Raw genomic sequence first — 270018 nt, forward strand, 5'->3', positions numbered from 1 at the left:
TTGACGACCCTAAAAATGTATTTGTTTGTTTCAAGCTTGTAGCTCCCTGAGGGTCCCCGGATGGCAGACACCAGTCAATAGACAACAGTCAAAATCGGTACTGGCATTACAGTAACTAAATAAATAAACAAATAAATAGGCTGACAGCTTTGTTGAAAGAAATAAAGCTGAAATTAAGGAAAAGATCAATATTAGATGAAACACTTAAACTTGAACTTAAAGTAAAAGTACTACACCTAAAATTGAAGTAAACTAAAGCTCAATATACACCATATATATATATATATATATATGACCCTGGACCACAAAACCAGTCTCAAGTCGCTGGGGTATATTTGTAGCAATAGCCAAAAATACATTGTATGGGTCAAAATTATTGATTTTTTTTTTTTATGCCAAAAATCATTAGGACATTAAGTAAAGATCACGTTCCATGAAGACATGTAAATGTCCTACTGTAAATATATCAAAACTTAATTTTTCATTAGTAATATGCATTGCTAGGAACTTAATTTGGACAACTTTATAGGCAATTTTCTCAATATTTGATTTCTTTTTTTTTTTTTTGCACCCTAAGATTCCAGATTTCAAATAATTGTATCTTCGCCAAATATTGTCCTATCATAACAAACCATACATCAACTGAAAGCTTATTTTTTCAGATGATGTATAAATCTCAATTTTAAAAAAATGCCCCTTATGAATGGTTTTGTGGCCCAGGGTCATATATATATATATATATATATATATATATATATATATATATATATATATATTATTTATTTTAATATAAAAAAAGACAAATCCATCACACATTTACACAAACATTTGATTGTATAACAGTATAGGGTGGGGTATCACTGAAATTCAATTGACACTGAAAAAAAAAAAAATATATATATATATATATATATTCACAAATTGCGATCAATGTCTGTATTATTTAACATATTCCAAAACAAGAGCCGTTAATACTTCATGGGCACATCAATGCACAGAGATACAGCATGTGTGCGAGATCAGTGACATTAAAGTATGGACATTTAGGCTCACATCCGTGACTGAGTTCATGTAAGGCACTTTCAAATTTAAACACAACTAGCTATTTACTTGGCTATAGTAGAACAATTTGAAACCAAAAGGTCAACTATGGGGAAGGTTTTGTAGCAAGTAATGTAGATTGCATAGTCAAGTATTATCAGTGTAAAATTTAATGATAAAAATAATAATAAAATAACGAGCAACAAATCCACTGTGTAAGGGGGACATGTGCAGGTTCTTTGGTCTGGTATCTGAGGCATTAAGACAAAAGAAACTCAGGACATATAACAGAATCCATAGGCAATGTTCAAATTTACAATGCTTCCTTCAGATACAGACCCTCAATTCTGGATAACCTCTTGAAGTTTGTCATAGATGTGGTTGAAATCAAGTCAGGTGAGTTTGCTGATGAGTTCAAGCCAATAGAGTGATAAAAGATGTAATAAGCTTGAATTCCTGACAAAATAAGTGTAAAGGCAACTGAGGTGACTTGCTAGTGCACTTGCTCAACATCTGATGTCTGATTATATTTATTAGAGCTATAAACAGATACTGAAGGGACTGTATACATCTATGTGAGAATGGAAATGAAGTTAAATGTCATCATGGGAAAACAGAGACTGAAACTGTGCCATTAAACAAGAGCAATGACAACATTTCTGCACAAGGAAGATGGACCAGGCACAGCCGCAAGCACATATGAACAAGCGTAAACATCAAAACATAGATTCATAAATGGACGTTTTCAGTCTAAAGGCCACATTCTGATTCACAAAAAAAAAACGTTGCAGAATATTACATTTTATGTGCCATGATGGTCTTCTGCAGTGGTTAACAGAAAGAAATCAATGTAGAAAGGAAAGGCCCCTTGGTGCTTAAAATCTCATCTCATACGTTTTCATAAATAATTAAGCATAACAAAATCGATGGCATTTACCTGAAGAGATTATGGTGACAGAGTGTTAAGTAACTAAATAGAGCACTATATTTACAACAAAGCTTGATCTTTGCTTTTCCTACATCATACAAAGAGGGTGCTGACAAACTTACTGACGTGAAGTAGGAAAAAATAAAATATACAATTCTATAATGTAAGTGTTGCTTGATTATACATTTTAGACAGAAATAAACAAGGTTTCTCCATTTGATATTGTTGAGTGGCATGATAAATAAAACTGAGAAAAAAAAAAGAACATAAGAAGGGCTGGACGGAATAGCATCCGATCCATATGGATTCTTGCTGAAGATGGTTACCTGCTTACTAATACATAAACTCAGTGCAAGTGTAAACAGGTGTCATTCATTAGACACAACGGAACAATGTTAGTTAAGCGCTCTGTATGAGGCAAAGGTGCCAGTAGATCTTGGGGTTCCATTGCTATAAATGATGAGACAGATATTTTTCTGTGGGTTCTTGAAGTTTTTCCATGGTTTTTCACAAAAGTAGCACCATATGTTTGTTGTTTTATTCGTAAAACTGGGACATAAAGAGCAGATGCAGTGCTGAGGCTGGTCTATACCCTCTTCATGCACACTTGACACCTGCTGATGCGATTTCTTAGATTCCCAGCTTTTAGCGTTGTAGGGACAGGTTTGCTGTAATCACATACACAGACATTAACAAGAGAACAGAAAAAAAACTTTTTTTTTCACTTTCAGTTTTTTCTCTTGGAGTTTTTATCTTTTTAGTGGCTCCTAATTGTGCAGACAAAAAGATTTTTATTTATCCTGAAATGCATACTTTGTTCAATAAATGTTTTGTATGTTCCATTTTGTATTCATTTTAATACACAGAATCACATATTACATTTGCTGAATAAATATTTCCTTCACATAAGGTCTGTTGTTCATTTTAATCTATTAATTTACTAATTTAATTTATTTTTAACATTCAATTTTAAATCAAATCATATATTGTTATTTTTCACTGTTCCGGAAAAGGGCAGTAATATTGATCTGTATAATATTTGAAAGGTAATATTCTAAAACTGCATATATAATGATCAATTTATTTATTAAAATATCTTATCAAGTATAAAATAATATAAATGTATCTATTATTAAAGAAAATATGATATTAGATAAACAGTTATTTAGTGATAATGCTACACTTCATCTGGGTACTTGGTCCACTGTACATTTTTATCCTAAGTAATATTAATTAAAAAGATACATGTAACAGAAGAAATTATTTTTCTGACCAATTTTTTAATGACACTATAACATAAAACTAGCCAACTATATAATATTAGTCGTCTCTCAGTTGAAAAGTGAAGTGAAGTGACATACTGGTGACCCATACTCGGAATTCGTGCTCTGCATTTAACCCATCCAACGTGCACACACACAGCAGTGAACACACACACACCGTGAACACACACCCGGAGCAGTGGGCAGCCATTTATGCTGCAGCGCCCGGGGAGCCGTTGGGGGTTCGGTGCCTTGCTCAAGGGCACCTCAGTCGTGGTATTGAGGGTGGAGAGAGCGCTGGACATTCACTCCCCCCACCTACAATCCCTGCCGGCCCGAGACTCGAACCCGCAACCTTTGGATTACGAGTCCGACTCTCTAACCATTAGACCACGACTTCCCAGTTGAGCTGAAGAATAAAGTAATTAATTAATTGTTCTTCCAATCTTTTTAAGATAACTTGGTCATTGGTTACATTAAGTGGGAGGACTTATTAATGCTTTATACAGTAGTGAGACATAAACAATAAAAATGCTCCTAAATCATCAAAAAATGATTGGGCTCTCTTGTGGTAACAGAGAGGATTTACTGTTGGCGTGTGGAAGCTGAATAGCAGCGCGCTTATACTGAATGACAGTTAAAGCTTTATACTCGCGTCCGCACGAGCGCGCGGCTCAAGTTACTGCCAGAAGAATACTTGGACTGATTTAATTTAATTTTTAATATATAATTTTTTTTTTATGTTTAGTTTTTCATTATATTTATTGTTTAACCTCCCGTTCTTGTTCACAGTATAATGACATTTAATCGTTGCATGCAATCACTGAGAATATAACTCGATTAAAATGATCAAACTTATTTTGAATTATTGTCTATAGGCTGGAAATATTTCTTTATTTAAATCATAAAGTCAGTGCATGAAAAATGTGAGCATTATATTTAATACAAGTTTGCCTTAAACCTTTAATTTAATCCTTCTATACAGACTTCAGTCGTGAATACTGTTTTAAGCTTTGGCTAATTCTAATGCTTTTTAATGTGATATGTTGTTTGTATAGTTTTCTCGCTGTTCTGTAATGAAATAAGGTGATCAGATAGTGAAGAATTGCCTACAGTATGGCTCGCCAGCTTCTGTTTAAGTTACGAAAAACGCATTGGGATATCTTGACAACATAGCCTATTCCTTGGTTTCATAATACTCAATTAATCGTTGTAAACTCAGATTGGTGTCTTTAGAAGATGTATCTGTGCTGAATTCTACATAAATAATCCACAACAATGCCGTGCTATGGGCACAACCATTGATAGAGGCTGCAGCTGAAGTTCTTTTAGGGGCTGTTCACATATCGCATCTTTTGCGCGCTCAAGTCCGTTATTTCAAATGTGCACGCATGGCAGGTGCGCTCATTTTTTTCCAGGCGCGTCCACACCGCATTGAGATAAAAACATTTCAACTTTTCAGAATGCCGCATGCGCAACGCTGGTCATGTGACAAGAACCAACCAATCAACTTAATCCTTTCCCGTAACAACATTGAAAGCTCAGCCAAGATGGAGGAATAACTGATCATAGCTGTACAGAGATAGCAATTTTAAATAAATTTAGTAGCAGAGCGCAAGCGATTTTTAGAGCTGGAAATCCATTTATCCTTTGCTGAAACATCCGTGTCTTCATGGAGAGCATGGGTCCAGGTTGCTTAGCAACGGCAGACATCATGGGAGCACAAGGATAGCGTGCAAGCTACAGAGCGCTTTGAAAGAAGGAGAAAGTGGCGCGCCTAGTGTTTTCCACGCGTTTTTAGGCGTTATTTGAATCCTCCGCTTTTCGAACGCGGAAGTGTGATAAGTTTTTTTATAAGCAATCAGAAATCTGAAGTCACTGTTGCACAGAAGACGCGATTGAGCGGCAATCATGTCACCCAGTTCACGTCTATTCGCGTGTTTGCATTGACTTTGTATGCAATCTACTCGCACAAATAATTAAATTATCTTTTGGTGTGAACACACCATAACAGTTAATAAATACTCAAAAATATAAAGTGTGTAAAAGCTTACCTAAACATTTCGCTGTCCTCTATGGTGGCTAACCAGAAGCTGTAGGAGTTAGCATAGTAGTTGCAGGTGCCGCGACCGTGACACTCGATGAAGGGAGCCGAGCGGAACTCTTCCAGACAAGAACCCGAAGAGGCCAGAGCCTGACCGGAGCCCTCAGCACCAGCACTGGTGTGCTGTTACACAGAGAGAGAGAGTGTCAGACCTTTACACAGTAGGCATAAGTTCACATTTTCATATAATCCTCATAAACTCATAATCTAGTCATAATCATAGGCTAGAATCATAATCGAAGTAAACACAAATCGAATTAAGACATGGAGTATTCCTATTTTAGTCACATTATCGAGGTGCAGTACAGACATGTACACACCTTAATTAAACTATTAATTAATTAAACCACTGTGTTCATTTAAACACATGCAGCTCATAATTTATCTAACTAAAATAAAAGCATTAAGCGAGCTATTACATATTGCCATACCAATTTTATTTTGATATATTGTGCAGCAAAAATGCTTATTTATTCTCCTCACCATGACGAAAGAGTATCCAATCCAGAGAGAATCCCAACCACGAGGGCAGGGTGGGATCAGGATGGCCTGACTGTGCACAGCTATCACCATAGCAGGAGCCTCACAAACTGCACATCTGACACAGGAAAACATGCATGCACATGAGAAGAACGAGGAATTCTTACTCACAGAAATATCAAACGATTCATAAAAGATCACAAACCTGCTGATGAAGGGTCTGATGCTCTCACCGGTAACAGGGGCCATGCTCATGGGCATGGGCTCAGGAGAGGTGAGCCAGTAGGAATAGTCATTACGAGAAGCGAAGTTACATACATTGTCGATGTTGCAGAAGAGGAAAGGCATTGGGCTGAATTTCCTTAAGCAGCTACCAGCTGTACCTATTGGGTAAAGAGAGCAGAACGTCAACGTAAATTTGATTAATATTTCAGAATAAATACGTGATCTGTGTGACTGTCGTGCTAACCTAGGTCTTGTCCATGTGATCTCTCGTTGCCCTGGACATACAGCAGGGAATATCCATCATAGATCAGCGTCGTTCCCTCTGGACATTGTGGAATATCAACACTCTGACTGTGGCGGGTTACAAGGAAGCCGTGGTCCATTGAGGCAGAGCCAGGAGGTCCGATGCCACCTGGGAAACCACTAGGTCCTGCAGGTCCAGGGTACCCTCTGGCGCCTACAGAAAAGAGATATTAGGAAATAAAATAAGGATCGACAAGCATAAGCAATCTTATGAATGAAAGGCATTTCAGTTCTGCTGAAATTTGCAGAACTTTTCTGCTGTGTGGGATTGGTAATGGCTCTTAATATTTTATGTGTCTGTGCACCTACCAGAAGGTCCAGTTTGTCCAGGCTCTCCTTTGGCTCCAGGATGTCCGTTATAGCCAGGTGTCCCACTGGATCCTTTTATACCCTGAAGTCCCATCACACCTAGGAGGGATGTTGTGTGTTAGATGTCAAATTACTATTTTCATAAACTTGTAAATTTAGATATTTGAAATACTCACCCTGTTGTCCTTTCGGTCCAGGGAAGCCTTGAATTCCAACTAAACCTGGGGGACCCTGAGGTCCTGGAAGACCAGGATCTCCCTTTACATATATCTGCGGCCCGGGGGGTCCAGGGGGGCCTTCACTACCTTATATTAAACATTTTAAAGCAGACATTTCGTACAATGTTTACAATAAAGTATAGCATTCAGTATAGCGGTTTTACCAAATACTCAAGCTCAAATACGGATTTGAAGAAGCAGTTTGGTGGACACACAATGTGTTCTGATATTTTGTGTGTGTATATGCAAAATATTTTGTGTGCAAAAGCCTCTAAGTGCCATTTGAAATTTTGGTAACACTTTATAGGAACTTTCATTTGTAAATCATTAATAAACATTATGTAATGCTTAACAGATCATTAGTTTATATACACTCACTGGCCACTTTATTAGATACACCGGTGGGTTGGACCCCCTTTTGTGTTGGAAACATTCCTCAGAGATTTTGGTCCATATCGACATGATAGCATCACGCAGTTGCTGCAGATTTGTCGGCTGCACATCCATGATGCGAATCTCCCGTTCCACCACATCCCAAAGGTGCTCTATTGGATTGAGATCTGGTGACTGTGGAGGCCATTTGAGTAAAGTGAACTCATTGTCATGTTCAAGAAACCAGTCTGAGATGATTTGAGCTTTGTGACATGGTGCATTATCCTGCTGGTACACTGTAGTCATAAAGAGATGGACATGGTCAGCAACAATACTCAGGTAGGCTGTGGCGTTTAAACGATGCTCAGTTGGTACTAAGGGGCCCAAAGTGTGCCAAGAAAATATCCCCCACACCATTACACCACCACCAGCAGCCTGAACCATTGAGACAAGGCAGGATGGATCCATGCTTTCATGTTCTTTACGCCAAATTCTGACCCTACCATCTGAATGTCGCAGCAGAAATCGAGACTCATCAGACCAGGCAACGTTTTTCCAATCTTCTATTGTCCAATTTTGGTGAGCCTGTGTGAATTGTAGCCTCCGTTTCCTGTTCTTAGCTGACAGGAGCGGCACTCGGTGTGGTCTTCTGCTGCTGTAGCCCATCTGCTTCAGGGTTTGACGTGTTGTGCGTTCAGAGATGGTATTCTGCATAACTTGGTTGTAACGAGTGTTTTTTGAGTTACTGTTGCCTTTCTATCATCTCTAACCAGTCTTCCCATTCTCCTCTGACCTCTGACATCAACAAGGCATTTGGATATTTTCTCTTTTTCGGACCATTCTCTGTAAACCCTAGAGATGGTTGTGCGTGAAAATCCCAGTAGATCAGCAGTTTTTGAAATACTCAGACCAGCCCGTCTGGCACCAACAACCATTCCACGTTCAAAATCACTTAAATCCCCTTTCTTCCCCATTCTGATGCTCGGTTTGAACTTCAGCAAGTCGTCTTCACCACATCTAGATGCCTAAATGCATTGAGTTGCTGCCATGTGATTGGCTGATTAGCAATTTGTCTTACCAAGCAATTGAACAGGAGTACCTAATAAAGTGGGTGGTGAGTGTGTATTCACATATCTAGAAACATTAAATAATGTACTTGTTAATGTTTATTAATAAATGTATTAAACATTACCTAATAATTAACATTTTGTGTAAATTAAAATGCTTACAAATGTCATTAAACTTCTAATTCATATAATCATGCACATCTTGAAAATCTACAAATGATTTTAACAGATGTTATGCAATGATTAAAAGCTTTTGTTAAAGGGGTGATGTGATGCGATTTCAAGTTTTCCTTTCTCTTTGGAGTGTTACAAGCTGTTTGTGCATAGTTGAGATCCCTAAAGTTGCAAAGACTAAAGTCTCAAACCCAAAGAGATATTTCTTTATAAAAGTTAAGACTCGCCCCCCTAAAACGGCTCATTCAAACACGCCCCCACATGTCTACTTCACTATGTGGAAATATTTGCGTAATCCACCAAAATGTTCACGCAAAGAAAGAAGGCATGGTTTCAGTAACCACAGTAGTGTTGAAGCAGCCTTGTCAGGGAGATACTTATGGAGATAATTTTGTGACATAATTATACAAACAAATTCAGTGTTTTGCAAATAATTTTTTTAATGCATGATCATATGAATTAAAATTTTATTGACATTTGTAAGCATTTCGATTTACACTAAATAATGATCTGTTAATCATTTGGTAATGTTTAATAAGTTCATTAGTTAACATTAACAAGCACATTATCTCATATTTCTAGATATCTGAATATATATTAAGTAATGATTAGTTAAATATTATGGTAACACTTTAGAATAGGGAACACTTATTCACTATTAACTATGACTTTTCCCTTAATAAATTCATAATTTGCTGCTTATTAAAAGTTCGTAAGGTAGTTGGAAAGTTTAGGTATTAGGTAGGAATAGGGATGTAGAATAAGGCATTAATATGTACATAATTAGTACTAATAAATGGCTACTATTCTAGTAATATCCATGCTAATAAGCAACAAGTAAAGAGACCCTAAAATAAAGTGTTACCAATATTATATAGGCTAATGTATGTTAATGATTTATTAATGAAAGTTATTATAAAGTCTTACTGAAATTTAAGTTCTAAAATGAGCATTTCTCTCAGGCTCCTGTGTTTATGTTCAGTTATTTCATTTAAATCGCAATGAAAAAACTATTAATTAAAGTGAAATTACTGAACATGGGTCTTCTTTAAAATAAGACCAAACTTAAGCCTGTTTTTTGACATGGACATTTTTTTTATTGACACACAAGGGTTAAACTATAAAATATTTGTTTATTTATTTCTTACGATAATTGCCAAATAATAAATCTTAGTTGAGGTAACATATAAAACACATGGAGTAAACGGTTACATTTTAATTGACATAACTTGCTGTAGTTTTCTAAATGTTTGACCAATTAAAACAATTTAGTTGAATGGACAATAAAACTACTTCAGTAAAGGTTGAGCCAACTAAAAAATAACAATTCAGATAACACTTTGAAGGCAGAAATTGACTGAACATAAAATTTCTGTGGAACTAGTTACTAAATAATAATTAGTTCAAACCGCTTGAATGTTTTTACAGTGTACACATAGGAGCGTGAATTAATGTGGATAGACACTAATAATATAATTCAATAGAAATCAGAGTTCAAATTTTTGTTCATACCTTTAAGTCCTGGGAATCCTTTGTCACCTCCGTCACCCTTAGGACCGATCACTCCTTCCTCACCCTTTGTACCTGGAATGACCCAGAGGCACTCAATCTACCATCTCTATTGAGCATTGTTTTTTATAAATATGAAGGATGACACTCAAAAAAAGCACACAGAAATGCATTGTAATATTCTGTCAAAGCAAATTTGATTTTGGGTCTTACCAGGGAAACCAGGAACACCCTGTGGTCCCATCTCACCCTTTGGTCCATTATAACCAGGCAATCCAGGCTCACCCTACAGAGCACAACGGTATTAAATGATCCCCTATAATTTTTAAAGGCACAGTTTTTATTTTTGAAGATGAAGCCTTAACAAACTCACAGGAGTACCAGTGGAACCTGTGTCTCCTTTATACCCTTGAGAGCCTCGTGGGCCAGGGAAGCCCACATCTCCCTTTTCTCCTTTATCTCCAGCACTGCCAGGTATGCCAGGTGGGCCTGGATCACCAGTGGTACCTGTGGTAAAAATGTGATGTAGGTGTAAGATGCTTAAGGCCACATTAAGCAGATTACATCTGTCAGTCCTGTTTTAGAGTATTAAATACAGTTCACACAAAGTTATTTGGGTAACAGGAGTGACAACTGCATTTTAATATCATAATGACACCTTTAAACTGATAGACTACTAATAAGAGAAATATTGTGTGACAGAATGTCCTGTATGGTAAGGTGTTAAGGCCGGGACACATCAAGCACGACGGCGAGTGACGGTCGGGCTAGTTTGTTTAGTGTGTTCCACTCATCGGCTCTTGTCAGGCTCACGTTGGTGGCGGGACCGTCGGCGAGAATGAGAACTCTGATTGGATGTTCAGTTTAGCAAACAAGTCAGTGTCTGGGAATTAAAGTGAAAGTGATGAAAAAGAGCACGTAAATGAAGGCTGTACAGACAAGAGGGCTGTTTAAATGTTACGTGATGTTACGTTACAAAAGTAATGCATTACAGTAACAGATTACTTTTTGCTGTAATGCAGTAGTGTAAGGCATTACTAATAAATTTTCAGTAATATTTTATTCGGTACATGTTAATTAACGCTTGCGTTACAACACAATTTTAGCCCAAAATGTAATTGTTTAAAGAAAAAAAAAAGAAAAAAAACCCCAGGAAGCCCACGAGACATTAACAAATCAAAAATGCCGCAAGTAAGTTATATTTCCTGTTCGTGGTCAGTCAATAGCCACGTGTGGTGTCCAAGTTTGTAAATAAAGACTAAATAACCACAGCTCTTGATATATTTCTTTAGCGATTTATTTCATTCATCTCCCTCTCGCTGGTGGAACTTTGTATTGTGTGATGTAGTCCAGTGAAGGCGTGTTTAGGGTGAGTTTTACAGGAGTGCCACAAGGCTACTGGCCTGACAGCGGAAACGCGGCATGATTTCGGCCTCTGTGCTCGAGGTCCGAGGCTATTAGCCCTGCCCGGCTTGCTGTAAGCCCCGGCTCGCACTGGCCAGTGTAAAAGCGGCTAATGGGTGAAGATGGCAGAAGACTGTACATTCGCGAGATGCCTGGATAGCCCACAGTCATTGTGCTACACCATATTGCCCTCTACTGGATGTAAAATGCTCTGCAGTTTTTTTTTTTTTGTCATTTTAGAATGTCAAGTTCCACTTCTGTAGTTATTTTGGTGAAAGTAACTCAAAAGTAATACAGGAGTCATGTAATGCATTACAATTCTGAGAATAATATTTGTAAGGTAAGGAATTACTTTTAAATAACAGTAACAAGTAATCTATAATGTATTACAGTTTGGAAGTAACTTGCACAACACTGGTGATCTTTCCCAATCATTCTAATACGCGCATGTTTTCATAACATGACCCACTTAAAATTATTAAAGTTATCAACGTTACTGATATTCAAAATGGTAAGCAAGCACTGCTTTGTTTACTTTTCATATATCTGCGGTTCTCTCGTTTTTATCTTTGTTTCGGTTTTTCCTTTTGAATGACGAATACATACTATCGATAGCTGCTGATATAGACAATTAATTCTAGAACGCACGTGTTAATTGAAGTATTTAGAATACACTTCAAAATTTTATTATTTGTTTTTAAATCGTTACATCATCAAGCACCCATTTACCTATCCGAATTGCTCCACCAGTATACCCCTTTGAGAAGTTTGAGATCCTGCGACCAGAACCTCCTCTTAATTCCACACTCTAGACTCAAGCGTAGAGGTGACCGTGCCTTTTCAGTAATTGGGCCTCGTCTTTGGAATGACTTGCCAGTTGAGATTAGAACGGCCCCTAGTCTGACGATTTTTAAATCACTCTTAAAAACCTATTTGTTTTCAATGGCCTATTAGGTTGTATTTTATCTATTCCATTTCTTATTTATGTGTCTTGTTTCCTTTTAATTTTTCTTGTGGATGCTTCCAAGTGTAAAGCACTTTGGTCAGTCTTCTGGCTGTTTTAAATGTGCTATATAAATAAAGTAAACTTGAAACTTGAAACTTAATTTGCCATCAGCTGTAATCTGTGGGGTGTGTTCGAGTGCAGCTTTTTGGTCCAATGCTGCCGACGCGAGGCGACAACACCGTCGGCTTTCGTCGCCGCTAGTTCTTTGAAGTCAGCTTGGTGTGTCCCGGCCTTTAAGGATTCACCTTTATGTCCTGGCTGTCCCTGAGCTCCCCGGTCCCCTTTAGGCCCATCCATGGATGCTCCTGGAAGTCCTCTCTCTCCAGGCCGCCCTTGGTCCCCTGGGAATCCAGGCAGACCCTTGTCACCTTTGGTTCCAGGAATACCTGAACTCCCGGGAATGCCAGGAAGACCAGGGTCGCCTTTGTCACCTGTGTGGAGATAAGGAGAAGTATTAATTTAATTTAGTTACTTTCCACTAAAATATCCTTAGATTATACATTGAAAATAATGAACTAAAAATCTATTCATTTTAAGTAGACCTCCTAGTGCTCCACAACATAATTATAAAGGATATGTGATTCTGACCTTTGCTGCCAGGTTCTCCATGGGTTCCTTGCAAACCTGTACCAGGTATACCTGAAGAAGATAAATAATTGTTTGTCTTAGATCACTGTGAGGCTGCACAAATTTGTGCATGAAAATGGCATACACGTTTTCACAAACAAATCATGATTCATCAGTTACTTGCGTACTTGAATATATTCAACATTTATGAAATGTAGGAAGAACTTAAAAAACAAACTTATGCAAAAATTTCTTATTCTGGTCTTATAAAAATAACATGAAGTTTTATACGAAGTTATTTCATTCGAAATATACACATGTGGTCAGAATTGTTGGTACTCTTGGTAAATATGATCAAAGAAGGCTCTGAAAATAAACCTACATTATTATCAACCTACCTTTTATTGAACTAAAACAATTGTAAATGGGGGAAACTCTCATTATGAAATAAATGTTTTTTTTCTCTATTATGGATTTGGTTTGGGTGTGTTTTAAGCAAATTACTAACCTTTACATTCAAAATAGGAACAAAAGTCACGTGGTCCTCTGATTTAGAATATTCTGAATTCATTAACATTAGAACAAAGTTAAGAACTAATTCTAGTGCGCATGCTATGCATATAAAAACAAATAATCTTTGCAGTTATTACTGATTTAGCCACTGTCCCTAAAAGAGTCTTTTAAGAGCCCAAGATATGTGCATTACTCTAAAGCATGTTAAATTAACAGCATTTCCCTTTTTGAGCTACCTTTCACTTTTAGAACTATACATAATCTTACCAGTTTCTCCTCTCTCTCCTACGGATCCAGGAATGCCATCTACCCCTGGCTCACCTTTCTCCCCAGACTGACCTGGAGGACCCTGTAGACCAAGCTCACCTAATCAGAAAAAAAATAAAAAATCATTATGTTTTTCACCACTAAATGGCATACATGTTTTCACAGACAAATCATGATTCATCAGCTATTTGTGTACTTATAAATGCAATCACAATTTATTAAATGTAGGAAGAACTGAAACCAAACCTATGCAAAAATTACTTATTCTTATACAAAAAAAACAAAAACTTATTTTATTTATTTTCCACTAAATGTGGCCCATTTGAAGCTTGCTTTAAATGAACTTCATGCATACTTGTTTTGTTTTTCTCAGAAGGATTCTAATGTATAGAAACTTTTTAAATGTGTCTAGTGACCTTGCAGAAAAATCCAGCATAAACCACCATGGATTCCAAACTGGTCCAGGCTCGTTTATGCTGGTTAGTGTTGGTATAGTGCTGGCCCAGGCTGGTTTATGCTGGTATAGTGCTGGTCCAGGCTGGTTCCTGTTGGTAAAGTGCTGGTGCAGGCTGGTTTATGCTGGTTTAGTGCTGGTCCAGGCTGGTTTATGTTAGTATAGTGCTGGTCTAGCTGGTGGACCAGCAAATTCATGCTGGTCTCAAGCAAAATGGAGCTGGTGATGCTGGTTGACCAGCATTGTCTTGTATGGATAAGTGTCAGTAGGTCAGCTGTCTGTATACAAGCAATGTTTTGGAGACAAACATTGGTTTTGCTTGCATATTTCTCTATTTACACATTATAGATGCAAAGGAAAACAATATAAGGTTAAAATATATGATTTCTTGAATTATATGATAACTTCTTTTTGATTATATGATAATTGATATAGTCATGGCCAAAAATTTCGGCACCCCTGCAATTCTATCAGAAAATGCAACCCTTCTCTCAGAAAATTGGTGTAGTTGCAAATGTTTTGGTACTCGTTTATATAATTTTTGTTTACATTGGAACAACACAAAAAAACAGAGAAGAAAAGTAAAATCTGATACAATTCCACACAGAACCCAAAAAATGCACTGGACAAAATTATTGGCACCCTTAAATTGGTATTTGGTAGCACCCCCTTTGGAAAAAAATAACTGAAATCAATCGCTTCCTGTAACCATGAATGAGTTTCTTACAACTCTCTACTGAGTTTGCAAACTGCTCCAGGTCATTCAGATTTGAAGGATGCCTTCTCCCAACTGCTGTTTTGAGATCTCGCCACAGGTGTTTTATGGGATTCAGATCTGGACTCATTGCTGGCCATTTCAGAACTCTCCAGCGCTTTGTTTGTAACCATTTCTGAGTGCTTTTTGAAGTGTGTTTCGGGTCATTGTCCTACTGGAAGAACCATGACCTCTGGTGGAGATGGAGCTTTCTGACACTGGCCACTACGTTGCGCCCCAAAATTCTTTGGCAATCATCAGATTTCATGATACCGTTCTTAACCAGCAACATGTGTTTATCTTTATCAAAAATAATTGGGAAAATTGTTCTTTAACTAACAAACACACACTAAGAAACATGATATGTAACACATACACAAGTTTTGTTGTGGTCTTGCCGGGATCATACCAGCACCCAAAAGACAACAAATCTCAAGCTAGTCCTAGCATGAAAAACACCATGCTGGTCCACCAGCACACATGCTTACCATGTTGTGGACTAGCAAACCAGAAACCAGCGACTCACGAGCAGACGCGGGTTACAGTCATTGCGGTTTCTCCAGCGCAGCTGGCTGCACGAGCTCTGATGATGACAGCTAATTCATGACTCACTCACTGTATTTACGAAAGTCATTGCACGCTTTCACGAGCGTCAGCAACTGCACGCAATCACAGATTGCATTAACTCCAAGCCCCATCTCCCCCCCTGGCTCAATGTGATTTGTGTCCCCCATAGAAATTGAAATGCCCCCCCAACTGAGGTGCCCTGGCGCCAGCCCTGATGGTAACCAATGCTGGATTTTTTCAGCAGGGGACATTAAATGGGTGCCTTAAACAAATATTAAGGAGAATTTCAGTTTGACTTACCTGGACGTCCTTGAAACCCAGGTTCTCCTGGAGACCCCGGCAACCCACTGACACCTTTCTCACCTGGTGTCCCTGGACAGCCTGCTCAGAAAATAAAATGATTGGTATTATAATAAAATATCATATTATTCTCCCAACATGTTAATTGCACTGGCTGGTAAACAAGAGTATTTCAATGTAATTTGGATTAGTCATTATAATCATCTTGCCTGGGTAACCAATCAGTCCTGTGTCTCCTTTAAGTCCTTGAGTTCCAGGAGTTCCTGGGATGCCCATTGTACCCTTCTGTCCCTTCTGTCCAGATTCACCAGGGAAACCAGGGGCACCAACATTTCCCTGTAAGCATGAGATATAGGCTACGTTAACACTGTCAGTTTTTGGGATTGACAACTGCATTCACTTGCAGGTCCCATTCACACAGCAACTTACAGTTGCGTTTGGAATACTGTCTGTACAAACATGCAACGGGAGTCGAGCCCATATTTCTTACCAGTAACCATAGCGACAGTGACCAGAGTAATATCAAAGTTGACAACATCCATAAAACTGAAAGTCTTATCACTTTCTGACACGACAATCCAATCGAGCCGCGAATTCATCCGTCTAGACTTCATTAACCGACAGCAGCTTTTATATTTGGGTGGAGAGTGGAGCATTTGAGTCGTGTGCAGAAAACACAACTGTCTTGGAAGCAGCTCTGATGAGAAAAACTGACTGGATATAAAACTTTCAAATGACACACAAATACATAACTAACAACCATATTCTGCTGCTGTATGAACATGGCCATAAGTATAAGATGAGACCAAGGAAGATATATACTGTATTGTTAATGTGCAAATTTTTAGACTTGATATTTATACTCATACAACAACACAATAGGGTTGGGCCGATAGACGATGCCATCGTCCATCGCCGATGGCTGATAGACATCACGATGTTGAGCCGGCATCGTGATTCCACGCCCCCTTCCCCATACCCCCCACAATCCGCTGCTTCCCAGTACCGTGTTCGGAAAGAAAATGTTGTGTAGCCTACTACAGGACCCCAAAAGGGAATAAATACATGATGGGAGGAAAATATATATTTCAGTAGGCTAATTTCTCTCGCAGTTATATCGTTGGGTAATTATACTGTATATAGCCTAAGTTGTGGGCATCAGGGAGCCGTTATTATGCCTGGTACTGAAATTGTCAAAAGTGAAAGTGAAACTAAAAAGCGATCACGCAAAAACATTCATAATCGCATGTACTCTGTTAATACTATGGAGCAGCAGTACTTAGCACACATTTTACAAGATCAGATGTTTGTCAGTTGTGCTCGGGATCTGCAAATCATTCACCATCGTCTCAAGCTGGTCGCACACTGGATGAGAAGCTCAGCCGCGTCGCGCTACATCTTTACATTGTTTTGAATCGTTGCTAGGCGCCGTGAACAGACACCGAATGGCGCCACCAGTGTGCGTACGCTCATAGAAAATGTGTTTGAATTTTAAAGATGTGGTGCAACACTGCTCTTCTCTCCTTACTCTGTCTGTTTATGTGGTAAGTGAAATTTTATGTAGGCCTACTGTAACAGGCAACCGTTGGCAATCGTTTTTTGTTTTCCTTGCCCTTCTGAATACAGATTTACGCTTTGGGCACACCCCCTAACTCCAACCCCCGCCCCCCTGATGTCATCGTCCATCGCGATGTTTCACTGCAGACATCATCCAATGCCAGTTTTGTAGACATCGTCCAACCCTACAACACAAACCTTCTCTCCAGGGGCACCAGGGATGCCTATTCCTGCTGCACCAGTGTCTCCTTTGTCTCCTTTGGGCCCATCAACACCCTTAAATCCAGGGTGACCCGGTGACCCATCAACACCTTTAATACCTTTCGGCCCCATTGAACCTAAAGAACCACAAAATGTTCACTGATGAACACAAATAGTTCATAAAATGACAAACATTATTACCATAATTTTTCACATTAAAATTACACTAAAGCTTAGTGTAACAACCATGGTTTAAAAAAAAAGAAATCATTAAATATAACAAAACTGCTTCACTGATTAATAATATTTAAAAAATCTTAATGTGAAATAGTCATGTGATGCAACCAACACACATGTAAATAATACAGGAAATTATCCCCAGCAGACCCGCTTTCAAAAACATAAAACACAAAATCAACCCACATGTAGAAGTGTAGAGCACTTTATTTACCTGGGTATCCCATGTCTCCTCTCAGACCTGGGTCTCCAGGTTCCCCAGTTTGTCCTGGATCCCCGGGGACTCCATGGTCTCCTTTTTCACCTGCAGTGAAGCCGCAGTAATCAAATAATGCCCTCATGATAACATTATTGAATCATGTTACTTAACAGCAACTATACTGTTAATTTGACTTCAGATTATTGCCTGGAAACTAACCTGGCTGTCCAGGTGAACCTGGCATTCCATCTTTTCCTGGCATTCCAGGGTCTCCAGCCGTTCCAGGAAACCCCTTTTCTCCAGTAGGACCAGGATCACCTGATAGACAAGATTAAAATATAAAGACTAATAAGTGTATAGTTCACTGGATTTCAACATAAATCAGCAAAATATTTGATGACGATCAGCCACCAACGGAAGCCAACAATCCAGAGATGTCTGCTTCCTTAAAACTCCAACAAAGATTCATGATATTTTATTGCATCTGTTTAGATCATCTTCAAAACATAGGACCATTAGTTTTGGTCCTGAAACCTCTATGACAAACACCTCTCTCTCTCTCTGTACCTCTGTCTCCGATGTCTCCTTTCTCCCCTTTCATGTGTTCCATGTCAACATCACTCATGTTTCCAGGTGGCCCCTGTAGACCCTGCTCTCCTCTCTCACCCTTGAGACCTGGATCACCAAACACTCCCCTGACCCCAGTCAAACCAGGGTCACCTGAAAGAGACAGAACAACATCATAAAGATTCAGCTAATTCAACTCTGAACATGTCCCTGTTAAAGTAAGACAACAGTATCTTATTTAGTGCAAATAATAAGAATTGTTTCAAATGTGTGTTCTATTACCTTTTGGTCCTGGCTCTCCAGGGTTTCCAACAGGACCTAAAGGTCCAGGGAGTCCTGACATTCCCATGATTCCAATTTCTCCTTTTGGACCTGAAACACCCCCCCCCCCCCCCCCCCCCCCCCAATCAAAATATGAATCATCGTAAGGCATACAAGCACGTGCAAGGAGAACGCCAGGAGTAATGGGTGCTCACCACGTTCACCAGGGAAGCCATCTCTTCCTGGAGGTCCTTGTTCCCCTGGCAAACCCTTAGATCCTGCTACACCTGGGACACCAGGGCTACCCCTGTCTCCTGGAGGGCCAGGCATGTCTAAACCAGGAAGGCCTTGATAACCTTTCTCACCCCTTATACCAATCTGACCTAGGACATCATCAACAAAACCTTGTTACAAACCATGTTAAATGTGAACATCTAGGCAGGCGTGTGCATATACTGTACATCTTTGTGGGTGTTAATCAATAGAAAAACTCACCAAGGGGTCCAGGGCCTCCAGGTGGCCCCATTGGTCCAGGTGGTCCAGGTTCTCCAAGCCCTGGAGGCCCTGGTGGCCCCACTGCACCACGAGTTCCAGGTGGTCCAGGATTACCTGCATATCCAAAATGAATTTAATGTAATTACACCCATTGAACCCATCTCCCTTGATTTCATGCAAATAATTTCTCCAACACTCTCTTCCAGTTTGAGGTAAAAACACTTGAGGCATTGAAATCATTGTCTAAAACCTTCCTTAAAGGAATAGATCCTCCTGTCTGAACTGGCCCTAATAGAAACTGCCTTAACACCTCATTGGTTAAATCCTACCTCACAGACAAATCTATAAAAAACAACACACAGTTATGCCTGCCTTTCAAGACCCCACAATCAGTATAAGAAACTCTGCATGCCTTGCCAATCTGAAAACAACAGCATCATCTAAGTCAGCCAGAAACCTGAGAAAAGTGTTTGGCATGGATCATGTCCCATATGTTGATTAGGTATGTTTTGAAGCATGACAGTTGGTTTGAGCTGTTTTAAGTTGGTCCTTAGTTGGTCATGAGCTGGTTTAAGCTGGTCCTGAGCAGGTTATAAGCTGGTTATGAGCTGTTCCTGAGCTGGGGCCAGCACATGACCAGCTTAAATCAGCTCATGACCAACTTAGGACCAGTTTAAACCAGCTGCCATGCTTCAAAACAAACATAACCAGCATATGCTGTCTTTTTCAACAGGGGTACTATGCAGTACATAGTTCCCTATTGATACTTCACTCGTACTGCATTGCTAAGACACTATGGGAAAAGTCCTTTTTTCTCCTAAACTGAAGCCTTTTTCAATAACGCAGTGTAACTGCACGGCCATTTGTTTGCAGTATATTTAAAAATGTTGTTTAAAACGTGTGCCTCGCTTTCACTGCACAGGGAGGCCTCCCCCGTCCTCTTCATTCAGCCTGACCAGCATCCCTCTGCCACCGTGAGCGACCTGGTCTCGTTTGGTGGGAGTGATGACGAGCTACTCGATAACAGCATGTCATTGGCAGCCTCAGATGCAGAGGAGCTGTCGGGCACTGTTAACAACCCTACCCTCTTGCTGTCGTCCGAGCCCAGTGACACCAAACCCGGGATGGATGTCAAACTATTACACATCCTCTCGAAAGTGGTCGAGGAGCTGGGATTGGAGTGGTCTTCGCCGGAGGAGCCCACTCACAGCCGATTGGAGGAATAGTTCCTGCCAGGGCACCGTCAAGCTCCACTTGTCCCTTAGGTCCAAAACGAGCTCACTAGATCGTGGTGCACCCCCTACTCAGCCCGCCTGCATGATTTGTCTTCTTCTGCCCTCACCTCTGTAGATGGCATCGAAGCAAAGGGGTACAAAAAGCTGCCTCCCTTGGAAGAGTCTGTGGCCGCGCACCTCTGCCCACCCATTGCCATCAGGTGGAAAGTCACTCACTCCTCCAAGCCGTGCAGGACACGGCCTCGCCCTCGCTGAATGAGCGTACTCCTTGGTGGTGCTCAAGTGCCACTTTTTGCTAACTTTAATAGAGATCAAGGACGCGGATAAGGTCCCCTTCCTCGACTATCTGGTCTCTCCCACTGGCCTGTTTGGACCTGCGGTTGAAGGCTTCGCTGAACGCTTCACCACTGCGCAGAAGTCATTGCAATCAATGTGGCCAAAGCGTTCCAGCTCTGCATCTGCTCCCAGTCACCCCAAGTCTGCCCTGACTCAGCAGCCCGCGAAGCCTGCACCTGCTGCCACCGCCACCCAGTCAGTTAAGCCTGAGCCTCGACAGCGTTCCCGCTCAGCCAGACACTACCCGTTTCCTAGGCGTCATCCTGATCTACGGGACAGGAAGAAGAAGGGATGAAGTCTCGCTACAGCTGGACAACCCATCAAACTGCCTCGAGTATTCCTCCATGCACCCCGTTCAGTTCCGTGTGCTGAGGACAATATGTTTGGTGTAAACTCTGATCCAGTTCATGTGCCCATACAACAAGCTGCTGTGATAGCGGGCAAAATAAAACACAAACATTTACAAAAAGAGAGCAAATTTCCTCTTCTCACAAGTGCCAGGAACGCACACATCCTGGTGATGAATTTACTGGCAAAATGAGCCATGGAAGAGGTTCCTCCAGCTCAGAGCAAGTCAGGTTTCTACAGCCGTTACTTCTTTGTCCCCAAAAAGGATGGCGGCCTGCAGCCCATCCTCGATCTCAGACACCTTAACTGCACCTTCATGAAACGGCCGTTCAGTATGACCACATTGAAGCAAATCCTCTCGCAAATATGCCCAGGGGACTGGTTCTTTTTTCTGGACCCGAAAGACACTTACTTTCATATCCAGAAAGCCCCCCATCACAGACTTGACAGATTCTTGAGATTAGCCTTCAAGGGAGTGGCTTATCAATAAACGGTCCTTCAGCTCCTCGCACTTTCACAAAGTGTATAGATGCGGCTCTTCCCCTCTGAGGCTATCTCACAGATACCTCCTCCTCAGCCACTTCAGAATCAGAATCAGAAGCTTTATTACCAAGTATGTTTACACACACAAGGAATTTGACTTGATGACAGGAGCTTCCAGTGCAGAAGAAAGTACAGACATAGTGCAGACATACATGATAGTGCAGACATACATAGGAATAACACAGTAGGGATGGAATATAACACTAATATAAGAAACAAAACAGAAATTAAACGTACTATATACAGAAATAGAAGTATAGGAAAACAATGTAATTGTTTGCATAAATATACAGATATGTTATAAGTGTGCAGATATATTATTTATAAAGTGTGCAGTTTACAAATAAACAAATTTTGGATTATGTGTATAAATATGTCAGTTGTGATGGACAATGTATAATTATGAAAGTTTAATTGTTCAGGCTGAATATGGCCTGCGGGAAAAAACTGTTCTTGTGCCTGGCTTTTCTGGTGGTCAGTGCACTGTAGCGCCGATCAGATGGTAACAATTCGAAGAGAGAGTGGGCTGGGTGTAAAGGGTCCAAGGTGATTTTCTTAGCCCTTTTAGTTAGCTAGTTAAACTTTATTGTCCGTTCTGCTTGTCATAGAGTGGAAATTTGTCTTTGACATTAGTGACATAGATACATACACATTAATACTTAAAAAAACTCATCAAACATTAACACATCGTAAAATTACACTTTGGGCAACTGACTCAAAAAAAAAAAAAACATTATTCCATTTAATCCATTAAACACTGTACTACCAACCACTTTCTTGCATAATAATAATAAAAACAATAATCCGATTTAAAATAACAACTGTCATTGGGACAAATTATTTTTTATAAGCATTTCTTCTAGCCAGAGGAATTTTAAACCTAGGCCCTGATGGAAGCATTTCAAAAGTAGAGTGAAGGGGATGATGATGAAGGGGATGTCCTGTGGCTAATTTTACACAATGATTACAAAATCGGTCTCATTTTTAAAAAGGTTTCTATTTAATAAAAAATTAGCCTTATTAAATTAACTATTATTTTTATTTTTTTTAATTCCTTCTGGGGCCTGATTGTACTGGCATGATTTTACTGGTTCCCATAGCATCTTAGCGACGCAGTACGGGTGAAGTATTGATAGGGAACGTACTCGGTTACTAATGTAACCTCGGTTCCCTGAGATACAGTAATGAGTACTGTGTTGCTGGCCGTGCTATGTAGCTGCACGACTCAGTTGTCGCTTCAGTCGAAGTAACCAGAGGATCCTATGGTGAAATGCCTGCTTATATAGCCAGATGGCCACGTCCATTCTGGCGGGCTCTGGCAGGCTTCGTGGCCATAGGCTCGTGTAACACCACTGCCGAGCCATTGGTCCGTTTTTAAATATACTGCACAAACCAATAGCCATGCTGTTACACTGCATTATTGAAAAGGCTTCAGTTTAAGAGAAAAGGAACTTTTCCCCATAGCGTCTCAGTGATGCAGTACTCGTTCCCGTATCTCAGGCAACCGAGGTTACATTAGTAACCGAGTGCGATTTCCACTCAACAACTCAAGAAGATCTGACGGTTTCTTGTCCAGGCATGTGTCACTACAAGACTGCACTACTGAATGGTCTATTGTCCTTCAAGCAAGCACGATACAATCTATGCCAAGTATTCAGAACATGACTAGTCTTCAGTCAGAGGCCCTTTCACATCTTTTCCCATTACTTTAGAGCACTGTTCAACTTGTTTTCCACCCTGTTTGTCAGTTTTTCAAGCACATTGAAAGTTCACCAGACAATATACATTATCTGCGATGACTGGATGATTTTGAATATCATCAGTCTCACCCAATGTTTGGCTGGTGTGCTTTACTTAAAGAATTTTGTAATTGCCAATTTTTTATGTCAAAATTTCCCCTGGAGAAGATCCAACTGGAAATTGTTTAGGCTGAAATAAGACTGGAACCTAGGGTTATCTTCCTTAGTTCTTCAAATTATTTAAATTAACTAAGAGTTTCCCCAGACAGTTAATTTTTGTAAAGCCACAACAAATCTTTTTCTACTTTTGGCATTGCAGCAGTAAAGCCAAACCACCAGGATATTTTTCAAATGCTCAGATATGTTCACTCTTTTGTTCACAACTTCCGAACTCAATTACAATGAACAAAATTGTCTGCTAAAAGTTCTTTAGTCACCTCTAAAGGAAGTACTTTCAGAACATCTGGTAAATAGTCTATTCAAAAGTATTGTGAGAAGCCAACACAGTAAATGTACCTTTGATTCCCTGTAGTCCAGGTGGCCCAGTACGTCCCTCAGTTCCAGGAACCCCTGGCATTCCAGAATTACCCTTCTCTCCTGGATATCCTGGCACTCCTGGCTGACCTATGGCACCTTTAGGACCAGGAAGACCCCTGCCAGCTTCACCCTATATATGATAAAGTTTTAGGTCAACGAAAAATGTGATATAATTCTAGTGCTGTCAAACGATTAATCGTGATTAATCACATCCAAAATAAAATGTTTTTGTTTTGCATAATATATATGTATGTGTACTGTGTATATTTATTATGTATGTATAAATACACACACATACAGCATGTATTTTGAAAATATTTACATGTATATACATTTATATATTTATATTCTTATATTTTATATTATATATAAAAATATTTAATATATAAACATAACATATTTTTCTTAAATATATACATGCATGTGTTTGTATTTATATATACACATAATAAATATACACAGTACCCACACATATATTATGCAAACAAAAACTTTCATTTTGGATGCAATTAATTTTTTTTGACAGCACTAATAATTTCGTACCATTTTCTATACAACAATAATACATAAAAAGTCTAAATGACATCCACCATCATACTTTTTGCCCAGCTGTCCCCGCACGACCAGGCAAGCCATCCTGACCTGGTCGACCAGGCTCTCCTGGAATCCCAGTGTGACCTGGAATCCCAGAGTATCCTAGAAGAGGGAAAGATGGATAGTTAGAAAGGTAATAGAGTCTAGATTAGATCATTGAAACATAATTTGACACCCATTTATGCGAAAGTAATTCTCACTACAGTCACCCAGTATAAAGACTAACATGTGAATTCATGGAAACCTAGAATCTTTGCTACTATAGCCGTTTTATCAATGAGGAACTTTAATAGGTTTAATAGTTAAACGTGCAGAGTATTAGTGCAGCTCACCTTTAAACAAAATTTGACACTTATAGACACTATATATGGTACTTGCCTTTTGGTCCTGGGGGCCCAGGAAGGCCGATTCCTGGCAGTCCAGGGTCACCTTTGCCTCCTGGGAGTCCTTGAATTCCACGTTCACCTGGAAAACCTGTGTCACCTGAGTGATAAAGTGAAAGAGACGTCAACACAACCTGCCCTGCATCAGAGCACTGAGTCCAGGTTTTGGGCAGGATGACACGCTAGCATAACCTGAATTTACCTTGAAGTCCAGGCCTGCCTGTCTCTCCACGAGGTCCTGGGGCACCCTGCGGTCCAGGTAAACTCATAGTTTTACCAGCTTCACCTTTGGCGCCTACAAAGATATTTGAGATTGTGATTATTTTAAAGAGCAGAACAATGACAACCAGTGGATAAGCACATTTTTAGTCTAAGTCACAGACCTGGTAATCCTGACCTTCCCGGTGCACCAGGCAAACCTGCAGAGCCTTTTTCACCAGGATCACCTGGCTGACCTATGCCTGGAAGACCTGGAGGACCTCTCTCACCTGGAGGGCCGGGAAAACCACGATCTCCATCCAGGCCACGATCACCCTTAATACCAAAACTAGCCTAATCAAAGAAAAATATTTATGAATCAAAACAGCAGATATTCCAAGGTTAATAAAATATTGCAGTATAGAATCTGGGATTCAGATACACTGTAAATTAGATGTAAAAGTGGATTCAACCTTTTGTCAAGCCTGTTTTGGTGTATCTTTCAGACTTTGTACTCACAGGCTCTCCCTTTGGTCCAGGTTGCCCTGACTGGCCGTCTTTTCCTGGGAACCCATCGATACCTGGAAATCCTCTGTCTCCAGCAGTACCAGGTAAACCCTTATCTCCTTTCAGCCCTGGAGCCACATAGACATCACCAGGCGCACCCTGAGGGCCAGGGGAACCCAATAAACCTGGAGAGCCATCTTGACCCTAAAGTTTAAGGACAAGCAAAAAGAAAGGTAAAATTTATATTGACATTTCTGTAATGGATTCTGTAGTTTTTTCATCCACATTTATATTGGTCACCAGGGGTGCCATAATGGAGGGGAAGGTTATGACGATTCCAAGGGCCCGACAAGGTAGAGGGGGCCCAAACACGATTTCTACCAAGGGGAAAGGAGTGCGAAGGAGCACGAGTCAATATGCTCTTCATGGGGTCCAAAAACCATGGCGGAACCCCTGGTGGGTACAGTTCATTACTGATGCATTTGTATCCAGGGTGCCACAAAAAACTGACATAAGTAATAAAGGTTTATTTAGGATAGAAGATACACATACAGGAATTCCAGCAGGCCCAGGAGGTCCTGTCACACCCTTCTCTCCTTTACTTCCTGCTTGTCCAGGATAACCTAAAATGAAAACATCCAGTGTGATGCATAATCTCAGAAAGAACAAACATACCAAAACAAAGCCTTGCTCTGTGCTTCTAACCTTGCTGTCCCTTTGGCCCTTGAGGACCAGGCAAACCTGGTGACCCGGAAACAGGGCACTCTGTGCATTTTTCACCATGATCACCTGAAAGAGCAAAAAAACTCAAATTTTCACAAACCAAAACTACAGTAAACAAATGGATGATTGAATGGCCTCCTCACCTTTCTGTCCTATCTCTCCTTGCAACCCAGGAGGTCCAGGAGGGCCTTGAGCTCCTTTTTCAACATTACAGTTTTCATCTAAAATAGAAATAACAATGCCAGTGACACTTTAGCATGGACAATCAAAAGAACCACACAAGAATCTTTATACGTTTTGTCTCCTCACTACTAGCCTTTCACCTAATGGATTAAGTGAATGTGTATATCTCAAGTATCTCTTTACGATGACATGGTCAATTCATTCTTTCCATGAGTTTGCAGAATGATATTACAGCATGACAAAAAAAAAAGCAATTTTTGTTTAAGAGGCTCTTACTGATCTGTCCTGGCTGTCCAGGGGGGCCAGGTCGTCCATTAGCTCCTTTTGGACCTTCAAGAGACAGTCCATCAGCTCCTTTATCTCCCTTCTGGCCAATCTCTCCAAGTAATCCAGGAGGTCCAGGAGAACCAGGAATATACCGGCCTGCAGTAAACCATGATCATGAAGAAAAAGGATCATTTTTATAAACTACTACATTATGTCGAAGTTTGCTTTTCTCACCTGGGGGACCAGGATCTCCACGCTCTCCTGGATAACCTGATGAATGAAGAAAACAGATGAACAAATAAAGACACTGTAGAATTTGACAGGACAACCGGAGACTGACAAGACATTATTCAGACATCACCTGTCTTTCCTTCTGCTCCGGGGGGGCCAGGAGGACCAAGAGGGCCAGGACGACCACCACCCTGTAAGATAAATATTATAATTAGCCACTATCAGTCCATAATATTGTTTTAAGTGAATCGGGTGCGGAAGTAGTGTGTGGCTTTGATAGTCTTCAGTAGAGTTTCAGTACAGCAGGCATTATCTGAGTTTTTATGGAGTTGGATAACCACTTACATATCCTGGTGGTCCTCTTTCTCCTTTGTCCCCCTAAAATGAACAAAAGTCATAATAGATATAAATGAAATAAAAAAATATAAATGTCTAGAGGCACATCATGACCCTTCAAGATGTAATTTCATACCGTAAAGCCATCAAAGCCAGGAGTACCAGGAAATCCCTGATCACCCTATCACAATCAAAAAGATTCAAAAAGAATCTGATTAAAGTATTTGAAATAAGAGAGTATGACTAACTACAATCAAATTTAACAAAAACACATTGCTGATGAGATCTAAAGTCACTGTCCAAGATCACCATACCTTTTCTCCATTATGTCCATCTTTCCCTGGTTTCCCCTTTGAAAACATAAAGTGAAGTTCAGATTTCACAAAATATATAAAATACCATTATATAAGATAGTATGTCAACAATCATTACTAATACAAAACAAGATGTACAGTGAGGCCTAAAAGACACTTTATGGCTTAAATGAATACAGTTATTCACAAAGTAAATGAGTGATATTGATAATGTGGCTCTTTGTAAAGAGGTTCAAGATGCTCTATGAAGATGATCATCAGGTTTTGTGCAAACTTGTGGAGTTCATGCAGCTTGAGTGCTGCTGTCTAAATCAAAAGTGGGACAAAGCAAATACAACAGCAATCTCAGTCTTTTACAATTTTCTTCAGATTAACTTTTGACTCAGCTTGTTTTGCTGATAATATAATTAATAAGGGGAAAAAAACTCTTATTAAAATAGAAAAGCACATTTTCACTAGCGGTGTATGAAATTTGGACGCTACTGATTGTAAGAGTTAAAGCTGACTGATTTATGCTAAAAGTATTTAATAAGTAAATATTTGTGTTGTTGTACAGGTCACTTACGATTGGCCCTGGTGGTCCTGGTTCACCTTTCATTCCATGTTGATGTGGTGCACAAAAACCCTTGGAAATGAGGCAAAGGCTAAATTAATTGTTTTTGCTATCCCTCTTTTTCACAATACTTATCGTTTCAAAGCAGCTATTGTATGATTAGACAAACTCAGGAAGTAGAAAATGTATACAAAGGTTTTGTTTTACAGACATGCACACACACATATGTGTATTATTATTATTAATATTATTGTTGCTGTTATGTAATTACAAATTTGTATGATATTATAATATATTTTAATATATATATAAAATTTATAATAGAATTTCTAGTATTATAATAATTATAGAATTGATTCTGTACAATATGGTTATATTTGTATTCGAGTCCACAATTTTGTGCTGCCACTTACCCTTTCCCCTTTCTCTCCTTGAGAGCCTCTTTCACCCTAGAAAGTATGCAAGACACATGGAACACTGAACAATGTAACTTAGATAAAAGAAGTGTAGCCCCCACGTATCTGAACACTTAAAACACACGTAAAAATAAACAGGACATGATTATGATAATTAGTGAGGCTAAACCTGTAAAGATGCCAATCAGCTTTGGTAATGTAACAGGTGGGGGTGCAAATTGGGTACAGAGTTCGATGCTTATGCTTATTGTTTGTATCACTTTGTCAGCTTCCAGTCATGTTCATTAGCAGGAAGTACTTAGGCAGATCTAGTTTATTACTTTGCGTTTGCCTGGCTGAAGCATATGATGCAAGTGTCACTATAGGTTCTAATGTCAGATGTTTTTTGAACCTGTGATTTCGCACCTTTTGTCCTTTCTCACCCTCAAACGTCAGCTTGTCACCCTACAACAAGGACAGTTAAAACAGACTCATTTCACTGAGTCTAGACTCAAATGTTATCAAATATTCAAAAGATTTCAGATGAGTGGAACAGTTACCGGCTCTCCCTTTTGGCCAGGTTCACCAGACCTTCCCTTGAAAGAAAAATTGTATGGAGTGAGATTCAGGAACAAGTTCAATAGTGTTGGTTAGTTGTGCTTTAGGCTGCAATTTGTTTTAGATATTTTAACTTCAGACTCACAGGAGGTCCCATTGGTCCAAGTGGGCCGATTGGCCCTTGTTGTCCAGGATTTCCTTTTGGCCCCTAAAAAAGAAAATAGAAAAAAAATAGAATAAGATAAAGTTTGGAAACAATGGAACATGTTAACGTATAAAAGGACAGACAAGACAGGAAGATATAATTAGTAGATGCATATGTTCAACATTAACACAGAGGTGCATTAAAATCCTTACTGGTGAACCAGGTTGTCCTGGCAAGCCCCTGTCTCCTTTTTGAGGGATGGGTATTCCAATAACACCACCTGGATCTCCCTATGAGAGGAAAATGTGAGCACACAAAAATTTCACCACACCATTTTCAAAACACATGTCAGTAGCTTATGATCTATACTACTTGTAAGAACTGTTTATTCATTAGTTATATTATATTACATCATCAGTGATATCTTCTATCATATTATCACCATTTTAAAAGCAACTATGCACTCAAGGCTGTATGTTATATTGATTTAACCATGGTTACAGTTGTTTTAGACACTCTTCGTTTGTCATGTTGTGCTTTCATTGTACTGTTTTCCAATTTTCAACCAGATTTATATTGTAGTATAGGTAAATGATCATGTACTCTTTTCCCATGTTACCACACCCAGATATTAAAAAAGCATGCAATTCTGCTTCATAGACAGCCAAGTGTAATTAAAAGCCAACGGTGAATTGCCCCTTTAAGAACACCCCATACTTATGGTAAAATCACTGTAACATATGGCCATTCATGACTTATTGCAAAACTAAGTTAGAATTGCTCCGTACCTTTACTCCATTCAAACCTGGAATACCCTGAGAAAGATTCAGAAAAAAATATTTGTTAAATTGGGAATCTTTTGTTGGACTGGATTAACAACATGATAGTGACTTATAACACGTAATGTAACACATGACATAAAACTACTCGTACCGATGGTCCCTGCACTCCTGGAACACCTGGAATCCCACCAAAACCACGCTCACCCTGCAAAACACAAAATAAATCCTCAATATTCAGGCCCCGTTTACACTAGGGCATTTTCGTTTAAAACGCATAACTTTTCCTACGGTTACGCCCTGTGGTCGAATTGTAAAAACATTTCAGGGGGGATGGTGTGGTTGGTTGGGGGATAAACTGTGGTTAATTTTACACAATGATTACAAAATTGGTCTCATTTTAAAAAAAAATTATATTTAATGAAAAATTTAAATGAACTATTATTTATAAGTTTGTTTTTTTTCTTCTTCTGGGGCATGAAATAGAGGAATTTTGGTAAATATTGATAATTAAACAATATTTTACTGAATGTGTTTTTGTGCTTTTTGGCTGGTTTATATCTGTCATGCATAACTAAATATGACAATAAAACTGCCAGTAGGTGGCAGCAAGTAACTGTTTTAATAAATGACTTACTGAATCATTCATATCAAACAATTTGTTGATAACGGCTGATTCAATAGAAACGAAACAAGTGAGTCCATCTGAATGGACCGTTGAATCACTGGCTCACTCGATTCGTTCAAAAATTGATTCGTTCACGGAATGAAACACCCTGTTGCTATTCACTGTTGTATAAAACTAATAGCACAGTAATTTTGTGCTTGAGGCCTCGCGCACATGTGCTGATATACAGAACATTGTTTGTGCAATGAATATAAAAACGTAAAAGCTCATACATGGATTTTTTTTTTTTCATTGCTGGAATTATAAGGGTATTCTAACTGTATTCTAATGGGCTTCATCGCGCAGTGAATGCTTTTAGACTCTCAAGACGTGTATTTGTATTAATTTTTTTCTCAAAGTTGGATCATGTCAGCTCTCCTATCGTCTCTCAGTACCTCACAGTCACACATACATTATGTCAGGAGAATGTCTTTAAATTCTATTCAAGGAATAATCATACCTTCTGTTGTCATCTTTTTAAAGAACTTCAAAAGTTGCGCTTGAAACATTTTGCGCAAAAAAATTATGAAATCGTTTCTGCTTCTAATCGCTTCTGCAAGTTCTAATTGGCCAATCGTCATTATTTAGTTCATAAAATGATCATAAGTAGAGAATTTTAACATTTCATGTGGATGATAAGTTTTGCATAATACACACAAAATGAATAATCCAAAAGGGATTGTAAGGGGGGGATGATGGTTTTACAGAGGGGATGCTTTTTGTCATTTTGTTTCGACCAGGGGGATAATAATAATAGCTAATGATAATATACAAATATTACGGAAAAAGACGATCAGGTAATGGACACACACAGCTATCAAGACTGTGGGATGGATAAAAAATGATATGTAGGCTACTTTATGTAATATGTAGCCTATTTATGATAAACTTAATTCAAATGTTGTGTACATCGCGTGCCATTGCCTACAGTCCGGTAGCCTATGGTCAATATAATTTAATTATGTAATATATTTCTATAATAAGAAATATTCATGTAATAATTTCTTAATTCAAAATAAAATATTAATGAATCCATCTCTGATAATCCCGGTTTGCTATGGTCACGTAGGTTTGTTTATGCATTAAACTTGTGGCCACGAGAACAATATGTCGTTCCCTCAACATAAGAAGTCGTGGCCACGAGAAATGGACGTTGTTGCCTCAACATAACATCTCGAGGCCACAACATAATATCCCATTCCCACAAGTTAATATGACGTTCCCTCGAATTAATATCTCGTGGCCATGACATAATATCATGTTCCCACGACTTAATATGTCGTGGCAATGACAAAACTAAGTGAACCGAAGACGTCCCCTCCTGGGCATCATAAACGGACCAAAACGGAGACTTTTGAAAACGATGCCGTGGCTGCCCACATTCTCTCTGCGTATCCTTGATGACCGTGTAAACAATAACATCATGCTTATTATTGTACCCATAGATATGTTAGGTAGATTCCCCCATTCAACCACTCCAAGCACACAGACCCGTCCCCCATCTAAATAATAGGGAATCTACCTATACATACCTATGGTTATACCTGCATGAATGGTTATGTGACATATGCTTTAGGTTGTGTAGTGTAGACGGAGATCGTTTCTGAATTGCACTAAAAACGCCAATGTAGATGAAGATCGTTTTCATTTTAAAACGCCTTTTAAAATGAAAACGCACTAAACGGGGCCTTAATCCCACTCAGGATATTCTGAATAATTTAAGACTGTTAAAGTAGTGGCTCATCCCAATAGGCTCACTTTGCATTTTAAGTTTTAAAAGAATGCATAAAAATAACAAACATGGGGTACCTTTGTTCCATTGCAGCCTGGGATTCCTTGAGGTCCTGGTGCACCTTCTAGACCTGGAAGACCCTGCAGAAAATCAAAGCAATAGCAGAAGCATATAGAGATGCAGAAAGTTTATGTTTTTCCTAAAATGTATTAATGATAATCCATTTTCTTTGAAAAGAAGTTCAACTTACTGGAATACCTGGACGTCCTGGGAAACCAGCCACACCGGATTTGCCCTACAAGAAGAAAAATCTCTATGATAAATAATGCTGTAAAAGTTAATTGTATATACAGTGTTATAGTGTTGTTATTATGTAAAATTAATTCATTTTTTATTTAGCTGCCTTTTAGAATATGACTATATTATAACATAAGATATTTATTTTGCATGATTATTATGGACACTTACTCTGTTTCCTTTAAGTCCTTGAGCTCCTGTCTCCCCTGAATCTCCCTGGAGGAACACAGAAAAACATATTGAAAGAACACTGCAATTCATGTTTGCTTTTGCTAACTAAGGTCTTTACTTTTTTGTCACCTTGCTGTTATAACTATATATAAATATAGGTTTATAGCTATAACAGCAAAGTGTTTGTCACCATTTGTAAAATGGTTGCTACCCTCAGGCACGGGGCCTGTTGCACTCCCCTGGCTGCTGCTGTTGGTTATTGCTGTAGTTGTAGATTATAGTGAAGTGTGAAGTAAAGTGACATACGACCAAGTATGGTGACCCATACTCGGAATTCATGCTCTGAATTTAAACCATCCAACGTGCACACACACAGCAGTGAACACACACACACCGTGAACACACACCCGGAGCAGTGCTGCATGGTGCTGCTGCTGCAAAGCAAGTACTGGAACTTGCTGCCAATACGGTGCTGAGAGTAGCCAATACTGCTGCTGCACAAGTAGCATATATAATAACTCGTAGCAGATCTATACATGTGGAGCTGGGGAAGATGGAGGGTTTCAGTGGAACTCTTATAGCGCACTGCGAACTGCTCTAGTGAAAGCTAACCAGCTATTTAAATGTAAAGCAGTAAGCTAATTGGTTGCATATGTAACATGAACCAACCAGCTTGAGCCAAGTAGTTTAACACTTTGAATATCATCAGTTTGCATAAATGACCTCTCAGTCTGTGTCATGTAGAGTTTCATGGCATTTATACAACTTGTCATATGTTAAAGATATATTATATGCTAAACTTAACACTTTTGTTTACAAATGTACAAAATAAGTATTGTTCATTGTTAGTTCATTTTAGCTTACTAAGTCACTCCTTTGGGTAATGTTTTGTACTTAGCTGGACTAATGTGTGCTTCTAAAAAAAATAGGCGGTTCCACACATACTGTGTGAGGTGAGGTCGTTTACATTATGGCGATTTTCATTACTGCACTAGTATGTAGGACACACGCACTCTCAAAAAGGGACATTTTGGAGAGATAATTGTCTTTTAAAATGGCTTCAAAATCAGTATAGTACTTTACCTTTGGTCCCATTAGCCCTGGGGGGCCCTCAGGCCCTGGTAATCCAGGAAATCCCATGAGGCCCATCAAACCAGGGAGCCCAACCTCACCCTAATAAGGATGAACAAAAGATGATGACTAAAAAGAAATGAGTGCTCTCCATCTTTTCTTCATAAAGAAGCATTTTTCACATAGTAAATACCATATGCATCCCCCATACACATTCACTGATGATCTTATAGGACAGAGTGCATGCTGTTAACATAACCGCACCACTAGATGGCGCAACAGATCCTTCTATGTAAGATTAGTGCTCTGACATAAGGAAAAACATACAAACTGTAATATGGCACATGTGGGTGTTTACAGTGCGTCCTACAGTGCGTCCTACAGTGCCCCCCCCCAAGTCATTTTCTTATCCACCCTCTTCTTTTCTAAGGATTATATATCAATAAATGACTTTTAGAAGTGAGTTACTGTAAGTGAAGGTGTCTGACAGAAACAATCATTATAAAGGAGCAATCAGAGGAAAACATACTCACCTTCGCCCCTTTAACACCACTGCAGTCACATCCACCACATGAAAACCCTGAGCATCCACCCTGCAAGCAGAAAATAACTGTCAAGTTCCACTCTCAACCACTAGGAGGCAGTAAACACATAATATTGGCATCACCAACAGGTTCATTAGAGTAGATGTCTTTCAAAAGCAAAAGCTTTGGACCACATTATGGGCGAAGCAAGGGTGGCATCAGACCAATAAGTCAAAATTGGTGGAATATACTAATGATAAGAAAATAACATGACAAGTTAATAACAACTTGCATATATTCACACAATTTCTGATGTATACTTTGAAAAATGTAAATAAGAAAGTTGAGCCTTAAGTCGTGACTTTGCTTACATTGTGCAGTTTTTTTCTCATTTTTACCATGATTAATTCTCTTATGGTAACAGGTAAGATATTTAAGATATTTTTGCCTAATAATCCACATACCACACACAGTATTTATAGACAGAGAACATAGATTTCACCCTGCCAAAACATTGTGTAGGATTTCAGTTAGATGTAGACACAGGTTGCTCTTTTTGTGAAGTGAAGTAATAGTAGTATAGATGATTTATTCCTACATCCGCTCAGTGTTGGGAAACAACTAACTAACAATTCTATCATTACTAATTTACCTACATTTTCAATAGCTGAAAAGTACCTCAATTGCTTTCAAAACAGTGTAGCCTTTCCAGAAACAATCTACTTTTTCCAATGATTATTGGTGTGAGTGACGCAACCAAGAGCCACTGTACACTGTAAACTTGTGCAAGCAACTTCTCTTCTAAACGAGCAGACGTAAACAAACAAACAACCTTATTAGTTTTCTTTCCAATGTAGCGCTGGAAAGTCCAATTCATTCTGGTGTATTGGTTTGTTCTAAGTGCTTCTCTCTTTTCATAATTAACATTGGAAAGTCTGATTCATTCTACTAAATTGGTTCATCCTAAACTAGTGGTTCTCTAACCTCTCCATGAAGTACCCCCAGCACTGCACATTTTGTATGTCTCCCTAAATCTGACACACCCACTTCAGGTTTTGCAGTCTCCACTAATGAGCTGATGAGTTGAATCAGGTGTGATAGATGAGGGAGACATACAAAATGTTCAGGGCTGGGGGTACTCCAGTACAGGTTTGAGAACCACTGTCCTAAACAATTCTCTCTATGGGTAGCATTTGAAAGTCTAATTATTTCTAGTAAATCAGTTCGTTCTGAGGGTTCCTGTAAATAAATTAAGAAAACATTTAAAGATCCAATTCAATTGTTCTGTTATTTTACAGTTAGTTGTGTAGATATAAGTTAAAAGAATGTTAAATATGGTAAAATCAAAGCTGATATTTTTTCTGCTTCGTTTGTTACATGGACAAGTCAAGCCTGCTGTTTTACATGTACTGTATAGTATGTTCAGTATACTCGTATACATGTATTTGTCACATTTTAGAAAATGTAGTAGATCATCCTTGTGTTCCATGCAGGACTATTACCCTGGAATGAGGTGAGACAGCTATGGTTCCCTAATCATTCGTTCCAAAAGAGATAGGTCCCATGAATTTTAGCAATTAGAACTGATGTATTCAGAAAATCTTCATACCCCACATAATAACCTGCATACATATTACATGTGTATGTTACCGTGAAGATAAAACAGGTAGTTGGCATGTTTGGTCTATCCTGAGACCATAGAGAGGGGCCTGTAAATTCAAACAGGGGCATCAGGCCAAGAATTTAACAGACCTGTTCTACTGTTAAGACTCAAATAAAGGCCTCTAAAGTCCTACTAGATATCACTGGATGGACAGCTGGTCTAAGCATGATACTGGACCCTGGAAACCCATTTCTTCCATCCACGTGTCCCTTAATCACGGCAGTCGTTCTCTCGCTCACATGTGACGCAGGCAGCCAAATGTCTGCACATCAGAAGAACCAGGCCTGGCGAGGACTAGCACCAGCTGCCGGGGTCGGCCTGAGACCGCGCTGCCCCCACCCGTGAGCCCTCCTAAAGGCCTAACTGCATCAGCATGTGGGTGCTGAGGACCATGATAATCACTGCTTTCGGTTTCAAATATCGCCTCTGGCGTGACCCACTCTGGTCATTTCTACAAAAGCCCACCATCCCTGGAGTGTAATTTCTGTATGTGAACAGGCGGAGCTTATAACGTTAGATCTGACATCCATAATGCAATCTCCGTGCCAATGAGAGACATTCTTCCAGCAAATCACAGACAAATCTGTATCCTTTTCTGCAAGGGAACTGGATGTCTTGTACGGAAAATACCTACTCACACATTGTCACGCTTGTTTTTGAACTGTTTAACACAGTGCTGACCTACTTCTTAACAGTCCCTCAGTCCATAAAAACAAGTAGGAACTTTCCACTAAAACTTTGTTATTTCTGGATTTTTTAAAGAATTTTTGAGAGACACAAATACTATGTTTTCGTCGCCAACACTATTAAATAGGTTAGTATGAAAAGTAGGTCATTTTAGCATGTGCCATCTTGACTACATCCAACAATTAAAATAGTATAGCAATGTCATTATAATGTGATATTTTGACAAAATTGTACTAAATGACTAATTACTGAAACACAAAGTTAGTTTAGATATTTTACTTTCTTTTTTTACCAATACTGTTATCGCATGATTTCCCTGTCATTTTTATATTATATTATATATTTTGTATGTTATATTATATATTTTTTAACGAAATTAATACATTTATTCAGGTTGCATTAAACTGATCAAAAGGTATTTATCATTTGTTACAAAATATTTAAATTTCAAATAAATGTTGTTCTATTGCAATTTCTATTAATTACAAATTCTTGGCAAATATGTGCAGCAAATCAAAATATAAGTATGATTTCTGAAGGATCACGTGACACTGAAGACTGGCGTAATGATGCTGAAAATTCAGGTTTGCATCACAGGAATAAATTGCATCGAAAAATATATTCAAACAGAAAACAGTCATTTTAAATTATATATTAATATTACTGGTTTTACTGTATTTTTTAATTAAGTAAATGTATCTTTGGCAAGCATAAAAGAATATAAATTTTGAACAGTATGTCCAACTAGTTTCAAGAATGTATACTTGAGTTTTGTACCCTGTTCATGGAAAGTGGCCGTATAATTAATTCATCCTGTTAGAAACAACCAGCAGATCTCTGAAGGCCAAAGTCAGATCTGTTGAGGATCAGACATTCCAGTTTCTCCAACGGATGACTGAGGTCAGATCCCACTCCTTCCAACATGCATGAGTAGTGTGATCTCTATACATGTATATATATTGTTTTATCGTTCAAATGTATGTTTTAGCACTCAGAGATCCTGCGATGGCTATCATCCGGTTCAGACCACAGCGTGCTAATCTGCAGCCTGGATCAGCACAGCAGGTGAACTGCTTTGAAATGGGAATTTTGTTTTTCCTTCCCTTTTCCTTTCCTTTCCTTTCTTTGGCTTTTAGAATTGATTTGCTAATATTTTGGATGGAATGACTTTCGATAATAGGTTTCAGGCTTAGACTTTTATTTCTAAATGAGCTATGATTTTTAGGCTCTTTGAGAAAAATAAATAATCGTTGGACTGACTTGTTTTCCAGGAATGCATGGAAACAAATGATTAATCAACTGAAACTAACCAATTTGAATTGCTTGTTTTGTAGTATGTGCCAGTTTTTATTTCTAACATTTTTCTTCTCTTGCCTCCCTTGAGCTCGTTGTGTTCACATATACTGTATGAATGCAGTGTGAATGCTTGGGAATCAATGGGGAAATACAGATAAAGTGAAATATAAATACCACTATGATAGCCACCTGCTTTTCCAGTGCAAATATCTAAAGATTCAAGAGAAAAGCCAAAAGACATGAGATATGAAGTCTTGATTTCTGAAAAAATGTATCAAAGTGTTTAATCAAATACAAGATTTGTATTTTAAAGAAAACCAGTTTGAAGGGTGCATAATTTGCTTTATGGGTTAAAAGAATTTCTTAATATGAAATTTGAATCGTATGACAATTAGATATTAGACAAAACCTGTGCTAATTGAAAGAAAACATGCAAAAAAAAAAGGTTGAATCCAACTTTTGGTGATAATATGGCATAATAAGAGAACACCAAATTAGGTAAAGAGTTTTCATCACAGCAAAAGGGTTGAGAAAAAATAAGAATTTTTTACTGGAAAGCAAGACAAAAATCCTAGTTATGAATGAATGAAAAGCCTTTGTCCGTGTTCGCTCCATCTCGAATCGCACTCACGGAAAGTGCTTGAGAAACGGTGTCTCTTCCTCGGCTCGCTACTATTTCAACTCTTTTTTTTTTTTTGTCTCGAGCAAGACACTGTATGACATTCACTTTATATGATTTGATTATTAAAAGAGATGAACATTCATGTTTTCATAACCGCTGGCCAAATTCAAAATCAAAATGAAAATTAAATCATCTCTGAGATCAAGGGGGCCCCCTGGTGTTTTTCCGGGGCCCTACGCAGCTTGCGTACTTTGGGTATAGGGAGGATCGACCCTGGTAAATGATGTATTTTTAACTAAAAAATAAAACAAAACAGCATGCGTACGTACTATTTACAGTCTGAAGACATCTTCTGAGAGTTATTGTAAAATCATCAGATCTTAAAAGGAGTGGGAAGTACGTGTTCAATTAAAGACCGCAGGGAGGGTGTTTTAGGGAGGGAGCATTTCGCTTTGGGGCGACACTCGGTATTTTAACTTAATGAGTGCAGATAGCAAGAGCAGGGGAGTGTAAAATAGTCAAAAGGTTTGTGAAATGAAGCCCCTAAATCCCTGCGGTACAAACAGTTTGGGCGGATTCTGTCGGTTTGGCTTCCCTCCATGTGTATTTCAGCACTGAGAAGCCAGTATAGTCTTTCTCTTGCTTAAACAGTGTGGAAGACAGATGTAATGTATAATGTATGTAAGATCAAGAGAGAGAAATATGTCAGACTGGCCTTTCTCTTTGGCAGGATACAGCAGTGGAAAGAAGGAAGACTGATACCAGCTGTCTACTAAAACTAACAGAGTATAAAATAATCCATGTCATTTACATTATGTAACAGAGAGAACATGTCTTGTTAATCACATCTGGTGACTTGACACATCACACATGAATCTCAGATTAAACTTGAAAGGTTAGCAAATGCTATTCACTAAGGCATTAATTGGGAGCACACAGTTATAACAAGTTAACCTTATATTATGATTTATCAATAGATATTTTGCCTGGGCAGAAGCGTCAAATGAATCTTGCGTTGGGAAACCTTAAAACACTATGTTGTTCTTCAAAATCACTGCATAATGCCTAAAAGCTACAGTCCACAACAGCATGAGGCATTAAAGATATATCTGGGATAGCTTGCTCTCCTAAAACCAGGGGCCGGGGCCCACTAGGGGGCCTTGGAAAACTTTCAGGGCTTTAATAAGTTATTTAATTATTTAAAGTTAGATATTTTAACATAATCTTAATTACAATGCTGAAAAAAGACACCAAAAACACAAAAATATAAAGATGTATAACAATATACCAATATATTTTTGAGATGATTTATTTTAGCAGAAACACCAGTACATATCAGTTTAGGAATATTGTCTTGAAAAATAAATAAATAAATAACACTGAGATGTCATTACTGTAAAATATCCATCAAAAAAACTATATAAAAAAAATAAACAATAAAACTATACGATCTGTGGTTCAAGAAATGTCTAATGCTAAAAGAAATGTTCGTCCCAAAATGACATTTATTTCATTTCTATGATCCGCATGTGATGATTAAACAACACTGACATAGCATTATTATCATTTTCATTACTCAAAAAGGAAAAGATTGTTAACTGAAATTAAATTTTAAAAATAAATAAATAAAAGGTTACTTTACAGTATGTTTACTTAAAGTACTAAACCTAATAAATAAATAAAAATATATATATAAAATGGGGAAAAACCACTGATCTATAATAGAGAACAAAATTACTTAAACTTGAACTAAAACTAAAGTGAAAACAGAAATTATGAAAAATAAAATTAAATAAAATAATTTACAAAATTATAACAGTAATAATACTAAAATAACAATGCATTTCCATCAATTTAATATATGAAGCTAAAATTAAGCTACTTTGTTGGTTGATTTCAACATTGCTATGTTTGTTTGAGTGCATGTTTGAAAACAGTAAGGAATATATACACTGTATATATATTTCAGCAATTCCGTTTGGTGCCACTAGAGGCATCATAATTGAAACCCTTGTATGGGAATGTAAAACTGAAATGCCCAAGCAGACAGTGCCAAAGCATGAGAGAGCATTAGTCTGACAGTTACAGGATTGTTTTCTGCAGTTTAAACGTGTAAGGGAACGTTCTTGAAGATTGCCTGATTACTTTGGTGACTTATCGGGTGTTTCGTTTATCTACATAGAATTAGAGTATTTTTGTTGTTTTTGTTTTCTGAAACAACAACAACAACAAAAAGCTTTCCTGTTGCCCTGCCAAATGTAACATTCAGTCCCTTTTGCTGCTAATATCTGTACAGCATATGGGTGCTTCCTTCCTTTACAGATAGAAATGCACTGAGAAAAACACTGCAATAAACCTGCTAATCCTTCATATGTTCAATAAACTGACATTTGCAGAAGGATTTGAGAATGTCCGGCTTTTATCTCTAACACACCATAACAGGGCAGCAAAATTAGGCTTACAGCATGACATTCCTGTCAACAGACCTCTGATTACAGTTGCCATATGGAGGTCATTAAGATAGTGTTACCACATTAAACATGGCGCTTCTAAAGATGTCATTAGCAAGTCAAAGCTAAGAGCAACATATTAGGTTTAAGGTGGAACCTGAGGCTGTAACACGCTAAAACTGCTAATAAAAGTAACAACCAGAGTTTAGAGTGTGAGAAACTAGGCCATGTTCCTAATATGGAGAAGCAGGATGGAGCTGACCATCAAGCATGTCTGTTATGAGAAGTGAATTAGGCTGGAATGATGTTTCATCACCTTTGAATTAAAGAAAAAAAAAAATCATGGGTGGTTTGTGTGTCAGTCCTTTTCAGTTCATATGTGTTTGTTCCAGTTCACATTTGAGTTTCATGTAACTTCATATTGGCACAAATTAGTTTAAAGGGTTACACTTCATTTTAAAGTGTCCTTATTGCAGTGTAATATGCTAAATACTATATAGTTAGTGTTAGGATTAGGGTTTGGCATAGGTTTACGTGCATGCAATTATACATAATTTATTGTTATTATAAAAATAAGTACATGTAACGTGTTACAAGGACACCTCAAAACAAAGTGTTACTGTTTAAAGTTTAAGACTAAGACTAAGGCTGTATCCAAAATCGTCCCCTATACCCTCAAATAGTGCACTGTTTCAGGGGACAGCCATTTTAAGTGGTGTTCGAAACCATAGTGGATGTTCTCGAGTGCACTCATTCAATCCCACAATGCACCGCAAAAACGAGTGTACAACCGATGTACACTCAACGGCTAGAGAATCCCCAGAATGCACTGCGAGAGTAGCGCGCCGAATGAATTCCTGTGTCTCACCAGAAGATGGCACCCGCAGCTGAATCATCCATTCATTGATTTTACAATCGCTCGTCCACGGTGTAATACAGTGTAATACAACACAGGTACAAAATTAACTGTAAATTGACTATTAGGGTTTATACATAATTTCTGTGACAGAGTTCAAGATAAATCCTTCAATCTTACTACTGGAGCTGGCCGTATCAAATGATTATTAAACAGCAAGCAAACTATGCAAAAGCGGCAGTCCTTCCGGTGCACTCAGTGTCCGAATTCACTAACTCGTTTTCATTCACTCCTTCAAGCGAACTGTATGAGTGGACTAATGTAGGGAATAGTGAATGAGGGTATAGGGGCGATTTCGGATACAGCCTAAGAAACTATGAAAGGCTCCGTAAGGTAGCTATCAGCAATGACAGTAATAAGTGCTAGACAAAACTCGGCGATCTGTACAAGGTAGTCCATGGTTTAAGTAGGGTGTGTGATTGTGTAATAGTTCTCAGGGTATGGTTGCACCAGCAATTCGTAAGTTCTTACTTAAATTAGAACGTTAAGTACTTCGTAAGCTCTCCGTAAAGTTATGCGCAGTCGCATAATATGACGTTTACCCTAAATCATCCAATAGTAACCTTCAAACACGCGAGCAGAACTTGATTAAATGCTATGAATTTGAATTTATCCTTCATTCTAACTTCTTTTTGCCTCACGTATACTAACGAGTATCCATTAAACAAGTATCCATTAAAAACGATACATTAATAACCAGTGTTGTGCAAGTTACTTCCAAACTGTAATACATTACAGATTACTTATTACTGTTATTTAAAAGTAATTCCTTACCGTACAATATTACTACATCAGAATTGTAATGCGTTACATGACTCCTGTATTACTTTTGAGTTACTTTCACCAAAATATCTACAGAAGTAGAACCTAACATTCTAAAATGACAAAATGTACTAGAGCCCTGCCCTAATGGCAGTGTTTATATTTCGTTCCGGCTTTTTATTAAGTTCACTTGTTCATTAAATAAGTTTTTTCTTTCTTAAAGTAACGACGAAGTGGCCTGCGGCAGACCGGCAGGCTGATCATAGCTTATGTTTGATCAATTTAGCCTTCTCAAATCATCATGACTTGCCTAAAATAAAATCTATATATATACTAAAACAGTTCAAGCATTTAACAATGTTTAAACGTTAAACCTAGATAAATGTGCGCTGCATCCTAGTTTGTGCAGCGAGTGGTAGCTAAAGCGTAGGACATGGAGGCATCAGCGCAATCAATTGCAATTTTTTTTCAATGGAAACAACTTACGCCGTAATTTTTGCTTATAAAGGTAAGAGTGTCACGAGTCCGGGCTGCAGTTCTTCTTTTCTCCACTAGCGGTCACCACCCCCCGTCCTCCCGGACTCCATTCCATTAACTCCACACACCTGTCACATTACACACACCTAGTAACATATTACACTCCCAGCTGTTCCCCATTGGCATGGACTATTTATGCACCACACTCCCGCTACTCTGACTGGTTCAATTAATTGTAATTTATTGTATGAGTCTCAGTCACTGTTGAAAAGTAATGAAATAAATAAAATAATTTAAATAAAAAATTTAATATAAAAGATCAAATAAAAAATTGAATTAAAATAAAAACGAAAACAAAAACTATTTAATATAATCGTTATCCGTGAAGATGCACTTCTCTCTAAAGGCGCGTCTAACGAGGAGATGGCGAATCCTTACTATTTCCCGCGGACACATTCATGGTAATTACTTTTGCTGGGGCTTTTGCTTTATTGCATGTATTTGAAGGCAAGACTCTTCAGCTGTGCTGACGGCTCACTGCTGCTGCGGGACACTAAACACCGTTGAGCCGTTGTGTTGTAACGCAAACGTTACTGAACATGTACCGAGTAAAATATTATTAAAATTGATTAGTAATGCCTTACACTACTGCGTTACAGCAAAAAGTAATACGTTACTGTAATGCATTACTTTTGTAACGCATTACTCCTAACACTGTTAATAACATTAATCTATATGTAAGCTATTTTATATGTAAATAACATTCAGAAACTGTAATTGAAATAAATAAGGATCAATAAATACATAAGAACATAAGAAAACCCATTTGTTTATTATTTCATCTGACATGCGCAACATGGACCGAAGCGCACAGAGGCGCGCTGTAGATGGGGTGTTGAAGACGTGCTAATTGTCGGGTAAAAGAAGAGTATATTGATGCAGTTCACTCAGTCTGCTATTTTATTCCAACTGTTACTCCTGACCAGACGCTTCCGTAAATATTTAGTTTATACGTAGTTACACTTCAACTAAGTGTAATGGTGCAACGAACAAATATTTAGTATATTTAGCCCATTTACGTCAAAACTAGGCTAAGTTGTAACTTACATACAGCTGGTGCAACCGGCCCCAGGTGTGAGTGTGTGATTAGAATCAGCTATGTGTGTTGTCAGTGCAATGGATGATGGGAACTGTAGACCGATGGTGCTGAAGTGCAACACTAATGTAGTGCAAGAGTCCATGTGGTGAGCGGGTGACCTCTGGTGGCGAGCAAATGGAAGTCCATGGACCTGATTCATAACAATACTATTATAGAACGTATTCATATTTTTAAATAAGCTTTTATTTTTATATTTTCAGTTTGTTTTAATTGCACTTAAAATTGTATTTGTTTCTTTTGAACATTTCTATTTAGATAAAAAATTTATATATTTTTTTTTTTTAGTTTTCGCAGTTTTAGTACTTGAACTTATTTCAGTTAACGGGCAACATTTCATACATTTCTTCATTAGTTTCAGGCAACAGGCAAAGTTTTTCATGAACAATTGAGATTTTATTTTATTTTAGCTTTATTTCAATTAATTAAAATAATTTGTAATAGTTTTAGTCTTAGTTTCAGTTTACAATATCAACATTGACTCATATTTTGTTATGTAGCCATCAGACAAGAGAAAATCAGAGAGACAGAGCTCTTAATTCTAAACGCCTATAAGGGGACAAGCCCACATTCATCAGCTTTGCCAAAAAGAGGACATATAAATCTCAATGGAGGATGTCATGACTCCATTAGGACACAATTCAATGTTCTAAAAAGTGACAAGAGAGCAAAGGCTGTCAAAAGCTGCAGCCATGTCCAAAAGGAACCGATAAAAATGTGTCTATGAGAGGCATAGACCATCTCTCATCACATTCTTGCATGTCTGAGTATTTATACCGGAGATAAATCATCTTGCTTATTAACATAATCAGCAACACATTCCATCTCATAGTCAAGCACATATTCTGAAGAAAATTCTGGAGAGATGCAGAGGAGGATTATTATTATTATTTTTAAATATGACTTTCAGCCCCACAATATCCTGTTCCAGCCAAGCCAGATTTTCAGCTGTCACCTGACCTCTGAGGGGCAACGTCCAGCCTGGGATCTATTTATCCAACGTCTACAGGTTAACCTGTCAGTGCACTGACCCTTAACAATGTCCTTTACAGCTCTGATGTTAACTTCCTTCAGCGGTGCGGATTTATGTGTTTGTAAGACTTCAGCTCTGTTCAAAATCTAGACATTTTAAGTACTTCAGACACAAAGCCTGGTTCATGCACTGCATGTATTCTTAATTTTATGTCCAATTTTTATATTAATAATTAATAAAATACTCATTAATATTACAATTACATTCATTTTAAATAGCTATTTTAAGCAAAATTTGTGTGTATGCTTTATTATGCCAGTAAGAAATTAAGTTAAACTGGTTTAGCATGGTGCTAGTAATGCCAAGGTCATGGGTTTGATTCCCACATACCCACAGAAATGTATTAAATGTGAACCTTAATGGCAATGTTGCTTTAGGTAAAATACACGTCATTTCTGCAGAATAATATGTTGTTGCTTGCACATTTTGTGACACTTTCAGCTGAAACAGAAGAACATGAATTTGGCAACATGTTATTTATTCTGGTTGTTAAAAGCATCATAAATCTCCAGTCAGTGGCACTAAAAGATTCATAATAATAATAAGTCTCTATTAACTGATAATCTGCCCTGTAATTGTAAATTGTGTGAAACAGGAATAAAAGTTGTTCTTGTTTTACAGCCTCTAGTGTTCATTTTTATATGTATGTTATTGGAGATTTGCAAAAATGTAGGTAGAGGCATGTTTTTCCAATAAGTCTGTGTTGGATATCTTTTGTATCTTTGTGGAACCGTCCAGTGAACCACAACTCCCTCTTACCACCTCTTCAGTCTCATTCTGCTGTGTGGCCAGCGATGTGTGTAGGAGGCCAGCCAGGCCTACAGAAAGGAAGGAACTCCCAAACTATTGCTCCAGCCATGGAGGGGTTTCCCTGCCTTAAGAGGATGGATATTGTTATATCTTTGAATTGAATTTGTCAGTGAGTTAGCTTTCATGACTTCACTTTTGAACACTGATTAAAACTCATGCATAGCCCACATTATTACTTCAGTTATGCAAGATGTGAATAGATACGCCTTTAAGTCTGTTTGCATGCAAAATAGGGACTGATAGAAAGGATTACAACATTTGGATTACAATTTGTGAAAAAAGGGTGTTTGTTTGAACTAGATTGCAAAACGAGGATTGCAAAAAAATATATTTTAGAGCTTATTTTAGATAAGTACCACTCTGACAGACCTCACCCACAGATCTGTAAAGGGCCAATTAAGGGACAAATGCAAATTTCCAAAAAATATTCACCCAAAAATGACAATTCTGTCATTTTGCTCACCCTCATGTAATTCCAAACCTTTAGGAATTTCAAAAATTAAGATATTAAAAGAAGATAAAACGAATTGTCTGTGTTTTGTTTCCATACAATAGAAGTCAGTGGGCTTCAATGTTTAGTTTCCATTGTTCTTTAAAATATCTTGTATGTTTCACAGAAGAAAGAAACTCACACATGACGGCGATTAAATTATGATACTTTTTTTTAAAGTATACTTTTCACAAGGTTGGAATAACAAAGTGAACATTGTTGTAACTGCCTGTTGGATGTTCTGAATTGATCAAAGAATGCTTAAAAGTTTGTGAACTACTGATAGGATCACTATCAAAAAGGAGATCCATCAGTAACCCATAAGTAATGCCATAATGTTGCATCTCCTGTCAAACATCTCATGTTGTGCATCTCATGTTGTCGACATTTATGACAAACGCAGTATCTATCAATAGATACTGCGTTTGTCATAAACGTCGATGAGATAAACTAGACATGACCTCAGTTTATAATGAAACTACATGCATGATAATGATAATTCCTACTAATGCAATAATCTAAGGCATATGGATGTTTGGAGGTGTTCCATATTTTGCTGCGATTCAAAGAGTGAGTAGTAAACCTAATCTAATTTATTGTACTAAATATTTTCCTTATTCATGTGGGAAAGTGCAAGACTCTGAGAAAATTCACAGTGAGATCCCATTGGAACAAGAGCACAGGTCAGACTCTAAAAACAGGAGTAAATGCCTGAAACGTGAGAAGAGTGAAAGGTAGTGGACAGGGAGCAGAAAGCTAAGAAAAGACATGCATTCAGAGGCAGCCCTCTGTGTTTAATCTGGCTGTAATAAACCTTGTAGAGGTGCTCAAAATAGAATTGTGTTCCTAAACAGGGGTGAGAACATTTTGCAGGGCATCTGGCTGTTTTCTTAACTGAATAAGAAGGCCATCTAAAGGACAGGGACAGAGAAGAAAGACAATTTTCTGGATTGGAGCAGAGCTGTCAATCTGTTAAAAAATGTAACTGTGTTTAAACTCATAATGTAAGGTAATGCATAAAAAAAATACAAATTCAATTCTATAGATTCTACATTCTATTCTCAAACAACATTAAAACATGCCAGAAATACAAACACACAAATTCACATCTGCAATAATTCAATAATAATCAACTTTTCTCACATTTCATAGAGATAATCTAGCACGAGCAAGATTAATTAACAGTTTATTGAATAATGATAAAACAATGGAGAAAACAAACTCATCTACATCTTGGATGACCTGGATGAGTACATATAACCGTAAACCAACCATAATCCTAACCCTACCCATATAGTAGGTATATGTAGTTAATTAACGTATAATTACACTGTAACAAGGACACCTTAAAATAAAGCGTAACCATAAACTGTACATTTAAATAAAAGGCCACTTAATTGTACACTTTCATGGTGAAGATGTTTCTTAATACACTGAAGTAGCCTGCACCTTTAAAAAATTCAGCTGTTGCGATCAGTTTCAATCAGCTCTAAATGCTCTGATAAATTTCATAAGTCACACATAACAGAAGGAATAAGTCATAATATCAAACTGAATAAACATGTTAAGTTGTTAACTGTGACAGTTTGAGCCAAGAGAGCTGTATGGGAGATGTTTGTGAAGCCTAACGTGAGTCTGTGGGCCCTGAGAGGCATTTGTCGTTTCTTTTCAGGCCTCAAGAGAACAAATGCAGATGAAAGGTGAGGAAATGCTTTCTGCTGGTTTTATGGTCATAAAGGCAATGCAAAGAGTCAAGTCAGTGTAAGATTGCCATGCCTACATTCACAAACATGACAAATGCAGAGGCCACACTCTTTGTGTATTACAGTAACTCACTTTATGGAGAGAAACATCTTGATATCCTATTCTTTATCTTTTTCCACAGGTAGGGCACAACAGTGAACTGAAGTTAAGAATATCATGACTTGCTTAGTCAAATACCATGACCTTCCCTCAGAACATGCGTAAGCTAGCAATAACCCTACGTTGTTTTAGAGGCAGGAAATCTCTACTCTTGATGTCCTGAACAGATCATGAAGGACTGGGATGGAACATCAGGTCATTATGTTTTTGGAAGAGAAGAAGTTGCTATGCTCTGTATTTAGGGCTGGATGTCAGACGAGCTTCAGGTTTAATAATTAAAATATTTGTGTCTTGTTTCCATCTGATACGTTTCCAACTGGTTCAAAATTCCAGCTTCTGGGTTTAGATGGTTGCTTCCACCACATCCTCAAAAGTGCAAAAACAGAGTGGGTGTCAAAAGTCACCAGAAGTTTATTTCCAGCAGATTAAAAGTAAATTTAGAAGAAAATGGCAAATAAAGCTAAAACTACATGGAACAGTGGGTGGTGAGACTATGTTTTTTGTTTTTTTTTCAGTTTCACAAGAGGATTTTTATCAGATGCATAAAACGTAATAGTTCACTTCTCCACTGGAAGGGTCAACTGTTAATTTTGCTGCACCAAATCAAACATGGGAGTTTCAGCCCCCTCATAACACACTGAGACTGATCTGATTTGACTTACACTTACTGGGTTTAGTGATTACTTGATGTCAATTACTTGACATTATTTATTTATTTACAGAATCTATAAAGTTATTCAAAATACATAAAAAATGCAAGTCGATGTGTCATGCAGTGACTTGAATACACTTTGTCTATGATGAGCATGTTACAATTTCTGAATTAAAATTAATTTGGATATTTTTGTGAGTACGTGCACAAAAAAAAATTAAAAAAAAAAGAAAAAGAAAAAAGAAAACTGAATATATCATAATAAAGAAAATAAATTCCCTAATATCATAATAAAGAAAAAAATAATAAATAAACATGCAAACACAAAAAGTAGTAAACTCCTGCGTTGTTGGTAGTTTGTGAAATGTCAAGAGATGCATCTCCACAAAAGCAATCATAATATTTTTGAATTCAAAATTCATTATACTTGTAAAAAAATAATAATAATGATAATAATAAATAACCTTGAAAAGTGTTTAAATTTACCTTTTTATTCTATAATAATTATTGAGATATGTTCAACCACGTGTTTGAGGAGTAAAGAAAATAACCACATGACATTTTTCAGCCTTCCGATCTAAAGTCAAATGAAACCAATGTGAATACAAACAGTGCATTTTTCCTTTTTTTGTGCTATGGACATACTGTAAAAGATATTGTAAGGCCTGTTGAGGAGGGTTGTGATATCACTTTTCTAAGCAAAAACACTTACATTTTCACATTATTATTTCACAGGGGCAGATTATCAATTACTAAAGGCTTATTTTCATTTGGATTCTTGCACAATACCATGTTGTCACCTCAAAACATTTTTACCAAAATGTTGAACATTTGCATCACATAACTAGCTCCACTGCACTTGCAATGTGGAGCAATTGGGTTACAAACTTACCAAACTGTAATAAAACATTGCCTGATTCATGTTCATCTGTTTCAGTTGAAACTGAATGCCTTTCTAACAGCACTAACTTATAATTTTGGATAAATGTCGCCACAGGCACGTTTTTCAATACGCCTTGGATGTACTTGAAATGGACTCTTTTGACCTGGCCAGTAAGAAGCCAACTAGACATGACCTACGGTAACAACACCTTATAAGTTTTTTGGATGGTCAAGCACACACATTTTGTAAAAATCTAGTTCAAATCTAATGTTCATGAGAAAATAATGGCATTTTAGTGGAATGTTAATGCTGACTCACCACGTGGATCATGTGTTCAAGTTACACGTGTTAAACCATCAACACTGTAAACAAACTCTCTGTGCTGCAAAACAATGGGTGGAGCGAGCAATTGTTGCAATCAAGACCAGATCCAACAGGGAAAGTGTAGACCCACTGGGAGAATAAATTACTTCTGTTTATCTGTCCTCATGTTTATCGTTTTGTACCAAACATGTTGTTTTGTTGCTCTCTCTTCCTTGAATCATGCTGGAGAACCAGACACTGTGCTTTGTCAGTGATTTTAGTGCAGATACTGGGAGATAAAATACACGCAATTAAAATCTCATCTGAAATCCCACACACAGAAACATGACACTGTACAAAAGGAGTACTGCTTAAAAGCCAGAAAAGGATACCCACAGGTCCTGGGTTCATGTGCATGCAGTATGGACCTTCATGTGAAATGTGCATGAACTCACCCCTACTGATCCACTGAACAATAGCGGGATCAAACAGCATTTGAAACACTGCATTCAGAGCGCTGGACAGAGAAGCTGCCACTGACAATAGTTATCTGTACTCCAAAAAAATGCACAGAAGGCTATATAGCCTACTTATAAATGTTCTCCAGATAAAACGAGGCGAGGTTAGAGCTTCTGTGTCTCTCTATTTTGTGGAATCACATGAATTTGGAATCATTTTAGTCATAAACTGTATTTTATTAGGCTTTGGTGGCTTATTCTGCCTGCAGCTTGTTCATCTGATCTTTAACTGTGATAACAACACAGTATTCTTCCTAATAAAGTCCACAGACGCCGCCTTGTGTGATGCTCTCCGCAAACACTCCTGTGGCAGAGCTGGCATGAATTTTGGGCCAACGTGGTTCACGTGGCACTGTGAAAGGCCAAAATAGCATACTGGCATCTAAATCATGGTCCTCCAACAACAATTTGTGCTTATGTCCTTATGAGAAAATGCATGTTTTATGTTGCAGGTTAATGATGCAATCCTACAGTACAGAGATGACACTAGTGCAACCAGTTAACCCAAATATCCATCAATCATAGCTTATCTAACAGTAGGTAACGGCAAACCTTTATAATCAGACAAAAATAGTATTTTAATCATTTGCATTGACATTTTTAAATAAAAAATTACTGTTTGGCTATACAATGGTGTCTAAATCTCTAAGACCAATAGTAAAATGGGAAAACATGCAGTTTCATATGAAATTCACTGCTGTTTCCAGCTGAAATTAACGCTACCCTATGGGAACCCTGCATAAACAAACCACCCAGAACAACACAAACTCCTACCAATTTTGATGATTCGGATACATGGTGAGAAACAGAAGGCCCAGTCTTTCAAAAAGTGAGGCCACCATGTGAGACAGAAGTAAATTGTACTTCTATTAGACCACATGAGACAAAATAAGAACCATTTGCACTTTCAAGGCTCATTTATGACTTTCTGGTAGAAATTTGCTTTGGTAGTGCAACATTGTAGCTTAGTATACCAAAATATACATTAATGTAATATTTTTCTTTGATTGACTGATTGACTGAAACCATCTGCCCTACAGCTTGTGGGTCTGGTCACGACTTCTCGTGCCTTGGCCACCAAGTGTTTCAGGACTCTAATCCTCTAAAGTTTTCTTTTAGAGATGAAATTTATCCTCTGTTCAGGCAGGGAAGATTAGCATTACATGTTAATATTCGTTATCTTCTGTCTAATAGGGAAGGTTGTTTAACAGACTAGTTTATCCTCTATGTTGCAAGAGAAGGTTTATCCTCTGAGAAAGTTAGACAATAACTAACTAAGAAATATGAGATGCATCCAGACAAGACTTGGTCTGTAGATGAGTGTAAAAAGGTACTAGGAGCATGTATTCGCAAGAACAACGTGAAAGGCATTATATGCTGCCACAGAGAATTTGGTTTAGCGCTAGCTACACAACAGTCTCAGCATAACTCAGAGCTAGAGGAACAGAACAAAGAGCTCCGTGCTAGAGTATCCTCTTTGACTAAGAAATTGAACCGCAACAAAGCTTCAGCAAAAACTGATGTGGAAGAAGTTAGTCAGCCTGATACCAATTATCCTGACTTACAAGCTTTCTTTGAAACAGATGTAACCATCCAATCAGTAACTGATGTGCATGTAGATTCAGTGAAGGTATGTGGCGCTAGGAGAAGATCTCAGGGAATTGAGGGAACTGAAAGTATTCCTCCCAACCCTTCTGTTGTCCAAATATAAACTGTTGCCAAAGTGCTAGGACCTAAAGATATAGAGAGACTATCCCAGAGTTTACCCTCAGCACGCACAATTTTTTCTGAATTTAGAAGAGCATTGATCAACAAAATGCGTCTCTATGACATGTCGTCGGCAGAAGTCCCACAGCTAATGTCAGAAATTCTAACTGAATCTGAATTCAACAGTTTTGAGTCTGCTGTTACTTCTGAACTACAACATGCCAGTAAAGGCGATTTGAGAGAAGGTGTTTTGAAAATTCTAAAGAATATCATGGGACCCAAAATAGACTGGTCCAGAATCACTAACTGTGTGCAAAGGAAAGAAGAAACTGTAAGTGAATACACTGAAAGGTTTTATCAGTCAGCCGTAACTTACAGTGGAATAGTTGATGATTCTGAAAGTGTGTTAGATGACAAAGGACCCCTAGTCCGCGTCTGGGCAGATGGCCTTGTAGCTGAGTACAGAAGAGCCTTGCCATTTCTAGACCTAACTTGGTCTAACAGAACTCTCAGAAGTAACCTAGACAGGTTAGCTACATGGGAAAGAGATGTTGATGTTAAAGCCAGAGTAAAGATTGCAGCAACATGCTATAACATCAACGCAGAGAACCGACAGAAACGTAAATGTCCTAAGAAGGAGGGCAGTTGTCATTATTGTTTTAAACCTGGACACTGGATGAAAGAGTGCAGGAAAAGTAAAAAGACATTAGGAGAAATTAACAGCTTTACTCAGCTCCTACTCAGTCTACTTGCTTCTCTGAAGCAGCCCCTCCCCACTTCATCGAACTGTTGGAGCAGCTTGCTCAGGTGTTAACTGTTAGGGCTGTGAGTGCTTAACTTCACCGGTAATGTACAGCAAAGATGAAAGATCCTTTTTAAATTAAACTACAGGAAGGTGACTGTCACTTCCTTCCATTGAGAGAATGCTAGCTAAGTACACTCACAGCCTTCAAAGCTATACTACAGCACACTCCAGTCACTCACCTATCCTCTCTGGGTTATGATGTTTGTTATGACTGATGTTCCATTAGAGGATGGATGTCGCACAGTAAAGTTCGTATACCAACTATAGGGACAGACTAGGACACACAGACCAGTGAGAAACCCAGGGAAGAACCGAAGTGCAACAGGCCTCGGGGGCCAACCCTGCGGTGAAGACTCCCTCATAGGCCTTCCCCATCCACTAGTCCATCCTTACCTCACTGTTCTTTAGGTGTCGCAGCAATTAAGAAATAGGGAAAGAAGGAACAACAATAGCAGACTCGGATCGAACAAAGGATACAACCCTAGTCTTTTACAACAAATACGGCTCTGTTGTCTTTTGTTTTCTTTCTTACTCTGTGCAGATACCACTTGATGGCTGTACCGAGACCTAAATGCACCAACCTCCTCACCTGCGTATGAAGCCACAACCTCAAGAAAACAACTAGACCCACTGCCAAGCCAACTATCACAAAAGAAAAAGAAAAAATACACAACGCAGAGACTCACATACGGGAACTTCAGTCATCCATCAACATGATCAAGATTGTCGTACTACTAACAAAATCCAATAAGACATTCTTGATCTTTCAGAAAAGTTACAGAAGATGACTGAAGATAATTCGTCATGGTTCGGAAACTTGTTAGGTAAACCCTGGCTGTGGATCAAGGAAATAGCAATTCTTCTGTTGTTTCTCCTACTGGCGTACTATCTATGCGTCCACAGTATCAAGTGTTTCATTCAACAAATGACTCACGCCTCTCACGAAAAAATGACAGTTCCAACCAGAAAAGACTATTACCCGTAAGAACTTCACGGACCCTAATTGCATGTTTGTTTCTGTGTCAGCATGCAATTACAGAAAATCAACACAGAGCATGTGCTATGTGCCTGTAACGATCACAAGTTACAAGAATTAACTTTTAAGTGTCTAAATTTGTATTTTGTGAGAGTTATTAGAACTCTCAAAGGGGGAACTGTTGTATTACGAATTTATTAAATGTTTAATTTAGGTTCCAATACAATAGTATATAAACTGAGAAAGTTTAGTAGACAGAATTTAGCATTTGAGGCATAGATGATGATATTCAAAGAAGATTAAGTCAAGCAATCCAGGTGTCTGACATTAACCTTTTGTCTTTATGCACCTCCTGAACAGTGTCATTGTCCCAAGTTAAGCTATGATAATGTGAAGGTATGGGTGATACTGTCAGGCTGATTAGCACCTATGCATTTGAATCACACTGTTATGCTGATGATGTCAGGGCTGGGGAAATTCTGGTAATGGGCCGATTCCTGTACTGCATTTGCATGCTTTGTTTAGATTGTCTCCACCTCTATGTATCCCTCCCCCTCGAAAGGTATAAACTCTACTGTGCTGAGATATAGTCAGACTTGGATGACTACAGCGACGCACAGCGAGTTCTCAATAAAGAGTAACTTCTGCTTGAAAGATATCCCAACGTCTCCTGGTCTCTGCTTTGACGAAGGAAAAGTTTCTAACATTAGGAATATTCTTCACCCCTTCTATTCGCAAGAAACTGTTGAAAGAGTGACGTTCCAATTTTTAGTTGTAATAAACGTCTTTTTAACAAATATTCAGAGATCTCTCAAGAGAGAAAACAAACACTTGATTTATGCTGGACCACACATACGGTAGCCTACAACTAATAGTGAATTTTGCAATGCTCAACATTTCCTTTCTATCCATTTCACCTAATAGTCTATGTAAATTGATTGAGTTCGAGGTGTTTTCCCTTTATAGGAATTCATTTTTTTTTTTAGAGATTCCACTCACTATTTAAGCATATTTTTAGAAAACAAATACAGTTTTATTTACTTCCAGATGTTTCCAATGAGCATGAAAACCTGTCTCCAAAACAAGCCAACAACAACAAATGGTTACACCTTTTGGTGTTTGTCTCACACAATACAGAGCAAAAACAATATTATTCTCAGGGTTATTGTTGTTGTAGTTGCTTAAACAATGTTCACAAGCCTGACTTTTACACCACTCACAAATGGCATCAATTACAATCTAAGGCTGAGGTGACAGATAGAGGCAGCTGTGGCTGGCATATTATTGGTGTTGCACTAAAAGGTGCTGAGAGATTATAAATTCATTGTCAACATCTGGAGTATACAGCCTATTCAGTATAGCTATGTGACCTACCAGTTTAAATCAAACTGGTATGCAATGTGAAAATCCATCAACAAATTCCACTGGAATACAGTTGGAATTATTGTACTTTGCAATGAGGAAACAGTTATACTTAATACAGATATACTCCTGCAAATATCTGCAGTATCAACGATAAGTTTACTCATCCAGCAGATGTGCCTGTATGCATTCAGAAATTCCACAAAATCACCAGATGTAACACCTTTGTGAATCCATCATCATCACAATAAATCATCCTGCTAGGTCTTGTCACCCAGATACCTGTCACTTCACCCTCGCTCTGCACGTGCTTCACACTGAGAACTGTCCACAGCCACTCCCCCAATAAAAACAAATGTCAGGAATGAGGCCGGGATCCAACAGCAGGTGAAAAAATCTAATTTATTGAAAACGAAAACAGAAAAGACTCAGTCCCAAAAAATCAGCTGGACGGTATAACCGCAGCAAATAGTCCAGAAAAAAATCAATCGTGCTTAGCGTGAAGACCAGACCACTTCAGAAGCGCCAACCGGGCAGAGTGGCGGCGAGACGGCAATAGCCAGCCGCCGCTGAGATCCAGAGCGAGTGCAGGGCGCGAGCAGAGGGGAATCGGGAGGGACTACAGAGATGAGGCGGGCATACCGGCAGAGACAATCCAAGGAAGAGAGCCGACCAGAGTCCTAGAGAAGCAGGCGTTTGTAAACAGGGAAAGATGCAAAAACCGATGCGCCAGACCGACAGGACTAGAAAAATAAACAAACAAAAAGGTCAGATACACAACTGGCAGCGAGATGAACTGAAACATTCAGACTAACGCATACGGACTGACATCAGACAACAAACCAGAGGGCAAGATAAAGGGAAGATAATGAGGATGAGATAGAGTGCAGGTAAGGATGGGGAATTAGCAAACAGGATAACAAGAGGGGCGGAGTCAACCACACGATGACAGCGGAGCACATGGCAAGCTGTCAAAACAAAAAGCCATGTGCTCCAGGACAACAAAACCAAGACAGCCCCCACCGAGATCGTGACAGTACCCCCTCCCCCAAGGAACGCCACCAGGCGACTTAAGGGGGGGGGTCTACCTTGTCTCCGGCGGAAGACCTCAATCAACGACCGATCCAGAACGTCCCGAGCCAGATTGAGACGATGGGAGAAATATGCACAGGGATGCACCTTCCCATCTCTAGGAGAACGTTGAGACAAGACTGCGCTACCCCGACATCAGAGGCGTCCACCTCAACAATAAATTGCCGTTCGGGATCTGGAATGGAGAGAACAGGAGCAGAGATAAACCGGGACTTTAAGTTATCAAAGGCCTCCTGAGCCTGAGCACTCCAGGTGAATGGTACCTTAATGGAGGTGAGCGCCGTTAAGGGTGCAGCTACCAGGCCAAAATTCCTGACGAATCGCCGGTAGAAGTTGGCGAACCCCAAGAAACGCTGCAGGGCCTTCCTAGTGTCGGGTACTGGCCACTTGGCAACAGCCTCGACCTTGGCCGGATCCGGCTTAATCTCCCCCTCTGAGACAATAAAGCCCAGAAATGAAACTGACTTGGCACGCAACTCGCACTTCTCTGCCTTGACATAAAGCTGGTTCTCCAGCAGCCGTTGGAGGACTTGGCGCACATGCTGAGTGTGTACCTGAAGGGATGGAGAAAAGATGAGAATATCATCGAGGTACACAAAGACAAACCGGTTAATCATGTCTCCCAGCACGCTATTGACCATGCCCTGGAAGACAGCAGGGGCGTTAGTGAGCCCGAACGGAAGGACCAGGTATTCATAGTGTCCCGTGGGGGTATTGAAGGCTGTCTTCCACTCATCGCCCTCGCGAATGCGGACAAGATGATAGGCGTTGCGGAGGTCTAACTTAGTGAAGACCTTGGCTCCCTGCAAGAGTTCAAAGGCAGACGACATTAAAGGCAAGGGGTACCTATTTTTAACAGTAATGTCATTCAACCCACGGTAATCAATGCAAGGACGCAGAGAGCCATCCTTCTTAACAAAGAAGAACACGGCACCAGCAGGGGAAGACGAGTGGCGAATGAGTCCGGCTTTTAAGGATTCTTGAATGTATTTGTCCATAGCCTCTCGTTCAGGACCAGACAGGGAAAAGAGACGACCCCCGGGGCGGAGAAGTGCCAGGAAGCAGATCGATGGCACAATCGAACTGTCGGTGGGGAGGAAGCGAGGTGGCTCGGGACCTGCTGAAGACCAGCCGCAGATCCAGGTACCCCTCCGGGACCCCGGTGAGATCCGCTGCCTCAACCTGCAACACAGGATACACAGACACAGGAGGAGAAGCAACACCTAGGCAGCACGTATGACACGATTGACTCCAAGACATAATCTGACTGCGGGACCAATCTACATGAGGGCTGTGCTGAACCAACCAAGGATGCCCCAGAACAAGACTAGCATTATGGGACTCCATGAGGAACAACACAACCGACTCGTGGTGATTGCCCGACACAACAAGACTTACACAGGGAGTGGTGTGGGTGATAGTGGCTACAGGCTGACCAGAGAGGCCCCAGACAGTGACAGGAGAGGAGAGGGAAATGGCCGGAATGCCCCACCTCTTAGCCGTGCTATAGTCCAGAAAGCTGGCTTCAGCACCCAAATCAATAAGAGCCTTGCAGGAGTGAACAGAGTCTTGGTAAGTGATGGTGGCAGAGAGCTGGGTGCGAGACTTAGGGGAGACTAAAGGAGAAACGCCCACCAGGACTCCCCGGTTAACTAGTGGGCCTTGGCTTTTAAAGGACAAGATAGAGCAACGTGACCCGGCTTCCCGCAGTAGAGGCAGACCCCCCCGAACCAGCCTTAGTTGTCTCTCTCTGGCAGACAATCACAGACCCCCCAACTGCATGGGCTCGGGGTCAGGCAGGGGTGACTGAGGTGGTGGATGGTCCTTGAAAGGCTGGGCTTCGTCCAGAACCCAGGACGAGCGGGGAGCCAGACGTCGTTGACGCAAGCGAAGGCGGCTTTAGACACGAATGGTCAAATTTATAAAGCCCTCCAGGTCCTGTGGTTGGTCGTGGGTGGCAATTTCATCCTAGATCTCGTAGTTAAGCCCCTCCCGAAACATAGCTCGCAGCGCCCCCTCATTCCAATCGCAGGAAGCTGCTAGAGTTTTAAATTGGATGGCATATTCAGTCACGGAACGGACTCCTTGACGGAGCCGTGCTAGTTTGGATGCAGCTTCATCTCCTCTTACAGAGCGATCAAAAAGCCTTGTCATTTCACAGCGAAAATCCTCGAAATCATTGCAAAAAAGTGCTCCTGCGTCCCATACAGAAGTTCCCCACTCGCGAGCCCTGCCCGTCAGCAGAGTAATGACGTAAGCAATCTTTAACCGTTCTGTAGCATATCGGCGTGGTTGCAGCGTAAAAACGCCCGACATGAATTCGGATCTCCATCATATAAGGGCGGGTTGTTGGCGTGCGGCTCGGGCTCGCGGTGAGAGAGAGGCAGGGAGGCTGCTGAAGCGGAGGACAAGAGAACATCTTGTTGAAGTTCACGGAGGCGGCCGCTTAACTCAGCTACCTGGGCCGTGAGGCTTTCGACCTCCTGAGCTGTGGACGAGTGGCTGGCTTGGTGGCCGAGGAGGGCTCCTTGATGAGCAATGGCCGACCGAACAAACTCCTCACCCGCTGGATCCATAATTGGTCAGTCCGTTCTGTCAGGAATGAGGCCGGGATCCAACAGCAGGTGAAAAAATCTAATTTATTGAAAACGAAAACAGAAAAGACTCAGTCCCAAAAAATCAGCTGGACGGCATAACCGCAGCAAATAGTCCAGAAAAAAAAAATCAATCGTGCGTAGCGTGAAGACCAGACCACTTCAGAAGCGCCAACCGGGCAGAGTGGCGGCGAGACGGCAATAGCCAGCCGCCGCTGAGATCCAGACCGAGTGCAGGGCGCGAGCAGAGGGGAATCGGGAGGGACTACGGAGATGAGGCGGGCATACCGGCAGAGACAATCCAAGGAAGAGAGCCGACCAGAGTCCTAGAGAAGCAGGCGTTTGTAAACAGGGAAAGATGCAAAAACAGATGCGCCAGACCGACAGGACTAGAAAAATAAACAAACAAACAAGAAGGTCAGATACACAACTGGCAGCGAGATGAACTGAAACATTCAGACTAACGCATACGGACTGACATCAGACAACAAACCAGAGGGCAAGATAAAGGGGAGATAATGAGGATGAGATAGAGTGCAGGCGAGGATGGGGAATTAGCAAACAGGATAACAAGAGGGGCAGAGTCAAACACACGATGACAGCGGAGCACATGGCAAGCTGTCAAAACAAAAAGCCATGTGCTCCAGGACAACAAAACTAAGACAGCCCCCACCGAGATCGTGACAACAAATGTCCAGTATAGCTTTCTCAGATTAATCTGTATCCTAATGCAACCACGTGCAGGAGAAAACTTGGCTTGGGTAAATAGTTTAGTGGAACTCATTCATAAGTTATACTAATTTCTTAGATGAGCAGTAAAATGACTTTAACAAATAGAAAACAAAATCCAGATTGCTAAGAATAAGTTTACAAAAGTTTGTGTTAACCATAGCAATGTGCACACAAGTGTAGCCAAGTTTGTCCACTGTTTCCCACAGTCTAGCCAAAGAAAAAGTTAGATGGAGACAAACATGGTGTCCTAAAACAGTCTCACTGCTGAGGCGAAACATAGTGACACATTCTGCTTGTATTTCATAGTACAACAGTGAAATACTTTAAAAATGCCTCATTTCAGGACAGGTTTTCCATAAGTGTCACAAACAGATCAAATGCAGGTGTAACTATAGTAACATTAATGTCTTATTGAATATTTATGTAATTCTGTTGTGTTGTACTCCACAATGCATATTGCGTGTTTTTTTGTTGTTGTTGTTATTAACCCTATTTTATTTTATACTTTTTTTCTCCCCAGTGGTTTTATTTGTTTTGTCATTTTTTTTTATTTAAAACAATCATGCCAATAAAGTACTTTGAAATTGAACTGAGAGGGTGGGGTAGGGGTGAAGGAGTAATACAACCCTCCCACAAGACCAAGATGAGTGGCAAATATAAACTGTGAAGAAAAGCCACTGTACAAATTCACTTCATGACAATACATCAAGATACTAAGGCATCATAAGTAAGATCTATGGAAACTCGTCAAATTCTATTTAAATTCGAACAATTTGCATCAAACTAATAAAACAACCAAACCAGCAAAAGCGCATGTATCTACTAAACTGTCAAAACAGCTGTCGTGCTATAAATTGTGTGAATATACATAATGCCTTTGACAATTATGTACTAGAGACCATATTCATTATTTTAGTTACATCATAGAAGTCATAGGTTGGCTATTCTTATCTTTCTGCATGCTTAATTAGCATTTTTGTTTGCTGTTTGCTATAATCTAACGACAGATTTGTCCTTAGAGTCACTAAATTATATCCCAGCCTCCAAGTGGAAATATTCTCACGTGAAATCTAAAGTGGAACTTGAGCGCGCGCAAGTCAATACGCACTTCTCTGTGCGCGCGACTGAAGACATAACGGAACCTTAATTATGTCCAAACCGACGACATTACTAATAAAACACACATACCTTAACATAACTTCGTTTTTAGTTGGACTTACCTTAGCTGTACTCTTGTCTATACTCAAAGAGACTGTGAGAAGAAAAACGGTGACACATGGAAGCTGCATCTTCACATCTATCAATAATGTCCAAATGGCGGATGATGACGGATTCTTCTCTGTTTCAAGCAATTCTTGCCTCTCTTCTTCCCGAGCTTGAACTATACGTTTGTCTGCATCTTTGCTCTAAACGTTATGTGGCTGTTGTTGAAACAACCTGATCTCATACAGGTAGTGTTGAAAGTAATGTCTTGTAGAAGAGCCCACCACACCCCCTGTCAGTACCACGACCACCCAACAGTACGCACCAACACAACCCTGTTTAGAACAACTATCACTCGCATTTAATTTAGGGGAAGTTTCAGTCTTGGAGATCAGTAATTCCCTTAAAACAGCTTTGGCAAGGTGGATTTTAGGCGAGACAACCGACTTTCCCAAAGCGCGAACGCATCGGGATTGAGCGCGTGCGAGATCTGAGGTAAACTTCTGCCGTCACTTCACCTTCAATAACAGACTAGAGCTAGTGTACGATTAAATATATCGAGCTTAAATGTGTGATATTGTAACTAAAAGCGTTTAAATAATAAGAAAATATATTGTTTGAAGTTATTTGACACATTAACAAGTCGTACCATGTGTTTTTGGAACATGTTAATTAGTGTTTTAGCAAGTCTAAGAAGCTTTTCTAAAATACGAATAGCTACTGTTAGTTTGACCACCTTGAGTTAGTATATTTGCTACTGGTCCATGATGGTCTTTAGGTTGGACCAGATGGAAACCAGCTAGCATGTTCCAAAACAAACTGTAGGATCTATCAGCATGGAACGTGAGATCTACAAAGATACCAGCACATATGCTTTAAATATGAACTAAGAATACACTGCTGTTCAAATAGGCTTAGAACAGTGAGAATTAACTTGTAACTTTCAGATCATTGAGTATGCAGTAACAGGATACTGGAAACTGGGCAGAAGGAGAGATTTCATCTGTTTTCTGGCTCGCATGGAGGGTGAGAACCATCTACAGCACTGGAACACATTAAGGTAAAATCTGTTGTTTCATTGTGTTGTAGAAGCATGTGTTTTCCCTTTGGACACATATTAATTCACACTTTTTCATATTGCAGGTGTTTTCTGTTGTGCCTTGCTGTCCTTATCCTTACGACAGAGGTCAACGCAGTAAGTGTGTTTTTAATTTCACTATATTAAGTGTTCAAGATGAAATGCAGATTGTGGTGTCGTATTTGAGCCTCATTTATGGTGCAGCACATTGAAGGAGCCCCTGGATGAGTGGGAGTGTCCTTGTTTGTAGTACAAGTTTCTCATGTGCAATTTGCACGTGTTCCTTTCATTAAAAACATGTTTTATTTTCATTCCATTGTTATAAGGCTGAAACATAACCGTTTCATAGTGGTATAACGTCCCACATCAATTAGGTATGGTTGTTAGTGGTAATATAACCAACTGGCATCCCACAGTGAGAGATTAAACACTGGACTGAATTTAATGAAGAAAATGTGTTCGGAGTCTGGTTATGACAGTATGTGTGTATACACATCTGCTTATTATTATATTTTATTTTTAATGTCTTTTTATTTTTTGCCAATGATTTCTCCTAATGGTGGTGTTAATTTGGAAAACTATTAGTTTAAGATGCATAATGCTGCCTTGGGTGAACGTTTCATTAACTGGTTTCAAGTTCCTGGAATCGCTACAAATCTAATGTTAAAATGTACATTTCCAAGAAGACAGGGTTGTTAAATGTCATGATGAAACAGAAATAGCAACAGATCTTTATTTCCATATTTTGATGTATATCTGAGTATAATGGATTATTGAAAAAGATAACTTTTAGGATGGGACTTGGTTTTATTCATCGGTTAATGATTGAATGTTGAGATGTGGCCATTACACTCAAAAATGGAGGGAAATGAATGCAATATTACAGGGTTTAAAGGACGAGTTCACCCAAAAATTAAAATTTGTAAAAATGTACTCGCCCTCAGGCCATCCAAGATGTAGACAAGTTTTTTTTTTCTTCATCAGAAGAGATTTGTAGAAATGTATAATTACATCACTTGCTCACCAATGGATCCTCTGCAGTGAATCGGTGCCAAACAGCTGATAAAAACATCACAAATCTAAAAGTAATCCACACGACTCCAATCCATCAATTAATGTCTTGTGAATAGAAAAGCTTTTTCTGTAATAAACAAATCCATCAAGACTTTTTTTTTTACTTCAAACTGTTGCTTCTTTCTAAAATAGTCCTCTATCTATGAGATTGCTTTTTCAGTGAAAAAAAAATCATGTTGTCTTAATTGGGAGAGAAATATGCACAGCTCAAGCACTGTTTACGAGCAAAAACAGTTTTAAACAAATATGTTGATGGATTTTGATATGAGAGGGTAACAGGGGATGGCAATTGTCATTTGAGGACACATTATGGATTATGTACGGTTTAAAAGTTAAAATACCTCAATGAAATGCCTTTGTACCTTACAAACACGCAGCTCTTCACTTCATAAGATGTTAATTGATGGACTTGAGTCGTGTTGATTATTGTGATGTTTTCATGGAATGGATTTTAGGTTATTTAATAGGTGATCATAAACACTGTTATTATGCTTTGTACAGATTAATGGCTGCCACTGGACAGAACGGTAGTAGCTTTACCATTGGACAGCAGTCTCCATGTGTTATGATGCATGTGTGAACACCTCTTACAGTCTGAGGATGGTTTCAACATGAGAACATCTTTCTTTTCCTGATCCACATGCTGATATGTGTTTCTGGCAACCGCCCATCACCAGCAGCAAACACAGCAAGTTCAAAAGGGCTGATACTTTGCCAGGCTCCTGTAAAAGCTCCTTCAGCTGAAACTTCATTCTTTTAGCTGTAGATCTACCACCATATGCACCTTGGCACCTTGTTTTGTGAAGAAGAAGACATTGCATGCTGTATAAGGTGATTTTATAATAATATTTGGACTATGTCATAATTCCACTGACTCAGTTTAAAAGACATGTATACAATCATTCAGTCATTCTCATGATATTCTACTTTGGTTTGCTCTCAAGTTTCAGTCTGGTCCATTCCAAGGGTGTCTACTGATAGAAATATTCATTTTGATATGGCAGTTTGCAGTTAAAGAGGTCTTAATGCAGTCAGTGAAAGGTTTTCTCAAGTTTTACATAGTTTTAACAACACAGCAAACTGAAAACTATAACGAAGTGTCTATTTACACTAAGGTCAAATAGCCTGCCTTGTTGGCAAAGGCTATTTACACTAACTCCACCCACCAACGCGTGATTGGGTTAGTCAAGACTAAAAAAAGACACTTTTTTTGTATCAATTTCAATGGTTTAGATGGTAAGGCACGTGCTTTTTGACGCGATAGACCCAAGTTCGATCCCGCCTTTTGCCAAACTTTTTTTCTTCCTTTTCAAATCTCATATCGCATCGGAAAGGCATTTATTTACAATAAAAATGAAGGAAATAATCAAAAAGTTGAAAATAAAAGAATCGGGTAGGGTAAGGGTAGGTGTAGGGAGGGCTTTATTGTCCCAATAAGATGGCATCCATTTAATAAAAAACTATAATTTACACTCAATATGATTTTATTGTGTACTGTTTTATAATGTACTACAATACTGAGGTGCAGATAATTGCCACTATTTGCAATAAGTAGTATAAATAGCAGAAAATATTGCTATTTTAACATAGTGTAAATAGAATCTATAGCTATTTGCACTTGGTGTAAATAGCATATCGTTAAAAAATACTTTCACTTGGTGTAAATAGAATCCATTGCTAAGAAAATATGCTATTTGCAGTTAGTGTAGATAGCATCTATTGTTATTTGCACTTAGTGTAAATACCATACCGCTGCCAAACTATAAATGAGATGTCAATAATTGTGTACAGCCCTTTTGTATAGCCATTGGAATATAGAGAAGATGGTTAAAAAATTTGAAGAATTGGAAGTATGTTCATACTATTTTTAGATGCTTTTGTTCATTGAATGACCATTAAATTAAAGTATCATACATATATACAAACATACATAAAGTGTGTGTGTATTCCAAATCATATACCATATAAAGACTTAAGTATTGCCTAATTTAATGAACAAAAGCATCTGAAAATACTAAGAAAATATACTTTCACATGCTTTTACAGCAAGTGTTTTGCACAGGATCCTGTGAAGTGTTTCTGCCAGGGGCTCTTTTTACAAGAAGGTATTAATATCAAAATGCAAGTTTTTTTTCAGAGTTAAGCTGATTTCACTGAATAGAGAAAGAAAAAGCCTCCTTGTCTAAAGCCTTATCAGATTTTGTGCCTCCCTGATCAAAAACTTGTGACAGCAGTAGGCTGAGGCTGTGCATTATACTGGGACAATAAAAAGTGGCAAACTAAGTGACATTGACGGCCAACAAAAGGAGGCGCTAATGCAGTCTATTTTTGTTTATAAGAAACCGAAACTAACACGAAGTGGGCTCGTGATCACCAAGTTAACAGTTTTTTTGTCCTCTGCGTCATACAGAGTCAACCAATACCCCTTACTTGTGGAAAAAAATCACTGTAACACATGGCCATTAGTGCCTTATTGCTTCATTCTCAGTAGCTCTACTTCATTACATTTCAAGTGTTTACTTGGAACTACACTAGTCCATGGGCAAGTGCTGTAGAAACACTGAGTCATTGAGGCAGGAACATTTAGTTTGTCAAAAGTCCACATTCTCTGCTCAATGTGACATGCTCATAGCATTACACTAAAACAAGGATGTTTTCTCATTAGATGTTTAAGCATTCTGAACCATCGTATAATTTGTAATGGTTTTACTGGTTATAATGAAAATGTTATTGGTTGTATTGGTGTTATTGGTTGTGTTGGTCTCTGTTGGTAATTGGTCTCCTTCTATTGGTGGCTTTAAAAAAAAACACTAAATCCTAATGTAATATGTCCCAAAACACACTACAGGAACCATTGCTTAATGGTTTTAATGTTTAAAAGTTGATGGTTTGTAATGTTTGTAATGGTATTTGTAGTGGAAATCATTAGAATTTCTGTGATGGTTTCTATTGTTTGTGTCAGCAGGGTCACCAATGGGTTTTGTGATGTTATTTGCCATAAATGCGAAAGGATTGCTGTAATATTGTGAGATGGTAGCGGCTGTTTGTAGTTGTGGTGGGCCTATTTGGGAGAAAGTCCAGGGCTGTCTTTTTACTCCCAGTCCGTCCCTGGTAACTGTTGCCGACTGCTCTTCCTGACCCATTGTGTCCACTAGCACTGAAAAGTGCCATTGTCACTGGTCCAAATTTTAAAGTTGTTAAAAAAAAGCACTCAGCTTTAGGGTGAAAAAAACGAGTCTGGGGGCACTGAAGGGGCACTTACATCTTATTCCATAGATAACCCCAGTTTATCAGGCCTTATTTACATCCATCTCATTATTCCATGTATGCCGGACTTAATCTACACAATAGCATGTGGCAGGGTATCAACAACATCACAGATTTCAGAGGGAATAAACCAGCTACTGTGAACATTGCCGCCTCTGTACCGGACGAACTTAATCACTTTTATGCTCGTTTCGAGGCTCACAACACCGCCCACACAGAGCGCGCTCCCGCGGCTGTAGCAGAAGAGGCGAGCGCACTTTCCTTTTCTGTCGCAGATGTAACCCGATCCTTCCGACGGGTGAACATCCGCAAGGCTGTGGGTCCCGATGGCATCCCAGGCCGTGTGCTCCGAGCATGCGCATTCCAACTGGCCGGGGTTTTCACAGACATTTTTAACCTTTCCCTCTCTCTGTCTGTGGTTCCCGCATGCTTCAAAAAATCCACCATTGTGCCCATACCAAAGAAAAATAAAATCACATGCTTGAATGACTGGAGGCCCATTGCTCTGACACCCATCTTCAGCAAGTGCTTTGAGAAACTCATCAAAGACTACATCTGCTCTGTGCTGCCTGACTCACTGGATCCCCTACAATTTGCATATCGCAGAAACCGTTCCACAGACGATGCTATTGCCTTCACCCTGCACACTGCTCTCTCCCACCTGGAAAATAAGAACACCTATGTGAGAATGCTGTTTGTGGACTACAGCTCAGCATTCAATACCATAGTGCCTGCCACACTGGTTGAGAAGCTCCAGACTCTGGGACTAAACGGATCTCTGTGCAGCTGGATCCTGGACTTCCTGACAGGCAGATGTCAGGTGGTCAGAATGGGCAACAACACTTCATCCCCGCTGACCCTCAACACTGGTGCTCCTCAGGGCTGCGTCCTCAGCCCACTCCTGTACTCCCTGTACACACACGACTGTACAGCAACACACAGCTCCAACGTCATCGTCAAATTTGCTGACGACACAACGGTGATAGGCCTGATCACTGACAACGATGAGACGGCCTACAGAGAGGAGGTGAGAACCCTGACTAAATGGTGTCAAGAGAACCACCTCTCACTCAACATCGACAAGACCAAGGAGCTGGTGGTGGACTTCAGGAGACAGAGCAGAGAACACACACCCATCACCATCGACATGACACCTGTGGAGCGAGTAAACAGCTTCAAATTCCTCGGTGTTCACATCACTGAGGATCTCACATGGTCCGCTCACACAGATGCAGTGCTGAAGAAGACACACCAACGCCTCTTCTTCCTGAGACGGCTGAGGAAGTTTGGAATGAGCCCCAGCATCCTCAGAACATTCTACACCTGCACTGTGGAGAGCATCCTGACAGGCTGCATCACCGCCTGGTTTGGAAACAGCACTGCTGGCAACCGCAAAGCTCTGCAAAGGGTCGTGCGAACTGCCCGTCACATTGCTGGAGGTGAGCTTCCCTCCCTCCAGGACATCTACACCAGGCGGTGTATAAAGAAAGCCCGGAGGATCATCAGTGACTCCAGCCACCCGTCCCACAGACTGCTCTCTCTGCTGCCCTCAGGAAGACGTCTCCGCAGCATCCGATCCCGCACTAGCCGACTGAGGGATAGCTTTTTTCCTCAGGCTATCAGGCTAATGAACAGTCAAAACTAATATACCTACAGCATAATCCCACTTTACAGTATACGCACTGCACTTTAATCCCATACAGTTCAAACTGGACTACCAGTACACTACTGCACAAATACAACAATCTTTTTGCCAGCACCGGATACCATCCAATGCACATCCATGACATTTGCACATCCGGTTTATATATAATCTGCTGCATCTTCGCATATTACTGTGTGTATATAACGTAGAATGTGTACTACATACTGTGTATAATGTGTATCGGTAACTGTATGTCTGTCTAATAGTACACTGTGTGTACTGAGTATATGTATGTGTATATTACACATTGTCATCTGTATAAGTCTGTACGTATGTATGGTAATGTCTATATGTAAATTGTTTTTGCAGTGTCTGGAGCACGCTCTCAAGAATTTCACTCACGAAGGCACACGTGCTGTGGTGATGTGACAATAAAAGTGATTTGATTTGATTTGAGATCACTGTGAAGGGAGATCTGGGCTGCTCTGAAACATGACACACTCGTTTCTCTACTAAATGCCTGTCTGTGGATGTTCTCGTTGTTCAGTCTTACAGTAGCTCTCTGTGACTTTTTCGACTTTGATTCTTTTGAACTTGAATTCTTTGTAGTGTTTATCCTCCTCACGCATGTCCTTTCCCTCTTTTCATGTTGACTGATAATTTGTTTATAATTGTTTCCCTGAGGCTCTACAGACAGACCTCATGTAAAAAAAACTTTTCTCTGTTGCTTTTTCATTTTAGGAAGCTTAAAGGGATAGTGTATCTAAAAACGAAATGTACGGTATGTGATCTTGTACATAACCATTGACAAGGTCGGTAAGAGATTTTAGTGTTTTTGAAAGAAGACTGTCTTATGATCACCAAGGCTGCATTTATTTGATCCAAAATGCATGAACATATCATGTACTTTATCACTGTGATGAAAAAAAGCTGAAATTTCAGCATCATTACTCCAGTCTTCAGTGTCACATTCTACGGAAGTTCTAAGCGGCCATGCATTATTATAATTTTTCTGTCTTGTTTTCTCATGATCACGACTTAATTTTCTTGTGATCTCGACATAACGAAAGTTGTTTTGTCGTTATCACGACTCAATTTTATCTGTGTATTCGGCATGAGAAAATGCTATAGAAGCAGCATCATCGCAGCATCATGGATGATCGTATTCGCTTTTACTTTGATCAGGGACTCACTCAAACTGAAATAGCTCTGTGTCTGTCAGTGATTGACGACTTACACATAAGTGTTCGACACTTGAGAAGGAGGCTGTCAGGTCTGCAACTTTATCGTCGAAGACAATATAGCGACCCTGATTTGCTCACGATAGCTACAATTACGTCGTGAGAAAACGTTTTTTTCCGTTGAGATCAACAACTTTCGTTATGTCGAGATAACGACAAAACAACTTTCGTTATGTCGAGATCACGAGAAAATTAAGTCGTGATAACGACAAAACAACTTTCGTTATGTCGAGATCACGAGAAAATTAAGTCGTGATAACGACAAAACAACTTTCGTTATGTCGAGATCACGAGAAAATTAAGTCGTGATAACGACAAAACAACTTTCGTTATGTCGTGATCACGAGAAAACAAGACTTATAAAAAAAAATTATAATAATGCATGGCCGCTTAGAACTTCCGTAACATTCTCCTTCGGAAATCATTCTAATGATTATGCTGATTTGCTGCTCAAGAAACCAATTAAAAAGAAGAACTCTTGTTATTATGGAAAAGAGCTGCATGAAGATTCTTCTAAATTAATATTTTTTGTTCCACAGAAATATAACAGCATGCTTAGATTCACACAAGATTGAATAACAGAATATTTGTTTTTGAGTGAACTGTGCCTTTAAATGGTTGATTTGGACTGCTTTTTGAATGTGTAATAGACACAGACATCCCTTTTTAAGGTAAGATATTTGAACTAATTTCAGCAAGTTCCTGATTGCAGCAGCGTCAAAAACAAATATCAGATCATAATCAGATCCATGTATATGGCTTTTCTGACATAGTAAAGTTGCTTGGTAGCCCACCTGGTACAGCATTACACTTGTGATGTGGAACAGTTTGGGTAACCTATGAAACATGTGTCACAATAAAAGAGCTCAAAGACTTGTACAAGCAAGATGGCATGGTTGGTTTAGCAAATATATATCACGTTTTCTAACACTATCAGTTAGATTTGTGTAGTGTTGGTGGCTTGTTATTTTCAAACCCAATACAGCATTAAGTGTTTACCTACAATCATTGGACATTTCATTTCTGAACTGCCGTGATGCATACAAAAGTACAAAAATATTAACAGATTTATGTTCATAGGGCTCTATGATTATGATACGGAAAACATGTATGGAATTGCGGAATCCAGAAATAAAAACGGAATTTACTGTATAATGTCAATGTCACAAAATTTGGAATTTTGGATGGATATACTTCAAGGTAGATCAGTACACTTAAATCAAAACACATTATGGACTAGCATCTGTGAATTTTAAGGTGCATAAATACCATTTAAATATGAATCCTGCATGTTCTACGTGTCTATGAATATTGCAGAAGCATGGTTTTGTTTACTACACACATACTGAAGTGTGTGTGATGCTCACAGTGTTTTCAGCCTTTGCTGCCTCAATATATACATAAAGACATAAACATAATCTCTAGAACTGCTGAGAGTCACTTCATGAGCATTTTACTGTTTCTTTTGAGAAAAAACTATTGTCATTCCATATACAAACAGAAACCTAAAGGTCTTCACAGCAACCCATCAAAATAAAAATTCAGTTTAACTTGAAGAAACCATGAGAGAAATTAATATTTAATGAAATCATTAAAATGGAAAATTAATGGAAAACTGAATTTGGTAAAAAAATAAAACTGAATTTGAGTAGAAGAAAAAAAATTCATAGCACCTTAAAAATTTAATTTTTGTTAAATTTTGTTAATCTCTTTCACATCAAACTGAATGCGCTTTTAGCACCAATCACTGGACAGTGCACTTAGAAAGTGCTGTGAAATGTGCAAGAAGCAACATTGTACTGTAGGTGTTACTGAAGGATTTTTCACATGATTGTCTAATTAGTAAGAGGGCTAAAGAAAGGATTGTTAAAACAATTGCTCATATTGTAAACCAAAGAATTAAACTTGTAACTAATGGCTCCAAGCTATTTGTAATTCTTACTTGAATGAGATCGCAAATCATATGAATTGTTGAGGTGATATTACTTTTCTGAGCGACTGGATTTTTTATTTTTTTCTAGTCAATAATAAAATAGGTGAAATAATAAAATTTAGTGAAATAAATTCACTAAATAAAAAAACTTTATACTAAAATTTATAGAGGGACCTGAGTCATATTAGGGAGGCTAGACTATCAGACATGGGAGAGGGGCTTTTTGGCCAGTAACCATCTACAATGGCAACCACTCAGAACAACATAGACAAGCACTACATTTTCTTTAGAAATGTGAATCACTATGTATTTGGTTTGTCAGCTGATTTAAAAAAAAAGAATGGCTTTGTATTGGAATGTTTATTTTTTTGTGGTATTGCTCACAAGGCCTTTACAACTCTTTTCTCACAGTCTGACAATGAGAATGACTCACAATGCTTGGCACCTGTTCCGTATTCTCTCTGGTTATGACTAAGGCTGTGTTTGAGTAATAAGCATAGTCATTACCGCATACTATACTGCCATGCAAAGGCAAAAGACCGTAATGTCGATTTTTGTCGAAAATTACTTATTGATACTTTTGGGACATTCAAGACATCCTTTATCATGTACATAAGTATCTTGAGTCAATTTCGTTGTTCTGCCTTTTTTTTACTGTCCATTTAAGTCTGTCGCATTTTAATTACTGTGTAGACAAACGAATTAGATCGCGATCTACCAAACAGCTCCATATAACAAAGCACTGTAAAGACTAGACACCTTCGCAGCAATACATAATCATGAATAACCTTTAAAGTTTGTTTTCCCCTTTTTGTAATGCAGATTATTCACCAGGCTGTCCCTTCTATTTGGATGCGTGTGTACTTGAATGCCCTAGCATGTAGCATGATCAGTCATAAAATAAGTAGCCTAACAGTTCGCAATTAAATCCATATCCTACCTTTTCTTGTAACCCGATAAAATCAATCCATAGCACTGAACGTCGTCAGAGATATTTAATCCACACGCATTTCTGAGCATGCCTGCTTGCTGGCGTTCACATAAATCCACAAGTCGTTCTTTTAGGTTAGGCTATTTCATTCAAGTCAATATAAGCAATTATGCTATGTCTAGAATTCTTTTACGTTACTGAGCATAGCAAATAAATTTGTTGCAAAACAGCATCCACTCACGTTTAAATTTTTGTCTGCATGTTACGGTCAAAAAAATAAATTAATTAATACAGTCACATTTCTATATGCAATAGCCAATATGAGATACCCCAGGATCAGTAGATTTTATACAGGTGTTACTATAACGATTTTGTAAATGGTGATCAGCAATCAAATATCGATAAGGTGGAAGTTACTGCCTTTTGCCTTGGTGTGACTTCTCACTTTTTACAGATAATGCAAAGGCAGAGTACATTAACTTCAAAATAACATTTTATGTAGATAATTTTCATTACTAAAACATCTAATTGACAAATTTCAAGTTTCCTACCTATAATTAATTTGGTTGGACAAGTAAAAAACTTTAAATAAATTTTTTTAAGGTCTTTTTCCTTTGTAGGGCAGTATATACATTCCACTGTTTATTTTTTAAATAATATATGAAGCAGTACACATAATGCAACAGTAAACATTTCAAATGCATGTAGTGAGGTCATGTGATAATGCATGCTACATTGCATTTTTAATTGAACAATTGAATTGGTAACTGTCACGAATCCTGGCCATGCTCTTCCGTTAACTCGCCACCAGATGTCACTCACTCACCACATGGACTCGTACACCACACAGCACACTGTACACCACACAGCACACCACACGCCGAGTATTGTATAGCACTTATCACTCTCCCAGGGATAGCTACTTTACAGAGCCTTAGTGATAGTCTTAGTCTTGCCTTGTTTTTCTTGCCGTGTCTGACCCTGCCCGTGTTTCCTGGATTTACCCTTCGTCTCTGCCGTTTGGACTCTGTTCACTTCCCGTTTGGATTATCGCTCTCGTTTCTGGATTATCTCTCTGCCTTGCCCCTTTGGATACTGTTCGCCGATCGTCAACCCACGCTTGCTCCACGGATTGCTGCGTCTTGCCCTTGCCATACCTGTTTGCCACTGTCTGACCCTGCCTGTTTTCTGACCATGTTTTATAATAAAGCTTTGCATATGGATCTGCACGTCTCGTCAGCCCCGTAACAGTAACACAGCCCGATCAAGAAACTACTACAGTTTATGATTCACTTATGCTTTATGATGGCTTCACAGTCCGCTAACGTAAAAAAACAATTAATCATACATAAGTACTGAGCATGTCTGTGAGCAGACATTTTTTCTGCTGGCAAATTCACAATTCTTCCACAATCTGTAAGTGTTCAGAATCCTAAAGCTTGGCAGCTTTTCTAATTTGTTTCTTCCTGTGATAGCCCAGTCCTGTCCAAACTCCCCTACCCCTTCTCCCATCTCACTCCCCCAGCGCTCTGTCTATCTGTCTCTATCTCTCCTTCTTTCATCCATCCGTAATTCCTTGAAGGATTCCTATGGAATTTATTCTCCAGAGCGATTCTAATTGTCCCTCTGTGCAACAACCGGAACAAAGCCAAACCAGTGTCCATTTTCTCTGCTTATCTCCCCATATTTGTTTTCTGTTTCTTATGCATTTTCCTGCTAGGAAATGGATGGATATCACACACCTGGAAACCATTTTTTAAATATTTCTAATATAATAGTGAGAGGAAGCGAAGAAACAAGGACAATATCTTCAAAGGATTCAATCCTCTCACAGCATAAGCATAGGTGGAGTCAGTGTTTATTGGGATTGATAGCATCACAGTGGAACGGCGTTTAAACTTTTGGGGGAAATTAAACTGATAATGGCTTACGTTCACTTGTCTCTGCATATTAAGCTAAACTAAACTATTTTAACCTCAATATCTTATTGTCATCAATTGTTTGATTTCTTTTACATGTTCACTCTTCCACATACAGCATGAGCTGTGTGACCATTTTTGGTTTCTTTCCATAGGTTTTCTTGTGTTCTCTAATATATGAATCCATTAGCAGCTCCTCTTCAGTTTGTTTTGGATGAAACTGGGTTTCCAGAAACTTCCCTTTGGAGCTAAGTCTTGCATATGCTGTGTACAGACCCACAGCTGCACACATGAGAGGGCCAAAGGAAATTCCTTAGTTTCCGTCTGCTGGCTGTTTTGTTCAGCACTTATTCACTTTTGTCAGATGACATAGACCAGCCGTTATACCCCTGCAGTCTATTAATTATAACGTTATTGCTACTCTCCTTCACACACACACATATAGCTACACAGAGACTGTGTTAATGGAATTGTTCACTCGCTTCTTCCGTGGAACACAACATGAGAAATTATGAACAATGTTCATGTTGCTCTTTTCCATATAGCAAAAGCATGCAGTAAACAGGAGCTATCAAGGGTTAAAAAAAATTGTAAAACTCATGCTTGTGCACCATGTTGGAAGTTTTCTGAAGCCATCTTTGTGCAACAAACAGGCCAAAATAATTTTGGGGGAAACAGTAGCACACATGGTGGTCACGCTATCACTAGAACTTGTACTATGACAAAAGTCGATGGTTAATGATATCACTTACTGCTTTAAATATTGTTCAATGGTTTACATTGTGTTGTCACTCTAAAATAATTTTGTTAGATGTGGGATTTGAAATGTTTCTAATTGGAGACTAGAATCCTTTAAATGAAAGAAAGTTGAAATCCTTTGAGTTTGACAACTTAGTCTGTAATTGTGTCTTTTAAGTGAAATGGCAAAACAATTTGATGGTCAGTGCTATAAGTAGAGCTTGCTCAATTGCTCATGTTAATAACACTTACTGCTATGAATATCATTCAAGCTTTTAGTTTTAATTGTGTCACTCAAAGAGTGCTCAATCAGAAAATGGAGCTAAACCTCCTGGGAGCCAACACTGGGAACCAAATCCTGAGAACCTCAACATAATCTTGTTTAAATTAAAAGATTTACTGCTGTAAATATAGTTAAAGGTTTTACTTATAGTTTCATAAAGGCCTTTTGGCAGAAATCTGACTTGAACTCATAGCTCAAACCTGTCCTGGGGACCCCCACCACTTCATATTTTGTATGTCTTCTTCATTTAACACCTGATTCAACTCATCTCAGTAGAGATGGCAAGACATGCAAAATGGGCAGTGGTAGGAAGTCCTCTGGACAGATTTAAGAAGTACTGCCCAGTGTTAATTTTGGCAGGCATTTTTGATTTAGTCTTAGTCTTTATCTTGAGACGAAAATGCTTAATAGTCTTAGTCACATTTTAGTCATTTGAGTCTTTCATAGTTTTAGTCTAGTTTTAGTCATTTGAGTCTTTCATAGTTTTAGTCTAGTTTTAGTCGACGAAAAGTCATTGCATTTTTGTCAACTTTTAGCCATTACTTTTAGTCAAACTGCAGTTACCAACATTTATTTTGGTAGCTATTTTATATGTAGTATTCAAACAAAAATAGTCATTAATTCTTCTCTATTTAGACCAAATCAATTAAGCTTATGAGAAATTTGAATTTGGAAAAACTGGAATAAATTTAAATTTTTTGGTAGAGATATAAATTAAACTCATTTTTCAGATACAGTAGGTTTACTTAACAAGTATACATTTATTTAACATCTTTTGTTGGTTAACATTTATGACAGATAATTAGGAATGCTGTCCATTTAAGACGGAAGGTATGTATGTAATAGCCTACTGACATACATTCAGTTTTCACCCACCTGTTTAAGCTCACTTAAACCATAACCGACTGTATTTCCGTGAGATACTCTACATGAGAGACATGTGGACTGCTGTGTGTGTATTTGAGCACTGAGAACTGATCGCACGCTGTATGAGAACTGAAGAAGTGGAGCGTGCGCGAGAGAGAGCACTTCTATCAGCGCGTTTCCGCCTATCGCACCTTCACTGACTTTAAGTTAATGGACAATGAATTGTAACTCCCGGGAAAAACGGGACGTCTGGTCACCCACTCCCTAACCCTTCAGGTGCTGAGGCCATTGTTTCAGATCGCTAGTTCGCGTTTTGGTAGCCTATCCGTACACCGCGGCTGCCATGCAAACGCACCTTATCCAATGACAGAGACGCACATTTTGAAAGACAAGACAGTTAACTTAGCCTATAGGATGTATTTTGAATGTCCGGTAGTCCTCAAATAACATTTTAGTCCCGTCTCGTCTTGTTAATGAAGACGCGCATACATTTCGTCATAGTTTTTATCATCAGAAATTAGTTTTAGTTCGTCAACGTCTCGTCTTAGTCACAGAAAAAAGGTTCGTTGACGAATATTTTTCGTCGTCGTCTTCGTCGACGAAATTAACACTGGTACTGCCTAATGGCAAGTTCACACTGCACCTGATTTAGCCCCGATTTTCACTCGCGAAATCTTAGGCAAATTGGTAGTCATTCATGTGAGTGACAATCACGCAGTGTGAATTATCAAAGACGCGATCTGAGAAAATAGCTGACACTTCACTGACGGCTGTGAAATATTTGGCATACTAAATATCTGGACCTGTCTGCAATTAAAAATCCTGCTGTGTGAATTGAGTTCTGACAGAAAAATACATTGGCAATGACCTACAACCAATGAAAGAACAGGATACAGGCCAGAGGGAAGTTGGGAGAGGAGTTATATGAAACATAGTTTGCAGACCAGACAGAGTTGTCTGCAGTTCATCCGATTGTAAAGTCATGCAGTGTGTAACCTCCTGTCGCCGATTCATTGTGCAATGTGAACACACAACTGAATGCTACCCCAGATAGTCGTGCAGTGTGAAAACAACGGTGATCTGACGACTTTGAAAATCGTGCAGTGTGACCTCAGCATTAGACCACGCAGCCATTCTGATATACATTGGAAACCGCACCAGATTTGATGGTCAGCACTATTAATGGAGTTTGTCCATTGGCAAATTGTTTCATATTAATGCTGTGAATATCATTCAAGGTTTTACTTCCAGTCTTGTCATTCTACAAACACCTTGTCAGAAGAAAGACTTGAACCCTACCCTTCATTTGGAAACCATAATCCTTAACCTCCACAAATACCAATAACCCTTGTGTCTGGCACCTTAGGCCACATTTCCATTATTTTGAAACTTGGCCAGTACCACATTTCAAGTTAATAATAATGCTTAAATGCTTTACAAATCATTTTATTTGACTCAAAACACTCACTGCCAAAAGTGAACCCTGCCTCCTGGGAAGCTCAGAAACCTCAACCAGTGAGAATTGGGAAATCCCTGTCACTTTGGAAGAAGTGTATAATGTTTTTATTAACTCTCTAATTTCTACGTGATGTGACTCCTACTATATGTTTGGTTTTGAGATGATGTTTCTGTTCTATTAAATTCATAACAAAGATTTATCTCCATCTGCCTCTCCATCATGTCAATCACCACATATCATCTATTTGGCCTACTGTGCACATGCCATTAAAAAAGTCACAGGGTAAACATAGGGTGCAGTTTTTAGTGTTTTTAGCAAACTTTTTAGTGCACAGTAAAACTAGGGGTGTAACGATACACCAATGCCATGGTTCGGTTTGTTTCACGGTTTTGGAGCCACGGTTCGGTTCAGTTTGGTTCTGTTTGCTGTGGAGGTAGGGTTCATGGCATGGCACCAGGAATGCTAAAGAACACTAGATTCAGTTTTAACTTATAATAATAATAATAATAATAATTAGAGATGCACCGATGTATCGGCCAACAATCGGTATCGTCCGTTAAAAGCAATTTATTTCACTATCGGCCGAAAATCAGCCAATGATCAGGGCAGATTATATCCTGTCAATGAAAAGGCGGTGGAAAAACGTATCAGACCGCAACACATACTGTGAGTGAAGAAAATCTCTGTTGAATTTAGGGCTGTCAAAATTAACTTGACAATAAGGAATTAACAGTTAAAAAAAAGCTACATTAACCCTAATTAGTGGCAATTCTGCAACAAGCAGTTGTTTGCTTTTAGTTCGTTTGAGTTTTCCCTCTTTCCCTCACTTTCCTTCACTTTTAAATAGCCTAGTTTGAAAAAGCACTGTGCACATTTTACTTTCACTTTTAAATATGTGGCGGTTTCGTATCAATTGTTGTTTGTTTTTAGTTTGTTTTAGTTTTCCCTCTTCCCCTCACTTTCCTTTGCTTAAATAGCGTATAAAAGCATTGTGCGCATTTTAATTTCACTTTTAAATTAGCAGCAATTCGGCATCAATTGCTTGAATTCAATTCAAGCAACAACAAAATACAACGTAGAACATAGAACTTTTATCAACAAAATGAATAAAAATACATCATGCTATGCCTAATATAAAATAACAAATAACTTACACAAAGTTTAAATAGGTATATAAAACTAAAAATCAGTAAAGAATGAGGAGCAAATAATTATGAAACTTAGAAAGTTTATTAGCAAAACGAATAAGAATGTTTGGAGGGACAGACGACATACACCTTGATGCGAAATAATGAAAAAATTAAATATTTAAAATAAAATAAAAATCAGCAAATACTCTGGAACCAAATAAATGAGAAATGAATGTTTAAAAAAACTTCCATTATCACGTAGATTAATGGCAGAAGTCAACAGGCAAAATATTTTTAAAACAGTCGATTTTACATTTCGTTTTGAAACTCTTCCGCTCAACTCACTCTCCTCGGGTGATAAATTAAATCTGATCTGTGATGCACGACTGTTGTTCGTTTGGTGTGCTGCATTGAGCAGCCGCGTTCAGTTTTAATTGTAGTGTCCTCTACGCGCTTTATGCATGGAGCAGAGCATACGTTTTGGAGCAGCACAGACCATGCACTGGCACAAATGCGACCACATCAAATTTTTTACTCGCACATAACTATCGGTATCGGCATCGGTATTGATTCAAGATTCAAGATTTTTATTTGTCACATACACAATTATACAGAGTATAACCAGCAGTGAAATGTAGGTAAATAAATGGCCGATATTATTCTGAATAATAGATAGATAGATAGATTTTCTTTATCAATTTACTTCTATTAACTGAATTAAATCAACATTTGGTGTGACCATCCTTTGCGTTTTAAGCAGCTTTTGCCCAAGGTGCACTTGCACATATTTTTCCAGCTAGCTTTTTTAACCATAATTAAGTCATTGCACGATGACTGCCCAACACTGGTGCACACAGACTAACCTCACATTATATGTGCACTTTATAATAAACACAAGCATGCAGGTCCAGTCATGATAGTTTGTTTGTGTGGTCAATTCCTATCGCACAAATCCTATCGCAATTCCTATCCATTATGCATATACACGAGAACATATGTGAATCAGCAGAAGGTTGTGGTGAAATCTTGAAAAACTCATAAAGCGTGCTGGTATTCTGAGCTTTACAGCCCAGCTGCTGGTCGCACTCCCTCAGACATGTTAAACAGCACAGTCCTACTGAACTCCCACTGACCTATGTGAGGGTCACACTCGAGCACACACACACACACAAACATGCACACGCATACACACAGATCACATTCCACTCTCATAGCAACTCATTATAAAGTCCTTTAAATTGGCAGGTGGCATGGATACCTCCTCCAGCTCAGTCCATCAGGCTTCCTCTGAACCTGTCCACCTCCACCTCTACAGAGTAATCAAACACAGAAGTGTCATGCAAATTTAAACAGAAAGTGAATTTTGATTGTAATTCTATCAAATAACAAAAACAACAACAACTCTGTAACACTTTAGTATAGGGGCCAATTCTCACTATTAACTACACTGTAAACAAAAACAGAATAATAACAATTGAGAAAAATTAAAGGGTTACCCCCCCCAAAAAAATTAAAATTTTTCCATTAATCACTTAGCCCATGTCGTTCCAAACCTGAAAAATCTTCGACAAAACTCTCTGACCCTCCCATAGACAGCAATGTGATGAACACAATCGGTAAGGAGATCGGTAAAATAATCCATGTGACATCAGGGGTTCAACTGTAGTTTTACGTGGATATGCTGTATCCACATGGCGCAGCTGACATAGAACAGCATACGCTGTTTGCGTTCAGTGGATACTCTCCAAAATGGCGCTAGGGTAATGCGGAGGAGACTAATTGTTGAATAAACTCGTTATTTTTGTTTTCTTTGCGCACAAAAGGTATTCTCGTAGCTTTGTAAAATTACAGTTGAACCCCTGATGTCACATGGATTATTTTACCTAAATATTCATAAACTTGCTTAGATAGTTTGAATCAACTATCTGATATTCCGATTCACAAATATGTGCAAATGAGTGTGTTTTGTCGTTTAAAAACAGTTCTAAATGATCTTGATCATGATCTGTAATGTGAGATGGGCACCGCCATGTTTGTTCGCGGTGCAGTTCAGAGAGTTCTGTCAGTCGGATTTACATCACGTAAATTCAGCAATTTCTCGCGAAATACTTGTAAGTAAGTGGCGGGTGAAATGGGAGAAGAATAGAGTGAACTAGTTACTTACACTACGTGTATTTGATATTAATAAAATACGTCTGAAAATGATATTTGAATGGATTGTTATTGCTGCTTCCATAAACATCTGAGTGTATTTTACGAACTCTAAATATTGTTTTACTAGTACTTGTGTATTTAAATGTCTAAAGCATAAAATAAACGTGTGGTTAAAAACACTGTATAGGTGCGATTATATGACAAGTGAAGCGGCATCTCAGCTTCAGACAAAGCGCGGAAAAGCAGTTTGAATTTGGCAGTTATACAACGTCACCGAACGTTCTAAATCCCATATGTGGGACCGTACTCCCAGTGGCACAGAAATGAAAATCCCATATGTGGGACCGTACCGTTCAAAAGGTTAACATTGAAGTATACGGAGACAAAAGAACGCAAGTATCGATAACAGTACTGTTTGTCCTGAAGCTTATCAGTAGTCCGGTATTGAATAATTCAAGAATTAATTACAAGAATAATTCAAACCTGTGAGAAACACTAGACATTACTGAGATGTACCCAGTCCTCTGAAAAGACACAATCACTTTAAATAAACAGATTTGCTGATTAACTAACCCTTCAGTCTTCGGGAATAATCATTTGTCTTAAGAATTGTGATTGATTGCATTCATATAAAACTCACCAAGGCTGCTCTTTCATTTTTATCTTGCAAACGAGACTCCAATTCTTGCAATTCGTTCACACTGTTGGCTGGCTTTAGAGTAAATCCAGTAACATCCGTTGTTCTGATTGCGACTTTTACCAAATCTCTTATATCAATTAGCATTTGAAGAACTTTCCTCTGGAATTCTAGGATGAAGGGGAGTGAGAACAGATGTTATTAGGGTTGGACAATAACTCATTTATGCATGTTTAAATTAATGTGTGGGTTACATGACTTCAACCTTTAAATACCCATAAATACTATAGAAGATAAATGTCAAATTTTCTATCACTCTCTGTCATTGCTTTAATATTCTTTAATACAGTGTTGAATCGTTTGTCTTTCACTGCCAAGATATGAAAATTTGTAAATGTCTGTGAAAAGGTTCCCTTAGTAGATAAAAAAAAAAAAAAAAATGTAATGGATAGAACGATAGATAGATAAGATAAGATAAGGATCGCAACTGGATCGCAGTTGGTCCGTGATCCATATGGATCAGGCTTCATGGATTGGCATGCCTGTTATCCATATGTCTGTACAGCCGCGGGTCAAAATGTCCATCTTGTACTCTCATACACAAAGTCAAGCATGTCTGTTAGGTGAATGTAATAAGTTAAGAAATCTGACATGCTTCATTCTTTTGGGCCCCTCAGGCATGTGATCAGCTAGAGACAAAAAAGGAACATCTGACCACGTCCACAATCCACACCCCCAGCACTTATTAAAAATATATATTTTAGCACATTAAAAGAAATATCTTATACAACATTTTGACGGCACAATTGTGTAAATAAATGAGAAACAACAACAAGTATCTTTAAAAGCCCTCTTCTGTGCGAACTACTTCCACGACAGATTCAAATCTGTAGAATAAACACAATAATGTTATGTTATGTTTAGACCTAATTACTTTAACGTATGATGATCCGAACCATGAGTTTTGTGATCTGTTTAAGATCATAGATAGATAGATAGATAGATAGATCCATCCAACATGAAGCAGAGAACAACAAGGCTGCAGCCAGGGAAAAAAAGGCAATGCAGTTTCAGTATTCAATACTACTTACTTTCCTCTGACAGAGGAAAGTTTGATGTCTTAAATCTTGGTGTTGAGGCATTTTGGAAAATACTGGAGTTACAGGCTCCGATCCCTCACTGTCCTCATCTGCACTCATGGACCTTACTCTCTTGCTGGACTTATGTGGGCGTCTACTCAGATGCTGGCTGTGGCTTCTCTGTAAACCCCTTTTTCTCCTGTCAATTATGAGGGGAACATCAATATAACAATTTTTTAATATTTTTGGCCACACGTGTAGTGTAGCCACAACCTATGTACTGCTTATGTTAACATCAGATCCTTCACACAATGCTCCCACGCTTGTGTTCATGCTCTATTTGATGCCTATTTAAGGCTTTTAATTACAGCACGAATTAGAATGAAATTAGAATGTATAAGTGTCTTAAGGTCAATTCACACCACACAGACAAACTCCAAACAAACACCTATGGTATGAATCTATAATTTAAAATTTCATGCAGGCTGTAAACATTGTTCCTATGGAGGACCAAACCTGCTTAAATTAAATATGAATAAATGAATGAATGAATAAATATATTAATGAATAAATAGATAATAGGAAAATAAATAAATGAATAAACGACTTGATAAAATAAATATGATTAATTTGTAATTAAATTAATTTTTTACGGGAAAATTTAATTTGCTATGGGAGGTGGCAGATCAGCTGGAGAGTTGTAAGTTATTTTCACAGAACGTCATTCGCATTAGTGCCGAAATATTTAAAATATTTTCCAGAAATAAAAACAGGAAGCTGAAGCTGAAGTCTGGAACCATCGACATCAGACCCTAGGGTGATGACACCCAGTGGATGGTTGGTTTCTAGTCTAATAACTGGGTGTCATCACCCTAGGGTCTGACGTTCCAGACTGACGACGATGCTGTGGGAGATCACATAAGTAGCTTCAGCTTCCTGTTTTTATTTCTGGAAAATATTTTAAATATTTCGGCACTAATGTGAATAACGTTCTGTGAAAATAACTTGCAACTCTCCAGCTGATCTGCCACATCCCGTAGCAAACTGGACAACGAATTACTACTTGCCGCTATTTTCTTTAAAAACTCTCATCCCTATCGCTTAGCTGGCCTGACGATGCGACGCGTGAGCTCTCAACCAATGATGCACTGAAGCTACACAAGGACCACCTCCCTCATTTCCATGTTACACACGGAAAAGTAAAAATAAATGAATAAATAAATCTAAAAATAAATACATGTGGGAATAAATCATTCTAACAAAAATGAATGCATAAATATATAAATAAATCTCGAAATAAATGTATAAATAATAAAAATACATTAAAAAAGAATGTGAAAAAATAAAAGCAGAAATTATTTTAATTTTATTAAATTAATCATATTTATTTTATCAAGTCGTTTATTAATTTTCCAATTATCACATTTATTTATCTATTTCTTCATTAATATATTTATTTATTCATTCATTAATTTATTCATATTTAATTTATGCTGGTTTGGTCCTCCATATGTTCCTAGTCATAGGCTTACCTCTTACTGTCCTTTCGGAATTCATTACGAGATGCTGACATGCTGCATGACCCACTGTCTTAGGATCTCAACTGTCTATCTGACAGGTACTCAGATGGACTCCAGATACAGCTGTGCCTTCTCCTCTGCTTGCCGTGTGAGAATGGCTTACTGGGGCTTCTTCTGCCATATGAGAGCGACTGGCTAAGGCTTATTCTGCCATGTGTTGAGAGGACTTATTGGGGCTTCTTCTCTTAATGAGTGATGGGGAGGGGCTGGGGATTCCCTTGCCATGTGATGAGAGGGATCGGCTGGGGTTTCGCTGCTTGCTGTGTGAGGAGGACCAACTGGGGCTTCTCCTGCCGTGTGAGAGTGACGTTTTGCTGGGGCTTCCTCTGTCGTGTGAGAGAGTCTTGTTGGGGCTTCTTCTGCCGTGTGAGAGGGACATGCTGGGGCTCATTCTATCGTGTGAAAGGAATTCAGAGGGATTCTTAAGGCTGTATGCGAATGGTCTAGAAGGACTTCTTTGGCTTGGATTGATGGCATCAGTATGCCCATTTTGCTTATAAATAAGAAGAGATGACAATTATGAACAAATACTACAAACTAGGGCTGGGCGATTATATATAAAAAACATATACTCAAGTCTCTTAGAATGGGGTGCAAAAAAAACCCAACAACAACAAAGCACAATACATTTCGACTATAAGCTAAAAAGTTGGCAAATAAAGCAGGCAAATTTAACAATAAACATTAATACAAGAATTTAATTTAAGCTCTGCAAGAAAATTGTTTAACGTACCCCAAACAGAATTCACATTCTTCTGAACCTTTTTGGGCACGGGGGAAGAGGAGGAAGATCATCCGCGGGGAAAAAGAAAACAGCCATTATTAAAACTTATTAATAATGGAGGAAAAATAATGCCTTGGCCAAGATTCCTTAAGTTTAGGACTGTAATTGAGAATTCTAAGGCTGCCCCTTAACAGTTGACTAAACGTTAAAGATAATGAATGAGTACAGACCTGAATGAGCAGGTCTGTACTCATTCAACAGACCTGAATGAGTACACTGAAACTGTGACTGCTTACATCAAAAAGTGCACTGATGATGTGACAGTCACCAAAACCATCACCACACGTGCAAACCAGAAGCCATGGATGACAGCAGAGGTTCGTGGGCTGCTAAAGACCAGAGATGAAGCATTCAGATCAGGAGATAAAGCAGCCCTCAAAACAGCAAGAGCCAATCTGTCCTGTGGCATCAAAAAAGCAAAACGGTCATATGCCCAAAAAATCAACAACCACTTCACAGACAGCAGAGACACACGGAGCCTGTGGCAAGCCATTCAGACCATCACTGACTACAAGCCCCCGCCACAGGCCTGTGATGAGGACACATCCCTCCCCGATGCACTCAACCACTTTTATTCACGGTTTGAAATGCAGAATGACACACCTGCACAAAAACTGCCCACACCTCCCAACGACCGGGCGCTCTGTCTGTCCCCAGCCGACGTAAGGAAGACCCTATCTAGGATTAACCCACGCAAGGCTGCGGGTCCTGACAACATACCTGGCCGTGTTCTGAGAGACTGTGCTGCACAGCTGACAGATGTCCTAACAGATATCTTCAACACCTCGCTGAGTCAGGCAGTCGTCCCCACGTGTTTCAAATCCACAACAATCATACCGGTACCAAAGAAATCACCTGTGTCCTGTCTCAATGACTACCGTCCCATAGCACTGACTCCAATCATGATGAAGTGCTTTGAGAAGCTAGTCATGCATAACATCAAAACCAGCCTCCCCAACACACTTGACCCGCTCCAGTTTGCATACCGTCCAAACCGCTCTACGGACGATGCAATTTCCTCCACCCTCCACCTGGCTCTTACCCACCTAGAAAATAAAGACTCCTATGTTAGAATGCTGTTCATTGACTTCAGCTCGGCATTCAACACAATAATCCCACAACAGCTCATAAATAAGCTAAACCTGCTGGGCCTTAACAATTCCCTCTGTAACTGGATCCTGGACTTTCTAACTGGAAGACCTCAGTCAGTCCGTGTCGGCAACAACACCTCGAGCACTACAACACTGAGCACAGGTGCCCCACAAGGCTGTGTGCTCAGCCCGCTGCTCTTCACACTGCTGACCCACGACTGCACTGCCAAGTTCAGCTCCAACCACATCATCAAGTTTGCTGATGACACAACAGTGGTAGGTCTCATCAGCAACAACGATGAAACGCACTACAGAGAGGAAGTGGCACAGCTGGCTGGATGGTGTGGCACAAACAACCTGTCCCTCAATGTGGAGAAGACAAAGGAGGTTGTGATGGACTTCAGGAGAAACTCCGTTGACCACCCCCCACTGACCATCGACAGCTCGACTGTGGAGAGAGTCAGCAGCACTAAATTCCTGGGGGTGCACATCACAGAGGATCTCACCTGGACCACCAACACCATGTCACTCTCCAAAAAGGCACAACAGCGCCTACACTTTCTCCGCCGGCTGAAAAGAGCAAGTCTCCCTCCACCTATCCTCACCACATTCTACAGAGGCACCATTGAGAGTGTGCTGACCAGCTGCATCACTGTCTGGTACGGGAACTACAGTGCTGCTGACCGCAAGACCCTCCAGCGGACAGTGAACACAGCTGCAAAGATCATCGGTGCCCCTCTCCCCTCCATCCTGGACATCTTCCTTACACGATGCTCCAGCAAAACCAACAGCATCGTGAAGGACTCCACCCATCCCTCCCACAGTCTCTTCCAGCTCCTACCATCAGGAAGACGGTACCGGAGCATCAGAGCCCGCTCCGCCAGACTGCTCAACAGCTTTTTCCCCCAGGCTGTGAGAGCCCTGAACTCAAACCACCCCGCCCCCCTCTGAAACCTCATGCAAACCCCTACCTCCTGAACATGGACCACCCCCCACCCCAAACCTTACCACACCAAAGAAAAACTGTATGGAACTTTTATATATTTTTTTATTTATTTTATTCTTATTTTTCTTTACACTATGGACACTCTCCTCTATGTGCACTATGGACACTTTACACTATGGACACTCACACTTTACACTATGTGCACTATGGACACTTACACTTTACACTATGTGCACTATGGACACTCACACTTTACACTAGGTGCACTATGGACACTTACACACACTGCTGCGTGTGCACAATCTCACAAAAAACTCAGCAATATATGTATGTTATGTTTACATGCTCTTGCACTACAAATCATCCTGCACTGTTCCCCAACCAGCTGCTGACTCAAATGTCTCTCTTTGCACATGTACAGTTTGTATTTTTTGTCTTCTATTTTTTAGTTTGTATAGGATAATATTTATGTGAAGCATTCGTATAGCTGTATTTTTTATCCTTTATTCTTTTAGTTTGTATAGGGTAAATACTTATATATATAGTATACTTATAGTTAAATCTGTTAGTAGTGTATAGGTTTATAGTGTTTTTTTCTTACTTCATTGTTGTATGTCTGTATTTATGTAGCACCGTGGTCCTGCGAGACACGACATTTCGTTCCACTGCATGTCCCCACATGTAGCGGAATGACAATAAAGCTCAACTTGAACTTGAACTTGAACTTGATAATGCTTGGTCGGCTAAAATTGTATTAGTTGTTTAGTTAGAGAAAAAAAAAACATCCTCCACTGGAAGTTCTGGTTCATGACAGTTAGGGTATGTCGAAAAACTCACTGCTCAGGGCTCTACGCTTACTTTTCTTTTTAGGAGCGCTTCTGCTCCTAACTTAAAAAATTTAGGAGCACGGTCAAAAATTTAGGAGCACCTTCAAATCAATAATCAAAAATTCTGATCAAAAATTAACCTTCCCATTAGGAGGTGATATTTGACTCCTTAAAGTGATCTACAGGGAATTTAGTTTTTACTTTTGTAATGGCATTTTTCTAACTTTATTAAAAGTATGTCATCTTTTATGTCAAATTCCAAAAAAATATATTATTAAACTTTTCTAATTAAAACAACAGAATAAAAACATGTACAATAAGAAGTAGACTAAGATACCAATCAAATTAAATCAGTATTTAAGGAATAAATTTGTACTACAGAGGTGGCACAGAAGAACACACAAGTGGCTTGTAGGTGTATTTTCAGATGTTTAATGAGGCTCAGAGGTTGTATAAGTGCAATTAAATTCATAAATTCATGTTCAGGTTAATGTTTTAAATATACAATTTTGAATGTGGAAATATTAAATGATTTAAATAACAGAAAAGATACTTTAAAAATTAAACTAAACTGCCAGTAGGTGGTGGTATGTCACTGATTTGATCACTGAATCAATCATTTAATTGATTTGTTCGAACGGCTGATTCATTCAGGAATGAAGTACGTGACTGTCTTTATTGAATCATTGACTCACTAGATTCGTTTAACGAGTCTTTGTTTGAAAATATTTTCGTTGATGAAATAGAGCTAAATAAGGCAACAGTGTTGTAGTCAGACAATATAAGTCACTTAATATTAACTTCTTGTTAATGAACTGTTATTAAACTGAACTGTTGTATTAAATCAATATCACATTTGCAAACTCCCTTAATAATCATTAAAAGCTGTCACTCTCCTTAGTTCATCGTGATGTCACAAAACTCCATTATAATCAACGAAGCTCCTTTCACTACACAATGAATCTCTTATTTACACTCCGTCTACACTTTTTTTTTTTTTTTGTTATAATGAGGATGAGTCTGTGATACATTACTCAACGCTGCAAAAACACGTAAGTACATTAGAAACCTATAAAGCTCCCTCAGCGCAAACACAAATATGCTGATCGGGTCAGTCGCACTGGTGCTCCTAAATGTTTTTTTATAGTCGCAAGCAGTAGTTTTCAGTCGCAAATGCGACTGAAATGGTTGCACTGTAGAGCCCTGCTGCTCCAACTTCAAAATAGTCCTGCACCACCGTTTTAACTTTTTGCTAGATAAGACACTTTTCCAATGGCTGGGATCATTTAGAGCCCTTTGAAACTGCATTCTAACTCGTGGGCACCATAGAAGTCCATTATATGGAGATAACTCCTAAAAATGTTTTCTTCAAAAAACAAATTTCTTTACGACTGAAGACAGACAGATATGAACATCTTGGAGTACATTATCTGTAAATTTTTGTTCTAGAAGTGAACTACTCCTTTAAAAAAGAAACGTGTTACATACTTGTTTGCTGATAAGCTTGGGGGTTAGCAACAGCCACTGCTTCACATTCATTTACCTCACCATCAGGAAAATCACCTGCAATAATAATCATGCAATTCAAATTAACAATGTATGCAGAGGAAGAGTTAACATTACTCGAAAATGATATCACCACGTTTTTTAAAATGTAGGATTAATTTTTAACGCTGCACGTCGGAGATCAAGCACGGTGCCGGAGAACTTTAAGCCCTGCTAAATAATGCAAACTTAACTCACTGCTTCACTTCCACTTTAAGGGGATGTTCACATGTCGCACCTAAAAATGCTTTCTCCTTTTTTTCAAAGCGCTTGCACTCCTGTGGCATCCGCCATAGCCAAGCAACCAAGACCTGCGCTCTCCATGAAGACTCTGAAGTTTAAAGGACAAATGGATTTCCAGCACTGAAAATTGCTTTCAGTAGCTCTGCTACTAAATTTATTTTATTTGGCTGAGATTTCAGTGTTGTTACGGGAAAGGATAAAGCTGATTGATTGGTTCTTGTCACATGAGGCACGGTGCACTTGCAGCATTCTGAAAAGTTAAAATGTTTTTATCTTGATGAGGTGCAGATGTGCCTGGAAAAAATGAGCGCATCTACATTTGAAATAACGAACTTGAGTGCACAAGGGACGTGATATGTGAATGGCCCCAAAGTTTTGATAAAATGATAATGCTGCCTAGCTACTTCAACATGATAGCACAATAAAGGCTAATAGTAAACTACCTACCCATTTCATAGTCAGGATAGCTCTTTTTTTTTTGCCTGCCTCTTCTCAGAAGTCTTCTCTTCCTCTGGGCAACTCAATTCAGCAGTGGTTGTAAAATCATAGTTGTCACAATCCTTTCTGTTATCTGAAAGCCATCATTATGCAAAGGTATTAAAAAAGAAAAAGAAAACCAGATGTATTCTGATCACAGCTGTGCAATTTGCAGAACGTAACTTTTAATGAAAATTTTATATTGGGGGATACGGTTTGGTGCGCATGACTGTTTTAGGGTCACAGATTCGGTGTATGAGGAATTAAAAATTTTTCACTAGAACATTATACTATTTGGTAATAAACACTTTAAACATTGTCTTAACATATTTTAAAGTATTTATCCTGCATGATTACATGAATCCAGGGATAACTGCATAAAGAACAAATATTTTAAATTGCATGCTCTACATTATATGCACTGATGTCAGGCTCATTTTGGATAATAACATTTATCGTAAAATTAATACCCTATCTCCATTGCATATTTTTGTCACATCATTGTAAGTGCTTGATCACCACATTTAAATTCTCATTGCTAAAAATGTCTATATATTCTGTTTATGTATATTCTGTATTCTATATACAGCCCCATGAATGGGACGTGTGTCCAAACTTTTGACTGGTACTGTTTTAGTCCCTAGTATCGGTATCGGCCCCCCAAAAAACATATTGGCCGGGCTTTAATATTAACAGACGAATTATGTTCATATTTAAAAGTCCAAACAGTCAGTAAACGATAGGTGCTTGGAAACGCTATTTTCCAAATAATTTACTGACAAGTCTGCAGTCGAAAGTGAACAGAAAGTGCTGTTTCTCTGCCAAGAGAGGCGATACTCGCGCTCGCATGGCAGTACGGGCGACATCTTCCAACTGAACGATAGCCAAGGTATGTAGCCATTACGGGAAAAAAAGCCGCCAAAGAGTCTCAAAGTTGCTTGCTGTCGCGCTCATGTGTCAGAATGACTGATAAAGTAAGTAAAGTAAAGCTAATAGAGTCTATGTGTGGGACACATCTGAGGCTATAACTCTGCCGGCAATGCTTTATCATATTGACAACAAACTTTGCAGTAGTCATCGTCACCTCACATTGACCACACTACATCAATTTGGTTGCAGCACGGAGAGTGATAAGCAATTAAATAACATAATATTATTTTTTAAAGAATTTAAAAAAAAAAATTAAGATTTTTCAACTTTCCTGATTAAATGCTAAATGTTTTTAATTGCTCATTTTAATTGGTAGAATGCTGCATTTGGTCCTTGGCGCTTATAATTGCTGTTTGCAGCTATATTTTTGATTGCAACTGTATATATACACTTTCATCAAAATCAATTCCATCATGCGTGATGCTCATAGTTCTTTTAGCCTCTGCCATTGCACATGCACCAGGCATTGACACACACAAGATTACATACCTGACTGAAATTTAACTTTTATTAGAGGAAATGTCATCCATCCATCTTCAGGTTGTTTTAAAGTTTTGATGACTTTTTTTTTCTCCTTGATCAGGCCATAACACAAAACCATTCTTCACCCAACAGGATGGTATAACTTCCTCCATTTCAGCATTACCTTCCCTCCAAACAGCTCTGGCCCACATTGTTCTGGTCTTCTACTGTACAACACAGAAACATAAAAACAATCTGGGATAACTGCATGATTAATTAGAACAGGATCTTTGAGAAATACAACGGCCTAAAGACAAAAGAACGTATTATTCAAGTCAATGATTCTAAATTCATGTTAAAACACGGCTTTACTGTTTTTTTTGCTCCATTTTATTTTTGGTTTTGTGTTGGTAAACATTGGGGTATTTTGCATGCTAATGATAGGAATCTATCCCTTGACGGGATTGGTTATTGAATTGTGACTTAGCAAAGAAAGGGCTGTTTCAAAACACGTTTCTGGGACTGCCTTTGGGAAACAGTTTTAAGGAGATATTTGCAGTGGTGTTGATTAATAGATTTGGCACATGTTTATAGATTTGGCACAAGCATATTTAAAACACCACAGACAAATAAACAACAAAACACTTGATTTTCACTACAGGGGGACTTTAAGATTCGATCTAAAAATCAGGTATAAACAGGGTCAATGTGGCTGCAAGCCACTCTAAAGTGGTACAGTGGAAACGCAAACCGAGCCGTGCCGAGCAGAGTTGTACCACGAAGTGGAAAAGGGCCAATAGGCTGGTGGGACACAGGGGCAGGCGATTGCGATTAAAACTATAACTTATTTTACATAAATTACATAACACTGTCAAATTACATCTCTATTGTAAATATCTGCTCCTCCACTAAGCAACTTTCAAGCAATGTTTTTTTCATACTCATGTTATTAATGAATGAACGTGAAAGTGCAAAACTGATGTTTTCTAAAAATATGCCCCATGTAAATCTTGACTTTGGCTCTTAAAGGTGAACCGCACGAATAATCCAATGGCATCACACATAGCCTAAACCTTTTTCATGGTTGCAGCCTGGTATTGGGTCATGATCTGGTGGTTGGGGACCCCTTCACACCAATATAGATGCAACCCTTAAAGCAGAAAATTTGTGTGGAAAAAAAATTACCATGTCTTTAAGACAGATTTGGAGTCCCCAGACAGCTCTTAGTGTCTTTCACTGCCATGAAGCATCGGTATAAGAACAAATCCATTCCCATAGGGAAGACAGACCACTTTCTTATTCAGTTCCTTCTGCTCAATGAGCTTTCTTTTCCCCGGTCTTCTTTCATCCCTTAGACGGGCTATGTTTATGAGCTTGGAATCACATGGACTGTCAAATAAACTCTCTAAACTGTCAAAGTGGAACAAGTCACACACACACATTTTATCAGATCTCTTTTCCTTGACAAAGGCAAAGCCATCTTCAACCATAAAACAGCAGTCCTTCATTTTTGTAGACACAGATGCCCGGTGGGGTGCTGGTATAGTATGAACTTTGGCATTATCCATCTCAGTGATTCTCTTGGAAAGCTGTAAAATTGGATTTGTTGCATTTCTTCTTTAGTTTGTGCAGATGGTTTTCGAATGGAAAAGCACAGATCTCGTTTAAAGACGTCCCAAAATGTCTAACGTCTTCTGCCAATTGGATAAGAGAAAGCACATTGTACGACGGAAAGACAGGGCTGTAGAGTTTAGTAGATGATTTATAAAAGTGCATCAGCAGCTCTTCAGCATAGGCTGTATATGCCTTCCTCGTGTCATCATCAGCGTCCAACAGTATGGACATGGCAACAGTCAGTGTTAGAAAGTGGTGGTAGAAGCTGTCAGGCAACATATCACGAAGAACAACAGGTCCAGTATAGAGTAAGAATTGCCGGAATTTGATTGCTTTCCATCTTTCCAGAGAAGCAAGAGGACGTGGCTGTCTGGTAAATTCCCTTGGGAGCTTACTCTCACAAATCTCACGAATTTGCCTCTGCGAAATTTTGCACTCTCTGGGACCCTGTTTCAAGAAGACGAGTAAGCGTCTTACCACCCCTAGACAGACCAGATGCATGTAGTCAAAGACAAAAGATTGTATGCATGACAAGCCTGCATCTACAAGGGGTGAGAGTCCATTTTGGTGGAAAGGGTAGGACAAACTACTGAATTCTTCTTCTGTTCTCGACAAAATCTTCTTTTGTGGTTGGTAATTGAAGACCAACCTGTGGTTCACGTAATTTCCTTCAATAGTGCATTGCTCGCAACTATTGTACGCATTGTGCCCCTTTATGCACTTTAAAAAAGCTCTCGCTGGAGCATCACAGATGAAAGCGTTGGCCTTGACATTTAAGGTTTCACCTTTGAATGAAATTCCATCATGCTGAAGCCTGTGAGCTCTTCAAGAAATTCCGACATGAAATCCCTCACCGAATTGGGTTTTCCATTTCCACAAAACACGGCTACAACAAATGGCTGAAACCTCTTCACACTACACAGAATTGGCCAAATCTGGACATTAGATTATTTGAACAATGGCAAACCATCAATGTTAAAATTAAGAAGGACATGATTTTCTCTCGACATGATTTTCTCTGGGTACTGTGAACATATTTTCAGAAGCCCAGACTCAAGACCGAAATACAGATATTGACCACCACACAAATCCTGTGCATCTACATGGCGAGGCGTCCCCAAAAGTGTTCTGGCATCCTTAGGCAGCCAATGTCCGTGTTTCCTTAACACAGAAAGGAGCTCATCTACAGATGTCCGTGTTGTTTTGTCCCGAACCGCCCATTTCGCCAAATCACTCCTTAAGTCACTGATTTAATCTGAGGAAGAGCCTGTTTCAGTGTCTTCACTTTCACTTTCACTGTTGTACTGCTGGTCATCCAGATCAAGATTCTCAAGATTACTGTCAGCAGTACTTCCTGCACAATCTTCTCTCAGATTGTTCTCAGAATTGATGGTTGCACAAACACCAGCCCGGGGCAGAAACAAAAGAATGATCCTCCGAGTCACTACTAGAAAGCGCCATTGCAAGCAATTCTGCATTTTGCCGTCTCCATTTTTTATGGTACGCCATCTATAAAAAAAGGGTATGAATTTCAACGGTCATAACCAGAATGTACAGGACACAGATAAAACTATTTCAATAATTGTCTAAAATTATACATAATATTTTGGGCTGATTAATCTTTCCCAAAGTGGGAATGGGATGGTAAAAACCGGTCGATTAAAATTTATTTACTTCTAGTTTTGTTAAAGTCTGTGTAAAGTCAACTTTGAGAATTGTAAACACATAAATGTTAGAAATGCATTGTTGAAACATGTTACAAAGACTGAACTACATAATACTAGATGGTGGAGTTATACCGTTAAAACAGTTTTTCACCATATTCATGAGCAGGATTTATTGGGCAGGGGATCAGTGACGCAAAGGAGCCACCGAGCACTGCCCCTCCCGCGAAACCATAAGAACTGTGTTCGACTCATTTCTGACCCGTGCAGCAAATGCAGTCTATCTCCGCGGTGTTCTCGTTGAGAATGCAATTTCTGAAATGTTAGGATGAATTAATTTCTAAAATGTTATGATATGGAAAGCCTGAAACGGATCACACCAGTATAGCCATGCACAGGCTATCAGTCATCATTTTAACAATTTAACATTTTTTAACAATGGCAAAATTTTGAACCAAAATGTTATTGCAGTCATGTAGCCGATGAATAAATCAAAATGCATATTTTTAATTAAAGAGAACTTGGTGTGGGCTGCTTTTGGTGCCTGGATTTGTGCTTCAATAATGAAATCCATATTTAAGAATACACTAGAAGTAAAAGATGTCTTCCCTCAGGTAGATTGCGAGGCAGTGCGATCCGATTTCGATTCGATTCAATGCTGTGTGATGCAATGAAAAAATATGATCGCATTTAGTTTTTTGGTTCAGAAAGACAGCAAATCATAAATTAACTTATGTGTTCTATATCTATCTTATGTGTTCTCTGTAACTTCTGATTTCTAACACCGTGGCCCGTTTCATAAAACAAGTTTACCAGATAGGCCAGGCTTATTTCGGTTAGCTCAACCTCAGTCAACTTTTTGCACATTCCTCTTATTACTATTTAAGTCAACAACATACTGACCTGCACATTTATATCTATATTTATATTTTTTATCTTTTATTTTATTTAATTTTATTCTCTTATTTTTTCTACTTTTCTTTATAATTTTTTTTCTACTTTATAATTGCACTGTCCTTGGAGCGGACCTGACCTACATTTCACTGCTGGTTATACCCTGTATAATTTTGTATGTGACAAATAAAAATCTTGAATCTTGAATTGAGTCACTGTGGGAACTTGCTGGAAAACTAACCTGGTCCAGAGCTAACTGTCAGGCTAAGCTGAGCTCTCGAATGCAATGATACTACCACTGACTCTCTCACAATAGCCATGCAGCCTTTGTCTCTGGTTTTATGACAGCTGTACCTTTTATAGTTAGCAAAACATATAACAGAACGTTAAAATCTATTTTTAGCATTACAATTTAAAGCATTAAAATCACAAAATTAAATTCTGACGATAGGACGTTATGAAAATAGAGCATATCGCCCAACATTAGTCTAATTAAACTATTATTTGCTCAGACAACTTGCAAAACAGTAAAACTAACATGAAAAAGAATAGTGATAATATTGTGACAATAATAACAGATGCACGTAATCTTTGGCTACTCATCAGAGTGATATCCTCCACTGTATCAGTCTGCACGACACATCGCGTTGTGTTCTTCTTCCGAGGTAAATTCTGGGTTATTTCTCTCAGCGCGTCTTCTTCCAGAAAAAAAAGCCGGGATGAGCTCTTCACATATGTTTATGGAGGTGATGTGGGCATTTACATGTCCTCGCGTCTCACGTGGATATTTAGAATCTAAAAAGCGCGATCTGCTCGTGTGCGTGAACGCATTAGAGATAATGAGTTTAGACGGGAAAAACTGGACATTGCATTAGTTTCATATGTATTTCTTTAACAGAATATTTGTTTTGGATGTGATTTACGTCATTAAACATTAAACATTTCAAGCTTTTTATACATATATTTCTCATGTCTTTGAGGCGAGTATTTGCTGAGATTCAGGTTGTTTCATTTACGTGTCTGTGAAGAGACCGAGACAGCAGAGAACACACCCTGTATATTTTCTTTATTTTACAAAATCACATTGTTTTGATGTTATTATGACTATACACAAATAAATGTAGACCCTTTGCAGTTTAAAACAATACCTTATTCTTATGTGTAGAGTATTTTCAGTTATTTTCAGTGTCATCAAGAAAATACGAGACAGACCAGACCGGTGCGGGCTTCGACCCCAGGAGGTTAATCAAACATTCTTCAAAATATCTTCTTTTGTTCTCCAATAGAGGAAAACCTGAGCTACTGTGAGCAAGCTTTCTCTGTTATAATTCAGAGTTGTTACTCATTACCCTTTGTCCCCTAGTGGTTTGATTTTGGAAAACCTCAAACTTCTTTGCAAAAATACTCAAGACCTTTTCCACGGCTTGTGTTGGGAGCGGATAAAATGCTAATCAGGTGATCTTTGTCTCAGGCATGTTGGGAAAGGACCATGAATCTGTCTCATTGAGGTCTCATTTAAAATAATTCTTTGTGATTTGAGACAGGAGGCTCAATGTGGCCTTTGTGTGTTGCTTGCCAAGAAACTCATATCACACGAACAAGGCAAAATGTCTCTGAATCACTTTGTCGCACAGCAAGGAAAAAAGCAGATAGTTTTGTCTTGGCCTTAAATGTTTCATGGACACACAGGGCTGTTTCAGCAGTCTGTGGGATCAGTGTGTAGGTGTGAGCAGATGTGCTGCCGTCATAGAATGAGACCCTCTGATAAATAAGGTCCCCCCTCACAAAAAGAAAAATAAGTCATGTATTCATTACCTGTAGTAATGTTCATTTACAGACCCCCTAAGATGAGTTCCTGCAGTTAATGCACGTCACAAGTTAGAAGTAAACTTTTCTTTACAGTGAAATGCTTTAGATGGCACTAAATTCTAGCTATATAGTCCAGCTTTAAAGTGCATATTTAAAGATTTTAAATGTGTTTCAGTTATGGGCTGTAGATCTCAAATTATTATTTAATTTCTTATTAGATTTTATCATGTGTGTGTGTGTGTGTGTATAGACTCGATTATGGTGAGATCAGATCTCTGTGTGGAGCTCTGGATATTGTCAGACTCCTTGTGCATATAAAAATCTCACTAGATTATTACAATTAGTAGCAGAAGGAATGTTTGGAAATGTAAACTGATATTTCATACTGACACACTACAGCAAAAAAATAGAAATAACGTAAAATGTTTTTTTTTTATAATATTTGCTTAAAACGTTTGCACAGTACTGTACATATTTGACATATCACATACATCTCGTATTGCATCTCTTGCATGTTCTTCAGTGACACTAATGTTTCACTCTTTTTAGATTTTAGTAAAAAACATTGTAAATATATTTAAATATTGACAGGGTCTGGTATTACGGTTAAGCAATATAACCTATACATACAGTAAGTATCAAAAATAAAGGATGAGGGCATAATAAAAGCTATGATGTGATTTACATATAACACAAGGGAAATTGGTTAGTTTTAATTAAACAAACCATCAACCACTTATTTTCCATCAAAAAAAAATAATGGAATATACTGTAAGTGGTTGATGGTCTTTGTATGTGATTGTAAGTAGTTCAATTGGTTTTCGTAAGAACTTATGAAACCTTAAAAAAATTATCATGATTATTTTTGAAAATGATCTTTTCCTCTAACAGTCCTGCATAAAAAAAAATAATAAAAAACACGAAGTATGGTTTGTTGAGTGACATGGTTTGACCATGAGTCATGAGAGTCTGGAACATGATGGGGATTCACATCAAGCTGCCACATTAGAAAAACCGACAGCACTGTGAGAGCCTCTAGCCCTACATCACAACTTTCAGCATTTTTGTCTGTTATTTACAATGCTAAATATGCTATAGATCAAATGCACTTTGTCATTTCGCATGGCATAACATCTGTTGGCACTGAATAAGCACATAACCCAACAATGTAAACATGTGCCATCTTACCATTGTCTTTTCTATTTTTCTCAGGGAGTGAAGAAGAGCGGTGGACCATGTGGGGGGAGAGACTGCAGCGGAGGGTGTCAGTGTTTTCCTGAAAAGGGTGCGAGGGTAAGTTTCATCCTTCTAGCCCATCCCAGCATCTTTATCCATTCTATGCCACTGTGATGGATAGATTCACTGCCATTTATGCACAATGCAAAACATAGAATTAGTGGAAATTTGTCAAGAAATATACTAATTTGTGTTCTAATCTCACAGTTGCATACAAGAAATAAAATCGGTAACACTTTATTTTAAGGTGTCCATAATACAGAGTAATTACCTAGTTAAGTGCTTAGTAGTAGCCGTTGTACTTACTTGCAATAAAGTGTACTTACCCATGTTATTGAACAGCCTGTACTTACAGTTTGTAATTATATAGATGTAATAGGCAGCTACTGCTACACATATGTAACAGGCCGAGTCTATATAATTACAAACTGTAATTACAGGCTAATCAATAACTTAGTTACATGGTAAGTACATTTTGTTTCATCTAAGTACAACGGCTACTACTAAGTACTTAATTAGGTAATTACTCTGTATTATGACACCTTAAAATAAGGTTTTACCATAAAATCCAATATTACAACAGATAAGTGATAAATGATATTGGTATATGCTTGAACAACACTTCCAAACAATCTCAAACAGATTTTTATATCAAGAATACACAATAAAGCTTAATTTCGAAGAGCAAGTATACTCAACTTGAAACATCATTAGTTTTTAAGTTTATTAAACTTATGAACATATTGAACCTAAAGTACACTCAAAAAAGTTGGATGTCTTAATTTTTACAGTACAATCCAGTTTGAACTGTATGTGCTTGACAGAGCATCAGGTAAAAACTTTCTGCTAATTATTTTGGGCAAATGCAGTAACATGATTAATATTCTTGAGCCTAAAAACCCACATATAAATTAGTGCAACAGACACTGCAATCTAAAAAGACACTGGCATAGAGACTATTGTAAGTTGATGTTGTTAAATACATTCAATAATTTTGTATATAAGTAACATTTCTTCTAAAAACACTGACTGACCAATAATGTCTGAAGTACCACCGTTAGGTTCTGTTAATAAATATGCATACGTTTCATAAACATTATTCCATATTCCACCACATCTTAGACCTCCATACTTAGCATGCAAAGCTCAATTAGTGTTATCAAGTATTTTCAAATAACCAGCACACTACCCAGATGCCTCTCTTAATCTGGGATGTTGTTTTATGCTTTGTTGACAAAGATGTACTCTGTGGGAATGGCATCCATTTCTTTGAGTAGATGGAGTTCATCCTTCATGTTCTTCTCCTTCACTCTTAACAGGATCTCAGATCAGTTGGCTTTCTGTGGATTAGGGGCAGGGGGGTTAAGTGTGCACTAGACAGCAGGGCGTCTGTTTATCAATCTGTCCCATCATAGTAGAGCTTGGTTTGTTCACTGGATTTAAGTTCTCACCCATGCAAATCTCTAGACATAAACATAAACACAAGCCTGTTTCCTTGTTCTTTTCCATTAGAAACTGCACTGGGAAATTTAATTTGATCAGCATGCATTGCTTTTGGTTATGAAGCAAACAGTTCCACAAGAGGGCAGAATCCATAACACACATCTAATATCACAGTTCTTTTAAAGTAGCCAACAACATGTACAAATGGCTTTTTTGTATATAGCTAGAAGATTTGTGTACATCAGGCAGATGTTTGAATGATGCATGTTTTGGCTCATCAATGAGTTCAGATCAAGTCAAGAAACAGCAAATAATTAAACCTAAAAAAAACTTGTAATACACTTAAAATATATGTGCAATGTGGTAATGAGAGCACTGGGTGGCGCTATAGAGCTTTAAAAAATTGTTAGCAGAGTTTGCCATCTAGTGGTCATGTTATAAAATGAAAAAAAAAAAATGGCTGGATTATGTTGAATATACTATACACCAGGGGTGTCAAACTCAATTCCTGGAGGGCCACAGCCTTGCAGAGTTTAGCTCCAACCCTAATTAAACACACCTGATTCAGCTAATCATGGCTGCGGCCCTCCAGGAACTGAATTTGACTATGGCTATGGAGTTTTTGCCTCTGAAGTGGACATTCTATTTCAGTGAATTTCTCTGAAACTTTACATGTCACAGTTGTAAGTCTGGATGTCCTGTACAGAGCACATTCAGGGCTTTATAGAGATACTAAATGTTTGGAAGTTTCACCATGACCGCTCCCTCTCCTAGGTCTTTAAAGATGGCTAAATTTAATTTAGTGAAAAATGTAAATATGATTATATTTTGTAATTGTCATTTAAATCTGAATAATTTTCAAATTGTTTGTCATAAAGCAACATCTCTGGAAAATGTTATGGGTTTTCAAATTCAAATATGACTTCCTGTTATAAAACAGGACATAATTTCATACATGTCCACTGTAGAGGACACCAGGGCTAAAAGTATGTTTATTATGCATTTTGGGAGACATAACAATTGAATAGGAAAATAAATTATATATTTATTTTGTTATGAAATATTAGATATTATTATGAAAATCTGGCCAATTATTACTCCCATAATGACAATCCTTTTTTCAACATGCTGTCCCAAGAGCAATCCATTAATATGCTAATTAGATTCAGTATAGATACACTGTGTTTAATGGGAAAACCAGTTTATGGAAATTTCTACACACATATTGTATAAAACAAAATGGTATATCAAATCATTTTATTATATATTTTATAACATAGTTGAGAATCATCCTTAAACAAAGTTTAGAAGAAAAAAAATCCTGAAACCTAAAAATGTATTGGTGATTTAAAAAAAAATCCTATTGTTTTTGCCTTTTTGATGTTTATTCATGCCATTTTATTTTTTAGAAAAGCTTAGTCCTAGTGTCTTCTATAGAGGACATAGAATAAAACATGAATCAAATATAATGTTTCAAAAATTTTAATTTTCCATTATTTTCTAATGCTCTAAACAATGTAATGACATGAAAAAATACTAAATTCACAAAGCTTTTTTTTGGGGGGGGTCTCAGGAGGATATCTTAAAATATGTCAGTGTCATTGTTCTGTGTCAAGATGCACACCTTAATGTTTTCTTGTAAGGTATTTTTGTAAAAGTTAAATATCTTAATTTAACTAAGGCCTAGTCCTGGCTTAAGCTAAGCCTCGTTTGTGAAACCGGGCCTATTAGTTCAGTGTCTATGCAGAAGTGTGCAGTGTACATTGTAAACTGCATACTATTAAAAGTAGATGTAATCAGATCCATTATGCATCAAATGTAGTAGGTTATGCTAGGCGTTGCATGTGTACAACAAATGCATACTTTGTACAATATATATTGAAGAAAAACTGTCATAAACTAGTCAATGTTTGACATAATAGATGTTTTTGGTAGGTGCATTGATATTATTAACTTTTTATTTTTTATAGTATAATATTTTATAATCTAATAGGTTTATTATATCAGTACAGCATTAATCATGGACATATTAAAGGGGTGTCAAATTCATTTCCCGGAGACCCGCCGTCCTGCAGAGTTTAGCTTCAACCTTAATTAAACACATCTGAACCAGCTAATCAATCAATCTTAAGGATTACTAGAAACTTCCAGGCAAGTGTTTTGGAGCTAAACTCTGCAGGACAGTTGTCCTCCAGGTCCAGAATTTAACACATGTGTATTATAACTTGTATATTTTATGTTCCTCATGACTGATGACTGTAAATGCACCAACTTTTATCTTATTCAAATCTGTATGTCATTTAAACTAATTTTTAAATTTCTGTATGTGAACTACAGGGATTTCCTGGACCCCTTGGTCCCCAGGGGCCCACAGGCGCTAACGGCCAACCGGGGGACCCTGGTCTCCAGGGTCCTAAAGGAGAGAAAGGAGACCATGGAAGAGGAGGCATTATGGGTCCAAAAGGAAGTGTGGTGAGTCTCTCTGTCCTGCTATCCTCTTCTGCTGTTATGTAAGATCTTAAAACAATAGGTTTATATGGAATTTATGCTGCCTTTTCATTATCTCCAGCATTCATGTATGATTGACAAGCCTTTCGCTTCCTAATGGCAGTTGCATTGAAATTTCAGATCGTCCTGAAGCAACTGCTACCTTCTGCTTATTCACCTTGATAAAATGAATGAATAATGAATGTTTGAATATATCCACACACAAAATAAATGGCCGCCGATAAGTTTGAAAGAAAAGCATGGGAAGTTTTATATGGCTAAACAATGTAAATAATGTGATAATTATAAAATATATATTTCAGACATAATTATTCATAACCATGCATTTCACAGAAATGTAAAAGTGTTATGAGAATAAAATTTTAGTCTAAAAATGGGTCATTTTTACCTTATATTCATCATTTTGATTAGATTATATAATTAACTGTATTTGATTACATTCGCGTAAGGTCTAGCTGCAAATGTTTGAAAATTTTAGTAGCAGAAATAATACACACAATGTCTTAGTGATACTACTGTACATAACTTTTCTAGGTTTAGCCATTTTTAGCCTCATTGTACTATATAATTCTCTTTAAAACAGTCTCAGGAGTAGTTCTGATAGTGGGTAAAAGAGTAAAACTTTACATGGAATGAGATGAAATGCTATTGTGTTTGTGGCTTTCTTTAGGGAATAGAGGGTGTTCCAGGGTTTAATGGAGCAGATGGTGTTCCGGTAAGTGCCATTTTGTTAATATATATCCACAGTATTATGTTAAGCACTGTCATTAGGCATAAATAAAGCAGAGTTTTACAAAATGGCAACAAGAGAAATATGATAAAAGACACCAATGTTTAATAAATAGCTACATTTATTAAAACTAATCATGGCCTTCCATCCATTAATATAGTTCAAACACCATAAATACCTTTCCTTAGTTTTGAATTTTTTTATCCAGTATGGCTCACTGGAGGTAAAACAGAATATGTTGGTCAAGTCTTTGCTTCTGATCTCTCATCAGGGCCATCCTGGGCCGTCTGGGTCTCGTGGAAAACTAGGAGCTAACGGTTGTAACGGAACCCGGGGAGAATCAGGAACACCAGGCCTTCCAGGACTCAATGGTGGACCTGGAATATCAGTACGAGTGTTAATTTATGCATAGTTCATCTAACCCCAAATGCTTTTATTTTATCTCTTTCAATAACTTTGTCTCTGTGTACTTGCCTATGTCTAAATATAATATTCTCTAGGGCCGGCCAGGAATGAAGGGAGAGAGGGGTGACCCTTTGGATCTGTGGGTCTTTATGGAAAGATTCAGGGTAAGAGGAACTAAACGTTTCACCAGAGGATACGAGACCAGAAACCAATTTTAGTTTACCTTAAGCCTTTATTATGTTTGCATTTACTATAAATTGAGTAAATGCATTTGATTTAGTTGAAAAAAAAATGCATCATAATTCTCTGATATATTGCAGGGAGATCCAGGACCACTAGGTTTTTCTGGATTATGTGTAAGTTTGTTTTTTATCATTTGTGACCCTGGACCACAAAACCAGTCTTAAGTGTCAATTTTTCAAAATTGAGATTTATACATCATGAATAAATAAGCTTTCCATTGATGTATGGTTTGTTAGAATCGGACAATATTTGGCTGAGATACAACTATTTGAAAATCTGGAATCTGAGGGTGCAAAAAAATCTAAATATTGAGAAAATCACCTTTAAAGTTGTCCAAATGATGTTCTTAGCAATGCATATTACTAATCAAAAATTAAGTTTTGATATATTTACAGTAGGACATTTACAAAATATCTTCATGGTACATGAGCTTTACTTAATATCCTAATGATTTTTGGCCTAAAAGAAAAATTTTGACCCATAAAATGTATTTTTGGCTATTGCTACAAATATACCCCATCGACTTAAGACTGGTTTTGTGGTGCAGAGTAACATTTGTCCTGTGACAGAACAGAAACTGAATCATCAGGGATGAAAAGGTGAAGGGGAAAGGTGTTTTCTAAAACGTTTCATTTCACCCTTACAGGGACCAACTGGTAACCCAGGGTACAAAGGAATGCCAGGATTACAAGGTCCTTTGGTGAGTTAGTGACACCCACAATAAAATTACTGGTATAATAAAAGAGAATTTTTTATATTTTTTTATCAATATCTAAAAATAGATATTGTAATCGTTAGCGTTCTTCTTCTTCTTATTCTTCTTCTTCCGTTTCTTCTGCCAGAAGTCAATGGCAGCCCATAGAACCGATTGCGGGAAAGTTGTAAAATTTGGCACACTGATAGATGATACTGTCAATAGTAACCACAGCAAATTTGGAGTCTCTAACTCAAACTCTCTAGCGCCACCACTTGTCCAAAATGTAGATTTTTTTATGCTAATAACTTTTGAACCGCAAGCCACAAAATGAAAATTCCTCTGAATCCTTGGCTCAAGCCGAATCGAATCAAGTGCAAAATTCAAAAATCGTAAGGTTTAGTTTTTTCGCTATCTTCAATTGTTCGTAAAACCTACTTTGTCGAACTCGTCCTAGACGATTCATCCGATTCTCACCAAAATTGGCTCAGATCATCTACAGACCATGCTGGCAAAAAGTTTTGGAATTCAAGTCGATTCGTCCAAGCGTTCTCGAATACTACACTAACGAGTTCACCAAAAAGCACGCAAAAATGGATCTGAGCTTATATCTCCACAAGGATTTGACGGATTGAGACGAAACTTGGTGTGTGTTATAACAAGCATGACCTGAGGCTACCTGCAGTGTTTCGGCGCTGTACCACCTAGTGGTAAAATAAAATTTTCACATGCTTATAACTTTGAGTGGGGTTGACTTATTTTTTAGACTCCTGAATCCTTGCTGAGTCCAACGATATCAAACTTGCCAGATTTTGGCTTATGGTTTGTGCTACGTTGCATTGTAGCGCTTAAAAAACATTTGCCAATATCTTAGAAACCGTTAACTCTGATCGACACGAAACCACCATAGGAAGTTTGAAAGCCCAATTGCCAAAATTTTGATAGTAAGTGGCACAAAAATGCAAACAAAATCAACAGTCAGTCATTTTTTATCTACTTACACACAAATATGCCTTAAACTCCAAAACAAAATGAGATATTTTCACCAAATTTGACACGCATTTGTATGGGCACACTCTAAGGACACAAATTTGGTGGGATTGTGCCTCTTGGTGGCGCTATAATTGAACAAAACATGAAATTTCCATTGACTATAATGGAGTTTTATGATATAAAATGCTATATTTTACGATTGCATTGGTGTACCATTACGAAACTTTATATGTACCATGCAGACCATGACCTGAAAGTACTCAAAATGTTTTGAAACAGTGCCGCCTTGTGGTCAAAATTTATAATGAAATGTCAAATAAATGCTTATAGCTTTCTGTGAATTTTGCCTATTGTAATGAGACTGGTATTAATAGATCCCTTGGGTCATGCTGAGAACAGTGATACCAACGTTGCCGTAGTCAGCCAAACTTCATTGATTTTGATCTTTTGATTTTCTTTAAAACCCTACTTTTTCTAACTCCTCCTAGACCGTTGGTCCGATTTTCACCAAAATCAAATCATATCATCTTCTTACCATGCTGACAAAAAGTTATGGATTTTGTGTTGATAGACAAACCAGTTTTCACACACCACAACAACGAATTTGAGGCATGATGCCAAAATGACACTTGAGGCTGTATCTCTGCAGTGCTTTGGCATATTGACACCAAACTTTGTGTGTGCCATTGTCAACTCACACAGAACACACCACATCGATTTGATAACGATGCCACCTGTTCGTCAAAGGTGAAAAGTCATTCAATCATATTACTAGTAGTTTTAAATTATTTTTCAGCCGTTTGGACGACAATAATCTTAAAATGGCTTCAATTACTCATTGCTGCAGTTGGCCTGATGCTCTATACTATGTTTAGCTCCTCATTTTGCCGCTGATGTGCTTGGCCCCGTCATTGCTGCTTGCAGCTATATTTATAATTAGGGCTGTCCATGCAACTTGTCAATTTGGTGCAATTATTTATGGAAAAAAATAATGTGTTTGCATTTAACACACCCTGCCCCAGCCCAGACCTGTACATCATCTTACATTACATACAGTTACTGATAAACATGATGCAGGACGACAACTGTGTGATGCAGCCTATAGAATGCAGTCATATGCCCCTAAAATTGAGGATACAAGGGCAAGAAATGGGGTTTTGTCTTATATTTATATAATATGGTAAAGTTCAGTAATATCACGCAAAAAGAGTATTGTTTTCCAGAATATCTACACAATTTCAATAAAAAAGTTAATTTTGTGTTGAATTTTAAATCAACTTCCTACTTATTATCTTTCTTTAGGGTCCTAGTGGCATTAAAGGTATTAAAGGACAAAAGGTAAGTATTGCTTGATTTTATTTTTAAGATATACATTTGTGTTTATGACCGCATATGTTCCAATATGTCCTCTTTACATCACTTTGGTAAATAAACATCTTCCATTTGATGTTAATGTGTTGTCTCTGTACAGGGTGAAAGCAGTAAAAAAATAAAAGGAATGAAAGGAGTATTGGTGAGACAAATTTTTAATGTCTTATATAAGACTAATATCACAATCTATAATCTGCACTGTTATCCTGTATTAATTTTATATCTACACCACAGGGGGAGATTGGAAAGCCGGGCCCACCAGGACCTTACTCACAAATCCGTACAAACCCTTCAGAATGGAAGGCAAGAAGAACATGATTTCATGAAAATATTACAAATGTTTTCTCTCAGGGGAGCAAATGATCTGTCTACTGTAATTTTCATCTCTCTCATTTGTATTAACAGGGTGAAAAAGGCTTGAAAGGTTATAAAGGTGAACCAGGAGATTTGGTAGGTGGCTTTTTTGAACACAAAATTTAATTGTTGGAATGCAAACCCTGCCTTAAAGTGGGTTCGGAATAGCAGGATCACACTAAAAATGCTTTTTTGCATAAGTTTGATCTGATTTTAATGGTCCTATAAAATATGTTATTGAAATGTAATCCTGAGTTTTGCAGATGGTCTTTCCTCATTCAAGTAGACAAGAGTGACTTGAAAATAGCTGACATTGCCGCCACTGAGTGAACCTACAGGGACTTGGCAGTATCTTGATATTAATATTTTGTGTTTTAAATTATTTCAGGGGTATTTATCTACCAAAGGAGAGACTGGTGTGTCAGGGGTTCTAGGACAACGGGTATGATTGTTTAAGAGCTGAAATCTCTTAACTTTTGACTTTTCAAAAAAGAAGGAAAAAAAGGTTTTATTACAACCAATCATAATGTCAACCAGCTAAATCTTCATCAGGCACATCAGGAAATGGACATCTATCTTTTTTCTTTCCTTTTTTTCTAATCTGAACAGTTTTTTTGGTATGCACACATATTTTACATTTTTATCTCAAATATTTATCCAATTCTTATTAATTGCAGGGAAACCCAGGACGAAATGGCTTGACAGGACCCAAGGTATATCATTTTGATCATTTTCCCAACAGTGCATTGGCATTTGTGTGGACTTAAGCATATCTTAAAGTCTCAATTTCTACAGGGTGAGACTGGACTACCAGGTATCCCAGGAAATTATGGCCGCAAGGTATGAATCCATTTCTGATTTAGCACTATATCGTGTCATACCTTACCATTCAATCTGCATCAAAAGTTGTATGACCTAAATGCATATCATTCAACAGGGAGACAGAGGGGAACCTGGAGAGCTGATAGTTCGTTTTGATGATACTGGAGGTACTAAAAATAATGCAAAAAATATTATAAAGATTCTAGCTGTTTAATGCTGTTTTAGTTTCTCAATATTTTTCTTACTTTGCTTCCGTCTGTTTCTCTTGCTTATAAAGTGGGTCCTCCAGGACCTCCTGGAGAGCGTGGCCCAATTGGAAATTATGGTCCTAAGGGTGATAAAGGACTACCGGGTCCCCCAGGCCCCCCTCCCGCTGAACAACAAGCAGGTATTTTTCAATCTAAAATGGAAATTCTGTCATTATCTGTTGGTGCAAACTCGGATGTATTCTGTCTGTTAAAACACACAAGAAGAAGTTTAGACGAGTAATGCTGCTCTTTGCCATGCTTTGCATTCAACGAAACAGCTTGGATATCATTCCCATTGTGAGACAAATAACCCAAAATTATAAATAGTATACACTGAGAAGTTTTTCCCTCTATCATAACTCTCAGTTTGATTCACACTTATGTTGTCAAAAATATAGATTTTTTGAATTCAGATTATTTAAAATTACTTCAATATTCAGTTTCCACAGTAACGATACACCAGTAACAGCTGCAATTTCACCTCTGTTATAACTCCAAAAGTGAGTTGACGAACAATGCTGTGTGTTTATTTGAAATAAAAAGTATATAAACCGTTGCATGTTTCAGAGAAACGCGTCACTAGCTCGCGTTCTGGTATTTTCAGTTTCACGACTCGGTTCACAGTATTTATGTAGTGAACTCTCTTCATGTGTTGTGAGTTTAACATGCATTTGCGAATGCAATGTGTGCCAGTTATACTTTTTCATGCTTGCATAACAGCATAATTTTAGTTCATAATTTAATTTTGACCATAGTCAAAGTATTTTCTTAACTTAGTGCCCTTAATCTTTTGCCAATTTTTCCCTGTGGTATTGAAAATGTTAGAAATCCTAGTATCTTGACAACACTAGTTCTCACTAACTTGCTGTATCACAATAAGCGACATGGCACACAAGGCCAATAGCAATTCAACATCGACATCAAACGCCAAACTTTTGAAGATTTTTATAACACATCAGATGGACTTCTTTTATGGTACTTTTGTGATGCTTCTTCTGATGGTTTTGGAGCTTGACAGCCCATGGTCTCTGTATACCTTTTTTTGTATAGGAAAGAACAGCTTGTAAACACCTTCTTTTGTTCATCCACAGAAGAATGGAAGTCATATGGGGTTGTCATTAATAAAAAAAATCATAATATTTTTGAGTGAACTTTTTAACACATATGGGCTTAGACATTATTTTAACCAAACTCTGTCACTGATATGATTGTTTCTCTGATACACAGTGGATTTGGGGGGTCCAGAGGGACCACATGGATCAAAAGGAGCCAAAGGTGAAGCTGGAGAATCTGGTAATCCTGCCACTCAGCCTGGGCCACCTGGCACCGATGGGCTGCCTGGATTTCGTGGACCACCTGGACCCAAGGGATCATGTAAGTGTGAATTAGAATGAAACCTGTTGCCATCTCTAAATTAGGGGTGGGAATCATAGGCGCCTCACGATTCGATTCGATTATGATTCAGAGGGCTGCAATGTGATGATAAAACAATTATTGATGCATCTTTTGTTTTAATACAGATTTTCTTTTTTCTCACTTTTTTCTTTTTTCTCACTGTCTGACTGTCTAAAGCAAAGTATCTGGAATGACCCATAATGAATTTACTTCCAAGATCTTTTATTAAATAAAACAAATGGAAGTGATTTGGCAAGTCAACAGCAAGGTTACAAAGAACCAATGGGAAATGAAACGTGCTTGTAGCAGGAAACTTGTATTAAATTAATACTGACTTGAGTATATTCTGTAATATGGTTTCTCATATTTGTTGTGTTTCCAAAATATTTTAGTTTGGCTTGATACAACTTTCATATACCCCCGGTTTCATAGACAAGGCTTAAGCCTAGTCCCAGGCTAAAATGTAAGTATGAGCTGTTTCAACTGAAAGAAACGTGCACTGGCTGATCTTAAAATATATCAGTGCCTTTGTATTGTCTCAAGATGGACACCAGTAATGTGTTTTTCTAAGGCACGTTTATAAAATTTACTTCAATGTCCTAATTGAACTATGGCCTAATCCTGGCTTAGTCTAAATCCTGTCTGTGAAACCGGGCAATAGTGTGGCACTTGTCCAGGGTCTTTTCCCCTACAACTTCATAGAAGCCAAAGTGCTTCTTCCATACGCTAGCTTTTAACACAGATGGTGCCGGTCTGATTTTATGCGCCGCCATCATGCGTCTGTAACCCCTTTTTACCCTGCACGCGTCTGCAGCACTTTACGGCGCCGACACAGCCATCGGAGCTGATCGCGGCCACTCTAGTCAATACTTGCGTTTACACCAGCCGTGCCGCAGCACGTTTCTTAACACTTCTGGTGTGAGTTAGCAATGCGTGGAGGACAGAACAAAACCTTGTCGGAGCCATAAAGCGCTGTAAAGGATTGTAGTGTAAATAAGGGGTTAGAGTTCCGCCTTTTGCATTCCGTCAACATCACGTTTTCAATTAACATTCAGAAATAGAAAATCACTTTTTGATGTTTGTGAATCGATTCAGAATCATCCACGTGCACATCGCGATGCACCTAAGAATCAAAGTTTTCCAATAAATGTCATGCTAATAAATCATATTTACACAATAACATTGTAAAGTAGTAGGCTATTAAAATTTTCACATGCATTTTTTTCCTGTGATGACAAAGCTGAATTTTCAGCATCATTACTCCAGTTTTCAGTGTGACATGATCCTTCAGAAATCATTATAATATGTGGATTTGCTGCTCAAGAAACATTTCTTACATTATTGCCACAACCATATCACCCTGCAGCCCAAGACTGGCTGCCCACTGAAGGTAAGCAGGGTTGAGCCTGGTCAGTACCTGGATGGGAGACCTCCTGGGAAAACTAGGTTGCTGTTGGAAGAGGTGTTAGTGAGGCCAGCAGGGGGTGCTCACCCTGTGGTCTGTGTGGGTCCTAACGCCCCGGTATTGTGACGGGGACACTATACTGTCAAAAAGCACTGTCTTTCAGATGAGATGTTAAACCGAGGTCCTGACTCTCTGTGGTCACTAAAAATCCCCTGGCACTTCTCGTAAAAAGAGTAGGGGTGTAACCCCGGTGTCCTGGCCAGATTCCCTCTACTGGCCCTTGTCTATCATGGCCTCCTAATAATCCCCATCCACTTGATTGGCTCATCCAAGTGGATGCTGCACACTGGCGGTGGTTGAGGAGAGACCCCCCCACATGATTGTAAAGCGCTTTGGGTGTACAGCAATACACAATAAAGCGCTATATAAATGCATCATTCATTCATTCATTCATTCATATTATTATCAGTGTTGAAATCAGATGTACTGCTTAATATTTTTCTGATTTAACATTTTCCCATGATTATTTGATGAATATAAATTGTATTTATTTAAAACAGAAAAGTTTTGTAACAATTCAAAAGTCTTGTCATTGTCATTTTTGATCAAGTTAAGGCATCCTTTCTGAATAGAGACTTCAATAATACTGAATACTTGGAAGAAGTATTAAAGACTATTAATGTTTTGATACATTTACATTTTACATTTATGCATTTAGCAGACGCTTTTATCCAAAGCGACTTACATTGCATTCAAGTTACAGTTTTTAAATTTTTTTCAGCTCTTGCTGAATTTGAAGAATACTTCGAAGGCGAACCAGGACCACGTGGACGTCTAGGAAATGCAGGGAAAAAGGGACCAAAGGGTAAGATCAGTGCTGAAGTTAATAAACTGTTGCGGTTATTTGGATGTCATGAAGATAGCATGGTGTTAAAAAAATGAATGAATGAACAAGATCATTTCATGTTGTGCATTTAGATTAGATTAGATTAGATTAGATTAGATTAGATTAGATTAGATTAGATTAGATTAGATTAAACTTTATTGTCGCTGTGCAGAGTACAAGTACAGAGCCAATGAAATGCAGATGATCGCGGCGCTGATCCGAAACAAATGACATTTGTTGTTTTTGTTAATCCTGCTTTATTGGTGAGGATTTTTATTATTTGATCAGGTGACCATGGTCTGTGCGATTGTGATGTAAAATCCCCACCTGGTCCTCCGGGTCCTCCTGGTGATGCTGGGGACTTTGGCATGGCAGGCAAGTGGGGTCAGCAGGGTGATCAGGGAGAGCCGGGAATCAGAGGTGTGGCTGGGGTGCCTGTAAGTAGACATACACCATGTCTTCATGCCTCGTTAAGAAAAGTTCACCCAAATATGAAGTCCACCCAAAATTTGTAATTTCTTACTCACTCTTAAGTTGTTCCAAACCTATATGATTGGTACCGGTATGTTGGTAATCAAACAGTTGACTTACATAGCATGGGGGGAAAAAATCCTATGGAAGTCAATGGCTACCTGCAACTGTTTGGTTAAAAACATTCTTCAAAATATCTTATTTTGTTTTCAGCAGAAGAAACAAACTCATACAGGTTTGAAACAACTTCAGAGTGAGTAAATGACAGCAGAATTTTAATTTCCTGGTTGAACTATCCCTTTATAATCACATGAGATACGGAAATGTTTGCTAATTTTTCAATTTGACAGGGTTTCCCTGGTGTGGGAGGATCACCTGGACCCAAAGGCAGAAAAGGAGAGCTGAGATTCGCTACTCAGAAAGGTGCAATAATCTTCTGTTACATGTTACACATGAGAGTACACATTTTAATATTTTGCCTGCACTTGTGAAATGCAGGACAATCTGGAGACCCTGGTGACCCAGGGGACCCAGGTGCTAGTGGCTATCCAGGAGTGCAAGGAAGTCCTGGGCTTGATGGAAGAGATGGTGAACCAGGTTTTCAAGGACCTCCTGTGAGTCTTTGCCTGATCACTTAAAAACGGCACTAAATAGAAGACTAAATAGATATTTATCAAGTGATGCCAGTTTTAACCAAACTATGCAGTGTAATTCATAATTATCTACATGTTTATTTTCCTTCAGGGAGAAGGTCCTGTAGGTGAGCCTGGGGACCAGGGACACCCAGGTCGGGATGGTCCTCCAGGTCTAATAGGTCCAATAGGACAACCTGGTCAAGTTATCGGAGCAACTAAAGGTCTAAGTGGCCTTCCTGGAGACGAAGGACAAGTTGGTATTGAGGGAAAACAAGGGTTACCTGGTGTTCCAGGTGTGTAACAGTATTATTTTAACATCACTGATATATTATTATAGTTTTTGTTAATATTCTAAAGTTGATTTTATTTTTACATGTTCTGTTTTCACATTGATTTAGTTTTAGTAATTTTGTAGTTTTGTACATTTTAGCATTGTTTATAATGTATGGTTTTATTAATTTATTTTAGTTATTTTAGTACTTAAAGATAAACTAAAATGAGAAATGTTGCATTGGCAACTAGATTAAATAAAATAAGCTTTATTTTAACAGTGGTAACCCTGGTGTTTAAAATACTGAGATTCCTTTTAGTCTTATACCCTTCTTTTATTCTTTTTATTCATATCTTGCATGTGTCTTACAGGAGACTGTAGCCCACAAGGAGGAGATCAGTGGAGTATTCCAGGTAAAGATCATTCTCCTGTCTTAGTGCTTCACCACATAGCAGTAATTCCACCATATATGGTCACCAATAACCATACTTTGGCATTATTAACCAAGTCATCAGATTAAGTTAGCTTTAAAAATTAACTGATCTGCTATCTAAGCTACTTCTTCTTCTTCATAGCCAAAATTCAGTTAGTATCTCCTCCCTAGAGCTGTAAAGCTACAACCACTGAACTCGGGTCTGACCTTCAGACTGTTCTGAAGTTAGCTGCTATCTTTTCTAACTGATCTGTCTTATGGATTTTAAAAAAACAGACTATTCTAACCACCAAAAATCCCATAGACTTTCATAGAGGGGGGGTGAAAACTTTTATACAATTGAGAGTTATGGTTTGCTGTCTATTGATATAACAAAGCTTAACAACTCCCTACTGAAAAAAAACAGCTAAAACAAGCCTAAAGGCCTTTCCACACTGAGCGCGAAAAGGAATATCGGACGCGATGACGAGCTGGAATAAAATATTAGATTTATATGGATGCTTCCACATAGACCGCAAACATTCTCACACCGAAAATGCAAAAGTTTTTTTTCCACACCAGTCCGATGATTCTTTTAAGTTTTGCAAAGCGAAAACACAGGCCGTCCAATAAGATTTGAGCTAGGATCACGTGACCGGAGCAGCTGCTTGTGAGAATGGTGGCGCTGTTTCGAAAACCAGTGTAAACATACACCGGAGAAGAGAATCCCAGATAAGAGAAGAGAGTGGATGCTGAGTTCTTGTTATCGTTGGTATTTGATGGATGTGCCTCACACGTCCTGAAAAGTGAAGCTGCGGGCTCTTTGATCGCCCCCTGGTGGCTGGCTGCAATGCAGGTCATAAACCCTGCCCTCTCCATGTAAACGAATGGGACTTGAGTCAAAATAAAAAAAAATAATTACACTTCCAATATAATTTTCCAAAATATGTTTTTGGTCATTTAAGGTAGTTGTTAGGTAGCATAACGCTGATGTATGCTCCATTGTTTGTTTTTGTAGTAAGTTGGATTTTAGCTAGTAATTTGATGCTATAAAAACGGGTCATTATGTGTCATTATGGTTGATTGGGTCTGTGGAAGTTTGATTCCGCGGCTCCACCTCATGACACTACTGCGCAGACTCTGGCTCCAAACGAATCTCTACTGCGCAGACTCTGGCTCCAAACAAATCTCTACTGCGCAGACTCTGGCTCCAAACCAATCTCTACTGCGCAGACTCTGGCTCCAAACGAATCTCTACTGCGCAGACTCTGGCTCCAAACGAATCTCTACTGCGCAGACTCTGGCTCCAAACCAATCTCTACTGCGCAGACTCTGGCTCCAAACCAATCTCTACTGCGCAGACTCTGGCTCCAAACCAATCTCTACTGCGCAGACTCTGGCTCCAAACGAATCTCTACTGCGCAGACTCTGGCTCCAAACGAATCTCTACTGCGCAGACTCTGGCTCCAAACGAATCTCTACTGCGCAGACTCTGGCTCCAAACGAATCTCTACTGCGCAGACTCTGGCTCCAAACGAATCTCTACTGCGCAGACTCTGGCTCCAAACGAATCTCTACTGCGCAGACTCTGGCTCCAAACGAATCTCTACTGCGCAGACTCTGGCTCCAAACGAATCTCTACTGCGCAGACTCTGGCTCCAAACGAATCTCTACTGCGCAGACTCTGGCTCCAAACAAATCTCTACTGCGCAGACTCTGGCTCCAAATGACGTAATATACATAGAGACGTGTCGTCCATCTTTTTTTTTGAGAACAGATTTCTCACGTTCTTTATACAGAATAACATTTCTAATAATTCTCCACTGAATTATGTGATCTGTGGAATTTAGTGTTTGATAACTTTATTTAATTTTTGTATATTTCCCTACTTGCTGAAGGCCATGGGTAAATATTACATTTATTATAATGGGTTTATGTGAAGACTGTTTTAAGTTCACTTAAATTAGAAGATATTTTAAGTAATCTAATAAATGTTAAAATTGATAGCTCTTGTAATGTTGAATGGCTATAATCAATATTTAAATATTAGGATTTTTTTTTTTTTTTTATAGAGACATCAGTAGTATTGGAGTGATACTGGCCTTCAGTCATAAAAAAGATGCCATCATACAAATATTAAAAAATATTAATATTGTCTTTGTTGTTTCTACATGAATATGAAATTATTGCAATGTAAAAGTATTTTTTTAAATTTTAATGTTAGGTGGGATTAATCACGATTATTTTCAGAAAATTGTGTGATTAATTTTAATTTAAGATTAATTTACTTTTTTTCTGCTAATTCAGCTGGTTTTAGCTGGTTTTTGTCTATCAAACATTCTAGCTTTGAAAACTATTAAACTGTAACTTAAAATTATTTCAAATGTAAAACCTTCAAACTTTAAGCTGTTAAAACTTCTTCCAACTTTCTGCCTAGGCTTTTTCAAACCAACTTAATGTTTGTCCACAAACTTTACTCCTCTAATTAGATTATTATTGCACTTCTGCAAGTAACTCAGCCTGAACCGCTTAATTCATAGACTATTAAAACTTCAGTGTTAGGTGTGATGTCTATTTTATTATTAAGAACATTACAGATTTCTGGTTCTAGTTTGTATTATTTCAGTTTGCTCCATTCAAAGCAACATTTTAGATCAAACATGGTTTTGATGAAATATTTAAAACTTTGTGCATGTTGAAAACAAAAATCTTGTCCATCATGTGCATCTTATTATAGTGGAATGTATTGGAGATCCTGGGCCACCTGGAGAGAGAGGGCAGCCTGGACTTCCAGGGTTAGATGGATTTCCTGGTAATGGATGTATTATTGTAAAATTTTTCACATCTAAAAAAATCTAGTAATTCATTAATTTCTGGTTACATTATGGCTGCCCATATATGTATGTTCTAGGACTGCAAGGTGCTAAAGGCTCACCAGGTCTTTTTGGAGAACCTGGAGACAAAGGAGAGAAAGGTGAACCAGGAAGCGGAGGCCCACCTGGACCAATAGGTAAGCATTGGGAGGCCTGCATGTTTCTTTACATATTATTTAATCATTCTTATACTTCTGTCTGTCTCCTTTTCTCAGCTCTGATAATGTAATTTTGACCACATAGGTTTTGTTGGACCTCAGGGCGACTTAGGATATCCTGGCACCAAAGGTGTGGAAGGAGCTCCAGGCCTTTCTGGTAAACCAGGTTTGGATGGTGCTTTAGGGGAAAAGGGTGAAAATGGTGAAGTTTTAGGAGCTTCTCCTGGCACCACTGGAGACCCAGGACTGTCTGGACAAAGGGGTGTGATTGGTCTTCCAGGAGATCCAGGACCTCAAGGACACCAAGGTGAGAAACGCACCTGTCAAACACATAGTGATGGATATATGCTGAATCTATATAGCCATCAGTCTTTGTAAAACTATTTTCAAACTTTCAGGCAAGTTTCCAAGATTGTCTTGGCAAACATTTCTTTTCTAGTTTCTTCCTATTGCATATAAAGGTCATAGTTTAAAAAATGCTTTGAGAGTGTCAGTAAAACAAATATAATCTATGGTCTATTATTATTATTTGATTGACATTTAATTTTTTATGGATATGTGGATTTTGTTCTGTGATTGTAAATCCTATTTAAACATTTATGCCACCACATTCATCATTTATGCCGCTTCTCCATCCAGAAACTTAGAAGTGACAGTCTGTCTATGATTAAGATGAATCAGTTGTTCTTGAGACTCACTAAAGAATGCATTGTCACACAGGGATGGAGGGAATGCTGGGTATGATTGGCATTAAGGGTGAAAGTGGCCCTCCAGGTTTTCAAGGAGAGACAGGAACACCTGGATCACCAGGAACATTTGGCTTTCCTGGGCAGCCTGGTCAAGTAGGACCTCCCGGACCACCTGGAAAAACTGGAGAACCAGGTAACTCAACTGATACTAAAAACCTAGGTTTAAAAAATTAGCCACTGTACTAAACTCTTATTATGGGCTTTTGCACCGGGTGGTTAAAGGGTTAGTTCACCCAAAAATGAAAATTTGTCCATGTTTTACTCACCCTCAAGGCATCCTAGGTATATATGACTTTCTTCCTTCAGACAAATCCAATTGGAGTTATATTAAATATTGTCCTGGCTCTTCCCAGCTGTATAATGGCTGCTGTGTTTTTGTTCAACAGTCCAAAAGTAGTCAAATAAAGTGCATCCATCCATTAAAACTCTTGTAGCGAATTGATGCATTTTTGTAAGAAAAATATCCATATTTAAAACGAAATAAACACCTTTCTTTCACTTCTGCTAACTGTCGTAGGCAGAAGCGTTCCGGTGGATGACGTAAGACATAGGCATAACGTAAGCGCCGGTGATTAGTGACAAATGTGGAAATGCGACAGAGAGGGAACAAAACAAAACGCTGGTCACGAAGTAAAAGCACAAAATAAGGATGTTGTAAAGAAAAATGTTGGAGGATTTCGATATAAGCAAAGAGGAGATTGGTTTTCCTTTGGTAAAGTAAGGAAACTTTGCTTCATTGGCTCCTGTGAACAAACGTTGTTTTTCGCGAGACTTACAGGCACATGCGCTACACCTACGTCCGACATCATCTGCCGGAAAGGCAGTCATGAATGCGCGTACGACAGATAGCGGAAGTTACACAAAACTTCTATTGATATTTTTTTACAAAAGCGCATCGATTCGGCACAGGAGGCCTTTTTAATAAGGATTCATGCGCTTTAATTGACATCTTTTGGACTGTTGAACAAAAACACCTGCCCATGTCATTTTAAAGCTTGTAAGAGCAAGGACAATTATTAATATAACTCCGATTGGATTCGTCTGAAAGAAGAAAGTCATCTACATCTAGGATGCCTTGAGGGCAAGTAAAACATGAGCTAATTTTTATTTTTGGGTGAACTAACCCTTTAATGGAACTCATTATAAGAACCAGCCACTAGGATGGTCCACCGAGAATTAAATTTTCCCCTAGGGCCATTTTCCTGGTTGCGTTAGCATTGCCAGTAGGAACTCTGAAGTGACATAAGCTCGTTTCGTATGGTATGCGTTGAACCAATCAGCGTACAATAGTTTCTATTGTGCTGGCTTAGACACTACTTTGAAGTAGGAGCTAATTGTTCCTACAACTAAACTCACTCCCTGTTCCTGTGGTGTGCATGCCAAAGGCCAAAAATCAGGTACTTCCTCCGGTGTGAATGCCCCTATTGCCTGATTTTTCTTTACTCTCTGGTCCAACACTACCATATACATCATTAAATTGCTTTGATTTGTAAGGAATTTCATGGATCCTATAGTCTTCAGGATCACAAACATAAATTCAGTCAAGTGTGTCCAAACATTTCACTAGTGGTGCATATAATACATTACCTTTGATTTAAGTGGAATGATGCAAAATTTCTTTCTCCCAACAATGCTATATTCTGGGTCTCTATAGGTCCAAGTGGAGAAAGAGGAAATCAAGGAGACCCAGGCCTTTCTGGGCCCATAGGAGTAAAGGGTGTCACTGGAGAACCAGGAAATTTTGGTCTACAAGGAAATACTGGGCCACCTGGAGATTCAGGACAACAGGGGCCATTTGGTATTGATGGTCTTCCAGGGATAAAAGGTCAGTTGCCTTTTCTATATGTTATGTTATGTTGATATGTTATGTTCCTTTGATAATTGGCAGAGTTCATTATGCATAACAAAAAGGTTGCAAGAAGCATATTCTCTATATTGGGACTCTCCCTTCTAATGAACAGGTTTGACTACTTTAGTAATTTCCATGAGTACAAATCTTAGTTTTTAAGCATATAATGATATTCTAGGGAATTGTGTGCTTCTAATTTTAAAGCAACAATTTGGACAGGACCCTTTTCTAATCTAAAATGACTCCGTGTATAAGGCAAGGTTCAAATATAATTTATTCAGTCAGTTTAGAAGAACTTGACTGGTCTGCAGAAAGCAAAGTCACCTCTGGTGTGACATTAAATGCAGACCGTGAGCCAAAAACTCATCACCAAACAGATATGGAAATGCAGTACAATTTTTAAATAAATGAATTGTTTCCATCTTTGTTGCCACAGTTTTGGAAGTGCCTTTTTCTGTTCCAAAGAAAGGGGTGTCCCAATACTTCTGTCCATATAATGTATGTTCAAGTCATTGGTGTTTGGTGATGAGTTTTTATATCATTATATGCTTAAACATTAAAAATTTTAGTCATGGAAATGACTTTAGTCAAACTTGTTCATTAGAAGGAGGTGTCCCAATACTTTTGGCAATATAGTAATGCTGATATTGTAAAGTAAATATTGTATAGTAAATATTGATTGAGCAATGTTTTAATCATTGATGGTGCTTAAAATAAAATAAAAAATTATAAATGGAATTAATCAAGTGCCGCATTGTTTCTTAACAATAAAGGTTCCAAAGGTGGTCAGGGCATGACGGGTTCCCCTGGAATGCCTGGTGAGCATGGTCTGAAGGGCCTTTTGGGACAGAAAGGAAAATTAGGTGATCCAGGACGACAAGGTGCAAAAGGACCTCCTGGCCCTCTAGGTCTAAAAGGTGAATAAAGAGCATGATTCTCTTTGTGTGTACATCATACACAGTATGTAATTACCATGGTCAAATAATACTTGTTAAATAGTCAAATAATATTTGTGTTCCCCACTTATAAAGTTACTTATAAAATATACTTATAAAGTTAATAATTCCATAAATTAGTTTTTCATTACCATTTTCTGTTCTATTCAATGTTTTCTTTTTTCATGTAATATTGTTTTTAGCATTCCTATCTTTTTTGAAACAGATACATAAAGCGTTATGATAGTTTTAAGGTTTTTAAAAGGGATAGAAATAATGATAATTTTCAGGAATATAAACGTAAAAGGAATGAGGTAAGAGATAAGGTAAAAGAGGCTAAAAAAACATTTTTTAAAGGTAAGATTAGTGAAATGAAGCAGGAAAATTATGGAGAGTATTAAATCACTTACGGTATCAAAAAGAGACAAAGACTAAATGTTCTAAAATTAGCCTTAATGTAGATGGAAGTTTGATATTCGATCAGATAAAGATTGCAAATCATTTTAATAGATTTTTTACTACTGTTGCAGAGAATTTGGTAAATGAGCTTCCAGCACAAAGTGGTGTATTTAATGATAAATTAGTTAAGGAGTATTATGCTACTTGTGGTATTTTGCCGGGAGGTTTTTTGTTTACTAAAGTAAAGGAGAGTAATGTTTTTGAGAAATTAATAAATCTTAAAAGTAGTAAAGCAACAGAGTTAGATAATATTCCAGTGAAGTTTCTTAAGGATTCAGCCAATATCATTACTCCTATGGTTATGCATATTATAAATCTTTCAATTGGTAAAGGTAAGGTTCCGGATTAGTTAAAACAAACAAGAGTTATTCCCCTTTTTTAAAAAAGGTAGTAGGTTGGTATGTAACAGTTATAGGCCGGTGTCAATTTTGAGTGCATTATCAAAGGTGATGGAAAAGATTATTTTTGAGCAGATAGAAGACTATCTTTTTAAATATAATATATTGTATGAGTTTCAATCTGGTTTTAGGAGAAAACACTCCACTGAGACAACCATTTTATATTTAACGGATTATATAAGGAAAGAAATGGATAAAGGGAAGTTAAACGGGATGGTACTGTTAGATTTAAAAAAAAGCATTTGATACAGTTGATCACAGTATTCTACTGTTAAAGGTTAAAGCGATGGGTTTTAGTATTATGGCTTGTAAATGGATTAAGTCTTACCTTGAAAATAGGTGTCAAATAGTAGATTTAAATGGGGTGCTTTCAGACTGTTTGAACAATTCATATGGGGTTCCGCAAGGGAGTGTATTAGGTCCTTTACTTTTTTTATTATATATTAATGATTTAAAAATAGTTGTTCTAATAAGCTTTTATTATATGCAGATAATGCAGCAATAATTGTATCTCATAAGATGAAAGAATATATTGAAAATTAAATAAGTAGAGAGATTGAAGGGGTATCTGAGTGGTTTTGTTCAAATAAATTGTCTTTACATCTGGGGCAAACAGAAGTTATATTATTTGGTTCGGCTGCTAAATTGAAAAAATGCTTTAGTTGTGAGGTAAAGGTTGGGGATAAAATTATTACACCTAAACGAGAAGTAAAATATTTGGGTTGTGTCTTGGACAGTAATTTGACTGGAGAAAAAATGGCTGCTTTGGCTCACTCAAAAATTTGTAATTGTATAAAATTTATAGCAAGACAGGTGGCTTTCTCAGATTCTGAAACTCTAAAAATGTTGGCTGGGGCGTTGGTGCAGTCACACTTTGATTATGCTGCAATTTTTTGGTATAGTGGTATCTCAAAAAAATAAAAAAATAAATTACAGACTGCTCAAAATAAGTTGTGTAGGGTTATTTTTAAAGTACATTCTTTGATGCATTTGGGAGATGAACATTATAGAACAATTTGCTTTTTAAAGGTTGAAACTAGTTATAGTGTTTAGAATTTTAAAGAAAATGGTTCCGGATTATTTGTTAAAATATTATGTACTTGTAAGAGAGATTCATTGTTATTCTACAAGGGCGAGTAGAAATGATATATATCCTTGTAGGTTTAAGAGTTAAATGGGAAAAAAATCTTTTTTATATACTAGTTCTGTTACTTGGAATAAATTACCTGGGTATATACAAGAGATACAAGAAGAAAGTATTTTTAGAAGGGAAGTTAAAAAATGGTTGTTTTATCATTGATGTTTTCTGAAGTGTGGGTAGTGAGTGTCTGAATTTGATGTGTATTTGCACTCCATTTATGTTTTGTTCGACCATTTTTGAGATATTGAGGACCACAATGGAAATAAGCCGAATGGCTTTTTTGTGTATTTTATCCTCTACATTTTTTGAAATGTGTATGAATTAGTCTTTTTTGGACTTTTTGTATAATGTTTTAAATTGTCAAATAAAACAAACAAACAAAAAACAATTTGTGCTGAAATGTGCTGCACAATACTAAGGCCATGTCCACACGTACACAAGTTCATGAGTTTTTCCTTCTTCTGTTTTTAAAAAAATCTCTGGGTGCTTCTCAATATCCCTCCTCATTTTCTCGCTCCTCGTAAACCGATCGAGCTCAGCCATCTTGAAGGACATCTCAATTCTCTAATTGCACCGCGAGGAGGCGAGGATCGAGGAGTGAGGAGGCTTCCTGAGGAGTCATGAGCGAGGATACACAGGTGTATCCTTTGCAGAAGTGTTTTATCGCCTAAACGTGACGCACATATAAATTCTCCTCCCCCTTCACATCTGTCACAATTTACATTTATATTTTACCTTTGCAGTTTAAATAAACCACACATGTCATATATTTCAACAGGGCATCTTGTTTTATAAATATTTATTATGAATGCCTTAAATAACGAACTTCAACAACATAAGGGTAGATCCCAGCTGATGACGCTTTGAGTGGTCAAGGATATTCCAATGTTTATCCTTTGATTCCTCCGTCCTCATTTCCTTTCCTTGCATCCTTCCCTCGTATCCTAAGGGGGTGGAGCTAAGACACAAGGAAAGGAACCGAGGAAAGGAAACGAGGATGCACAAATAAGAATTGAGAAGCACCCTCAGTCCACATGAAAACGCAAACGCATGCTATGAAGCACTGTCAAGAGCATGCCAAACCAACAGGTGGCGATATGATCTCAACCGTAAAGCCATGTTGGCCAATCAGAAGCCTGAAAAACTTTCCAGTAGGCAGAGATAACCGCGCAGGCTCCGACGTCACAAGCCAAAAACTCTGGTTATGCTGTCTACATGATAACACTGCAAACGGAGTTTTTGAAAATCCTCATCCTGGCAGGAGTTTTCAAAAATGTTCGGTTTCAGTGACCTGGTGCAGCGTTTGAGTGGACGAAAGGCCAAACCACATAGAAAAAGCTGCGCTTTTAAAATTTACCACGTTTGTGTTGACAGTAAGGGTGTAACGATACGCGTATTTGTATTGACCCTTTCGGTACGAGGCTTTCGGTTCGGTACCCGTTACAAACCGAATGATTCGTTGAACTAATCCGATTACGTTTGGAAAATAAAAGCTTAAATTGTGTGAAATATCAGTGCCACTCCAATTAATGTAGTCCTGTTACATTCTTATTTTTATTAGGCCTATTTTTATTATGAAGTTACTTTTATTATTAAATTAAAAGTACAATTAATTTGCCCCCCATATCGAAAACATACGGAACCGTGACACCACTGTGTCGTATCGAACCGAACCGTAAATTTTGTGAACCGTTACACCCCTAGTGGACAGATTACACTGAAAGTATGTGCAACTTGTATTTAGGAGCTTGTACTAGGGAGCAAATTTTGCCTTGATTCCTTGTGAGATGACGTTTTCAATGTAGTAACTGTCATTGAAGTCTTTTACTTATAGTATACTTGATTGGTTTTGAATGTCTTGTCTGTGCTTGTTCTCAAGGTGAAAGAGGGTTGATGGGGCCTCCAGGTGAAAAGCCAATCATCCACATAACACCACATATGAAAGAGGTCATGAAGGGAATTAAAGGTGACCATGGAAAAATGGGAGATCCTGGCTTAACTGGTCCCAGAGGTAACTTCACTCATATTAATTTACTTCTCAAGGGCACAAAGAATAACATATTTCATATTAAGTTGATTTAATATCAACTATAGAAGCAATGAGAGCTCTGAATGTTAATCAGAATTTGTTCATATGGCGATTATTTACATTTCTGCATATGGTCAGTGTGGAATCACAAGAACTTTGTTAATGGTAATAGAACAAAATGATTCCTTTCAGAGAGACACCTATAGGTTTTCTGTCAACTTTTCTTTTGCCAGGAACAAAAGGTCTTCCAGGTGTTCCAGGAAGTGAGGGTGAAGATGGACATCCAGGTGAGCCCAATGATACAAAAGGTACTAGAGGTTTTCCCGGAGTAGAAGGATTTCCAGGGCAAAAGGGAATGCCAGGGCTTACAGGACTCTCTGGAATTGATGGTTTTCCTGGAATGGCTGGACCCAAGGTATGACAATGAGCTCCATCTCCCTCTGAAAACCATTTATGATTTAAAACAGGGGTCGGCAACCTACGGCACGCAGAGGGATAATCGAAGTTTATGAAAAATGAAAAATGGCACGTCATGCCGAAAAGGTTGCTGACCCCTGATTTAAAACATTGCACAGAATCTCAGAATCAGTATGGTGTCCTCTTAAAATGTTTTGAAAGTTGTGCTTTTAGTCATTGTAGCTCATTGTGTTTAAATCGCAGGGTGACAACGGCACATCTGGTGCTTATGGACGGACTGGAGAATCTGGAATCAAAGGAATAAAAGGTGCTCATAAATAAACCTCTGAAATGCCCATTCTATACTTAATTCATGACTTTCTCATACTCTTTAAATAAACTGCCAAAAAGGTTTATGTAAGAATCTTTTATTTAAGGTGAATTTGGTGCTACCATCAGTCTTCCAGGATCAACAGGACTGAGAGGTGAAGCTGGGCTGCCTGGACCTTTTGGTAAGAAATTGATATATTCTATATAGTGCATCACACACTATGATGATATTTTACTGTCCCTATTATTGATCTGCTTTTTAAATGAGTTTTTAATGTACATTGGTCAGGTGAGAAGGGACTCATAGGTAATACTGGAGACAGAGGAAGTCCAGGTTTTGATGGCATTGAAGGGATGAAAGGCTATTTAGGAGAACTTGGAAAAGATGGACTACCAGGTGCAAGAGTCTTGATCATTATACTTTGATTTAACAATTTCATTGTTTATGAAATGTTTTTAACCAGGTTTTTTTTTCTTTGTTTGTTTTTGTTTTTATCAGGCTCTGTCGGCCTACAAGGTTTCCCAGGAACCCAGGGTCAGAAGGGCTGGCCTGGCGTGCCTGGACAGGCAGGAACCCCTGGAATCCAAGGCCAACCAGGACAAAAAGGTCTGTAGTTCTAATTGTAATTTTTTTAATGAACTAGCAACATACCTATGCATATTTGCCTTGTGTGTAAATTTGAAACATGCTTTTTCTGTAAAGATGCTTTAAAACAATATGCATTGTAAATATTCATTAGCCACTTGACTTGCAAAACACTAAAGAGAGCTGTTAGATCGATAATATAATGTTGGCTGGCTTACATTTCCTGTAGGATTTCCTGGTCTTAAAGGCATCTTTGGATTAGATGGTCTAAAAGGTGAAAAGGGTATCAAGGGTGTTGCAGGTACCTCTAGAGCATAGGACTGATCACATTATACACCTTGTTACTTATGAATAATAGTTACATGATTTTAATTTCAGAAAATGTTGTTGTTATTGTTATTATATCATGTATATGCACAAATTACATCTTTGATATGCTGGTATGTAATGACCACTTTGGTATGTTTTGTCCCCTGCAAGGTTCTGACAACTTGGGTCCTCCTGGCGAGCCAGGAGCAAAAGGAGAGAGAGGAGAGACTGGCATCCCCAGCACAGAGGCTGGTGTCCCTGGAGAGGTGGGATTCAATGGTTTCATTGGAGATCCAGGTAGCTCAAATTTCCAAACCTCATATTCTGAAACTGGAGTTTCGTGCATTGTTTATTTGATGCAGGTATGCATCAGTTCTACATTGTCACTGATGTGTGTACAGGTAATACGGGTGAATCTGGGCATCCTGGTGTACCGGGGCCTCAGGGTCAACAGGGATTGTCTGAAATAAAAGGAGTGCAAGGAGACTATGGCTTTCCAGGCCCACAAGGACTTCCAGGTGAAGGGCTCGTTCCTATATATTTACAATAAACACTAGTAATGAGTACTAGAGACAGAATAAGGTGGAGGAGATGGACTACTTAAGTGGACTTTGACTCAATTATTAAGAACCATTTTAAATATCATTTAGCAGGATGAATATGTTTTGCAAGTGACTAAAGTAAATATATAGTCTCACTTTGCCTCACAAGAAATAGAGCTTATTTCTGAATCTATCTTTCTTGAAAATTAATTCTGAAAATGTGCCATATTGTCTGAAACCTGTTGCTGTTATCATTTAGGTTTTCCTGGTCCCAGAGGGATCCCAGGTGACACATCTCCATTTGGAGCAAAAGGACAGAAAGGAAATGCAGGTGATTTCGGATTGACTGGAGAAAAAGGATTCCAGGGGGAGATAGGAGAAAAAGGACCATCAGGGGAACCTGGAGTGTCAGGAAGAAAAGGTAGATTATGAAATATGATTATTGCGTATTTCATTGCATAGGCAAAATCAAAATGGAAGACCGGTAGTCATTATGTCAAGATATTTTCATCATGCACCTTCTCACCTTTTCAAATGAAAATCATATTAGATGAGCAATGTTTGGATTGCTCCCTTTGTTCCAGTATGAGCCTTAAATGAAAAAGAACTGTTATGATGTAGGAATGCTTTGTTTCATTTCAAGGTGAAAAAGGAGAACCAGGAATGATGGGAATCCCAGGAAGCTGTGGTTTTGAAGGCTATATGGGCCCTGTTGGACCTAAAGGAGATATCGGACCCCCAGGTGAGTTAAAATGATTTGTTAGCATAACCCTTTTAATCTTTACATTTAAAATCTGAAGTGTGTGCAATTGGGTAATTTCCTATCCCAGCTTAATATGGAAAAATAACTCTACTGCATGGTTTTTAATTAATATATTTATTATTTAATCTTTCCTGACCTGCACTTTTTTAAAGAGTGACAGTGCTTGACCAGTAGATCTAAGGCCACGTACACACTGCAACTAAACTCGGTTGTCAGTTCACCTTTTACTCCTTAATCGCGTTCTGTACACACATAATTCACTAAAATACGGGAGTGACAACCGCATTAACTCCCGAAAAATACAGGTAGTGACAACTGCATTTACAGAAATTCTACGCAGTGTGTACGGAACTGAACTGAACAGAACAACTAGTTGTTAATGACGTATTTGAACATGCATCTGTGTATTCGTCTGTATGTGAGATGCAAGAAAATAACAGTGAAAGAAGTCTTAACTTAGCACGGGGCTAGCTGCATTCATGAGCCCTGCGGTAAAGTGTCAGTGTTGCCAGATCTTCATAGAAAAAATCAACAACAAACAAGGACAAGCACAAAATGCTTTGTTTATAACACAAAACAAAAAATATCATATTAACTCCATAAAGTGCCTATCTTTATGAGCTATGACCAAACATAAACGCTTGTAAATATGAGGACATGGCAACACTGTAAGACAGCGCTCTCTAAAGCAGCTTCCCGAGCACAAACACAACGCTGCATGTCTATCAGTGGTAGTTTAGTTAAAGGTGCCATAGAATGCATTGATACAGTATTTTAAATTGTTCTCTGATATCTACACAGAAGGTATGTGGCTTAGGTAAGGGCAAAAAATCTCCAGAAACGATTTTACATGTCCATTTACAACCCTAGGATTTCTCCCTAGAATGAAACGGTCTGTTATTGGCTTATTTGGCAGGGTCATGAATAATAATGAGCTCTGCTCTGATTGGCTGTTTCACAGTGCTGCTCAATGTTGAGCTCTGCTCTGATTGGCTGTTTCACAGTACGGCTCATCAGCAAGAAGGAAGCACAGGGAGGAAAATATATATTTAAATACTTTCTCTCGCAGTTATATCGTCGGGTAATTATACTGTATTATAAAACGCGGGCATCAGGGAGCCGTTATTAATATGCGAGGCATTGAAACTGCTTTTGAACGATCCATCGATCGCGTTATAGTTTCACTTTCAAGAGACGTGATCACACAAACTATGTTTACATTATGGAGCAACAGTACTTACCACACATTTCACAAGATCAGATGCTTGTCAGTGGTGCTCAGGATCTGTAAGTCATTCGCCATCATCCTCATCTCTCCTTACTGAGAGTGAAATCGTATGTACTGTAACAGGCTACCGCTAGCAAGGAGCTAACTATGTCCCTTTAGTGGCTCGCGTTATTTGCTTTCTGTGCCTTTCTGAATACAGACACCAACCCATCCCTGCACTTCACACCCCCTGCACGGCCTGGAACATAAAATTTATTTTGTTATTTTCGCTGTTGTCCGCGCTTGTTTATTTACAATACCTGCAGAGCTTCTGATGGTTCGGCCGGCTTAGAACAAGGCCGGGTTTATGCAAATGTTGGGGGTGTAGTGATCCCGACTGTTGCGTCACAGTCGGTGTTATGTTCTGATTCGCCTGTTTTTCAGTGGTCTTTTTTAATCACGAGATTTACATATGAAGGAGGAAACTATGGTGTTTGAGGCTCACTGTATGTTATTTCCATGTACAGAACTGTTATTATTTAAATATGCCAGGGTAAAGACAGTTTTTCATTCTATGGCACCTTTAAAATCAACGAACAAAAAGAGTCTTTAGTCAAAAAATGGCACATAACAAACGGCTAAACTTTTATTCACTCCTGAATGTTGCTATGGTTACAAATGCGGAGTGAGTGCTGTTCTGTACACACATGGAATGATCATTTACGGGGCTCACTCCCGTATTTAAATGCAGTTGTCACTCCTGAAACTTGCTGTGTGTACGTGGCCTAAATGTGTTGGCTGCAATGGGATTTGGGTCTAGATTGTATATTGAACATTTGTAACATTTCTTATTAATTTAGAACAGATATGATGTCAGAACCATTTGTTGCAATGTCCGAAATAATTTAGCATTTTATCCATTCTCTCTACCTTGTTGCTTCAGGTTTTCCTGGCTTACCTGGTGCTAAAGGACGTCCACCAGTTCCACAGGAACTACCAGGGGAGAGAGGACCACCTGGTCCAATGGGTTTTCAAGGACCACAGGGACGGAATGGAAACTCAGGCCCTGCTGGACCTTCTGGTGATCCAGGTAGGACAATTCAAAGCCTCAATTTTAAACAAATGTATCCATGAATATGATGTATAAACTGCTTCTTCTGTGCTTTTGCTGTGCTCCAGAATCATTGTGTATATGGCTATTATCTGTTTACAGGGGTTTTGGGTCCAAAGGGTGAAAAAGGCATGCCAGGTCTCCCTGGAATACCAGGAATTCCAGGCTTCTATGGAGATCCTGGACAAATGGGCTACCCGGGTCTACAAGGCGAAGAAGGTAAATGGTGTGTTTGTGTAAAATGGATGAGGATTCTGGGATTCTGGGCTAGATTAGTGGATTAAGGATTGTAGACGACTGGTCACCAAGAAGGCCTATGTGAGCCTTTCATTTTTAAGTCATTTTGGCAGCTGGCATGTAAATGGGTTTCTTTGCTCACATGAATTACAAGTTGATAATGAATCTCAATTGGAAGGGACGCGAGGGGACCCTGGTTTACGTGGTCCTTTCGGAATGCCTGGCCGCAGTGTCAATGTTGGCTACTTGCTGGTGAAGCACAGTCAGTCTGAGGAGAACCCCATGTGCCCCGTGGGCATGTCCAAGTTATGGGACGGTTACAGTCTTCTGTACTTCGAGGGACAGGAGAAGGCCCACAACCAAGATCTTGGTAAGTACAGCTGGAAAAGTAATAAAATCAATCACAAGATGTACAGTTATTGCATGTCTGACACCACCATTATTTGCACACATTTAGATCCAGAATCTGAATGTTGAATTTCATAGCACTGTTCAGTGTAGCTTATGAAACTGAACATACGTTCTACAGTGTTGCAAAAGTTACTCATCAGAAGTAACCTAATTACAGATACTCATTACTTATAATGGAATCACTTTACTTTTCGGTTACATTCTAAAACTCCATATCTATGAAGAAAATGTAACACCCAATACATAATGCTCTCATCCAACATTTAAAAAACACCAGTACTGTTTTAGTATGTACACAAACTTAATTTCAAACAAACAAAAACGAATATAAAATCATAAATAACCAGTGAACCAACAAATCATTTTACAAATCAGTTCAACTGATTCTAAGATTTAGAAAGATTTGTTTCTTCAATCACTGGTCAACAATAGACTTGTATATGAACTTTTTTCCCCACAATGCATTCCATGTAATTATTGTTTAAGGCTAAAAATAAGGCTGCATTTATTTGATCAAAATACAATAAAGACAGTAGTATTTTGAAATATTATTGCAATTTAAAATAAGTTTTCTTTGTGAATATATTGTAAAATGTTATTCCTGTGATGCAAAGCTGAATTTTCAGCATCATTACTCCAGTTTTCAGCGTCACATGATCCTTTTTTCCACTTCTCTTATTATCAATGTTGAAAAAAGTTGTGCTGCTTAATATTAATTTGAAATAATTTAAGTAATTCTTTAAATCAGTAACTGTACTTTTTGCTTCTCTGAAAGCTATAAAAGGTCTCATGGGTCTCTGTTTTTTTTTTCATTCAGGTCTAGCCGGGTCATGTCTCCCCCGATTTAACACCATGCCCTTCCTGTACTGCAATCCTGGAAACGTGTGCTACTATGCCAGCCGCAATGACAAATCCTATTGGCTGTCCACCACTGCACCAATTCCCATGATGCCCGTGGAGGAGGCCGAAATAAAACCATACATCAGCCGCTGCTCTGTGTGTGAAGCTCCATCTGTGGCCATCGCCATCCACAGTCAAGATAAAACAATCCCACAGTGCCCAGCAGGCTGGAGAAGTCTCTGGATTGGCTATTCCTTTCTTATGGTAAGACTTGATTTCTAAAATGTTACACCTCCATCTTTTTAACAGTCCTCTAACTCATTCTGTCACGCTCTCACAGCACACGGCAGCTGGAGATGAAGGTGGCGGTCAGAATCTGGTGTCTCCAGGCTCCTGTCTAGAAGACTTCCGCACCACTCCCTTCATCGAGTGTAACGGGGCCAAGGGTGCGTGCCACTTCTTCTCCAACAAGCAGAGTTTCTGGTTGACATCTATCGATCAGACCTTCCAGAGTTCCCCTTCCTCTAAGACACTAAAAGCAGGTCAGCTCTTGGCACGCATCAGCCGCTGCCAAGTGTGTATGAAGAACCTGTGAGCTGTAACCTGTGAACAACTTTGACACTATTGCAGCAAAGCAGCATTACTTCATTCCAAATGTCAATCGGACGTCACAAGTTAGGCTTTTGAAATTACTTAATGTATTTAATGCCTCACATATGATGCCCTCAGATTCCCTCTTCAGCGCTACTGTGTGCCTTATGGCTGAAGATATGTACATAAGCAAAAAGCCAGAGATGCATGAAAGCATAGCTATGATATTTCTCTGAGTTATTTACATTTATATACTTTATATGAAATGGTGCTTAATTTCTAACTTATTACCTCAGCATTATCAGAGCTGAATATTACCAAAAACATACAGCTGAACCAAAGAAGCCCATGCTTATGCACTTCTCCACCCTTCTGTGTTATGTAGTAGCACTTTGTGAAATGAGGGGTTGGGAATCAAGAACCGGTTCTTATTCAAAACAAGATCCTTTATATATATATATATAAGGCAGTATCTCTTTATGCTAAATGCATGTGAATATGGATCAATATTCTATTAGTAATCATTTCATGTGATTAAAAACAAACACACACATGCACTGTTGATGCTTTGCAGACGTGGCACATGACACACCTCAAAAATTTAATTTGAAGCAGGACTGTTGGTTTAATAAATATAACAAAGCAAAATATAATCTTGTTCTGAAAGGACCTCATCATTTGACAACAAGATTTGTGAGGATTGTGATTGCATTAAGAATTGTTTTCCAATCATTGTCCATTCTCTCTTCTTTAAAAAATGACTAAAAGAATCGTTAACAGAACCACGGAGTCATTTAATTCCACATGATTCCCATCCCTATAGAACAGCCATGACATCGATCAGGATCAACGGCACAATGCTTAACTCTATGGCTGCTTTAAATACAGTGCCTTCTGTTAATATTTTAACTCTTATATAAATATAATTTCAACACCATCTTCTGTGCCTGTACATTATTTTAGCTTAGAATCAAGTGTTACCCCCGTATTGTGTAATGTTGTTGTCACCTGACACTATTTATCAGATGGAGACACAGAGTAGGGTATTCATTGGGTATTTTGTTTCATAAAGGTCATAGACTGCGAGACTTGAAGCTCTTAACTAGAGTTTTGTCCAGTCAGGAGGCTCTGGATTCTGGTTTGTTTGAGATGAACTCTCTCTTGGTTAAACCAATTGTACTGATTTTGTCTGAGGTTTACAGGACACATGCTCAGGTCAATAGTAGGCTCGAGTTTAATCTTTGTCCTTCTTTCACATGCTCAAGCAGGCTATATCTTCAGTAAACAAAGTCTAGAAACAATTGCTAAACCAAATGTGGGTCACCTAAACGTGGTCAAGCTATTTTGGACTTTGAGCATCTTTGCCCAATTTCAGTGCACATTGCACAAATATTATTGTCCTGAAGCCCATAAACCACTAACCTGTATTTGTCACAATTAAAGAGAACCAAAAAAGATTATAATTCAAAACACTTTTTGCATTGAAAACATGTCACTGCTATTTTATCAAAGGCACTTTAAATGTAATTATGTGGAATATTTGAAGACATTGATTTTGAATTGTAGTGTTATTGAATAAAAAAACTATAAATGCTTTTTGTTTATGTTTGTGTCATCTCTCATTTTAGTGATATCTGAACTATATCTACCTTGTAGAAAGTGAAGTATGAACTCGTACACACTACTACTCAAAAGTTGGGGTGCAGTTCTTCTTTTTTTCTTTCAGCAAGAAGCAATAATTGAAATTGATAGCATAGACTTTTATAATGTTCCAAAAGATTTATATTTTAAATAAATTGTTCTTTTAACACAGCATTGATAATAATAAGCATATTAGCATATTAAAGTATAAACATAAAAATCAGCATATATGAATGATATCTGAAGGATCATGTGACGCTGAAGACAGGAATAATGATGCTGAAAATTCATCTTTGATCTCACAGGAATAAATTACCTTTAAATATTTTAAAACAGAAAACAGTTATTTTAAATCGGAATACTATTTTCAAAAGAGACTACATACAAGATATTTTAAACAAGTGAACAGTAGTGTACTTAATAAAGCTACTGCACACCAATCACACAGACTAACCCATTTATTCCAAACTTTAGGAATTTTTATTTTTCTCAAATTAGAATAAGAGAGGATAAGTGAGACATTATCAGAAAATATTCATGTGATTTTCACAAAATATAATGTACTCCAGATATAATAATAATAAAAAAATAGCGATACGTCCATTTCATTCCATTAATGCAAAGAATTTTTTATTTTTTTTACAAAATTAAAACCAAAAAATCAGCTATTCTGCATGATTATCAAGTGCATCTATCTTTTAATTCCCCCCAAAAGTTTTTTTAATACTGCTCTGGAGAAAGAAAAAAAAAAAAGTACATAGTAGTAGTTCACATGAACTCTAGTTTTAGGTATGGTTTTGATCCATTCCTCCTTTGGCACGGATTGACAACAATCCCACAATCCTCACATCTCCTATGTTTGTCCAGCTCTAGGCACAACATCCTGCTTTAGTCCTTTTCCTCTCCATTGGTGTCTCCAGGTCCACAGTGGCGCTCTCCCCCTCGCTCCTTTTCTTCAGGATGGAGGGCAGAACCAGTTCAAAGAGGGTTTCAAACAAAGCATCCACACTGTAACCCGTTTTAGCGCTTGTCTCAAAGCACATCCTCTCAGCAGGCAGACAGGCCTTCTCCTCCAGGCCTTTGTAGCGAAGCACGCGGCTGTACAGGGCCACGGCGTCCTCTCTGCTGACCTGTTTGTGCTGAAGCGGAGTGGCGGGAGGAGTCGGACACGTGACCACAGGCTGGGGTTCGTCTTTTTGCTCGCTCTCTGTGTCTGGCTCTTGAGCGAGAGCGTCGGTAAGATCCGCTTTGTTACCCACAATGGCAAATATGCAGTCAGTGTTGGCAGTGTCGGTCAGGGACAGGAAGCGGTTTTCCAGCTCAACCAGGCTCTGCCAGTTGGTAACGTCATAGGTGAGGATGACTGCAGCCGCGCCACGGCAGTACATGGAGCCTAGGCCATGAAACTGCTCTCGACCTGAACACAACAGAGAACACAAGCAAGAGGGTAAAGCAGAGTCATGCAGTACTGCATTTCAGATTTGGAGAATTCGCACTTTGAGTTTTTTTTTACAGTTCATGTTATCATGTCCGTCAAAAACTTAGGCTGGCTGTCAGTTGGAATATTAGAACTATAAGCATCTACACAACACACTCTCGGGCATCAATTACTTCACTGTACTTGTTACAGCCCTGCTGGAGGTGATTCACTCAATAGAATTAAACACAAGTAGCCTGCATAGTTCTGAGAGGCCAAATCTACTTAATAAACAAAATAATCCCCCGGTTTCCCAGACAAGGCTTGAGCCAATCCCAGACTAAAATGTAAATCTGTTTTTATTTTTTGAAATAAACTTGCACTGACTGATCTTAAAATATATCAGTGCCTTTGTTTTGTCTCAAAATATGTTTTTTCTAAGCATGTTTATAAAAATTACTTAAATGTCCTAATTTAACTATGTCCTAATCCTGGTTTAGTCTAAACCCCGTCTGTGAAACCGGGCCAAAGAGTTACAGACTGAAAAAAAAAAGAGAAAACTTTCACTTTCTCCTCTAAAAAAGAAAGCCAAAGGTTGTTGGTCATGATACTGAGAGCTGTAACAGCAGAAATACAAGAGCTCATTGTTGTAGAAATATGTAGTGGTCTTCAACTAACTTGGCTTCTACTGTCTGTGTCTGAAGGGCTCTCTTCATTTTTGCCTCACGCACTATAAAAAATGAGTACTTATAAATGCTCCTTTTAATTTTACAATACTTGCATAATCAAAACAAGTTCAAGGGATCAAATTAAGGAATTCAGTTTGCATTATCCACTGTCATTAAAATATTCATTGTACATTAAAAAATGAACAATGCAACTTTAACAACTCAAAACTCTTTTCCCAGTGAAACTAAAAAGTGGTTTGTTTGAGACTTTGTGATGTCAGAAAGATAAATTCATTCCGCAGATGCTTTTATCCAAAGGTATTATAGCATATTCACGGCATACATTTGATCTTTCATGAATTCCCTGAGATTCAAACCCATGAACTTGCACTGCTGCAGCATGCTGTACTGGCTGAGCAACAATAGCTGCTCAGACATGGTGAGCTAATACAGAGGAAGTAAGCTTTACTATTATTACCCGCCACCAGATGAACTAATGATAAGAATAAAATGGGTTAAAGTTCATGTAGGCCAATTCCTTTATTTTTGCTGTAGACTGAAAACATTTGGGTTTGACATCAAAAGATGAATATGAGATGAGAGATTAACATTTCAGCTTTTTACAGGTATTTTCATCTGGATCTGATTCACAACTTAGAAGATAGCACCTTTTGTTTGAACCCACCCATTTTTCATGTTACCAAAAGTATTGGAACAGATAGAACTAACAGATTAAAGTGAAAAAGACTTCATATTTAGTTGCAAATCCTTTGCTTTCAATAACTGCATCAAGCCTGTGACCCATTGACATCACCAAACTTTTGCATTCTTCTTTTGTGATGCTTTTCCAGGCTTTCACCACAGCCTCTTTCAGTTTTGGGGCGTTACGCCCTTCAGTCTCTTCTTTAGCAGGTAAAATGCATACTCTACAGGGTTTAAGTCTGGAGACTGACTTGGCCAGTCTAAAACATTCCACTTCTTGCCATTACATTACTTGTGTAATGTGTACTATAATGTACACCTGTGTACACTGTGTTTCAGATGAGCTTTGAATTTGAGATGATCAAATTCATTCAAGATTTCACAGCAAAAAGGTATGCATATTACGACCTGAAGGGGGAAATATTTTGATTACACTAGAAGCAATTTTATTGCACAAAAAACAAACAAAAAAAACGATCAGTCAGAAGGGCGCAAGGCAAGTAGAAGTTTTGATCATGTTGATAATTTAGAGGGACTTTAGAAATGTAATACAGTGGGCTTTATAGGGTTGAAGGCATAGTAAGTAGAACATGAAAATGAAAATGAATAGCATTTTGCTCATATGATGACACTACATGCTCAGTACTTCTTTATTGGTAATTCAGGCTTTTCCACTAAACCCGAAGAGGATCACAGTCGAAACTGAGAATAAAAAAAGCTTCATAACATCTTATTTTAACTGTGAACATCCCTCTAGACCCCCACCCCTGAGAAACAACTGAGTGAATGACTAGTAAAACCTCCACACACACACACACACACACACACACACTCATCTGACTTGCACACAAGCATGTGACTTTTTGCCTGTAAAGAGACCACAAACAGCTCTACACGAGGTCATCTGTCATCTGAACGGAATAACATTTCACAGGAAATGACATGCTTTTTGCATTAGATAGATAGATAAATATAATTCTACCTATCTATAATATATACATTGCTAATTCCTTTGTCATTTGACTTTGTGTTATTATTAAACAAGAGTCTAAAAGGCTTTATTAAATAATTGCCTTTTATGGGTGAAGTTTTCAAACATTGACTAATCTTCAGGTTTACTAATTTACATAAAAGGAAGGTGAAATGTGCTTATTAAATAAAACTCACTGCATCAATATGACATTTTAAAATACATATTTAAAAATTCTGCATATTTTGAAGTAGCTCAAGCCATGACAGGGCCAGTTCTTAAGTATAGCATCTGAATAAGGAACAAAAAGTGCTGACATTCACAAAATAATAATAAAAAAAACAATCACTGCGATAAAGCAGTTCTTAACTATGAATGAGGATAAAACAAATAGCAAGAAATATGCAGCAGAGAATTTAGGAAACATAAAACAGATCTCACTTTTATCTGGCATCATAACAGTGTGTTGATTTAGTTAGAAGATACGCTTTCGCAGAACACACTGTGATAGCCTGTTGGTGTATCTTGTGCTCTGTTTTACTAAATAAAGTGTTAAAGAATATCACCTGCAGTGTCCCATATAGAAATGTTGTAGGGTCCCCACTGTTTGAGGAAGAACGCCCCTCCGACTGTGCTTATAGTGTCCTTAAATTTCCTCTCCGTGTATCTGTGGAGGAGAGAAGTCTTTCCCACGTTCATGTCCCCCAGAATGACGATTTTCACGTCGGGTTTCTTGGTCCTTGAGGCCTGAGACATGTCTCCAAACACACGCAAACTCAACTCGAACAGGTAAACTCGCCATATAAACCACCCAGCTATCGGTCTCTGCGCTTTAAATGCATGATCTTATTACCTCCAGTCTGACGGTCTCCGCACAAAGTTTGTCGAAATAAATTCAATAGCAATTTGTCCCCTAATATAGTTGGTAACGACGCCGATTGTCAAACTACAGAAGTTTCAAGTCGTGTTTAACAGTGGTGCTGTCCGATTCGTCAATGAATCATTATTTTGAGTCGAATCTTTTCTATGAATTGTTTGAGCAAAACCCTCAAGAACTGAATCACAGAGCGTCGTTTTTAGATGAATTCTATTATTGTTGAATGGAAATATTATTGATTTATCATTTCACTGCAACTGGGACACGGGAGAAGACAATAAATATGCTCATTAATAAAACTTTAAAAGGTTTATTTGAACATTAAAGAGTATGTTGGGATGTCAGAGATCATATAATGAGGTGATTACCCCCCTGGCTGTGTACGAAATGCCATACAATCATACTACTCTTACTATTTCTGCAGTATGTATGCTGTTCATAGTATGCAGATGTTCTGTATGCATGGAACATGACCTACTATATTTGCCAAAATCTGCTAAATATAACTCAAGTACACTGAAATCAGCTGTGTTAGGAATGGCATACTCCCACACAACTCCTACTATACTGAAGTATGCTGTGTGTATACTGTGCATAGTATGTGAATTTTCTGTATGCATGGAAAGTCAGGATTACCTGCTACATTTGATGTATGCATCTGAAGACGCTGCATGGGATAATAGTAATTATAGGCTAAATATAAGACTTGTATATAGGCCTATAGGTATATACATATACATGTAAACTACAAATTATCGCTGTGTATCTAAAAACAATATCGTTAGTAGGACATAAATCGTACTTTAATCTCTGCGGATCAAGTCAACTGATCTTTATAGTGTTTAGATTGTTTCAAAGATATTAATAATATTGCAGCAATATAATATATAAATAAAAATAATATTTCAATTATGCAATCAGAATTCAAAGTGTATTTACTCTAAGGAAACTAGTGCTTTTCCTTTTCCCATCACATACCAGATCAGAAAGGCATTCATTTTCAATAAAAAATAAGTAAATATTTGAAAAGTGGAATAAAATGCCTAATTAATAATACAGTGTTATGTATGCTTAGCTGTAGGTAGGTTTTTGTCCCAATAAAGTAGCATTCATCTAATAAAATTTATATATATATATATATAGTAATTTGCACTCAATATGTTATTGCATACTGTTTTATAATGTACTACAGTATTGACGAATAAATATCTGCCATCTAACTACAATTTACACGCCTGTTGCTAAAGAAAATACTATTTTAGTGTAAATAGAATTCATCATTATTTGCCCTTATTGTAACTAGAATATACTGCTTTTTCCACTAACTGCTAAAAATATCATTGTTCATTTAAAGACAGCCCAGTGTTGATTCAGTTCTGTCCAGTATGTAAGTTTATCAATGATGAAATGAGTTCAATTGGGCAATATAGCACTGTTTACTAGTATGAAGCCTTTTTAACAAGCCTTTGCACATTTGTTTGTAAGGTAACAACCTTGACAGCAGTGCTGGATTCATATTTGTGTTTGTCATGTGACAATTAAGCATAGTACTCTGAAATATTTGTTGCTTATTGTATACTGGTTCACACACTATTCTTTAAAAAAACTAGTATGCAGTATGCACTGGGCAGTAAACAAGTATGGTATTTCGAACAAAGCCAGAATCAGTTTTGTAACCGGTTGGACTGTTCAAAAGAACCGATTCGCAGAAATGAATCAGACTTCTTATCCAACGGAGGTGGGCGGGGCAAATTTAAACTTGAGTGCCAACGTCACCGGAAGTAAACAGTAAAGGCGGGGCTAAATAAATATCGCCGTTATTGCCTTTTTTTATTATCATTGTAACCAGTCTTCGCTACAGTAAGTAGTATTGCCCTGAGTTTATTTCATGTCTAATATGGACTGAATTTCGCGTATGTCATCATGCATAAGCGACAAAGCAGGAAGTCTGATGATTATAGAGCGAGGACAATTCTATCGAGTGATACAGAACTATAATCAGAATAAATCTTGAACTTTGTTCCTGTTATCTGACCGGATACTGCAGCTAATCCCCGCACAGAGCTCTCCTCCTGAACAGAGTTTGTTTACCCGAGAACTTGATGAATCTTCTCAAACGTGCTACCTTCATTTTCTCTGAACAGCCACTAAGATTGGCCATTGGTAAGATCGGAGTTTATCAAACTATAAGTAGGTTCAGAAGAACGGAATGCATGGACTTAAATGTTCTCTTCTCGGCGTGGTAACTAACCATTAGCTACAAGTGCAGCAGTGTTGCTGTATGATGAAGGTAAATGCAGAGTCGTGTGCCACATGATACACACACAGTGGGGTCCAAACGCCTCCAAACTTTCTTAGTTGGGTGCATTTTTAATGTAATTAAAGTATAAACGTAACATTTTGAGTGATCCAGTATGATTGAGGCACATTCCAAAGGTAACGTTATTCACATGTCATAAATGTGCTTTTGTGACTTCATTAAGCATCTTATATAGGTTTTATTCATTTAAGATCGTTCAAACTCCAAACAGCGTGTTGTCGGGATTAAAGTGAATCGTTCTCACATTCTTATGTTAAGTTATGGACCACACTGTGTTTTGTGATTTTATTGTCAGTTTTGTGATTTGACTCCCTCTCAAGCGTAACTCGCATTTTTAAACACTGAGCACAATAAGCTAAGCTTACAAACGGTTTCCTAAATGTATTCTTGGAGATCTTCTCAACGTTTTTTGATTGTTTTCATCGCCGAGCCGTGCAGCGCAAGTTTGTGATGACGTAGTACACAACATTGCGCTGACGTTCTCACTGTTGTTGGCGCGGTAAACACTGGCGAAGTTCTAAGCAGCTTTGCTTAAAGCAGCTCAGTTAATCTCGGCGATTGCGCTCGGAAACCGCATGAAGCGTCGTCGAAACCAGGCCTAGATCCGCCGCCTGATCGATGCGAAGCCGACTTGGATCGCTTCGACCATCATGTTAGTGAATGCAACGCGCGGTTTCCTGTGGTCGGACATGGAGACCAGAGCGCTGTTGAATATCTGGGGTGAGCACGACGTGCAGACGGCGCTGGACGGAAACTTTAGGAACAGCCACGTTTACCGAGACGTCGCGAACCGTTTGTGCGAACTGGGCTTCGATAGGACACCAGACCAATGCAGAATACGGGTTAAGAGCTTAAAGAGGCAGTATTTCCAAGCGAAGGAGGGATCCAGGAAAAATGGGCAGTACCACAAGATGTGCAAGTTCTACGACGAGATGGAGAGGATATTGAGCAATAGGTCGTTAGTAGAGAGGCAGGATCTTGATAGTGTTGCTGTTGGGGGAGATGAAACGATGGATGAAGATGCTGAGAGTACTGAACTCTTGCAGGAGGCTCACATGGATGGCAGTGGTGAATGCTCCTTTATGGAGCATCCGGTCAAAACTGAGTACCCATCCTGCCCCATTCCGGTGACAGTGGGAGGCATGAGTATGTCAACTTATTCTGATCCGTCAGAAAGCAATGATCTGCCTTCTTTAGCCTAATCGGTCTGGTTTCCTGTGTGTGTGTGCGTGTTAATATTGATGTGTTCTTCTCTCTAAGGTTCGTTTCCAACCAAACAGAGCAATCTGACGAAGACCAACCCACCCTCGACCTCGTCCAGCAGGCCACGGAGAAGCAAGAAGCGTTTCGCAAACATGTCGCTGGAGAAGCTGATGGAGAAGTTCTTGGAGCAGAGCATGGAGGCGGAAGACAACTTCTACAGGCTCGAGGAGCAGCGTCTTCAGGCCGAGGATAAGCGCAGGGAGGAGGAACATTCCAGAGAGCTGCAGATGCTACAGATGTTGGGCCAGATTTTCGCTGGCATTCGCACACCCTCTCCTGCACCACAGGCCACGGCGCAGCCCTCTTGTATCCCACAGACTAACCCCGCCGTACCCCTCACGCGCCCCCCTTTTGGGAATCGTAACCATCCGCCTGCCTTGAACGAGTTTGCCAGCCACAACCAACCAGCTGGCCCAGGTCTGCTCATGGAAGAGGGTGATGCTCAATGTTCGTGTAGAGTTGCTATTTATTTTGAATTACCATTTGTTACACAGTCATAAAGCAGCGTTTAACACAATGTTTTACTGCTAAAGTCCCATGAAAAAGAATAGCTCACCTCACCCAAATATGGAAATTCTGGTAGTATTATTATTATCATTATTTCAGTGAAACACAGAGAGATTTTAAAATAATTTTGAAGTATGTATTTTAGTTCTTGTACATTGGGTTCATTTATTTTTTTATTTACATTTATGCATTTGGCATATATTTTTATCCAAAATGACTGAAATCTAGCGCTTGGGAATCTCTGGGAATCAAACCTTGGCATTGCTATCACCACACACTACTGTTTGAGCTGCAGGAAAGATTCTTTATTAAATATTTAAAGCAGAAAAATGAGCTAAACGGCTTGATGTGTCCAGGCATGACACACCCCCTTTCCGCTGACTGGTCAACCAAAGTTGAGTCTATGCCATCAACAGAATAATAATCCTACACTGCTGTAGTTGTACAGATTTTTTAAGTGTTTATTGCAACTACATTTAGTCTCTTTCTCTCATAAAACAACTGGACTAAGAAATGCTTTGACCTAATATTCCCCGAATATTCAAGGTATTTATGTATATTCGATCTCTTCACATAATGAACAATCAAGTCAATTATTTTTTTTTAATAAATGAAAATGGCATTGTTTTCTACTTTTTAAACTCTTAATATTACATTACAAAGGGAATGAACTCAATGTACACTGATCTATTTTCCATACAATGACGATGCTATATTGTGACCGAAAAGGCCCCAAAACCATAAAAGTGGTCCATACAGCCATATTCCAAATCTTCTAAAGCCATATTATAGCGTTATGTGGAATAAACTAATATTTTAGTCATTATTCACTGATAATCCTCCCTAGTGCTTAAGCTCTGAATTACAATTTGCATTCACATACAGACTTCAGAATAGGAGCAGGTTTGATGTCATTGGTGCTTAAAGATTGATTCTCTAAAATGGGAAGTGAGAATTTCGGAGCTACAGCAAAGAAACAGATTTTTTGTGAATAAAAGCCTGAATTTCAAGCTCAAATGCTTCCGAAGACTGAGATATAGAGAACAAGTTGGCATGGGCTTATCATTCTTTTATGATGGTTTTGGGCCTTATGGAGCTTCACAGACATTCTAACTATGAACAGTTGTTGGATTGAACTGAAAAGATTTTCAAAAATATTCTCTCGTTGAAAAGCAACAACAAAGTTTGAATTGACATAAATTACGTCGAAAATGAAGTTTTTTAACAAAGCACAAGCCTTTTAAAATTACTAGTCTAATCCCAATGCATGGAACTGTAGTAAGATGGTCTGTTTTGTGATGAATTTAATTATTGTTACTATGTTCTTGTCTCAGTCATAGAGCGCTCATTCTCTCTGGGAACGGCAGCAATGGACAATGTCGTTCCTCTTGTACGAAAGACAATTCCTCCACTTACCTCCAAAAAACACAAGGGTCAGGACGGACGCATAGGAATCATTGGAGGATGTCAAGAGTAAGTGCTGCACAGGTCTTTCTCAGGGATATACACTTACTAAATTACTATGTAAGCAGCTGTGGTGAAGCTTCAGTGGGTTCTGCACATGCATGGCCGAATAATCGGATTAAACCTTTTAAAAAATTTGATATTTGGGGAAAATGATCAGACTTTATATTAGGTAGCCTTAACTACTATGTACTAACATTAAATACTTAAGAAAAAAAAACACACTAAGACTACGATTTAATGTGTAACTGTTCTGGAAAATTTCCGCTTTTTTTGTTAATACTTTTAGGCCTGGTTTCATAGACAGGGTTTAGACTAAACCAGGATTAGGCCATAGTTCAATTAGAACATTCAAGCAATTTTTATAAACATGCCTTAGAAAAAACATTACTGTTATGTATTTTGAGACAAAATAAAGGGACTGATATATTTTAAGATCAATCAAAGCAAGTTTCTTTCAGTTGAAACAGCTCAGACTTAGATTTTAGTCTGGGATTAGCCTTAAGCCTTGTCTGTGAAACTGGGGGTTAGAGTATAGTTAGGATTAGGAGTTAGGTTAGGATTATATGCGTTAAAGTTTTGTGAAAAGGGTTCGGGTTATAGTTGTGGGTAAAGTTAACAGTTGACTATAAATGTGAAAAGTACCTCAAATATAATTACACTGAACCCACATGTATGTACATAAGTATATTGTATCTAATGGTTAAGTATAAAGGTCATTGCAACACCGAGTCCGGAATTTTTTTATGCGTTTTTAATTTTTTTCGTATTCGTCATCCTTTCCTATCAAAATGCATGCTACGGATGCGAAAACGCAGAAAATAGAACCTGGTCTGAATTTTTTTTTATGACAGATGAAAGTTTCGGAGGCAGTGTGTAAATATGATTGACACAACATGAGGTCATATTTATTTTTTAACGTGCAAAAAATTTCGGACGAGAATTTCGGACTCTGTGTGCAATGACCTTAAGACTGTCTAATGTAAAGTGTGACCAGGAGAATAAAAAAAGAAAAGAAAAAGATAGCTATTTTACAGTTTAGGGCAGGGGTCTGCAAGCAAGTTTGGCATCGGGCCAAAAACAATTCCACTAGATGGCGGGCCAGAACATAGTCAAAGGATAATTTAAGATATTAATTGATGAAAAATGCAACCAGAATTGCTTGTGACTGACTGTTCCAGTGTATTTCGTAACTGGTAGTGAGCTGTTACTCTGTGTAAAATCCTGCGATAGTCATCAACAAAAAGCCACATTTGTGTGGCGGTGTCCGATCAGAGTATGTGAGCAAAGTGGAGCGTCAACAATTTCCCCTCCAAGCATTTAATAATCATCACTCAATTCTGACTTTTTTTTTTTTTTTGCGAGTTATAAAGTCAGAATTGCGAGTTAAAGTGCAGTTTTGAGGGGAAAAAAGCTCATGTGTTCTCAGAATTGCAAGTTTATATCTCAGAATTATGACTTTTTGACTCGCAATTGTGAGTTTATATCACGCATTTCTGAGAAAAAATGTCAGCTGTCAGCTGAAAATATTCAGAAGGAACAAATAAATTCCTTGAGAAATATAACTTCCCGCTCATGTCCACTGCAGTCATCATAGCCTTCACATTCTTTCTGATTTGAGTGATCCTTTTCTATCTTGCTAGCTAAATATGTTTAACATGTGAATTCTTGCTAAATATGCAGTTATATTACATGAATTGTACTCGTGATGGAGCGCTCTTGGAGCGAGTGAAAACCACGATGCTCCGACTTTGAAAAAATCCGCTCCTCGCTCCAGTCAAAATCACACCGCTCCACTCGCGCTCTGCTCTGCTCACATACTCTGATTGTGAGTAACTGTTGCTGTCATGACAGATTTATTTCAGAACCAGCCGCTATCAAAATAATCTGGCTACGGGCGCGGGCCAGATATTATTGCTGGCAGGCCACTTTTGGCCCGCGAGCCGCCTGTTGCCGACCACTGGTTTAGGGCATTTTTCGGAGCTGTTATATTTAGACTGTAATTTCTAGAGCTTGCGCCTAACTTGCTCACTTTTTCACGTTCAACCACATACCATCAAGGCATGCTGCCACAACAGCATTTTATAAGGTGTTACTGTTTATTCTGCGTGTATGTGAATTTGCTTGGTGAAACTTACATTTTTGCACTCTTCTTGTTAGATACACAGGAGCACCTTTCTTTGCAGCTATCTCGGCTTTAAAAGTAGTAAGTATTGTTAAATTCTGTCCATTTTTTTCTTATCTGCATTGTCTTTTTATACTTTGTGAGATACACAGAGTGCATTGTCTTCATGATCCATAAGTGGATCGACTTTGACTCATATTTATCAAAGAACCTGAACAAAAAATGTATCCACAAATATCTTATGCAGCATTAATATAATGTTTTTAATATTGGTAATAATAAGAAATGTCTCTTGAGCACCAGAGCAGCATATTAAAATGATTTTTAAAGGATCATGTGACACTGAAGACGAGTAATGGCCATCGAAGGCATTAATTACATTTTAAAATGTATTAATTTATTTAATTTATATTAAATAGAAAACAGTTATTTTAAATTGTATTAATATTTCACAATATAACTATTTTTACTGTATTTTTCATTAAATAAACGCAGCCTTTGTTAGCATAAGAGACTTTTTTATTTTTTCATTAAACAAAAACATTCTTACTTGGCCCAAAATTTTGAACAGTGTGATGCAATTTAATGTCGTCAAATGAGACGTCTGCATAAAATTGAAAAAGTAAATAAACAAATGTGCATTGACCTTTTGAGCTGGCATGCTCAAATGCTGAAATATTGGCAGATCTGTCAGTCCATTACCCTCTGCTCATCCTGCCTGTTTTCCAGGGAGCCGATCTGTCTCATGTGTTCTGCACCAAAGATGCAGCTCCAGTCATCAAGTCCTACAGTCCTGAACTCATCGTCCATCCAGTGCTGTAAGTTATTAGACATAATCCTTGATTGCAAGTGAATTATGAAATATCTCTGGTAGCCAACAAAAGAGTTTCTTACAAGTTTTTGTGGATCTCCAGGGATATTTGATTCAGTCCTTTTTACCAGCTGAATCACATTTGGTTTATTGTCATGTTGAGAGAGATTTGAGCATGATGGTGCTGTTTCTCCAGAGACAGTCCCAATGCTGTGGAGGAGATCGAGAAATGGCTGCCCAGGCTTCACAGTCTGGTTGTTGGACCAGGTCTGGGGAGGGAAGATATGCTTCTGAAGAATGCTAAGGCAAGGAAAAAAAACCCCACATCTCTTCCATCTTTATTTGACCCTCTAACTCTAGCACTCTCTATTCTAATTCAATTCTTTAAAAAACAAAACAACAACAACAAAAAACTCTATTCTTGCACTCTATTCTTTACTAACTGCTTGTTGTCTTAAAAAAAAAAAAAAAAAGTAAAAACACTAGCTTCTCTAATCTTTTTGTATTCTGTCTATTTGTTTTCTTTTTATTTATTATACAATTAACAAAAGCAAAAAAGGCCTCGAACACTAGCTTGCTCTATTCTTTTTCTATTTTATCAGTTTTCATTTTATGTAATAAAAAAAAGAAACCTTGCTATACGTGGACTGCATTAAGCTAACTGAGACTTGTTATAGCACTTGCATATCATTGCTCTTTTGTTGATTTTGATTGCTTCCATTGTCCTCATTTGTAAGTCGCTTTGGATAAAAGCGTCTGCTAAATGACTAAATGTAAATGTAAGTGGCAATTTAGTTAATAATATGAAACACAAATAGTATTAATATCTTTTTAAAAAGGTAAATTCTGTTTGATTCCCTTAAATCGTACCCACCACAAACTTTGATAAACCTCTTGTTCTAGAAGCTTATGCTTAAATACTTAGTTTTGTAGACCATTATAATAATTTTGTAATGTTGTTCACATTGAAGTTGATCACTGCATAACACTTGTCATGTCTCCGTTTGATATTTGACAGTTTTATTGACTTTTGTTTTTCTAAAATGTGGAAAATAAGTAGGTGTGTCCACACTTTTCACTCTTAAGGCCGAAATTACAGTCCAAAATTTTTGCACGTTAAAAAATAAATACGACCTTATGTTTTGTCAATCATGTTTACACACTGCCTCCGAAACTTTTGTCCGTCATAAAAAAAAATTTGATCAGGTTCAATTTTCTGCGTTTTTCACATCCGTGGCAAGCATTTTGAGAGGTGTATTGACACTTCAGGGGCCCACCGTACAGGCAAACGCCAAAATCCAGAATGGCGATTGTCAAGTTCATCCCCTTTGTCTCGCAGCACAAAGCACTGTAAAGATCCTTGCACACTGAGTTCACAGAAATTGGTGGTCTACTTTTTAATATGTGGCTCTAGTACCGCTAGCAAAGCATCAAACTGAGCCACTGGCATCCTGAAGTAAACTTTGAATCACCCGTGATAATCCCGCTGCTCCTTAATAAGGAGGGGGAACTCTCCGTCCTCTCTATATATATCATCATTGGATGGACCCAATATTTTTTTTTCTTTTTCTCTTTTTAAGAAGCGAGAGGACTACAAAATCATCCTCACTGTTGGAAGACGCCATTTAGTACTGTTTTGCCAATTTTTCACAACGGATTAATAAATACGCATCGGACTCTGTGTAAGGTTTCTGTGCATAATGACTTTTTAGGATGACGAATGTGAAAAAAACGCATATGAAAATTTCGGAATCTGTGTGCAAGGATCTTTAGTATAAATTAAAACAATCGTTTTGTTAAGTGTATTTCTAGAGAGCTTGGCAATATTGTGTATTTTCACATCTATGTTTATGTGGGTTTAAATTAATTAATGCTTGGCATGTTTTGTTTTAGGTGATTATTGAGAGGTCAAAACTCAGAGGAATACCAATCATTATTGATGCTGTGAGTACTGTTTTCACTGACACTTTTGATGTTGCTGGTCAATATGCTTTCATACTGAGCATGTTGGCCACAGCCAATAGATGTATTGTACAGAAGGAGAACTGGGTCAGAGCTCAGAAATGGCTTTTTATATATTATGGTATTGGTGATATATTGCATAATGTCTGAAATAATGTAAAAGCATGATATTGAACTGACACCAATGTTTTACTGAATTAGCAGGCTAGAGATTTGCTGGATAAAATACTCACTTGTGTGCATGTATGCATTGCACAATCGTGTTTGTGTTTCTTTACAGGATGGGCTTTGGTTAGTCGCAAAAGAACCGTCAGTCATTCAAGGATATCAGAGAGGAATTCTCACACCCAACTTTATGGAGTTTACCCGTCTGTATGAGGCCATGGTGAGTTTTGAATGTGGTAATATCCTTTATGTCCTTTTGTATGTAATATCTAAGGCTCTTTTTACATGTGGTATTGACATTCATCTCATCTTATCAGACTATACTGATGCTTTGCCTGGTATTATATGCAGCTCAAATGTCTCATATGCTCACTTGTGATCAGATCACCTGACATAGATGTTATTACCATGTATAAACTGAGCCTTTGTTTTTACAAAATTGCTTTCACTACATGCCGGTTCAAGAATCGGATAACAGAGGTGCTTCTGAAATTAGCGAGGGTGCTTTAGTAAAGTGCAGATGTAATGAACCTAAGAAACAGCTCCTAAGCACCACCTTAACAAGAATAACAATATACACTCAAAGGATTATAATATTTGCAAGCCATTACTTTTACACAATAGCATTTCTACAATACTCTTGAGGGCATAAATGTGTTGCTGACTCATAATACATAGTTGACAATATAAAACCACAGTATAAATGTTTTTCTATTAATTTCTTAGTAGGGGTCGACCGATATGTGTTTTTCAGGGCCGATACCGATTATTTCATGCCAAGTATACCGATAACCGATATTTTGAACCGATATATATGTCTGGTGTAAAAGTGAAAATGAATGTTAAAATTAAGAATAACAAGGGCTCTGACAAAAACTGCCTTCCCTGGTGTTGGTTGCACTTTTTACTCTTGTCTTCCTCCATGCATCCATCTACAATAATGGTTAATATAAAGAGAGAGTTAAAAGTGGGGCCACTGTATGCTTCACGATGAAGCCTATGAATACTGTACTACAGCTAAACAGCTTGGGGAAATGTAAGTATTTGGCTTCAATAATTTACATGTTAGAAATGTATGTAATAGCATAACCTCTCATAATTCTTCATTAATAATTTTCTGATGACTAAATCATAACCTACAAGAGGTGACTCTTCAATTCATCATCTAATGCACATCAGTTGATTAACTTAAAGCACAATGTATATAATAAGTGTAATTAATTTAATTGTCTTCATAGCTCCATTGTAGAAGTTTTTTAATGAAATTATAACACTTATAGCCTGTTATAGGCACACTTTGTTCACTTGGTTCCTATTGAAATGTCACAATTTCTGTCATCCTAATCTTGGCCTATGTGACAGTATCTTAATCTTGGCCTATGTGACAGTAATTTCCATTAGTTTTAATTTACAGTGCAGTGCAAATGAACTGAAGGCATAAAACATGAATTTAATTTCTCTTTTAATCAAATGAGTTTAACTATTTTTTGGAAAACAAATGGGTTTACTATTAAAAATTAAAACATGGAAGAAATAACGTATTGTGTGATTATTCTTTTAAACAAAAGTTGTAATAATTGTAGTTATATTAGTAGATAAACCAAACTGTTATTTTGACAGGTTGCCATGAGGATCTCTTAAGTTTCTGTAGCCTAGTTATAAGATATGACGATCGTTTTACTCAAATGAAACGGTCAAATGCTCATGAAGTAACTCTCAGAGCAGTTCTGGGGAGGTTGTTCATGTATTTATGTCCTCATTTACCATTGCCATTCACATATACAGAGACACGCAGAGCATGCAGAATTCATATTTAAATAGTCTTTTTGCAGCTTAATCTTTACAGATACTAGTCCATAGTGCAAGTCGATTTAAGTGTACTGACCTACTTTTGATTAATTCATCCAAACTTTGACAAATTCCTGACTCCGCGTTATACAGTAAATTCCATTTGATTCCGCGATTCCGTCCGCGTTTTCCCCATCGCGGAAACCATATAGATAACATTGAGCTGTTTTGCAACTTCAGTGTAGTGGATTGTGATTTATTTTAACTTCAGCAACATCTGCTGCTGCCTTTGAGAGACAACTGATGCGTGATCACTGAAGGAGCTCCAGTTGTGAGAGCACCTTTAGTCTTCCACGTTGATTGGTCGGACTCGTGACTCCCAACAAATCAGATGCGCGGTTGGCGGAGACTGCTCTAGGCCACGGAGTGGTGAGTTCAGACAGGCTGGATCAGAGCCAAATAGCGCGTTTCAAAATTAAATTATTTTATCGGCACATCGGGTTTGAAAATTACCAATACCGATAATCATAAAAATGCTTAATATCGGCACCGATAATCAGTCCACCCCTATTTCTTAGTGTACATTAACATTAATACACATCTATTTTGACTTTATCCCAACCATTGCTATGGTTACCATTATGTCAATGGCTGAAACTTAAGAAGTGATCCCACATTTAAATGCTGCCGTCACTCCTGGCATTTTGTAGGCATTGTGTACATCACATGTACATGGCTGTTGGTCTTCTTAGCAGCATAAAAAAACTATTCAAATTCTGAATGGATGAATGAAGGAATAAAGTGTGCAAAGAGTGCTTCTTTTATAATCACTATGAAGCTGTCACTCATGTCACTTTATCACAATCTATTGGCCATTGCATTTCTTTTACTTTTTTTTTTTTTTTTTTCATTTAGCAGACACTTTTTATCCAAAGCAGATTACAATTAAGGAATACAGCAAGTGATTCATCATAGAGGCAAATAAACACGAGAAGTGCTCGTAATACAAAGTTTCAAACAGTGTTCAAGAGATCAGTTGCTCAAGAGATCTACATTACTCAACACTGCAAAAATGCATTGTAAACAGAAACATTTGATGCTCTCCAGATGTGCTGTTATTACAGTTTCAGTTGAGGGTGCTTATCACCTCTAGTAACCCTGTAGAACTGGGTTACTAGAGGTGAACCTGTTTGCTGTTATGCTCATTCTAGACCAGGGGTAGGCAAGTTCGGTCCTGGAGAGCCCCAGTCCTGCAGAGTTCAGCTCCAACCCCAATCAAACACACCTGAACAAGCTAATCAATGTCTTCAGGATTATTAAGGCTACAGGCAGGTGAGATTGTTTTCAGGGTTGGAGCTGAACTCTGCAGGACTGCGGCTCTCCAGGACCGAAATTGCCTACCCCTGTTCTAGACCAAGGGTGTTCGATCATGCTGCTGGAGGACCAAAGTCCTCCTGGACTCCAACAGCTGGAAGTTCTTAGTGAGTCTGAAAACCTTGATTAACTAGTTCAGGTGTGTTTAATTCGGGTTGGAGCTGAACGCTGCAAGACACTGGCCCTCCAGGAACAGATTTGGACACCCCTGTTCTAGGGTTGTGGCTAGAAGGGATACAGCTCCGACTGGAAATGAACAATTAAATTAATTGTCTACCTTATTAGATTGTTTAAATTAAATTTTATTAACGTCTACACCTACCCCAACCCTAAAACCTATCCCTTACAAGAATGAAAATATGGTAATTATTGTACAGTGAGACATAAATTACGCTGTATTGATGTGCGCATGCCCTGTAGAGCCATACGGATCCCTTCTAGCCTTAACCCTGTCCTAGACCACTGGTTCTCATCCAGGGACCGGTGGCCACTGGGGGGCTTCAGCAAACTTCCAGGGAGCCCCAAATAAATGTCATTGCACACAGAGGCCGACATTTTCCCGTGTGTTTTTTCATATTCCTCATCCTTTCCTATGACGATGCATGCTACGGATGCGAAAACACAAAAAAAATTTAACCTGATCCGAATTTTTTATGATGGATGAAAGTTTCGAAGGCAGTGTGTAAATGTGATTGACACAACGTGAGGTCGTATTTATTTTTGAACGTGCAAAAATTTCAGATTCTGTGTGCAGTGACCTGAAGTTTTACAATTAGGTTTCTAAAGGGGTTGAGAATTTTTTTCCCCCCAAAAGCTTTCCATGGGAAGTTAAGATGGGGAATTATGGAAATTTTCCCAGTTGGAATTTACAGGAATTAACTGGATATTTTTTCTTACAAACTATAATATACAAACGTAAATATAAAAATCCCTTTAAAGTTGGTGCACGTGGCATTGTTCTGTAGTATAACTGGTATTAACTGGAATGGTTAAAAAATATTTTACAATTGATTGTACTCCACATTTCAGCATGCCAAATCAAACTATAACCTACAACTGCATCCCAAATGATACACTATGCACTTATACACTTTGTGCTTATGCACTATGTAATCAACCATGTAGTGTATGAATTATTTAAGGTTATTTTGTCATTAATAAATGGAGTCTGATAGCCCCTCTCCCTTCACGATGTAATTAAAGCTGTGACAGTTAATGCATGAAGTGGCCAAAATTCCACACTTCGTTTTTTTTCATGCATCATCTGGGTATTTAAAGGGCACTTTTTCTTTTTGGAATTTTCAGTGTGAACACACTACTCACACTATTTATACTACAAAACATCATAGAATACTGCATAAGTACATGATTTGGAACGCACCTTACGTTCTTGTATGATAACAGAAAACTGGCTAGCAGAAGAAACGGCATTACAGTTGAGCTAGCTAACATAATGATAGCTAGCCTCTTAAATTGTCAATGGAATGGTGTTAGCTAGCTTAAGTTTAGCATATCTGATTTTCTGGCTAGCTAGCTGCTGTGTAAACATTTTGATTTAGAATTTTTAAGTTAAACTTTAATAGATCAAATTTATTTACCATAGTAATATCATCAAAACTTACTTGACTGTTCAAATGCAGTAGTGTGACTTCAATAATCCTGCTGTAGTGTGCAGATTCTAGAAATTATTTGTGCATGTGAGGAATGTGCAGGGTAGACATTCAATTGAATTTGCATTAAATCTGGTTGTTTTAACCAAGGCTATGCTGCAAAAATCTTTTTTTAACTACATTAGATAAATTTCCTAATCTGTAATTTTGCCGATTCTGGTTTATTTCCATGAATTCCTATATATTCCTGTTAATTTCCATATATTCCCAATGATTCCCTTGTAAAGTTTTCAACTTTAAAAAATCACGGAATTTTGCAACCTTAAAATTATTTAAATGTACTCGTATTAAGAAATTTGTATTGAAATTCCAAAAAAATTAATTCAACATTCAGCTTAGATGAGAGGGATTTGAAATATTGTCTTGGTCAAAGGGCGGCCTTGGAGTCAAAAAAAAAAGTTCAGAACCACTGTCTTAGAAAATTCCTTGTTTTGCCATTTAAAAAGTTAAAAAATCTAAACAATTAAAAAAAAACTTTACAGACACCTAATACATACAATTGCAGTATACATGCTAAATCAAACTTTGATTTCAGAATCATGAACCTCTAGACAGCACCGACCACAAAAGAAGTGCTCAGCAACTGAGCATCGCCATGGGCCACCTTACCTTGGTTTTGAAGGGGGAGGAGGACATTATTACTGACGGAAAGAACAGTTAGTGATTTTCTTCAAACATTCAGACTTCATAAGGTTCAAGTGCACTGTTTTCTGTCTCTAACACGTTGCTTGTCTACCTGTGCTCAGTGCTGACCTGTAGTCAAGAGGGCAGTGGGCGGCGGTGTGGAGGACAGGGAGATCTGCTCTCTGGTTCCTTAGGAGTCTTCGCCCATTGGGCGTTCAGCTCACCTCCAGATGCAACTAAAGGGTAAGTGGCTCCATTTTCAGTAGTTATTTAACGTTTCTTTGCACATCACTTTCAGTTTAATAGTAAATGTTCCTTTTTTCCAGCATGAATCCCTCGCTGGTAGCTGCATTCGGTGCTACGTCTCTCACAAGGCAATGTAATCGCCAGGCCTTCCACAAACACAGCAGGTCTACCACCACCTCTGACATGATCCAGGAGATAAGCAGCGCTTTCAAGAAGTTGTTTGAAAGCTAAACTACATGTGTGTGTATCCATTCTTTTTCATGGTCATTATTAAGACTAAGTGCATTGTTGATCACCCTTTTTCCTTTTTATTTTAAAGTGCCTCTTTGTAGTTCTGCGATACAGTTGACTATACTACTTCTCCACTTCCATGTGTGTGGTGCCCCTCAATAAACGTCATCATTTTTTTTTAAACATCTATGTCTTTTAGATGTGTGTGTTATGTCTGCGAGTGTTTAGATTTGTATCTGATAACACTGTCCCTTTATGAATGAATTGCTGTCTTACTACTAGCTGCGATTTATTTATTGGTCCGCTTGAAAATGTTCACTTTCAAGTATTCAAATAAATGCTCTACCTTTTAAAGTGGATGTTCTCCTAACATTAAGCTGTTTAACACCTTATTTTCTGTCAATAACTCACTATCCCTATTTAGTATGTGGGACAAATTACAAATACTTGAAAGTGGCTGTCACTTTTAGATATAGTTTGCTATCCTATGTATTAAACTAACATGAAAGTTTTACTTATAACTGTTTCTGTTTTGTATTATTTACTCTGTGTAAATGCATGAATGTGTCTGGACTTGATTTGGTTGGTAAGATGGTTAGTGGTTTGGCAAGAGATTTGTTTTTGAAATCAAATGGGGAAGAAACTTGCAAAAGGTGTTCCCTTTTAAAAGGTTTGTTGGTAGTACTCATCTTCGTACTGTTTAAAAGCATATTTTTTGTAACTTCGTACCTCCTTAGCAATACACTTGTTAAAAAGGCATGCAAATACCTTTATGTAATGCAAAATTAGTCAATCTGCAACAGCAGTTTAGTATGACAATCCCTGAAAAGTTTATTAATTCTAGTTACAAAAATGTGCTTTGTATGTTTTCATATAGGAGATATTTTGTGGTACTGTAATAATAGCCATTGTTGGGCTCATTACTCAAAACTATTTACATGTGACATGGATGTTTGTCATCCTTTCTCCGACAAAATTAAAATAATAGCTGCATTTCCAGCCGCTATATGAATTTGATTTTAATGATTGAATTATGGAATTTTAAACCATTAGCAATTAGTAACTAGCCTTTTTTTTTTTTTTTTTGAATTGAAACTAATACTATTACTTAAATTTTACTAGTAATTAGTTACACAACTAGTTACCAGGGAAAGTAATATTACTGTAACTAGTTACTGCCCAACGCTAATAACAGTTAAACATCCCAAATCCCCCCCCCCCCCCCCCCCCCCAACATAAAATAACATAACCATGTTGCATATAATCAAATATAAGAATATTTAAATTATGTATACTTCCTCATCTGACGTTCTTTTTTGTTACTGTTCGCCATGTTCAGATACAGCGTGTGCGCATGCGTGACTCCATCCTCCGGATCAACGAGGTCTCCGTTTCTGGATTTGTGCTGCGTTTATTCTGTAGTGAGCATGCGCAGCGTCGGTCTCCAGTGATCCGTTTCGGGATTTGGGGTACGGTCATATTGAAAGTGGGCATGCGTGTCTCCAGTCCTGACTTTCACTTGATCCGGTTTGGGTTTTGTAGATTCTTTCTTGTGTGAAGTTTGGTTCCTTCGGCGCGTGCGATGTGCGTCTCGTCTCGCCTCCCCTTTGTACGCGCTTTGTTTGGGCGGTGCACTTGATGAGAGCAGACATCGTGAAGTCCACCATTTTTGTGAGGATTTTTATTTCTCCGTATTTATAAGAGCGAGGGTTTGTGTTTTGCACTAATGTCGGTGGGCCTGGAGTCTGGGTTTTCCAGCGAGGAGGTGCTGAATATCCGCTTCCCTCTTCACCGCGCCTGCAGAGATGGAGATGTGGGCGCGCTGTGCTCGCTCCTCCAGTGCAGCGCAGATCAGATGGCCGTGGAAGACTCTTTCTACGGGTGGACTCCTCTACACTGGGCTGCACACTTCGGCAAGGTACATAATCACATTCATTTAGGAGCATATGTATAATTGTCACCTGGATACAGCGTGCACAAAAATGCATACTTGATTAAGCCATTATTTGTTCCTCTTCTTAATAAAATGCAGTGTATTGCATCGTTCATTAATCATGCATTGTAAGGTTATTAGTGAATGATACTCAAGCCGCATCAGAAGATGATAATGGGATCGTGTGTGATCCGACTAGTGCTGACGATCCAACGTTGCGCATGCATTCAGTGATGAACTGCAGACAGTTTGGCTTGATTTGTCTTGTTTCAATTTTTTCTTCATTTTCTTGTTTTAAACAAGCATGTCTTGTGATTATTAACCCGTGTTGATTGTAAAAGAGCAAAAACCGAAACTAAGAGTCCGTTTTCATTATAAATTATTTTAGTACTTTGGAGAGGAAATATTTTTGGAAAGAAATGCAGTTGTATTGATGTGAAACGATGAAATGATTTTAATTTTCAACAACCGATATAATACGTCATAATGCAACAAATAAGTGTTCATCTTTTTTTAGTGACTTATAGTTAATAACTTTCAGTGATTCAAATTGTTGCATTCTATTTATAATATTTCACATGCAAATCAAACAGAACAAATATGACACACAATTTATTCATTTGTATTACGTTGTTTTATCTAACCGGTTATTCTAATGACAACAATAACCGGTTTTAGAAGCATAATTAGATGCAACAACACAGTGACAGATCTTGTTTTGTTTAGTTTTGGACACAATAGCATACTTTTTAACTGTTTTCACTCATTCATAAATGTTTTTGATTCTCTAAAGAACCTCCTCAGAGTCTTTTTCCGGTCTTGTGCCCATTTTCGACCCCTGCCAAATTATTACCCCCTCTCGTTGAAATCCCTACATGATTGCCTAATTCTAACCCCAACCCTAATCCTAACTCCTACCCCACACCTAACCCTAAACCTACCAATACTAGGAGGTAGTAATCTGGCGGGGGTCAGAATTTGGCACAACACCTGATATCGAGCTGCACGTGCGGTCATATTTTGAGTAAGTTTGCATTGACACCTGTGGGTGTAGTCTTTCCTCAGATACTGATGTTGAACTTCAGGTTTCCCTCACTTTCTAAAGGGCTACATTATCTCTTATGTAGCTGATGTGTTGCATTCTCAGATGTCTTGAGGTTACCCAACCAGATGAAGTATGAGAATAAGCAGGCTGATATAAACACCAACCCCTCGGTTTATTTTTAGAAATTAATTACTGAAAAGGTTAAGCATGTTCTGCATTGCCTTGACTTTCAAAGCTCCACACGATGCGTGCATGGACTTGCATTTTAGCCTTTCAGACCTAAAGGGAAATTCCTAAGTGTCAGTGTATGATCAACAGCGTTTTTAAATCAAACTTTTCCAGTTGAATTATAATGCGAATCTGAAATGACTTATAAAAAACGTTGTGAGGAAGTCATAAATCATAAGAAGTTTTGTGCCACTCCCACTTTCTGTGCGTTGTTAGCTTTATCTGGATGGATGTAATGTCTTCCAAAGCATGGGATTGTCTAGAGAAGAATGGTTTAAGGCACTGTTGAGTACATGAATAACAGGAAAAGTTAGAGTGAAATTTGACATTTTGCAGGAACGATCGTCAAGGAATGTTGAAACATAACAATAACCATCCTTGATGCACTAAATGCTTCCATTATGTATCAAATACAATTGTTTTATTACCCAAGTACATTAGACCAATAGTTAGCCCAGTTGGATGAATAACAGAAGTGTATAACCCTTTCAGCTTAGAAAAAATAATGGACCCTTTTACGGACTGTGAAGACAACATTTCCAGTCATTGATGTAAATCTAGCAAAGTTTTTCTGTTTAAAAACGTATGCACATTTCTAATGTTCTGCTAGAAGAGCAATTGTTAACACTGCAAAATTTGCACAATGGCAAATTTGACATCTTTCTCTCTTCTGACTAATGTAATCGATATCTCTCTCTGTTTATATACAGTCGTGGTCAGAATTATTGGCACCCTTGGTAAATATGATCAAAGAAGTCTCTGAAAATAAACCTGCATTATTAATCCTTTTGATCTTTATTTGAAAAAATCACAAAAATCTAACCTTTCATTGAACTAAAACAATTGAAAATGGGGGGAAATGTCATTATGAAATAAATGATTTGCTCAAATACATGTTGGACACAATTATTGGCACCCCTAGAAATTCTTATGAGTAAAACATCTCTGAAGTATATTCCCATTCATATTCACAATTTTGAGAGCTTCAGGGTGATTATGAACATTAAATTATCCAGCCATGGTTTCCTGTTTCACAGAAATATAAATAGGAGGGAAAACAAAGCCCAAATTCCCTTAATCATCCATCACAATGAGAAAAACCAAAGAATATATTTCTGATGTGCAGCAAAAGATAATTGAGCTTCACAAATTAGTGAAGTGGCTTTAATAAAAGAGCTAGAGCAGTGAAAATTCCCATTTCCACCATCAGGGCAATATTTCAGAATTTCCAATCAACATAAAATGAAACTGCCTGAAAGTGAACGTGTGTCTATATATCATCCTAATGCACGGTGAGAAGGAGAGTTTGAGTGGCTAAAGACTCTCCAAGGACCACAGCTGGAGAATTGCAGAAAATAGCTGAGTCTCGTGGTCAGAAAACCTTAGAATAATTTGTCAAACAATCACCCACATGTTGTTCGGGAGGGTTTCAAGAAAATTTCTCCTAGCTCATCCAAAAACAAACTCCAGCATATTCAGTTATCAGACACGACTGGAACTTCACATGGGACTGGCTTCTATGGTCAGATTAAACTAAAAAAATAGCTTTTTAGCTGCAAACACTCAAGATGGGTTTGGTGAACACAGGGATAAAAAGTCCCCCATGTGTACAATTAAATATACTGCTGTATTTCTGATGTTGTGGGCCTATATTTCTGCTGGAGGTCCTGGACATCTTGTTTAGACACATGGCATCATGGATTCTATTAAATACCAACAGATAAAGAATCAATAAGTGACTGACTCTGTTAGAAATCTTATAATGGGCCATGTTTGGATCTTCCAACCGGACAATAATCCAAACACAAACCTCTAAAACAAGACAAAAATGGGTCACTGAGCTCAAAATCAAGCTTCTTCTATGACCATTCCAGTCCTCTGACCTGAACCCTGTAGAAAATGAGTGAGGTGAACTGAAGAGAAGAAGCACCAACATGGAGCTGTGAATCTAAAGGGTCTGGAGTGATTCTGGATGAAGGAATGGTCTCTGATCTCTTGTCAGGTGTTCTCTAACCTCATCAGGCATTATAGGTAAAATTTTAGAGCTGTTAAACTAGCAAATGGAGGTTTATTGTATAAGTATTGAATAAAAGGGTGCCGTTAATTGTGGCCAATGTGTATTAGAGAAAAACATTTATTTCATCATGATATTTCCCCCCCATTTTAAATTCTTATTCTCCAATGAAAGGTTAGATTTTTATGATTTTTTAAAATAAAAGATCAAAAGGATTAACAATGCAGATTAATTTTCACAACCTTCTTTGGTCATATTTACCAAGGGTGCCAATAATTCTGACCACGACTGTATATATGTATGTATATATATAAAATAAAAAAACAGAAATGGTTTAATTTCAGTAATTTGTATGCATCTCATTTGTTATAATTAAATTGTATTCTGAATAAGCATTTGTGTTGTATTTTGTATATCAGAATTAGGGCTGTATCTGCAATCCTGCTCTGTATATCAATATTGGCATCAGCCACTGAAAAGCCCCTATCAGTTGAGCTCTAATTAAAGACACGTTTCCCTGTGTCCTCTCCTGTCTCACAGCTGGAGTGTGTAATGCGTCTGGTGCAGGTGGGATGTGGTGTGAACTCTGTGACCTCTCGGTTTGCCCAGACACCTGCTCATATTGCTGCCTTCGGGGGTCATCCTCAGTGCTTGCTCTGGCTGCTGCAGGCAGGAGCTGATATAAACAGAGAGGTAAGACATCACTGCGCTATGAGATTATTTATGAGACACCTTGATGAAGGTGAGCATACAGAACTTCTTTATTTACATGTGAAAGTGAACAAACATGAAGTTATGTGAGAAAACAGAACAAGAAGTGTTCCAAACAAGTGAAGATGAGGAAGAACTTGAAATAACGCAAAGCAGTAGTACAAAGCTTTGTACTATCTATTTTATGTAAGTTATACTGTTTTTTTTTTTTCCCTTGTTACATAACATTATTGAATAATCATTAATAATAAATTTAATGTAAAGTAAAATTACATTTATTTTTACAGAAAAAAACCTGATTGTTACAATGCCAAATACAGTTAAGAACTTTAAATAGTCTAACGTTGCTTTATAATATATGTAATTGTATTGTAAATTATTGTCTAATTCAAGATCAAATATTTAATGTACAAATAAATATTTTTACTAAACAACAACAACAAAAAAATGCTGCAGTAAGAGTCTGGTTAACATTGTTACCATGCTATATACGGTTAAAAACTAAATGATCCAAACTTGCATTGTGTAGTTTTATTCTTAACAGAAAAATGGCATTCCTAACATCAAATTATACTGCATATACATAATTTTCTTCTCATTATTGTTATGGGTTTTAGTGTTATATTCCCTGTTATTATTTTAGTGGTGTGTGATGTCTGTGTGTATATTGGCCGTGTTTTATGGACAAGCCATTTACACTGATTTCTGATTCATTTTATGGTAAAAAAAGCATATGTGTATCTTATCTTATCAAATTTAACAAGATAGGCTATTTGATTGCATTAGGTTCTTTAGTCAAGATTTTGGTCATACCACCAACCCTCAATTTTCACATATAAAAATATTTGTGAAATTTAGCTTGCGCATTTGCTCATTTTTGATGATAAGCCAGACTCAGTCGGACTTGTTTCCTTCATGACTGGCTGTTTCACTGTGTTCATGTACTGTATCACTGTGTTTTCATGTGTGCAGAATATAGAAATTAGCAGCGTGTGAGCATATTTCTAATTATTCATGTATTCTCCGCCTCCATCATTCACTGGTGTGTTACAGCAGAGAAATTAGATTACTAGGCCATTGTTACATAACCAGTGATGTGTTCTCCAAATATAGACTCGTTTCTCATCCCCATTGGCGCAGGCAGATCAACATTAATGATTTAAGGGCATCGCCCGTCCCATCGTATGATCTCTTACCCAGTCTTGTTTTGAACTGCTCGGATGAATGTAGCTGGAGTGAAAAGCTGCCGGACGTCAGTCTGACCCACATTTTTCTGCCGTGAATCAGTGATTCTGCTGAAAGACCTGTCTGATGCTCAGCGGCTCCTTTAAGAGTTTACTGTAGCTTTCTGTCAGGGTGAAGGGTTCAGCCAGCTGCTCCACCAGCTTCTAAATAAATGATGATGCTGGGCTGTGACGGAGAGTTTGCACTTTCACTTCCAGTAATATGGTGATTGCTGCCATATTCAGCAGTCTGCAGACCCAGTGTTATTATTGTTATCTAAAACTGTCAAAAATAATTTTTGGTAATTGACAAAGCTAAAATAAAATATTAGATGGAAAACTTATATTTGAAGAAATAAAGCTAAATATATCTGTAATGCTCGCAAAGGCTATATATATATATATATATTTTTTTTTTTTATTTTTTTTTTCTATTAGCTTTAATTTTTTTCTATTAGCTCTAATAGCTTTAATTTATTTCTTCAAATATATTTCTTATATATTTATGTATGTTTTTTATATATTGAGAATTTATTATATATATATATATATATATATATATATATATATATATATATATATATATACATACATTTGATAAATGTTTCACAATATTACTATTTTACTGTATATTTGTTTAAATAAATGCAGCCCTTGTGAGCATTACAGATATCTTTCAAAAAACATTAAAAGTCTTGTAGTAATTTTTGAATCATTCATTGATTCCAAGTTCAGTATGAATAAATGACTTTATAAGCTATGTGTGTATTAAGATTATACTGTAACGGACAGGTAATTTGTGAGACACCAAAAAAATTAAAAATCTTCAGACAAAATGTCACAATCCTGACAGTCCTGCTCCCAGCTGGTGCTTTAGATTCTCTGTCTGTTTTGTAGGACTATGTTGGAGAAACCCCCCTCCACAAAGCGGCCCGTGCTGGCAGCATGGACTGCATTAACACGCTCCTGGTCCAGGGAGCCAAGGCAGAGTAAGTCTTCTCGAACTGCTGCTCTCTCTAACTGTATCTCTCTCTTCCCTTGAATCCATTCAAATGCCCCACTGGGGCTTCATTTAAGAAGGGCTCCATCAAAACCGAAATATTGATTCTCTTGATTATAAGGCTTTATATTTCATTTCTTCCACTGCAAGATGATATGGTAAACAAAAGACACTAGTGAATTATAGTGAGACCGTTTTGAACCATCTGAGATTTCCCTGCCCTTCTCTATAAAAACAAATGAACCCTATTGTCCTGAGTGGTAGAAATCTGACTGCTTTTCAAGCTCACATTTTTACTTGATTTTAAAACCTGCACGCATGAGTTACAAATAAAATAATTTCAACTATAATTTTCTCTTTATGATTTTAACTGATAAATTAAAAACGAGTTTGTGATCTATGTCTTGAAGATAAAACATTTTAATAGAGTGTCCATTTTTAAATACTGGATGACATTTTCAGAAAATATATTGGACATTTTAAAAAAAGGTTTCTCCTGAAACAATTTTCGAATTTTTGTCATAGTAAGTTGAAATACTCTATAGTACTTTTGTTGTTGTTATTATTATTATTTTAGTTTATATGATCTATTTTTTGAATGTTGACTTAAGACAAAATTGTTAAATTATTGTAAACATTATATTGAAAGGATATTGATTGAGTAATGAAGTGAAAATAGCCATTGCTGCATTAAATAATTAAAGATTGAAGCCATGAATCAAGGCTGCTACAATTAGTATCTCCAGACAAATGTTGAATAAATGGATGTTTAAGAACAAAAAGTTGTACACTTCTGGATCAAAATAGGCATGTTGTTATTTGATTGCTTTTATTGCAAGTTTCCTTATAATGTTTTTAAATGAAGATTAGATTTTAATGTATTTTTAAGTAAATTGGTTCATCTTGACAGGGTAACAAAATATTATTAACATTAATGAATTATGTATCATGAGCTAACAATGAACAGCATTTTTGCAGCAATTTTAAGTTAATGTTCATAATTATGTTATTGTTCAATGTTAATTAGTTTGATAGTGCATTATGAATAATTATACAGTTTGAAATGTTAATTTAGTACATATTTAGGTATATGTAAACATTAACCAAAATGTATTACGTTAAATTTATTTATTACCTTGTTGGCAAGGGTTTAAACTAACTCCGCCCACCAATGTGTGACTGGGCTAGTCGACGCTACAAAAGGTGATTGGGAAATATCAGTTCCAGTGACGTAGATGGTAAAGCACAGGCTTTTTACATGATCGACCCGAGTTGCAAATTAATAAATTGTTCTTGTATTGTTCATTGTTAGATCCTGATACCTAATGCATTAACCAATGTTAACTAATTGAACCCTAGATTCAGTGTTGAACTTGTTCTTTTTGTCATCCAAGTTAAACATGTGATTTTGAAAAGTGACCTAATACTCAATCCATTTTGAAATGTATTTTGATGGAGCTCCTCTGAAATCTGTCTGGCTTTATTTTGCCTAAATGTGAAATGTATTCTGAATTCAGTAATTTGATCATCTCTATCATGTCTTCTATAATCCCCTGTGAAGTGCGGAGGTAATATCCTTTTTGTTTCCTTCACTTTTTGATTTTAAATGTGTTGCCGTTTCAAGGTTGTGAGCTGTTGCACATTTCCTCATAGCTCAAAAGCAAACAACAACCATTGCTATTTTAAATTTAAATCCTTGGCTGATAAGGTTTTTTTCCTTGTTGGGAGATAAGATGAAATGAAGTGTGAGAGACCCCATGGTTTTCTGGGGGAGATTGAGCTCCATTCAAAATGTCTCTGCAGTGTCATTTTATGGCTAGTAATAACATTTTTATTGCATTTTAAGTTATTTCTAGCATTCTAAAGCTGTATTCTAGCAAAATATTATTCTGTCTGAAGTTGAGCAAAAAATTATTTAAGAACACACGAATAGCTCTGTTTGATTTTTAAGTTTTGCAAATAGAAAAACTAGGTAAATGGTAGCCAAATAGAGTTCATCAAATGCCGGGGTGTCTAGTCTTGCTCCTAAACGGCCACTTTCCTGCAGAGTTTAATTTATGCCTGCCAGAACACACTTGACTGAAAGTTTTTGAAAACCTCGAGCTGCTTAATTTGTGTTTGGTTGGGTTTGGAGCTAAACTCTGTAGAAAACTGGCCCTTAAAGGGATAGTTCACCTTCAGTTGCTGGTCCCCATTGACTTCCAGTCTTAAAAAAAAAAAAAAAAACTATATGCTTTTTTTTTTTTCAGGGACCTTTTAAGGAGCAGTATTGAAAACCCCTGACTGCTATTTGCCATATACATGTGTAGATCCACTTGCCCACGTTTAGATTTAGGCTGGTATTGCTATCGGTTGACCTTCTAACACAGATTTTGTAATAAAACATGCTACTGAATTTGCAGAGTGATTCTGATGGAAGCTCATGCATTATTAATGCTGATTATTTTGCCAACAGTTCTCCAGGGTGTTGCAACAAGGCATAACTGTACAAGTGTAAGCTCCTGTGTGTTGGGAGTTGTCAGCACACACACACACAGTGGTGCAGGATTGTTCTTGTTGCTCATTCTGGAGAAATGACTTTCACCATTTCATATCTCTTGACAATGAGAAATGCCACTTGGGAATTTTAATGATAGGCGTACTTTAATGATAGGACATACTGAATAACTGGAAATGATCTGACGTTCCACAGAAACATCAACCACTTGCATTAGTGACTAAAACACTATTGAATATATTTCGGATCAATTTGTATAATTTAAAATGTAATTTTAAACTTTGATTACTAGATCATGAAATATGCAAGTCTAAATGTGGTTAGTAATTGTTTTTTTAAATGTATCTTCTATGCTCACCCATCAGTTGACTGAGGTCAAACAAAGTCCTGCTTTGGAAATCCGAGGTCTGATGTGTTTTGTGGAACAGCAGGTACAGTGATGGGCTTGCTAGTGTTTCTTGCAGGCTTTTGGTCTGAAGAACACAAGCCTGATGAACGCACTGCAACTGCAAATTCACCCCGCAGATGATGTTCTCCTCTTTTGAATGCCATATGGTTGTGGTCGGCACAACAAACATGAATATCATTTGTAATGCCTTTAATTAAAACCGGTGACACTTTACAATAAACTTTAAGTTGTTGACATTAGTTGCATTTTGTATCTTGAACCAAAAAAACATTTTTAAATTAATAATTAATTAATCTGTTAATGATAATTTATACTTTTAGTATTGCTTATTATGTGTGTCCTGAGCTGAATGCATAAACATCAATGTATGCAACTTAAAATGTTAAAAATTGTTTTTATATTAATTATCATTCACATTGATTTTATAAATGCTGTTCTTTCATTGTTCATTGTCAGTTCAGGATACCGAATTCATTAATGTTAACAAATTGAATCTGATTGTAAAATTTTGCAATAAAACTATTATGATAATTGCAACATTGTATAAAGAACAATTACAGTTATGAGCAAAATTTACATACAAAAGACTAGAGTCTGCATTCTGTAACTGTTTGGCTGAATTGTGCTCTTAACAACATTTCATTTCAATCCCAGTCAGTAAAAAATACTGAAAAAACAAAATAGAGAAAAAAACTATGTAAACCCACTTCTGCATTTAAGAAATTCCTCAGTTCAAGGGTGGCACACATTTTAGCAGTTGATACTATTCTTAGTATAATATGTTTATTCCTATTGACATTTTTTCTTGTGTATATGATACATGATAAAAAATGTAAGCATTTAACTGGTATTTGATTTGAAAAGGTTATGGCCTTGTGTTAAGGAAGAAGAGAGAAACAAGAGTTTCAGACTAAGATTTGTCTAAAACCAGAGAGAGAAAAAAAAAATCTCAATCTTAAAGGACTCTGTGGTCAAATACCTATGCGTCCTATCTAAAATAGGCCTATATGTGAAGGTTTTTCATATTTTAATTGATAATCTTGTATTTTCAGAAACAAATCTGTGAAATAAGTAATCTTATGAATGACAAACATTGTATTTCTTTATCCATGAGTAACATGTGGCATTCAAAATTACAAAGGAGAATAATTTTGGACTTGGGGAACGAGGGCTTGTTTTTAAATGATCATTCTCTATTAGAGCATGTTGGGTTTATTGCCTTATTGGAAATGCTTTTGAGATAATGATGAAATGTGCATTTAGCAACCACACAAATAGGATTGTTGATGTTTGTTTTTATGGCAGTATGAACAATGTTTTAAAGTCTTACAGTGGTAGCGGCACTGAAGCCCCAGTCAGTATGAAAGCCGATGTCAGATTTATCCATGCAAAGCAGAAGAGAAGGTTTAAAATAAGGATTTTATAATGTAGGCCTAGTTAGGAGATTAAGAGGAGCGAGGGTTTTGGGTTTTATTTTATATTTTAAAAATTGATTTAAACGTTTGCCTTGACTCCTAGATTAAAATATGATTCTTCCTGTTAAAAATTATTTTTATCAACTAAATAAAAATAAATAATAGCTATTTTCTTTCCCATATTACAAAATCTGGAACTTCAGCTAACGGGATGAGTTCGTTTGATCCTTCCCATCAATGGCACATGCATAACAATAGTCCTGTTCACAATATTACCAATATGATGCGTGCAAATTTAGAAGTATCCTTAGTAGAGAAGTAGTAATATGTTTTTTTTCTTCAAGATCTGCGTGGGGAAAAAATACAAAACTGGATGTTTTATCGGTTTCCTCCCTACATATTTCTAGTTTACTTTCATTGATTTCTTGAGATCTGAATCCAGCTGATACTTCTCCTTATAGGAACACGTCAGCCACCAATGAAAATATTCTCTGGATGCCGGACAGTAGCAACATATTCCTACCTTAAAAGTTGGCAAAAGAGCACCATTTCATTGTGATATCCAGAAATGATATTCCTTCAAGATCTAATGGACTTGCCATTCACATTAAAACCAAAATAATGTGAATGGCATGGAGAAGTATTGCCCTAATGTATTCCCATCAGACTAGAACTAGATTAAAAAAGGCTTATATTCAGCTCAGTGCTTTAAATGCCTTCTGTAAATTTCCTGAAGAAATGAAGAACGTGAGAATGGACCACTTTTGAATCCTGAATGCCTAGGAGTCAGATTCACAGTCATCAGTTGTATCTGAATATGTTTTTCTTATTCCTATTGGACATCTCCAGACAGACTCATTCTTGTCCATGGCTTAATGGAAAGACTTCCCCATGTTTTAACTTGATGGATGGACACACTTCATACAGTCTCTCACTGAAATCTTGATTCTTTCTTCACTGAAATGTCTTCAGTTTCTTCTTCACCAGACATGTCCACTCTTTGTTGTCTACCAAGTACAAATAACCAAGTCCTTCGAAGTCCTTTCTTTCTTCTGTTCCCGTTTTGCCTTCCCTTGTCCTTTAAAACCTCAAGGTCTCATGTTGGTTTAACATAAACCTCAATCAATTCACTTTGTTCAGCTTCTAATGCTCTATACCAGAGATATACACCGCTTCAAGTGTACATTTTTGTCTTTATTTCCTAGTGGAGATATTTCAGATAAAACATCCAGTTGAAATGACCAGATTTCAACCCAATGTCCTTTTATAAATTATTTAAATGTCCTTAATGTAGAGTGAATTTAACTTCAGTAACTGAACTTATTTAACTCAAATTGAATCACCAAAAGTATGCTGTGCCTTAATAATATGATGTCACAGCCATTGCTTATAGACTTAACTCTTACATGTTGAATCGCAAATACAGTCGCTTTTTATCATTTCTTGGGGGGAAAATACTCTTTACAGTTATTAACCATTTAAAAACAGATCCTTTTGCACAGACTCGTATCATTTTGAATTTTTATTTTTTTATTCATCATTCTCCCAAAGCCCTCGATCCAAAAGTCTGTCAGGAAAAGTCTGGCTCAGGTAGCATAATAGTAAAGGAGAACAGGGTAAAGCATAGGCTTAAATATCATCAGGGTTTGCATTACTAGATCTTAATCATATGAATAGCATTATTAGTATTTTGTTTTAACCTGTCTGCATCTTTTATTCTGAGACTTTGTTCATAGAGACAAACTGTTTGTATTTACAATGTCGCCTGTAGAATTTACCCTCTGATATATGATAAAACATGTTCTTTTATGAATCATCTGTCACCTTTGTCCTTATGAAAGTGGCATGATGACAAAAGAAATGGAGATTGCATTTTGTTAACTGTTACGGCAAAATTCTAGAGAACGTCTACACATCTCAATGTTTTTGCAGCTATTGAATTCGAAATGACTTGACTTTTTCAAGTAATCCTAGAAAAGGGGGAGAGCATTCCAAATAGACACTGCTGACTCACTCCAAGTTCCCTCAACGAAACTGCACTGTTGTGGCATTAGGAGTGTTCTCACTATCGCTCCCTTCAGTATCAACACTCTGGCAAACTGTTGAGGTATTTCATGCGGTGATTGGTTTTACTGATAGGACATTTTGTACCTAGAACTTTCAAAAGACAAAGTTTGTTTTTAATTTTTAGATCTAGTTTTTGTTTTTGACCTGCATGCTTTGCTTAATTGTGCCCTTAAATCAATGCAGTTGATGTATATTAATTTCCTTTTTCATTTTAATGTTTTAGTTTTTTTGTAGACTAACCATAGGACGTATCTGTAGGACAGGTCTAATCAGTCCCTTCTTAGTCTCGTCCAGAGTAAGCATGGTTTGATGCTCAGGAAGTTATGCGTTAGGGCTCAACCAATGGAAAAGAAATTATGAAGCGAAAATAGAGTGTAGCAAAGCATATCAGGAATGAAGAAACAAAATGAATGCTTCCGTTTCAATATTTAAATAAAAACTTGTGAAATTGTCATGTCACAGTGATATTTGTTCACACGGTATTGGACACTGAAATTATAGGAGACAGTGGCAAACCTGGCAGGTCTAATATAGACATATCTGACTTTAAATGCAAGAATATTGTCCGGATTTCAAAACTGGGAAACTTAAAGGGATGGTTCACCCAAATATGCAATTTGTCATCAATAACCCACCATGTCCTTCCAAACCTATTTGACTTTTGTTCATCTTCGAGACACACATGCAGCTATTTTATCTGAAATCTGAGATATTTTTGTCCCACCATTGAAAGTAAATTCCACCAAAACATTTAATGCTTTAATAAGGTCCTAGATTGTGGAGTTTTCTGAAGAGACACATTTGCTTTATTTGATTAACAGATTTAATTTATCCTTTTACTCAATTATAGACATTGATGAAAATGGAAGCTGAACCGTACGTGCTTGATGCATGAGAATAAAGCTTGTGCGTCAAGCAAGCACATTTAAGCTTCTGTTTCCCATGCCTTTTGATGAACTATGCAGGTTTGTTGCGCTTGAGCATCAGCGTTTTGGTCTAATGGACTTTTAATTGAGGGATAGAAAGATCTCAGGTTTCATTAAGATGTGGTCATTTGTGTTTCGAAAATAAACAAAAGGTTTGTAACATGAGGGTGAAGTATTTTTCAGTGAACTAACCCTTTAATGGGCAATTCCATAGTTTTAAATAAAAATGAATGCCTTAAATGTAGCTGCATTTGCAATGTCATATTAATGCATTTTTTCATTAATATTTCGTAAACTAATTTATTTGTGTGAATATAATTGTGATTCCAATTCAGACGTTTATCAAAATGCCATTTAAAATGAGAGAGATTAATGAGAAGGATGAGAAGAATCATTAGGCTATATATATATATATATATATGTATGTATATGTTTGCCTATACAGTGGCAAACTGAAGCAATTTATGATGAATTACAAAAATAACAACTTAATAATTTCTAATAATTACATCAACTTACCCCAAAGCATAAATATTTATTAATTTAGTTAAAACATTGGAAATGACTAACATGTGTTTCTATTTAGCAATAGGATGCAAGCATGTATCTAAACAAAAATAAAGTCTTTGGACTTGGTACAGTCTTCGTAAATAAGTTTTGCATTGTCAGTTAAAACGGTTGAATTGCACAGATGCAAATTCTGTAACATGATAAACACAAGGCTGAAAGATAATCACTCTCAAAGATGATAAATAGGCCTATGGAAAAATTTCTGAGTAGAGAAGCAGTTATTATATTCCGTGTAAAGCAATATTAAATGTGTTCTGAGTTTATCACAACACAGAAAATGTATTAACCACCCTGCCAAATGTGAATGATGGAAAAACGGCATGTGAATAATATTAAGTTATCAAACAACAGTATTCTCTGCTCTCAAACGCTGGTGGCGCTGAAACCACGCCCACTCGCGGGAAAGCTGCCGCCTCCGTCTCAACTGTCAAATCAGGTAATAGGCATTTACGTGACAAAGGCATGGCTAGCTAGCTAGCTAGCAAACTGTAGCCAGTGTGTTTGCTAAGTACGCGGTTTTACAGTGGAATTGGGCTGCTTTAATTCTGTTGCCGTGAGTTGTTTTTCATGTCCGCGGGTGGAAGCGACACCAATAACGTGATATTATTTAGCCCCTGGAATGCGAATTGTACCGGGGAACCCCGCCAAAAAATTTTTTTTTTTTTTTTACCAGGGGACCCCCATCGAAATGCGATTGGGCTAGTTATGAGTAGCAGTTGGGTGGGCTTTATTACGAAAACCTGGACCTTTGCGGTAATGACAGTAACTCGCGATAGAGCGGGCGAACCACTGACGCTAATGCCCTAAGTTACGAAACTATACTCTAACTCCACAATTCAGTACCACAGAGCGTTTGTAACATGTTTTTATTACACGGACTTAAAGCGTGCTGTTTAGGCTAATGCAACATCATCTTAAAAAACATAAACAAAACGCGTTTCTCTTGACAGCATTTTACTAAAAAAAAATTCTACATTCTGTACATACCACCGATCTATAATAGAGAATTATATTATTATGTATAGATCATTGGTACACACACAGAATGATATTCACTCATAGGATTCTGAAAACTTTGCAAGGGTGTATGCTACCATACTGGCTTGATTTAATTTACTATATAGCTAAAATACTAAAATATGTCTCAATTCAAAAAGTAAAATACTTATGAACTGACACTTCTAATTGAATTCTATTTAGCTTATTAATAATACTGAGAATTAAGAATCAAATGTTTAACTCAAGTAGCAGCAACTAAATATAAATCAAGGTAAATTAATAACAGCATAGGTTTTCCTGTTCATGTATCTTTTACGTTTACGTAAACTGAAATGATCTCTAATTAAAGGTGCTAGAAATCTGATCTAACTCTGTGGACAATATATAAACAAAACCGTTTTCAGTAAATCTGGCATTCTAAATTCAACTGGCATAGTAGTTTCAGACATCTAATATCAGGGACATTACACGTGCAAGAATATTACATGTACTCATACTCGTACTGATATTTTGAGTAATATATTATCTGTAATATTCACAATTATCGAGTTGTTTGCTGCTGCAATTGCAAAAAAATAAATGAATTAACTTTCAACCATCAAAGTGAAACTTGCTATTTCGTTCGATCCCTAATACAAACTTAATTTATCATTCATTAAAGTAATGTTTATCCAAGAATAGTTGCTAGAAATAGAGTTGTAATATAATTTATAATTTAAATACATATTAGTGTTATCGATTACAAATTTAAAACCTATATTTCATAAACATACAGATCATAAGCAGCAAATGAAACAAGAAACACATTATTTTTTTATATATATATATATATATATATATAATTATTATTATTATTTTTTTTTCTGTATATACAACAGAAATGTTCAAGTCACTCACAGGATCAGACCTATACACAAGTGGATAGACTTAATCAATTGTCCATATGATCATTGTGGTTGTTTTGATAATGATTTCAGATTTCTTGCACCTAAGAGGATCATTTTTAATTGAGACCTGCCAGGATGGACACGTACCCTTTGAAGTGTTTGTTACAAATGTTTTTTTGACATTAGAACATCCGAGAAGCATTCATATTTTTTCTTCAGATTTGGGTAGGAATAAGTGGGGAGGGTCTGTTCAATGAAAAATGTTTTTTTTTTACTTTATTTGCTGGAAATTGTATTATTTTTAGATGTTTGATTTTAAACATGTTTTATGTGTTGGAATGAATGTGTGTATGGACTGTGGTCTAGTTAGAGATTCAAAAAAACATGTCTGAATAATTATTGTCATTAATATATTTTTTAAATAATGAATCCATGAATGAACAAACCGTTTCCTAAAGCCACAAGCAAACCCCTTACTTGATGAATGTCACTCAGAGGTAGCGCATACAGGAAATATGTTCAATTGCATAGTGTATTTAATGATTGGCTTATGTAGCTATTTCACACAGATTCAGATTCATGAAACAGATGTAGGCTTTGAGTGACTGCCAGCTTTTTTCTTCCTCTTTCCAATCAGAATTTCAAGGTTTTGCACCTACGTTATCATGTCCTCACAATGAATTGCTTGTACTTTAGACATTTATTCCAGTACAGTGCTATAGATGTCATTTAGCAATGTTAAAAGGTCTTGGACCGTTCTGGAGGCACATCAAGAGTACACATATTCAGACTCTTCCTAATTAAACACAATTCAACTCATTAGTAGAGACTTAAAGCAAAGATTCTCTGCGTCTGAATTTACCTTCTTCCCTACTGTCGTTTTCATAAAACAGTAGGCAAAATGTTCATGGATAACCTACTCTGATGTGCACTTTACGGCCACATGAGAGGTGTTGAGAATGGAGGTTATTGTAACTGATGCTGTAAGTCACATGACAACATGGCAGATGATGTATTTCTGCATTTAATTCATCTGACACTATATAAAACATACTTTTAGAGCATCTAGTATCTCCTCAGACAAATATGGGATTTGATACGTAGTCATGCTTATTATGGGAAGATTCCAACCTCTGCAGCTGTAATGTCGAGACAGGCAATTTGGATCATATTTCTTGATAACCAAGCACATTATAGCCTATTTTTCAACATACACACTTAAACTAGATCTATCATAAACATGTTTATTAGGAAACATGAAGATTAGTTGACAGGCTGATTTAGAGAAACACTGACTCGCTGTTCTGATCTGCATTGGATTCCGTAATATTTTCTTAAAGGCACGTTAGACTGTGAAATGATGTGTAGTTGGTATAAATTGCTCTTATTAACCACGGTCCGTTTAAATAGCAGTTGGCATAGAATAGTGTTAGTTCAAACATTTTTGATGTTACGTAATAAGAGTGGTGCAAAAGCTGGCAGTACCTTAAACCCCATACAGATGCATTTGTTATAACAGAGAATATAGCACAAATGTAAAAAACTACTCAACACATTATTGGTGTCTGTTAGAAATTCTTTTGGATTGTCTGAGATTAGTGTGTGTATTTACTGTATCGTGCTGCCAAGAGTCACATTTCTGTATTCTCACTGCATTCAGGATAGAAGTGTTAGCAGGAGCTCCAGGGGTAAGTGTAAACACTGTTATTTTGCCCTAGATTTGTTCATTCATGTATTCTGTTTTCTTCACTGCAATAGAAAATGACTGTTGATGGCAAATACAAACTCTCAATGCTTCTATGATTTCATATCAGATTTTAAACAGGTGTGCATCTCACATGACCCATCAATGCTTTATGGTATCAACGTTCACCATTCGATCAAATCCTTCCCTTAAAGAAGCCAGGATGCTGTTCTATTAAACTTCCTCTACTTTTTTTTATTTTATTTTATCTTTGAGTATTTAAAGAAGAATTTCCTGATCAGGTTTTGTTTGGCCTTGTCTCTTCTAAGCTGTTCTCTTCCAACCATGAAAATGAAAATTCAGCCAGCATAAAACCTATTGAGGATATGAGTCTCTCTTCACAAGAAAAAAAAAGGAAAAAAATCTGATCAACGTGATGTTTTTCTTCATCTTACAGCTGTGGTCAGGCCACTCTTATTACAGATTGAAGAAGTCCTGTTTGAACATCTGCGTTCTTCTATCTACAGTTATTGGCATCTTATTGCCAATCTTATTGCTTTTGCCAGGTTTATTCTGGTGTGGCATTCATTTACTTTTTGTTTTACTTTTGACACTTTCAGATTTCAACTAATTGCGTTATTTCACTTTAAAAATATGATTTGTTTTTTTTAAATAAATGAAACATCTGTCCAATTCATCTGTTGAATTGAAGAGAATTCCTGGCAAAATCATTTAGCAGTGCCAAACCACTTTTCATTTGCCAGGCAATATTGCCACTGGCAAATATTTACCATTGACTGGTATAATCGAAATTTTATTCTTAATATAATGGTCTTTGTGTGCTTTTTTTTTTTTTTTTTTTTTTTTTTTTTTTTTTTTCTTTCATTTTCTATTGCAGTCGAGACATCACACCATTTATAAATATCTTTAAATAGATGTTCAATGATTTATCCAGTATTTTTTTTTTTTTTTCAAAAATAACTTAGGGTTTGAAATACAGAAAGGGAAGTGTGTGTGTGTGTGTGTATGAGTGGTTTACAAACATTTGCCTTAGACCAGCAGTGTTAATGCACTAATTTTATCATTGCGCAGCATGAGGAACGCTAGTGGACTGACCGCCGCTGACCTAGCCCATGCCCAGGGCTTTCAAGAGTGCGCCCAACTGCTTTCCAATGCCCAGAACCAGCAGCTCAATCAGCTTAACGGGTTCTCAGCCAATGGCTCTGTGTGCTTTGGGGACCGCAAGCTAATCCAAGAGCGTGGCATCCTTAATGGGTTTCCCAGCCGAAAAAGGTCTCTTGATTGCATGGAGTCTAATCTAATTAAAAAGGCCAGAACAGATGGTACGTCTTGACTGAATGTTTAAAGTTTGACTTTAAAGACATTTGTGTGATAAAGTTGGGTCGTCACTTGCTAACGTGAAGGTGTCATTGCAGATCTCTGTTATCAGCCAATGAATGGAGTAAACGGATCCAGCGGAGAGGACCAGATGGAGAACGTGCACATGGAGTTTGGCCAAGCGCTGAGTACCCCAGGTGGGAACAGACTCCTAAATGGATCCTTGCCTTTGGGGTCCAATGGCTACATCAGTCCAGAGCAGGACCGGGGGGTTCAAATGGAGAGCTCGTCCTCTCCAGTCCACAAAGAGTCAGAGATCTTGACCTCCATGCAGATACCATACCGTTGCACTAACTCCTATGCCTATTTGTAGGAGCATTTGCCTTGGCTTCATTTAAGCTCTTTTGGTGATGTGTCTGGGGAGGGAAAATAATTTAATTTGGCACACATCATATGTATAAAACATCAGATCATAAGTTGCTTACACCACCCCGTCCTTTTAACTTTTGGTGGCATGCACTTTGTTTTAAACTAAAATGGAGAAGTTGAGTGTTAGAAGCAAATGTTGAGTTTTGTTTTGCACAATAACTTCCCTGAACACCATTTTAATTGTTCATTTTGATTCTAATGCATGCCACAAGCAATTAAATGATTTTTAAATAAAGTACTTGCATGATGTTATGAGGCTGTTTTTATGCCCTGAAATCTATATTTGGAAAGTATGGCTTAGTACGACACTGATTTCACAGCTTTTCCTGTGAATTGTATTTGCCCCGCCAAATTCCTGACCTTGAGTTTTGTAACATAGTTGGATTTTGGTTTAGGCTGTTGGTTAATACTTTTGATATGAGTAGCCCATATTACGTTCCTGTTAAGTAGCAAAAAAATTCCAGGTTAATGCTTTTTTGATATATACATTTCCATGTTGAAAATATAAGAGATCGTGCATTTTATTTCTTCAACATATGCTTTGGCAGAACAAGATAATTATATCATATCATTAATGTATAAAGTACATCTACAGCCCTTTCATACGTGTGCTCTTGTAAGAAAGTCTAGGTGCTATTCAGTCACTTCTTTAACCTTTTTGACTATATTAGGTTGTAGTTGTTTTTCTCTCTGTTGCTGTTATTGCAAAGTCTGTTGAAGAGGGTCTCTTGTTAGATTTATTGTATTTGCAGTCTCGTGTTTATCAATCAGGAGGTTATTGTATGAGGGTAAAAGTCATTTTCTTTACAGCTAACGTTTTGCATAGGATTTCATATGTAGTGTAGAAAATATTTGCCAAACTGATTAAGTATGAGAAGTAGGAATTGAGACAAAGGTGATTATTTAAATGCATTGTACTTTCTATACATTCATATAAAAATTGTCATTTCACTCAGAACAATTTTGCACTGCATATAGAATAATGCATGATTGCCAATTCAGAATTACAAGGGACATCTTACTGTAAGTGCTCATTTAAACACCGGCTGTGTGACACATAGAAATATTGTTCATGTAAAGTAACAGGATGCCTAAAATGGCATAAATGTCATTTCTATACTCATTAAATGTTCTCATTTAACAATCAACACTGACTCTTGAATTTGTACATATGAATAGTTTGTAAGAACATGTTAGCAACACAGAAACCACTTGCAAGTGTTCATTTAATAATGTTTTTGTAGATAGCACGGCACACATGTATTGGTTTGCACCTTCAGTAACCGCTGAACTATTGTGCTGCCTCCACATATAACAAGTGTGATTAAGTGTTAAGCCATGTTATTTAAATCAAAATAATATTAATGCATACGGCAAAATGTTTAATGTCGAAGCTAATGTAGGGCAGTGTGCCAGTGCTATGTTTTTGTAGAGTTGAGCAATATCATGGCTTGAAGCAGGACTTTAATCTCAAGTTCAGATATAACCGTGTTATGTAAACCGAGCTGGGTGGGTGATTTTATACCCAAAAAATTATACGAACAATGTAGACCTGTTGGAAATTGTTGTGCAAAACAAAAAAACATTCAGTTAAGAATCAAGAATCAATCTTAATCTTTCTTTAATGAATTATAATTCATGTGCTCTCTTTGACAGCAGGACTCCCATTAAACGGACATTGCCATCCTGAGCAGCACCTCAGTGGAGGTGATCTGATGCACGAGAACGTAAATGGAAACAAAACCGAGGTTGAGAGTGGTGATCATATTGGGAATGTGGGTGTCTCCTCACATCCTGGTTGCTTTGACAATGGCCTTCATTTTGGGCATCATAATGGCTTCGGAGATACGGCTGAGAACATGGAGGACGCCAGCAGTCAGATAGAGCACCGCAAGTCAGTCAGTGTAGAGGAGCAGTATGACCACATCACCTTCAACACCATGCACCTCTACCATGGGTGTTAGGACGTCCCGTCCAGACTCATATGCTTTTTATATATATCCATATAGAATGTGCTGAATTGCTTTAAGTCCATGTTCTTTTAAATGGACACTGTATTTGTATTTGTGTTGTTTAAAAAAAAGTGCAATCTTTTCTAATTTGGGTCATTTAAGTCAGTTTGGAGAATCCGGAGGCTGTTTGTAAGGACATTTATTGTATTAATTGTGCCTACATATAAAATATCATTGTTTATTGACATCTCTTTCTTACATAGTAGTTAGAGCTGTGTGTGAATAAAGTGGTTGATGGATTGACTGAATCGTTTGTATGGTGTACTAAATCACAACCTCTACCTTATTTGTGTTTGTGACCCTTGACCTCAAAACCAGTCATAAGGGTCCATTTTTTGAACTTGAGATTTATACATCATCTGAAACCTGAATAAATGATTTATCAGGATAGGACCATGTTTGGCCGAGATACAACTAATTTGTAAATCTGGAATCTGAGGGTGCAAAAAAAAAAATCTAAATATTGAGAAAATCACATTTAAAGTTGTCCAAATTAAGTTCTAAGCAATCTGATCAAAAATTACATTTTGATATATTTATGGTAGGAAATTTTCAAAATATCTTCATGGAACATGATCTTTTCTTAATATCCTAATGATTTTTGGCATAAAAGAAAAATAGATCATTTTGACCCACATTGTTGGCTATTGCTACAAATATACCCGTGGTCCTTATGACTGGTTTTGTGGTCCAGGGTCATATTTTGCCGCCTTGTAGTGTGTAGAAAATAGTATATAATAAGGAACAAGTTTTAATAGTTTTTTCTTAACTATTTGATAGTATTTTTGTAGTCCAAACAGTTCTAAACTACCCTGCTCTCTTTATAGAGTATATAAAGAGTGCCACATATAAAGTGCCAATATCTGCCTTCCCTCCTGATTATTATCGAATTGATAAAGTGCATAAACTGAACACATATCTGTTATGAAAGAGCTTTCACGTCAGAATAAGGAGGGCACTGATCGCATTCCTCCCACAGAAACGTCGACTAAGACCGTACCAACGGTCAGAAAAATAGGGGGATTTTTGCCATTAATGTAGCCAACATTTTAGGCAAATCGTTAAATGATTTATCTTGAACCATAAAGATTTCAAACGAATTGATGAAATATTAATCATTAACTCTTTAAAAACAAACAAAAAAAATGATGTTATAAGCAGTCTTTGTATTTCCAGGCGCAAATAACCCCCTGTGTGGGACATATGGTATAATCCTGTCTCGTGAAAAGACGTCTTGTATTCAGAAAGGAATATTATTAATCATCATATACAGTTACCTTAGCATTTGTTATTAGGCTCTAAAAATAATCGATTTTTAGTCTAGTTAAATATGTCTACTCCAGCTAGAAGGCGACTCATGCGAGATTTTAAGCGGTAAGTTAGCTGTTAAACGATATATGTGTTTGTTTTGGTGGAATAGCTTGCTAGCTAGCTAGCTTCATATCTCCCGGTTCGGTAGTCGATTATTAAACGTAATATAAACGATTAAAATACTACATTTAATGTTGTGCTTATCGCTTTGAGTCTGTCGGTAGTATCACATTGCCTGTTTACATTGTGGGGATTCTTAGAAACTCTACATGTGCCTTAGCTTATGAGCTAGCCGGCTAGTCTGAGCCGGTTAGAGAAGTTATTCGAGCTTGGCTTGTCTGAATGTGATTATTATTATTACTACTATTTAGCCAATAGCTTTGTATTTCTAGTAATTTTATTAGGTGACCAGAAACCACGCTTTGTCATGTAATATTCCAGGGTTTTGGTAGACACTGAAATACACTATGATTGAGTGTTCTGTGGTGGTCCCCCAGGCTCCAGGAGGATCCTCCAGCCGGCGTCAGTGGAGCTCCGTCTGAGAACAACATCATGGTGTGGAATGCAGTTATATTCGGGTAAGAAGAGCTCAAATCGGGCTGATCGAGTCGAGTCCAGCTCGAGTAACAGGGTTCCCACGGTCACTGAAAACCTCCAAATATGAGGAGATTATAAAATAGATATAACCAGACCTGAAAATCTTGTAGAAGTGAATTATTATTAAATATCATGCAGCTTTCTGTTCAAAAGTTTGGGGTCGTACAGTTTTTAGAAGAAATTAATACTTTGATAGCAAAGACATATTAAATAGTTTATAATGTTATTTAAGACTTTATTGCAAATAAATGCTATTCTTTTGAACTTTCTATTCAGAGAATCCTGAAAGACGATTTATCACAGTTTCCACAAAAATATTAAGCAGCTCAACTGTTTTCAATATCGATAATAATATTAATAAATGTTCTTGAGCAGCAAATCAGCATATTAGAATGATTTCTGAAGGATCATGTGACTCTAAAGACCAGAGTAATGGTGTTTTACATTACAAAATAAATTACATTTAAAAAATATATTATTTGTTAATATATAAATTGTAATTATTTAATATTACCATTTTAAATGAATGCAGCCTTTGTAGCGTAAGAGATTCTTACGAAAACATTTGAAAAAATCGTACCAACCGCAATGTTTTGAAGGGTAGTGTGTGTAAATATACATGTGTACATAATTCTGCCCCACCACGTGTTCAGTGCTCCAGTGTAGCATGTGTATTGCTGTTATTTGATATCATGCTCAACACCAGTGTCCTCCTACCTTTGACCTTAATATTGCATTTCTCGTTTTTACGTGCAGTCCAGAGGGAACACCTTTTGAAGATGGTAAGTGTCCGTCTACTGACCTTTCCAGCATGATCAAAAATTCATGTGTATAGAAAATGAGTAAAATGTGTTGCTCTGTCAGAAATTAAAGATACAATGTTGTTTCTATTCTGCACACAAGGTACCTTCAAACTCACAGTTGAGTTCACAGAGGAATATCCAAACAAGCCCCCAACTGTGCGGTTTGTCTCAAAGATGTTTCATCCAAATGGTAAGTGATACTTCCTGTTTGTCTCTGATTAGAAGCTTTGTCAAAGAGAAACTGAATCTCTAATATGCTCTCAACAGTCTACTCGTGTAGTACATTTCCACACAGAATCTGCTGCTGTTAAATTTAGTCATTCACTGGTCTTAGAAGTTCAGTCTTTTTTTTTTTGCTAAAATTAGTTTTTTACTTCAGATTTAGCAAACACATTTAATACATTTTATGCTTGCTTATATATTTCTTTGACAATGATAACTTCATACACTAAGATGTTCAACGTTATCAGTTACTGTATTTTCTGGGGATTGTACAGCATTAGTGAGTGTTGTTTGGTTGCTACATGCTGAAAGGTCATTCATTTTATCATGAGTCATGCATGTATTCTTGATTTAATGTAGTAAATATATTGTTCTAACGCTTCTCTTGCTGTCTTTCACAGTGTATGCTGATGGCAGTATCTGCCTAGATATTCTTCAGAATCGGTGGAGTCCAACTTATGATGTTTCTTCTATTCTGACATCAATTCAGGTGTGTTAATCAACTGTTTTATGGTCCTTTTATATTAAACAAAATGCTTCATGTATCCTGTGGACATTATTAAATCTGAGAATTGTCTAATTTGAATGCTTCACTCCCCCCTATTTGTTAAACTCGAGGCCTTAATTTTGATTTCTCTTTCTTACAGTCCCTTCTAGATGAGCCAAATCCCAACAGCCCTGCGAACAGCCAGGCAGCACAACTGTATCAAGAAAACAAACGAGAATATGAGAAACGGGTTTCAGCGATTGTAGAGCAGAGCTGGAGGGACAGTTGACCACATTCACAAACCACATTATCACTGAAATGTTGTTTTCCTTTTGTTTGGCTCTGTCGTTGGGGAATAGTTTTTCAAATCGCCATTTTTAAGTTTTTATGCACTTTACTCATGCAAGATTGTGATTGTTTTATTTCTCCCACATTTTTGCCTGGACTGATTTTCAGCCATCATTAAGATCAGTGAAAGGGGTTAATATCCCTGGTGAATAATGCTTGACTAATTTTGCATATGGCATGAACATGCAGTGATTGTTCTTTTTTGCTAAATGCATTAGCATCTCTAAAAAAAAAAAACATGGTTGAGTCAATCAAGGCAGTCTAATCTGGATTCACGACTCGTTGAGAGACACAAGTCACAGTAGTGTTGATGAAAATGGTTTTGGTGCTTTGTCAATTTTAATATCATGGTCTCACTCAAAAAGCAGTTAAAAGTGTCAATTTAATTTCGGTTTTGCTTCCGTTCTTCTGGACTAGCATTCGTTATGTTGGTTTAGTCATAACTCTTCCTCGCTCTGCCAGAGGGATGGCATGCTACCACATGAGTGGTGAGCAGCTCTAGCACGCACTGAAAACACATAAGATTTTGGTAGACAGGCGTGAGGGTTTATATAAATTATCAAATTATGTTGACAGAACAATGGCAATATGGTGTGGAGTATAAAATATATATTTACTGGTCTAAAAAAATTTTGATTTGCTGGAATTACTCAAAGTTCAAAAATATCCTCTAAAATCTTACAGAGATACATGTTAACTGCAGCTACTTAATATCTTTTCATGGCTTGCATCACAAGTCCAATCAATCAAGTGAAATAATGTCTTCAGGTCTTTTTCCAAGCCCTTGGTCTTTGCAGATGTATGCCGTTACATGCATGAATGCCTGAGTGTGTCCTTGCCTCTTATTAATCTCTTGTATATACAAAAACACATCTGAATTTTGTGTACAGATTTTGCACTGGTTGGCAATCTCATTTTCCAGCACTTGTAAATACTTAAATAAAAAGTGAAACTACCTTTGTGTGTAATACGTTACTGATACTTTACACTTTATTTCAATATTTCTGTAACAATAGCAGAAGTCTATTCTATTTAAAACATAAGAACTTTTACTCCTCCCTTTTAATGTATTTAATGCACTAAGTTAGGTGAAACATCACTATTTTATTCTGAGAAACAGTTCTAGAAGACATGGGATGTAAATAATGTGACATAATATCAGAAACAAATTTCTGGTCCACGTTTGACATGTATTATGAAGTTCACCCCAAAATGAAAATTTCCTGAAAATATACTCATTCTCATGTTGTCCAAGATGCAGACAAGTTTTGTTTCTACTTCAAAACAGATTTGGAGAAATATAGCATTACAACACTGCCTCACCAATGGATCCTCTGCAGTTAATGGGTGCCGTGAGAATGATAGTCCAAACAGTTGAAAAAAATATCACAATAATCCTTAAATAATCCTCACAACTCCAGGCCATCAATTAACGTCTGGTAAAATAAAAAGCTGTATGTTTGTAAGAAACAAATCCATCAAGGGATTTTCAATTCTAGCCAAAACAGTCTATAATACACCATTTAAAACGTCCATACCCTGTTGTCCTCCCACATCAAAATCCACTAACATATTTTAGAACCGTTTTTACTTTTTTTTTTTTTTTTTTGTCTTGTAATCTTATGGATACTAGCGGACTAGTATTTTATAAGTAAGCAACAATATGAAGATAAAACAATTTAGTGATGGATTTGTTTATTACTAGGTTACTACTTATGGATTATTGTGATGTTTTTATCAGCTGTTTGGACTCTCATTCTGACGGCACCCATTCACTGCAGAAGATGAGTAAATGTAATACAAAATTTCTCCACATCTGTTACTATTTAGAAAAATGCATCTACATCTTGAATGTTTTCCCATGAAATATCCATTTTTGGGTGAAATGGGGGAAGTCGTGGCCTAATGGTTAGAGAGTCGGACTCGTAATCGAAAGGTTGCGGGTTCGAGTCCCCGGCCGGCAGGGATTGTAGGTGGGGGGAGTGAATGTCCAGCGCTCTCTCCACCCTCAATACCACGACTGAGGTGCCCTTGAGCAAGCCACCGAACCCCCAACTGCTCCCCGGGCGCTGCAGCATGGCTGCCCACTGCTCCGGGTGTGTGTTCACGGTGTGTGTGTGTGTGTGTGCATTTGTTCACTACTCACTGCTGTGTGTGTGTGCACTTGGATGGGTTAAACGCAGAGCACCAATTTCGAGTATGGGTCACCATACTTGACAATACGTCACGACTTTACTTTAAATGTGTTTAATTGTATGTAAACATTTTTTATAAGCATGAGACAACTGTTTTAAGCATGGCTTATTTTACATGAAGATGTACAGTTATGCAAGGCATAAATACAAAACTGATAGTAAAAATGAAAATAGTAAAAATGCATTACACTGTCTTGTAGTTGGATGAACAGAATACTTCCAATGCTGTAGAACATTGATAACTAAGTAGCTGATAAGTGAACCCCATCAAACATATCCCTAAAAGATATAGCTACAAACAAATGACCAACTCTAGTCTGTTACAACATCACAGGCCTTGGCCTTTCTCAAAACTGGATACTGAACTCCTGAATAGAAAAATGGCCACCAGCTACACCTGACACTACCTGTTGTACGCTCGCTCTTTCTTAGACCTCTCTAATGCTTTGTCCATTGTCTTCTCATTGTCTCCTCTGCACTTCGGACAGTACCATTTTCCTTTGGGCTTATGGTGCAGGCCAACACATGAGAAGTGAAACCACTCAATAGTGCATTCATCATTATCACAACCTATCATCTCTCCATAAGACACTTGCTCGCACAGACAATAAGTGGGTTCATTGGGATCGATGGGCAGGTCTGTCGGCGACGGCTCCCTGTCTTGCTTGCTTTTTGACCTCTTCTTCTTCTTCGAAGACGTGGATGAGGTCTTGGCCTTCTTTTCTTTTGGCACGCCTGAACCAACTTCCTCATTGTGCTCCATGCCATAATTGGAGTTTTCCCGGTTCTCCGAACCATTTTTCTGCCTTCGTGAACGCTTTCCACCAGATTTCTCAACTGAAGCCGGGGTCTCGTCTCGTCTCCGATCTGCACTCGGCTTACTGACTGAGAGCATCGAAGCAGAGACCGGTGTCATAGTTACGGTTGTTATGGCACTGGGGGTGCTGCCCACCGACACAGTGCTCTCTGGCGAGTCCTGGCAGCCCTGGAAGAGCTCATTCTGCCACTCGAGCTGCCGACTGCGATTCTCCACCATTTCCACCATTTGGCCTGCGATCTGGATCTTTTCATCTCCGAGTTCCTCTGTGCGGATCAAAGAGCGCTGGATGCAGTGAAGCAGACGCCGCCTCTGCACAGGATCTGATTCTTGTCTGTGCTTTTCACAAGCCTCGTCCAGTTCATTGAGGACCTCTGCAAGATCAACGCCTCAGGATTAATGTAATACCAGAGATGCAAACAGGTAAGGGGGAAAAAAAAGGTGAGAACCGGGGGCATGCTTCACATTGAATTTTTTTGAAGGATATTCGTTTCACATGCTCATTTGTAGTTACTTTAAGGTATTTTTAAAAAGATTTTTTATTACCTTATATGTCCAAAACTAATTTTTCACAAAAAAAAAAAAAAAAAAAAAAAAAATCATCTTGTAACATTTTACAAAAATCAAGATTGAATATATTAGGTTACATCCATAATATTATAAATTACCAGTTTATTGCTGGTTTGTGGTTTTACACTGCTGAAATTTTTAAATATGATTTTGAGGTGAGCTTAAAGGGTGCACTACTATGAAAATCACAGCTTCAGTGTGACATCAATATGAAAAAGTATAATTTCATAGATATTGTTAATAATAGTTGTTCATATTAAAATATTTATGAACTTAATACATGACCTCGACTATTTATTTAGCACAAATCCTGTTATTTTAATAAATATTACATGAAATTGATTACAAATTGTTGCTGGTCCCATTAAGCTCAGTGTGCCCTCTTTAAGCTCTTCCACACTGAACGTTTATGTAAATACTTCATAAACAGACTTTACATATTAACTGATGGTGTCCACTTTAAGTTAAGTTAATCGATTTGCTATGGATTCTGTCAACTCAAATCTGCAGACTGGCTCTGATCTTTGGCAGCTAGCATCATCTTCTCCAGACTGTAAATCTGTGGAAAATCAGGGCACAAATCATGTAGTGTTCTCCAGCCTTAAGAGACTATAGATCACTTTACATCCATTTAAAAATAGGTTTCATAATGAGGCTAGTTTCTGTGTTCATCCCCATGAATTAAAAGTGTATTGGTTTGTTTTATCTGATTTTTGAATGTGTTATTTAGCTGAACGTGGACTAGTCTAGATGTTGCAGTGTGCTTAAATGGCACTTCACTATGACTATATAACTGATCAAATTGAATGCCTTGTTGCTTGATTTTAGTGTTGTTTTTGTGATTGACTTTGTACCTTCAAAAAAAAAAAATTGTTTAAAACAAACAAGAATTTTTAATAAAACATGATGTGAGCTTAATGGGAACAGGGGTGAGCTTAAAGGTTGCAAAAAATATACGCATTAAGCACAGCCAGACTTTTTGCATCTAATGATGTGCATCTCAATTGAAATGCTTTTGTCATTTAAAATAAACTTAAATATTTTTGTGTGAGAGATTAATATTTTATTTTAACATAACTTTTGTACTGAAACCAATATTGTCTGCACTAAAAATGTCTCAATGTAGATTTTGGTGAGCTTAATAGGTACTTCTACCCCTGCACATGTGGAATTATCCAAGTAAACTCGCCTAGACTTGCATACATTTCCAGAACCAAAATCTGAATTGGACAAAAATTATTATTTTTTAACAGAAAGGATTCTGGATCTCTCTTCAACACTCCATAAATCAGGGAGGGGATCATATTCTAGGAATAAAATTTACAATTACCAGGTGAATCTGTATGTAAATTCAGAATATAGATAAGTTTTGGAATATGTAAGTGCTAATTAATTAGAGATTTCTGGCTCAGTGCACGATAAAAAAATTAAATAATTTTGAAAATGTGGCCTTATTGTAACGTTACTTGAAATCTACAGATGCAAATAAATCATGTGTAATCAAATAAACACGTTTTCTTTCCTCTAGTCATGTTATTGAAACAAATCTCAAAGTTGACCAGACCATGGAATAAAACAATGGTTTTGCCGTTAGATGTTTTATATACAGTAGACACTTATAATACGTGTAAGTTTAGTCTTTATAACATTTTGAAGACTATTTACACAACACTAACACACAACTGTGATTTCAAGCAACATAATTATTTAAACAGGAAGTTTAGTGGCGCTATATAAGCTGCAAAACTCTGCACTCCATCCAGAGATGTGTAAGTTAGTGATTTCACAGAAACCTCTACAAATTTAGGATATAAATATAAAATAAATTCACTCTATATATTTGCTCAACTTTGCAGCTTTGAGCTCTCAATCGCGCGAAACTTGCAAGTTTCACGTGCTAACGGTTAGCTGCTAGCCAGCTAGCTAGTGTGACATCTTACACCCGTTGCGCAAACAATGCAGGGCTTTTTCCTCACACTTCTGCAACATGCGAGAGTCTGTAAGCTTTCACCTTGATATCTGGCGTCGATTTCCTTCATGAGAGTCACACATCTTTGTAGATCCAGCGGCAGAGACTCGGCCAGCTCCAGATACTCCTCAACATAGTTCATAACAACATGAGAAGACTCTCCGTTTGAAGAAGGGTTCAACATCTTTACACACGCATTTAAGAGGTTGGTAGAGCAATATAAATACGTTTTTTAATAGTTCTTTCAAAAATAAAAGTCAGGGCTGCTAGAAAAGTTACTGAGGTAAGTGTTGTAATGCAGGACCAGTGACGCTTCTATGGCGGAGACTAGCTCATGAATATTAATTGCCTCGCAGTGACGTTGCTCCACAACAGAAGCTAAGTAAGGAATAATTGACTTCGGTCCGTTGAATTATTAGTAAAATAATGCACACCCGAGGTGGTGATGCCGTGGCAGTTACACCTGTGCATTATTTTTCTCATAATTCAACGGACCGATGTCAATTATTCGCCTGAAAATAATTGCACACCTAGTTAAAATGTTAATTCTTGATATCAGGAATTATATTTTTACTAGTTAAAATGCTCATTCTTGATATCTGAAAATGTATTTCTGATATCAACAATTGGGAGGGTAATTTCTGATATCAACAATTTAATTGTTGATATCAAGAATAGACATTTTTACTTGTAAGAATTGTATTTCTGATGTGAAATAATGGAATTTCAACTAGTAAGAAATTAATTATTGATATCAACAATTGATTTTGAATGGCAGCCTATGGTGACATTTAACTAGTCAAAATGCAATTATAGATATCAACTATTTAATTCTTGATATCAACAATTTGCATTTTAACTGGTTAAAATTTAATTGCTGATATCAAAAATAGCCATTGTTACTAATAGAAATCTAATTCCTGATATCAAGAATTAACATTTTAACTATAAAAATTGTTGATATCAAGAATTCATATCCTGAGAAGGAATAAAAGTCAAAACGGCTTGCCATGCCTTGTCAGCCAATCAGATTCAAGCATTCAAAGGCCCTGTAGTATAATTAATATTCATGAACGTTTGGGTCGTGTAAAGCCTTCATAGATGCTTGGTGGTGTTTGGTAGCAAGACTTCAACGGTTGCTTCAGAGGAGCTGCAAATGAAAATGACCTACATGTTTATGTTAGGTTTAGTCTTGAGTTTAGTGGAATTTGGGGTGCAGTTTATGAAAATACAGAAAAAACTAGAGGTCTTGTTGACTTTACTCATCTTCCAGTTATTTGTGTTTGGAGCCTTCAGAGATATGTCTTCTTCTAGTATTGTATTTTTGTGGGAAACAATGTGAACTGGGACTTGTAGCACTCAATTCATTTACAGATTGGCAGCATAATATTAACATTAATCATTTTATTGTTCATTTTACTGTGTTTGCTTGACAGCCAAATCTCAATGCATCCTTACAGCATCATCTGCATACATCAAATGAGGTATAATGTAGCAAATGTGTTATTTTGTGTTTCTCCCTTCTTGCTAATCTACTTGAGCTTTATTAAATATGTAAGATATTTAAAATCATCATGCACAATATTACATTCAGAGTAAGCCCTCGTCACGGTCAATCTAAACACCTGTAGTTTTTAATGTATTATTTTAATAACTCATTCAGACATTTATTTTGTCCTTTCTAAACATCCATTAGCTACTGTGATAATTTCCATCTTATGCTAAAATGTTAAAAGGGTAGTTACGTTCTTCTACCCAGAATGCCCTGCAGGGGTCACTTATGTCAAGGCAATGAGGCTCTTAATGTTGTTTATCCTCAGCCGTGTTGTTTACTGGCACATCATGCAGTTATTCTTTTCTCTCGAGTGTATCATTGTGAATTCCTTGTTTCAGTTACAGCCCCGAAGAGAAATGCTAACGAGTTATCCTATATTTTTAACAGTTGTGAATGACCTTTGAAAATGGTGAAAGTAGCTCTTTGTACATCTGTGTTATTAGCAGTAAAAATGTCAGATGACTAAAATGTCATAATGTGCAAATGAGAGGGGAAATGAGTGTAAAGTTCTCCAGAGGCCAGCACAGTCCAGTCTCCTTGTCTTGCGTACGCTGACCCGAGTGGTGTCGTAAAGAATTACCTCTTACGCATTTCAGTGTCAATGGAGAATTCAGAGTTTGGACAAATTAGGTTACTTTCCACATTAACTTAATGTCAAGAATGGAGGTGTAGTCATAAGTGAGGTTTTGCGTAGACAGGCTCAAGCTTTTTTCAGGATTCTTCAGGATTCTTTTCTTTATAAAAACATTAAAAATCTTACTGATCCCAAACTTTTGAACAGCAGTATAGATGGATGGATAGATAAATAACCATATAGTATGTAGTTAATTAATGTTACTCAGTACTTAAATGTGTAATTACACTGTAATATATACACCGTAAAATACCCATATGTCTGTAGAGAGAGAGAGACGTGATGTGTGTATGCAGTCCTTTTTCATAATGCAGTTCATTAATTTTTCATAATATTCTTAATTTTTCAAAATATGAAGAGTTCAGATGCAAAAGCCTCTAAGTGCCGTCTTAAATGTTCTTCTAAAATGAGCATTTTTTATTAGGCTCCTATATTTATGATCAGTTGTTTCCCTTTAATTTCATAGAAAAGGACGTATACATTGCCATTAGAGTTAAATTAATGAACCTATACATAGGAACCTGATAAAAATGCTCATTTTAGATGAAAATTTCAAATGGCACTTAGAGGCTTTTCCATCTGATCTCTTCATATATATAATATTTTTTTATTGATATTCTCTTGTAGCAAACTTTTGTTGTGGTTTTTCAGAATATTTGTTGCTGTCGTGAATTAATGAATCCAGCTTTCTCATGACGTAAACCTATTGTTCAGGCCCTTTCGGTATAAACAAACCTAGGCTTGTCTTCGGTGAATCTCCTGACCCTCCAGAAAGTCACAATATCCTGGACTACAGTCATTGCTAGCTCACTTTACTAAGTACTATACCACAATCACTTCAGTTTTGTAGGATAATATGCAATATGCTCATGGTTCAGGCTCAGATGAATTGGTTTTCAGGCAGTGGGTTTGAAATGTTAGGACTGCCGAGTGACTTCATGAATGAGTTCATCAATACAAGTTAAATAAGGTGATGGTGAGCTACCTGGTGAATAATGCTGGTACCTGACCTTACTCTGAACAGATATAATCTCTCTTTGCAAACACACACAATAATGGTTTTGGAATTCATTGCGTAAGTGCAAATAATGAAATCACATCAGATTAAATGGAAAAGGAAGACCTGAACAGTTTTTTTTTAACTGTTTTATGCATCTCAGTTAAACTGCTAGTTTTACAATTGCCCCAAAAGCCTTTGGACACTTAAGGCACTTAAAACTGTACAAATGTAATTGCATTAAATAACAAAATATCAACTCAGGGTGGCATTTATACAAAAGAAAGATAGCACAAGCAAATTGTTTGGACTTAATATTTTGTTGACAGAGAGGCCAAATAAAAATTTAATAGCATCTTCATTTCAGACAAAATAAACAAAACTAAGAGCATAAAGGAAACTTTTTAATGGTCTCTTTGGTGCTTTTGTTGTAATTCTTCACATGATCTATGTTAAAATATCAGCAGTTCTCAGGTAAACACCCCCTTCAATTCACTTGTCATGCCTGTTTTTGCTGTCCACATCCTGTTTATCTGCCGTATTTCTTCACCTCTTTGTTGGTGTTTCTTCCTTCATTCTGAGACAAAATGTTGTTCCTGTGGGGCCATCTGGAGAAGGAGAAAAGAATTTAAATGGGCAAGATTAAAAGTATAGTTCACCCAAAAATGAAAATTCTGTCATTAATTACTTACCCTCATGTTGTTCCAAATCCGTAAGAAGTTTATTCATCATCGAAACACAAATTAAGATATTTTTGATGAAATCCCAGAGCTTTCTGACCCATAGACAGCAACGCATGACATGTTCAAGGTCCATAAAGGTACCAAGAACATCGACAAAATAGTCCATGTGACATCAGTGGTTCAACCATAATTCTATGAAGCTATGAGAATACTTTTTGTGTGAATAAAATAACTATTCAACAATTTATTTTTATTTATTTTTTTAAGATTTAATTTTGGAGTTTTTGCATTTATTTGATAGGACAGTAGTGAGAAAGGAAGCAAAGTTGGAGAGAGAGGGGGGGCGGGATCGGGAAAGGTCCGTGAGCCGGGACACAAACATGGGATGCCCGAAGCGCAACGGTGCTATATGTTGACGCTCTGCCCACGAGGCAATTGGCACCAACTGTATTCAACAATTCTTCTCCTCTGTATTACCCTAGCGCCATTTTGGAGAGTATCACAATGCATGCGCGTGATTTGATCTGTATATGCTGCTGATGTAGAACACGCACCTTTTTTAAGTTCAGGAAAGCTGACGCATGTGTCGTGATACTCCAAAAAAGTCATTATTTTCATTTTTTGAACAACAAAGTAATCTTGTAGCTTCATCAAATTATGGTTGAATCACTAATGTCATATGGACTGTTTTAAAGATGCCCTTACTACCTTCCTGTGCCTTGAACAGTCCCTTACCGTCTATGGGAGGGTCAGAAAGCTCTCGGATTTCATCAAAAATATCTTAATTTGTGTTCCGAAAACGAACGAAGGTCTTACAGGTTTGGAACAACATGAGGTTGAGTAATTAATGACAGAATTTTTACTGAAACATCTGGCAGTGATATACATAAGCTACAGTCATAGCTCCTCAACTTTAGATGAACAGTATCTCGAGATGCTGTTGTGTGTGTGTGTAGCCTTATACGCGTGTGAGAGCCTACGTATTTAATGACACCAGAGAAAAAGAATGTTGTTACACAGAACATTGTCTCCACTTATGAAGACAAGCAGTTAATCATGATGTTTTTGACTTTTTATGGTCTTAAAGCTGCCCAGTGCCACTGCTCGATAAGAAGGACATTCCCTCTCCTGTCATGCACATCTCTATGCAGTGGTTTCCTCCCACTGCTGGTGCCTTTTCCAGCATCACTGGTGGCTAAACTAGATAACTTATAAGCTTTAAGTAAGTAACCCTAGATAGTGCTACCGTGCATTTAGGAAGGTATTCAGATCCTTGAATATTTTTCACATTTTATGTTGCAGACTTATGTTAATTCCTTAAGTTATGTATATTTTTTCCACATCAGTCTACACTCCACACCCCATAATTGCAAAGCTAAAATCAGATTAACAAATGTAGTATTCAAGTATTCAGACCCTAAACTTGAACCAAACATCTCTGGAGAAAGCTAATGTCTTTTGACCAGTGGTTCCCATCTAACCTGACTGAGATTGAGAGAAACATTATTTACTGGTGGTTGAGGAGAGACACCCTATATGATTGTAAAGCGCTTTGGGTGTACAACAATACACAATAAAGCGCTATATAAATGCCTCATTCATTCATTCATACTACTGATCAAGTTTTGAAATCGATTCTCATATACAGTGCACTCACTTTGTTTAAGATGAAGTGTGCTCTTGTGCTGAACAGGGCCGGACTCTGAGGTGTATGTGGCCACACAGGTGAGCTCACTGATGGTGATATTATCCGGCAGATATACTCGATTCTCCATCATAAAAAACCTGCCAAGCTTCTGGACAGAGGTGCTATTGAAGGAAACGTTCAAGGCAGGTTCCCAATGAAGAGTGGGTGCTGTCTTTTTATATGTGGCCTTACAGACAGCAATCTGTTGACTGTTTTCACTGTCCAGCTGGGTGGAAAGTTGGGTAACTAAAAACAAAAACTTTAATTCATCAAATAGTATTTGCTTCACTTTTGCTTTAAATATTTTGTTGTACTGTGGACTGAACTCATCACTGGTTCATGGCTGCAGTGAAAGTTTGAGATTTAGAAGTTCTTAGAAAGAAGTCATCAGTTAGTGGCTTTATATAAGCTGTGATGTAAACGTAAACATTTTCACAGTTTTTGCAATAGTTTTACAATACATTGTGTTTGTACTCACCGCTTACAGACACATTTACAGCAAAGCTTCCTGCTCTATATGATGCATCACAAGAATAAAATCCTTCATCTTGTTTTGAAATCTTGGGAATGACTAAATAAACTCCATCGGAGGTGTTGTATAGCCTCTTTCCATCATTACACGTGCCGTCCCGCTTGGATGACAAACCAAGCCAACATTTTCTGCCTTGGAGGCTGATGTTCCAGACGATATAAATTAATTCATTCCAGTTAATATCAGTGATATTGCCACACTGTAAAGTCACAGTATTGCCTGGAATAAAGGTCTGCTCTTTGAAAACTGCAGAAGAAAATGCCGTGTGGATAACCATGTTAGATAGGGTGTTATCTCTATATACAGCAGCTTACAACATGTATGTAAAATGGTGATTATATAATATATTATATAACATTTATAATTATATATAAAATTCTATAATTGGTATTGTTTTCTTGCTTTCGCTGACCACTGGTTAAAAAATATTTTATAATAGTTTTTGTTCTTATTTTTCACTCTATTCATGAAAAAATGGCTGTGTATTTACATAAATAAATAAAAGTGTACCTTTCAGTTGATTAATCGCAGAATCTTTATTCTGATGTGAGGCAGGGTCTTGATTTCCTAGAACAGTTAGTGCCACAGCATGTTAGTAACAGCTAATGTGAAGCTCAGCACATTGAAACACAATCATTCACTCGAGTGAGATTTCCAGATAACTTCTGTTACTCCAATGTAAGTGTGAGATATTGAAAATTTAAACAAGGGTAACACTTTATAATAACTTCCATTAATATACTGTATGTGACCCTGGACCACAAAACCAGTCTTAAAGGGCGTACTCCAGGTTAGAGACTCCAGTGAGTCGATGCATAGAAAAATAATGCAATAATGTAAGAACTAGATTTTCTTTCAAATATATTTTCAAATGCGCTTCTGGCTTCTGGAGTCGTTTTTGTGAGAGAATTTTACTTCCGTACCTGAAAACCGGAAGTGACGTAACGACAGGGAGAGCGGTCCATTTTAACCCACAGGAAAACAATGGATCGCAATGACAGTTCGGACGCTGAGGAAATTTTAAATGTTTATTTACACTCGTGTGACGGACCACAGATACAATTATGAGCCTGCTACACAGCCAAGAGAGCAGGGACAGGCCAGGATTAGACAGAGGAGACAGATTGAGTTGTGTGTGGAGAGCAGGGTAGGTGTCCGCTGGGCCTGTGGTGTTCTGAGCAGTCCTTCCCTGCATGTGTTGTGTCAGCCATTAGAAGACAGTTTACAGAGGAAGGAGGACTTTATAAAGGGTTTGAATGGTCCCATTTTGATGACAATCAATAAAAAATAATCACAATCACAAATTGTCTTACTGTATAAAAACTTTTTATATTAAAATATTTATATCAAGCAGATCTGCATTTATGGATAATTCAATTCAGTTTTATTTATACAGCACTACATCATAAATATTATTCCATAGCACTGTTAATATCTAACTAATAACACAACATTGCAACTGTTAATTAACAAATATATATATGTATAGATGCACCAAACATATACTGAAAGAAAAATATACCATCTGACCCATTTAAAAACCTTTCAGTCTGGGTATCACACTAGTGTGTTAAATGGTGAATGCTGTGCTATAGACGCCAACAGCCTGATCTTGTTGATCCTCTGGAGGGATCTGGAAAGAGGAGCAGGTGTAGTGGAAGACAGACAAGTGCTGTGTTCTCGTGGAGCCTGTGGTGACCTGCAGTATTCCTCTCTCAGACTGATGCATATGCTTGGAGAAGTTTAGATCTCATTCACTGCTGACAGTGCTTTTCCACTTGGCCTCCATCACATCTGCATCTCCATTAGGAGTGGAAGCTGCAGTCCAGTAGAGGTGGTTCATAACAGCTGGCCTCCACTGCGGCCGAACACAGGTGGACCGGGACCAGATGAACCTGCTCGGAATCTCGCTTGGTTCTTGCTTCGGTATCCCATGTTGAACTGCATCATATCGCCGGGATGATAATCTTCTGGTATAAAGTGATCGCTAAGTTAAACACCACGGCGTTGTTAGAGGCAGATGCATTAGTGAAGTCCCTCTCTTCAGCTGCACTAACGCACCGAGGCCCGGAAGATACCGTCCTATTTCTTGTTAGGAAACCTGTGGACTCGATGTCCTGACAGACTGGAGTTTGTGCAACCTCCACAAACACAATAATTTACCATGACAATGATAAATTGAAATAAAAATAACTACCAAACACACTGACCCGCGCCCGCTCCACTGAACACCAACAACCTCTCGTGACGTAATATGACGCGATGTTGAAAAAAAGCTGTTTTTGAGAACACTGTTTTTGAGGAAAGCGTCACTTTTTCTCCTAAAGTTGTGCCCTCACGCTTTGTAAAACATTTTCAAATCCTGCAATAACAGTTCATATGATGTTTTCATACAAGGTTAAATATTCATTCGAAAAAAAAATTAAACCTGCAATATGCACTTTAAGTCGCTGGGGTATATTTGTAGCAATAGCCAAAAATACATTGTATGGGTCAAATTTATACATTTTTCTTTTATGCCAAAAATCATTAGGATATTAAGTAAATATCATGTTCCATGAAAATATTTTGTAAATTATTTACCGTAAATATATCAAAACTTAATTTTTGATTAGTAATATGCATTGCCAAGAACTTAATTTGGACAACTTTAAAGGCGATATTCTCAATTTTTTTTTTTTTTTTTTTTTTTTTTGCACCCTCCGATTTTCAAATAGTTGTATCTCGGCCAAATATTGTCCTATCCTAACAAACCATACATCAATGGAAAGCCTATTTAATCAAATCTCAATTTCGAAAAATTGACACTTAAGACTGTTTTTGTGGTCCAGGGGGCCTTTTACAGAGATCTTAACTCTAAAATCTTATCTTATCTGTTTGGTAACCATGCTAATTTCAGTTAGGACCACATTTAGGACAAAAGCTATTACAGAACAGCATTTCCTAAGTGCGTTATCTTATCTTATCTTATCTACAGATAGGGAAGGGGTATTACCAAAGTCTCTTTAAGATATTCTATAGTCTTTGGTATTACAGAAACCTCTAAACTTGACAAAAAACCCTAAAAACTGTCTTAACTTTAGGACAACCCTACAGCTGTCCTAAATTCAAAATTATTTGAAAGCTAACGGAAAAAAAAACGCTTACAGCTATGCTGCCCGACAATGGTATTACATTTATTAATAGATGAAAATGAAGACCGAAGATGTTTAATGGTAGAAATACTCTTGGAGGACCCTGAACTGAAGATGTGTTATATTTTGATGACAAAACACTTAGAAGTAATTACAGACTGCCGCACAGCATATTACAGTTAGCACAGGAACTGCAACCAACAAAAGCATCACGGAGCATTACTGGTTGTAGTGCAAGTGACTAATGCCTTACGTTTTTTTTTTTTTTTAGTAGCTTCTATTATTTTGTTTACCTCATCAGCAGTGTTGTTTGCTTGGTAACAGACCTGAGAGTGGATTTGAGCTTGATTATGCCATTTAAGATTTCCTAACTAGAGATAAGATACTATTTAGTAAGATAGGATAAGAATCCCAAATCAAGTTAAGATTTGCTTCTGTAATACGAATTTGTGAAAAATCCTAATTTAACATATCACATCTTAAGTTAAGACCTAAGATAAGACACGTTCTGTAATACGCCCCCAGGGTCACATATCATTAACAAATATTATAAAATGCTTAAAAGATCTTTAGTTAATATATATTCAAAAAGCTAGAAACGTGATATAATGTGCTTGTTAATGTTTACTAATAAACTTATTAAATATTACCTAATGAGTATTAGATCATTATTTCATGTAAATTAAAATGCTTACAAATGCCATCAAACATTCAATGATCATGCACTTCTTGAAAATCTACAAATGGTTTTAACAGCTGTTATACAATGATTAAAAGCTTTTGTTAATGCACAACACTTTTGCAGCGGAGGTGTGGTACGAGTAAGGTTAGGGATGGGTAGGTTCAAGTGTTGATTAAAGGGTCAGAATATACAGTATAAAGAGGTCAGTTTGATTTAAGGAAACACGGTTCAATCTGTTTATATAACATTTTGATTAATGAACAAGTATTTTCTGTCAATATGTGATTTCAAAGAAATATCCTGTTTAATGATATACAGTAGTATACCAATATAAGTGTTTAGGCAATAAAAACATGTTTTGAACCCAAATTACAATGTGTTGTGTGTCTTTAGCAAGCATTTATCTAAATTTAACTAGCCACTGTTTACAAATACGTTATTAAAGTCCAGTGCACATAAAGATACTAAATGATTAGTAAATATTTACAAATTATGAATAGTTTTTACTTTAGATTGGGATTAATCAATGATTTGTTAAGATATGAAGATTGTAGAAGTATGCACAACAAATAAAGACCAGATATATGACCTTTAAGTGATAATGAGTTAATGAATATGTTAATAGTTTTATAGTGTTTAAAATAACTAAGCTAATTTATCACAACATTTGTAAATGTTAAAAAGCATTAGGTAATATGTGAACTGAAGATTAAAGACATTTGTTAGCATTCAAAAGTGACTTAAAAATGTGCTTTTTAATCATTGTATAATTTTAGTTAAAGTCGTTTGTAGATTTTTTAAACAATGTGCATGATCATATGAATTGAAAGTTTAATGACATTTGTAAGAATTAAGCATTTGTAAGGATTTATTAATGAAAGTTATTATAAAATGTTACCAATTAAGAGTATTTACACTAACCTTTTGTTTGACTTCCTGCCATAAAGATGCTTAGGAGGACGACCATCATCAATGTTTTATTGTTCACCATCGCTGCAAATCAGTCAGACTTCTCTTCTCTCACCTTTAAATGTACTCTTTCACTTGTCTGTTCTCCTCCTAATGTTTCCTTCAGCAGTAAAGATGTTGCACACCCTTAATTTTTTTTTAAATCACTTTTTATCATTGCATAATCTTCTCCCACATGAAAATTCTGACTTCCTGTCTTGTTAACCACGGCTGTCGTGTGAGAGCATTTGTGAGCATATTTGTTGGTTAAGCTGGCCGAATGAAACTAGCATGACCTAACATAATTGACAAAAGTGCAAAAAGTGATCAGTTAAATTTACAGTATTTGCATTTTAGAATTTTTTTAAAGCCAGGTATATAATATGATATGTGATTATGATAGCAAATTTTATTTTATTAAGGTTAAAACTAAAATTCCACATCACTATTTGCTATGACACTTCAAATATAGCTCAGGTGCATCCTATTTCTCTGGATCATCTTCTGTGTATTTGTACAATTTGATTGGAGTCCATCTTCTGCAAATTGACTTGCCATGATTTGGAAAGGTGCATACCTGTCCATATAAGTTCTTGCAAGCTAAAACGCAAATCAGACTAAAAATAAAGCCATCAGGTCAAAGGAACTACAAAATAAGTTCTGAAGCATTGAAGGTTCCCAAGAGAACAACGGCCTCCATAATTCTTAAACAGAAGAAATTTTAAACAACCAGGACTCTTCTTGAGTTGGTTGACCAGTCGAACTGAGCAATCAGGGAAGAAGGACCTTGGGATATATACCTGTAGTTTGGCATCTTGATTCTTTAGGTCTGGACTTAAAAAAGAAAATGATACATTTAAGATACTGATTCAATCATTCAGTCTTTTCTAATTTATACAAAAAAACAAAAATAGGAAAATAATATTTTAATGTGTATATTTTGAAACAGAACTTACATCCAAAACATATTTGAAGTTGTCAATAAAACAAAGTTTGTTGGAGTATGGAGAAAATACAATTAATTATTTTTTTCTATACTTAAAAATTTCATTTAATGGTGGAAGCATCATGCTGTAGAGGTGGTTTTCAATGGCAGCGACTGCTCTGGTTTAGAGAGCTCAGGACTTCAGACTGGGCTGTAGGTTTGCCTTCCAAGAGGACAATGGCCCTAAACATATAGTCAATGACAAGACATGAGTGGCTTAGGGACAACTCTGTGAAGGTCCTTGAGTGAGCCAGCCTGGGTTTGAACCCAATTAAACATCTCTGTAGAGAACTGAGAGTGGCTGAGAGAGGATCTGCAGAGCAGAATGGAGGAAAATCACCATCATACCCCCCAAAACATGAGGTTGCCTCACTGCTAAAGGTACATCAACTGGGATGTGAATACTTATCCAAAATTTGGTTTTGCTTCATAATTATGGAATATGGAGTGTAGATTGATGTGAAAAAAAAGAAAGCAGTGCTTCTCAGATCTGTCCTGGAGACCCTCTATCACTGCACATTTTGGATGGCTTCTTCATCTAACACACCTGATTCAACTCATCAGCTGAGTATTTCAGCGTTTTAAGGCTGCAACATAGCAAAATGTGAAAAGTATTCAATTTTATTATTTTCTAAATGCACTGTATTTGCTGTCCCCGTCTGCTTAGCTCTGATCCCAGTCTGCTTCCCAGAGATTTGCTGTTATCTTAACCAGAGGAATGTGGGCTCGTAGGCTATCAGTTGGTAAACATCACACTGTTTTTAGCTCTCCCTCCTACCCTGTCTCTGTTTGTCTAGGCCGGTCAGACTGACCATGGGGGGTTGTGGCCATCATTGCAGTTGCGTCAGAAATGACCAGGTCCTACAGTGACACAAGAGAGCAATCAATACAAACGCCTTGACACCGGCTTACCTCCTAATGTCCATTTAAAAGAAAGAGCCGTGGTAGGCTTTCAAACTGGCGTCAGCAGGTGTGTGTCTAGCCTCAATGCGAGATCTACAAACACATTTTTTCATGATCCATGAGTCAGATCTGTGAGTGCTGGGATGATGAAAGGCGATAACGCAGAGGTGTGACATTAATGCAGACGCTGGTATATGTGTATGTCTCCATGTCTCTGGAGGTTAAAATAAAACTTGAGGTGTTCAGCCGCAGTCCGGTTTGAAAGGTATGTGTGGAACGCAGATTTGACCTTTTAGACACTTAATTATGTTGTTTGTGTGTGTGTGTGTGTACTTCATTTGTTTGGGGGCAAATATACGCCCTAAAGTGAGATAAAAGTAAAAACCTCCCATTTAGTGTCGTCATTTAAAAAACTGATTCATACACACATTCAATAAAAAGGTTCATTTAGTTAACATTAGGTGATGTGCACTAACCATACTTTTACAGAATTTGGTATTCTAGCTTAATGTGCATTAGTATTGTTCATTTATTTACCAATATTCATTCATAAATTAATTCATTTGAATTTATACATCTTATAATGTTAAAAATTTATTAATATGTAAACAATTAATATAAACCAAGATTTCTGTAAATTATTTAAATGTACCATTAATTGTTACTTCTTGACATTAACTAATAATCAGTTTATAATATATAGCATATAAAAAAATCTGATTACATTAATAAATTTTTTTCCCCTAAAAATGCAATAAAAATGCATTGTTTTATAGGTAGGGTAAGGGCTAGTCTGTAATAATTATTATATCCTGTATAATACATGTGGTTGCCATTCAAATGTACTGTCAAAAATAAATAAATAAATAAAAGGGTATAGACTTGCACAAGGTCAAGCACAAAACACCATCAGGGTAACATACATGACACATTAAAGCACAGGAAATATAATGCTTAACACTCTAATCTACAACCCAAATTCCGAAATGTTAGGAAGTTTTTTTTTTTTTTTTTTTATTGGAATAAAATGAAAACTAAAAGATTTTAAAATCACATGAGCCCATATTTTATTCACAATAGAACATAGATAACATAACAAATGTTTAAACTGAGAAATGTTACACTTTTATACACTAAATGAGCTCATTTCAAATTTGATGCCTGCTACAGGTCTCAAAAAAGTTGCCACGGGGGCAACAAAGGGCTGAAAAAGCAAGAAATTTTGAAAAGATTCAGCTGGGAGAACATCTAGCAACTAATTAAGTTAATTGACATCAGGTCTGTAACATAAAAGGGGACATAGAGAAGCAGAGTCTCTCAGAAGTAAAGATGGGCAGAGGCTCTCCAATCTGTGAAAGAGTGCGTAAAAAGATTGTGGAATACTTTAAAAACAATGTTCCTCAACGCCAGATTGCAAAGGCTTTGCAAATCTCATCATCTACAGTGCATAACATCATCAAAAGATTCAGAGAAACTGGAGAAATCTCTAAGAGACAAGGCCGAATACCTTTGTTGGATGCCCATGGTCTTTGGGCCCTGAGACGATACTGCATCACTCATCGGCATGATTCTGTCATTGACATTACTAAATGGGCCCAGGAATACTTCCAGAAACCACTGTCGGTAAACACAAGCCGCTGTGCCATCTGCAGATGCCAACTAAAGCTCTATCATGCAAAAAGGAAGCCATATGTGAGCATGGTCCAGAAGCGCCATCGTGTCATGTGGGCCAAGGCTCGTTTAAAATGGACTGTTTCAAAGTGGAAAAAAAGTGTTCTATGGTCAGACGAGTCCAAATTTGACATTCTTTTTGGAAATCATGGACGCTGTGTCCTCCGGGCTAAAGAGGAGGGAGACCTTCCAGCTTGTTAACAGCGTTCAGTTCAAAAGCCAGCATTTCTGATGGTATGGGGTACATAAGAGCATACGGTATGGGCAGCTTGCATGTTTTGGAAGGCACTATGAATGCTGAAAGGTATATAAAGGTTTTAGAGTAACATATGCTCCCCTCCAGACGATGTCTATTTCAGGGAAGGCCTTGTGTATTTCAGCAGAACAATGCAAAACCACATACTGCAGCTATTAAAACAGCATGGCTTCATAGTAGAAGAGTCCGGGTGCTGAATTGGCCTGCCTGCAGTCCAGATCTTTCACATTTGGCGCATCATTAAACGAAAAATATGTCAAAGACGAACACAAACTCTTCAGCAGCTGGAAATCCATATCAGGCAAGAATGGGACCAAATTCCAACACCAAAACTCCAGAAACTCATAACCTCGATGCCCAGACGTCTTCAAACTGTTTTGAAAAGAAGAGGAGATTCTACACCATGGTAAACATGCCCCCGTCCCAACTGTATTTGAGACCTGAAGCATGCAATTTGAAATGAGCTCATTTTGTGCATAAAATTTTAAAATTTCTCAGTTTAAACATTTGTTATGTTATCTATGTTCTATTGTGAATAAAAAAATGGCTTATGTGATTTGAAATTCTTTTAGTTTTCATTTTATTCCAATTAAAAAAAAAACGTCCCAACATTTCCGGAATTCGGGTTGTAATATCGAGAAGCGGTTCTTCTGCTACAGGTAACAACTCTTTCAGCAATTTAGTGGGTACAGGATCTAATAGAGATGCTGTTGGTTTAGATGCACTGATAAGTTTATTTAGCTCTTCCTGTCCTATAGTTATAAAGCACTGCATTTTTTCTTTGGGTGCAATGAATGAAGCTGAAATACTAGACGCTGTAGAATCTACATTTGTTATTGTATTTCTGATGTTATCTATTTTATCAGTGAAGAAATTCATAATGTCATTACTATTAAATTGTGAGAGAATATTTAGATCAGGTGGCATCTGGTTATTTGTTAATCTAGCCACTGTGCTAAATAAGAACCTTAGATTGTTTTGGTTATTTTCTATGCGTTTGTGGAAAATGTTCAGTCCTGGCAGCTTTTAGAGCCTGTCTACAGCTGGACATACTGTTTTTCCACGCAATTCTAAAAACTTCCAAGTTAGTTTTTCTCCATTTGCGCTCAAGATTACGAGTTTCTTTCTTGAGAGAATGGGTATTGCTGTTGTACCATGGCACAGTACGTTTTTCTTTAATCTTTTTCAATTTGATGGGGCAACAACTTCTAATGTATTTGAGAAGATAGCGCCCATGTTGCTAGTCATTGCGTCTAGTGTATTTACGGATACGCAGAGCAGTTGAGATAAATCAGGCAGGTTATTTGTGAATCTGTCTTTAGCTGGAACAATAGTTCTGCCTGGATGATAATGCGGAGCCGTATAGTTAATATCAGTAATACGCAGCATGCACGATACAAGGAAATGGTCAGGAACATCATCACTTTGAGGTACGATATTGTAACATAATAAAAAAAACGTAATATTAATATGTAATTTAAAGCAAATAGTTTTATTTAGCTCAAAGGGAATCATTTATGATTTTATAAGGAATTTGAACAGAATCATTGTTTCACGGCTGATCACTGAGGCGGCAGGCGGCAGCGATTCATTGACCAAGCCATATAACATCAACTCTGCACTGGATATTAAAATCCAAAATATAGTTAAAACATTATTTAATAGCACGGTTCAAGATCGGCAGATTAAGACATTAACTTGTGAGCACAAAACACAAGATACTTATCTTTTCAATATAAATAAGATTTTATTTATATAAACCTAAGACATAAACTAATCTAACACATGAACACAAGCATTCACACATTCACACGTTGCAGAAAGAGAGAAAGTGAGGAAAGGATGAGTTTAAGAGAATGAAAATGTGAAATCCCAAGTTTACAGCAATATGTTCAATTGCATAGACCTGAACAAACATCAATCACTTATTTAACCCTCGCTTTGAGTTTCTCAATGAGGCTAAAATTTATATTAACTGCACCTGATTCAGTTAGAATTTGGAGGTACTTGCTTGCTTTGCTAAGGGAATCCCTTTTTTCATAGTCCTTGCAGACAGGGGGGTTCCCCGAAGTGTCTGATTGGTTGAGAGTTCAGTAGTTTTGAAGTGACGTCTAGGGAAGCCAATGGAGTTGTGGCTGGTAGAAGTTTTGAGGCGGTCACAGACTCCAGTTGAACTCGGAGAGGAGGCGTGAGCAGCTTCAAAACGCGGTGGCAAAAGAGAAGAAGAGGAGAAGGGAGAGGACCAAGAGCTTGTAAGAGAGCATTTTTAAGAAGAAGAGCATTTTTAAAAAGAAGAGGACAGTGTTAATTTCGTTGACGAAGACGACGACGAAAAATATTCGTCAACGAACCTTTTTTCTGTGACTAAGACGAGACGTTGACGAGCTAAAACTAATATCTGATGATAAAAACTATGACGAAATGTATGCGCGTCTTCATTAACAAGACGAGACGGGACTAAAATGTTATTTGAGGACTACCGGACATTCAAAATACATCCTATAGGCTAAATTAACTGTCTTGTCTTTCAAAATTTGCGTCTCTGTCATTGCATGGCAGCTGCGGTGGATGGATAGGCTACCAAAACGCGAACTAGCGATCTGAAACAATGGCCTCAGCACCTGAAGGGTTAGGGAGTGGGTGACCAGACGTCCCGTTTTTCCCGGGAGTCACAATTCATTGTCCATTAACTAAAGTCAGTGAAGGTGTGATAGGCGGAAACGCGCTGATAGAAGTGCTCTCTCTCTCGCGCGTGCGCTCCACTTCTTCAGTTCTCATACAGCGTGCGATCAGTTCTCAGCGCTCAAATACACACACAGCAGTCCAAATGTCTCTCATGTAGAGTATCTCACGAAAATACAGTCCGTTATGGTTTAAGTGAGCTTAAACAGGTGGGTGAAAACTGAATGTATGTCAGTAGGCTATTACATACATACCTTCCGTCTTAAATGGACAGCATTCCTAATTATCTGTCATAAATGTTAACCAACAAAAGATGTTAAATAAATGTATACTTGTTAAGTAAACCTACTGTATCTGAAAAATGAGTTGAAAATTTGAAAAATGAAAATGTATTCCAGTTTTTCCAAATTCAATCCTTGATTCAAATTTCTCATAACTAAGTTTAATTGATTTGGTCTAAAGAGAGAAGAATTAATGACTATTTTTGTTTGAATACTACATATAAAATAGCTACCAAAATAAATGTTGGTAACTGCAGTTTGACTAAAAGTAATGGCTAAAAGTTGACAAAAATGCAATGACTTTTCGTCGACTAAAACTATGAAAGACTATTAAGCATTTTCGTCTCAAGATAAAGACTAAGACTAAATCAAAAATGCCTGCCAAAATTAACACTGGAAGAGGAGAAGGGTGACTAAGAGAGAGTTTGATGGTGTCCTGAGTTTTTAACCTCGGCTTCTGGACACATCCCTTCTGGTGTCTTGACCACTTAGATTTTATCTTATAGATAAAATAGATATTATCTTAGCTTTTTTCCATCATAAATCAGCATGTTATCAGTCACATGGTCCGAATTTTACACACTCTTGCAAAGTATAATTTTGGATGTGATTCCTATAACCAGAATATGATACATTCGACAAAGAATTGATTGGAAGAAACATTTAAAGCATGATTTTTCACACTCCTACATACCAGACACGCATCTGAATCCTTCAGCTATTCAATAATGATTAAAAAGACATACATAATATTTGATTAAAACATGATAGTCTAATATGTGGGTTACAAACATAATATGGGGTTCTGCATAGAAATGTCCTTTTAGGATGATTTTATGTGCATATGAAAAATAAAGTCTTTGTATAGTTCTATGGAGAACGAAGGCATGTTCTTTAGACAAAGGAATATTGGTTTGGTCTGTCTTCTATGTGGGGGAGAAGTCTGTCTAAGGAAGCTCATGAATTCAATCGTGGAACATGTCATAGCCTGTAAGGGGTAGGTTTAGGGTTATTGGATAAAAGTATTGTTTGGCCAATATAAACGTAACAGAAGTCTATGGAAAGACCCCACAATTCACAGAAACAAATGTGTGTGTGTGTTTGTGTGCGCGCGCACACGCAGAAGCCCTTGGCCATTGAACAATGATTCATGGCTTTTGATGAGACAGTGATTGTCAGGTTAGTGAGGTGAAAGGAAGGGCTAACCAAAATATCATTATTTTCATGCCACATTCATGGGAATGGCTCATCGGGTTGTGACGCTTGTGCACACACACACAAATCCAAATAAAAAAGTCTTGTGCCGTCATGGTGTCTCTTACTGCTTCATTTTGCTCATGATAAGCCTCCCTGCTGGGTCCTGTGCATGTGCGTGTTTCATCTGTCTTGCGTAAATGTCATTGTGTGTGTGTGTGTGTGTGAGGTGCAGCCAATGGGGACGAAATCAGATGTGCGGCCTGCTGCAACTGCGCTGTGTGCGTCCAGATGTTTGAGAGATGAGGGTATTAGGTCAATATATCAACTCGCTTGTGTGTTCGTTTGTCGTGTAAGGTCTCTGGGGTTGGTGTTGGGTCATAGACCCATTTTGCTGGTGTGTGAGAGATAAGAAGTGTGTATGACAGGAGCCATGCGGCCTTGTGTGAAAACCCAGCAGCCCTGGACAGGGTGACCCCATCAGTAGGAGGGTTAAATATTTATACCAGCCTTCACTGTGAAGATTCACTCTGCCCAGGGGAGAATACCAGGAAAACCTCGTCACGTCTAATGCTTTTCACATCACTGCTGGATCTGTGTGAGAGAGAGAGGAAGAGAGCCTGAGAATGAGACAGCGTTTTGGACAGAGACGATGTTCTGCCCACAGAAAATGGGATTTGCATGCATGTGTGTGTTTGTTTATGAGTGTGTGGGGGTAAAAGAGAGACTGTTTTGTATGTTTAATGTGTAATTTTATTATCAAAAATGTTGTAGGATTTGTTTTGAAACCGTTATCACTCAAAGATCAAATTTCACACTGAATTACAAAGAAATGGCAAGTAACATTGAATTAAACATGAAATTCTTAAGTAGAAAGACTGAAATAGTATTTTCTTGTAAAACATACTGATCTTTAACATTATCTTTGTTTTATTTACAACTTTGAAAATAATTTTCTAAATTCTGATCTGAATGAGCGCCATTGCTGAATAATAGATCATTCTGTTTATAATGAATAATAAACTAATAAATGTAACTATTAATAAGGTTGGTGTAATTTAACATAATGTTTTAGTTGCACTTTTATTGAAGCAATAGATACTCGTAGCTGGTTGATTTGTAGGTACTGTACATATCCAGCGCTCCTTTATCTGTTTTATAAAATATCATGTTACGTTATTTCTGTGTGCGAAATTGCTGCACAAGATTCAGTGCATGAGTGAACAGCATGAGTGAATCAAACTGAATCACAAACAAATACAGACTTTTTTGCAAACACATTCATTAGATTAGATCAAAATAATAATTTATTCATGAATCTAGCATTCTGATTCTAAACAGCAAATAGAAAACACACGTTTGCTGAAAACATGATTAAGTCAGCATGTGGAAATCTACTGACAAGGATTTATCAGTAATATTTTACTGGGGCACAGCAGCATTTCACTGGGAAAAAGCATCTGACATGATTTATTTTATTTTTTTTAACTCAACTGAAGAAGAAGAGTGACAATAGCATTGTCATACTGCTGTGTGTAATTAAATACTGATATGATTAATGTATAGTTGGCATTAACGGAACTCTGGTCGGAACTCAAGTTTTTGGATTCATTTGAATCTGGGAAGACCATCTTTAATGGAGTAAAGAACGACAATCCCGTTGCAGATATCATCGATTAATAACCTCGTAGCTCACAGTACACTCTTAAAAACAAAGGTTACAAAAGCGAGCCTTTGCAGTGATGCCATAGAAGAACCACTTTCCACTAGTGGGAACCTTTTTCCACTATAAGCAACCTTTTGTGAAATGGAAAGGTTACATGGATATTAAAGATTATTCATGGAACCATAGATGCCAATAAAGTAGCTTTAGTTTTAAGAGTGTATGTCCTTAACGGTTTGTAAGTTACTTTTAAAAATCAATTCTCCTATGAAGAAAATAAATGGAAATTTTACTCGAATGCCAAACCCAAATGTCAAATCAAATTAAATCAAATGACTTTTATATTTATTTAACCACACTCACTCAGTCTCTTCACTGTATCATGCCAATTTTGTTAATAGCATCAGGCTGTTTAAGGTTGCCAAATATTGTAGAAAGTTGACAAATTAATATAATGTTTGCAGTCACAATTGTGCATTTATTTATAACATTTTATAACTTCTGCACTATGTTTGTGCCTAAGCAGAGTGTAATGATTTCTCGTGTTGTGGGTGTTGACACATGCATGCCCTATACGTCTTTGGCTTTAAAGTAGCATGTACATTTGTTCATGTGTTGTCGAGAGCTTGAGCTGCTACCCGCATTTAGCCATATGAGTGAACCACAGATAGCAACTGCACAGTGCATACATGAGCCACCTCTAAAAATACATGCAGCACACATCCGCTGCCACACACAGGGGCCTTGCATTCAGCACATCCAGTTCTGGTAATGAATAGTAGGAGGCTGTTTTTGTTGTTGAAGATGTTTATTTGGGTTGTAGATGAGTACTTGCTGCTAGCACAGTATGGCTACTTACAAGCCTGATATGACCAAAGATTTTGAAAACATTGGAAAAAAAAATTTATTGCCCAAATGTGAAATGAATACGGGTTATTGTACAGTCAAATTATATTATCGTAAAATAAACTAAGCCAAAGGGTCTAGTCACTCTGAAAGGGTTTCGTTTATGAAAAAGAGGCGGCTGGCTGTACATAATCCTGCTTATTATCCCGCTTATTTATTACTGCTCACCAGATAAATAAATATGTGGACATGGAATACTCATTTGAGTTTAATGATAATTTTATGAGTGAAAGAAAGAAGTTTTTTTTTTTTTTGCCATGGACAAAATATACAGTTTAGCAGTCATTAAAAAAATATTCAAAATATATCAGATATACACTCACCGCACACTTTATTAGGTACATCTGTTCATATTGTTGATGCAAATATGTAAACAGCCAATCATATGGCAGCAACTCAATGCATTTAGGCATGTAGACATGGTCAAGTTCCAACCAAGCATTAGAAAGGTGATTGAAGTGACTTTGAACGTGGCAAGGTTGTTGATGCCTGACACTATTTCTAATCTACTGCTATTTTCACACACAACCATCACGGTTAACAGAGGATGGTCTGAAAAAGAGAAAATATCCAGTGAGTGGCAGTACTGTGGGTAAAAATGCCTTGTTGATGCCAGCGGTAAGAGGGGAATGACCAAACTTGTTCGAATTGATAGAAAGACAACAGTAATTCATATAACCACTTGTTACAACCAAGCATATCTAAAATCACAAACTTCAAGCAGATGGGCTACAGCGGCAGAAGACCACACTGGGTATACCATTCTTGTCATCTAGGAACTGGAAACTGAGATTATAATCGCACTGGCTCACCAAAATATACAGTAGAAGATTGGAAAAAGGTTGCCTAGTCCGATGAGTCTAGATTTTTGTTTCGGCATTCGGATGGTAGAGTCAGATTTTGGTGTAAACAACATGAAAGGATGGATCCATCCTGCCTTGTATCAACGGTTCAAGCTGTTTTAGCACACTTTTGGCCCCCTTAGTACCAATTGAGCATTGTTTGAACACCACAGCCTACCCGAGTATTGTTGCTGACAGTGTCCATCCCTTTATGAACACATACACCCAACTTGTGAAGGCTACTTCCAGCAGGATAACGTGCCATGTCACAAAGCTCATATCATCTCAAACTGGTTTCTTGAACATGACTAATTATACTTAAATGGCCTCCACAGTCACCAGATCTCAATCCAATAGACTTGGAACCTTTGGGATGTGATGGAACGGGAGATTTGCCATAGATGTGCAGTTGACAAATCTGCAGCAACTGCATGATACTAACATCAATATGGACCACAATCTCTGAGGAATTTCCCTGCCAGTAAGTTCTTTTCACGTAATTCATTTTCAGAACATCCAGTGCATCAATGCAAAACCAAACTTTATATTGTACAGAAGTGAACAAATGTCAAATCAAACACTGCATAGGCCCAAACTATGTGCAAAATTATTAATATAAGCTAATTATTAACATAAGATAAATAGGAAAACTGACCATTTTGATCTTCCCCTAATAATTTACAGCACAAAAACACTGTAGTCTCTTTATACAGATGGGAGGTTGAGGACTAAAGCATGAAAAACATGTTATGGCATCTGTTTAATTTGACTGCTTCTACCAGATTCATTTTGTGCCAAATTTTTGATTGGAACACAGTTTCTGATATCAACAACAAAAGATACGGGGAACCTTTTTCTTCACTGTTAAAATTTGGTTAGCCTTTTTATTTTTGTTATTCTAACTATGCACATATGATTTGCATTAGGTATCATATTCCCTGCTGTTTTTCTCCTCAGAACAGACCTGTGTCCCAGCACTTGAGACCTACTTTGATAGATTAGCTCAGACAAAGTTCCCTTTTCCTGTTTCTCTTTCTCATTTCCTTTCTACATGAGCTCTGTCTTTTGTTACTCAAGCAGCGCGATGACGTATTTCCTCCTCCGTGATGCAGCCTGAACGTGCATCTGTGCGTCTGTGAGTGTTTCTTTCAAATTATTTTGAGTAAGAGGGATGGAAAGTGTGCTCATTTTTGTGTGCTTTCACATGTGGATAAGATAGACGGGGAGGAAAAGGGAATTAAAGAGTGGGAGGAATAACATTTCTTTGCAGTCTGCAATATGGAAAGTCTCCTTGTCTTGCAGGTGCATTGTAGAGATAAGAGGAAGAAAAGGAGGAAGAGAGAGAGAGAGGGAAACCGCATGTGTGCAACACATGAAACATTCAACTGAAAGAGGTTGAAAAGGAGAAAATAATCAGACATTACACAACACTTCCTGAGTATAAGAACAGAAAGACGTTTCTTTCTGTGCAGGAATGAAAGACCTGAAATTCTGTGGTGAGCGTAACGGACCGGTATGTTTGCAATCATGTCCCTAAATCTAAAAAACAACTTTATTCCACTGCCGTTTAACACATGTGGCAGAGCAATCCATCTCCAGGTCATGCACCAAAATGCAATGGACAGGTTACATCACAGCCACGTCCTCATACCTCACTGACTCACATTGCTGTGTGGTGAATTTAAAGCAGCCACTTGATCGCAACTGTTGCTTCTATTCAACAGAGGTGAGTCTTAACTAGCTTGATTAAGGCAGTTATGTCGAAGAGCTCAGAATGAAAGGCCATAAGAGCGTGGCTTGTCCTCTGTCCCATTGAAGATAGTGGATCTCTTCCAAAACCTAGTGATCTGCCTAGGTAGGTAGTATTTTAAGACATAAGCCCACTCCTGACAAATTTTTGATGCTGAAATACTGTTATGATCTGAAATTATTCATATGCTGAGAAAGTTTTTTTTTTGTACTGCCTGCCAAATTCAAAGACAGCACTGCATGGCTGCGTTCCAGTTCATTTTTTATGCCCTTCACTTGCAAACTTCCTTCCGTCTCGTTTACTTGGATATTCGCTGCACAAGTGCCCACTTCTGGCGGAAACCCTTGCAATGGGCTGAACTGGAACGTCCTAAGCCCTTGATCGCTTAGAATCCACTATAGAGTTGGTTTATTGTTTACACTTTTTCCCCTTACGAATTGACTCTCTCATTCGGTCAAAATCGAGGGGTCGAGGGTTTGTCCATATAAACTTCCCTCGTCCACTTCACGAAGTGGAACGCTCTTCAAAATGGCATCGGGGATTCCCCCGAGGGGAAGTGCTTAGGGAAGTTCACGAGTGCTTGTCTAAAAGTGGAGTGGAACGAAGCCCATGAATACTTCACAGAGGAGGCAATCCCTAAATGCATTGCAGGCGCAGAAAATTCAAATGGTGGACAAAATGACATTAGGGCTGTGTTCTGATTAGCAGGGTTCCTACGCAGTATTCATTGCTCCCTTAGCGCAGGATGTCTGTTGAAGTTCACTTCACTTGAAAAAATGTGTTCATTGAGAACACCCTGCAACATCATCAAACAGATGACAACTAAGTTGCGCATATTAGAGGAGTTTGAGGTAAAATTACATTATATACTTCTGTAAATAAATGTAAAATAAATGACTATATATTTTATTTCATGTACATGTGTATATAACACATACGTTTAAATAAATGAATTATTATTAATGTCATTAATATACATTGCCATATTTGAAAGCGATAACTAAGTGATATGTTTCTGTTGCAAATAAATGCAATTTGGTTACATTATATATGTCAGAGAGTCACCGCAGTCTCCACCAACAACACTCACCAGATCCAAATCCCCTGATTTCTGATCACCGCCACCTGTCAGCACTAATCAGCAGCACTATATCCCTGCACTCCTCCTGTTTACTCACTGTCTGGTCGCAAACTTTCCATGTTGACTAACCTGACCCACTTACCTTTTGTCTACTTACCAGTTGCTCCTGTGTTCCTATCCCTGTTTTCCACCGTCTCCACGCTCCACTGTTACCTCCGGATCCCCTGGAAAAAGAAAAAGGACATTCACACTCAGATAAGCCCCTAGAGACATTCCCATTCCCCGCCTGCTTACCTGGACATTCTGCTCATCTGATTCCCCTCTGCTATTACTTAATAAACCTGTTGATTGTATTGCACTTACCTCTGTGTCTATCTGCTGACAATATGTGTATTTTATTTAATTTAACCATATGATGCACTGTCACATCTCACACACTTTATCCCTGTAAACAACCTAGTATAAACCACTAATTACTCAGTTAAACTCAATTAAAATGCCACAGCCTCAACTCGTTTTCACTACATTTGTTTAATTCAAACTTCTTGCAATACTGGAGTGATGCTTAGTGACTGGTGGATAAATTTCCATCTTTGCTTTATATAAAGTTATGCATCAGTCTTCCCTTTCTCCCTATGCCATACAAACTGAACATGTTCACATTTTTCGGATTGGAATCTGCCTTAGGAAGTCCACAAAGTAAAGTCCACTTGGGCACTTATGATCGAATGGAATATGCACCTTGAAAGTCAGTACTTATTACTAAAATGCATATATTAAGATGGATATTTTTACTAAATATTTGTGTGTAGGTCTACTGTAAATTTTCATGACTATTAAAACATTGTTATTAGCTTAAAAGTCCATTGTGCTTTGCACAAGGAACACAATTTGTATGACAGACCAAGTTATTATTTGTGTAGAACAGTTGTCGGTTGAGATCCATAGAAAGACAGACAATGCCCTGGCAGAAAATTACCAGTAGCTTCATGCGGTAAACTGCATGAAAACAGATATCAAAAATATCTGCATCAGAGAGATATGGCTAAATAACTTTCTTGGTGTTATAAATTGCTGCATTAGAATAAAAGGTTGTCCGCTTGTTCTTTCTATGTGCTTTATGATTAATGTGTTCATCTGTGTTGAATATTCAGTGGGTTCCTGGGGCTACTGGATCTGAGATGTCTGAGTCCTGTCAGTATTCATTTACGCAGACATGAAGACGTGTCCCTTCAGAGATGAATCATGTCTGTTTGTTTGAGGGTTGGATCTATATTAGCATGTAGTCGTCTTGACTCACTGCCTGCTCTGCACATGCTATGCCTACAAACACTTGTTCCTTAAATTTAAACCATGAGTTTCGGTAAGACTTCTAAGTTTTCCAGAATATTTGACCTGGATTTTAAGATTAAATGTGACTTCCGTGAAACCTGTAAATTACTCTTGTGTGTTACACCGCTGCAGTCATTAACAGCAAAGCAACCCACACAGCCCACAACCCACAGCTAATGACGCCCAGCTGCTTCCTCACATTCTTTCTTTGCATGTTAAGTGTGAACTATTATCTTTTGTCTTCTTTCCCATCACTTTAACAGCAACTGTATTTCCCTGCACTAAATGCGGTTGCTTTTGCTTCTACTTAGCGATTGTTTATTTGTTCGGTTGAAGCAGTATGGATGTATAACCCCTTATTCCGGGCTTTGTGTTTTCTTTACTTGACATTTGAAAACCATGGTAATATTAGATTAGTGGGTGCATCTCCCTTTAGCATGCTCAGGTCACATTTTAACCAAAACTAAAAGAGCTTTTTTTAGCTGTATTTATTTTGCATATGTACATGACAGATACATGTACACTCCAGCCACATTCTCACTACAATTATGGTTTTTTATTTGTATTTACTTATTTCAAATATGTATTTATCAGCTTAGTTTATTGCAGTCCAAACAATACCACTGTCATTTATATTTAATTGTATGAAAATATAAAGGTATTCTGCCACCATATACTTAACCTCATGTTGTTCGAAACCTGTATGACTTAATTATTCTGTGAAATATAAAATAAGATAATAAAATAGGATATTTTGTGAAATGTCTCATTTGTATGTTAATACTTTCTTCTTCTTTTTTCTTACCACTTTTCTTCAAAATATCTTATTTTCTCCAGAATAAATGAGCTCTTGCAGGTTTGGAACAACATGAGGGTTAGTAAATGATGACAAAATGTACATTTTAGTGTGAACTATCCATTTTATTAGCAATAATTATTCATTCTAATGGTTGCGTGAGATTTCACACACTTGTACATGTGGTGTTTTAGGTCTCTTATTTATATTTCAGCTTACCACGTATGTGTGTTTGGCAGGTGATGTCAGCATAGCATTCTGTCTGTTTATCTGCACTCAGTTGTGTGTTTGTGTGTGTGTGTGGCCTCTTCACTGACACTCTCACCATTGGCACAAAAGGCCCTGAGCACCTGTTAATCTTATCATCACAGGTAAGTCTCTTAACTTTAAGCCTGATAATCTTATTATACAGAGCATCGAGGGAGATTTCCCTTTTTGGGGAGGGACAGGTGCACAGCGAAGGAGGCGTTATTGATCAATTATAGGCCTCTTTTCAATTAAAACCACTATGCAGCAAATAAATAACTACAGTGAAATGTGACAGATGCTTTTATATATAATAAGCATAGTTGCTGCTGTGGATCAGTGTGCCTGGCTCTGATGTGCCTCGTCTGGTCTCAGATCAGACGGAGGAGGGGCGGCTAAGACGGAGCTCTCCCAGTGACATCAGGCTTTATCTGCTCACAGCTCTCTGACGCCAACCCACCCAGTTCTCACGTGTCGAGGAGAGGAGATGATTAAGACCGGCTGCTTTATTACGTGCACACTTACGCACACACGCTCACACAGTCAGACATGCTGATGCAAACAAATACACTTATGTGGATGCAGCATCTCTGAGTCTGTGAAGACAGACAGCACCACACCAAATTTTATTAAACAGAGGACAGCAGACTTACTCATTCCTCTTAAGCAATTAATTTTATTTACATGAAAAGGGATAAACCCACAGGAAATAAAAATCTTAAGCAAAAAAAAAATTTACTAATGGCTCAATTTTTTTTCCTAGGCAGTGATGAGATTAAAATGAAAACGTCTCCCGCTTTTCTAATATTTCTCATGAAAATTATTTAAATTAAATATACTATATTGTACCTGGTACACCTTAAAATACTAAAAATACTATCATACACAATAGACATCCATATACACCATCACAAATATCAGAAAGAAGAAGAGAGGGAAAAAAAATAATTAAAAACTGCTCCACTCAATGCTCTAGATTCAGCAGCCTGATAGATACAGACACAAACGGATTTTTGAATCTGTTCAATTTACAACGTGGGGTCCTATACCTTCTCCCAGTTCATAGCTGGAATGTAAAACATGAGACAGATCACTTAAAATCCCTTTGGCCTCTTTCAATGTACATTGTTCAAAAAGAGACTGAATACTGGGATATTATTCATTACCTTTTAAACATTTGGGTTGATAAGTTTTTAGTATGTTTGTTTTTGAAAGAAGTCTCTTATGCTCCCTAAGACTGAATAAAAATACAGTAAAAGCAGTAATGCTGTTAGATTAATTTATTCCTGCGATGACAAAGTTGAAGCAGCATTACTCCAGTCTTCAGTGTCACATTACACTAATATGCTGATATGATTAATATAAAACTTTTTATATTATCAATGTTTAAAACAATTGTGCTGCTTAATATTTTTAGTGAAAACCTTTCCTTTTTATCTTTTACTTTTTCAGTCCTCTTTAATGAACACAAAGTTCAAAAGAACAGTGTATACCTGAAATGGAAATCTTTCGTAACATCTTAAATATCTTTACTTTCAATTTTGGTCATTTAAATGCAAAAAAATAAATAAATTCTAAAGATTCCTTTCAAATTTCAGATGAAATCTTAGTGTCTTAAACTCTTCTCAGATTTGCCAAAATACCAGTCAGCATAAATAAATAATGAATGAATGAATAGCCTACATACATGCATACATTACATACTTATACTTCTCCATTTGAAGGTAATATTTTCCTCATTAAAACTTTTACACATAAAAAAATTAGAGGATGTCTGCAATGGCATTGGAAAATAAAAACATTTTCTTATTTGTCAGTACATGTTATAATCTATAGGACGTCTGTCAGCTAACAAATGAATTAAATTGTCGCTTTAAGGAAAACCACCTGAGACAAGGTTGGCTATTGAATTGAATATTGATATGGAGAAGCCATAACACTATTTAATTTACCAATGATATTTTCCTTGAACCTGCCGTGTGGCATCCTGAATAATTTGTTGAGTCATAGAAACACAAAGGTTGAGCACTTAATTAACTGACTCATCTGAAAGGTGTCGTCTCAGCTCATTTACCACTGTCATCCTCTTTCTGTCCCAGCCTCACCTCCCAGTCGCTCTCCCCATTCCTTTCCTCCTTCAGGTCATCCCCCCTGTTCAAAAGAGTCATGTGCTTCCCGAGACAGTGCTCCCAACATCACTGTTTTTCCCTTTAGAAATAACCTCGCAAAACATGTGGATAAGTTGTTTGCTACCTAAAGTAAAAGCATCACTCGCATTCTCCTCAGACAATGTAATACACATGCATTATATTAACTCTCCAGCACATAGAGTTCATCCAGATAGGAGGTAGCAAGGGTGTTGAAAGGTCACGGTTTCACACTACATCACAAACAATTGTTGAAGCTGTGAAGAATGAAGCATGTATGCATCCTTAAATGGTTCCCATTTGAGGGCACTTATAAAAGGAAACACTTTGACATTACAGAAAGCTGGCTGCTCCATTACTTTTGACCTTGTTTAGTCAAATGCCAGAGAGTGCCTTGGAAGATGAAATGTCCTTTAAATGCCCTAAAGGCAGATAGATTGATCTTCCAAAGAGACTTAACTGTGATTCATGTCTACAATTGGGCTCTGCCCTTGTGCTTGAAGGCCAGACCTCTCATAGCTGTCAAGCCGGCGTGTCATCTTATCAATCACTGCTCATAATCTTCTCAAAGATGCATTGATTATTAGGTCAGAGACTCCCTCTCCGTAACCTTTACAGCTGGAAGTTATTTTAGCCTGTACCTCAGGGTCTTTAAATGGGTTTTCAGGGTTGAAGAATATTAGTCAAAAGGGTGTCAATTCACATGCCTTATTTGTCCTCTGTGAGCTTTTAGAGAGACTTCCTCTGAACATGATAATGTGCTACTTTTGTAAAGTTAATGATATTTAATGGATCATTATTTGACGCTTTTTCTCAGGTCACCTCATATGGACAGGAGAATGTTGAAAACCATTTATCCAAGATATTTGAACCTACTCATGCTATATTTATATTTCACAGGCACTTTACTTAACACAGGTCTTGAATTGGATTTTTGTATTACATTTCAAATGTTATATTGTTCACAATAACAGTGTTGTGGAAGCTAGTTTACTTTTCGAGTAGCCAAAACTTTTGAATAATTAAAAGTATGAGGATTGATTTGGAGTGTGGGGTTTGTTGAAAGTTAACTGTAATATTTCAGGAAAGCATTCACTATTATATATGCACAGTGTACAATATGCAGTATAATTTAGTTGGCCCATAGTAAATAAAGCCTGGCCCTATGATATTCATCAAGTCTTTCCCTCAGGACACCACTGACGTCAGTCATGCCGTATTTTCTCTGCTTAACGACTTTATTTACAAAATTTCTACATGTTGCATTTAGGAAAAAACAAGGCTTTCTTGCATTTCCCAGCAGAGTGAAAGAGGCAGACGGTTGTTCAAGCTGGCAGTGCTGAGCTCATTCTGTTAAAACTTTCTTAAGCTTTTTTCCACTGGCCAGACTCCTCGTAAATGGTTGCTTGATTTTGCTTTATTTGGTGTCACTCTGTTTTATATGATCTTTCAGTGTGGACTGTTAGAACAGACTGAAAGCAACCCACCCTATCTTTATGAGTGTCACACAGTGTCAAAGTATGTTTGTACTGAATACTGGACGTACCTGCTTTTATCAGAACAGCCTCTCCAAATGTTCTCAGTTTCTGGCTCTGGCCTATTTATCTTGGGTGCTTTCCAATTTTTCATCGCATAACAGATACGCTAAACCCAGTCTCTGAAGACACCCTTATGATCCAGGTATGTCGGAATACTTTTATTACTTTACCTTCAGTCACACTAAGTCAAAAATATATCCTTATAAAACATTAATTCAATTCACAGACATAATTTCCACTGAGGACCTGAAAAGCACACTGAAAATGTCAGTCAGAATTTGTGCTTGGTCTCAGTGCTGTTGTCAGTGCAGTCACATTTAATATACATTTATTATTCTCAAGCATACTACATAGACTGCAACTATCCCCTACACATAGCGCTCATCATATAAACGCATATTAGTCATAACTCACAATTGATTTTAATATATTTGATTGCAGTTTTATTGATCATTCTAGGCATTAATGTAAGGGAATCGTTCACCCAAAAATGAAAATTTGCTAATAATACTTACACTAAGGCGACCCGAAATGTAGTTGAGTTTGTTTCTTCATCTGAACCGAATTGGAGAAATTTAGCATTATATCACTCACTCACCTGAGGATCCTCTGCAGTGAATGGGTGTCGTCAGAATCCATGCCATCAATTATTGTCTTGTGAAGTGTAACGCTGCATATTTGTAATAATCAAACCCATCATAAAGACATTTTTAACTTAAAACCTTTGCTTCCAACTAAAATACGAGTCCTCTATCCATAATATTGCTTTCTCCAGTGAAAAAATAAATAAAAATAATTTTGTCTGAATCAGGAGAGAAATATGTACAGATCAAGCACCATTTACAAGCAAAAACAGTCTTGATGTGAGAGAACAACAGGGGATAGTCTCAGGGGAGGAAGTGTTATTATTGGCTCATATTTTGGTCAGAAGTGATGGTTTAAAGTTAAAACATCTAAATAATGGATTTGTTTCTTACAAATATGCTGCTTTTCACTCCACAATACATTAATTGATGGACTGGAGTGGTGTGGATTACTTGTGAATTATTGTGATGTTTTTATCAGCTGTTTGGACTCTCATTCTGACGGCACCCATTCACTGCAGAGGATCCATTGGTGAGCAAGTATTGTAAAGCTAAATTTCTCCAAATCTGTTCTGATGAAGAGCAAACTCATCTACATCTTGAATGGCCTGAAGGTGAGTAAATGTTTAGCAAAATTTACATTTTTGGGTGAACTGTTCCTTTAAAAGTTTCACAATAAGCATGCTTAACAATATACTTGTTTTTAATCTGAATTATATACTTATTTGCATATTGTTTGAACAGATCAGCAATTGTTTTAAATGTATTTAATAGTAGCCTGTCCTTATTCCGTTTCAAGTTATTGCTCTTCTCTTTCAAGTTGTTCTTTCACCCATGGCAACGTTTTATTATGATGATAGTGTATGTGTGTTTGTGTGTGTGTGTGTGTGTGTGTGTGTGTGTGTGAGTGGCCTCAAGTGTGTCTGTGGTCTCTGGCTGACGTAAATTCAACACAACTGCTTTGTTTGTGTGGTCTGAACTTTAACTGGCAGAGCAAAACAGCTAATGCGTTAAGCTGTCTCTCTCTGAGCCCATCTGTAGCGCCGGCTGCTATCTCATGCCTACAACCTTGTGCACTTCTGTTGCAAAAGGCAAATTGTTGCAAATTTTGTGACATGATGTTCTTGGGAAAATACTTGGAGAGAGGTTGTTGTGTGTGTGTAGTTGGATCATCCAGTTTGTCTTTTATTCAGTACGTCACATGGTGTACGGCCTGGTGCTTATGACTGTGTTAGGGAGAGGATAGAAGGATAGTGTTGTCCTTTATTCTGCATAATTTGCACCATCCTGCATGTAAAAGCACTGGATTCGATTAGGGATGCGTTAAGTCGGTCAGCACTCAGTGCATCATACTTTCTGTTTGCTAATTGTATTTTGCAGCTGCACTCTTTGAATTTCAGTGTGATACAGCAAAGTGAATATTGCATGGGCCTCATTCCTGCTAAGGTGAAAGTCACAGTTGGAGGGCACGAGGAAATCATTGAGCCTTGATGTGATCGACCGGCTTCATTGATTGTCTCAGGAGAAAAACTTGCCACTTGAGCAACCCTGTGCTTTCTAATGGACCATTCTGGCTGTGTTTCTGTTTCAGAAATGGCATTTTGTGTGCAAGTGTGTGTGTCTGAGTATGTATTCCTGCGTGCAGAGCCATATTTATGCCAACAGCTGTTCAGCTATGCATAATTATGCATAAAATCTGGTAATGTTCACACACAGCTCGGTTATAAATGAGTGTAAACTGCATTATGTAACCAAACTGACTGGCTTACATTGAGAATGAGTTAGTGAACCTGGGCTGTTTGAATGGAAATGATAAGGATTAATTGGGATTTGATGGATGAACTCGTGTTCCGATTCGAGTTCATCCATCAAATCTTAATGGTTTATTAAATAACTTGATGCCAACTGTAATAAGACTTTTCCGTGGTCATTTGTCATTTGTAGTTTTGTCACGTTCACTATGGTTGCAGGCAGTTTTCACATCTACATAGAGAATAGAAAAGGGAATTGAAATAAGTTGTATGTTGTAAACATAAGGAAATATGTATTTCATATTGAAAATATATTTTCTTAAACCTTCAAATGGCAAAATACATTACAAAAAATCTTGATTTTAAAATGTATTTTGCATGCATGTAAAAATGTGTATACACACACACACACACACACACACACACAGAGAGAGAGCTGGGCAGTAACTGTTTACATGTAATCTGAATTATGTAATCAGATTCCAAAAATCAAGTATTCGCAATTAGAGTATATCATATTTTATAATGCAAAGATTACAGTAACTTTTTATGGATTACATGATCACATATTATTCACACAAAGGCAGAAAATAAAATGGTTTACACTGGCATGCAGGTGAACAAATGAAATATTTCTGTTTTTAGTGTTTAATTAATGATTAGCTTTTTATCAACTGCAGTTCTAACAGTAAGCCTAGTTTATGAAACCCTGGTTTAATGTAAGATGTAATGCATTTCATGATGTTGATATCAATAAATGGCATACATCTTCTTTCTCTTTGCTTTTTTATATCAATATGGTGCATTCAATAGTAAGTTTAAAACAAATTAGATAAAAAGTAATCTAAAATGTTGTCAGTATACATTACTCAAATGAGTCACCTAGATTACATTTCTATATATATATAGTAAAGTCGTGACGTATTGTCAAGTATGGTGACCCATACTCGAAATTGGTGCTCTGCGTTTAACCCATCCAAGTGCAGCAGTGAGTAGTGAACAAATGCGCGCGCGCACACACACACACACGGAGCAGTGGGCAGCCATGCTGCGGCGCCCGGGGAGCAATTGGGGGTTCGGTGCCTTGCTCCCTGCCGGCCGGGGACTCGAACCCGCAACCTTTCGATTACGAGTCCGACTCTCTAACCATTAGGCCACGACTTCCCCATATATATATATATATATGTATGTATAGCAATGTAATCTAATATATATATGTGTCAGTGTAAGCTATTTATTTTTGGGCCTTCTTTTTGAATATTGACATATAGCTAAAATATTTTGTATTTTAATGTATATCTAAAAATATATCTGAAAATATGTTTTTGGTTGGTTGGTTGTTGTTTTCTTGCTGTATAGGCTTTAAATTGTTGCATGAACAGGATGATTCAGGAGTCATTCTTGTTAATAAACGCGGTTGTCAATGGCACACACTGACTCTGTGGACATAGCGTGTTGATTTGTCCACTTTGAGTAGTGTGTAATGAGCCTCTCTCATTGCCTGCGAGTGAGAACGAGCACATGAGTCTTGTGACTGACGCACTCCGCTGACATCACTCCACATCTCACCATCTGACCCACACAGACGACTGAGAGAAGAGACAGGGCCAGGAAAACAAATGCTTTCTGAGGCACAGAATGAATCTGGTAATGAAATAATAATAAGAGGAGAAATAATAAGAGAACACAGTGTGTATGGGCCAAGAGAAAGAGTCAGAGTAAGACAACCTATGAAGCCTTAATAAAGATATAATCAAAAACAAACACAAAGATTGTGGTTTTAGGATGAATCCATTTTAACGAACACAATTTTGAATGATCTGACGTGAATCATTAAAACAAATGGTTGATAAATGAATTGGTTTAGCTGGAGCAGTGGCACAGTGGGTATGTGTGTTTACAAATGTTGTGTTTACAGGGAATCCGGGTTTGAGTCTGACCTGGGTTGTGTCCTGAACCTGCTCCCCTTCTCTCTCAAGTATTGCCCTGTCTGCTCTCCCGTGTCCTGCATAATTACTAAACCAAAATGCCAAGATAAAAGGAGTTTCTCTAAAGCACTACGGCAGAAGCCTCACATTCAAATGTCCAAATTTTTTCAGACCAATTGAGTTGCAGCTTCTGCAAATCATTTGCTTTCAACTGACATTTCTGAAATCATCTACCCACATAAAATCAATTATTACCAAAATGTCAAAGCTGTTGGAACATTCTACAACAATGCATCATAAAAATAGTTGTCCTGTTTAGTTTTTGCTTTTTGCTAGTGTTTGGTAGCTTACTTATAAGTTATTTACTATTTTTGTTTACTTATTAAAATATACTAAATACATATTACACCAGGATGTGTAATGGCACCAGTGAATAAATATTTATCAATTCATTCATTCATTCTTAATTTAAAAAATAAAAATAATTTTAAATGAAATATGTTGTAAATAAATTCATGAATAAAATGTTTGTTTGTTTGTTTGTTTGCACTGACTCATTTAAAAGACCTTTGTCCTTTTAAGCTTCATCCGATACGGGACCATCACATGAGCATTGACAGTCAAATATCACCCAACCCCACACTCACCATTTGAGCAGTGGGTGTGCAGGTTCACCTCACGTAGGCAGAGAAAGCCTAGTTACAAGAAAAAGGGAGGGTTACAAAGCTGTTACATGAGTGCAAAAAGGTCATGGTATGTATTCATTTTTTTGTTTTCTCACAGACAGTGACATCCAGAGAGAGTGCACTCTTAGAAGAAAAGGTTCTATCAGGCGCTACATATTTGGAACCCCTAAAAGGTTCTATATAGAACCCTTTTTAAGGGGTTCCCATCATGGGATCATTCTTTGGATTTAATTTTTGTTTTGTTTTAATAAAATTTTAAGGCTTAAACAGCTCATATAACTAATTTATCACTAGAAAAACTGAAATATCCATAAGCATAACACATCAATGTTTCGTGTGATCATTTAAGACATTTTTATTAGCATTTACTGTGACAAGCAATATATAACACAACAATTCATAGTGCAACAGTTACAGAGATTAACATAAATCCATGTTTCTTTATTTAGTCATACTTTTTAAAATCATTTTTAGATGTCTAGATAGCACTCTCCGTTTTAGAAATATACTGTTTTTTCAACCCCCTCCACCTTACTCACCCATCCAACATGTCAGTCACAAATATATGTTGATTGCTAAGAAACCACATAAAAAAACAACTGAATGGAATGTTAACTTGCACAAATAAATAAACTTAAAGTTAACTTTCATTTTTTTTTTTTATATATATATAAATACATAAGTAAAGTTAGAATGTGAAAAGTTTGTCTTCAAATAGTACCGGTATATTAATGGCACTCTTATTTTGCATCTCACCACCAGGTCATTACCCTTTACCTTAAATAAATGTCAAGTATTTACTCCACATTCTCCTATAAACCTATAAACCAAGTAGTCTGACTTTGTTTTCTCTCTCTCTTTTTTTTTTTGTATCCTTGTAACCCATGAAAGATGGTGAACCACATGTTTCTGAAAAGGGAGCTAAAAGACTAACTATAGTATTGTTTTTAAATATTCATTTTACATTCAGATATGCATTTAAACAATAAAAACAAAGGACCTACGACCATTTCAGCACTGGGAAGGGCTAAATAGTGCTGATTGAAATTAACTGAGTGATGGCTTTTGGATGCTCCATAAGTGCAAACACCAAATACTCAGTTATCCACAGAAAAATGGAAACATCTTCATCAGCTGCTTCTCTCTTTGTTCTTCTTGGTCCTGAATTCATGTTTATAGGCAGTCTGACGGTGATTTGACCAAAACTTTGTTTCATCTTTTCCTATAACGTTATGTATAGGTCCAATACAATCTACAGGGCAAAAAAAATGACGTTAGACTATATCATGAACTCTCACCAGCATTATTAATCAATTCACAACTGTTTTTATCAAGATACTTTAGGGATTCATGTTAAAAATGACAAAAAGGGTTCTTTCTGCTTATATAGAACCTTTTGGCATAAAGGGTTCTTTGGAGTTGAGTATAGAACCCTAGGGTTCTATATAGAACCCCAAAGAACCTTTTTTTTCTAGGAGTGTGAGATAACAAGAGAAAAAAGGCTGAGGGAACACACTAGAGATTTATCTAGCCTGACACCCTTCTCCCCTCCAGCTCTTTATTCCACTCTGGTTGTTTGGACTGGAAGATCAGCCTGCCCAGGTAACCCAATCCCGCTCGTCCTGCGTCCTCAGTCTGGCCCAGTGACGTCTCACGCACACCTCTGGTTGCCTGGCGTCGCCGGCTCGTTTTCACCATGTGAATGGAGATTGTTTATGGCGACAGATGATGGCAGATGACCAGCAGCCAACAGCTCTGGGTCATAAGCCGAAGGGTAAATGCTCAATTATTGTAAGAGACTGAGAGAATGATTTCGGTAAGAGAGAGGGTGACAGATAAAAGCAGAGAGACAGATATGAGGACAGACAGAGGAAGTGAATGATGGCTGTGGTGTGAAAACGGAAGGATGAGACAGACAGCATTGTGCTGATGTTCACCCTTACTTTACCAGCCCATCTGCCAGTACTGCTCTGTCAAATCAGCCATTTTACAACACACACACAGTCAGATATTACAGCTGAGCTCATACACACTTCAGCTGCCCAAATATGACAAATAAGGGATAATGTACAGTCAGCTGGTCATACTTATAAAATATACCCGACACAGAGTAAGTGGTCAAATGAATGGGTCTTGATTGGTTTATATCAAGCCAGCAGGGGTGTCATGCACTTATTATTTTTGACGCTTCGACGTGCTTGTCATGTTTCACACAGCAGTGTTGTGACATAGGCTTGTTGATTTTATTTAATTTTTGGCTTCACTTTGTTTTGATGGTCCTTTTAACACATTCTGTTGACTATACTCTAAGTAACGTTGCACCTACATATCTACTAACTCTCATTAGAGTATTAGTAGACTTGTATGGTTAGGGTTTCAATAAGTTGACATGCACTTGCAAAGTTACTTATAGTCAGCAGAATGTCTGTTGAGAGACCATCACAATAAAAAGTTAGCAGATTTTAAGCAGACAGTCTACTAACACTCTAATGAGAGTTAGATGACATGTAGATGCTACATTACTTAGTGTCAACAGAATGTTCAAAATAAAGTGATACCTAATTTTTCCTTTTTTTATTTGAAATATTCCCAAACGTGGTAACTATATCATGAAATATCTTGATTCTCAATGTGAGTAAATGCATGCAAAGTAGCCTAATGTTTGTGTAATCTACCAAATCTGTCTTTTTACTCAAGTATACCAGATATGGGTGTCATGCCATAAAATATTTTTAATGCAACTTACTTTGCATTTACTGTGAATTCAGTTAAACATTGTAAGAAAGAGAGCAAAGAACAATTACATCATCAAAGAACATTATGACTGACTTAAGTCTAGCCAGAGTTCAAGAACTCTCAAAAACTCCCATTATAATCAATGAAGCTGTTTACACTGTGAAATGAGTCTCTTACTTACATTGTACGCACACATGCACATTGTTGTTTTTACTGATGAGAGAATTCGCCAGAGAGCAGGGCGTTTTTCAGCGATGACTCATCTGAACACCTCTGATTGGCCATTGCCTTCATAAGCTCAACAGAATAGTGTGTGATTGGTTATAATGCAGCTCAGCGCCAACCAAAGCGCAGACGCAGATTTGAATTTAGCAGCTGGTGATGTGATGCACTGAATGTTCTAATCACATATAAAAAAAAATCGGCTATTTTTTGTCTTTTGGAAGCTACATTCAAAATCCACTTGTGTCAAAAATCTGGCACGTGCCCCGTAGGTTTGAATGGGCATGACACCTCTGCAAGTCAATATGTCGGAAACACTTTATTTTGATTGTCCACATTAGACATTCTACGGACTAGTAAGTAACTTTGCAACTACATGTCAACTAACTCTCATTAGAGTATTTTAGTAGTCTGCTTTATATCTGCTAACACTTTATAACACACATTCTACTGACTGTGAGTATCTTTGCATGTTAACTTATTTTTATCTAACCTAAACAGTCATAAACAGTCTAATAACACTCAAATGAGAGTAAGTTGGCATAGATGCAAAGTTACTTATAGTTAGTAGAATGTCACAAGTATACTTGAATTCAATTGCAACATTATTTTATTATGTAAGAAGAAATAGAGTTCAGAGTCACTCATTATACAAAAATACTAGATCTTGGCAATACAACTTTCTTTTCAGTCTATAAAGGCCAGTATCTCTGAGCCCTTAAGAAGTCATGGTGATGGAAAACAATATGTGATGGGAGTGCTTTTGTGTTCAAAAGTATTGCTTTCCCCCAAGAAACTGCATTTGCTCACAAAAACATTGAAATATGGTTTCCTCCCACCTCATATTGTTTCCATCACAAAGGTTTTCTCGGGTGAGCGCAACAAGTTTTGAAAACAAACGCAAAGTTTTACGATGGAACGCAATTCTTTGCAAGATAATTTTTCAAGCAAACAAAACAATTTGCAAGAAAAAAAAAACATTAGTTTTGCGACAGAACACATTTAAATATAATTTCATCTCATTGTTTCCCCATCACCATGTCTATTTAGAGGCTCTGTAAGTATCTGTGAAGTAGATATGAATACTGATACCTCTACTAAACTGTTTTAACATTGTATTTGAATACCATATTTTTAACCTTTAATAGGACATTAATTGCATGATCAATTTTTTATTTAAATTAATAATTCAAATGTATTTTTGTTTGAAAAATAATAAACAAATGATTTTAAAACACTTAAGAGTGATATTTTTATGTTAAGATCAGTCTCCTCTGTATTAATATTTCAGGATCAATCTATACTTGACCTAAGAGTGCAGCGACTGACCAATCACAGTCAAATAAAGTTGTGAATATTGTCCAGGGAGGTGTGATGAGTAGATCAGCTATCGTATGGTCCGAAAAATGGTTCGAACAATGTCCTCTTAGACCTTGTGAATTGTAGCGACAATCCAGATTAAGGCTCATTAAATGCCTCAATAGTTACTCAACATTAATATTTTAGTGATAGCGTTTTTCTCTGCTGACTCTGGATCATTTCCAAGCTCAGCGTGATGAGAGGCAACGAGGGAGAGAGAGTCTCTCACAGGATTTATCTCTTTGGCAGAGGACCTGGCTATTTCTTGGAAGAGGAACAAAGGATTGTGGGAGGAGGGAGTGCAGGAAAGTGAGTTATACAACTTTGGATGAGAAGACATATTTTGTTAATATATCACTTGTATTATATGCAGACTTCTTCCTCTCACTGGGAGTAAAGTACTGTCTTAACTACAACTGTCTTCTGAACTTGTGGATGTTGAGCTAATCCTGTGTCTGCGTCTGCGTCTGCTGCATGGCTGGACTTAATGCTGCTTTACTTCTAGAACATTTCTGCACTCTTTCCTTCACGCGTAGCGTAATTCGCACGATAACTGAAACGCTTCACCATATCCTGTTTGAGGTTTAGCCGTACTTCTGACTTCAGTAGTTCCCAGGGTAGCTGTACTACTTTGCATTCGATGTGTTTGTGTTTGTATGTATGGTAAACCACTTATTAAATTACTGCTCCTAAATCTGGAACATGTAAGAAAGTCCAGTGCCACAGTGTTATTATGTTAACTGTGTCAGATGCCGTTTCCACCGTGTTTCCCGTGTTCCCGCCACTGGTCCTCTACTCTCTGTGACGCAAGCGCTACCGTGGTTTTCCATTTCCTCCTTCCTGTGACGCTCCTCCTACTTCCTGTGAATGCGACCCTTAGGAGTGATTGAGACTTCAGACCTTTTTCTATGAAGTGACATTTCCCAACCTCTTAAGCATACGGGAATACATTAGACACTGTGCCATTACATTCAGTTAGCAGTGTTTAGTAAACAGCATTAAAGTGACTGCTAGATTTAGTCTTTTAATTTATTTGCTAAATCTGCTTCTACCTGTTCATTATGTCGAGCAAAGAGTAATGGTGCCATGGGATGTTAGTGATTAATATTAAACATGGGTTTCGAGGTCTATAATACCTGAAGTGATTTATCTGTTAGCATTAGCATTCCCTGAAGAGTATGTGGTTTGGATGCTGCAATCTTTACTCAAAGACAGCAGACAGAGAAAAAGCGGTGTTCATGCTAGAATTGCAGTAATTATCATAATCCAACTAAAAAGCTGGAACTCATCATTTCTCATAACTTGAAAAGTATGAATTTTTTGAGAGCTCCAACTGCTCAAACATCATGTGTGGACACAATCAACATAGTCTTGTCTTTAGCAGTAAAATGTAAATTTGTAGTTATCTAGTAATATTTATGTTTAATAATTCATATAACTGAGTGTTTTTAATGTCTTAATAATGTAAGAATAATCTGAAAATAACCAAGCGACAGTTTAAAGGAACAGTTCACCCAAAAATGAAAATTCTGTCATTAATTGTCGTTCTAAACCCGTAAAGCCTTCATCTTCAGAACACAAATTAAAATATTTTTGATGAAATCGGAGACCTTTCTGACCCTCCCATAGACAGCAAGCGAACGTTTTAGGCTCAGAAAGGTAGTAAGGACATCATTAAAATAGTCCAAGTGACATCAGTGGTTCAACCGTAATTTTATGAAGCTACAAGAATAACTTTTATTTGGTGATTTCTTCTCTTCCGGGTCAGTCTGCCGCCATTATGGAAAGTACCAAGAGTACCATTTTGCATAATGACTTTTACTTGTTTTATTGTGGTTTCGTGTATTTCTGATGTCAATTACACAGATTCATATTCATTTTAGTGTTGCTCTAGAAATGCATAATTTTGGGTTAGAGGAAGTGAACAGCTACAAGAGCATCTACGATGTTGTGAAGTAACTACAGTCATTTCAGCATGGTGTGAATGTGCCAAAGTATACTGTAAGTCATCAAATATGGCCATCCTAAAAATAGCTTGTCAGCAATTTACTCAGAATAACTGGCTACTTTTGAGTGACCTTCGAGAGATGCTTTGTGGCAACTGAACGGTAGTTACTGCATCTTCTAGCAGGTGTGAACTGCCGAAGATAATCAGCCATAGATCTTCTTGAGGTTTTCCAACAGCATTATAGGAACTTAAAAAGGCCCTCCAAATGCCATCAGGTTGTTAAACACTTTTTGAAGATTTTGTTTTTGTCTATACTGCCCCTGTGAACAGTACTTTGGTTTGAAAATCTATGGCAGGAAACCATGTCTTTCACTTTCATTTTTTCGTATTTTATTTTCTTACTTTTCTGACCAAGATAAAATATATTATTTTCTGTATACGTGTGTGTGTGTGTGTGTGTGTGTTTGTATTTATCTACCCTCACATGGAAAAAACAGCACAACAGGTGTCCCTCCTACGCCTCACAAACAAACATAGACTTTCTCTAATCCATGCTGAGCTGCTCTTTTCACTGACACATTCAACTCCAAACACACACACACACACACGCACGCTCTCTCTCTCTCTCTCTCTCTCACACACACACACACACACACACACTCATACATTCACATATACTCAAATTCTGTTTTCCTGTGCATATACAAAAACAAATCACTCCAGCACTGTGATCCAGAAACATGAATGGGCTGAGATAATGCCTCTATTTGCCCAGTATTTTACACTTTTCTGACTGCTGGTACGATCAACTGAAAGTGTGCATAAAAATGTTTCCAATTTAGCAACTGGTTTGTATGTAAATAGTGATTAACACAACTAACAAAAATATGGTCTTAGAATGTTTTGCTAAAGATCCCATTAAAGGGACAGTACACCCAAAAATACAAATTCTGTCATCATGTTTTACTCCAAACCTGTATGAGTTTCTTTCCTCTGTTGAACACAAAATAAGATGTTCTGAAGAATATTGATAACCAAACAGTTGATGGTAGCCACTGACTTTAATAGTATTTTTTCCTACTATGGAAGTCTGTTGTACTCATAATAATAAAAATAATAATAATTAAAAAAACTTGGTTATGCATTAACATTAAAGAAACATTGCATTTCATTTTTGAATGTTCTCTGCACATTCTGAAGCAAGTAAAATGGTTAATGGCCTAATGGTTAGAGAGTCGGACTTGTAATCCGAAGGTTGCGGGTTCGAGTCTCCGGCCGGCAGGAATTGTAGGTGGGGGAGTGAATGTCCAGCGCTCTCTCCACCCTCAATACCACGACTGAGGTGCCCTTGAGCAAGGCACCCCCAACTGCTCCCCGGGCGCCGCAGCATAAATGGCTGCCCACTGCTCCGGGTGTATGTTCACGGTGTGTGTGTGTTCACTGCTGTGTGTGTGCACGTTGGATGGGTTAAATGCAGAGCACGAATTCCGAGTATGGGTCACCATACTTGGCTGAATGTCACTTCACTTCACTTCACTTCACTTCACATTCTGAAGCAAGTAGTAACATTTAAGAAATAGACATAAAAAGGCTCCATGAACAATATATAAATAAAGTTTTTGTGCTAACGTTTTGAGAACATTATTAGGGGCCTCATTTATAAAGTGTGCATAGACACAGATTTGATCTTATAGAGCTTCCGTACGATTAAATCCACGCCAACGCTCATATTTGTAAAAACGGGCTTTCACGTGCAAAAGTGCTTAGCGTCACGTCAGGGTCTGAGCAGACGTACACACTTTCTTGTCGGATTACTGCAGGTTTTTGTAAATGTAAGCTGTTGTAACCTTCCTTATAGGTAACACCAATGAAGATCAGTATATCAGGTCTTGTGTATGTCACTGTGCTGTATTACTGTACTGTTTGTTTCTGTCACATTAAATAAATAAAACATAATCTGCTTATTTCGTGCATTTTCATTATTTTTCTGTAACTGTGACTACATGTGCTGAAAAAAAATCGAGAAATAATATTTCATAAAAACTTTTAATATTGCTAAAGAAGGTAACACCAGTGACAAAAAATAATGCATGTGGTCTTGAAATAATTGTATAAAAAATTTTATAAAAAATGAAGCTGTTATTTATATGTATTCAAAGTCAAAATGTAATCTAATAATGTGGTCTAAGTTTAAATGTTAGAAAAAGAAATACATGTGGAAGTCGTGGCCTAATTGTTAGAGAGTCCAAAGTTTGCGGGTTCGAGTCTCGGGCCGGCAGGGATTGTAGGTGGGGGGAGTGAATGTCCAGCGCTCTTGCCGTGTGTGTGTGTGTGTGTCTGTTGGATGGGTTAAATGCAGAGCACAAATTCCAAGTATGGGTCACCATACTTGGCCGTATGTCACTTCACTTCACTACATTTTAAGACGTCTTGCCATACCAAAAGTGGACGTTTCTGTAGAATGACCCAGAAGCACTATGATGATGACAAACCTAGCAGAGACAAACATGTCAAGAGACTAAATACAAATAAAAAAATCACATGGAAAGAACAGTACATGCTGTCAGATGGATATGGAAGGAAGGAGAATGGTGCGTCAGAGCATCAGGATGAGAAGAGAGCATTCGGGAGGGGTTGTGTAAGCCTATTAGGCTAAGTGAGGTAAATCCAGCACTGCACGTGCGTTTGGCAAGAGCGGCCCGCAGAAACAACCCACCCACCCTAACGCCCAGAAAACTCTCTGAGAGAGATTAAACATACCTGAAGACAGAACAAACAGCACACAGGACAGGAGGCAGAGGGAGGGAGCAAGGGGAAAAGCCACAGATAGAAAATGAAACGTAAGAAGATGAAGGGCAGAGGGCAGAGATGTCATATGAGATCTTCCTCTAACAATAAACTTAATACCCAGACATAATCGGTTGAAGGCTGTACTATTTCCAAGCAGTTTCTTTCGCATTTGTATTGCAAGACCAATAAGAATCAATGCAGAGAAAATTTCAGTAAAACAGCAATAATGCAAACAGAAAAAATGTTAATAAATAATTGAGCCATATTTCAAGAGAATTCTGCAGGGATGGTGTATTTTTGTAGGCCAAAAACTGGAAACGAGTTAGCAAATTAGCACTCCACATCAATGTTTATTTATTTTATTTTTTTAATGAGTTTTTGGTTAAATGACTAAAATAAGGTCTGTATAAGTAAAGACAGAAGAGTTGTCAAAGCTTCCCGTCTAACAGGGAACATTCCCAAAACGTTCTCGCAAGGTTATGAACACACATCCTTCCAATAATGTTTATTAAAAGGCTGGTCTTTAATAATGTTTAAGTCAAATTTAAAGTTCCCTTACAATTCACATAACCAAAAAAGTTTTTAAAAATTAAAACTTTAACGTTTTCAGCTTTCCGAACACATTCAAAAAAATGTTTTCTTAATTTAATGAGACCTTTAGCAAAACTTTTCGTTGTACATATTTTTGTCTGATGGTGACGTTTAAGTTGAAGTCATGTGACTATGTAGTTTGTTTATTATACTTCAGATGAATCAATTTACGTAGGCTTCAAAAATAATAAAAATTGTGTTCATTTGTTAAGACAATCAGGATGAACAAAATGTGTTCATGTGTTTGAAAATCATAAACTTTTAATGGTGCTTTCTTTCAATGGAAAAATACTATTGGGATTTTGTCAAGGGAACCAAGGTGATGAATTTCTACAGAAATACATCATCACTGCAGTGATCCAGAATGCTGTTGGCCAATCACATCAGAGGGCCAGAATGGAGTGCTGTATAAAATTAAATCTGAGTGGTGCTTTATAAAAATAAAGTATAAAAAGATGAAAAAAATATTACAGATGCTGTGTATGTGAGTGCAAGAAAGCAAAACAGCAGGCTTTTTGCTTTTGAGGTAGCAGAAGCTATCAGAAAACTGGACACCTGTGGCTCTGTCAGCAGCAGCTGTCTTCTTGTTTAATCTTGCTTGAAGGCTGGATTTGATCTCTGTGTGTGTGTGTGTGTGTGTGTGTGTGTGTGTGTGTGTGTGTGTGTGTGTGTGTGTGTGTGTGTGAATGCTTGCGTCTGTGTGTGTGAATGCTTGCATGATACGCTTCCCAGGTGGGAAATAGTGTTGAGCTTTAGATTTTTCATATTTTCTCTGTCACACACAGTATATGTGACACCTACTATTAATATATGCTGAAGTCATATACCATCTACCTCATTTCTCTGCCCTCATACATCTTTGTGTTGACTCACTGGGCCTCTGAGAGACACCCCATCTACTCTGACATATTTATTTTGCTATTATTTTAAAATCACCTCCTACACATTTAATCAAAACCCAGTGGCCTGCATATTAAATTCATTCATTTCATAGAAATAGCATCCTGTGAATGATCTCCTGCTCTGTCTCACATATACTCCCCCACACTCCCTCTGTCTGCCTCTCAGTCAGTCGTTCTGCACTGTTTACAATAATTACTGTGTGTCTGTCTGGATCTGTCTGTCTAATAGACAGGACCACACAAAATCTGCTCTCTATTATTATTATTATTATTATTATTATTATTATTATTTCAGATAGATAATATATAACATATGTCACATTTGCATGTTCATCTGAATGTTACAGCTTTGAATGTGCTTTATACATTTAAAAAAAAAAAAATACACATTTTATTCACATTTTATGAAATATACAAATATTATTTGCATAACGAAACCAAATGTTTGACCTCTTTCTCTCTCCCTGATGTCGGCCTGTCTGTGTTCCCTTCATTCTCTGTTCTCTCTCTCTCTCTCTCTCTCTCTCGCCCTCTCCATAGTTCATGTTTCTAAATCCTTTTTAGCTTTAACCCTAATTTTCTCTTTTTTCTCCATTACTCTCTGTATCACCCTGTCTCTCTGCCTCTCTTTTTTTTCCTTAGGGACAAAGGACTGTCTACCAGCAATGACGCACATAGGGCTTTCGTGCAGAGAGGCATTTGAGCAAACATATTCGTGTGTCTAAAACAGGAGAGGAGAGAGAGAGAGAGAGATGCATGAACTGTACGTGAACATGAGCCATGCTTGTGAAGGCATGCCAGCTAATAAACACTAATTAAAGCTGGCTGTGAGGTACATCTTATCTCACCTCAGCAGGTGTGAACGAGCTCCTTTGACTAATCTTCCAATAATGCTATGTATGTTATGACTCAAATATCACAGTACGGTGATTCAGAGGCTATTGAATAAGGTTTGAGAACCTGCTAATGAACGTTTCTCTGCTCTTTTCATCAGAAGAGATGACATATCTCTGAATCACATGTGTCCTCCCCTGGATCTTGTAAGAGGCTGCTTAGAAATGATGTAAAAACTGCCCTGTGATAATATCACATGCGATAGGGAGCATTACACCATGTGAGCGTACCTCATTATCATCCTTTACCGACATTGTCATATTTACAGGAAACTTTGTAAGCTGCTAAACAGTTGACAGAGCAGTTGAAAGACTCTTTAATGTTTGTTATCTAAACTCAGAGTTCTAAGAAAAGACATGATGACTGATGTTTTGATATGTCCAGGATTTTTGTAGATTTTCCAGCAGTGTGGCTTCACAGCATCAGTCACTGGTAGTGTTGTGAAGCTACTTTGAAACTTTAGCTTATCAAGCTGCACAATACTCATAGGTTTTAGCAGAGTTAAATACAGTCAAGATACTCTTTTGAGGAAATTTGTTAGATGCTGCTGTTCAAATGTCTGGGATTGGTAAGATTTTAAAACCGTTTTCACGGTTCACCAAGAAAAAAAAAAACTGTAAAAGCAGTAATACTGTCAAATTTGTTTTGTATTACTGACCCACTGCAAATGTGAATTTTGATGTCAATCGTCTATAGAGTGGCATCTACTTACTGCTGTACCAGAAATATTTACAACTACAAAGCTGAACACGTTTGCTACGTTTTCCAGATCATCAAAACTAACAGGCTTGGTGATTTATAAAAAGGAAGTGCATAGCAGCATAGCTTGAGATATATACGTCAAGGTATTGATTCATTGAGAGGGTGATCCATAAATATTTGGAGCTGCCTCTCATTTAGCTGATGGCTCATTGATTAGCACAGCAGAGATGATTGAGTTACAGGAAATGACCGTTTGTTTGTCTGACATACCCTGCAGATGCCAGCACTGCTTTGCTTTAGGAACTTTGAACTCTGACCCAAATAGGCATTAAGCAACATAATGTTCGGTCCTCCAAGCATGCACTTCCTCTGTCTGTGTTTGTTTGTGTGCGTTATGTGTTTTTATTAACGTGTGCATTCAGTTCCGAGGACAGAAGCTCCAAATAGTCAGTACTGTTGTTTGTAAAAAGACTTCTTTGAAAATGAAGCTTTGACGTGCAAACTCACGAGGAGGGGATGTAGCTGCCAAAATCAACAGATAGTGGGAAAAACAAATTCAATAATCAGTCAAAGAAGAAAAGCTTCTCTATTATCTCTTTCCTGCCCTCTTTTCTCTCTTCATCTTTCTCACAATATTGGAACACAACAGCACAATAACAAGCAACTAGCCACACAAAGCCACATTTTTAACTATCGCCATGAAGTCTGATCCAGTTTCCAGCTTTTTTTGGGCTTCCTTGGACTGAAAGATCTGGCTAACCGTCATGAAAAGCAATCAGTTATAATTCATTTTGCTTCATAGCACCAGCAAATCACATTTAAACTGCCATTTTCAGCCGGCTCTTGCCATTTTTGTGGGGAAAATGCATGAGATGGTCAGTGAACGGACTGTGGGCGGTATTGAAGATGAGAATAACAAGAGACCAATAAGATTTAAACATGTTTAGTCTTAGCCAAGCAGGTTAGCAGATTGTGAGCACAGGAAAGACTCAACTTGAAATGAAACATTTGGACATGTTCAGTTTATAATGATGTGATAATGAGTATGATGATAACAGAGAAAGACAGTGATATATAGTATTCTGACATCAGTATCTAATGTTAAGTAAGAGTAGTGTAATTCAGTGGGAGTCGTATTTCAGTATGACTATGATTGGCAATGGTGGTTGCTGTGGTTGTATTTCCTAAAAAACACACAGACAAAAAAAAAAAAAATTCCATCACAAACTCTGAAATCCTTTCTAACCCATTATAATACACCAGTGCAAAATATGAAAGGCTTTTTGATGCCACGTGCTAACAAAGGTTTGCTATTTTACCCCTCCTAACTTTGGTATGATAAGACTTTAAACGGTTCATGCCTTTCATAATAGCCCTGTAGATTAGCAGCTGACTTTGAGTGTAATTTATCATGCTGTGGTGATATATGACGTAAAAGAGCGAGGAATTTGCAAACAATGGGGTGGTACTGCAAAATGCTCCTTTCAAAAGCACATGCGATGGCATTAGTTTCGCAAACAATGCTATTTGAAAAACTTACTGAGTATGCCATGCATGTTTATTATGCAGGTCTGAAAAGAAAAGATGAGAGCCGTTCATTCTTTAATGACACAAAAAGTGAAGGTTATATAGGGTGTAGCTGGATAATGACATGGCAACATGACTAAGACAGCATGCTAATTCTAAGGTTTTGAGTAAACAGTGATTGTTTTGTGTGCCAACATCTCTGTTTTGATTGGGAGACATGTTTGCAAAGCAGTATGGAGGGTCAAGAGTGGTTAAACATCATCAGAGCACAGTTAAAACACTTTTTGGATCATTAAAGTAAGTTATTAAGATTAGTGAAAGCACTACACAGTATTTGAGACAGGCTGTTTAATTCAGGCTTCTCTCTCTTTCTCTCTCTCTCATAAACACATGCATCCACACATTCTCTTGGGCTAAAACCTTGACTGTGACATCACAATGAAATGACCAGTAGTACTATGAATCATTGCTCATGCCAACAGCCTTCCCAACTGTTGAGACATCTGTGTATGTATTTGCATGTTTAGTTTTCTCCTTTTTTTTTTTCTTCAGTGCACCTTGCCATTTATCGTTTCTTCAAATTAATGAAAAATTAAAGATGTAGTACATTTATCTTCCTCATCTTTATGTGGCATGCATACAGATCACCTGCAAAAATAAATGAAGTCAAGTTGAATTAAACATAATACATAGCACATCCATAAGCATCACTTTAATAAACATATTTTATCATTTTGCATTTTTAGATATTTAATATTTTTGACTATATTGAAATAATTTCTCATTCTAATTTTAGCGGTTGTCTTTAACAACTCACTTAATAAACTTAAATCACCTGACAGTCCAAGTTGAGTTAATGGTATTTTACCTTAAAACTACCCATAATAATAAAGAGTGTGCTGTCCTTTTTAATGAATTGTATTCATGCTGCATAGCTCAATAATGCATCTTAATGTGCATTTTATATTTCTTTCATTTGGTGCAGAATACGTTACATGTCAGATCATAGAATTAAAATGGTCTGGAAACGGCGTTTAATGTGAAAGGGCACAGTTTGTCTGAAAAGTCTGATTTGAGAATTGATATTATAACTGTGCAATGACCTAAATGTTTTTCGGATTAAATCACTCAAGTTTTAGAGTCTAGAGCAGAGCCCAGGTGGCATCATGTTACAGGTTGCATAACAAATAGGATCGTATCAAAGTCAGATTACATTCAAAGCAGAGAGATATGCAAACAGGTTGGGTTAAAGTCATCTGCAATACAAACGTGCAGGCCAGCGGAGTTTCACTGCTAGTGTGTGACCTTTAGGGCTGTGCAGTTATGATGCTTTAGGTACAGTCAGGTGAAAGTATATGACATTTGAGTCAGCTGGTTTCTTTGCATTGTGTTTGCATTCCTCCAGCTGAGCAAAGATTAACCAGCAGCGTGGGATGACCTGCTTTTTTTTTTTACCTCCGTCTGTGGAGGAGGTATCGTGTTGAGTTGCCTCCCCCATCAGCTGATTCTACCTCATTTTCTTCCCCTTTTTCTATTCTTCTATGCTTTGGCATTTCTGCACTGCATAAAATTGTTTTCTTATTTGGTATTATTGTCTTCTTTTCCAGTATTGAAATTTTCAGTGTTGATAAGCAAAATGACATAAAATATGAAGTCTTGTTTTCTGAAAAATGTTTCAAAATGTATGTATAAAGGACTAATTCATCCAAAAATTAAAATTTGCAAAACATTTCCATCCAAGATTTAGATGAGTTTGTTTCGCATTGGAATAGATTTGGAGAAATTTAGCATTACGTCACATGCTCACCAGTGGATCCTCTGCAGTGAATGGGTGCCGTCAGAATGAGAGTCCAAACAGCTAATAAAATCATCACAATGATTCACAAGTAATCCACACAACACAGTCCATTAATTAACATATTTTGATGTGAAAAGCTGCATGTTTTTAAGAAATCTTTTAATAAGGCATTTTAACCTTAAACCATTGCTTCTGGACAACATTTGAGTCCATAATCCATAATAATGCTTTCTCCAGTGAAAAAGTCCATCCAATGCTGTCCTCTCACATAAAAATCCACACATATGTTCACAACTCTTTTTGACTGTTTTCACTTGTAAATGGTGCTTGATCAGTGCATATTTCTCTCCTGATTCGGATGAGACTTGGACAGAGAAGCAAGCATTTGGAGTTAAAAACAACAATGATTTTTTTTATATATATTTTTTTTACAAACAGGCAGCTTGTGTATTGCTTAAATTTCTTGTGGATTATTGTGATTTTTAATCAACTGTTTGGACTCATTCTGACGGCACCCATTCGCTGCAGTGGATCCATTGGTGAGCAAGTAATATAAAGCTACATTTTATTTTTTGGGGGTGAACAGCCAGAAAAGAAAAAAAAATAGAAATTTAAATTGTTTTCCTTTTGAATTCCTTTTAATTTTCTTACCCCGTTGATTTTTTTCCATGCTTAAACTCTCTTAATTTTGATAAATATTTCCGAAAACAAGACTCAATGACATTTTGCTTTAGGAAATGTTTGAATTTTTGCACAGAAAAATACATTAAAATGGAAAAATAAGAAAATCTTTTTTTTTTTTTTTTTTTTTTGCAGCTGAAGTTATCCAGTCTCTTGTTTATTTATTCTCAAAGTCTATTCCAGTTGCACCATGACTCAGAAACTTTTTGACACTACTATAAGCACGGAGCGGAAAAAAGTTTGTGTGTTGTTGAAGGTGTTGAATGTCTCACCACCAAAACCAAGAAACTCCAGAGACTTTCATCGTCTTTTGCGTGGGCAGCACATCCTCTGTTTCTGAAAGGTCGCATTTTAGGGAGACCCCTCATTAATGTCACGGTGTGAAGATACTATACTGGGGTTTCTTTTCAGAGATTCAGACGGAGTCCCCAATCTTCACCTTGTGTGAAGAAAGAAATTTAGGTGCTTTCCGCAACCCACCAGCATCTAAATCATGGACTCGCAGATAGTGACTAAGCCAGATATTGCACAAAAATATATGAGAAATAAAAATAGATTTCTTTCAAAACACAGGAGATGACAACATGTGACTCAAAAGAGAAATCTTTTGCGTAAGAGACAGTAGGGAAGAAGTCCACTTTCTTTTTTTGATAAATTGCAAGCAGCAAGGTCTATGAATTATGAGCTGGATTGAATGAGCTCCTAATCTGAAACATATTTTTTGTCTGGAAGATAATCTTCGTCATCTGTTTGACAGATGAATTGAGGTCACCGAAAGTAAAACATTACACCTGTTGATAATAAGAATAATGCCACGTTTCATTCCATGACAAACAAGTGTGTGTTTTACAATCCTGTTGTTCAAACTGTCATCTATGGTATGCCGTATTGCCACCATATTACCCTTGTGCGTCTGTTTCAGTGTTGACGCACCAATAACCAGCTGATCTTTATCTGTATCAGCCATTTCGAATGGCTTTATTCCTCTGCGGGGTTGCCTCAGACATAAATCTATGCACCGGTGTGTGTGTGCATGAATGAGATTGTGTGCCCACAGGGAGGGGTTTGCAAACAAAAGCTTGTGCATGCACATATTTGCATGCAAATGTAAGATCTCTGAGAAATGCTAATGCCGATGCGGTATATGCTCTCTGTGGACATTAAGCATTGTCATATAGATCAGTGTTGTGCATACACAATGAATGATGCACCCCTCCATCTCTTGTTGAGCTGCAGAGCAGATTACTCACAGCCTTGACTTTCAGAAGGAGACTCGAATCTTGCAAAGAGCCCTGCAAGCAGTGTTTTTTAAGAACATAATTATGCATTACAATCACTGCAGGTGTAAATGTGCATATTTAGAGAATGTGCATATATTGAGCTTTTTGAGTATTTCATTCCAAAAGCATTGGGACTGATATCAAGTATGACTGCATACTTTATTTTATGTAACTGTTAGGAATATGTGTAGCTGAAAAAAGTCAAACCTGTTCATTAGAGGAGGTTGTTTACATAGTTGGTAGTGTAAAATACCTTATAAAGTATTAGTAATGACAAAATGCAATATATGAAATAAAGAATGCATAGCCAACCCAGACCACACAGTATTTCTATATTCAGTAATACTTAGGTTTCATGTGTTTAACATTTGTTAACAACACACTAACAATGAAAAATACATATATACTGTACATCAAAATAATGCATTATTATAATTTAAAGTTGCATCTGTTAAATGGATCCAAGCTAACATGAACTAACAATGAATGGTTGTTTTTTATTAACGCGGTAACATATTACAATAGTTTCATCTGCAAATATTAGTTAATGCCTTAACTAACACGAACTAATTAATGAATAATATGTTTTACACAATTTATAAACCTTGTTATTTTAGTTATGTTCATGTTAGTTCAAAGTGCATTAATGTTAACAGGTACAAATAAATGCTGATATTAACAAGAACCAAGATTAATAAATGCTGTATACATTTTATTCATTGTTAACTCATGTTAACAAATTAAACCTTATTGTAAAGTGTTTATGCATATACTAGTTTTGGTAATGCAAATATTTTTCATGTGGGTCAGGTTTTGCATTAGAGTGACGGTCGCACGGTTACACTAATAAATCACTATGGATAAAAGTATTTGCTAAATGATAGCTTGCTATTTACTTTCTTACTAAATGCCCATCAGAACAAGATATTTAAGCTAGCCTATATGTATTTGCATGTGTAAATAACGGATGGAAAATGAAAAACAATTACATTTGACCCCTATAAACATCCAATTAAAATTGCAAAAAAAAAAAAAAACATTCTTAAAAATAAAGGTTCTTTATTGGCATCAATGGTTCTATGGTTCTTTAGATTTTTTAAATGTTCTTCAGAATGGCTCTTTTAGGAACTGTTCACAGAAAGGTTCTTTTGGCATCACTGTATAAACACCCGTTTGGAACTTTTATTTTTAAGAGAGTAAAGGAATTCCAGAAATGCCATATGGATGTAGATGTGTGTATAAAAATGTTTCTTTTAGGGTTCAATGTACACTGGGAACTCAGATGAACCCCAAAACAAACATGCATTCTCACAATCATAATTCATTCTTTGTATTCCTCAAACAACACAAGCATGGCAAGCAAGAGTGTGCATGCCTTCCAGCAGGTGGAGCAGAGCCTCCGAGCCTCCATCACACCAGCAGCTTGAGAGCGGCGACACTTCTCCGCCACTGGCGTCATCGTCCTCATCTCCAAGCAACCCCTCCATCAGCACTGGCGTCACCGCACAACGAGCCGCACGGTTGCTCGGCAACTTCTGCCTTGTGCGCTCTCGCCCAGCTCTGGGCTCTGACGCGAGTGTGACGTTAATGAGGCGGGTATCAGAGGAGGAGAGGCGGAGTCCTTCATCACAGCACGAGCCTGTAGCTCTCGCCTCGCGCCGGCAGAGCTGCTCAAGAGCGGAGCCTCACCTTGTACATAGTAGCGCGCTCCGTCAAAGTGTGTATCGCTGTGCATAGAAAGACGGAGTAAAAACAAAAATAAGTTTTCCCTCAAGATTTGCATAAGGAATGACTTATAAATGCAGATTTAAAAATCATTTGTACTGTCGAAGGAGGTGGAATTTATTCGTGCGTTAAAGGTAAGAGTACCTTCGCTTTTGATATTTCCCATGACAAAATCCTATATAAATTATATAGCCTACCTAGATTATTATTATTATTTAATTATTTGACATTTCAAGGACGTTTACGTGGTTTTACCTGTTTGTCCATTGTCTGAAGTTTCTGGCTACAATTTGAATGACTTTTACAATGACATTAACTTGCTTTTAAGTGAGTTAAAATATGGTACATGTCAGTGCATCTTAAAATAAAATGTTATATTTATTAATGATCAAGTAATCATATAGCTACTGTTTTGTGAATGTTGTGATGGGATCGCATGTGTTGTTAATAACGAATAGTAAGAATAATGATTGTAAATTTGTCGCTCAAGTTCAGTGGTATTCGTGCGCATTTATAACGTGCAATTTCTGGTTTATGCAGATAAATTAAAATTATCGCTGCGCCTCGGCATCATGGTTATAATGACGGGCAGCAGCGCGGGCTCTCAGTCAAGTTGTGCCCAGGCCAGGCCTCTGCAGGTCGGCTTCTATGAGATCATCAGAACCCTCGGCAAGGGAAACTTCGCTGTGGTCAAACTGGCCAGACACAAAGTCACGAAAACACAGGTAAACCTCCTGCAGAATATTTTGAACTTTTTGCATTTAAAAAACAAAACAAAGTTATTTTCTGTCTTTTGATATTTCCCTACAAATTGTTAAATAATAATAATGTACAATATATTCAGCTGCGTTTCTAAATGTGTATTTCGTTGTATTTTCATGCAGGTTGCAATTAAAATAATTGATAAAACAAGACTAAACTCGGCCAATTTGGAGAAAATCTACAGGGAGGTTCAGATTATGAAGCTGCTCAATCACCCTCACATCATAAAGCTCTATCAGGTAAGTTATAGGATTTGTAAAGTTAATAATGATGCTGTAATTACAACGGCTTCCCTGTTGAAATGCCTGGATTAATGTCAGTTAAACTGAGGGAGTGTTGTGTATTTTAGCATGATCAGTGACATGGAGAGAGTGTGGTTCAATGGTGAATATCTAAGTGTTGATCAGGCAAATGGTGAGCTGCTCTTCTCTGGAAGTACATCTGGATAGTGTGCAATGTATAAATAGACTGAAGTTACTTTCTTCCTTGCATTCAGCTTCTGCATAGCAACTGTCCGCTGCGTTACACTGTTAAATATGTTTCGTCAGGTTGCTGATTTTATTGAATTAAATACAGGATATAAGTATTTTAGAAGTAGAAATAAATTCTGAAAATATGTGTTTTTGTCTGGGAATGAGAGGCACAGAAAAACAGAGAGTGTGTTGGACATAGGGATACAGGGTCTAAATCTCTGACTTAATTAGCGCTGGTGGAAATCAAATGCAGTGTGTGTGCAGAGTCACGTGAAGCTAGCCAGAGGAAAAATCTCTAAGAAGTACAATCTGATTTGATCCCTGGGTTTTGTCGCCGTAGTTTGGCTCGCACATTCATGCAAAGAGTGGCAGGCTAATGCGGGGTGCTAATATGTCAGCACATTCTTTCTCTCATAGCCTGTTCAATTTAAGTTTGTTTTGTTCAGAGATTAGCATTTTACAGATTATACTGAGATCTGAGGTTGCAAGAAACTAAAATCCTTGGGAATAACATCACACCTCACTTCTTTGGATCTGACCTCTCACATTTGTAAAAGATGTGAGTTTTTGGGAAATGAGCAGCAGCGTTGTAGTTATGATATGAGCTGGATGTGCCATTCCTTCACCATACTCTTTCATATTAATTCATTAAAACATATCCTAATGTCATCCAATATATAAGATGACGACTGCAGCATCAGTAAGAATCCTTCACGAAAGTGTCCTGGATTTTTTAGCTTTCAGTTTGTTCCCGGTTTAGAGTCCGATAACGTCAAACGTACCTCTCCTTTCACAACTGAAGCCCTGTTTATTTAAAGCAAAAAGCCCTTGAGATGAAAAATGTAGAACTAGTGACCTATGACCTCTCATGATAAACTGTTTCTGTTCTCATGCTGCATGTACAAACAATCCCTTTATTGCCTTTAGCTTCTCATTCACTTCATATACACTGTATTCAGAACTATCAATAGTTTCCTTCACTCATCTCCCTCTGAGTTCGTGACGAAGGGAGTCGTCTCTGTGGGCCAAACAGGATGGGGTTTCTAAGGAAGCTATGACATCATTGGCACCTCTGGGTTGACACTAAAGGCTGAAGTCTTTGGACGCCGGATTTATCTAGAGATAAAGACCCTTTTCCTGCTGTTGTAGGCCTACAGCCTGACTACGCGGGTCATGACACGTTATGTTTGCTATGGCATGGCTCGATACCATTTGCTATGGCATGGCTAAATAGATACCATAGGTGACAAATAACCAGCCTAAAAAGATAAGTGAATTGAAAACAATTATATTAAAATAATAATAATAAAACAGATTCATATATTAATACCTTTGTATCAAACTGTAACAAAAAACCTACACGGAACATAGGTTATATTTTGATGTTGGAGAAAAAAACTAAGTAAGTAAAATATATTCAAATCTTCTTATCTTTTCAGTGCAAACAAAATATCTCAAAAAAACCTACCAGGAAGATTAGATTACATTTTGACTGAGTTTGACGAAAAAAAAAATACAACTGAAGTAACGCAATTAATACAACAAATGTTGCTTTATTGTAAAGTGTTATTCAAACAGTCAAAGTAATATTCAAAATTTTAAATTATTTCTCTCTCTCTCCGATTTTTCTCAGATTTCAGACGCCAATAGCCAAAGAAAAAGCATTAAATATATCTCACTCTCTCGGCTGCTTCATATTAGTGGTCGGCAGCGCGGCAGAAACATTCCCTTCATATTATTGATACGAAAATTAATATAGCAAAACACTTGCGTAATTCAAATTCAATTAATATTCGACTGTATGAAATGCAAGTGACCAAAACTTCAGTGTCACACATGCACATTTGAGCTTTCGTTGTTACTGTATCGCATCTTATGTATATGTGCGTTGATCAGTTGTAAATAAAAGTTTATTTCCAGTATTTCCAGTACCGGTATACCGCGCATCCCTATTAGGCATTGACCTGAAATATCTTGAGTCTGAGCGCTTATATGGACAATTACACAGCTTTTCTCAGCAAGAGAAAAAGAGGACAGCATAGAACCTGTTGTGCAACTCTTTCTGGTAGCGCAACATGCAGCGTTTAGTATTTCTCCCTCAGGCCTCAGCCGGGAACTTGCGGGACATTCCCATAAAGGGCAAGGACGTCATACACCCTCTCTTTTATAATTTCTTACGCTATTAATTGTTGAACTACAGTTTCTTTTGTGTCACTGCATGCCTTTGTGCTCAAACTAGGTCTTATGTGTAAACTTATTTTATGGTTCAAAAGAAATGGGTTGCTGAAGATAAAGTTTCAGCTTTCATTAGCTGCTTCAGGGGTATTGATGGATCAGACAGCAAGCATCTGAGAGAGACGTGTGTGTGTGTGTGTGTGTGTGCTCAGTGCATTCAGGAAATGCTTGGGTACACTCTTATGCAATGGTGCGTATCATTACAAGCTAACCTGTCATGTCTGAATGACAAAAACTATGAGAAGTTGACAGAAAAAAGGAAATTTGGTTTGAAAGAGAAGTAGAGATCAGACAGTTGGCTTGTTGATGCATAAAATGTACATTGACATGTCTGAGATTTAAATTACAATTTAAAAAGTATATTTTGTTGATTTTTAATGAGTATATTACTGCATTATTAAACCATTTTAAATTGTTTTTTTGTATAAATAAACTTCCAATATTCAATGCATTTCTTAGTATTACTTCATAAAAGCTACATGCACAAAATGTTTAAAGAAATTACAAAATGTGATCATTTGATAATGTGATTAAATAATTATTTTTGTTAATTATATGATGTTTTTTGTCTTTACAGGTCATGGAGACCAAAGACATGCTGTACATCGTGACAGAGTATGCAAAAAATGGAGAAATGTTTGGTAAGTGGAAACACTTTTGTAAATGAATGACTAATTAATCTGTGAAAAGACTGACGGGCGTCTGTTGTTTTTGACGTCTGTGGCTCTCCCAAAAACTCTTGTCCAGTTGTTGTGGATATTGAGGTCTGACGGGGAGAGAATTATTTAGATCAGCACTGCCGTCAGAGCAGTGAGTCAGTGAGTGAGCACAAAGCGAGACAGGTGTTGGATTTTCAAGCTTTATGTAACTATGTAAAAGGGATAAGCTGCTCTACCTCTGCTTGTCCTCACCACCTAGGGATTTAAACTATATAACATACCTGTCTCTTCACCTGTCATATACTCAGCCTTTAAAAAAAACAATGGCTGTCTCCCCAGATAAACCGTAGGCTTGGTTCTGTCTTTATATGGTGTTTTTAAGGCGATGTCTCCTCCCTTCCTAAGCCATCCTCTTTTTTACAGACTATCTGACGTCCAACGGAAGGATGAGTGAAAATGAGGCATGTAAGAAGTTTTGGCAGATTCTGATGGCGGTGGACTACTGCCACCGGCACCACATTGTCCACAGAGACCTCAAAACTGAAAACCTGCTGCTAGATGCCAACATGAATATCAAGCTGGCAGGTAAGCAAAGAAAATAAGCTTTTAAGGGTTCACGTATTGATGTGCGCTGCTCATAAACACTTTCCATAGCCAGACTATGAGTGTTCTAAAAAGAAAGTAATTACAGAATTCACAGTTAGGATCAGTAATAAAATTAAGTAATCAAACCAGCCTGATTCTCACAGGTCATCCGTTATAGGTCTTTATATAAGGATTGTATACCATTTACATGCAGTTTGATGAGTAATAAGTCTTTTCTTCCACAAAGAACTCAATTCTTTTTTTTTTTTCTCCAGACTTTGGATTTGGAAACTTCTATAATGCTGGGGAGCCTCTTTCCACGTGGTGTGGAAGCCCACCATACGCTGCCCCCGAGGTCTTTGAGGGGAAGGAATATGAGGGGCCACAGTTAGACATATGGGTATGTTTATCATTATGTTTGTCACCTGATGTCTTACACAGCTGCTGAAAATGAAATTATAATTATAAAATTATCATTATGCAATTACAAAAGCACTGCTTAGAAAGCAAAACTCTGTTTAGCATTTATAAATACCAATTTCAATGATGTCATTGTCTAATTTGCATTCAAAATTGCAGCTGGTCCTTTAGCTAACACCTATTTGCATATTGAATTTAATATAGAACACTATTATTTGCTGCCTTGCAAGCACTGGGATTAATGCAAATCTAATACATGCTACAAATATGTCTCTTTAACAGAGTCTAGGAGTGGTTTTGTATGTGTTGGTGTGCGGGTCCCTGCCCTTTGATGGGGACAGTCTTCCAGCTCTGAGACAGAGGGTGACGGAAGGACGCTTCAGAATACCATTCTTCATGTCACAAGGTACAGCTCTTCGCTCCCTCTTTTCACATACAATTCTGCATCATTGTCAGAAAACCATTTTTGACTGAGATCTCCTTGTCTGCTTGTCCAGACTGTGAAAATCTGATTCGTAAGATGTTGGTTGTCGACCCGGCCAAGCGGATCAGTGTGGCACAGATCAAGCAGCACCGCTGGATGCTTGCGGATCCCAGTGCGCCCCACCAGACCCTTTCCCTGTCCCTCACTGACTACAACTCCAACCTGGGAGACTACAGTGAACCTGTGTTGGGTATCATGCAGACCCTCGGCATTGACAGACAGAGGACTGTGGAGGTGAGAAAAGGGGCAGATACAGTAGAGACATGTGTCTCTGTATATATTACAAACAGTACGGGGTTAGTTATTTCCAGCAGGGAAGGGCGTGTTTACCAGAGCAAGGGTTAATGTTGTTCGAAGGGCATAAATTGTCAATTTGTCACCTCAGAATAAAAACAACACCCTATGCAACACCCTATGCAGACATTAAGTATGTCCTTCTGTTGGCACAGAAAGGATAAACACAGTAGCATCTGTTTTGAAAGCTGCCATGCTGTGTTGCTTTTAACTTTCAGTAATATCCCTTAAGAACTTAATTCTTGACGCAGACTGCCTGCGTTTCATTACACCTGTTAAAGTGACGCTCAGTATGTTCACTGTGTCTAAAACAGTTTTTCGATTGCTTTCCATAGTCTCTCCAGAACAGTAGCTACAACCACTTCTCAGCAATCTATTACCTGCTGCTAGAAAGAGTGAAGGAGCACCAAAGCCAACAGCTGAGCCGCCAATGCGGGGCCTGGAATCAGAGGTCGAGGACGCCGTCCGATTCCTCCACCCCAGAGGTGAGTGTCAGAGCGAGGCCAAAGCAGACTCCTGTTTGAAATGAAATCTCCCTGTGCTAACTCAGCTCTTCCTCTGTCCATCTCACTTTCAAGGTGATCATGGAGTCGTCTGACAGCTTCAGAACCTCAGCCTTCCCTGTCGCCACCAAGGTGAACACTCCTGTCCATTCAGAGATGGAATGTGAACAAGGAGGCCTGTTTCAGGTCAGTACTTCCCTTGAGCTTGACGTAATCCCTCTCTAGACTAAGAGTGGGGAATTTGAGGTCCACTTTCCTGTAGAGATTAGCTCCAACCCTGATTAAACATATCTCAAAATCGGCAGGACAGTGGACCTTGAGGACCAGAGTTGCCCACCCCTGCTCTTGACCCTTCTCTTCCTAGTCACTCAGTAAATAGACTCCCTGTCCTGTTTCATATTGCAGATATGCAGTGCACCCCCAATCCCCCTCCTCCATTAGAGACAGGCAGTGGCTAATGTGAATGCCTCCCTCCCTTCCTCAGCGCGTGGTGTGCCCGGTGGAGGCCAGCCTGAACGGCCTCCTGTGGAACCGATCCATCTCCCCCAACAGCCTGCTGGAGACCACAATAAGTGAGGAGGTGCGACCTCATGACCTGGAAGAGGAAGAGGGGATGCTGCAGGTCCAGCCGCCCCATTTGCCCAGCACCACCTCCCGAAGGCACACGCTTGCAGAGGTCTCCGCTCGATTCCACCAGTGCAATCCACCTTGTAAGTGAAATGTTAATATTATGGTAAAATGAAGGACTTAATGCAAGGATCTGGTTGTTAATTACACACCATCCTCTCTCAGGTATTGTGGTTAGCCCCTCGGACGGTGCTTCTTCTGACAGCTGTCTGAAGTCCTCCTCGAACCCCAACCCGGCTCTCTCCACGGCTGTAGGGGATCTTTCATCACTGCTTGCCTTCAATATTGGCCCGGAGGCATCAGCCCCTGCTGGGATGCCCCTCACTCTTTCCTCCAACCTCCTCTTGCAGAACCAAGGCAGTATGCTTGCAGCCAGCTTCCAAGAGGGCCGTAGGGCTTCAGACACCTCCCTAACACAGGGTGAGTATCATTAAATTAAAAATTTATGTTTAAGCACATGTGCCAGCTTTATAGAATCACATTGCTAAGTAGTTTCTAACTGGTCTATGATTATTTCTGTAGGGCTGAAGGCGTTCAGACAGCAGCTGAGGAAGAACACTCGTGCAAAAGGTCTGCTGGGGTTGAACAAGATCAAAGGTCTGGCACGACAGGTGTGCCCTCCAACCTCATGCTCCAGAGGCAGCCGGGGGTCACTCGGCCCAACTATGTGCTCTCTCTCAAGCCTCCAAAGCTCCAGCGGCCCCCGCGAGCGTCGCAGCATGCTGGAGGAAGTTCTGCACCAGCAAAGGTGAGAAGAAATCCATAGATACCCCAGATTGCTAAAGATTGGAAGCATCAGTGTTTCCCAACACTGTTCCTGGTGCCACCCCAGTACTCCACAATTTTGAACTCTTCCCAATCAAACACACCTGAATCAGCTAATTAGTAGAGACTCCTAGATAAAGGAGACATTCAAAATGTGTACTGTTGAGGTGCCTCCAGGAATAGGGTTGGTACATTGCTTGCATACACCTAAAACTCTGTTATTCTTTCATGATACAGGATGCTGCAGATCCAGCACCAGCCTCAGCCCCAAGTCCAGTCTCAGCAACCCGTGCTCTTCCTCTCACTGTCCCACCCCTCATCTCCTCCCTCCAACAATCTCTTCGCCCCTGCTGCCCTCTTTTCCAACCCCCCAACTCAACCTATCCTCCCTCCGTGCCAGCAGACCCCCATCACCTTCCAGCACAACCTGTGGAAGCAGCAGCAGTCTCTTGACTCCTCTTCCTCGTCCTCGTCCTTGTCCCCCGTGGCATCTGCTGCCCATCTTCTGGAGGCTCGTCTGCACATCAGCCAGCGGCCGCATCTCCACCCTCAGTCCCCACAGCACCTGCAGCTCCAGCCCTCCATCCCGTCCCAAGGGCCTTTCTCCCTCCTGCCCCAGCAGGGCAGTTGGACCCTGAGCACCAGCATCGAGCCTGAGCCTGATGTCCAAGGGCTGGTCTGTGCCGGTCAAAAGCAGCAACTCAGCAGTTGTGTCATGGTCAAGTAAAGACAGCTTTGAAGACTTTGAAGAAGGTCTTAGAGTGATGCTGACTGCTTCCACCACTCTTACTCCAGAGTGCGCCAATGGTGTTGAGTGTCAGAACTTGAAAGAATCTCATTATGATGATGTTCAATAGTTTTCTAATGCAAAGGAGAGACTCTCTCTGGACACACAATTCCACGACTGTGTCTACATGTGTTGAAATGACCAGAGAAAATAAGAAGAAGCAATAACCAACCTCTTCATTGAGCCTATGACCCTTGCCAGGTGCTCCTGTCCACACAGCAATAAAGGACGGGTCGCTGAACAAGGAACTGAATAGTGTAAGTTTTCATCCATTTGCAAGTGGGTCCACTCATACGTACTGGCCTCCACAATCGCAAATGATTATGTCAGAGACGCTTGTTTATCCTCTATACAAGTATGACAATAAGACAGTGAGGTCTTCCTTATAGATTTTTCCCAGTGATTTCCTTTCAGATCTTGAACTTTTTATTTTGTGTTTTACATCTCCAGAGAAGACCAAAGTTGATTGCATTTTTTTTTGCCTCTTTGATTTCTTTCCTAGAAGTTCTTGAAACAAAATGCAGTATCTGACTTATCCATACTTCCAAAACTAAGAAAAAAATACTGTCATTTCACCTGTGATGTGAAAACGTGCGCAAACTAGCCACACTATGCCTCCAATGATGTGTGTGCTATGAAGAAGCGCCTTAGCATGCGGGGAACGTCAAGACAAATGAGAGTAAGCTAGATATAAGCACAAGAGGTACTGCATAGTGTTTATTAGACCAGGTCTTTGGGTTTCGCTCTCTGTGACAATGACTTTAATGCTACTTCATGTTTAGTCACATGTATACAAAGACACTAGACAATTATGATCATACAAATGTGCACCTACCAATGACTTACTGAAATTAGGAGACATTGTCCAGCCAAGACGTTCAGCTTGGTCCATCAAGACTCCTCTTCCATCAGTTCACTACCTCCTCCATAACTGATCTTTCACCTCAAAAGGCTGTATCTCAACTAACACTGTATGAGAATAAGTTTGGCCCATTAGAATGTCTTGAACCCATGACCCTCATTAATGGTGTAAATTTGCTTTTAATCTTTTTTTTAAACAGTGAACAAAGAATATGAGTATAGTGCAATATTTCACATTGAAATGTAGAACCAGGAGAGGAAGCTGTTGTAGGAAAGCAAAAGGTACTTCATGCCTGATAATGCTATTTTATTCTTTCTTTTATAGAGCATGTTTTTTTTTTCTGTCTGTAAGGATTGTATGTACGAGATGATTTTAATGATGTATTTTGCATGAGCATAGGAAATAAGAGTCTGACCATTTTGTACAGCTTGTTGACACAGGTTGCCTTTGCATCCAGGCTGGCTTTGTAGAACGGCAGAACTAGAAAAATTACAGGAAAAGCCAAAGAGAGAGTGCAGGGAAGATCAAGAGAAGCATACATTTTTCTATAGATGTCACGGTGGTGAAAAGCTCTCCTTTTATTAAAGTGTAGCACGTTTAAATCTCCTAAAAGCAGTCATACTGCTCAGATGTACAAAGTAGCTGCCTCCTCTAGTTAACAAATATTTGATAAGCAATCGTTTTAGGTTCTCCCTCGTATAATTTTTCTTGATTAAAATGCACACACAGATAGCTGAAGATGTCTTGTAGCAATAGAGTTGAATTTCATTTTTTTTATCTTTAGCTTACGATCTAAGTGCTAGAAGTAGATTTCAGAAGTGTTTCTGGGTTTGTGTGCAATTTATATGAAATAATAATGTGTTACCATTGTTTAAGCTCCATTTGCTTGAAGCACTGTTTTTATAGCTGTATGATCCTGTTGCAAGCCTGTCTTTTGTGAATTTGACATATTTGTGCAATGGTTTTTAGTAGATTAGAAAAAAATCTGTACTGTGTTTCCAGATTGGGTCATAAAACGACAGTGTTTGAAACCAGTGCAGGTAAAGATGTGTTGAAGCTAAAGCTGTTCCAAGGTGATGTAAGAAACAGTGTTAACACCCCTTTCCTTTTTCACCCACCACCAAACTTGTGCCTTTGTCTGAACAAATCCAGTGGTGGTGATTTTTTTGTTTATGTTTGATTTATCTTAGTTCAAACACCCCATTGTATAATTTCATTTGACTATTATGCACTTTATGATGACAGTTGCTTTTGAAAATAGTGTTTGTTTCCACTGCAGGTATACACAAGTCTGTAGTTACTTTTGAAACACTATGTTTTCATGCCGAACTGTTCTAGTCTTTTTTAGTCTAGTTTTTTTTGGGGGGGGTTATATTTCCCTGATGTGCTTGCTTGCTGTATGTGTGATTGTACATGGCTGTGTGAAAGTATATGAGAGATGAAGTTTTATTTATGTGGCTATTTATTTGAATAAAAAATCAACTCTTGAAATGTATTTCTGTGTTTAGATGTGTTTTATTTGGGGGGTTTCTATTTGTTTTAATGGAATTTCACTTTGCTATTAAGTATCAATTTAAAACATCATATAGTTACTAAAAAGTATTAGTGTTATTGAATAATGGATATTAAGCATGTTTCCTCAAAACAAAATGCCTATTTTTTTCTTTAAAGAAAATTTGATTTATCATATATAAGATTATCAGGATTATATAAAAGCATGATTATTCAGATACAAATTTACATGTACAATATGCTATAAACATATACCTATATAATGCAAAACAACAACAAAAAATAATAATAAATAAATTAGTTTGTTTAAAGTCAAATATCTAAAATGACCAAAATAATAATAATAATCATCATCTTTTAATTGTTTCTGGGTTTTTTTCATTTCCCTTTTTTTCTTGTGTTAAGCATAAATCGTAGAAATTATTCAACTATTTTCTTGTGGTGTATAATACAGTACTTCGATATAGGTCTACTTCTTGAGTATTTATTTTGTTTTAATGGAATTATTATTATTAGCATTTTTTTGCAACAACAATACATTTATTCTAAAAAGTTACAGGAAACAAGAATCTTCTTGTGGCATAATAAATATACAATACATAATCCAAGATATATTCTCTGAAAACTCATTTATTTTTCTTATGCAGTTTGCTTCTCAAGTATTTGATGGAAACAGCAAAAAACTGATTTGAGAAAGTTTCTTCTTTTTTTTTTTTTTTGTAGTGGTACAACAACATGTTTAAATAATATGAGATGTATTTCCAGACCGTAAAAAACTCAGAGACCCGAGCAACCAGTAGAAACATAACAATTAGCATGAAATACAACTGTCTGTAATATATAATCTAATGTGACAGTTTCTGCAGAGAGGATCACAGGTACAGTGGAGGACAGAGCACATGTAAACACATTCCAGCATGTGTGCGCTCATCGCTCCAGCTGTAAGCTAGCGGGTGGCTCTGTGCCCAAAGAGCTTGCATTGATCTGTGCTGGGAATTCCATGCTCATACATTCAGCTCCAAAGCCAGCGGTCCATGCCAATCATTCTGACTGGATGCCCTGCTCAAACGCCTGCTCACAGCGTGTCAAAACCTCTGTCACACAGACACTGATTGATGAAGCTCCCTTAAATACCTTTGTGTGTATATCCAGATCTCTCTGAAATCATAGCTGATCTCATGATGAGGGCCTGCAGAAAAACATCAGTTACCAGGAACAGGTGTCAGTTTTCTACTTTTCATGATTCCTCATTTCATAAATGTCAAAGGTATGCTATGAAAATTAAAATGTTCACCTGCACTGAACAAAATATAAATAGCATGTTTCCTCCAAAACAAAATGCTTTTCAATTATCATATGTTAGATTATCAGTATTATTTAAACATCTAAATGTACAAATGTATATGTATATGTAAATGTATATATATATATATATAATATTTTATCATTCTAATATGTATGTAATATATATTTTATTGTATAAATGATACAATATCCTCTATTCTGATTTTTTCTTTTTCTTTTATTTATATTTTATTTTGAGATCAAGTAACAATGAAGTAGTATATAATTGAGTTTGTTTGTTTGTTTGTTTGTTGTGAATGACGCTGCCTGTCAAAAGTCAATATTAATTTTGAATTATTTTAAATTCCAATTCTCACTATTAACAAGCCATTAACTATGACTTTTGCCTCAATAAACTCCAAATTTGCTGCTTATTAATAGTTTGGAACAACCCGAATTCCGGAAATGTTGGGATGTTTTTTAAATTTGCATAAAATTAAAACTAAAAGAATTTCAAATCACATGAGTCAATATTTTATTCACAATAGAACATAGACAACATAACAAATGTTTAAACTGAGAAATTTAGCAATTTTATGCACAAAATGAGCTCATTTCAAATTTGATGCCTGCTATGGGTCTAAAAATAGATGGGACTTTGGTGTATTTTTAATTTAATGATGCGCCAAATGTTGTCTATAGGTGAAAGATCTGGACTGCAGGCAGGCCAATTCAGCACCCGGACTCTTCTACTATGAAGACATGCTGTTGTAATAGCTGCAATATGTGGTTTTGCATTGTCCTGCTGAAATAAACAAGGCCTTCCCTGAAACAGACGTCATCTGGAGGGGAGCATATGTTACTCTAAAACCTTTATAAACCTTTCAGCATTCATAGTGCCTTCCAAAACATGCAAGCTGCCCATACCGTATGCACTTATGCACCCCATACCATAAGAAATGCTGGCTTTTGAACTGAACGCTGATAACAAGCTGGAAGGTCTCCCTCCTCTTTAGCCCATAGGACACAGCGTCTGTGATTTCCAACAAGAATGTCAAATTTGGACTCGTCTGACCAAGACTTTTCCACTTGGAAACAGTCCATTTTAAATGAGCCCACAGGACACGACGGCGCTTCTGGACAATGTTCACATATGGCTTCCTTATTGCATGATAGAGCTTTAGTTGGCATCTGCAGATCACTCGTCCCTTTTATAGCTAATCATGTTACAGACCTGATGTCAATTAACTAAATTAGTTGCTAGATGTTCTCCCAGCTGAATCTTTTTAAAAATGTCTTGCTTTTTCAGCCCTTTGTTGCCCCCGTGCCAACTTTTTTGAGACCTGTACCAGGCATCAAAATTTAAATGAGCTAATTTCGTGGATAAAAGTGTAAAATTTCAACATTTGTTATGTTCTCTGTGTTCTATTGTGAATAAAATATTGGCTTATGTGATTTGAAAGTCTTTTAGTTTTCATTTTATTCAAATAAAAAAAAAAAACATCCCAACGTTTTTGAAATTCGGGTTGTAAGTTTAGGTAATGGATAATTAGGGATGTAGAATATGGTCATTATAAGTACTAATACACAGCCAGTATGGTAATAATAGGCATGCTAATAAGCAACTTTAATAGCGAGAATTGATACCTGTAATAAAATGTTAACTTTTTTTTTTTTCAATTATTATTATTTATATTTTCCACATTTTTAAATAATAGTAAAGTCATCTACTATGAAATAACACAAATGGAACAATGGGAATTAATGTTAAACAAATCAAACTTATCTCATTTCAAACATTTCCGCCTTCTAAATGAGCAGGGTTTTAAAGACATGAGAAACAAATTTAGTCAAGTGTGTCTTTATGGTATTCATTAGAGGAAAGTTCAAGTAGGCGTAGTATTTGAAAACTAATAGTATTTGTGATGGTGTATAATATTTTGTTTCTCTTGAGAGGTAAAGAAAAAGGCTTTCATATTTGAGCTGTTCATTGGTTTTTCACTTTGAAGAATAATTAAGTGAGGATTGCGTTTATTGCTGAACACTTGACATGTCTCTTGGGATGTTCAATAGCATATGATGAGTATCAGATTAAAGTTGGCTGTCTTTGAGGCAAGCATGTGGATGTAATGACAATACATGGTTTATAGCAGGGGTGGGCAATGTTGGTCCTGGAGTGCCGATGTCCTGCAGAGTTTAGCTAAACTCTACAGGACAGCGGCACTCCAGGACCGACGTTGCCTACTCTTGGGTTATAGAGTGTAATAGTTGTGTGTATGGTAGGCTAGTCAGAGGTATTTTAGTACCGCACCGCTCTATCTTTCCCTTCTGGGACATGCAGTGGCCAAAATTGTAAGCTGAGATAAGTATGAGCGAGAGATGAGTTGAATCTGTCAGAGGTCATGTAGTGCAGCGCTGGGAGAATAGCAGCTAGCAGCTCTTGACTGGAAGCTCAGAGAAACCACTTCAAAGTCATTTTAGAAATGCTTTTAGCTTTTAGTCTGTTCTCAGTTGTCCAGGTAAGAGTGAACAGCAATGGGAGATATCTGATATCTGATATTTGAAGACCTTTACTTTGAACCTCCAGTGAGAAACATGCAAGAGATAACATACAGTCAGCTGCTCATTATCGCAACATAAACTGTGACAGGGTGATCAACACCTAAATGTGAGCGGAGGAGTCTTACGTCACACTGAGGGAGTTTATTGTAAGATAATGACCGGCTGAGTGTACATTTTTCCTTGGTTATACTTAGCAAATAAATACAAATGTGGACATGAAATATTGATTTGAATTTACATGAAAAAAATTGAAATTGGGAAATGGGAAATTAGGTTACACTTTATTTTGATAGTCCACTTTAGACATTCTACTAATTATATGTAACTTTGTAACTCCATGTCAACTACTTCTCATTAATTTGCAACTACATGTCTACTAACTCTCAGTAGCGTAGGTGTAGGGTTAGTAGAATAAGTTGGCATATACTTGCAAAGTTTCTTATACTCAGTATGTTGTATGTTGTGGACCCATCAAAATAAAGTGTTGGAAGATATTAAGCAGACAGTCTACTAATACTCTAATCAATGACTGCTAGTTGCATGTAGTTGCAAAGTTACTTACTGTTAGTAAAATGTCTAAAGTGGACCATCGAAATAAAGTATTACCGAAAATGATTTAAAGTTTACTAAAACACTTCCAAGTTGACTTAAAGCATTCACAACATTCTAATAACTTTATTTTAACCCCAAATATAACAAAGTTAGATTTATTTTTTTTTAATACTCAGAACATTGTCAACATGCATTTACAGCATAGGCTGAAATGTAACCTGTTTCAATGAAAAATTAATTTTTATTTAGTTTAGTTTTAAAAGGGCTGCAGTTTTGCCACTTAAAAAAAATATTAATACGTTTAGGACCAATCAGGTTAAAAAGAATGTGACTTGTTTCTCCGACAAGAGTTCATGAAACAATCAGATGATCAGATCATTGCGTATGAACCAAATCGCAGTTTGTTCAATACTTCATAATCTTCTTGTCATAAGCTGCACAGAGCGGCCTATGCTGTTGGCATCAATCACATCAACAACAAGTCTGATCTTGCTAAAAAGCCATGTTTTTTGCACTGTTCTTATTTTTCTGTGATGATTTTGATGTGATGGACATTTTTAGTTTCCAATAAACTTCCAGCTGTGAATAACAATCACTTTCAGGAGACTAGAACTGGCAGCAGTGTAAATTTTGAACAAAGCAGAGCACACAAACCACTTTGACCGGAGTTGTGAAACAGTGAGGGGTTTAACCTTTATGATAATGGAGTCATTATGAGACCATTCCCATTCATTCCGTTGCATAACTCTTCCTTACAGTTCACCGTGACACTCCTGGAGATTATTAAAGGAGAATGTGTGGTTCACAGGTTGAGAAAGGCTTTGCGTCACTAACCAGAAACAGGCGGTACTGGGTTGGGTGTAATAGTGTTTTTCTCAGAAAGGCGGATTCACTTTCTAAGAGATTTTAAGTTTGCATGACATTTGCATTGTAATTGTCAGATTATTTTTCACCACAGGAATCTACAAGTCAATAGGGCATTTATAATAATTATGCATTTAGAAAGCTGGCTTGGTAAATAAAAAGCATTTTAATTTAATTATCTATGATTATTATGCATGTGGTTTTCGTGACATGGAATATGTGAAATCTTTATACTTTAAAACGTCAGGACTTTATCACACTGCAGGACCATTAAAAATCAATGCAAAGTGATTAAAATGGTGAAAAATAAAGAAATGGTTTATCATAACCACTGATACACACTTTCCCTTATACTGTCATGATATTTAACCCGAAATATATTGATATTGATAACAAAAAAAAAACTGTGCGTCAACTATTTATGCACAGTACAAGTATCTATGGTAAACAGGAACAAAATGAACTGTTAAAATTAGGCCAATTAAAACAAATGCTGTGCAATGAACTCTTCTATGTCATGCTATTGATCTGTATTATGTCCCTTCTCTGTAATGTTGGTAAATGACCCAGACATTGATCCCAGGACAGAGAGAGAGGCTAAATCAGTGCACAGCTGCTTAGTGAACTCAGCATGAAAGGCCTGTAATGGAATGCTCAGTCAGACGCCAATGCCTCCTGTACAATATTAACTGGGGCTCAATGTGCGTCATTCAGCAAACAGCTGACCCTGAGAGCACTGGAGCAAGCGAGAACCTCTCACCCTCTCCATCTCTCATTACTTTCATTTCAGTATCTTGCCTACTTGCCTCTTCCCACAAAATAAAATATGCGACAGTAATTACTAAAAATACAACTACTGCTCCTGTTAAGAATACAACTGATGATGATGATGATGTAGGGCACCAAATTGTTCTCAAATGTTCTTAAACCTATACTATATAGGGGAGACCGGGGTAAGTGTTGTAACACTGGGTCAGTTGTAACACTGTCAGTTTGACAAGTCAGAAAAGAGCTGTGGTGATGTCATCAATATCCACCCCGATCTCATGAAAGTGCATATCAACCCTGCAAACAAGCCTACACTGGCCCTGCACCGGCAGCCCTCACTTAGCCTCCAGGAAGCCTAAGCGCTGTTTTATTGAAAATAATAAAGTTTGAAGCCGTTACTCACACAGATATCAAGATTCTGCGTATGAACCTCAACATTGGTGACAGTCAACCAAATATTCAGATCAACTCTGAACATCACAAAACAAGCTTTTCCTTGACTGTCACCATTGTTGAGGTTCAAACGCTGAATCTTGATATCTGTGTGAGTCTACATGATCCTGTCCAAACTATTTCTGCATAATGACTTAAAAACATTCAAAATATTAAAGCAGAACAAAATTTCATGCAGCGGTATTCTAGGACTATAAAGTGAAATTATTAAACCTAAATAATGCTCTCAGAGATCAGCCTCTGGATGAGTTCAGTGAATCAGGACACTACATGACTGAATCATCAATAAGTAACCATCACCATCTGATCAGTTTTTCTTCTCACAACTTTTGCTGTAACAAATGTGCTTCAGAAACACACAAATATAGCAGCCTGAGAAGCATTAAAGTTAAGAAGTCAAGGGGCAAGAGCCCAACTAAAGCAAGCACTTACCTCCATAACACTTTATTATTTTCACTAAAACAGCGCTTAGGCTTCTTGGAGGCTAAGTGAGGGCAGCCCCTGCAGGGCCAGTGCTAAGGGGCCAACGTTTTGCCAATGAGCAAATTCTCAGGGGTTCTGTGGGTCCGTAAAGGGCCAGTGCAGGCTTGTTTGCAGGGAATAGCACGAGTTTATGTTTCGATTTGCTGTACTGTTTATACGCAGAAATTGACCTTGGCGTGCGTATGATACGCAATGGGTAGGATTAGGGTTGTGGGGTAGATGCTTATCATATGTACATGAAAATTGCATATGCACGCCAACAAATTGTGTATTATATGCATGCGAAAACTGCAAATTATATGCACGCCAAACACGTGCGTATCATATGCATCCCAAAGTCCATGTTTGTGCATCAATACCACGATTTTCTGTTTTTATTTGGTGTACTATTTATACACATTTTCATGAGACCAGGCTGCAATATCATACCCTCCCATGATATTTTTTAGCTTACATGTAGCATGTGACTGTGAGCAACATTGCCAAGCAATCATTGTTTTGAAAATACATTTTTTTTACTTACATCTGCCATTTTTCTTGTTTAATTTGATGCTTTGCATTCATGCTAACATGCTAAAAGCTATGCTATGGCTGTTTGGGGTGGGAATAGTTGTAACAGTTCATAAAAAAATATCCACCTCAGTAGAGCACATATGTTTTTTTGCATATTTTTATTTATTTATGTGCATCTTATTCAGCATTTTTTTGTATGCCATATCCCAAAATTCATGTAAAAATAAGTGGATGGCAGCATACAGTACACACACACAAAACTCAAAACACATACAATTGTTTTATTAATTTATTTGTTTGTTTGATAAAAAAAATAGCAATGCTATAATGTTATAAATATGAAAGTGCAAAGAAAAATCCATCTCGCAAACCATGTCTTTAATTAAATATATGTTGATAAATTCATTCTAATGATTTATATTTTAGAGCTGTTGGGACAGATTTCTTGGGAAATGCAATGTAGGCCCTACTCATCATGTGCCTGTGCGTATCACATTATCTGTACACAGAGAAAAGTATCTGGCTGTTGGTATCATGAAGCTGAAAGTTTGTTTTCACAAAAAATTAGAAAAACTGACCATGGATCATTCAAAACTGGAAAGCACCAGTTATAAAAACAAAACATCCTCTTATGTGTACACAGTTCCTCGAACTCCATTCATTTGTGTAGTGTAGCTTTAAGGACCTTGTCAAATATTTTGTAACTTAGGAGAGAAATTATAAATTTTAAATGTGTTTATCTGTTGATTTTGTCAATATTTAGTAGTAACTAGACTAAGTCAAAACAGACATAATAATCGATGACTCATCTTGCACTCGTGGGCGTGTCCAATTTTTGTCCCATCAAATGCTAGAATGACAATGTCAACCACAAGCCTCTATTTTGAAATATCCAGCAAGCTCTAAGACATTTTTTTTTGTTTTTTTTACATTTGCAAATTTAATGTGTACACTTATTATGCTTACATAAGTAAAATTGAATAATTTAATGATTTAATAGCAACGTGTAATAAAAGTAGCCTGTTGCAGATTGTTTAATTTTGCTGAAAGGTGATTTTGCATTTTGTTGACTGTCCCGCAGCGGGCTGGGGAGTAAGGGAGGTGTGTGAGAGCGGGCAGTCTGCTTCCTATTCCCATGGAGGACATGCAGATCAGGTTTCCTGTCACGTGTCAGAGTTGAGGGTGACACAGGAAAGTGCTACGTGACCAGCACTGCATTGTGTCATGTTGTGATGACAAAACACTCCACCGCTTGACCTATTTCTCCCCCACTTTAGCACAGTGTCATATGAATTAACATTTTAATTGAGTTAATTACATAATGTGTTTTTAAATCATTAATTTAATTACAAAATAATGATATGAATCCATATTTGCTAATGACAAAAATACTATATTAGCTAAGAAAAGTACCCAAATATTTCATACATTATTATGAGTCTAAAGCATTAAATCGACTTTGCAAACAGTGGCTTTAGAAGTCAATAAATTGTATTTCAATACTATTGAACTAAAGCCCACAAATGGTCTACAGTCCACAGCAATCCATTTAGCAAACAGTCATTTCCTGCATTAGACAGATAGACAGTCAGTCTTTGGCCATTGCATCACATCTGTACGAAAATAACACATTAAACTGACAACCTTAATATTTATAAAAAATAATGCCCTTTAATATTAAGAAAATTATATTGCCTATATAGCTATAACTAACATAACTATATTTCATTATATATTAACACATAATTTAATATAATAAAATATTTATTGTTTGTTTAAAATACACAAAATAATATATTGTTAACATTTTACAGTATATTTAAAAATGCATAGGAATATGTTTTCATATTGAACAATATGACAATATTTAGTTGTATATTGCAATGCATGTAATTTTATATGAGAAAAATATCTTACTGTTTGTAAAACTATTTTTGAACACACACACACACACACTCTCACACACACACACACACACACACACATACATATATAAAACCCGAATTCCGGAAATATTGGGACGTTTTTAAATTTAAATAAAATTAAAACTAAAAGACTTTCAAATCACATGAGCCAAAATTTCATCCACAATAGAACATAGAGAACATAACAAATGTTTAAACGGAGAAATATTACACTTTTATCCACTAAATGAGCTCATTTGTAATTTGATGCCTGCTACAGGTCTAAAAAAAAGTTGACACGGGGGCAACAAAGGGCTGAAATAGCAAGAAATTTTGAAAAGATTCAGCTGGGAGAACATGTAGCAACTAATTAAGTTAATTGACATCAGGTCTGTAACATGCTTAGCTATAAAAAGGGATGTCTTAGAGAGGCAGAGCCTCTCAGAAGTAAAGACGGGCGAAGGCTCTCCAATCTGTGAAAGAGTGCGTAAAAAGATTGTGGAATACTTTAAAAACAACATTCCTCGACGTAAAATTGCAAAGGCTTTGCAAATCTCATCATCTACAGTGCATAACATCATTAAAAGATCCAGAGAAACTGGAGAAATCTCTGTGCCCAGGAATACTTCCAGAAACCACTGTCGGTAAACACAATCCGCCGTGCCATCTGCAGATGCCAACTAAAGCTCTATCATGCAAAAAGGAAGCCATATGCAAACATGGTCCAGAAGCTCCATCGTGTGGGCCAAGGCTCATTTAAAATGGACTGTTTCAAAGTGGAAAAGTATTCAATGGTCAGAAGAAGTCCAAATTTGATATTTGCATAAAATTGTAAAATTTCTCAGTTTAAACATTTGTTATGTTTTGACATTCTTGTTGGACATTCTCTGTAGAAAATGTATTGCTTTATATATTTTTCATTATGTATCAATCTAAAGCCATACATGGTCCATGCATTTATTGCAGTATACAGAAAAAAACACAAGCACTAGTTTTCCATATATGGAAATGTTTTTTTTTTTAATATCTCATATTTTAGTATCTTCCAATATATTCTGTTTCATAAGGGAAAAGAATCCAAAACGTCCAAAAATCATACATTTTTTGTATATTTGACTGTGAAGAGTGTTTTTAATTTATGGCCTCTGCCATGGGAGATGGGATTCGTAACCGTGCTTCACTGAATGTGTCAAATGGATTCCTCAGCGGAAAAAAAGGCACGTCACGTCATGCTCCAGGAGTCACGCTCCTCAAACATTGGCAGTGTGTCAAATGTATAGTCCAGAATGTTTACATGAGAGATAAACAACGGTGTAGCCAGTAGAAGGGAAATGACCTCATTGCCTCCAATGATTTTGGGTCAGACAGACATGATAGCTCGCACTGTCTGTTGCTGAGCCCTGGGTTTTTATTCTGCCTCGTTTGCACTGGTTGTCACCTCAGTTTGTGTAGCAAAGCACTGTGGGGACCTGTGATGTCATCCATGTGTGAGTGCACTTAAGGCCTTCCCACACTGAGCTATTAAAATTCAAACGGCTGCGTAAGACAGTGTCATATCTCAGAGGAATGAACTCCTGTCTGTCCATGAGAAAACACAACTTAATGAACAGTATCCTGTTACACAGACTGCTTACTGTTTATTTACATACTTGTAGATGTTTCCTTTTTTATCAAACCATAAAAACAGACTAAAACGGCGACTCGATGAGATGGATTGAGATCTGGTGACTGAATAGAAATGGAAATACATAAAATAGCTTCACTGCTATGAAAAATGTCTCATTAAATAGTCAAGAGATAAAGACTTTTGAATTGCTTTCAAATCTTTCTGAGACCATTCTAAGGGCATTATCCTGCAACAATTTTCCATATTTATTAAATTTTTTCACTAAAATAATTATGCATGACATGGAAAAATGAAATTTGAATTTAGCATTTAACATTCTGTTTATATTTCATATTCCTAAACAACTAATATGAGACTGGTGTTGGACTGACTTATATACCACCGTTTAAATGTTTGGGGTTGTGCAAAGTTGAATTTTCAGCATCATTATTCCAGTCTTCACTGTCACATAATCCTTCAGAAATCAGTCTAATTTGCTGCTCATGAAACATTTCTGATTATCACCAATGGTTAAAACATTTGTGCTGCTTAATATTTTTGTGAAAACCATGATACCTTTTTTCAAGTCTCTTCGATTAACAACAATTTCTAAAGAGCAACCACCATCAATAATATTTTAGTTTCCAAGTCTGTCACAGATACACAACAGAATAATTAGGCACTGGCTAGAAAATGAACTTAAAATGTGTAATTTAAAAAATAAATAAATAAATAAGCAACTATATGCAAAAGCTGTAGATTTTCATTTAAAACTTTTGAGTTAGCAATCACACAACAGTAGCCTACATTGAAAGATTCATGCACTCGGCTATCTCTGAGTCATTCTGAACAGCTGTATAGCACTAAAATCTGTCTGCTTCTAACTATAGTCTCATGTGGAATAAGTTCTCATCTTTGGAGACAGAAAAAATCCCAAGGGTGTAAAGACATCGAGGATGTTTTCCCTGAATAACGCCAATCTAATGCAGTTAGCCTCTCCCAGCGGAGAAGAAAAACTCCTGTTCGTTTAATGAAATCAAGTGTGAGGGTCAACAAAGCAAGCTAAGACATTAGCCTTCATGGGGGCCGATTCACAAATGAGCTCAAACGTTTGTAATACAATAACAGTGTTTGAAGTGCAGGATCCCCAGAATACTCTCTCTTCTCACAGTCACAGGGTCAATTACTCGCTCGAATGAGCCACAAACGCTTCTCTGCTGTCCTTCGGATCAGAGAATATAGAGTTTCACCTTTTGAGAAACTGAAAGGTTCTTTAGATGTTAAAGGTTATTTTACGGCATTGTGAAGCACCTTTATGTTTAATAGTGTACTACTAATAATAATTATCATCATGATCATTACAGTTCATGTTTTATTACAATAAAACTAATTGTTGCTGTTCTTCTTACACATGCCATTATATTTATACAAAGTTGTTTTGCAATCTATATTCATTATTCATCTCAAATAAATTTTCATTATTTTGTCTCATAGAAAAATCATATTTTATCTCATAGTTCCGGGTTATGTCTTAATGGATTAGATATGCATTTCTTTTTATCATTGTTGTTTTAAAGTTTCATTTTTATATTAAAACAGGAGTAATTAAACAATATATGACCCTGGACTACAAAACCAGTCATAGGGCTCAATTATTCGAAATTGAGATTTATGCACCATCTGAAAGCTGAATAAATATGCTTTCCATTGATGTATGGTTTGTTAGGAGGACAATATGTGGCTGAGATACAACTATTTGAAAATCTGGAATCTGAGGGTGCAAAAAAAATCTAAATATTGAGAAAATCGCCTTCTCAAAGTTGTTCAAATTAAGTTCTTAGCAATGCATATTACTAATCAAAAATTAAGTTTTGATATATTTACAGTAGGAAATGTACAAAATATCTTAATGAAACATGATTTTTACTTAATGTCCTAATGATTTTTGGTATAAAAGAAAAATTAATAATTTTGACCCACACAATGTATTTTTGGCTATTCCTACAAATATACCCCAGCGACTTAAGACCAGGGTCACATATATTAAAAAAAAAGAATGTCTGACCAAAACAAAGTGCTATTTAATAAATATAATTCTTTTAAAGAAATGAAATGCTCTCCAAGCCAAGCAGCTGACTAACCACTGTCCAAACTTGAGAAAACAGAGAACATAAATCTGCTGCAGCTGAAAACGCAGAGTTTATAGACACAAAAACAGGCGAAAAGGTGAAAAGCCAAACACATGTTTCTCTTCTCTGCCTGAAGCTGCTCTCTGAGCACTGGCTGTGACGTCAGTTCATCATCAAATGCACACAGCTACTCCTCTTCCCTTCTTTTCAATCTGCCCTCCAGTTATCCGTACTGTCTAGTTCTCTGACTCTTTCAACAGCCTCTTTCATTCTTCAGTCTTTTCTTTTAGACTCTCAGAGCCACTTCTCTCTGCTTTTATAGTGCTTTTCGTCTCTCTCTTTCTCGCTGCACAGTGATATTTCATACCTCGCCATATGAAGAAGCAGCTGAAGGCTGAGTGAAGGCCGGGGAGGGTGGAATGACGCAAAAGACTCAAATTGAAACCAAAGCTGTTTTTCCTTACGTCATGTCTACCCAACCATCAACCCTCCCAGCTACTTCCCCATTACGATTTCAAGCGCAAGCACAATCACCACCGCTTTTCAGAATCAAACAGCTCCTCTCAATGCCTCGTATTATGTGATGTTCTGGCCGGAGCGATCTCTGGAGGGGCTGAGTACGTCTAAAACACCTCAGCCTTTATTAAACATTCCCAGCTGGAGAATGTGGATGCATCTGAGTTTCTCTGCCAATAAAGGTAGGTATGTTTGCGTATTGCATTTCCGTGTTTGTGTACATGTGCATCTATGTATTTAGGGGCAGACGGACAAACTTGTTCCTCTCCAGTCTCCACAAGTTTGACAGGACCAATATGCTTGTTTACTCTCTGTCAGCTTCTCGTCTGAACAGCTTTGGAATGGACAGGTCTGTCAAAAATTCTGAAGGAAAAGTGTCAGTGAAGGGTTAAGACAGATATGCTTTTTGAAAGGTATCGTGAAAGGTGCTATACAAATCAATTTGACTTGTCTTAATAGACTACAAATGTTAATGTGCATTTCACCTGTTCTCTCTGACCATAAGTGAACTGAGATTACACTGAAAGCCCCAATCCTTCACACAGTGTCACAGTCATCATTGGAAATAAGAGGTACAGAAGCCAGTAGATTGAAGGATGTTGGCAGGGACGTTTTTGCAATAAGGGTTTGTTGTGCTCTTGGAGGTTGTCCAGCACTCCAGGTTTAAAGAACTCACACACACACGGACGCACACACAACACCCACGCACACGCACACACACACACACACATTCCGTAACGCTCTGAACAGCTTGAAAACATAATGATGAGATTGACTGACCACGGCCTGAGGCTAAAAAACCACTGCATGTTCTTGGCACTGTAAATCCTGTTATACACGTGTGTCTTTAAACAACACTAACACACAAATCATGCTGACAGACAAAGCCATAGCAATGTTTCAATTTCAAGGAGCTGTGTGGCTGAACAGTGACTGATGGATTGCATTTTCTCATGTTCTTCAGCAGATATTCAGCAAGTCATCAAGACTTACAAATCTGATTAAAGCTGAAGCATCTTGTTCACTACCCATCATCTTCTCTACTGATGGACAATTCTATATTCATTGCTGTAAAATTTTATTCTACAGGTGGAGTGAATGTTTATCTGCATTTAAAGAGTAAAATCTTCACCGCCAACAAGTGCACATAAACTTATCTTTATAGAACTGAAAACAAAAGATAAAACAACTTCCAATTTAGCATTTCGTGAATTATTTGCTAAAACACGTGGTTTTGTGTAGGCCTACACTAGCCTAAACCTTAATCATGTTACCAAAAAACCCAGGGAAGAATCAATCAACCACTACGCTCTCTACTACTCGAATCAAATCTGCTCTCATAAACTGCTGTCTGTCATTGTTCGAGAGAGATTGCAAATGAACATGTGGATTTACTCTCTTTCTCTCTCACGCACGCAGACACAAGGGGTCTCTCTCACACATGCAAACATATTGAGACCTAGCGTCATGAAATGCAATTTCTTACATTGTTCAACGAGACAACCATAATGGAATCAGTTCATGGTTGCATATGATTCAATGACTCACAAATAACGATAGTTGTTTGTCGCTACCTACTGGAGTAACCATGTAATCAACAGAAAGCGCAGCCTGACTGGAGCTTTTCACTTCAGAGAAGGCTGAAAAGCAGTCATTCGAGAAAGGAATGCGTTATCTTGGCTCTGGATAATATCTCAATATGAATGTGTTCCTCTTGGTGGCTGTGAGGAGGAATGACGCAGAAGCCCTCATGAGTCACTCACAGGAGATGCAGGTCTGTGTGAGTGAGCGGAGATCTGCACAGCACATGTAGAGTGGAAATAAAGCTGTTGATCAGACAGCAGTGCTTGTAATGTTTCTGTTGGAGCAGGATTTCCTTCGCCTCACAGCTTTCAAGGCATGTCTCCTGACAGAGCTGTCGGGGCCTTTCTGCCTTATTAAGCTGAGCTGCGGTGTGATTGTGGGCTGAGAGGAGACACTGTAGGGCTCTTACCAACACTGTGGCAGCGAAATTAAATGATTATAAAATTGCAATGAAATGCTGTAAGGTAATGCAAGCCTGAACAAAAACGAATCATCTATGAGAGCAATGCTTAATGTCCATGTGATTTGATTTATTCAGCAATAAACATCTGTAGATAATCCAATAATAGTAATAAT

At 37.6% G+C, this 270018-nt stretch overlaps 9 protein-coding genes across 12 annotated transcripts; 5 read left to right on the plus strand and 4 right to left on the minus strand.

Annotated features, from left to right (window-relative positions):
- Positions 1–1197: 1197 nt before the first annotated feature.
- Positions 1198–62041, minus strand: LOC306876885 (uncharacterized protein). Its single transcript, XM_079428327.1, has 51 exons — positions 61777–62041; positions 34717–34776; positions 34196–34285; positions 33113–33157; positions 32895–32939; positions 32722–32784; positions 30400–30453; positions 30255–30281; positions 29679–29756; positions 29467–29529; positions 29324–29359; positions 29190–29228; positions 28782–28817; positions 28381–28440; positions 27816–27851; positions 27638–27682; positions 27511–27543; positions 27296–27356; positions 27169–27204; positions 26944–27090; positions 26628–26705; positions 26467–26550; positions 26314–26384; positions 25774–25965; positions 25440–25608; positions 25259–25351; positions 25052–25156; positions 24678–24775; positions 24059–24209; positions 19342–19455; positions 19062–19229; positions 18868–18957; positions 18586–18738; positions 18238–18336; positions 18034–18123; positions 17580–17719; positions 16034–16160; positions 15825–15905; positions 13750–13848; positions 12991–13041; positions 12648–12833; positions 10366–10499; positions 10206–10278; positions 9996–10067; positions 6829–6957; positions 6653–6751; positions 6285–6497; positions 6021–6198; positions 5819–5933; positions 5286–5458; positions 1198–2637 (listed from the first exon to the last, which is right to left on the minus strand). Exons 1-51 carry the CDS (start codon positions 61843–61845, stop codon positions 2556–2558), a joined length of 4830 nt encoding a protein of 1609 aa, XP_079284453.1. The 5' UTR covers positions 61846–62041; the 3' UTR covers positions 1198–2555.
- A 34-nt stretch (positions 62042–62075) lies between these two features.
- Positions 62076–134099, plus strand: LOC306877095 (uncharacterized protein). The gene is made up of 48 exons (XM_079428633.1): positions 62076–62254; positions 62707–62819; positions 62903–62954; positions 99273–99353; positions 103077–103211; positions 103918–103962; positions 104249–104365; positions 104478–104546; positions 104703–104738; positions 105272–105325; positions 107615–107650; positions 107784–107825; positions 107918–107986; positions 108089–108133; positions 108426–108479; positions 108715–108750; positions 108833–108877; positions 108975–109026; positions 109137–109247; positions 110335–110481; positions 112689–112772; positions 113082–113230; positions 113615–113687; positions 113763–113878; positions 114009–114192; positions 114542–114583; positions 117320–117394; positions 117494–117592; positions 117699–117920; positions 118334–118495; positions 120017–120187; positions 120985–121128; positions 125024–125155; positions 125407–125588; positions 125834–125897; positions 126007–126081; positions 126189–126296; positions 126399–126506; positions 126715–126786; positions 126966–127091; positions 127196–127312; positions 127596–127757; positions 127980–128078; positions 130250–130396; positions 130520–130636; positions 130833–131024; positions 131883–132169; positions 132246–134099. The coding sequence occupies exons 2-48, from the start codon at positions 62779–62781 to the stop codon at positions 132498–132500; spliced, it is 5031 nt and encodes a 1676-aa protein (XP_079284759.1). The 5' UTR covers positions 62076–62254; positions 62707–62778; the 3' UTR covers positions 132501–134099.
- Positions 134100–134252: 153 nt separating this feature from the next.
- Positions 134253–138891, minus strand: LOC306877170 (ras-related protein Rab-20-like). Its single transcript, XM_079428737.1, has 2 exons — positions 138461–138891; positions 134253–135554 (listed from the first exon to the last, which is right to left on the minus strand). The coding sequence occupies exons 1-2, from the start codon at positions 138648–138650 to the stop codon at positions 135007–135009; spliced, it is 738 nt and encodes a 245-aa protein (XP_079284863.1). The 5' UTR covers positions 138651–138891; the 3' UTR covers positions 134253–135006.
- A 1667-nt stretch (positions 138892–140558) lies between these two features.
- On the plus strand, positions 140559–156342 carry LOC306877068 (ATP-dependent (S)-NAD(P)H-hydrate dehydratase-like). Of its 3 annotated transcripts, none has more exons than XM_079428604.1 (11): positions 140559–142237; positions 142352–142801; positions 144196–144334; positions 146486–146531; positions 147180–147268; positions 147458–147566; positions 149155–149205; positions 149504–149608; positions 154756–154876; positions 154967–155087; positions 155171–156342. In XM_079428604.1, the coding sequence occupies exons 1-11, from the start codon at positions 141742–141744 to the stop codon at positions 155319–155321; spliced, it is 1878 nt and encodes a 625-aa protein (XP_079284730.1). In that variant the 5' UTR covers positions 140559–141741; the 3' UTR covers positions 155322–156342. The 3 variants fall into 3 exon arrangements, with proteins under 3 accessions (XP_079284730.1, XP_079284732.1, XP_079284731.1); XM_079428606.1 differs by having other exon boundaries at positions 142352–142771; XM_079428605.1 differs by having other exon boundaries at positions 141554–142237; positions 142352–142789; positions 155171–156336.
- A 352-nt stretch (positions 156343–156694) lies between these two features.
- Positions 156695–178961, plus strand: LOC306877134 (ankyrin repeat domain-containing protein 10-like). 2 transcript variants are annotated; one of them, XM_079428669.1, is made up of 6 exons: positions 156695–157239; positions 161082–161234; positions 163373–163464; positions 176022–176272; positions 176366–176464; positions 178356–178961. In XM_079428669.1, the coding sequence occupies exons 1-6, from the start codon at positions 157048–157050 to the stop codon at positions 178658–178660; spliced, it is 1092 nt and encodes a 363-aa protein (XP_079284795.1). In that variant the 5' UTR covers positions 156695–157047; the 3' UTR covers positions 178661–178961. The 2 variants fall into 2 exon arrangements, with proteins under 2 accessions (XP_079284795.1, XP_079284794.1); XM_079428668.1 differs by having other exon boundaries at positions 156701–157239; positions 178353–178954.
- A 943-nt stretch (positions 178962–179904) lies between these two features.
- On the plus strand, positions 179905–183434 carry LOC306876919 (ubiquitin-conjugating enzyme E2 A-like). The gene is made up of 6 exons (XM_079428371.1): positions 179905–180082; positions 180517–180597; positions 181373–181398; positions 181520–181609; positions 182043–182131; positions 182289–183434. Exons 1-6 carry the CDS (start codon positions 180039–180041, stop codon positions 182415–182417), a joined length of 459 nt encoding a protein of 152 aa, XP_079284497.1. The 5' UTR covers positions 179905–180038; the 3' UTR covers positions 182418–183434.
- Positions 183435–184085: 651 nt separating this feature from the next.
- LOC306876612 (inhibitor of growth protein 1-like) lies at positions 184086–188612 on the minus strand. Its single transcript, XM_079427916.1, has 2 exons — positions 188070–188612; positions 184086–185862 (listed from the first exon to the last, which is right to left on the minus strand). The coding sequence occupies exons 1-2, from the start codon at positions 188209–188211 to the stop codon at positions 185075–185077; spliced, it is 930 nt and encodes a 309-aa protein (XP_079284042.1). The 5' UTR covers positions 188212–188612; the 3' UTR covers positions 184086–185074.
- A 2658-nt stretch (positions 188613–191270) lies between these two features.
- LOC306876614 (uncharacterized protein) lies at positions 191271–199119 on the minus strand. The gene is made up of 5 exons (XM_079427921.1): positions 198853–199119; positions 194626–194682; positions 194062–194361; positions 193554–193829; positions 191271–191821 (listed from the first exon to the last, which is right to left on the minus strand). Exons 1-5 carry the CDS (start codon positions 198920–198922, stop codon positions 191760–191762), a joined length of 765 nt encoding a protein of 254 aa, XP_079284047.1. The 5' UTR covers positions 198923–199119; the 3' UTR covers positions 191271–191759.
- Positions 199120–243159: 44040 nt separating this feature from the next.
- LOC306876867 (serine/threonine-protein kinase SIK2-like) lies at positions 243160–254206 on the plus strand. Its single transcript, XM_079428303.1, has 14 exons — positions 243160–243390; positions 243797–243981; positions 244141–244257; positions 247304–247367; positions 247809–247970; positions 248246–248370; positions 248673–248796; positions 248888–249108; positions 249504–249653; positions 249747–249857; positions 250156–250381; positions 250464–250718; positions 250821–251046; positions 251301–254206. Exons 2-14 carry the CDS (start codon positions 243829–243831, stop codon positions 251788–251790), a joined length of 2424 nt encoding a protein of 807 aa, XP_079284429.1. The 5' UTR covers positions 243160–243390; positions 243797–243828; the 3' UTR covers positions 251791–254206.
- Positions 254207–270018: the final 15812 nt, after the last annotated feature.

The sequence above is a fragment of the Barbus barbus genome, assembly GCF_936440315.1.
Source record: "Barbus barbus genome assembly, chromosome: 11".
Lineage (NCBI taxonomy): Eukaryota > Metazoa > Chordata > Actinopteri > Cypriniformes > Cyprinidae > Barbus > Barbus barbus.

Excerpts from the sequence above, each read along its gene's own strand:
- LOC306877068 (XM_079428604.1), top strand. The coding sequence starts at position 141,742 with ATGTTAGTGAATGCAACGCGCGGTTTCCTGTGGTCGGACATGGAGACC. Across the intron at positions 142,802-144,195 it reads GGAAGAGGGTGATGCTCAAT|TCATAGAGCGCTCATTCTCT; the intron begins GTTCGTGTAGAG and ends TTCTTGTCTCAG. Across the intron at positions 147,269-147,457 it reads CTCATCGTCCATCCAGTGCT|AGACAGTCCCAATGCTGTGG; the intron begins GTAAGTTATTAG and ends CTGTTTCTCCAG.
- LOC306876612 (XM_079427916.1), bottom strand. The coding sequence starts at position 188,211 with ATGTTGAACCCTTCTTCAAACGGAGAGTCTTCTCATGTTGTTATGAAC. Across the intron at positions 185,863-188,069 it reads AATCGACGCCAGATATCAAG|AGGTCCTCAATGAACTGGAC; the intron begins GTGAAAGCTTAC and ends TTGATCTTGCAG.
- LOC306876614 (XM_079427921.1), bottom strand. The coding sequence starts at position 198,922 with ATGGTGAACAATAAAACATTGATGATGGTCGTCCTCCTAAGCATCTTT. Across the intron at positions 194,362-194,625 it reads TGCGATTAATCAACTGAAAG|TTTTCAAAGAGCAGACCTTT; the intron begins GTACACTTTTAT and ends TTTCTTCTGCAG. Across the intron at positions 191,822-193,553 it reads CACACTTCATCTTAAACAAA|ATGGCCCCACAGGAACAACA; the intron begins GTGAGTGCACTG and ends CTCCTTCTCCAG.
- LOC306877134 (XM_079428668.1), top strand. The coding sequence starts at position 157,048 with ATGTCGGTGGGCCTGGAGTCTGGGTTTTCCAGCGAGGAGGTGCTGAAT. Across the intron at positions 157,240-161,081 it reads GGGCTGCACACTTCGGCAAG|CTGGAGTGTGTAATGCGTCT; the intron begins GTACATAATCAC and ends CCTGTCTCACAG. Across the intron at positions 176,465-178,352 it reads CCAAGCGCTGAGTACCCCAG|CAGGACTCCCATTAAACGGA; the intron begins GTGGGAACAGAC and ends TCTCTTTGACAG.
- LOC306877170 (XM_079428737.1), bottom strand. The coding sequence starts at position 138,650 with ATGTCTCAGGCCTCAAGGACCAAGAAACCCGACGTGAAAATCGTCATT. Across the intron at positions 135,555-138,460 it reads TTCTATATGGGACACTGCAG|GTCGAGAGCAGTTTCATGGC; the intron begins GTGATATTCTTT and ends TGTTGTGTTCAG.
- LOC306877095 (XM_079428633.1), top strand. The coding sequence starts at position 62,779 with ATGGAGGGTGAGAACCATCTACAGCACTGGAACACATTAAG. Across the intron at positions 104,739-105,271 it reads TAGGTTTTTCTGGATTATGT|GGACCAACTGGTAACCCAGG; the intron begins GTAAGTTTGTTT and ends TCACCCTTACAG. Across the intron at positions 130,397-130,519 it reads TGGACCTTCTGGTGATCCAG|GGGTTTTGGGTCCAAAGGGT; the intron begins GTAGGACAATTC and ends ATCTGTTTACAG.
- LOC306876867 (XM_079428303.1), top strand. The coding sequence starts at position 243,829 with ATGGTTATAATGACGGGCAGCAGCGCGGGCTCTCAGTCAAGTTGTGCC. Across the intron at positions 250,719-250,820 it reads AGACACCTCCCTAACACAGG|GGCTGAAGGCGTTCAGACAG; the intron begins GTGAGTATCATT and ends TTATTTCTGTAG. Across the intron at positions 251,047-251,300 it reads GAAGTTCTGCACCAGCAAAG|GATGCTGCAGATCCAGCACC; the intron begins GTGAGAAGAAAT and ends TTCATGATACAG.
- LOC306876885 (XM_079428327.1), bottom strand. The coding sequence starts at position 61,845 with ATGCAGCTTCCATGTGTCACCGTTTTTCTTCTCACAGTCTCTTTGAGT. Across the intron at positions 32,940-33,112 it reads AAGGACTTAAAGGAAACAGA|GGCAAATCCGGTGTGGCTGG; the intron begins GTAAGTGTCCAT and ends TTCTTCTTGTAG. Across the intron at positions 32,785-32,894 it reads CAGGACGTCCAGGTATTCCA|GGTCTTCCAGGTCTAGAAGG; the intron begins GTAAGTTGAACT and ends GATTTTCTGCAG.
- LOC306876919 (XM_079428371.1), top strand. The coding sequence starts at position 180,039 with ATGTCTACTCCAGCTAGAAGGCGACTCATGCGAGATTTTAAGCG. Across the intron at positions 180,083-180,516 it reads CTCATGCGAGATTTTAAGCG|GCTCCAGGAGGATCCTCCAG; the intron begins GTAAGTTAGCTG and ends GTGGTCCCCCAG. Across the intron at positions 181,399-181,519 it reads GGGAACACCTTTTGAAGATG|GTACCTTCAAACTCACAGTT; the intron begins GTAAGTGTCCGT and ends TCTGCACACAAG.